Below are 204,536 nucleotides of genomic sequence, written 5' to 3'. Positions count from 1 at the left end.
GCTGCTGTCTCTGTAGCAGTTGAGCATGGGCACTGCTGTGGTGTTTTATGTGGACTCCATCTGCTGAAGTTGGGAAAAACTTCTTTCCTGCAAGAGTAGTCAGGCACTGGAACAGGCTGCCCAGGGAGTCTCCACCCCTGGAGGGGTTCAAGAAACATGTGGACATGGCACCTGGGGACATGGTTTAATGGCTGTGGGGTGTTGGGTTTATGGTTGGACTCAATGACCTAAGAGGTCTTTTCTAACCCAAACACTTCTGTGATTCTGTCCTGTGTAGGTTCCACAGTCCTGCAGATGCCTCAGTCACAAGATTGCTTGTGGGTGGCTGTGCCATGCTGTCTGATAGAAAGCTCATTGTTGTGGCTGGAGATGGGTAGCCAAAGGCTGGCATCTTCATGGCGGCCATCATGTCACCACTGTGGTACCAGACACACAGCACCTCTGCCACGGCCATGACACAATGCTGATGGCACCTCTGCCACACACATCATATGATGTCCATGGCCTCTCTGCCATTTCTGCTGTGGCTGTGATATGATGCTGATGGCTGCAGCAGGAGCAGCATGGCCAGCAGGGCAGGGGAAGGGATTCTCCCCTTTTACTCTGCTCTTGTCAGAGCCCACCTAGAGTACTGTGTGCAGTTCTGGAGCCCCCAGCACAAGAAGGACATGGAACTGTTGGAGAGAGACCAGAGGAGGCCATGAAGATGCTCAGAGGGCTGCACCAGCTCTGCTATGAGGACAGGCTATGAGAGTTGGGGGCTCTTCAGCCTGGAGAAGTGAAGGCTTCAAGAAGACCTTGTAGTGGCCTTCCAGTGTCTGAAGGGAGTCTACAGGAAGGGTGGGGAGGGACTATTTACACGGTCTTGTAATGGCAGGATGAGGACAAATAGGTTCAAACTGGCAGAGGGGAGATTTAAACTGGATGTCAGGAAGAAGTTCTTTCCAGTGAGGGTGGTGAGACACTGGCACAGGTTGCCCAGGGAGGTTGTGGCTGCTCCCTCCCTGGAAGTGTTCAAGGCCAGGTTGGATGATGCCTTGAGCCACCTGTTCTAGTGGAAGTTATCCCTGCCTATGGTGGGGGGTTGGAACTGGATGAACTTGGAAGTCCTTTCCAGCCTGACCCATTCAATGATTCTACAATTCTATGGCACCTCTGCCATGGCCATGACACGATGCTGACAGCAGCTCGTGGCAGGTGCTGGCAGGTGAGGAGTGGTGCGGGCAGGAGGTGGGTGCTGCTCCAGGATCCTGTGCCCGCACGCCTGTCGGAAGCAGCAGCTCCTATTTAGTGACAGCGCTGGGTAAGAACCTGCAATTAGCTCTGTGCCAAGGCTGTGGGGGTGGCTCACTGCTGCCAGAGCTGGGAGGGGCAGCTTCCTCATGGTGCAGCTCCCCCTCCTCTGCGCAAGGCTCTTGGGGCGTGGTGAGGGCACCGTGCTTGGCAGGCACTGAGTGTGGCCAAGCACCAGCACCACTGGGGGCCAGGATGGACTGCAAGAGCTGTCAACAGGTGTGGCTGGGGCTGGCAGAGCCCACAGGCACTAGGGCACAGCCTCAGCAGTGCCAGGGTAGCCACCTACTTTCCCAAAACTGTCCTCACACCCTCTTACCTCCATTTGTGGAGCTCAAGGCTTAGTCCAGCTCACGGCGGTGATGCCAGCAGGGCACAGGCTGCCCATGCCCATGCCCATGTCCATACAGGCAGCCTGGCAACGCCACGGGTGTGGCTGCAGAGGATGAGGTCACACTTTGGCAGGGGGATGCCATGTCCACCCATATCCACCCATAACCATGACCATCTGTAACTACCAATGACCAGATGATGGCTACCATGACCAACAACTACTCATGACCACCCAGAGCACTCACAGGCTCACGGGTTATTAGAGGTGGGAAGGGACCCAAGGAGGTCATCGAGTCCAAACCCCTGCCAGAGCAGGACCACACAATCTAGCACAGATCACAGAGGAGCATCCAGACAGGCCTCGAAAGTCTCCAGAGAAGGAGACTACACAACCTTCCTGGGGAGCCTGTGCCAGTGCTCTGGGACCCTTACAGTCAAGAAGTTCCTCCTTGTGTTGAGCTGGAACCTCCTGTGCTGCAGCTTACACCCATTGCTCTTTGTCCTATGCCAGGGCGCAGTGAGCAGACCCTGTCCCCCCTCCCCTGACCCCCAGCCCTCAGATGTTTATAAACATGTATTAAATCCCCTCTCAGTCTTCTCCAGACTAAGCAGCCCCAGGTGCCTCAGCCTCTTCTCTTCAGGCAGTGCTCCAGTGCCCTCATCATCCTCGTAGCTCTCCGCTGGACCCTCTCCAGCAGATCCCTGTCCCTCTTCAACTCATTGCCACCCACTGCAACTCATGACCCACCCCGTGGAAGCTGTCCCAGAGCTCTGCTAGACCTGGGGTCAGCTCCTGCAGCAAAGACAGCAGCCGTGGGGGGGCGGGCGAGGAGGCAGGGGCCGCGGGCCGGTGGCCGGGCAGGGCTGCGGGACAGGCGTGCGCCCGCAGCCGGCCTCATGCCGGGGTCACCGGGCAGGAGCTTCGCCGCGTTTAATTTCTCTGCCGAGTGAAATTTCCTGGTGGGGCTTTTGATGTCCGCCGGGCCACTCAGCAAATATCCGGCCTCTGTTTGTCTCCGGAGCAGTGGAATTTCCTCCTCACGGATCCAATCTGCGGCTGACGTGCGCCGGGCAGGCAGCGGGGACCACGCGGTGCTGGCTCAGCCATCGCCCTCCCCCTGGCATCCCCGAGGCACGGCCAGGGCCGGGCCGGGGCTGGAATTCGTCTGCCTCAGGACTTTTCCAGCTGCCCTAAGCCCGCGTTTCACGGCTCAGCTGCCCCCGCCGCGGGCCGCCGCCAAATGCGCACCGACAATCGCCGGCGGCTCTGTTTGGAGAGGGAGCAGATGAGGTCCTGTCCCAACACCCAACCCCTCATGCAGAAGCAGCCGTGAGAACCACAGCGCTTGTCCCCAGCCTGATCCCAGCTCCAGGAGCTCTCAGCTGGCAAATTAGGAAACAATCCTCTAAAGGGAGGGTGGTGAGATGCTGGAATAGGTTGCTAAGGAAGGTCGTGGGTGCCCCCTCCCTGGAGGTGTTCGAGGGCAGGTTGGATGAGGTCTTGAGCAACCTGGGCTAGTGGGAGGTGTCCCTGTCCACGGCAGGGGGGTGAGAACTGGAGGATCTCTAAGATCCCTTTCAACTCAGACCGTTCCAGGATCCTGTGAATCTCTGAAGAACCCAGCGCTGGTGGCAGCTGAGGCAGGGCTGGGGGGTGCAGGCAGCACCCTGGCTTTGTGACCACCCCAGGTTTGGGAGCACCCCAGCCCCTGGACCAGCTGTTGGGGAGATGCTGAGGACCACAGAATTGCCTGTTTGGAAGAAACCTTCAGATCATGCAGTCCAAACATAACCCAACACCTCCCTGCACACAATATTGGGCCATGTCTCTCAGCTCCTCTTTCAAACCCTGCCAGGGATTGTAACTCCACCACTCCCTGGCAGCCTGAGCCAGTGTCTGGTAACCCTATCCATGAAGAAATTTTTCCTGACATCCAGCCTGAACCTCTGCTGGGGCAACTTGAAGCCATTTCCTCATATCTCATCACTTGTTACTTGGGAGAAGACCCCAAACCCTACCTGAGTCCAACCTCCTTTCAGGGAGTTTTAGATATATGAGAGAGAGGATGAACCTCCTCTCCCTGCAGTCCGTTTCTGGGGCTCCCCACCACCTCTCCACCTCCCTGGGTGATGGGACCACCCTGCCCCAAGCAGGAAGAGGGGATGTTTGCAGAGCAATTCTGCCCCTCCTGCTGCCCAGTGCCCAAATGCTCTGTGTCTGATAGTGCCAACCTGATTGGGATGTCTGCTGCTGCCAGCCCTGCAAACCCACCTGGAATCTCCGTCTCTGGAGAGATTCCAAACCAGCCTGGACATTGTAATCCTGGGCAAGGAGCTGTGGGTGCCCCTGCTGTAGCAGGGTGCTTGGACTAGATGATATCCACATATTATTTCCACCCCTACCATGCTGGCATTTGGGGATTCTGTGAAACTTGTCCTTGGGTCTGCAAAGCTTTGTTTGGGCTGGGGACACAATTCTGCCACCCCTGGGGTGCATAGCAGGGTTATCATCTCCTGAATCCGGCCAGTGACAGCTGAAAGTGAGGGGTGGTAGCCCTTGTCATGAACCTTGGCAGTTCCCTCTCTGCTCCAGGAGGAATCAGAGAATCACGGAATCATTTTGGGCTGCAGAAGACCTTCCAGATAATCAAGTCCAACTGTTCCCCCAGCACTGCCAGGTCACCACCAAACCATGTCCCTCAGCACTACGTCTTCATGGCTTTGAAATCTCTCACAGAATTGTCAGGGTTGGAAGGGACCCCAAGGATCATCTAGTTCCACCTCCCCTGCCATGGTTGCCCCGTGCCACGTCCAGCCTGGCCTTACAATCATCCAGGCATGGGGCTTTCACCACCTCCCTGGGCAACCTGTTCCAGAGTCTCACCACCCTCATGGTGAAGAACTCCTTTCTAATGTCTAATCTAAATCTCCCCTCCTCTAGCTTGGATCTACTCTCCCTGGCCCTATCACTACCCAATGCTCTAAAAAAATCCCTCACCAGCTTTCTTGTAGCCCCTTTTGAGATATTGGAAGCCCACAATAAGGTCTTGGAGCCTTCTCTCTCCAGGGATGGGGATGCCACCACTACCCTGGGCAGCATGAGATAGGCCTTGACAACCCCCAAGAGCAAGAAATTGCTTCTCATGTCCAACCTAAACCTTCCCTGGAGAAACTTGATTCCATCTCTTCTTGTCCTGTCCTTTGTTCCTTGGGAGAAGAGAGCAACCCCAATCTCACTCCAAGCTCCTTCAGGGAGCTGTAGAGAGCCAGGTCTCCCCTCAGCCTCCTTTTCTCCAGGCTAAACAACCCCAGTTCCCTCAGCTGCTCCTCACCAGACCTGTTGTCCAGACCCTTCACCACCTTCATTGCTCCTCTCTGGACCTTCTTCAGCCCTTCAATGTCCTTCTTAGGGTGAGGGAAAATCATTGTTAGAAGTGTTTGGAGGATGAGCCTGGGGTACCAAAACTCTCAAGTTGGTGCTGTGCCTCCAACTCCCTATTCATGTCTGGGTCAGGATGGGACCCAGGATCTGAGAGCAGGAATCTCTGGGCAGACTTGGGGTTGTTTGGCTCAGGTGGTCCATCCCCTCCCCAGATGGCTGACATGGAGCTGCCTCAGCCATGTTGGTCCCTGCCCCCATGAATGTAGCTGGAAACTGAGGGGACTTGGGACACTGAACCCCAAGTAACTCTACCCCTCCCTCCTCAAGTCTCAAGAGGAGCAGGGAGCTGTGGGCAGGGGCTGTCTGTGCCAGGGTTGCCCCTTCCCCAATGTCCAGTTCCCCATGGGGCTTATGGCACATGCAGGATCCTCTGGGACCTGTGGCTGGGGGAAATCGTGGGGGAGCAGGGCAGCACCTTGGACACTGCTGTGCCAGAATGGGCTTGGCAATGTGGAACAACCCTTCCAGATCCCCCTTTGGTGCAGGACACCTTGATGGGGATGGGGAAGTTCTGACTGAGATAGCTGGAAACTGGGACAAAGAGGCTGGGAATGTGTAGGGAATCCCGGATGCTTTCCAGAAGCACTTTGTGGGACACAGCCAGCCCCAGAGGGCCCCCAATGACCCTGGACTTGGTGGAGTCCCTGTTCTCCAACAGGACCCTGAGGCTGGGCGCCAGCACCACACAGGCTGTGCCCAGCAGCTGTCTCCTTACCTTAGGCTTTGGGTTCCTTCCCTAAGTCCCAGCTCTGCTGCTCCGGCTCAGGGGTAGAGGCAGCGCAGGTCCTTCCACGGGCTGTAGGTTGAGCACCCACCCTTGAAATGGGGTGAACATGGGGATAAAGAGCTTAACACGACCAGCTCTGGATGCAGGTGGAGCCTGGCGGTCCTGCTCTCACACAACACTTACTTCTTCCACAGCTACTCCTGATCCCAACTCTGAAGAGCTCTAGGCGACCTCCTCTGAAACAGAACCAAACGGCCCCATGCTCAAGCAGCACCTCAGGACCCCTTGTCCCCAAGGGGGCTGTCCAGACCTGGGTTAAAACCAGGTGTCTTCCCGCCAGGGACTTGCCGTGGGTGCCACCACCATAGAGGCTGGAGATGCTGCAAAGAGAGAGAGGAAAAAAAAAGCCCCCAGGACAGGACCTGCTGGCTCCCAGTGGAAAAAAGATGTTGCTTTAACCCTTCCCTTCGCTATGCAGGTGGCTTCAGTTAGAGCCAACATCTGCAGCACAGCAAGCAGGCAGCTGGGGACAGCCTCGGGACAACCCAGGACGTCGCTCATGCCACTCGCATACCCTTATCAGTTCTCCGTCCAACAGTTAGAGAGAAGAAGCTGGGCTGGAAAAGTGATAAGGGAATGAGGATGGCCTCTGGAGTCATCTCCCCCCTAGAGATTTGGGATAGAAAAGGCAAGAAGTGAGGTCAGGCAGCACAGCGTGGAAGGAAGGGCTGGGCATCACCAGCTGCCTCTTCTCCGCCGTGGGTCGGGCGCGGGCGAGAAGGTGGCAGCGCCACGGTGCTGGGAGCCTGGGGTGCGAGTGGCCTCTGCCTGCTGGGCTGCTCTGCTCCAGCGCCCCAGACACTCCCCATTCACAAATTTCATAACCTCAGTCCCCTCCCTGCGGGGTGGGACCGGCCCCTGCGCCATGGCCAGGGGATTAAGCTCCAGGAATGGCAGAGACGATTCGCCTGACACTGCAGAAAGGCCTCAGTGGCTGCTGCCCACCCTGCTCTGGGGGGTGGGGGGGGTGGGCTGGGGGTACCTCCTTTCCCAAAGGCCGAAGAACCCCAGAGTGGGCAGCTGGGGTAGGTCCATCGACCCCAGTCCTGCTCACTGTGTCAGTATCCCATGGTGAAGTTGGGGTCCCTCTGCCCGTGGTGCTGCCCCTATCCCACGGCCCAGGGCAGCTCCCCTCTGTGTCCCCACATCTCCTTTTCCTCTCATGGGTGATTCTTCCTCCTCAGCACTCTCAAGAAGAGTGGCCCAGCCTGGTCCATTCTGGTGGGCACATGCCTGGTCTACCCTGATCAGGGAGGCATAGAGGAGGTGGAGTGGAATGGGTGGGGGACCAGGACCAGCCCTAGCCCTGGAGCACCCCAACCCTTCCTGTGAAAACTCCAGGGCAGCCAAGGCTGGAGCTGATGAATCCAGATCTCCACTCCCCAGCTTGGGCATGTGTGAGCCTGCCAGGGCTCTCTCAAGTGTGAGGGAATGTTGGGTTCCACCAGAGATCTCCCGGCATGAGTCAGCAGCAAACAAACCCACAGGGCTCCTCCAGAGCTGCACGGAGGGTGATGCCAAGCTGGTGCTTCTGCCTTAGCCAGGGTCCTTCTGTCCTTTGGCCACTGCTCTGGGCACACCCGAGGTGGGAGCAATGTCCCCCAAGATGGGGGCACCTCTGCATGGTGGGATCTGGTCCTGGTGATCACCAAAGCTCAGTGGTGATGGCAAGCTGGGGAACTTGGTCCAGCAGCAGCCTCAGCCCCTGGTCACCCAGCACCGTGCTGGCTCCTGGGGACCTACCACAAGCACATTTGGGCTGAAATGAGGCCAGCGCCACAGCCAAGGCTCCTTGCTGGCTGTAAGGACCCCCACGGCAGTCCTGTGGAGCTGCAGGCGTGTGGCAGAGCCCGTGCTGGGTGCCCCAGGGCTGGCAGATCTGATGCCATGCTGCCATGCTGTCTGCACCGCTGATGGAAACAGGATTTGAAGGTAGCAGCAAGAAAGGTCTGCAGGGCAGGGAGGAGTCTCCAAAGCAGCTGTCGATACCGATGTCCTGTGTCTCCCTTCCGGGTCACCGTCCTCCCCCACCACCCCAGCCTCTCCCTTCCCCTCACCCACCACTCCCTTAGGGCTTTACCACCCTTCCCCAGGCTGGGCACAAGCACAGAGGGACTTTGAGGTGGAAATTCTTCTCCAAAATGAAAAGCTTTTGCCTAGTTCCTTTGTTGGGGAACAGTGAGCTGGGGGGAGGGCTTCATGGCATCCATCACCATCAGCTCATGATCTGGGGGGGACTTCGTGGCCTCTGTCACCATCAGCTCAGCACAGCTGCAGCTTTGTTTTTTTCCTTGGTCCAGGTTTGCTTTCCACCATAATGACAAAGAGGTGGTGTCAGCCCTGGTGAGCGCAGTGAAGTGCCCCTTGGTGTCTCTGCACTTTGAGGGGGCTCAGCTGAGGCCATCACCTCAGAGAGCAGTGGTCTGGCTGGTGACTGTGCCCAGGGGCACATGAAACCCTCGAGCAGCTCCTGCAAGCTTCTGCTGCTGTGCAAACACACTCAGAACCCCAGTCACGTCCTGCTGATCCACATTCCAGCCTCCCTCTCCATGGAGAACACATCTGGGAATGTTTGTCCTGCTTGGAGTTAACCAAGTCCTTCCAGGGACAGGTAAGGTGCCCAGGAAGAGCCTTGTGCAGATCCCTTGGGTTCCCTGGCTCGGAGCTGGACAGGGCTGGGGGCTGTAGACTGAGGTCATGTCCAGAGTTTGGCTCTGAAAGGTACAAACTGTTCCCTCTGGAACATCTGCCAGAGGAGGAGGACAGGAGGCAGATGTTTCCCTGCATGACATCTTGCTGAGGCTTCTGGCACTGTCCCTCATCCCTCACCCTGCCTCGGGGTGTGCCCCACCCTGTGCCTCCACGGGGGAGAGGGGGGTGGCAGTGACAATCGTACCTGTGCTGCTGTGGATGGTGGCATTGAGCCGGGGGTGCAACACCCTGGGGTAACATCAAAGGGCTGTAAGAGGATCCCACACCAGTCTGTGCCCAAACAGCAGCCCCTGCCCGAGCCAGGGCATGACCCACAGCTCTGAGGAGGCTGCACCTCCAAACTTGAGGTTGGTTTGGGCCCTCACTCCAAGGAGGACATTGAGAGGCTGGAGCAGGTCCAGAGGAGGGCAAGGAAGCTGGTGAAGGGTCTGGAGACCAGGGCTGGTGGGGAGCAGCTGAGAGAACTGGGGTTCAGCCTAGAGTAAAGGAGAACTGGAGACCTTCTGGCTCTCTACAAGTCAAAGGACGCTGGAGCCAGGCACAGGTTGGTCTCTTCTCCTGAGGAACCAGGGACAGAACAAGAAGAAATGGCCTCAAGTTGCCCCAGGGAAGGTTTGGGTTGGATATAAGGAATAGTTCCTTGCCCCTGAGTGTTGTCAAGGTCTGGCTCAGGCTTCCCAGTCCCCATCCCTGGAGGATTTTTCAAAGCCATGGAGATGTGGTGCTAAGGGACATGGTCTGGTGGTGACTTGTCAGCGCTGGATTGATGGACTCCACAGTGTGGGAAGTCTCCTCCAACCCAAGCAATTCCGTGATTCTTCCTTGTGGCAGTGTGGAACAGTTGTGGAACAGTTCCCAGAGGAGCCTGAGCTTTAACAACAGCTTCAAGCCCCATCCTAGAGAATCTTCAACCCCACATCATCACTGACCGCACCAGTGGCTCCCACGGCACTGCCACCTGCCTGGACTGGGTGCCACCGTCCCAGTACGATGGGAAAGCTGGAGGAGCTGGGCCAGACAAAGCCTGGGGACAGGCTGTGGCCAGAGCCAAGCCTTTCATCTGGGTGGAGAAGCACAAAGCGGGGTTGGTGGTTCTGTAACTGAGCAGCTGTGAGTGATGGGAGCTTTGGGTTCAGAGTAAACACAGCCCCAGCCTGGGTCTCCTGGCAGAGCTGCTCATCCACTGTGCCAGTGTGGTGGCCATGGGGTGCTGGGCAGCACCAGGAGGGAGGTCACACTGAGGGACATGCTGTCCCCCAGCAACACTGATCTGGGGTGAGGGCAGCAAGGGGGGGTTCTGGCAAGGGGGGGTTGACATGTCCCATGAGAACTGCCCCCCCGGTGCTGACACACCAGTGCCTGCAGCTGCCTCTGGACCAGCAAAAGGCTGCTCTGGTTTTGGGGTGTCCTGCTCGGTGGGATCAGGGTATCCCTTCAGGTCCCACCTCTGCAGCCATGGGGTGTCCCCCCAGGTCCTGCTCTATGGGGTTGGAGTGTCCCATCCCGTCCTAGCTCCTGCGGCACAACCCCCACTTGACAAGGGGGCAGGAGGGCTCAGGACAAGCCCTCCCAGTGGGTCCCAGCTGCTGAGGGGCTCAGGTGTGGGACTCACGGGAGTTTGGTGAAGGGTCCTGGTGCAGACGAGCTCTCATCACTGGTGCCCCACCCATGGGGTCCTCTGTGCTCTCCCCTCTCCCCCTCCCTCCCCCCCCTCCCCGCGCCGCGCTGTTATTAAAGCAGTGCCCGGAGGGAGGGGAAGTTCTCTGGAGAGAGGCAGGGAGAAGGTCCCCGGGTGGGAGGAAATTGCAAATACCTCCCAGTGCCTCCTGCTCCAGCAGCTGGACCTGCTGGTGACCCCGGCCCTGGCACGTCCATCCTGCCTGGGGAGCCCCGTGCCCAGCAGGTACTTCAGGCTGCAGACGAGACACCCCCCCCCCCCCCCCGGCTCCACTTCAGGGCTGCTTCCTGACTGGTTTTCACTGGTCTTGACTTGGCGTGGACATCCCACTGTTCCCACTGGTGCCTGGGGGGATCCCAGCCTCCTGTGCCAGCAGCGGTCCCGCAGGAGCAGAGGGGCAGGGGCGGGCACTCCACTGTGTCCCTGTGCTCCCCCCGCAGCTCAGCTGGGCGTTACTGGATCCTGCCAGCGCAGGGCGGAGGAGGAATAGCTCTTCCAGCACCCACCGCGTCCAGCAAGGGCACCGGGAGGTGCCAGCCCCCAAAGGGCACCTCGGTGGGAGCTCACTGGGGAGCAGCAGGGCACAGTCGGGGCTGTGCCAGTTTTGCACGCTCCAGACCCTGTCGCCCCTGTCCCTGCCAGCGTGGCAGCTGCCCACGAGCAGCTCGCCCACATCCGTGCCACCCTTCAAGCATCGTCTGGCCTTGCTCAGAGCCACGGAGCCCGGCGAGATGCCTGAGGCTGGTGGCCACATGCTGGGTGCGAGTGCCAGGGCGCTGGTGGCCACGGTGGCAGTGGGGCTGCATTGCTCCCCGCAGCCACTGGATGTCACCTGCTCTATGGCCTCTGTGTGCCTGGCACCGCACGGTCCTGGCACGGCTCTTACCTGGGCCTGGGCTGCGGCACCGATGGAGGCTGCCAGCAGCAATGCCCCATTGTGGGGCACCGGCCCTGGCACTGCCCTGGCGTGGAGCAGGGCTCGGATGTGAGCTGGGGAGCCAAACCTGTCCAATGTGACACAGCTTCACATCCAGGCTGGGACACCCCAAGTCACCCTCTCCAGGCACCTTGGTGGATGGCATCCAGAGGTCTTGGTGTGACACTCGTGATGTGTCCTGGCACTGGAGTGGTGCTGGGAACAGCTGGGATCCTGCAACCCGTGCCCAGCCTGCTGCCAGCACTGTGTGTGCTGGTTATTCACCAGGAAAATCGCTGTGGTATTTGCACAGTGGGCATGGGCACTGCCAACCCCTCGGTGCTGGCACATGGCACAGCTCCCCACAGGGCTGGGCACGGGGAGGGCAATGGGAAGAGCTGCTTGGGCTGCTCCGTTGTGCTGAAGGAGCTGCAGGCCAGCAGCTGGGCACAGCTTTCCTTGGGCCACCAAGGTGAGGAGGGCGAGGGTGCTGCCCAGGATCCTTCCAGCCAGGGTCCCAGCCCCGGGAGGGTTGAGTCCCAGACTGGTTTGGGTGGAAGGGACCTTTCGAGTTCATCCTGTCTAACCCCCTGCGGCCAGCAGGGACATCTGCAACTAGAGCAGGCTGCTCACAAACAACCTGATCTGAAATGAGTCCAGAGATAGGGCACCTCTGGGCAACTGGTGCCAGGGTCTCAACACCCTTGATTCTTGACCAGAGCAGGACCTCAGCTCCCACAATGTGCCAGGTTGGCTTTGGGCACGTCTTTCTGCTCAAGCCTTTGCCTGGAGGTGTTCCAGCCCCACAGGGTGCCAGGGGTGGGCAGTTGGGTGCTGATTAAATCTTAACACCTGAGCAAGGCCTGGGGAGGACACAGGTGGTGGATGTGGCACTCCTTGGTGGGCATTGTGGGCTTAAATGCTGTGGCATCACTGGAGCCTTTCCTCGCCTGGCTGCCTGGGCTCCCTGCGTGTTGGAAGGGACCTCCAGAGTTCATCCAATCCAACTGCTCTGTTGCACCAGGGTCATCCACAGAGCTTGCCCAGGATCACAATGTCCAGGTGGGTTTGGAACCTCTGAATTTTGTGAGGCTTCTGAATTGCCAGCTCTGCAGTGCTGCGACTGCTTGTGCCACATCCTTCACTTGGCATCTCCTCCCCTGGGAGCACATTATCCATGATTAAGTTTCATTCTCACCTCCACATTGTTCCATTGTTGTGGGACACATCCTCCTTGACAGCCGACAGCAGCAGCTGCCTCTCAGTGCAGCTGATGTGCTGCAGGGCTTGGGTCGAGCGCCCAAAGCAGAGAGTGGGTGGCAGAGTCCATCCCAACACCAAGGGTGCTGAGTCTCCCCACCACTGGGTAGTGGAGAGAGAGGAAGGGGCAAGCTTGGTCCTAATTCAGCATGAGTGCTTCCTAAGAAGCTCTGGAGAGTTCCAAACCCACCTGGGCATTGTGATGCTGGGCAAGCTGCCGTGGGTGCCTCTGCTGTAGCAGGGTGTTTGGACTGGAAGATGTCCAGAAGTCCCTTCCAGCCCCACCATGGGGCAATTCTGGGATTCTATGGATACAGCCATGGACAAGGGTGCTGGAGCCTCAGGTGCACAGATCCCACCAGACCTGCCTGTATGCTGGTGCATGCCATCCAGAAAGGCTGTCACACCAGCCAGATGCCAACCAGCTTCATGGGACAGAGCTAACATCTACCCACATCATTTCTTGCCTTTCATGAGCCACCAGCTCCAGCTGATTTCCTCCCAGCACCATCTCCCTATGTTCTCACCCTGAGAGTGACACCATCCTCATCCTGCACAATCATAGAATCATAGAATCAACCAGATTGGAAGAGACTTCCAAGCTCATCCAGTCCAACCTAGCACCCAGCCCTGTCCAGTCAACCAGACCATGGCACTAAGTGCCTCATTCAGGCTTTGCTTGAACGCCTCCAGGGACAGCGACTCCACCACCTCCAGCCTTGTCCCACCAGTCCTATATCCTGCTCCACACCTGGGCAGATGTTTGGGAGTCAGCTCCCCACAGTGACCTGGCCTAGCAGAGCAGGAACAGAGCTCCTGAGAGGTTTCCAGCACCACCCAGGAGAGGTTGGTGATCTTCTGTAGGGTTAGGGCAGCCACAGTGAGGGGCAGATGGAGCCCAGCACTGGGTGGGAAGTGCCTTGGATTTGGGATAAACTCTTTTTCCCCCCCATCCCCTCCTCCTCAGATGTTTGAAGAGGAGATGGCTGAGCTGCATCTTGCTGGTCCTTCCCATGATGCCAGCAAGCATTGCCTGGCTTAAGCCCATGGCGAGGGTCAGATGCTCCACCACCCCCTGCCCACCCCCAGTGTTGGAGAGGCTCCTCCAAAGCTTATAAATCCAGAAATGTTTGTCCCTGGAGTCCCACTGTCCTTTAGTGGTGGTGTCCTCATCCCTGGAGGGGTTCCAAAGCAGTGGAGATGAGATGCTGAGGGACCTGGTTTGGTGGTTCCCTGGCAGTGCCAGGGTAGCGGTTGGGCTCCATGAGCTTCAAGGTCTCTTCCATCCAAGCAGTTGAGTGATGGCATGATTCTGGTTTCCACGGGCTTGCAGCAGGGTCAGTGCTGGCAGCTCCTCCCTGCTGGAGAGCGTCAGGACATCCTTTTTGTCTCTGGGCTTTCCAGAAGAGTGAGAATTGAATAAAGATCAGAGTTGAGCGCACAGGAGAGCAGAGTATTTGTGGCAGGGCCGCAAGCGGCGATTGCTCACAGCCTGGCACGCAGGCCAGGGCACAGTGTGGGCTGCCACAGCTGGGCCAGCCCCACTGCTGGCAGCACCCATGGGGCCAAACTTGCACCATGCAGAGGTCACCTCTGTGCCGGGGTGGGTCTGTAGGAAGGCAGATATGGTGACAGCTCTGGCTGTTGCTGCACGGCACAGAGGAGGCTTTTTGTAGAGTCAGGGAATTGTTTGGGCTGGAAAAGCCTTCCAGAAGTCCAATTGTTCCTCCAGCTCTGCCAGGTCACCACCAGACATGTCCCTCAGCACCACACCTACTCAGCTTTGAAAGTCCCCCAGGGATGAGGACTGGGCAGCCTGGGGCAGGCCTTGACAACACTCAAGGGGAAGAAATTGTTCCTCGTGCCCGACCTAAACTTTCCCTGGGGCAGCTTGAGCACATTTCTTCTTGTCTGCCCCTTGTTCCTTGGGAGAAGAGACCAACCCCTGCCTGGCTCCAAGCCAAGGGAGTTTCACACAAACCCTATGAGGAGAGGCTGAGGGAGCTGGGGGTGTGCAGCCTGGAGAAGAGGAGGCTCAGGGGGGACCTCATTGCTGTCTACAACTACCTGAAGGGAGGCTGTAGTCAGGGGGGGTTGGGCTCTTCTCCCAGACAACCAGCAACAGAACAAGGGGACACAGTCTCAACCTGTGCCAGGGGAGGTCTAGGCTGGATGTTAGGAGGAAGTTGTTGGCAGAGAGAGTGATTGGCATTGGAATGGGCTGCCCAGGGAGGTGGTGGAATTGCTGTCCCTGGAGATGTTGAAGCAAAGCCTGGATGGGGCACTTAGTGCCATGGTCTAGATGACTGGATAGGGCTGGGTGCTAGGTTGGACTGGATGACCTTGGAAGCCTCTTCCAACCTGGTTGATTCTATGATTCTATGATTCTATGATTCAGGGAGTTGTAGAGAGCCAGAAGGTCTCTCCTCAGCCTCCTTTTCTCCAGGCTGAACAACTCCCAAGGCAGCTCCCTTGGCTGCTCCTCACCATCCCTGTTCTGCAGACCCTTCACCAGCTTTGTTGTCCTCTGAACCTGTTCCAGCTCCTCAACGTCCTCCTTGGAGTGATTCTGGAATTTGATGAGTAATTTTTTTGAGGATGGAAGAGCCTGCACCAGGCACAGGCAGGCAGTGTGGAGGTCACCACCCCGGGGTGTCATGCAGGATGCCACACTTTCACTCCTCATGCCCAGAAGCACCTGATGGTCACCAGCTCCGTGGTGGCCGTGGGCTCTGTCCATGAGTGCTTCTCCTTGTGGCCTCGGTGAGGGACAGGCTCCTCCTCTTTCCTCATTCCCATTTATTTTTGGCTCCCAAGTTGTCAGAAGTGATTGGAGCTCCACAGCTTTCACCACCTAACTCCAAACAGCTATTTAAAGCCTTGACAGGATGCAAGGGGATGAAAAGCTTATTTTTACAGCCTTTCTTGGTGTGGGAGGTGGTGGCTCAGTCTCCCCAGCTTCCCACTGACTCCTTGGGATAATCCCAGACATACTACTGGGAGCTGAGGGATGTGGTGTCCTGTGTGGGGGGCACAGAGGGGATCTCTGGAGCTGGGCTTGTTCAGCCTGAAGAGAAGATGCTGTGGAGATCTAATAGTGGCTTTCCAGTACCTGAAGGGAACCTACCAGAAGGCTGCAGAGGGACTGTTTGCAAAGGCCTGCAGTGACAGGACGAGGGGCAGTGGTTTGAAATCAGAGAGGAGGAGATTTAGGCTGGACTTTAGGAGGAAGTTCTTTACTATAAAGGTAGAGGAACACTGGAACAGGTTGCCCAGGGAGGTAGTTGAAGCCCCATATTCGATGTCTACCTCAAGAAGGCTCTGAGCAGCCTGATCTAGTGGAGGATGTCCCTGCTGACTGCAGGGGTTGGGCTACATGACCTCTGGAGGTCCCTTCCAATCCAAACCATTCTATGATTCTCCACGCTGATGGCTCAGGCTCTGCAGAGCAGAAAGGAGCTGAGTGTAGGGTCCAGTGGCTGGATCCTCTGGGGCCAGCTGCTGCAAAGCAAAGCAGGTTCCTTTCAAAGGAGTTTGGGGTCTGCCAGCACCCAGTGCTCTCCTGGTTCAGAAAGAAATGAATTGGCATGGGCTGGATTTAAAACATCCTCCTAAATGGAAGGTCCCTTCCCTAAACAGCTCAGGGTGGGAGAAGCTTCCTGAGTAGCTCTCTGCTTCTCCCCAGGTCCTGATTCATAGAATCGTAGAACCACAGAATGCTTTGGGTTGGAAAGGACCTTAAAGATCATCTACTTCCAACGCCCTGCCACGGGCAGGGACACCTTCCGCTAGCCCTGGTTGCTCGAAGTCTCATCCAACCTGGCCCTGAACATCTCCAGGGAGGGAGCTTCCACAACCTCCCTGGGCAACCCGCTCCGGTGTCTCCCCACCCTCACTGCCCAGTTAAAGCCTCGTGGAACCACTTCCTGGTGCCCAGCAGAGCTGCTGGCCTCCTGGCTCCTCCTCTACCCCAGGTAGCTCTGGTCCTGCCCCAGGGCAGGTATTGCCCAGCTCTCTATGAGTTACAGCCCCCTGGCTCTGTACACCACACACGTATGGCCTGAAATTGTGCCAGGGGAGGTTCAGGTTGGAGGTGAGGAGCAATTTCTCTCCTGCAAGAGTGGTCAGGCTGCCCAGAGAGGCGGTGGAGTCGCCATCCCTGGAGGCGTTGAAGAACATGGCACCTGGGGACAACGCGCAGAGGCCGTGGCGGTGTTGGGTTGGTGGTTGGCCTCTCTCGTCTTAGAGGTCTTTCCCGACGCAAACAGCTCTCCGATTGCCTGCTCATGAGGCATTTCCACGCTGAATCACCACCTCCTGATGCCCAGCCATGGGTGGGTGATTAGATCTGCGAGCCCTGGCTGGGCGCTGGGAGCCGCCCGGCTGCTAATGCGGGCAGACAGCGGAATGCGAGCAGAAAACACGATCAGCTCGTCACCCGGCGCTGACAGATCGATGTGGCACCTGCCCCTGCCCGCCGGCGCTCCCAGCCGCGCCGCGGCCAGCCCCACAGGGCGGCGGTGTGCCAGCCGCGGTGATGCGGGCAGTGCGCAGCGGCCGGCGGCCTCTGCGGCAGGGCTGGGTGGCCAGCGCTGGCAGAACACCCCCTGTGCAAGCAGGGAGGGAGGGCATCTCCTGGAGTTCTGCGTGGCCGGGGGCAAGGTCCTGCTCACCTGCGTTGGGGTAGCCCCTGGTAGCACACAGGCTGGGAGGGATGGATGGAGGGCAGCCCTGAAGAGGAGGACTTGGGGATGCTGTGGGGTGCACAGCTGGAGATGAGCTGGCACTGGGTGCTCCCAGCCCCAGCTGTGTCCTGTCCTTGGCCCTCCAGTGCTCTCCTGGAGAAGGGAGTGAGATGGGATGGTTACAAAATCCAGCATGATTTACTCCCGTGCAGCCTCCAGAGGGTTCTGCTTGTGGAGACATCTCCACGGGGGACCTGGGAAGTGATGCATTTAGAGGGATTCCAGCAGGAAGGCTTCCCCAGGGGCCAGCTGCTCTTAGTGTTGTTCATTCGTGAGCAGAAGTGGCCACCAAACGATTGTGAACCTCTGGGAGCAGAGCAGCAGCCATTTGTCTCTTTGCAGTGCCCAGGCCTTGGCAAGGGGAAAGCAGGTCCCTGCCCCAGGGCTGGGGAAGATGGAGACGTCTTGGAAGCAGGTGTAGAGACATGAGGGCTGGAGCCAGCTGGATGGTTGGGTGTACCAAGAAGCCAGAAGGTGTCCCCTCAAAATCCTTTTCTTCAGGTTGAGCAGCCCCGGTTCCCTCAGCTGCTCCTCACCATCCCTGTGCTCCAGACCTTTACCAGCTTTGTTACCCTTCTCTGGACTTGCTCCAAGCCCTCAATGTCCTTCTTGGAACCCAGGATTCAAGATGTGGCCTTACCAGTGGCCAGTACAGGGGGACAATCCCTGCTCTCGTCCCGCTGGCCATGCAGTTGCTGATCCAAGCCAGGATGCTGGTGGCCTTGGCCACCTGGGCACAGCCTGGTGCATCTCTAGGTGTTGTCAACCAACACTTCCCCCAGGCCCTTTTCCACCAGGCAGCTTCCAGTCACTCTGCCCCCAGCTTGGAATGTTCTTGGGCTTGTTGTGACCCAAGGGTAGGACTCAGCACTTGGCCCTGGTGCACCTCACCTCACTGTCCCCAGCCCTTCTGTGGGGTGACCTGGGGAGGACTCTCCCAGCTGGAGAGCCGTGCTGTGGCTGGGCGGCAGCCGAGTGGCAGTTCCAGCTGGCTGCTCCCATTTCCTGCAGCTTCCAGAGCTGTTCCCCAGAAGATGGGCTGTCAGATCCAATCTCATTCCACATTCCTGCTGCGTTTTCTGCACGCCTGCTGCAGCCCTGCCGGATCCAGCAGCGCGCACAGAGCACGGGCACAGCCCCAGAGCCTCCTCTGAGGGAGTTAACTCATCCCAGCTCAGAGGAGAGCACCCCCAAAAGCAGCTGCTGCTGCCCCTCGGGGTCCCACCACGGGTAGCAGAGACCACCAGTGTACTTTGACAGAATGGTTTAAGTTGAAAGGGATCTCAGAGATCATCGACTCCAAGCCCCCTGCCATGGGCAGGGACATCTCTGAACCAGGCTTGGTTGCTCAAGGCCTCATCCAATCTGGCCTTGAATGCTTCCAGGCAGGAGGCATCCACAGCTTCCCTGGGCAACCCATTTCCGAGTCTCACCAGATGTGGAGGTCACTTTCAGCATCTCCAAGAGATCCTGAGGCACGTCCCCAGCCTGCTGCCAGCTGCAAAAGCTGCCTGAGACACCAAGGTGTGTGGGAGCGTTGGTGGTGTGTGGCTGTCAGATGCTGAGCCTGTTCTAGGTCCATCACTGCTGTCCACTTGTGTCATCGCTGCTGAACCTCCATCAGAGCTCATCCTTCACCAATCTGGGTGATTTTCACTGCCATGCCCTTGTCATGGCCTGCAGCCACCACCCAGGTGCTGATTCACACTGTGATTGAACCACGAACATCATCCTGCTGGGGTGGGTCCATCCCTGGCAGCCACCCCAGGTCCCATCAGGGAGAACCACGGAACACCCTGGCAGCTTCTGAATTTCCTAGAAGCCAAAGTCGTGGACTGAAAGAGCTCAGCAGGCATTTTGTAGGATGGGCCACGGACTATGGGAAGGAAATCTGTGTGTGTGTGTGTCAAGGCACAGGAAAGGTGGTGGTGGTTAACTGGGAAGTACTGGGAAGTGCAGGACCTGGGCATGAGCTAACTGGTAGAGAACAAGGGGTGGGTATTATCCTGGTTTCAGCTGGGACACTTAATGTCCTCTCCAGTAGCTGGTTCAGGCTGTGTTTGGACTTGGTGTGAGAAGAGTGTTGACAAGACCCTGATGGTTTGGTTGGTGCTCAGGCCCAAGCTGAGGACTTTTTGGCTTCCCAGGCTCTGCCAGTGAGGAGGAACAGGAGAAGCTGGGGGCAGCTGAGCTGAACTAGCCATGAACATGTTGGAGGACACTTTGGTGGCAGCAGCCTGGGCAAGGGGGTTGTGTCCATGCTGACCCTCATTTCCTCTTATGATGAAGGTGGCAACATCCATCCCACCTTGGTGAACATTATCTCTGTACTGGGAGCCTGGCACTGGGAGGGGTGCAGCAGACTGGGGGATCGTGGTGCTGGAGGAGGTGGCAGGGCTGTACCCATCAGCCCAGTGAACCAACAGCCCCAGCTGAGGAGCAGGCTGGGGACATGTCACTGCTGGGAAGATTTAGTGGCATTTCCTGGTCTGGGGACAGGGCAGGGGTGTCCCTGTGCATGCATGGACCCTGCTGTGGCTGCCAGGGGAATGGGTTGGGGTCTGTGTGAGGGGCTGGGGTCTGGGTGAGGGGCTGAGGTCAGAGTACTGCGGACCAAGTGCCAGCTCTTGGGAGAAAAGGACTCAGGGAGCAGCCAGGAGCAGAACAGGAGTCACCATGGCAACGGGTATGGCACCATCCTCAGAATGTGTCACACGAGAACCAGAAACATCAAGCCCAGTCTGGTGTCACTGAACAGCCCAGTTTGACGTCACTGCTGCTGACACCGTTTTGGCTGCCAGGGGGTCAGCACTGCCCTGCTCCCCAGCTGTGTCCTCCTGCTGGCCTGGGGATGTGGAACCAGATCCTGGGGTCTCTCCTTGGGGCTTCTCATGATGCTGCCACCCAGAGATACAGCTCTGGGATGGGGGGGGACACCCAGAGGACCAGGGCTGCTGTGATCTCAAGTTACCCATCCTTGGTGTGAGGGGGACCAGATGCTTGTCAGTGATGTCAGTGACAGGACAAGAGGCAGTGGGCTCAAACTGGAACCCAGGAGGTTCCACCCAAACAGGAGGACAAAGTTCTTTGGTGTGAGGGTGCTGGAGCCCTGGAGCAGGCTGCCCAGAGAGGTTGTGGAGTCTCCTTCTCCAGAGAGCTTCCAACCTGCCCTGCCCATTGTGATGCTGGGCAAGCTGCTGTGCCTGCCCCTGCTGGAGCAGGGAGGATGGATTAAATGATTGCCAGAGGTCACTGCCAATCCCCACCATGACGGCATTTGGGGATTCTGTGGTCACCAGCTCCTGTTGCTTCACCTACCTATACACACACATCTGTAGCTCCAGAGACACCAGCACCCCCCTAGCTGTGACCCCTGTGGCAGCCCTCCCCCACCCTCCCCTCACTAATTAATGGCTAATGACGCCCAGTGTGCTTGTTTTCAAACCCCCTAAATTAATTTGTAAGCCATTTGTGCTGGTTTATCTGCCACTGAAGCTGCTGGGATTTGCAATTTTAATGCATTACATCAGTTAATCAAAATTCTCTCCCAGTCACAGTTTTAATTAAACCCACTTTCACTTTTCTCTCTCTCCCTCTCTCTCCCTCTCTCTCCCTCTCTCTCTCTCTCTCTCTTTTTTTCCCCCTCCTTTGCTAATTCACTGCTGTAGCTGAAGGATGCTAATTAGATGATGATTTATTTTCTCTGTGTGTTTTACATTCACTGCTTGGGTTGCAAAGCTGCAGAGAGCAGCAGAGATGGTGCAGGAGTCTTGGTGCAGAGCCAGGGATGCCTGACCCAGTGCTAGGCCTGGTGGCCCAGAGCCAGGGATGTCTCTCCTGGTACCCATCCCAGTACCACAGAGACAGTGCAGGAGTCTTGGTGCAGAGCCAGGGATGCCTGACCCAGTACTAGGCCTGGTGGCCCAGAGCCAGAGATGTCTCTCCCGGTACCCATCTCAGTACCAGAGAGCCAGGGATATCCACCTTGAAACCCTTTCTGGTGCTCCAGAGCCAGAGATGTCTGATCTGGCACCCATCCTTGTATCCCAGAGGCAAGAATGCTCAACCTGGTATCTGTTCTGGTACCCTAGAGCCAGGGATGTCCATCCTGGTACCCATCCCAGTACCACAGAGCCAGGGATGTCCACCTTGAAACCCATTCTGATACTCCAGACCCAGGGATGCCTGATCTGGCACCCATCCTTGTACCCCAGAGGCAAGAATGCCCAACCTGGTACCTGTTCTGGTACCCTAGAGCCAGGGATGACCATTTTGGCACCCATCCCAGTACCACAGAGCTAGGGTTGACTGCCTTGGTGCCCCAGAGTTGGCACCAGCTCTGTAGCTTTGGTGAGGGTGCAGTGAGACAGCCCACCTTGTGCAGCAATGCTGTGCCCACTGTCATGGAATCGTGGCATCCCGGAATGGTTTTATTGGAAGAGACCTTTAAGCCCATGGAATCCAACCATTCCCCCAGCACTGCCAGGTCACCACCTAACCATGGCCCTCAGCAGCACATCTACAAGGCTTTAAAATCCCTCCAGGGATGGGGAATCCACCACTGCCCTTGGGGCATTCTGAAACCGTTTCCTCTTGGCTTGTCACTCATTCCTTGGAAGAAGAGACCAATCCCCACCTGGGTCCAGCCTCCTTTCAGGAGCTGTAGAGAGCCAGGAGGTCTGCCCTCAGCCTCCTCTTCTCCAGGCTGAACAACCCCAGCTCCCTCTTGAATCCTGAGCCCAGGATTCCAGGTGTGGTCTCCCCAGAGACTCAGACCCACATAGCCCCCGGAATGGATCCATCCCTGACTCCTCTGCTCGTGAAGCTGAGCAGAGCCATGGTTGGACTTGGCACCAGCCTGACATGATTCAGTTGCTGCAACATTTCCAGGCCCTTGCTGGGATTTGGCTCGTGGGTGGGAGCTGGCAGCTGCCTGTGCCAGGGGAGGAGGGCAGGGGCTGAAGATTTTCTAGTCAAAGAGGAAGGACCAGTCCAGTCCAGATAGCTCCATCTGGATCAGGACCCCATGCTGGTCACCCACAGAGGGCTGTGACCCCATCTGGGCTGTGACTCCCAGCACAGTTCAGCACTGCCCAGGGCTAGAGGTGCACTCAGCATGGATCCCCAGCACATCCATCACACAGGCAGCTCCCACTCCTTGGAAGAAGATCTCCAAGCTGGAGCAAAGCCCCAGTCCAAACCCAAGGACCAGGTCCATCTTCCCAGGCTGGTGGGAGGCCACTCACCTCTACTCATGTCCATGGACACACAGGGCTCTCCCCTCTTGCCATGCAGATGGACATGGTTTAATAGCTGAGGAGGCACTGGGTTGAGGGGTGGACTTGATGATGTTGGAGATCTTTTCCAGCTGAAGTAGATCTGTGACAGAGAAGCAGAGCAGGCAGCCTGTGAAGGTGGCTGGAGAAGAGCAGCTCATCCAGCTACGTGCAGGTACAAGCATCAAGACACTCAGCTGAGATGATCTTTAGAGCTATGCCTTCAAATGAGGAGGGTGAAAACATTCCCCTGGGGCAGAGGCTCCCTGAAACACCCCCTTGGTTACCTTCAGAAGAGAAAAATCCAGAGCCAAAAATGCCCTTTGTGGCAGAGACCAGGGAGGACAAGAGCCCTCTGTGTGCCCTCGTGCCCTGTATTAAGGGCACTGAGGAGGGACAGCAAGGGGAGGGATGCACAGGGTGGGCTGCATGTGGCCCAGGTGTGAGGGGCTGTTGCTTGTGTCCTGAGTGCTTAGAAGCAAGAAAATGAAGTAAAATTAAATTAAATCAAATTAAATTGAATCAAATCAGATTAAAATCAAATCAAATTGCTGAGCCACTTTGGTGCAGTGACAGCTGCTGTTCTAGAGCACCAGTCTGGTGAGGAGCAGCTGAGGCAACTGGGGTGGTTTCAACTGGAGAAAAGGAGGCTGAGGAGAGACCTTCTGGCTCTCTACAGCTCCCTGAAAGGAGGCTGGAGGCAGGTGGGGGTTGGTCTCCTCTCCCAAGGAAGAAATGATAGGACAAGAGGAAATAGTCTCAAGTTGCCCCAGGAAGGTTTAAGTAGGACATGAGGAACAACTTCCTCCCCTTGAGGGTGTCAAGGTCTGTCCCAAGCAGCCCGGGGCAACGGTCGAGTCCCCATCCCTGGAGGGGTTTTGAAGTCATGAAGATGTGATGCTGAGGGACCTGTTTTGGTGGTGAGCTGGCAGTGCTGGTTGGAGCTGGTGACTCTAAAGCTCCTTTTCCAACCCAAGTGATTCCATGATTCTCCATCTCAAGCAAAGGCAGCAGGTAGGGTCTCCACCTTCCCTGTGTCCTCCATGCTCCTGCAGCACCCAGTGGTGCTGGGTGCCCCTGTGGCCACACCCTGGTGCATCCACGGGGAGGCTGCAGCAGCAGTCTGGGGGGAGAACATTGCCTGGGAGCAGCCTTTTCCCGTTGGAGCTGGAGTCTGCCCCAGCCAACATGGCAAATCCCAGGTGTTTGGGTTCCTTTCACCCCATGCCATCTCCTGGACTGCTGTCCTTGCCACAAACCTGGTTTCTCATCAGATGTCTTCTTTGCCCATCTCTTGGCCAATCACTTGGGGGATTTTTTTTTATCCCCCTTTTTTTTTTTTTGGGGTGGGGTCCTTAAAATCAACTTTATCCAAGGCCTGCTGAGATCCCACTGACAACTCCCCCAGCTCTGTTCCATGCCTGCTGCTCCTCCTGGATGTGAACACACCGAGATGACTTCAACTGGTGACATTTGGCATCTGGAAGAGTTTGAAGATGGGAAATGGAACCCCCTCACACACCCCCCAGATGCTGACAGAGTTGTTTGTGTGTGCAGCCAGCTCTCAGCGTCAGGTTTGTGCCATTGGCTGCTGTCAGTTGGCACAGGGAGGACAGGATCTGAGGCTGATGGCAGCTCAGGCAGCTTGGAAGCTCCTTGGGCTGCAGATCTCAGCAGGTTTGACATTTCAGCCTGGCTGATGTCACCGCCAGGCAGAACCTTCTGCCTTTCCATGGCGTTTTCCTCACTGCTCCTCGGCGCAAGAGTTCCTTCTCTCTCTCTCTGCTTTCACTCCACTGCGGACAGGCCAGCTCGGAAAAAACACCTCTGCTGGAACAATGGACCTGGCTGGGACAGAGGAGAAAGCTGGCTGGGAAGAGGAGAAATCTGGCTGGGCCGTGGGGCCCCAGGCTGGGGCTGCTCCTGGACACCCACAGCCTGGGAGCAGCCATTGTAGAGTGGCTCTGAACATCCAGCACCCGTGGAGCAGGAGGTGTTGCAGGGAAGTCTGAGCTGTGGCTCTCCACAACAGATCCCTGCTCCAGACATCATCCACCCCTGCTCTCTGCCCACAACAGATCCCTGCTCCAGACATCATCCACCCCTGCTCTCCACAACAGATCCCTGCTCCAGACATCATCCACCCCTGCTCTCTGCCCACAACAGATCCCTGCTCCAGACATCATCCACCTCTGCTCTCCACAACAGATCCCTGCTCCAGACATCATCCACCCCTGCTCTCTGCCCACAACAGATCCCTGCTCCAGACATCATCCACCTCTGCTCTCCACAACAGATCCCTGCTCCAGACATCATCCACCCCTGCTCTCCACAATAGATCCTTACTCCAGACATCATCCACCCCTGCTCTCTACCCACAACAGATCCCTGCTCCAGGCATCATCCACCCCTGCTGCCCACAACAGACACTCCCTGGTCCTGGGGGCACTCACTTGTCCTGGGGACATTTGGTTGTCCTGGGGACACTCACTCATTCTGGGTCCATTCCCACTGACACAGAAGTCATCCCTTGTGGGTTCAGCCTGAGGCAACAGGAGGGATGGAGAAGGAAGGATGAGGAGGGAAGGATGCAGAAGAGATGCAGTGGGAGGGATAGGGAGGGGGAGATCGGGGAGAAGGGATGAAGCAGGAGGAATGGAGAAGAAGGATGGAGAAGGAGAGATAGAGCAGGAGGGGTGGAGAAGGAAGGATGGATAAAAAGGGATGGAGAATTATGAATGGGGCAGGAGGCATGGAGAGGGAACCCCATGGGGAGTGGTGGTGTGGCAAAGGATGGGGGAGGATCTGACTTTGTGGTGTTGTTGGAAAGCACAGAATCATGGAACTGTCAAATCATGGAATCATGGAATGATGAAGTCAGAATGGTTTGAGTGGGAAGAGAGACCTTTCCTATCACTGAGCCCAACCTTTTCCCCAGCACTGCCAGGCCACCACCAAACCATGTCCCTCAGCACCACATCTCCATGACTTTGTAATCCCTCCAGGGATGAGTAGTCCACCACTGCCCTGGGCAGCCAGGGCTGGGCCTGGACAACCCTTCTGGGCCAGAACATCCTGCTGCTGCTGCTTGTCACCACTCCATGTCTTTAGGCTGAGAAGGTGAAGATGCCCAAGAGCTGATAATAGGATGCACCAGGCCTGGTCCCCAACACCCTTGCCCTGTGTCCTGGGTTAAAGTCCTGTCTCCAGCTGCTGTCAGTGCTCCCACGTGGAAAATGTCCCCAGGAGCAGCAGGATTTACCAGCAAATTCCCTCTTTCAGACTCAATTGATCCAGGTTCCCCCACAGTCCTGGTTTCCAGGCACCAGCGGCTCTCCTGGTGACAGAAAATCCATGGCAAAGCAGGCAGCCTGCTGAGGTCTCCATGGGGACTCTGTCAGGGATCTCACCCACTGCAGAAGCCATCTGGGTGTGTGGGGAGCGGTGGGGACAGCAGGAGGCAGGAAAAAACATGTGTGGCACTGTGGGACCACGGGAAGTTCTTCACAGAGAGAGTGATTGGCATTGGAATGGGCTGCCCAGGGAGGTGGTGGAGGCACCGTCCCTGGGGGTCTTCAAGCAAAGCCTGGATGGGGCACTTAGTGCCATGGTCTGCTTGACTGGCTAGGGCTGGGGGATAGGTTGGACTGGATGATCTTGGAGGTCTCTTCCAACCTGGTTGATTCTATGATTCTATGAATTTGGGTCACCCAAAGCACTTTTGAAGGGGATATATTGGAGTGAAGTTCTTGGAGATCTTCAGAAGTTGCCACAGGGCCACCAGGCACTGTCCTCTGGGTGCTTCTGGGTGTGCCTGGGGCTGGTAAAGTGGAGATTGGTGCTGGTGGAGAGGGAACCCTGAAGTCAAAAGAGTTGGGTGAGATGTCCTGGGGAGGGCTGCCAGGGACTGGGCAGGTGAGGAGGCAGAGACTGGCTCAGGAGTGGGCAACAGAGGAGATGTCACCTGCAAGCACTTGTAATTTTTCCCTCACTCCAAGAAGGACACTGAGGGACTGGAGCAGGTCCAGAGAAAGACAATGAAGGTGGTAAAGGGTCTGGAGAACAGGTCTGGTGAGGAGCAGCTGAGGGATCTGGGGTTGGTCAGCCTGGAGAAAAGGAGGCTGAGGGGAGACCTTCTGCTTCTCTACAGCTTCCTGAAAGGAGGTGTTTAAGAGGAGACTGGATGAGGCACTAAGTGCCATGGTTTAGTTAATTAGAAGGGCTAGGTTGGACTCCATGATCCTAGAGGTCTTTTCCAACCTGGTTGATTCTGGGATTCTGGGATTCAGGGATTCTGAGACTGGAGCCAGGTGGGGGTTGGTTTCTTCTCCCAAGGAACAAGTGATAGGACAAGAGGAAATGGCCTCAAGTTGCCCCAGGAGAGGTTTGGGCTGGACTTGAAGAAAAATTTCTTCCCCTTGAGTGTTGCCAAAGCCTGCCCCAGGCTGCCCAGGGCAGTGGTGGAGTCCCCCTTTCAAAGTCATGGAGATGTGGTGCTGCAGTGTCCCCCAGCACGTTTTGGTGGTGACCTGGCAGTGCTGGGGTAATGGTTGGGCTCCAGGGTCTGGAAGGTCTCTTCCAACCCAAACAATTCCAAGATTCTATAACCTTGGTTCCATGACACAGAAAACTTGGAATCAGTTTGGAGGAGTGGTTCAAGCTGAATTTGAAGGACCAGAAGTGGAGGCTTGGACCTGTTGACTTTCCCATCTGCAGCCTGAGCTGCTGGGTGCTTGGAGAGGAAACAGCAGTAGGCACCTCCTTGCCAGAGCCTCGGGGACAGGAGAGAGCTGGCGCCTGGAGATGGCATCCGACAAACCATCTCCAAAGGGTTTCCTGGTGAATTCTGGGTCCACAAGGATAACGGAACGAGCCTGTCATGGAGTCTGCTGCCAGCAAGTCTGGGACCATCCCCTGCAGCTCTCCTGGGCCATGGCTCCGCCTGACCGCGGCAGCATTCCCGGGCCGGGCGCTAATCCCCAACCTGCCTTTGTCCCGCAGGGAAGCAGAGGAGTGAATCACAGCTGATTAATTCTCCTCATCCAGAAGAATCTCCTGCATTAGCAAATGTTTTGTGTCATTTGCTCCCCTAACCACCATGAAAACATCCTCTGGAGACTGGCATCTGCACCCGCGGCGGTGCCAGCCCCCAGCAGCCCGCCCAGAGTGTGCTGGAACAAGCAGGGGTGAAGCCACCAAAGGCCAAGCCTTGGTGGGATGCTTACACCTGGCCCAAAATGATATTAAAACCCATTTCTGCCCTCAAACCCCATTGCTGCCCCAGCCCAGCTTGGCTGCTGCTGCCCCTGGCATGTTTCTGCCACGTTTGCCTGTGGGCACTGCTGGCTGGCGCCTGCCTGGGCGGGCAGGGATGTGCCTGGTCAGCAGCAGATGCTCAATCAGCTTAGAACTAAACCTGCAGCTCTGCTTGCCTGGGACCTGGTGCAGCAAATCCCCTTGGCACAGGAGCCAGGCAGTGGTTGCCAAACTCCAGCACTGCCTCCCCACTGGGTTCCAGGGAAGGTTTTGGGTGCCCTTGTTGGGGTTTGGGGGAGCTCCACAGGCTGCTCTCTGCCTGTGCAATGCCCATTTGCCCAGCAGAGCTGGATCTTGGGTTGTGGCCAGCAGGTCAAGGGAGGTTCTCCTCATCCTCCACTCTGCCCTCGTGAGGCTACAGCTGGAGAGCTGAGTACAGCTCTGGGCTCCCCAGTTCAAGAGACAGAGGACTGCTGCAGTGGAGGCTCAGAAGAGGCTGAGAGTCCTGGAGCATCTCTGTGAGGAGGAAAGGCTGAGAGCCACGGGGCTGTTGAGCCTGGAGAAGAGCAGCCCCAGAGGGGATCTACTCAATGCTAAGCAGGAGCTGAAGGGTGAAGGGCAAGAGGATGGGGCCAGACTCCTGTCAGTAATGCCCAGTGACAGGACAAGGGGCAGTGGGCACTAACTGGAATGCAAGAGATTCCATCTGAAGAGAAGGAGAAAATTCTTTGGTGTGAGGGTGCTGGAGCTGCCCAGAGAGGTTGTGGAGTCTCCTCTAGAGAGCTTCCAAACCCACCTGGCCATTGTGATGCTGGGCAAGCTGCTGTGGGTGCCCCTGCTTTGGCAGGGGGGTTGGACTGGGTGACCTGCAGAGGTCACTTCTAACCCCCACCACACTGTGGTGCCTGGCATGGCACTTCCTACCCAGGAAGGGGAACTAGGGGGGTCCCTGCTCTTCATCTTGTGTGTAAGGAGCTTAACCCTGGATGATGGAGACAGGCTTGGGGCTGTTCCCATTCTAGGGCACAGGAGCAGTGGAAGGACCTGGTGCAGGGGAAGGTTCAGCAAAGTCTTGGGAGGTGCAACCACGGCACCCTGCGGGCTGGGAGATAGAGTCCCCAACCTCCCTCCCAGCTGGGCTGGGGTGAAATGGGCACATCCCTGCGCTGGGACGACCCCGGTGGGATCCTGAAAGCTCTGCAGTTCCTCTCCCCAGCAACCCTCGCCCTGGTCCTGACGGCAGGAGCAGCCCTCGCCGCTGCCAGCGCAGGAGCCCTGGGAGCTGGCAGCAGCGCAGGGCAGCGGTGGGTACGGGAGCCATTGGCCGCGGCGGCGTTGCCAGGCTCCTGACGCCGTCCCCCCGAGGCGCTCCCAGGAGAGGAGAACAGACACAGTGTGTCGCTGATGCATTGCAGAGGCAGGTAGGGCTGCTGGCAGCGCTGCCCTGGGCGAGTGCCAGCCTGGCTCAGCCCTCTGGCACCCGGCAGCTTGCTCACCATGGCACCGGGATTGGCCCCAGCGGGTGAGGGGGGGGGTCCCGGCTGGGCAGGGAGGGGAAGCCAAATTGTCCTGTCTGCAGAGCAGGACCTCCTGCAGTGTCTCTTGCGCTGTGTGTGGGGGCGATGCTGCCGGGCCCCGGGGGGCTTCCCTGGCTGCCGTCCCCTCCAGATCTGGAGCTGCAGATCCTGTGGGCATAGGAACGATCCCTGCGCCCCAGAATGTGCCCCTGCCACCAGCTGCTGTGGGGAGGGGGAGCTACTGATCTCCTCAGGGCTCAAGCTGCCCCGGGGGGAGGTTTAGGTCAGACACGAGGAACAATTTATTGTCCTTGAGGGTTGTCAAGGTCTGGCCCAGGCTGTCCAGGGCAGTAGTGAAGTCTCCATCCCTGGAGGGGTTTCAAAGCTGTGGAGATGTGGTGCTGAGGGACACGGTTTGGTGGTGGCCTGGCAGTGCTGGGTTCATGGTTGAACTCCACAATTTGGAAGGTCTCTTCCAACCTAAATGATTCCAGGCTCTAGAAAAGCCCTGCCCTGCCCTCCCAGCACTAATCACCCACTGGTTTAATTACCCTGCCCACTGGTGGAACTGGGGCCCTCTCCCTGACCACCGTCAGAAGCTGAGACAGAATCCCAGAGCCATGAGCAGTCTGGAGTCAGCCAGGACAGCTGAACTGAAGCGACCTTAGGTGAATCCCACCCCAGAAACATCACACCTGGTATAAAGGAGGCAGCTCAGCGGGGAGGGCTTTCCTGCTCGTGCTCTCGTTTGAGCTGCTCCTCACCCTCTTCTGCCTGAAGACTTCCCACTTGCATGGCCACTGCACCTTTGCTAGGCTGAGTATCACTTTATGTTTGCTTTTGGTCCCATTTTGGCTGGTCTGTTAAATCCACTCTCCTTCCACCCCGTGGATCCCCTTCTCCTGATCCCCTCTTCTGCTGGGCAGAGGTCCCTGGGAGATGGGGCAGCTGCTGCAGTTTAGCCCCAGATGGGCTGGATGGAGACACCTGCAGAGCCTAGAGGCTGCCTCAGGCTCCTGCTCTGGGCTTTGGAGCCCTCTTAACGTTGTGTGGGGTCCATGTCCCGGCTCTGGCCACCCTCAGCCATGCCCCCGGCGTGGATAATCCACCTGCCTACGTAAGCAGCTAATGCAGAGCTGATCTGTGGGGAGCTGTGGAGCATCTGCAGGTGGCACCGTGGGCTGCCCACGGCCACCTGCTTTCTGCTGCTTTTGTGGTGCTGTCTGCTCCTGGGGCTCCTCTCACCCACTCAACCCATGCCCTGCGGCTCCTGCATCTCCTCAGACCGCCACCTTCGGCAGGTGCAGGATGGATCTTCTACCTTCCAAATGTGCTGGTGGGGAGGCAGGGAGAAGTCATTTCTCCATGACAATGAGTCCTTAATTGCTTTTAGAGGCTCAGTTATTAAATTCTTAATTAGAGAAGGGCTGAATTGAAGAATGACATTACCCAGCTGCTCCCAGTGGCACTGGCCTTGCTTCCCTGGGCTAATCCCACTGGCCCTGGGGATCAGGAGCCCAGGCACGGTGTGTCCAACCCTGGCACAGATTGTCCAATGTGATCCAGCACCTGCTGCACAGGCTGAGCTCAGGGTGACCCAGCTCAGGGCTACTGTCCCCAAAGCTTTTCCTGGTCTCTGATGCCCAAACCTCTTGCTGCTTGTTTGTCTCAGAGCTGAGGGGGCCAGAAGCCCCTAGCACTGGTGTTCTGGTGTCAGGAGGAGAGCAGCAGCACGATATTACCTGTGTGGGACTGCCCTACAAACAGAGGCTTGGCAGCAGCCTGGAAAAAACTTCTGCCCCTGGTCAGGCTGCAGAAGTGGGCCCAGGAAGGACCAGGACCCCAGGACCAAGCTGCAGTCCCTCCTCATGCACCCACAGCCCTGGGCTCTCAGCCCTGGCTTTGCCCTTGGACATCTCCCAGGGCCAAGCTCCCCCAGCCCAGGTCTCCTGGTGTGCAGGCAGCTCCCGGGCAGGGCTGTGCCACGTCCCCTGCTGCCAGCCCAGAGAGCAGAGCGCAGTTACCCAACGGGTCCGGCGGGAGCTCAGAAATAGCCTTGGCCAGACCTGCTGTGAGCACTGCTGGAGGAAGGTCTGTGGGCTCTGGGGAGGAGGGTGGAAGGGTCAGAGCCTTCCTCAGCCCTGCCTGGAAGCAGCAAGACGGGAAAAAAGAGCCTTTTTAGCCACATAAATATAGAAAGGGTTTATTCTGAGGCTGTGTGAGCCTGCTGGGAGCAGAAGGATGCTCGTGGTCAGATCTGCTGGATCCTCTCCCCACCCTACTGCATGGTCAGGTCAGGCTCTGGGCTTCCCATGCGTGCGTGGGCATCTGCACCCACGGCTGTGGGGCTGCCCCACAGCAGATACAGCCTGGATCTTCAGTCCAGTTCCTGCCAGCATCGTGCTGAACACCTCGTCAGGGCTTTAGCTGCTTCTGTGCTCGCTCTGTGCTGGTGATCACAGTTTCAGTTTAGAGCAGGGACAGTGAGGGCCACCTGTGGAGACACAGAGGTTATTGAATTGTTTGGCTTGGGAGAGACCTTCCGGATTGTGGAGTCCAACCATGAACCCAGCACTGCCAGGTCACCACCAAACCATGTCCCCCAGCACCACATCTCCATGGCTTTGAAACCCCTCTAGGGATGAGGACCCCACCACTGCCCTGGGCAGTCTGAGAAAGGCCTTGACAACCCTCAGAGGGAAGAAATTGCTCCCTGTGTCCAACCTAAACCTTCCCTGGGGCAACTTGAGCACATTTGCTCTTGTCCTGTTTCTTATTCTTTGGGAGAAGACACCAGTCCTGACCTGACTTCAGTCTCCTTTCAGGCAGCTGTAGAGAGCCAGGTCTCCCCTCAACCTGCAGACTGAACAACCCCAGTTCCCTCAGCTGCTCCTCACCAGCCCAGTCCTCCAGACCCTTCACCAGCTTCATTGCCCTTCTCTGGATCTGCTCAAGCCTCTCAATGTCCTTCTTGGAGTGAGGGACCCAAAACTGAATCCAGCATTCAAGGTGTGGCCTCGCCAGAGCCTAGCAGAGGGGAACAGTCCCTGCCCTGGCCACACTATTGCTGATCCAAGCCAGGATGCTGGCAGCCTTCTTGCTTGGCCACACTATTGTTGAACCAAGCCAGGATGCTTGGCAGCCTTGGCACGGGGGTCAGGAAGGGGTTGGCTGTGCCCACTCCTGGTGCCATGACCGTGGCCCCAGCACCAAAATCCTGGTTTTGTTGGAGGTTCTAAATGGAAGCTTGAGCAGTGTGCTGGTGCCACACAAGGTGCCTGCAGCAGCCTCCTGAGCTGCTAAGCTATTCGTTGGGAATCTCAGCACCAGAGCTGACAAGCTGGTAATTTATGCCAGCAGCTCTTGAGCTCAGGGAGAGGGATGCTGGCACTTCTCCTTGTGTCACACCTGGGTGCCAGCTCCTTGCCCCGGCACACAGTGGGGAAAGAGCTGTTCTCTCTCCTCTCACCAAGCCATGGGCTGCTCAGGTTCTTGCCCTCCTGGAAGGGGCACAGAGCAGCACTAGACAGGGCAGCATGCTGGGTCTCAGGCACCTGCACTTGATGGGATCATTCCTGAGGCCACCGAGGCCCATTGTACCCTCCAGTCCTGCAGCAGGTGGAAGCATCTAGCGAGGAAGATGGCACAGCCAGGACAGGGCATGCTGGCTTTGTGCCCAGAGTGAGCAGGGGTGGGCATGCTGCTGCTGGGACAGGCCCTGGAGAGATCTCCTGGTGATCAGACCTGGCTTGGGGTGTCTCCAGGCTTCCTCAGAGTCCCTCACTGCTAATGGGGGCTGTCAAGGCCACTCTTAGCCAGGTTGACTACATCCTCTAGCCCAGGAGCTGGTGGGCTTGCTCTCTCCACAGGTCATTTTGCTGCCCCTGGGAGCTCTTTCGGGTAGCCACAAGCAGCTGGGTGAAGTCCCAGATGAAGGGTGGCCAGGTTACACAGTGCCCTCTGTGCTCTGGGGGGCACTGGGGCCACCTTGATGTTGGGGTGGTCCTGCCTGGTGCTTCAAGGCTGGCATTGTATCTCCCACAGTGCTGACCATGATGGGCAGCTGCTGTCACCTCTCCCCTGGGGACATCAGCTTGGTGGTGGATCCTGCAGCTCTGTGCTGACACATATCCCCACCAGCATCTCAGCCAGCCTCACCAATCCCTGTGCCACCTTGATCTGCTGGGACAATGTCACAGCATCTGCCCAGCCTGAACAGATGTGCCCAGACAAAAGTTGTCCCCAACTGTGGCAAGGGAGAGGTACCAAGTACCCCACTATGGCACCCCAACATTCTGCAACACCCTGAGCCACCGCCCCTTGAGTGGGAAGAGAATAGGCATATGTCTATGGCTGGGGAATGAGGGATGGGTGGAGGTGGCAGCTTTCACAGGCAGGTGCCCACCTGGGCAAGCAGTGTAGGCCCATGCCAGGGTGGGTGAAGACCTGAGAAGGGCAAACCCTGGTGAGTATGGTCTGGAGAACAGGTCTGGTGAGGAGTAGCTGAGGGACCTGAGGGTGTTCAGCCTGAAGAAGCATGTCCCTGTCCCCAGGCTGCAGGTTTGTGTCACTTTCCTGGCATCCCTCGACCCCGTCCTTGCTGATGTCCCTCCTGGCACACATCAAGCACTGACACAAGGTCCTCCACCCTCCCTGAGCTCCCCAGTTCCCAGCCCCCTGCAGTGCTTCTCCAGACCAGGGCTTACTGGGCAGCTATTGCAGCTTCACAAACCCTCCAAGTGCCCACCAGCAGGGGTGTCCTCCTGGCATCTGCTTGTTAGTACCACCTGGTGTGAAGGGACTTTCCCCACTGAGCTGAGGAGGCCTGCAGACCAAGCTGCCTGCCATTCCCACTGGAGCAGTAGGGTGCTGCTTGCCACGGCTGTGCTCTGGGCAGCAGGGCTCTTTGCCCAGGCTGTGCTCCGGGCAGCAGGCTGCTCTTTGCCATGGCGCTGCTCTGGGCAGCAGGCTGCTCTTTGCCCAGGCTGTGCTCCGGGCAGCAGGCTGCTCTTTGCCATGGCTCTGCTCCGGGCAGCAGGCTGCTCTTTGCCACGGCTCTGCTCTGGGCAGCAGGCTGCTCTTTGCCATGGCTCTGCTCCGGGCAGCAGGCTGCTCTTTGCCATGGCGCTGCTCTGGGCAGCAGGCTGCTCTTTGCCACGGCTGTGCTCCGGGCAGCAGGCTGCTCTTTGCCACGGCTGTGCTCCGGGCAGCAGGCTGCTCTTTGCCATGGCTCTGCTCCGGGCAGCAGGCTGCTCTTTGCCATGGCGCTGCTCTGGGCAGCAGGCTGCTCTTTGCCATGGCGCTGCTCTGGGCAGCAGGCTGCTCTTTGCCACGGCTCTGCTCCGGGCAGCAGGCTGCTCTTTGCCATGGCGCTGCTCTGGGCAGCAGGCTGCTCTTTGCCACGGCTGTGCTCCGGGCAGCAGGCTGCTCTTTGCCACGGCTGTGCTCCGGGCAGCAGGCTGCTCTTTGCCATGGCTCTGCTCCGGGCAGCAGGCTGCTCTTTGCCATGGCGCTGCTCTGGGCAGCAGGCTGCTCTTTGCCATGGCGCTGCTCTGGGCAGCAGGATGCTCTTTGCCATGGCTCTGCTCCGGGCAGCAGGCTGCTCTTTGCCATGGCGCTGCTCTGGGCAGCAGGCTGCTCTTTGCCATGGCGCTGCTCTGGGCAGCAGGCTGCTCTTTGCCATGGCTCTGCTCCGGGCAGCAGGCTGCTCTTTGCCATGGCGCTGCTCTGGGCAGCAGGCTGCTCTTTGCCATGGCGCTGCTCTGGGCAGCAGGATGCTCTTTGCCATGGCTCTGCTCTGGGCAGCAGGCTGCTCTTTGCCATGGCTCTGCTCTGGGCAGCAGGCTGCTCTTTGCCACGGCTGTGCTCTGGGCAGCAGGCTGCTCTTTGCCATGGCTCTGCTCTGGGCAGCAGGCTGCTCTTTGCCACGGCTCTGCTCTGGGCAGCAGGCTGCTCTTTGCCATGGCTCTGCTCTGGGCAGCAGGCTGCTCTTTGCCACGGCTCTGCTCTGGGCACTGCCAGCTCAGTGACTTCCTGGGCGCCTTGTTTGCATTTTTACATCATGCCACAGTCTGCCATGCAAAGGAGGGAGGAGGCTACTGGGACTCCAACACCACCTGGAGAACCTCTCTCCACGAGGCTTGTCTTCTGCTTTCACCAGCTAGTGAATTTCAGCAGAGCCTGGCAGGGGCAGAGCCATTTGGTTTTGGAGCTGGCTAGTGCTGAGGGCTTCACACCACACTTGGAGATGCTTTTCCAACCTAAACTGCTCAGCAAGCCCTCTTCTTCCTGTTGGTTGTTCCCAGGTGTGGTAGTGGTGGTGGTGGCATGGATTGATCCCCATGGAATGGAGCCAGCAGGGTCCTGTCCTGGGTGTCAGAGCCCTGGGCAGGCTGCTACTGGTTACAGGACAGAGTTCAAAGAGTGGTGGTCAATGGTGCTAGGTCCAGCTGGAGAGCTGTACCTAATGGAGCCCCCCAGGGATCAGTGCTGGGTCTGGTGCTGTTCATCATCTTCATCAATGACATTGATGAGGGCACAGACAGACAGAGTCTGCTCAGCAAGTTTGCTGATGACACCAAGCTGGGAGGCTTGGCTGAGACAGCTGCAGGCTGTGCTGCCATCCAGAGAGACCTGGACAGACTGAGAGCTGGGCACAGAGGAACCAGATGAGGTTCAGCAAGGACAAGTGCAGAGTCCTGCACCTGGGGAGCAATAATAAACTGCACCAGTACAGTCTGGGAGGTGATCTGCTGGAGAGGGAGCTGGGAGTGCTGGTGGGTAACAAGTTGTCCATGGCACAGCAATGTGCCCTGGTGGCCAAGAAGGCCAATGGGATCCTGGGGTGTATTAGGAAGAGTGTGTCCAGCAGACCAAGGGAGGTTCTCCTCCCCCTCTACTCTGCTCTGGTGAGACCTCATCTTGAATACTGCCTTCAGTTTTGGGCTCCCCAGTTGAAGAGGGACAGGGATCTGCTGGAGAGGGTCCAGTGGAGAGCTGTGAGGATGATGAGGGCACTGGAGCACTGCCTGAAGAGGAGAGGCTGAGGCACCTGGGGCTGCTTAGTCTGCAGAGGAGAAAACTGAAAGGGGATTTAATACATGTTTAATACACCTAAGGGCTGGGGGTCAGGAGAGGGGGCACAGGCTCTGCTCACTTGCTCCCAGGGATAGGACAAGGAGCAATGGGTGTAAGCTGCAGCACAGGAGGTTCCAGCTCAACACAAGGGGGAACTGTAAGTGTCACAGAGCACTGGAACAGGCTCCCCAGAGAGGCTGTGGAGTCTCCTTCCCTGGAGACTTTCAAGGCCTGCCTGGATGCTCCTGTGTGACCTGACCTAGATTTTCTGGTCCTGCTTTGGCAGGAGGCTTGGACTTGATGATCTCTTTGGGTCCCTTCCAACCCCTGACATCCTGTGATCCTGTGAGAGGTTGTGGAGTCCCCTTCTCTGGAGAGCTTCCAGACCCACCTGGCCATTGTGATCCTGGGCAAGCTGCTGTGGGTGCCCCTGCTTGAGCAGAAGGGGTGGACTGGATGATCTGCAGAAGTCACTTCCAACCACCACCACCATGATGAAATTCTGTGAGGCTGAAGTGTAGACACAGCACTGCTCTCACTTACAGGTTGTTGCCAGGAGCCAGATTTTGTGCCTCCTCTGGAGACTGCCCTGTAGGGAAGGTGAGATGTGTGGTGGTGGTGATGGGACCTGCTCTGCCCAAAGGGCACATGGGATGGAGCCAGTTAGCAGAGTCTGTGAGGCGGTGCTCATGCTGGCATACCGGGGAGGGTGGCTGGAGCATGGACATTTCACGTGGACACAGCAGATGTCTGCTCTGGCTTTGAGTCTCTGCCCAGCCCTGACAACCCAGAGAGCTGCTGGGGAGCTGGGTCAGGCTTGGGTCTCACCTGGGAGTAGACCTCAGCAAGGGTGCCTCTTGAATTGGGTTGTTCTGTCCTGCCCATGGGTGAGCTGGGGCAACACCAACTGTGCCAGGGCAGCTTGGCAGGAGATGGGAGCTCACTATTCCTGCTCCTTCAAAGTTTCCTGCTTATCAAATGGAAAAGCTTGGCTTTTGCATCATAGCCTGGTGAGATTTGTCTCCTTTGTGCCTGCAGGACTGCTCTGAACCCCAGTGTCCCTCTGCTTAGCCCAGGCAGGGCCAGGTGGAATCTCCTCAAGTGGCAAAGAGGCAGCACCATCCACTTGGCACTCCCTGCAGCTAGCCCTTACCCAGAGGTAGAGCTGGCTCCACCAGGGACAGGGCTTTCACATCCACTGGGAAGATTTAGGAGCCTGAGCCCATGAACTGGTTTGGGTGGGATGGGATCTTTCGAGCTCATCCAACTCCCTGCAATCAGTAGGGACACCTGCAACAAGAGCCCCAAACAACCTGACCTGCAATGGGTCCAGGCATGGGGCATCTGCCACCTCCCCCAGCCTGTGACTACAGCTTGTGCCAATTCCTTTGGGAAAGGCTGCTCTGGGCAGAGTCCAGGACATTCTGTGTCCTGTGAAGCGGCTGGAAGCCCTCTGTATGCTCTACCCAGGGAAGAGGACCTCTTGGGGTGATGGAATCCATGCTCATAAGTGGGATGTCTGCAGTCTGGGATGCCACCGTGTCCTGGGCGAACACAGCAGACACCTGGCTGATGCCCCCGGGCCTGGGTCAACGCCCCTGAAACTGACTGCATCAAGACGCCTGTCAGGAGCTTCTCACCAGGAGCACCACATCTCGTTGCTGGTGCCTGGGAGCTCCTGGAGCTGTCTGGGCTCTGTCTCCCCAGCTGCCTGCTGGCTCTACCCGCTGCTGGCAGCTGCCCGTGGGTGGCAGCCGAGCCCGGCCTTTACAGGAGAGGCTGGGATGGAGCTGGGGGAGCTGCTGTAAATACCAGCACCCACGGAGCCTGGCAGCGTGTGGGGACTGGGAGGACTGAGGGATCTCTGTGGTGCTTGTGTTCAGCATCGGCACCCTCAGCCTGCGGCTCAGGACCTGCGGCTGGGGCCACCTCAGTGTCCTCATCAGGGGTCTGGATGTGGGGATTAGGGCATCCTCGGTCGGTCTGCAGATGGCAGCAGCTTGGGCAGCAGTGTTGATCTGTTGGAGGGTCAGGAGGATCTACAGAGGGACCTGGCCAGGCTGGGTCAGTGGGTTGAGGCCAGTGGGATGAGGTTCAGTGAGGGCAAGTGCTGGGTCCTGCACTTGGGTTGCAGCACCCCCACGGATGCTCCAGGCTGGAGGCAGAGTTGCTGTAAGCTAACTGCCTGGCAGAAAAGGGCCTGGGGGTGCTGGTGGTCAATAAGCTGCTCATGAGCCAGCGTGTGCCCTCGTGGTCAAGAGGGATTCAGGGATAGGCTTAGGGATGGAATCCAGCACTGGGGACTCCACCACTGCCCTGGGCAGCCTGGGACAGGCCTTGACAACCTTTTCCATGAAGAAATTGTTCCTTGTGTCTAACCTAAACCTCCCCTGGCACAACTTGAGGCCATTTCCTTCTTGTGATGTCACTTGTTCCTTGTGAGAACAGACCAGCCCCTGCCACACTCCAGCCTCCTGTCAGGGACTTGTAGGGAGCCAGAAGGTCTCCCCTCAACCTCCTTTTCTCCAGGCTGAACAGCCCCAGCTCCCTCAGCTGCTCCTCACCAGCCCTGCTCTCCAGACCCTTCACCAGCTTCGTTGCCCTTCTCTGGACACTTCCCAGCAGCGTTCCTGGCCCTGGGCTCTCCCCTGAGATCAGTCCCTGCACTCTTAGGTGGTGGTGCTGCTGCTTCACAGCTCTGAGCTCTGCACAGGCTCCAAGCTCGGCTCTGTGGCATCCCCCCAGGAACCACTGTGCTGTACATCAAACACCCAAATGAAGAGTGAAGGAGCTGCTGCAATTACAGAGCTGGGAAGAGGAGCTGGGAAGCCTCTCTGGACACAGTCCCCAGCCCACGGCAGAGGTGGGGCTGGCTCTTGTGCGTGGGTCTGCTGGGGGAGAGGTGAGGGAGGTGAGCAGTTAGGTCATGCTGCCAGTGCCTTGGAATCGATCCAAGCAAACGTCACATGCAAAAAAGGACTCTCCCGTTGGTCTGGAAAGCAGAGTTTCCGTGTTTGCTGGAGCCTCGTGAGCCCACAGCTATTTTTTCCACTGCCCTCCCCATCACTGAGGGGAGTCCAGGCTAAGCCATCACTGATGGGGAGCAAAGTCCAGCTGCTGCAGCCAGCTCTAGCATGGTGGGGGTTGGAAGGGACCTCGGGAGATCATCCAGTCCAATCCCCCTGCCAAAGCAGGGGCACCCACAGCAGCTTGCCCAGGATCATAATAGCCAGGGGGGGTTGGAAGCTCTCCAGAGGAGACTTCACAACCTCTCTGGGCAACCTGCTCCAAGGCTCCAGCACCCTCACACCCAGGAATACTCTCCTCCTGTTCATCTGGAACCTTCTGGATTCCAGTTTGTGCCCACCACCCCTTGTCCTGTCACTGGGCACCACTGAGAAGACTCTGGCCCCGTCCTCTTGTCCCCAACCCTTTATCTCTTGCTGAGCACTGAGAAGGTCCCCTCTAGGGATCTTCTCTAGGATCATCAGCCCCAGGGCTCCCAGCTTCTCCTCCTCACAGAGATGCTCCAGGTTTGGTGGTGGGCACAGGACTCTCCCCCCTTAACACCCACTTTTGAGCTGAGCAGTGGGAGGCACATTCAGCCAGGGGGACAGTGGTGGGGCAGGTGGCCCCACTCCTCACTCCCAGCCCTCTCCAGCACTGCTCCAGCGCCCAGCAGGTGCACAGGCTGTCTCCCAGGGGGTGGCATGTCCCAGCAAGCACCCAGGCCAAGCTGCTCCATGCTGGAAATGCCAGCACCCTTCCCAATTCCAGCCTGTTCCCTCACGTTGCCATGGCAACCCATGACCTCACCGAGTTCCTCGGAACTCTGCCAGCATTTTTTGGTGGAAACAAAGCTAATTAACGGGGCTTTCCTGATGCCCTCCTGCCTGCAGGGGCTGGGGTGGTTCCTCCATGGTCAGCAGCCACCTCAGGCTTCCAACGTGCCCATCGCTGTGGCAGCTGACCAACCCAGTGCTCCTGGATTTGGGGAACCCCTGAGATACGGGCAGCAGCAGGGATATGGGGAACCCCAGGGATATGGGGAACAGCAGGGCTCTCCCTGCCCTGCACAGGCTCCAGCTGCCCAGTTTTCCCAGTTTTGTGCTGCTTGGCACAGCACCCAAGGCCTGGATGGAGGAGAGGGATCAAAGAGTGAGGCAAACAGGAAGAGAAGAAGCAACTGTCTCCTCTGCTCTCCTGTGTCTGACATCTGGGCAGTTACTGGGGTGCCTGGTTGAGAGCTGGGGTGGGAAAGGAGGGCACAGCTTGGGGGGACCAGCTAGCTTGAGGGACTACATTGTGTGCAGGCAGCTGGATGTGGAGGTGCAGACTCTGTGTGGGGCCCACCACGTGGAAGGCCACCAGTAGAGATGTCCCATGGCCAGCAACATGCTGGGCACTGGGGACACCCCAGGACAGTGGGTGCTTGAGGTCGGGGTGCCCAGTGTGGATGCCCAGCAGAACCTCATGCAGTGCCAGCACACATTGGGAGTCCCAATTGGCATCGGGGTATGGCTCAGCCTGGGGCTCATGTCAAGCCAAGGCTTGTGCCAGCATCTCAGTCTGGGGGGGGCAGATTTGGCCTGTCAGTTCCTGTGCATGTAAGTCCTGCTCTGCCTAAGGGGTGCCCTCTCTACCTCAGTTGCTCCTGACTTTTGGCTTGAGACCTCTTCCATGTGGTCCGGGAGTTTCTCTTGGCCTGAGACTCTGGCTGTGCCCAAGGGTCTTGCCTGCCCTGGGGGGGGGATCCCATCTCTCCCAGATAGTCCTTCTTGGCCCAGGGCTGTGGTTGTGCTGGGGGTTCCCATGTGCTCCAGTGTGCCTCTTGACCCGAGCTTCCCACGGTGGGCAGGAGCCTGTGCCAGCCTGGGGGTCCTGTGTGCCCAGGAGCGCCTCTAGGACAGGGTCTTCTCCATTCCCAGGCATCCTGTGTGCCGGGGCATGCCTCTTGGCCAGAGGCTCCTGCTGATGGCTCAGGGGTCTCATCTGTCCTAGTGGTCCCTCTTGGCTCGGAGCCCGGACACCGGGGCACTGGCAGTGCCCAGCGATCCCACGTGCCCGGGGGTGCCTTTTGCTGGGGGCTGCCACCGCGGTCAGGGGTCCGGGGCTGGGGTAGGGTATCCCCTTGTTCGCAGGGCTCCGGGGCTGCTGAGGCACCCCCCCCGGAGCCAGCACCCCTCGGCCCGGGGTGGGGAGGGCGGCCCCGGGGATCGCGGCACGGCCGCCCCCGCAGCCGGCGGCAGGGCAGGGCAAGCCCCGCCGCGAAGCGGAGCCGTTCGGCTGGGCTCGGCTCGGCTCTGTTCGGCCCCGCTCGGCTCGGGCCGGCGCTGACGGGCTCCCGGTGCCGCCGCCGGCTCCGGCATCACATGACTCGCCCCGTCCGCGGTTTACGCGGCTCCGGGACGCGGCGCTCCCCGGGCAGAGCTGCCGCTGCCGCCGGTACCGAGCGGGGCTGGGGCAGGGGCAGGGGCAGGGCGGCGGAGCTCGGCCGCGGCATGAGCCTCCGCCAGCGCGGCCGCGACGACCGCCGGCTCCTCTCCGGGGGCAGCGGGAGCCGCTGATGCGGGCGCGGGGGCTGCGGCTGCTCGCCAGGGACCCGCCCGCCGGTCGCCCGGCGGGGACCATGTGAGGAGCCGGCGGTTGCCCAGCAAGATGCAGAAGGGGATGCGGCTCAATGACGGGCACGTCACCTACCTGGGGCTGCTGGCGAAGAAGGACGGCGCCAGGAGGGGCTACCTGAGCAAGCGGGGCTCCGACCACACAAAATGGCACACCAAGTGGTTCGCGCTGCTGCACAACATGCTCTTCTACTTCGAGACCGACTCCAGCTCCCGGCCCTCGGGTCTCTACCTGCTCGAGGGCTGCGTCTGCGACCGGGCACCCTCCCCCAAGCCCTCCCTCTCGGCCAAGGACTCCCTGGAGAAGCAGGTGGGCGACATGCGGGGAGTATCTCCTACCCCCCCCCCCCCCCCCCCCCCACTTCCTACACTTCATCGGGGGGGATGCCCCTGGGCCGATCCTGTCTCTGTTCCCTGAGGCCCCACGCGTGACCGGTACTGGCCGTGGCCAGGGGGCAGTGGAGGGGGAAGGCTCCCCGGGGCCAAACCTGCGCCCCCTTCCCTGGGCTTCCCGCGCTGTCGCGCCGTGCCCGGTGCCTCGGACCTGCCCCACGCATGGCCAGCGCCGGGTAGTACCGGTGAGGGTGGCGGTTACCGGGGGGAGGAATGCCCAGCGGGGCTGCAGTGCCGGGGCTCCGGCCACGCTGCCAGCGCACCCTAGGGCAGCGCCGAGTGCGTTCACTGGGGGCTGTCGGGCTCTGCCAGCTCTCCTTCTCCTCCCTCCCCTCCCCCCCCATTAATTAGCCGCCAGTAATCAGCAGCGTGGCGCCCCCAGGCGGCTGCGGAGTCCCACGCGTGTCCGCGGCACTGGAGGGGCCAGGGCCCCCCCTGGGACTCCCGTGAGACCGTTCGGCTTTGCCATCCCCAGCCTGACGCAGCCCCCCCATCCCCGTGTGCCCCCTCCATGGGTTTACCAGGGGGCAAACCCGCCCCCGTGGCTGGGGCAGCTGGGCCGTGGGTGTGTGGTGCTGGGGGGGGGACACACAGATCTCTCGTTTCACGCAGTTTCGCCCCGTTCCTCCTCCTCGCACATGGTCCAGTCATGGACTCTGGTGGAAACACTCTGTGTGCCCTCCCCGGGCAGGGGGAGAAGGGCACCTGGTGCCCCTCCTGCCACCCGCGTGGCTGACACTTGACTCCTGCCCAGATGCTGATGCCTGCGGGTGGAGTGGCACTGAAATGGCAATGATGGTGCAAGGCCCCGGGAGAATCAGGGTGTCCCCCTCCCTGGGTAGTGTCAGTTGCTTGGATGGTGGCACCTGATAGGCACAGGGCTTGGTGTCTGTCTGCTCGCTGTGCCTGGGCAGGGTGGCACCAAGCGTGGCATAGCAATGCTGGCCACCTCTGGCTTGTTTGTCTGGTGTTGGGGTGCATCTGAGTAGTGTGACAGGAAAGGGGTTGGTGCCAGTTTGGGGGGAAGGAAGGACTGGTTTCCAGTCTGGGAGTGCCCATCTCTGCCCATTGCTGCCAAAATCCAGCTTCACCATCGTAAAGAAGAGCCTGCTGTGGTCACCCCTTGCCTGCTGTGCATGGAGCATGGCCATGCACCCGTGGATGCCCATGTCACAGAGGGCACCAAGCATCCCTGGCAGGGAGGAGTGGGGTGGTTTTGGGGTGCTGGCAGCCCAGGCTGGGTGCTGGCAGGGAGCACCCTGTGTTTTGGGTCTGGCTCTGCAGCTCTTGCATAATTCCTGCCCAGGCTGGCTCTGGGAACGGTGGCGAGCAATGATGGCAACTGCGGCCGGGCTCTGGGCACCCCATGGGCACAGCTGGAGGGAATGAACCCTGTCATTAATTACCCCTGGCAAATGAGGGCACACTCTGCACCCCAAAAAGCCCTGCTGTGAGAGCGAGGCGATGCAGCCCCACCGCTCATGGCGTGGATCTTTGCTCCTGGCAGCAGGCATGGGGATGTCTCCCTGTTGGGATCAAGATCCTGTTATTGTTGGGAGCAGCTGTGCCTCTGCTTGGCACCAGCGTTGGGGCATCATGGGTGCATGGCCATGGCAGCCGGGGGGGGGTCTGTGTCTTCAGCGGGGGTCACACTGCTCTCCTGTGCTGCCAGCCTCAGCTGGCGGCCTGTGGGATGTCACTGTGTGTCCTGCTTCCATCTGCTGGCTCTCTGGGCATGCATCCCACTGGCTCTGGGTTTGGATCCCTCTGGCTCCCTGGGTTTGGATCCCTCTGTTTGCCTCGCTTTGGATCCTGCTGTTTCTCCATGCCCTGGCTCCTGTTTCATGCCGGGGAATGGTTTGGGGCAGGCAGACCCCAGGGCAGAGCCTTGCAGCCTCTTCCCACTGCAGGTGCCCCAGGGGGCTTATCCTGGCTCAGGGGGTTGCTGCCCCCCCAGAATGTTCCCCTGGATCAGTGACAGGCCCATCACTTTGTACCCTGCCAGGACAGGTTCGGAGGCAGTGCCCACCACGGGTCCCTGCTGCTTTGCCAGCTGAGCAGTGGCACAGCAGAGAAGGGAAGCAGTGGAGTGTTTGTGGTGCAAACCTGCACCATGGGTGGCTGCAGGAGGTCTCCAAGGAGCCTCTCTGGGTTCTGCAGCCCAGATCAAACATTCCCTCCGTGGTGGCCAGCTGGGTTTGGCACTGCCAGCTCTTCCCATGGGGAGAAGGAGATTTCCTGCCTTGCCCATGATCCCATCAGTTGTTGGCTGAGAGTATTTGTCCCCCTGGGTAGTGGCAGCTGGAGGACAGTGCTCGCTGCAGCAGAGCAGCTCCAGCCTGGGCTTCCTCCTTCAATGGAGTACAGGGCTCAAACCCTCTGCAGAGAAGGCAGAGGTTTAAAAAGTGGGTCTCCAAACCAGTGCTTGGGTGAGTATTTTTGCTGGGAACACCAAGTGGGTTTAGCCTGTCGTTGCATGAGAGCAAAGGAGCAAAGTTACTTGAGAAACTGAGAACACAGGGAGAGGTTTTGGGCACCTCTGGGCTCTTTCTGGCCCTTTTTTGTTCTGTTTTCCTACACATGGGGTGTTCTTCAAACCAGGTTTATTTGAAAGCTATTTTAGTGCTGGGTAGGCTTCAGGCTGGCACCCTGAGAAGGACTCTGCCAGATCCTCCTGCACTGCTCAAGCTTGCTGCAGAACATCGAGCTGGTCATTAGAGTGGTGCCATGGGTGAGTACCTGGCAGTGTTGGGGCAAGGTGTGTGGGAAGTGAACCCTCCCTTTTATTCCTCCATGGTGTCCTGGGCATGCCACCCCCAGAGCCTGCTGTCCCCAGCCCCCTGAGGATGTGGATACTGGGATGTGGTTTCAGATGCTCACATCTCCTGCTCCTTGGTGGAAGGGGCCATGACAATTCCCCAGGTCTGTGGTGTGTGCCTGCAGAGAGTGGGTAGGGTGCAAGGTGTCCTGTGTGGGACTGCAGGTGGGATCATAGCGAGGGACTGAGGAGGAGCAGAGGTAGGGGCTGCTGCACTCCCCTCAGGACCAGGATGGCCCCAGTGTGGTGAGGGCATGATTAGGCAGCAGGATCCCAGCTGCACTTGCTCCAGGGGTCCAAACAGGAGTCAGATCTGCAACCTCAGACCTTGGTACCATGAGCTGTCCTTCACCAGCAGCCCTGGGTGTCTCAGACGAGGGCCAACATGATGACACCAAGTCAAGAGGCAGCACTGTGCAAACCCCTTGACTGAAGCTCAGAAGCCCTCTGGAGCAACCAGTCCTTTATTCCACAAAGCCTGGGAAGCTCAGTGGAAGCTCTGCATGGCCTGCAGCTGGGGATTTTCTTCCCCCTCTCCAAAGTGTCTGCTGGGGATGGGGTAAGATTGTCCATGCTACCAGAGGAGGCCCAAGGAAGTGTTTGGTGCCACAATGCAAAGCCAAGGACCAGGTGATACAAAGCTGAGGATCAGGAGTCAGTGGGGGGGCACATGTGGTATAGGAGAATGCTTGTGGAAGTGATTACCTCTGGCATGTTGGGGAAGGAGATTATTTTCCTTCTCCTTGGAGTGTGTCCAGTTCTGATCCTGCTTGCTTCCATGGGAAAAACCAGATCCCTTCTCAGCAGCAGCAGCACAAGGAGCACTGGGCACCATGGACACTCTGTCCAGTGGCACCCGTCCTTGAGATGCTGGAAGAGCTGGAGGAAAGTGGAGCTGAGAGGTGCTTGGGTGCCTTAGGTGATCTCATGGGACACTGCATACTTGCAGCAGCCCCAGCTCCATCGGAGCCAAGCCCTGGTGGTCCTGCTGGTGGAGCTGTTCCTGGCAAGAGGAGAGCTCAGGAGCTCTTAGGGCACAGTGGCATGGACCATGGGATTGGTGCTAATCCCTGCAAGGAGTTCACCTGGGCAGGGCTCTTGCTACACTCGGGAAGGGTGAGCCAGGGACATAGACCTCTGCAGACGGGACTGGGCAGGTGCCTGCTGCTGGTCCTGTCGATGCAGAGGTTGGTGATTGGCCTGTCAGAGCAGCCAGGCATTTGTCCACACCTTCTGCTCCAGCATTAGATGCAGCAGATGCCTTTGCTGGGCGATGCTGTCCCAGCCTCTGTGGGTATGATGATGGTGCCTGGGAATCCCTGGCATGACCAGGAGATCTGTGGATGAGGAGTTCCATCTTGGGCACCTCTGTTAAGGGTCTGGGGTTATCCACACCATGGGCTAGATGAGTGGGAGCAGCAGCAAAGGACCCACAAGCAGCTTTGAACATAGTCCTGACTTGAGATGAATAGGGAAGGGCTTGAGCAGGGCACAGCTGCAGTCCTGGGGGACAGATCCTAGTTGCTTCTTCAGGCCAGCAGGACAATGGTTTGTCCTCTTGTATTGTGCACTGGTGAAGCCACATCTTGAATCCTGGGTTCAGCTTTAGGCCTCTCACTCCAAGAATGATGCCTGTGTGGTATGGGTGATGCCAGTGTGCCCACCTGCCAGCATTGCAGCAGATAGGGCTTCCAAGCCCACCTGATTTGGCTGGTGCCCACCTTTATGGTCCGTCCTGAAGCGGAGAGCAGAAACTGCAGCATCTGAGTTTTTTTCCTCCCTGTCAGCAAGGAGAGGAGCTGCCCAACCACCCATCTCCTCCTCCCGAGTGCCAGGTCCCCCCCGAGCAGGCTCTATGTAGGTCAGGAGTTAAAAGCTGCTCTGGATTTTCAGATGCATCCACCCAGAGCAGGGACTTCTCCTCCTATGCCCTTCCTGCCAGCTGCAGTAATCATCAGTGCTGTCAGCTTCTACCTGTAAGCCAGGGGGTGGACTTGGCATGGCAGGGAGCATTCCCACTGCAGAGGGATGGAAAAATCCCTGGGATGGGACAATAAAACCGGGGGGAAATGGGGATTTGTGGAATCATGGGATCACAGAATTGTTTTGGCTGGAAGAGACCTTCCAGATCGTGAAGTCCAACCATGAACCCAGCACTGCCAGGTCACTGCCAAACCATGTCCCTTAGCACCACATCTCCACGGCTTTGAAACCCCTCCAGGGATGGGGACTCCACCACTGCCCTGGGCAGCCTGAGCCAGGGCTTGACAACACCAAAGGAAAGGAATTGTTCCTTGTGTCCAACCTAAACCTCCCATGGGGTGACTTGAGGCCCTTGCTTCTTGTCCCGTCCCTTGTTCCTTGACTGTCTCCAGCCTCCTTTCAGGGAGCTGTAGAGAGCCAGAAGGTCTCTCATCAGCCTCCTTTTCTCCAGGCTGAACAGCCCCAGTTCCCTCAGCTGCTCCTCACCAGCCCTGTTCTCCAGACCCTTCACCAGCTTCATTGCCCTTCTCTGGACCTTCTGCAGCCCCTCAGTGTCCATTTTCTGTTTGGAAATGGCAGCATTTTAAAGCTTTGGGGGATTTATGTATTATTGAATTCTGAGAAGCAGTGGAGTGAAGCCCTCCAGGAGCTCAGCTGGACCAGCATCAGCTTTGCCCATGCAGCCCTGGCTCAGCTTTGCTGTTTCTGTCAAGCCAGCAGATTTGTTGGTTTATCCTTGGCGCTGTGGTGTGAGTGCCAGCTTTAGGGTCCTGTGCCACCAGCCCTTTGCCCCTTTTGGACCTTGAGCTCATGGCTGGGCACTGACTGAGGCTGTGTGGGCAGAGTGGGATGGCACAGACTAGTTGGGCATTGAGGAACTGAAGCCCTGACACCTCCTTGTTGGCTTCTGTTGAGGTTGTGAAGGATGGAGGAGCCCAAGTGGATGGGAACTGGCATCAGATGGGCATGGCAGTAGGTAAAGTGCATCTTTGGGCATGCAGGGCCCCACATCTTGAGGTTCTGTGGTGAACAGGTCCCCATGTGCCAGGGCAGCAGGGCCCACATCTTGGAGTGCAGTTTTACTTCACCAGAGCTGGATATGGCAGGAGGGCAGGGACATTACTGCACTGCCCATGCCAGCCCAGGGACACCAGCCAGGCAGGAGACCATTTCTGGGGAGACAGTGCCTGTGAGTTAATCCCTTGGGTTGTCTCCTTCTTAATTCAAAGTCATTTGCTGAGCTGGTGCCAGGATCTTTGGCTGGAAAAGACCTTTCAGGTCATGGAGTCCAACCCTTAACCCAGCACTGCCAGGCCACCACTGAACCATGTCCCTCCACACCACATCTCCACAGCTTTGAAACCCCTCCAGGGATGGGAACTCCACCAGTGAGGCCTTCAGAGTGAACCGAGGGGCACAAAATGGGTGTGAGAAGCTGCAAGTTGAAGCTGTGCTCTGGAGCTGAGGGCTTTGCTGTGTCCTGAACTAACAGAGCAGGGTCACAGTTCAGGTGGAGATCAGAGCTGGTGGGACTTCTGCTATTCCAGCAGCTTCCCAGCTGCTGGACTGGGATAGTTGGGAGTGATGGGGGAGCTGTGTCCATGTCCTTTTAGGAATTGTCTTTAACAGTCTGTGGAGCAGGGAACTGGGACCAAACCATCCTGGTCACAACTCTGCAGTGATGCCCTGACCATGGTGGGAAGCTTTGGTCCCACATCTCTGGGAAACCACCATTTACAAAAGCTTCAGGAGCTGGGATTAGCTGAGCCAGAAGCTGCCTGGTGGTGTGTCTGGATGTACTTGATGGACACAGGGCAAGGTGAAGCAGGAGAGGCAGGGTGGGTACCTGTCTCTGGTCCCCTGCCCTGATCCTTGCCCCAGTCCTGCCACCCCTCCTTTTAAAGTCCAACAGGCCCTGAAGCTGCTTGAGATGCTGCTTTCCCAAGGGTGCCAGTGAAGATCAAGGTGCTCTGACCTGGTGCTGAGGGCACAGGGCTCAGAGTTGGTGCTGCATGGTCCCATGGGAGCTGCAGTGCCTGGGAAGGGCAGCTCAAGACTCCCCATCCCCTCCCACTGGGCAGGGACCAGTTTGAGGGAGCCACGCAGGCATCTCCCCATGTTCAGATCCCGTGGGGCTCGGCTGCGCTCTGGCTGTTGGCATCAGTGGAAGTGATTTCTCCACATGGCACTGGAGTCTCAGGGGGCATCAGGGCTGAGAAGGAGCTTTCCTACCCCTGTTGTCCCTGGAGCCAGGGTAGTGGGGCTGGGCAGTGCCCAGGCACAGCCTGGTGGTCTGAGTTGGTGTTTCAGGCAGAGGATTTCCAGACCTGCCAAGCTGAGGAGCTCTTGCTGCTGCTGTTGGCAAGGGAAGGGACATGAGAGGTGGGCACAAAGCAGAGGCACAGAGCTGCTGCACACTCTCAGAGAGCCAATGCTGGGGGAGAATTTTCCACCAGAGATGTCTTGGTGCCAATAAAAGCTTTGGGGGTGGGAGGGAGAAGAAGGGGGCGAGAAGCGAAGGGCTGCAGAGCTGCGGCAGCTCCAGCTGTGTCCTGCAGCCAGGAGAGCTGCCAGCCTGGTGCCTGGAGCTCTGACCAGCTTGGCTGGGTAGGGAAAGGGTGGGAGATGCACAGGGGTGTCTTTTACCATGGAGAGGGCCCCATGAGGAGAAAGCTTGTCCACGTGAGCAGCAGCAAACACCTACAGGATCCTGGACAGAAGCAGCTTCTCACTCCAAGAAGGACATTGAGGGACTGGAGCAGGTCCAGAGAAGGACAATGATGCTGGGGAAGGGTTTGGGGAACAGAAATGGTGAGGAGCAGCTGAGGTAACTGGGGTTGTTCTGCCTGAAGAAAAGGGAGGTTGAGGGGAGACCTTTTGGCTCTCTACAGCTCTTGAAAGGTGGCTGGAGACAGGTGGGGGTTGGTCTCTTCTCCCAAGAGTAAGGGACAGGACGTGAGGAAATGACATCAGGTCACCCCATGGGAGGTTTAGGTTGGGCATGAGGAACAATTTCTTGCCCTTGAGGTTTGTCAAAGCCTGTCCCAGGCTGCCCAGGGCAGTGGTGGAGTCCCATTCCTGGAGGCTCTTCAAAGCCATGGAGGTGTGGTGCTGGAGGGTGATGGTTTGGTGGTGGCCTGGCGCTTTCACAGGTCACACCAACAGCCAGTTGCCCCCAGAGGACTGGTTAAGAAGGAGGGGGACTCTGGGGTGGCCCCAGGCCAGCGCAATGTCCCCAGGCTCCTCCTTCTCCTCCTTGGACCTAGATGGTGAGGCACCCCAGAGGGCGTTTCTCAGGCTGCCGCCCAGTGCCATGAGCCCAGGCGGGCACGGTGCTGGCCGGAGGAGCTGGGCGTCCGTCTGCCCATCCACCCTGCCTGCAGCAGCATCGCCCGGGGGCACCGCCTGCCTGCCTCCCGCTTTCACCGGAGCCTGCATCCATCTGCATCCATCTCCTCACCCCGCTGGGGCCGGTTAGGGATGGGAAGGGGATGAGGGAGGAGAGGGCCAGGGAGGAGCTGCAGCGGCTGCCGGTGGGGTTCGGTAGGGCCTTAGCCGCGGTGGGCGCTAGCTCAGCGCCCCGGCTGAGCCCGGGAGAGGAGCTGGCGGCTCGGGATGGGCTTCTCCTGCTGGCTCCGTTCCCGTCATCCAGCCACCCTCCAGCCCTGCAGGTGGGGCTGTCTCCTAGGAGACCTCACCGGGCTGAGAGGCAGCCGCGGCCACGGGCGGGTTGGCACCGAGCACGATCAGCACAAACACTGCAAATGTCAAGGGAGGCTAAAAATAGCCCCGGCCCAGCCCTCGGAGCCTCCCGCCTCGCGTGGTGCCAGCCACGGGCACCGGGAGCTGCCCAGCATCCAGCCACAGGGCTTCGTGCTGGTGCCCGGTGTGGCTAACGCCCTTCCTCATCCTCCCCATGCCCCGGGCAAGGACTGTCCCACGGGTGCTGCTCCTGGGTGGGTTTGAGTTTAGCTGGAGCCTGGTGAGATTTCCCCCTGGGGACCCCAGCCTCAGCCTCCTGGCCAGGAGCAGCATCTTGCCCCTTCTGCCATGGTGGCAAACATGGGGTCGGGGGGCAAGGTGGATCCTGAGGTGACCTCCCCTGTGCTTGCTCCCCCAGCATTACTTCACCGTTAACTTCAACCACGAGAACCAGAAGACCCTGGAGCTGAGGACAGAGGATGCCAAGGACTGCGATGAGTGGGTGGCAGCCATAGCTCATGCCAGGTATTGCCCTCCACCAGCTCTGACTAGGGCATGGGGGTGTTAGAGGCAAAACTGTGCCCAAAAGTGACTGTTGGCAGAGCTGTGGGCAGAGAGCTGTTGAGCTGGGAACTTTGTGGCACCTCTGACCCCCAACCCCATGTTGGGGACCCTCATGCCATGCAGGAGGCTGCATTCAGACATCCCTGTGCCTGCCCAACCCCATCGCTGTCCCATGCCACCATGGCAGGCTGGCACTGCCTGTCCTAGCCTGGTGCCAGGTCCTGTGCAGTTCAAAGACCATCTGGAGTAGCAGAATTGGGCTGAAGGAGGTTTCTCCCAGTTGGTGGTTCTGTGCCAAGGGAAATGCCACATTCCTTGCTTGCTGTGGGAGGGTGGTCAGGAGCTGGCACAGTGAAGGAGGGTGCCAGGCTGGCAGTGAGAAACGTGGAGGCAGGTGGGTGTTGTATGGAGAAGATGAGAGAAGCATCTTGTCAAGAGCAGATGTTCCTAAGGGCTTGTGCCACTGGTGTGCTCCTTCCCTGGAACACGTGCCAATAAAACAGGCTGCCCAGGGAGGTTGTTGATGCCCCCTCCCTGGAGGTGTTCAAGGCCAGGTCGGATGAGGCCTTGAGCAACTTGGGCTAGTGGAAGGTGTTGGCCCATGGCAAGGCAGGGGGGGAACTGGATGATCTTTAAGGTCATTTCCAACCCAAACCATTCAATGAATCTCTGAAGTGGTGGGACATGGAGGTGGGAACCTTTGGTGGTGGGAGCCCGTGGAGGTGGGAGCCTGTGGAGGTGGGAGCCATTGCTGGTGGGATGTGGAGGTGGGAGCCATTGCTGGTGGGATGTGGAGGTGGGAGCCTTTGCTGGTGGGATGTGGAGGTGGGAGCCATTGCTGGTGGGATGTGGAGGTGGGAGCCTTTGCTGGTGGGATATGGAGGTGGGAGCCATTGCTGGTGGGATGTGGAGGTGGGAGCCATTGCTGGTGGGATGTGCAGGTGGGAGCCATTGCTGGTGGGATGTGGAGGTGGGAGCCATTGCTGGTGGGATGTGGAGGTGGGAGCCTTTGCTGGTGGGATGTGGAGGTGGGAGCCATTGCTGGTGGGATGTGGAGGTGGGAGCCTTTGCTGGTGGGATGTGGAGGTGGGAGCCATTGCTGGTGGGATGTGGAGGTGGGAGCCTTTGCTGGTGGGATATGGAGGTGGGAGCCATTGCTGGTGGGATGTGGAGGTGGGAGCCATTGCTGGTGGGATGTGCAGGTGGGAGCCATTGCTGGTGGGATGTGGAGGTGGGAGCCATTGCTGGTGGGATATGGAGGTGGGAGCCTTTGCTGGTGGGATGTGGAGGTGGGAGCCTTTGCTGGTGGGATGTGGAGGTGGGAGCCTTTGCTGGTGGGATGTGGAGGTGGGAGCCTTTGCTGGTGGGATGTGGAGGTGGGAGCCATTGCTGGTGGGATATGGAGGTGGGAGCCTTTGCTGGTGGGATGTGGAGGTGGGAGCCTTTGCTGGTGGGACGTGGAGGTGGGAGCCATTGCTGGTGGGACATGGAGGTGGGAGCCTTTGCTGGTGGGATATGGAGGTGGGAGCCTTTGCTGGTGGGATGTGGAGGTGGGAGCCATTGCTGGTGGGATGTGGAGGTGGGAGCCTTTGCTGGTGGGATGTGGAGGTGGGAGCCATTGCTGGTGAGACTCTTTGCCAGGGTTGTTTGGGTTTTTGTTAGTTTTGGGTTTTTTTTTCATTGTCTCTTGCCCCATTTCCTTAAAGCTTGCACCCTTGAGAGGAACCCAAGTCCTCTCCAAACCAGTCCCAAGCAGCAGCATCCCAAACTGGGAGAGCTGCCTCCTGGTTGGCTCACCCCTCAGGTACCCTGAGCCTGTGGGCCAAGGGCAGGAGAACCCCCCGCAGGGACCCGCAGCGAGCAGAGAACTCCCTGCCCATGCCCATGCTGGGGGGTGGCATGGGGGCTGGTGGGGAGCTGAGGCACTGACACCACACCCCCTGCAGCTACAGGACCCTGGCGACGGAGCACGAGGCGCTGATGCAGAAGTACCTCCATCTCCTGCAGATCGTGGAGACGGAGAAGACTGTTGCCAAGCAACTCCGGCAGCAGATCGAGGACGGGGAGATCGAGATCGAGCGCCTGAAGGCCGAGGTGAGGAGCCTGGCATGGCCCTGCTGACGTGCCAGTGCTCCCCCGGGCCGACCCGCAGGTGGCATCGCCGCGCTGCCAGGGACTGGGCGATGCGGCAAGAGTGTCATCAGGGTGTCACGCTGGTTTGGATGCAGTCTGGGCCCTTCTCTTGTGCCACCTTCACTGCAGGTTTTCCTTTTGAGAGCCAGGTGGCTGTGGCTGTGCCGCCCTGGTGAGGGGTGTAGGGCTGGCTGCGGTGCCCAGCACTGGGACACTGCCGTGGCAGGGAAGGGTTTGCTCCAGCAGTTGGGGCTGTGGATGGGCTGGTGAGGTGGTCATTGGCTTCTGGAGTGGGTCTCCAGAGAGACCTTTTGGTGGCCTTTCAGTGCTTCAAGGGGTGGTCAGAGAGCTGGGGACAGACTTTTGAGCAGGGCCTGTTGTGCCAGGACAAGGGGTGATGGTTTGAGCTGAAAGAGGGAAATTTGGAGTGGAGAGAAGGGAGAAATGTTTGACCCTGAGGGTGGTGAGAACCTGGCTCAGGTTGCCCAGAGAGGCAGGAGGTGCCACATACCTGAAAGCTTTTGCAGGTCAGGTTGGTTGGAATCCTGAACAACCTGCTGTAGTTGCAGATGGCCCTGCAGGCTGCAGGGGTTTGGACTGGATGATCTCGAGATGTCCCTTCCCACCCAGAATCATGAGTTTCCGTGATTCTGAATCCAAATGGGTGCCAAACCCTCTCTGGAAGCAGAGGTTTAGCGACAACAAAGCTGAAGGAGGAGGTGTGCAGGGACAAGGTGCTAATGACTGAATTCAACAGCACAGATTTCATGGTTTGGATTGAAAGGGACCTTAAAGATCATCCAGTTCTAATCCCCTGCCATGGGCAGGGACACCTTCCGCTAGTGCAGGTTGCTCAAGGTCCCATCCAACCTGGCCTTGAACATGGCACTTGGTGCCATGGTCTAGCCTTGAGCTCTGTGGTAAAGGGTTGGACTTGATGATTTGTGAGGTCTCTTCCAATCCTAATAATACTGTGATACTGTGATACTGTGATCTCCAGGGAGGGAGCATCCACAACCTCTCTGGGCAACCTGCTCCAGTGTCTCACCACCCTCACTGGAAAGAACTTGGGATTAGAGAAAGGGGAATTGGAGGAAGAGCCCCCTGGGTGGGTGCTCAGACCACATCATGCAGAAACACCAGGGCGTGGAAGTTCCACCAGAGCATGGAAGCTCCTCCAGAGCGTGGAAGATCCACCTGGTGTTCTAAGGTTATCTGCTTCAGCCACCTTCTCCTGCGAGGACAGAAGCAGCACAGTGTGTCCCTGTCTGAGCCGCTGGGCTGGCGGCACGTGCTGCTCCCTGGCACACGGTGGTTGCCCTCATCTGGGACCTGCCAGGGCATCCAAGGTGACAGCTCGCCCACCTTGTGCCCGCAGATCGCCTCCCTGCTGAAGGACCACGAGCGCATCCAGGCGGGCCAGAGCAGCGCGCCCAGCGATGACGACAGCGACATCAAGAAGATCAAGAAGGTGAGTGGCGGCTGCAGGGCAGCGCTGGGGACAGAGCCAGTGCCCGGCGGGGTCCTGCTGCTCCTGGTGGCGTGGCAGGTGTTGGAGCAGTTGGGCAGGGGGAGCTGTCTGAGGAGGTGGCTCTGCTGCTGAGGGCTTTTCTGAAGAGGAAGATGTTGGAAGCTCTTTGAGGTGTCCTAATGCACCTCTGTGTGGTTGAGTGCCCAGAGGTGTGCTGCCTCCAGGGGGGCTTTTGGTGCCCCCAGTTCACCCAGTCCTATAAATCTCTGAGGAGTGGGTGTCAAGATGAAGGTGCCAGGCTCTTTTTGGTGGTGCCCAGTGACAGGACAAGGAACAACGGGTATAAAGTAAAACCCAGGGAGCTCAACCTGGATAGGAGGAGAAACTTCTTTGGTGTGAGGGTGCTGGAGGTCTGGAGCAGACTGCCCAGAGAGGTGGTAAAGTCTCCTCTGGAGAGCTTCCAATCCCACACGGACATTGTGATGCTGGGCAAGCCCCTGTGGGTGCCCCTGCTTTGGGAAAAAGGGTTGAACTGGATGGTCACCAGGGTTCCCTTCCTCCTCCCGTGCTGGGATTTGGAGATCCTGTGGTCTGGAGTTTCCTGGGGATGGTGTTACAGGGCTGGGCAGGGTGTCCTCAGCTGTGCAGGGTGAGGGATGCATCTGGATGTGCTCCTGTGTGACCTGCTCTTGGTGTTGGCCTGGATGACCTCCAGAGGCCCCTTCCCAGCCCTGCTGTTGGGTGGTGCTGTGGTTCAGGGGGTGGTTGCTGCTGGCTGGCAGGTGCAGAGCTTCCTGCGGGGCTGGCTGTGCCGGAGGAAGTGGAAGACCATCATCCAGGACTACATCAGGTCGCCCCACGCCGACAGCATGCGCAAGCGCAACCAGGTGGTCTTCAGCATGCTGGAGGCGGAGGCCGAGTACGTGCAGCAGCTCCACATCCTGGTCAACAACTTCCTGCGGCCGCTGCGGATGGCTGCCAGCTCCAAGAAGCCTCCCATCACACACGATGACGTCAGCAGCATTTTCCTCAACAGGTCAGTGCCACCTGGGCCCCCAGCAGCTCTGCAGCTCCATGGCAGAGCCAAGCTGGCAGCCTCTAGCCGGGTGGGGCACTGCCCACACCGTGGCGTACCTCGTGGGTGTTGGGGTGATTGGTGCTAAGGGGGTCCTCAGGTGCTTGCAGCTCATCTGGTTGGACTGGATGACTTTAAGGTTCCTTCCAACCCAAACCATTCTATGATTCTGTGGGTGGCAGCCGTGGAGGGAAGCTCACCATCCCCATGGGACACCTGTGCATGCAGCCTGCTTGGCACTTGGCACTGACATGAAGTGACACAGGGGTTGATGCTCTGGTAGCAGGTTGAGGCTGCCAGGAGCCCATCTGTAGGAGGTGCTGGCTCTGGTGGTGAGGATGGTGTGCTTGGGCACTGGCAGCAGCCCATGGGTAAAGATAGAGGATCTCATGGGAGATGGTTTGGAGGGGCAGGTGTAGCCTCTGCTGCTGTTGCTGCAAAGTGTGCTGAGAGCAGTCATGCCCAGGAGGTGGCACTCACTCCGGCCATGCCATGGTGATGCCACAACTGTCACCAGCGTGTGCAAGGTTCAACAGCAGCTCTGTCATAGAATCCCAGACTGGTTTGGGTAGAAAGGGACATTCAAAGCTCATCCAGTCCAGCCCTTCTGCAGTCAGCAGAGGCACCTGCGACTAGAGCAGGTTGCTCAGAGCCCAAAAAACCTGCCCTGCAATGGCTCCAGAGATAAAGCATCTCTCTGGGCAACGTGGGCCAGGGTCACACCACACTCTGTAGTTGCAGATGTCCCTTCCCTCTGTAGGGAGGTTGGACTAGGTGACTGTTAGAAGTCACTTCCAACCCAAACCATTCCATAATTCCCCAATTCTTTCCTCCTCTGTCCTCATCCATCATTCCCTGCATGACTTGAGGACCTTCTTTGAACTCCCACCTTGTGCAGCCACCTCCCTAAGTCTTCCAGGTCATCCTCTGCTCCCTTCTGTGCTGGTGACTTTGCCTAATGCCTCACAGTTTGCTGTTGTCCATCTCTCTGCTCACCCTTTGGTTTCTCTTCCAGTGAAACCATCATGTTTTTGCACCAGATCTTCTACCAGGGCCTCAAGGCAAGGATATCCAGCTGGCCAACACTTGTGCTGGGTGAGTGCCCATGGCCACCTTGCCTTCTCATCCTCCTCCTTCAGCTCCACAGGCCCTTTGCAGTGAGACTCATCACACAGCACCTTGTTGCTTGTTCATGTTGGTGGTGGATGGGAGGACTGGAGCAAAAACAAGCAAATTCCAACCAGTTTTGTGGGGTGTTGGAACAGGCTGCCCAGGGAGGTCATGGAGTTACCATCCCTGGAGGTGACCAAGAAATATGTGGACATGGCACTTGGGGACATGGTCTAGTGGTCGTGGAGGTGTTGGGTAGAGAGTTGGACTTGATGACCTTAGAAGTCTTTTCCAACCTTAATGACTCTGTGGTTCTGTCCTGTGGTTCCTGCCTTCCTGGCTCTGCTGGGCAGTGCAAGGGGTGGGCTGGGCACTTAGGAGAGCTGATGCCGAGGAGCCTTGCTCTGCCCAGTTAGACTCTGGGCAGCACTTGGGCTTGCACAAGCAGCATGAGGCCCCAAGGGTTGCCCCAGGTGGGATTAGTGGATAAGGAAGGTCTGGAGCCAGTGGGGCTGGCTCATCACATCCACCTCCCCACTACCTGTCTGCTGGCAGCTGACCTGTTCGACATCCTGCTGCCCATGCTGAACATCTACCAGGAGTTTGTGAGGAACCACCAGTACAGCCTGCAGATCCTGGCCCACTGCAAGCAGAACCGGGACTTTGACAAGCTGCTCAAGCACTATGAAGCCAAGCCCGACTGTGAGGAGAGGACCCTGGAGACCTTCCTGACCTACCCCATGTTCCAGGTGACTGCTGGTGCCAGGATCAACCCCCGGGATGCCACCACTGGCAGTGAGGGATGGGCTGGATGGTGCAAGCCTGAGCTCCAGAGCAGGCAAAGCCTGGGTGAAGATGGGGTGAGGCTGGACCCTCTGTGGTCCCACACTGCTCAGGGACTTTCTCAGGTCCTGGCTGGGCTGGTAGGTGCTGTGGGGTGCCTGATGGGTGAGGCTGCTGGCTTTCTGGTTACCCCATGCTTCTGAGGCAAGGGTGGGGTGCAGCAGGGGCCAGGCTCAAACCCCACACTCTGCCCCCTCTTTGTTAGGTTGGAGGAGCTTTGAAGGTGTCTGCGATCAGAGGCCCTAACGCATGGTGTCCCCAGGCATGCTCTCCTCAGCCACCTGCCTCTGGCCATGGCATCGCCAGCCACGGTGGCTCCAGGAGCAGCTCAGGCAGGGCACCCAGAGCCTTCTGTGCCCCCTCACTGTGCCGTGGCTGATGCCCTGCTCTGCTGTGCCAGATCCCCAGGTACATCCTGACGCTGCACGAGCTGCTGGCCCACACCCCCCATGAGCACGTGGAGAGGAACAGCCTGGATTACGCCAAGTCCAAGCTGGAAGAGCTCTCCAGGTCAGACTCACCACTGCCTTCCCTGGCCCCAGGGCAGCTCTCACAGCTTTGGGCCGGCTGGTGGCACTATGTGCTGCCCTTTGGGGTGGGCTAGGAGAGGGACAGGGGTTGGCAGATCCTGATCCACAGGGTTTGGAGAGGTGCAGTGCTGATGGGACCAGGTGGCCTGGGTGTTCTGCAGCACCCACAGGGTGGAGATGGTGTTGGGGGGGCTATGGCATCCTGCTGGGTGGGATGCTCAGGCCTTGGTTCACTTGGAACCTGTTGGCCATCCCTGGTGAGGGTGAAGCCCCTGGTGAGCTGTTGGCACAAGGAGATCTGCCTGCCCGTGCCAGAGGTGCTGTGCATAGCACCGTGGGAAGCTCACCCATGTCTCTGGCTGCCCACACCCTGCTTGGGCACAGCTTAGGCAGGACCTGCCCTCCTATTGCCCTCAAAGGCTGAGCTGTTCCAGTGCCATCTGCTGTGCTGGTCTGGAGCTAGTGGGATGGGTGCTCAGCTGCTTCTGGACAAGGGCTGCATTTTCCAGGGCTCCTGGATGGTGAAGCTGGGGGGGCTGGGGTGGTCTTGAAGGGCTGGTTCAGCCCTCCCTGGTGCTGGTGGAGCTGCTCCATGGGACAGGGCCGAGAGTCTCCAAGGTCTCCAGAGCAAGCAACCCATCAGTTGGCCACAATTCCCTACTTCTGCTCCTCTCCCTCTTCAGACCTCAGATCAGAGAATGCTCTGTGTCCCAGCGTGGTGTGGTGGCACCAAGCCCACCAGCACTCCTTGGTCCTGAGAAGATCCATGATGTTCCCATCCCTTTTCCTGCTCCTCAAGGAGCAGGGGCATTGGACAGGGCTGAGGGGGGACCTTTCTGCCCTAAACCTGAGTCTGTTGATTTCTGAGCACCAAACACTTGGTTGGGATGCTCAGAAGTCCAGAGGTCCAGCCCAGGCTGACGCTGTTGCCTCTGAGCTGCGGGGCTGTAGATGTCACCTGTAACTCCCTCGGTGTTCCTCTACTTTGGGTCTCACCTGGGGCAGCCCCTCCCTGTGTCCAAAAGGATCTGCTGAGCCCTAGTTCTCTCCTCTTCCTCCTTCAGGATCATGCACGATGAGGTGAGTGAGACCGAGAACATCCGGAAGAACCTGGCCATTGAGAGGATGATCATTGAGGGCTGTGAGATCCTGCTGGACACCAGCCAGACCTTCGTCAGGCAAGGTACTGGCTTTGTGCTGCGCCCCTTTGCCCTCTTTGCCCTCCTTTCCCCCCCTCCCCTTTCTTTCCTCCCCTTCCTTTCCTCCCCTCCCCCTCCCACTCCTCCTTTCTCCTCTTTTCCCTCTTTCCCCCTCTTCTTCCTCCTTTCCTGTCCTCCTCTCTGCAGAAGGTGCATCTTGGATGCATTTTAGCTGTCATCAGTTTCCTACTATGAGAGATGTAGAGGGATGCATCCTGAGCTCCTGGGCATTCCCAGGAAGAGCACACAGAGCGTCCCAGGGTGGGCTGTGAGTGGTGGGCTGTGAGTGGTGTTCTGCCACTCCTAGTGGGGCACCCAGGAGGTGCCAGGGTGGGCTGGGAGCTGTGAGTGGTGCTCTGCCAGTCCCAGTGGAGCACCCAGTTGGTGCCAGGGTGGGCTGGGAGCCGTGAGTGGTGCTCTGCCAGTCCCAGTGGAGCACCCAGGAGATGCCAGGGTGGGCTGGGAGCTGTGAGTGGTGCTCTGCCAGTCCCAGTGGAGCACCCAGGAGGTGCCAGGGTGGGCTGGGAGCTGTGAGTGGTGCTCTGCCAGTCCCAGTGGAGCACCCAGTTGGTGCCAGGGTGGGCTGGGAGCCGTGAGTGGTGCTCTGCCAGTCCCAGTGGAGCACCCAGGAGATGCCAGGGTGGGCTGGGAGCTGTGAGTGGTGCTCTGCCAGTCCCAGTGGAGCACCCAGGAGGTGCCAGGGTGGGCTGGGAGCTGTGAGTGGTGCTCTGCCAGTCCCAGTGGAGCACCCAGGAGGTGCCAGGGTGGGCTGGGAGCCGCGAGTGGTGCTGTGCCCCTGCAGGGTCGCTGATCCAGGTGCCCATGTCGGAGAAGGGCCGGGTGCCCCGCGGGCGGCTGGGCTCGCTGTCGCTGCGCAAGGAGGGCGAGCGCCAGTGCTTCCTCTTCTCCAAGCACCTCATCATCTGCACCAGGGGCTCCGGGGGCAAGCTGCATCTCACCAAGGTGTGGAGGGCACGGTGATGGGACTGGTGCCTGCTGGGACACAGGGAGGGGGAAGAGGCTGGCTCTGGACTGGCCAGGCTCTCCTGGTGACGCTGGGCTGCAGGGCCAGCTTGCCCTCCCTGGGTGCATCCTCCTGCAGATGCCAGGCTGGGAGCAGTGGGTTTGCTGATTTATTTTGAGAAACTCTCTTCTTGCTTGAAGTTCTCCAACCAGGTCCTCAAAACTCCTCTCAAAACCAAGCCTCAGTTCCTGGAGGATTTGGCATGGTCCTGGTGCTTTGTCAGGGCTGTGCCAACCTCCTTATGCTCATCAGCCATAGCAGATGAGCATAATTCAGAAACTCTTGATAAAAGATCCTGACCTGAGGCAGAAACCTCAGTGCCCTGCTGGGGAAGGAACTGAAGGGGTAGCCCAGCTCTGTCTCTCAGGCTTCCCCCAGTCTGCTCCCAGGACTCACTCCTCTGTAAAGTGGAAATTCTGCAGCTGACTGAGCGAGAATCTCCCAGGAGCTGCTGGCACTCAGTGACTGGCCTGGGGTGGGAGGCTGCAGCCCATGGGGGTGGTCAGCAGTGACAACCACAGGCTTCTGGGATCTGTGGTGTGACACTGATGTGACCTAACCCACGGACCAGGGGGCTGTGGGTTACACGGAGAGAACCAATCAGGATGTGGCCCCAGGCTGTGTCAGCACCCACAGCAGTACCACTCCAGCCTGTCCCCGTCCTGGGGTGGTGGGATGAAATATGGGGTGGGGATCTGGGGTCCAGCCTCCCAGCTGGGATCCTGCCCCTGAGCCACCGCTCCCATCCCTGCAGAACGGCGTCATCTCCCTCATCGACTGCACGCTGGTGGAGGAGCAGGAGAGCACCGACGAGGATGGTAGGTGCCCCCGCCCCACCTGCATGCCCAGTGCCCTGCTCAGCCCCTGCCCACGGGTGCAGCCTGGAGGGGTGGGCTTACACACGTCCCAGCAGGTGCCCAGCAGACAGGGGTGTCTCAAAAGCAAAGCTGTGGCCACTCCAGGATCCCCTCTGCTCAGGTTCCACAGAATTACAAACTGGTTTGGGCTGGGAGGGACCTTTGAAGATCCTCTTGTCCAACCTGACTGCCATGGGCAGGGACATCTTCCACTAGACCACGTTGGTCAAGGCTCCATCCAACCTGATCTTCCCCTGATAGGACCTCCACAACCTCTTCCAGCAGCACCAGCATGGCAGAGGGTCCTGCTGTGCACCCCAGGCAGCTCTGAGTGGTCACCCCATTGTGGGGGGTGGGCAAAGCCTGTGGCCAGGGACATGCCAGGGGTGTGGGTCCTGCTGGAGGCTGCACCTAAGGCCAGAGCCATGGTCCAGCATGGGGAGTGATGGCAGTGTGGTCAGTGCTGCTGGTGTGCAGGTCTGACTGTGATGGCATCCAGGACATTGCTGGCATCCAGCTGTGTGGTGTGAAACCACCTACAGCAGGGCTGGAGCAAGTTCACTTGAGGAGGTCATGACCTGGAAGGCCTCTGCTGTGAGGCCAGGCTGAGAGAGTTGGGGTTGTTCAACCTGGAGAAGGGAAGGCTGCAGGGACATCTTCTGGTGGCCTTTCAGGGCTTCAAGGGGCCAATCAGAAAGCCAGGGCAGACTTTTGAGCGGGGCCTGTTGTGACAGGACAAGGGGTGATGGTTTGAACCAAAAGAGGGAGGTTCACAGAGCAAAGGGAGAAATGTTTGACCCTGAGGGTGGTGAGAGCCTGGCCCAGGGTGCCCAGATTGGTGGGAGATGCCCCATGCCTGGAGCCATTGCAGGTCAGGTTGTCTGGGCTCTGAACAGTCTGCTCTGGCCACAGATGATTCTGCTCACTGCAGGGGGTTAGACTGGGTAAGCTTCCAGGTCCCTTCCCACCCAAACCAATCTGGGATTCCATCTTTCTGTGATGATCTTGCCAAGCCTTTACTGTGTACTAAACACACATGTTCAGACATTCTCCTTCCCTTTGCACTCTCAGAGCCTTTGCCCAGCAAACTCATCCCAGCCTCACCACTGACACCCTCCAAACTCCTCAAAGATCAGACCCATGCTGGGGTGAGGGCCCAGGAGGTCTTTCAGTGACCACTCTGTGGGGTTTTTCTACTCTAAAGCAAAAGCATCAGGGCAAGACATCGACCATCTCGACTTCAAAATCGTGGTGGAGCCCAAGGATTCCTCATCCTTTACCGTGATTCTTGTGGCCTCATCCAGGCAGGAGAAGGCTGCATGGACCAGCGACATCAGCCAGGTAGGACAGAGCTGGCAGGAAGGAGGTGTCATGGGGCAGCATGCCAGGGGATGCCTGGTGGCTCTGGGCACCCAGAACTGTCCCTTGGCGTTTGCTGGGTGGCCTCAAGCTGTGGCAGCACCCAGCTAGCTCTGCACTCTGGGTGCTTTCCTGGCAGCATTGGGGCACTTGGGACCTGCTGTGGGATGAGGTCTTGCTGCATCAGGCTGGGGTTAGCAGCACGGATGGACCTTGGATGTCTGGGTTCCATGCAAAGGGGGACTTGGAGATGAGTTCTCCAGCCCAGAGTAAAGGAGGCTGAGGGGAGACCTTCTGGCTCTCTACAGCTCCCTGAAAGGAGACTGGAGTCAGGTGGGGGTTGGTCTCTTTTCCCAAGGAACAAAAAACAGGACAAGAGAAGACAGCCTCAAGTTGCCTCAGGGGAAATTTAGGTTGGACGTGAGGAACAATTGCTTCCCTCTGAGGGGTGTTAAAGCCTGACCCTGGAGTGGTTTCACAGCTGTGGAGATGTGTTGCTGAGAGGGTTAGGGTGGTGACCTAGCAGTGCTGAGTTGGACTTAATGATGTCAAAGGTCTTTCCCAACCCAAGAAATTCTGTGACTTGATGTCCAAGCCAGTGGGGATGTCCTCATTGCCACCACCTTCTCCCACCACCCACACATGTCTCTTCCAGTGTGTGGACAACATCCGCTGCAACGGCCTCATGATGAATGCCTTCGAGGAGAACTCCAAGGTCACTGTTCCCCAGATGATCAAGTGAGTGCTGCTGTGCTTGGGCACTGGAGAAGGCGCCAGGCTCTGCGTGGCTCCATGGCACAGCTTTGGCAGCATCTGAATGCTGCTAGGAGCTGCCCCCGGCTTTGCTGTGTGCTCATTGGGGTGCAGGGCTGCGGAGTTGAGGGATGTACATGGTGAGTGTCACCTAATATGAGAGGGTCTAGACAAAGTTGGTGGGACACGATAGGTCCAGACTCAGTGGGGTGTCCCCACCTTGACCACCCACTTGGCTGTAGGTCTTCTGTTGCCTGGGAAGAGTCTCAGTCTTGGGGATGGTCTCTCAGGGGTGGTTGTTCCATGTGTTTTCACCCAAATGCCTGCCCTCAGAGCCCTATGTAACCATAGATCCATAGAATCACAGGAGGGTTTGGGTTGGAGGGGACCTTAAAGGTCATCTGGTTACAACCCCCTTGCTGTGGACAGGGACACCTTTCACTACAGCAAGGTTGCTCAAAGCCTTATTCAACCCAGCCTTGAACACCTCCAAAAAGGAGATGTCCACAACCTCTCTGAGCAACCTGTTGCAGGGTTTCACCACTCTTGTGCTGAAGAACTTCTTCCTAAGATCCAGTCTCAATCTGCTCTCCCTCAGCTTCAAACCATTCCCTCTTGCCCTGTCGCTGGACACCCTCATGAAAAGTCCCTCTGCAGCCTTCTTGTAGGCGATGTTCCCTTCATCCTGGGGTGTGGATTCTCTAGCGTCTCCACGGGGATTTATCACACAAGGGGTTGGAAGGGACCTCCAGAGATCATCCAATGCCCCTGCCAAAGCAAGATCACCCAGGGTGGGTTACACAATGAAAGAGGCTCCTTCACTGCCAGGCACCCGTACATCAAGGGAGGTTATTCTTCCCCTGTACTCAGCACTGGTCAGACCAGACCTTGAGTGCTGTGTCCAGTTCTGGGCTCCTCAATTCAAGAGAGATGTTGAGATACTGGAAGATGTCCAGAGAAGGGCAAGGAAGCTGGTGAGGGGCCTGGAGCACAGCCCTGTGAGGAGAGGCTGAGGGAGATGGGGGTGTGCAGCCTGGAGAAGAGGAGGCTCAGGGGGGACCTCATTGCTGTCTACAACTACCTGAAGGGAGGTTGTAGCCAGGTGGGGTTGGTCTCTTCTCCCAGGCAAGCAGCAACAGAACAAGGGGACATAGTCTCAAGATGTGCCAGGGGAAGTCTAGGCTGGCTGTTAGGAGGAGAGTGATTGGCATTGGAATGGGCTGCCCAGGGAGGTGGTGGAGTTGCCTTCCCTAGAGGTGTTCAGGAAAAGCCTGGCTGAGGCACTTGGTGCCATGGTCTAGTTGATTGGCCAGGGCTGGGTGCTAGGTTGGACTGGATGATCTTGGAGGTCTCTTCCAACCTGTTTGATTCTATGATCTTGGGGGGTGGGGTGGGGCAGCTGCCAGCGTGGAGCAGCTCTCGGTGTGGTTGCAGGTGGCAGCAGAGGTGTCTTGTCTCCCTGCAGGTCTGACGCCAGCCTCTATTGTGATGATGTTGACATTAGGTTCAGTAAAACGATGAACTCGTGCAAGGTGCTGCAGATCCGCTACGCCAGCGTGGAGCGGCTGCTGGAGCGCCTGACCGACCTGCGCTTCCTCAGCATCGACTTCCTCAACACCTTCCTGCACTCCTACCGCGTCTTCACCACCGCCCTCGTCGTCCTCGACAAGCTCATCACCATCTACAAGAAGCCCATCAGTGCCATCCCTGCACGGTGAGGCTGCCTGGCATCGCTGCCGTGCCCAGACCAGTTGTTGGCCCTGAGGGACCATCGGTCCTTTGCTCCTCAGGCCTGCCTGCATGGCCCTGGTGCCACCCCAGGGCTCTTTCGTAGCTTCAGAGAATTGTAGAATGGTTTGGGTTGGAAGGGACCTTGAAGATCACCCAGTTCCAACCCTGTGACATGGGCAGGACACCTTCCACTAGAGCAGGTTGCTCAAGACCTTTCACCTGGTCCCTGTGAGTTGTGATACCCTCAGGCTGGGGAAGAATGCTGGACTGGTTTGGGACCTTAAAGCTCATCCAGTCCAATCACGCTGCAGACAGCAGGAACATCTGCAACTAGAGCAGGTAGCTCAGAGCTCCAAAATAACCTGGCCTGGAATGGTTCCAGGGATGGGGCATGTCCCACCTCTCTGAGCAGCCTGTGCCAGGATCTCACTACCTTCGACATGACAAATAAATCATAGATTCATAGGATGGTTTGGATTGGAAGGAACCTTAAAGATTATCAAGTCCCAACCCAAGATCCCTCCTCCTGGGAGGGCTGGGGGGTGGGAGCAGGGAAACAGGGGCTCATGGCAGCTGTGCCATGCACCATGGATACTCTGGAGACCCAGCACTGCTGGAGCTACTGATGGGGACCTCCAGGAGCCCTCAGGCAGAGCTAGGTGTGAGTCCAGCCTTTGCCTATCCTTCCACCCAGGTCCCTGGAGCTCCTGTTTGCCAACAGCCAGAACAACAAACTGCTGTACGGAGAGCCCCCCAAGTCACCCCGAGCCAACCGCAAGTTCTCCTCTCCTCCTCCTCTCTCCATCACCAAGTCCTCATCCCCCAGCCGGCGCAGGAAGCTGTCCCTCAACATCCCCATCATCACGGGAGGCAAGGCGCTGGACCTGGCTGCCCTCAGCTGCTCCTCCAATGGCTATGCAAGCGTCTACTCCTCCATGGCCCCCTTCAGCAAGACCACTCTGGACATCAACAAACTCTACGTATCCAGCAGCTACCCCAACAAGATCCCCGATGAAGGAGAAGCAGCCACTGAGAAGCAGGAGGAGCCACTTCCCAGCAAGCAGAGTGAGTCACTGTGGGTCTGCAGGAGGGTGGGCTCCAGCCCAGGGAGGGCACTGGTTTTGGTGGGTGCTCAGTGGAGGACACAGACATGTGTGTGGTGGAGCAGGCACACCATGCCCAGGGAGTTTGTAGCAGTGTGGCTGAGTGCTGCTGAGGGGTGGGCACAGAGAGCTCTTGCCCCACCAGCAGGCATGCAGCAGCCCTGTGTGTACTGGGGAGACCAGTGGCAGTGGTGGTGGCAGAGGCTGTGGTAATGATGGCAGAGAAGTGTCAGTGGTGGATCAGCAATAGCATGGCTCCAGATTTGGGCTCCTCCAAGAAGGACATTGAGAGGCTTGAGCAGGTCCAGAGAAGGGCAAGGAAGCTGGTGAAGGGTCTGGAGAACAGGTCTGGTGAGGAGCAGCTGAGGGAACTGGGATTGTTTAATCTGGAGAAAAGGAGGCTGAGGAGAGACCTTCTGGCTCTCTACAGCTCCCTGAAAGGAGGTTGGAGCCAGGTGGGGGTTGATTTCCCAGGGAACAAAGGACAGGACAAGAGGAAATGTCCTCACGTTGCCCCATGGGAGGTTTAGGTTGGACATGAGGAGCAATTTATTGCCCTTGAGGCTTGTCAAGGCTTCTCCCAGGCTGCCCAGAGCAGTGGTGGAGTCTCCTTCCCTGGAGGGTCTTCAGAGTGGTGATGTGGTGCTGAGGGACCTGGTTTGATGGTGACCTGGTAGTGCTGGGGGAACGGTGAGAGGTCTCTTCCAACCCAAACTCTTCTGTGATTCCATGATTCTTCCTCACTGTGGGTTGGGTGAGCACCTTCTGCACCCAGGCAAGGGAGCAAAGCCTGTCTGGGAGGTGGCCATAGCTGAGAGCAGAGAACAACCCAACCTGAGCTGGGGGGACAGGCTGCCTCAGCTCGTCTCACAGCCTTTCACTGGGAGGGAGACAACCATGTCCTGCCCCACACTGGCTGGAGCTCACTCATGATCCCAGTGGGCAACACCTGGGCAGAGCCTTCCAGCTCTTTGTGAGACCAGACCAAGATAACCATTCAAAAGCCCCTCCACAAAATCCCACCCACAGCAGCTGCAGGACTCTGTGTCCCTCCCTGGTGCTTGGTCACTTGTGCCCAGCTGGGATGGTGCAGGCGTTGGGAGGATCTGGAAGAGCTGGATGTGGCCATGCCCCGAGGGGATGGTGATGGGTTCCTGTTCCTCAGGCTCCGAGGTGTCTGTCCGGGAGGAGTCAGACACAGACCCCAACCAGAGCGATGAAGCTGAGGCTGAATCTTCCCCAACCAAATCTCCAACCACTCCCAAGTCCATCAAGGGCAAAAATTCATCAGGTAAGGAGTGCCCCAGGAGCTGTCCTGCTTGGGACCACCTGAGCCTGGCCATAGGACACTGCAGGTGCGGAACTGAAGCAGATCCTCAGGGCTGTGGAGGAGGAGCAGGACTTCACCCTTTGTCTCCTGAAAGGGGACAGGGAAATGTCGGTGCCTTTGCCCATGTGCCAGTGCTGCTCTGCACATCCTGCTGGAACAAGTTGCCCAGGGAGGTTGTGGTTGCCCCCTCCCTGGAGATGTTCAAGGCCAGATTGGATGAGGCCTTCAGCAACTTGCTCTAGTGGGAGGTGTCCCTGCCCATGGCAGTGTGTTGGAACTGGATGATCTCCCATGTCCCTTCCAACCCAAACTATTCTGTGGTTCTTCTCAGCCCTTCCCTTCCCTCCCAGGGCTGAGCTGGTGTTTTAGGAGCGCTCAAGATGTGAGCTGCTGGAGACACGAGCCAGGGCTGGCACCAAGCACCAGTCTGTCTGCCCAAGTCTCACTGCAGCCACCTGAACACTATCTCTAGCTTGCCCTGGACTGAACTCCTGCTAAAGCCACACTGGAGAGAGTCTTTGTTGTGATGGCATCTGAAGCTGCCTTAAAGCACGAGCTTCATCTAGTCTCTGCCTACCTAAAGCAAGCAGCCTCATGGTGTTAGCTGCTGGCTGGGCTTAAACCATGCCACCATCTGCTTTGCCCCAGCCCTGGAGGGGTGGAAGCCAGCTTTCCATGAGAAGCAGACCCTTGTGGCCATCTGCACCCACTACCTCCCCGAGCCCCCCGTTCTCGGCATGCCACAGCCCTGCCCAGGCTGTGGGGCTGCAGGAGGGACCCATCCAGGCCCTGGAGCTGGCCACAGCGATGGTGCTGTCTTCTCCCCCTTCAGATTTCTCCTTGTTCTCCTACAACAACGGCGTGGTGATGACGTCCTGCCGGGAGCTGGACAGCACCCGCAGCGCCCTGTCTGCTGCCTCTGCCTTCGCCATCGCCACGGCGGGGGCCAACGAGGGCACCCCCACCAAGGAGAAGTACCGCAGGATGTCCCTCGCCAGCGCAGGTACTCTGCCCTTGGGGGACACCCTTCTGGGCTGCCCATTCCTACTGTCCTTGCCTGGGGGACAACCCTCAGAGCATCCCCAGCCCAGCCCCCACCCACTCTGGGTGCCTGAGCATCCTCAAGGTTGGGGATGCTTGGGGAGACCTGGCTGCCCTTCCCAGCACTCCTGAACATCAGGGTGAGGGTTCCTGAGGGGAATCTGGGCAGTTTCAGGCTTCCCCACGGACCAGCGCAACGGGGACAAGGAGTTCGTGATCCGCAGGGCGGCCACCAACCGCGTCCTCAACGTGCTGCGCCACTGGGTCTCCAAGCACGCCCAGGTGGGTGCTGCGGGGGCCCTGCTTGCTCCCCACCCCCGGGCGCCAGATGGCAGGGCAGCTTGGCACCTTCTAGTGAAGGGAAAGAGTGGACATGGGGAGGAGGTGGAAGCTGAAGCTGGGGGAGTCCCTGTGCAGAATGAGGGGCTGGTGGTGGACTGGGGCAGAACCTGTGGTCACTCCCCAGCTTGGCTTAGGAGAAGAGGAGCAGCTGCAGGGGCTGATTCCTGGTGGGGTTTCCATGCTGGGGCCAGGGTTAGGAAGCTTGGTGGCTTTCCTTGCTGTCCCTGTCCCTTTCTGCTGCTGGCTGCTGGGGCATGGAGTGGTGCTGCGCTGGTCAGCACACCAGGAACCCCCTGTGCCTCTTCCAGGCTGGGTGATGCCAATGGAATGGCACAGAATGAGCCTTCCTGGATGGCTCCTGTTTGTGGGATGCCAAAGGATGGGAATATGGGAGGAAAAGGCAGGCTCAGCCCTCAGCCCACCCCATGCTGGCAGCATGGGGCTGTGGGTCTCGGATGGGTTGCAGCAGGCAGGGAGCAGAGCACATCATGGTGTGTTGGTGCTGGACTTGGCAGGACTTTGAAACCAACGAGGAGCTGAAGTTCAGGGTGATTGGCTTCCTGGAGGAGGTCATCCACGACCCTGAGCTCCTGACCCAGGAGAGGAAGGCAGCCGCCAACATCATCAGGTGAAGTGCCATAGCTGGGAGTGGCTTTTCCTAGATGCTGCTTTTGGCAGCTGCTTCATCATCTCCCCTGGGATAAGAGCAGTGTGAGGTCCCCAGGACAGTGCTGGGGAGGAGGACAGGTGGTGCTGGCATCAGGACCTGGTGGGAGGCTGTGGGTGCCACATGTTCCCCACCCTTGTGCAGACGTGGCCAAGGGCTGGAAGCCCTCTGCTGTGAGACCAGGCTGAGAGTTGGAGTTGTTCAGCCCAGAGAAGAAAAGGCTCCAGGGAGCCCTTCTGGTGGCCTTTCAGTGCTCAAAGGGGCTGGCCAGAAAACTGGGCACAGACTTCAGAGCAGGGCCTATTGTGACAGGACGAGGGGTGTTGGCTTGAACTGAAAGAGGGAAACAGACTGGAGAGAAGGGAAAAATGTTTGACCCTGAGGGTGGTGAGAGCCTGGCCCAGGCTTCCCAGAGAGGTGGGAGATGCCCCACACGTGGAGCCATTGCAAGTCAGGTCATTTGGGGCTCTGACCAACCTGCTCTAGTTGCAGATGATTCTGCTGGCTGCAGAGGATTGGACTGAATGAGTTTGAAAGGTCCCTTCCTACCCAAATCAGCCTGGGATTCCATGATCCTAAGGTTCTGTGTGGAACTCACTGAGCCCATGGCTCTTCCTGCTGTTGGGCAGTGGGTCAGCACCATGGCTCCCTGTGGCTGTGGGCTCCTCTGATGAGCTCTGGCCACCCATACAGTCTCTTGTGACACGTGCAGGGCCAGCTGTGGCCTTGGCTGATTTTTTTCTCTTCAGTATGAGGAATGGGACTTGGAGATGTTTAACCTGAGCAACCACTGGGTCTTGCTGCAGCCCTGTGGGAGCTGTGCAGCTCTGGGGCTTTCCCAGCCAGACTGATGCTGTCTTCTCCTGCCGTAGGACCTTGACGCAGGAGGACCCAGGAGACAACCAGATAACCCTGGAGGAGGTGGTTCAGATGGTAAGAGCCTTCTCTCCATCTCTCCACCTGGTAGCTGGGTGTGGTGGGAGGGGAATAGCTAAGGTCCCTGTGCTCCAGCACACCCAGCTGGCTGGAGAGCAGTTCTCCAAGCCTGATGTCCAGGCCTACGGCTACAAAGCAGGGTGAGGTTTTCCGGGGATGGGGCCAGCTGTGAGCACAGCTGGATCTGTTCTAGACAGAGGCAACAGTAGTCCAGCCCACTGGGCAGGTGATTGAAGTGGGCATGGAGATGTGCCTGCCTGCTGCTGCCAGTGCCTGCCCGAGGGATGAAAGAGAACCCTGTGGGTTTCCAACCTGTCCCCTGTTCCCCCAGACCTGCACTGGTCCCAGGAAGGTGGGATGGATTCCAGGCCCTCAGGGTGGCTGCAGGGTGTTTGCCACCTTCCTGCTTGTTCCAGCAATGTTTGCTCCCAGAAGAACTCCAGAGCCACTTGAAGTTGGGCTGGTGCACCTGGAACAATAGCAGCTTTGTCCCCAGGGTCAGCTGGTGGCTTCTGGAGTGGCTGAGGCCCCTTTGGTGGGAGAGGTTTAAGCTTTCATCTGTAGCCAGGAGTGGGGCAAGTCCCCGTGGAGGAGGGGGGAGGAGGGCAAGCAGAGGGTTTTGTTCTGCTGCATCTGGGGGCTGCAGGACACACGGACCCTGCAGTGGTGGGCACATGAGGGAGCCCTGGACTCTGGGGTGCACAGTGGGGTGAGGGGGCTGTGGGCTCCCTGAGCCCCTTCTCATGAGCTGGGGGTGTGCACTGTGCCACATGCTGAACCCTTGGAGCCCTCCTGAGTGGCACTGGTGGCAGCCTTTGCTGTCAGCAGTGCCCCGTGCTCAGCCAAGGGTGTGCTCCCCCCATTGCTTGCACCTGCCTAACCTCTCCAGAAGCTCTTGAGCCTTGGACAGGAGCCCATCTGGTCTTTGCTCTCCAGGAGCTGCTTTCACAACCCCTTCCTTGGCCGGGAGGGGATTTGGCACCAGCTGTTAACTGGTGCAGCCTGGGAGGCCTTCTGGGAGGGCTCCTGGGACACCCTCACCCACAGGTGCCTGGAGCCACCCTGCCTTTCCCCAGCGCCTGCTCTGCAGAAGCTGCTGGGGGAGGCCATGGCTCTTCTCAGGGTGCACAGCATGTTCTGCACCTGCACAGTGGTCCTTCTGCACCCCTGCCCCCATGGCTGTGGCCAGGGGACAGCAGCCTGACCTCTGTCCCATGGTGGGAGCTGCTGCAGGAGCTGCTTCTGAGGAGGAAGAGAGAGATGTTGCTGTTGGCTTCTAGGAGGGGGATATTGTAGTAGGACTTCAAACAGTTCCCTCACAGAGAAGCTCCCGTTTGTGGTCTGGGGCTGGAGGTTCTCACTGCCAGTCCTGGTGGCTCAGAGCACAGGGCTCCCCAAGGCCACTCATGCCACCAAGTGGCACTCAGCAGAGCCAGGCAGCGGGCACGGGGGATGTCCTTGTTCTCCTGCTTTTCTGCACAGGAGAAGAAATGGGTTTGGTGGGGGGGTGCTGGAGCCCCAGAGCAGGCTGCTGAGAGAGGTTGAGGAGTCTCCTCCTCTGGAGAGGTTCCACACCCATGTGGACGTTGTGATGCTGGGCAAGCTGCCGTGGGTGCCCCTGCATGGACTGTCCTTGTTGTTACTCTGCTTCTACCCAACGAGCTCTCATTTGTCTCTCAGGCTGAGGGAGTCAAAGCAGAGCCATTTGAGAACCACTCGGCGCTGGAGATCGCTGAGCAGCTGACGCTGCTGGATCACCTGGTCTTCAAGAAGATCCCCTATGAGTGAGTGATCCCCGTGAGTGAGGATGGGCTGCTCTGGCCACCCAGGGCTCCACTGCCACCAGCAAAACCCAGAGGCTGCAAAACCCAGAGGCTGCAAAGCCTTCCCAGCTGCTTTCCAAGCAGCCCATGCTGAGCTCCAGCCCGCATCTGAGATCTTAGCCTGAGGATTCTCTGCTGGTGTCCCCAGCATGACCAGCTTGGAGAGAGCTTCCTGTGCCCATTGCACTTCCAAGGGTATCCATGTGGTGCCTTCCCAGCTGTGTGAGGGTAAAAGTCCTGGCATCTCCATGCAGTGTTGTTGCAGTAGAGCGTGCAGGGTTTAGGTGTCCCAGAAAAAAGGGAAGTCAACGTTGACCTGAATGTTCTTGTTTGCAGAGAGTTCTTTGGGCAAGGTTGGATGAAGCTTGAGAAGAATGAAAGGACTCCTTACATCATGAAGAACACAAAACACTTCAATGATGTAAGTGCAAACCAGCAGGGGACAGGCAGACAGGCAAAGATCATTGAATCCCAGACTGGATTGGGTGGAAAGGAACCTTTAAAGGTCACCTAGTCCAACCCCCCTGCAGTCAGCAGCGACGCCTGCAACTAGAGCAGGTTGCTCAGAGCCCCAAACAGCCTGATCTGAAATGTCAGGCCTGAACTTGGCACTTCAAAACCCATGTTCTGGTTTGGGCCTCTAACTCCAAGATAAACACTGAGGGGATGAGGAAGGTCCAGAGAGGACAATACAGCTGGTGAAGGGTGTGGAGAACAGGTCTGGTGAGGAGCAGCTGAGGGACCTGGGGTTGTTTAATCTGGAGGGGACCTTGGATTGTTTAATCTGGAGAAAAGGAGGCTGAGGGGAGACCTTCTGGCTCTCTGCAGCTCCCTGAAAGGAGGCTGGAGCCAGGTGGGGGTTGCCCTGACAAGGAACAAGTGACAGGACAAGAGGAAAGGTCCTCAAATTGCCCCAGAGGAGATCTAGGTTGAACATGAGGAACAATTTCTTCTCCTTGAGTGTTGTCAAGGCTCGTCCCAGGCTGCCCGGGGCAGTGGTGGAGTGCCCATCCCTTGAGCAGTTTGAAAGCCAGGGAGATGTGGTGCTGAGGGACCTGGTTTGGTGGCTGTGCTGGGCTGGCAGTCAGACTCCACGATCTGGAAGCTCTCTTGCAACCCGCTGGGTTGGGTGATTCTGTGCGGCACAGGTAGCTGCTGCCCGAAGCTGCCCTAAGGGGTGGGCTGGCGCCGGTGTCCCCGCAGGTCAGCAACCTGATCGCGTCGGAGATCATCCGCAACGAGGAGATCAACGCGCGGGTGAGCGCCATCGAGAAGTGGGTGGCGGTGGCCGACATCTGCCGCTGCCTGCACAACTACAACGCGGTGCTGGAGATCACCTCCTCCCTCAACCGCAGTGCCATCTTCCGCCTGAAGAAAACCTGGCTGAAGGTCTCCAAGCAGGTAGGGGCACGGGGGGCTGAGCCTCTTCGAGGGGGGGGTGCTTGGAGAGGGTTTGATGGTGTGAGGATGACAGGAGACATTGGCGAACCAGCTGGGAACTGGAGTGAGGGCTTTGGAGGTCCTTCCCAGGAGGGAGCTGCTGAGGAAGCGTCTCAAAGGCTGTGTTGCTGTTGGGTTTATTCGTGGTCCAGCTCAGATGTGCAGCCAGAGAGACCTTCCCTACAGCATTCCTGAGCTTGGAGCGCAGGCAGACACTCTCCAGAAGGGGTTTTCTGGGCTACTCTGACCGATTATGGATGAGGAGAATGAATTCTGGAGTTACCAGGGACAGAAATAGCTCAGTTAGGTGAAACCTGATGGAGACCAAGGGCTGCTGAGCAGAAGCTGCTGTGTGGGCTCCTCTGGAAATGGAACAGCAGCTTTGTGTCTGCAGAGTGATAAATGTGGGATTCAGGAGGCTCTGGAGAAGGTGGGAGTCAGGGGAAGGAGACAAGTGGAGAGCCTCCATCCCCAGCAGTGTAGGCAGCAGGGCGAGGGAGGGGATTCTGCCCCTCTGCTGTGCTCTCTGTGACCATACCTGCAGTGCTGGGGCCAGCTCTGGAGTCCTCAGCACAGCAGAGACATGGACCTGTTGGAGTGGGACCAAAGGAGGCCACAGCAATGCTGGGAGGGCTGGAAGCCCTCTGCTGTGAGGCCAGGCTGAGAGAGTTGGAGTTGTTCAGCCTGGAGAAGAGAAGGCTCCAGGAAGACCTTCTGGTGGCCTTTCAGGACTTCAGGGGGCCAATCACAAAGCTGGGGACAGATGTTTGAGCAAGGCCTGTTGTGACAGGATGAGAAGTGATGGTCTGAACTAAAAGACAGAGATTTGGACCTGAGAGAAGGGAGAAATGTTTGACCCTGAGGGTGGTGAGAGCCTGGCCCAGGCTGCCCAGAGAGGTGGGAGATGCCCAATCCCTGGCACCATTGCAGGTCAGGTTGTTTGGGGCTCTAAGCAAGGTGCTGTAGTTGCAGGTGATGCTGCAGGGGGTTGGACTGGATGAGCTCTAAAGGTCCCTTCTGACCCAAACCAGTTTGGGATTCCATGATTATGTGTTGGAGGAACTTTTCTTTCAAGCTTCTGCTAAGCTTCTCTGGACATACGAGAGTGCTGAGGAGCTGGAGAGGGGTGACCTTGGTTCTTCAGCCTTCACCCCAATGGCCAGGGACTGGAGGTTCCTTTCAGGGCCTTCTGCAGGTGCCTCTTTGTGTTTTTCAGACAAAGGCTCTGATTGACAAGCTGCAGAAGCTGGTGTCTTCAGAGGGAAGGTTCAAGAACCTGAGAGAGGCTCTGAAGAAGTGAGTGAGCAGCAATTCCCCTTCTGCTGGCAGACCCAAAGGGCTGAGGGACCTGGACCCCATCCCAGCTCCCACCCAGATCATTTTGGAACTGCACCAACTCCCTTCCAGTTCAGCAAGCAGCTTGTGGAGAAACCCTGAGCAAAGAGTTGCTGCCCTGAGCTGTGGTGTGGAGCAATCAGGATAAAGGGGACTGAAGTGGGGAATCCTTCCTGGTCTTGGGGACATTTTGTTCCCCATCCCCCAGACTGTATAATAGGGAGCTATGGCTTCCCACCAGCCAGTGCAGGTCACTCCAGCTGGTGGTGGACCTTACTGGCAGCAGCAGGGTGGCCCCTGAGCATCACAGACAGCTGTCCCCTCCTGGGGACAGCATTAGGCCCCAAGTTGTCATCACTTGATGTTTGCTTGGTCAAGGAGCCTGGTGCTGTGTGGGTGCTGTGGGTGTGTGAGGAGCAGGGACTGTGTGTGAGAGCAACCTTCAGATTCTCCTGTGAAGTCCACCTTCTCCCCAGAGCCCCTCACCAAGGTGCTTTCCTTACTTGTTTCTTCTTCTGTTACTCATTCCTGGGTTGCTCCTAAAGCTGTGACCCTCCCTGTGTCCCCTACCTGGGAATGTATCTGACCGACCTGGCCTTCATTGAGGAGGGGACCCCAAACTACACTGAGGATGGCCTGGTGAACTTCTCCAAGATGAGGATGGTGAGTTCTGCCAGCCCCACCGTGAAGGGCCTGGGGGGTCCACCTTGGAAGCCCTCAGCTCGATGCCAGGTCTGTGCCCCAGCACAGCTGTCCCTGGTGCGGGATGTGCCTGGAAGAAGCACAGCATCCCTCTGCAGCGTGCTGCGTGGGTGGGAGGTGCCCCACCAGCTGCCAACAGCTGCTGTGTCTTCTCTCTGGGCAGATTTCACACATCATACGGGAGATCCGCCAGTTCCAGCAGACCTCCTACAAGATTGAGCACCAGCCCAAGGTACAGCCCTGTCCTCAGAGCCACCCACTGCCTCTTCTCCCCATCTTCCTCATCTCTCTGATGAGAAAAGGCTGAGAGAATTGGGGCTTTGGAGTCTGGAGAAGAGCAGCCTGAGAGGGGATCTCATCAGTGCTGGGTGGGTGATTGGAGGGTGGTGCTCAGTGACAGGACAAGGGGTAAGGGGCACAAACTAGAACATAAGCAGTTTCATCTCAAGATGAGGAGAAACTCCTTTAAGAGTGATGGAGCACTGGAGAAGGCTGCCCAGAGAGGTGATGGTGTCTCTGTCTCTGGAGACATTCCAAACCCACCAGGGACGTGGTTTAATGGCCATGGTGGCATTGGGTTGATGGCTGGGACTCCATGAGCTTAGAGGTCTCTTACAAGCAAAACAGTTCTGTGATTCTATGATCTTTTCCCATGTCTGATGGGCTGCAGCAGAGGTGGCTCCTCCCATGAACAGTTTGGCTCTCCCTTTCCCCAGGTGACCCAGTACCTGCTGGACCAGTCGTGCGTGATGGACGAGGAAAGCCTTTATGAGGCTTCTCTGCGTCTGGAGCCCAAGCTGCCCTCCTGAGGTGGGGGCAGCCATGTATACAGGCTGTACCATGCTGTACATAACCCCAGCCCCCCAGGGACTCCCCTCGGGGACCCCTGCAACCAGCCCACTTCTGTGCTTCCCTAGGCACCTGCTACCCTTCTTCTTCTCCCCAGCCCGCAGTAGGATTCCCTGCACCCTTCCAGGTTTCACACACCGACACTGCGCTGGAGTCCCGGGCTCTTGCCCATCAGCTTTTTGTCACTTGTTCTTCTCCAGGGAGGCTGGTGGGTGGGCAGGGAGGGGGCAACCCATCTGTGTCCCCCACGGGGCTCAGCACAGAGCAGCTCGGATGGGACTGGCAGCAGCATCCCTGTACGAGCTCTGGAAGAGAAGGAAGGAAACACGCTGATGTTTATTGCTCCATGCCATGCTGCTTGCTCTCCCTGTGCCACCCTTGGTGCTGGGGGGGACCTCCTGTTCCTGCTCTGTGCCAGTCTTGTTGCTGGGAGGAACCAGAACCGGCAGCAGCATCCCTGTGCAAGCTCTGGAAGAGAAGGAAAAGAAAGAAGAGAACACATTTGATGTTTATCACTCCGTACCAGACTGCCCACTCTCCCTGTGCCATCCTTGGTGCTGGGGGAGGAATCTGGTTCCCTGCCTGTGCCATTCTTGGTGCTAGGGGAACCAGTAGCAGCATCCCTGTGCAAGCTTCGGAAGAGAAGGAAGAGGAGAAAGCAAGGGAAGAGAACACACTGATATTTATCACTCTGTGTGATGCTGCCCACTCTCCCTGTGCCACTCTCAGTGCTGGAGGGCCCTTCAACTCCCTCTCTGTGCCACCTCAGGTGCTGGGGTGACTGGCAGCAGCATCTCTGTGCAAGCTCTGTATGAGAAGAGAAAGAAGAGAAGGTAGAGAAGGAAGGAGCAGCAAGAAGGAGAGGAAAGAAAGGACTAGAAGGAAGGGAAGAAAGAGAAGGAAGGGAAGGAAGAGCAAGAAGGAAAGGAAAAGAAAGAAGGGAAGAGAAGGCAGGAAAGGAAGGAAGAGGACATTATGTTTATCGCTCAGTGCCACGCTGTTTTCCCCGTGCCACCCTCAGTGCTTGGGTGCCTCCAGTTCCCTCTCAAGGCGGGAAGATGGGACCATCCCTTGGACTCCTTGCTGCGTCCAGCTCCTGCCAAGCTTCTGTGGATATGCTGTAGCCCTGTAATCCTTGTGACCACGCTGAGTAACATGCCGTAGAGTTAGCAACCGATGAGCGAGTGTTTTTCTTACATCTACTGTAGTCCTGTCTGACCACCTTCTAGCAGGAGTATAGTAATGTAGTGCTTATTCTGTGAATATATCCATGGGTTTTTTACCGTGTACAGGACACAGACCCAGTGAACCCGCCCGTGGCAGGCATGCCCCACGCGCCACCGGACACTTTTTGCTGTCAGCAATACCTCGTGGTATGAGAATTTCTCTTTCAAAGCCCTAAAACTTTCAACTGAACAGCTTGTTTGGAAGGAGATTTCCATTTTTTTTTTTTTTTTGTAAAAATATATGTTTCCTGATTACCTCTTGCTAATAAATCTATTCTATCTCAGGGTGAACTGGGACTTGGCAATGCTTTTATCGAGGACAAATCCAGGCTGGGTGAGGAGTGGCTTGAGAGCAGTCTGGAGAAGAAGGACTTGGGGGTGTCAGTTGGTGAAAAACTCATTGTGAGCTGGCAGTGGTGGCTGGCAGCCCAGAAGGCAGCTGTGTGCTGGGCTGCATCAGAAGTGTGAGCAGCAGGACGAGGGAAGTGATTCTGCCCCTCTGCTCTGCTGAGACCCCTTCTGCAGCACTGTGTCTAGTTCTTGTGCCCCCCCCCCCACCAGAAGAAGGACATCAAACTGCTGGAGAGAGTCTAGAGGAGGGCCACAAAGATAATCAGAGGGCTGGAGCACCTGCCCTATGAGGACAGGCTGAGGCAGTTGGGCTGTTCAGAAGACTCCAAAGAGACCTTAGAGCAGCCTCTCAGTATCTGAAGGGGGCTACAGAGAAGCTGGGGAAGGACTTTTCACAAGGATTTGTGATGATAAGATGAAGGGCAATGGGTCGAAGCTTGAGGAGGGCAGATTTAGACTGGATATTAAGAAGAAATTCTTTGCAGTGAGGGTGATGAGATAATGGAACAGGTTGCCCAAAGAGGTTAGGGATACTCTATGCCTGAAGGTATTCAAGGCGAGATTGGATGAGGCCTTGAGCAACCCAGTCGCGTGGAAGATGACCCTGCCCGTGGCATGGGGTTGGAACCGGATGATCTTCCAACCCAAACCGTTCTATGATTCTATGAAACCATCGGCGAGGCAACGGCTGGCCCGAGGACGGTCGCCGCCACCAGCTCCCGCCACCAGCTCCCGCCACGGCGAAGAGGCTCCGCCCACGGCCCCGCCTCCCCGGGACACGCCCCGCCCCTTGCCCCGCCCCCGGGGCAGGGATTGGCCCAGCTCGGGTCAAGCCGCACGGGGCCAGAGCTGCCCTGCGCTGTGCTTGTGTCCCGGGGTCGGTTCGGCTCGGTTCGTCCTCGCTCGGCCCCGTGCGGGCCTGCTCCGCGCCGCTCGCCTCGCACTGCCTTTGTTCCGTTCGGCTCAGTTCGGCCATGCACTGGGCTGCGCTGCTGGCTGTGGCCGCGCTCCTGGGTCCCGCCGCTGCTTGGGCCCCCTCCGCAGAAGGTAAAGGGGCACTGGGAGGGGACGGGGATCGCGGTCTGTCCTCGCCCGACCCCGCTCTGCTTGGCCCGGCCCAGCTCTGCTTGCCGCCCCAGGCTCTTTCCGTTGCGGAGCCCGCGGCTAGGCCGGGGAGGAGGCTCCGGGGAAGCAGAGTCGAGCCGGGGGCCCCTCTGACTTCTCCTCGCTCTCTCCCGCAGAGGAGCTGCACTTCAAGGTCTGGATGCTCCAGGTGAGGTCCCGGGCCTGGCGGTGGGGAGGGCCGGGTCGGTGCTCTCAGGGGTCGCGGCTGAGGTGCTGTGTCCCCGCAGAACAACAGGCAGTATGGCCCCGACGAGTACCCCCGCAGGCTGCGCATCTTCCTGGACAACAAGAGGCAGATCGAGGAGCACAACGCGGGCAACCACAGCTTTCAGAGTAGGAGCCGCACCCTCCGCCCCGGCCCCGCTGGCCTCGACCTCCGGCCCGCGGTGAGCGACCCTTTCGCCTTCCTTCCCCCGTAGTGAGCCTGAACCAGTTCTCGGACCTGACCTTTGCCGAGTTCAAGAAGCTGTATCTGTGGAGTGAGCCCCAGGTGAGTGAGAGCAGCGTGATGGGGAGCAAGTGGGCTTCAGGGCCGAGGACTCCAAGCTCTGGGGGGCCCTGAAGCCAGAGGCATTCACCTATGGGTCAGCGTTCCATAGCTGTGCTGCTCCAAATTCACTCTGTGGAATGTAGTGTCCTGCCCTGGGAGCCCGGGTAAGAACAGTGTGAAGCTTTGATCCCCCTGGCCGTCCATCTCCTGCACTCTCAGCTTTCGGCCACCTCACTCTTGTGACCCTGGCTCCAAACTGTCCCTGCTTCCCCCAGCCTTGCAGCTTAGGCTGTGTTTTTCGTGGTAGACCTGTATTTTTACGGGCTCTTTGGGGAGTGAGTTGCTCCCTGATCGCCAAGGGAATGAGCTGGCAGTGCCCTTCAGGGTTGGCCCAGAGCTTCCTGGCTGGCATACAGCATAGCAGCCACTGCTTCTACCACTGTCCCCTGGTGCCTCGATTGCAGAACTGCTCAGCCACGAAGGGGAACTTCCTGCGCAGCTCTGGGCCCTACCCCGACACCATCGACTGGAGGAAGAAAGGAAATTTTGTGACACCCGTGAAAAACCAGGTGAGGAGCAGCAGGTGAAGCCCAGCTGCTGGCAGGGAGTGGAAACGTTCTGTTCCTGCCCTGCCCTTCTGCTCCAGCCTGGCATTCTGGGGAGGCTGGTGCCACTGTGGCACATCATGGAGCAGTTGCTTTACGGTTCCTCACGCAGGGTGCTTGTGGGAGCTGCTGGACCTTTTCCACCACGGGGTGTTTGGAGTCTGCTATCGCCATTGCCACAGGAAAGCTCCTCTCTCTGGTGAGGGATTTTCCTTTCTTTTTTCCTCATGGGCACAAGTCCTGCTCAGCACTCAGGTGCTTTTGTCTGGGAGTGGCTCCCAGCTGCTGGTTCCCAGTCTGGCAGTGTCTGGTACCACAGAGCCTTTGGCTCCTCAGAAGCTGAGCGCAATTATTGAGGGGGACACAGAGCAGTGTGGCCAGGAGCTCTTTGTGCCACTGTCTTCTCTTGGAGTCAAAGATTTTATAGTAAGGGTGGTGAGACACTGGAACAGGTTACCCAGGGAGGCTGTGGATACTCCATCCTTGGAGGCGTTCAAAGCCAGGTTGGATGGGGCCTTGAGCAACCTAGGCTAGTGGGAGGTGTCCCTATCCACAGCGTGGGGTTTGGAACTGAATGATCTTTAAGGTCACTCTGTGATTCAAAGGGGGCTGAAGCAGAGGCCTTTTTGGAGCAGGATGAAACCAGAGAGCCCAGAAGCTGAAGGGTGCCTGAGGCTGGGAGGAGGCAGGGGTAGCTGCAGTGCTGTCTTGTGCAGTTTGCTGCAAGCAGCACTTTCTGAGACTGTTTATTTTTAACTTCCTAGAGGGTTTATGTTCTGGAAGAACTAGAAAGACAGCAGCTGCTGGTGTGGCTTTAGCAGAAGAGCTGAGGGTTGGGTGTGAGCGTTCCAAACATCCTTGACCTTTGAAAGAGATCTCAGCCAGAGCCGCTGAGGTGAGAGGGTGTCCCAGCATGGGTGAGGAGGAATCTGTTGCAGTTGCAACACCCTGGGCTGCCAGCTCCATGTCTCCTCACTTTGCTCCTTGGGATGTGTGGCCTTCAGTTAGATGGTTCCTGCTCACAGCTGCACAGGTGGAACCAGCACTGCTGGGTGTTTTGTCTCACTTCTCCTGAGTGCAGGTGCTGAGCAGCAGGTACTGACTCAGAAACCTTCTCCGTAGGCAGAGCAGCAGCTGGTTGATTGTGCCCAGGCTTTTAACAACCACGGCTGCAGTGGGTAAGTCACACAAAGAACAGAAATGAGTGTCTTGTGTTCTGTGACTGACAGACCTAGTGTCCTTCCAGGTGCTGCAATGGGTTTTGTGTCCCCTTGGCTGAGCTGAATGGTTTTCTTATCCCCTTGGCTGAGCCATGCCACAGAGAACTGTTTTGGGTAGGGTTTGGTTATTTCAGTTTGGGCCTCCTTAAAGTTTTGAACTCTTCCCTAACTCTCCAGCGCTTCCTTGCCCCTCTTGTTGGTAATTTTCTGTCTTTGTTATGGTGTCTCCTGACATCCCAGTCAGGGGTTCTTGGCTGGGCTTTCACACCCTCAGGGGGAATTCTGTCTTTATCTCTCATGGGTCATGTGCTCTCTCACGGGGCTTTGCCCACAGAAACCTTTGCTTCCCCTTAAGTGAGCTGCAGCTGGTGTTGCAAAGGAGGCAGAAGTGAAACCTTTCTGAAACCTTCTGTTTTCTGGATGATAAGCAGGGGGCTGAGCAAAGCTACTTTTTATCACTGCCAGGAGTCCTCCGTAGTTGCTTCCAGGTGCACATGCTCTGATCACACTGTTCTTGTTTTCCCTCTATGAGCTGAGCTCCCTAAAGGTGGCCAGGAAGGGAGCAGATGCTGGCTGGAGATGGAGGGTCCTTGTCCTTGCATGCTGTGTAGCTGGAGACCTCAGCCTTGCTGGGCAGAGGCCATAGAGAAACATCTTCCATGTGTGAGCCTGCCGAGTTGCCTCCAACCCTTCAGCTCTTGCTGAGCATTGAGCAGCTCTCTCGGGCTGCTCTCCTCCAGGCTCAACAGCCCCAGGGCTCTCAGTCTTTCCTCCTCACAGAGATGCTCCAGGCCCTTCTGCATCTTCAGAACCTCCACAGGATTCTCTCCAGTAGTTCTTTGTCTCTCTTGAACTGGGGAGCATAGAACTGGTCATGGTACTGCAGATGTGGCCTTACTAGGGCAGAACAGAGGGAGAAGCAGAAGCTCCCTTGAGGTTCTCCACCCTGCTGGCTACAATCTGCTTTCTGCATCCCAGGAGACCGTTGGCCTCTTTGCCACAAGATGTGTGTTGCTGACTCATGAGCAACTCGTCCAGCAGGCTCCTGTGCTGCCTTTCTCCTTGGGAATTAGGCACTCAGGAGAAGGTCTTTCTATGCCTGGGTGGGACTGTGTTAGGCCTCCATGATGAGCCAGATCTGGAGCCCCACACAGGAGATGCTGCAGGAACAGGCTGGGGCTGATGCTGTGGGAGGGTCTGGGATGCCATCCCGTCCTTCCCTTTTCCCTTGGTTTGTGGGAGGGGTCTGCAGAGCAAGGTTGAAAGCTTTGTTCTGCAGATCCACAGAGGATCTGGGCACACACTGGCTCTTCTTCAGCCACTGCTGACCAGCACTTCCAGGTCCTTTTGCAGCATTCCCACCCTCACCAATCTACCTTCTGGCTGTGATGTCTTGCAGGGGCCTGCCGAGCCAAGCCTTTGAGTACATCCTGTACAACAAAGGGCTGATGGGGGAGGACAGCTACCCGTACCGGGCCAAGGTATGGCCTCCACAGCTCACACACCTTCTGCAGCTGCAGAGCAGGCTCCAGAGCAGCCTCTAACTCCATGACCTTTCTGTCTGTGCAGAATGGCACTTGCAAGTTCCAGCCTGAGAAGGCCATTGCCTTTGTCAAGGATGTTGTCAACATCACACAGGTAAGGCCTCAAGGGCTACATTTCCAAACTTTCAGGTGTCAAGGCTGTGCCAGACATCACCTGAAGGGTCCTCAGTTGCCTCTAGGTATGCCAGGCTCTGCAGCACAAGCTGCAGCCTGCTTGCTCTTGGGAGAGGAGTGAGGTGGCATTTGGGAGGTGCTGTAGTCAGAATACAGGCACAGGGTCTCTGCCTCTTTTCCATGGTGGCCACACCTCCAGGAGCTCTTGTTTCTGGTCTCCCAAAGTGAGGAGAAAGCCAGGGTCAGCTCAGCTGTGCTCTGCTGGTCCAGTGATCCTTACTGGTCCCAATGTAATTAGGAGATAATGACCCTGGGGTCCCTTTCCTGCAGTATGACGAGGATGGGATGGTGGAAGCCGTGGGGAAGCACAACCCAGTGAGCTTTGCCTTTGAGGTGACGAGTAACTTCATGCACTACAGAAGAGGGGTCTACTCAAAGTGAGTATTTCTGCACATGGCAGCAAGGGTCAGGCAAAAGGCTAAGGCTGGAGTCACTCAGTTGCTCATTTCTGTGTTGGAACCCTGGGCTGCAGTCTCAGCTTTCCTCTGAAGAGCAAACAGCAAAGTGAGCCTTGGTGAACAAGGTTCTGAGGGGATCAAGGTGTGAGGGGGTCGAGGTTACCTCAGTCAGTTTGCAGCCAGTGCCAAATTAGGTGGCAGTTCATCTACTGGAGGGTAGGAAGGCACTGCAGAAGGACCTGGACAGGCTTCATCCATGGGGCCCAGGTCAGCAGGATGAGGTTCAGTGAGGCCAAGTGCTGGGTCCTGCACTTGGGTCACAACAGCCCCATGAATGCTTCAGGCTAGGGGCAGAGCAGCTGGAAACTGCGTGGTGGAAAAGGCCCTGGCAGGGGTTGGTCAACAGTGGCTGAAGATGAGCTGTGTGTGCCCAGCTGGCCAAGGAGACCATCAGCATCCTGGCTTGGATAGGAATGGTGTGGCTAGCAGGGCCAGGGCAGGGATTGTCCTCCTGTACTGGGCACTGGTGTGGCCACACCTTGAATCTTAGAACTGGACCCAGTAGCGTAGGTGTGGTTTCAGCAGACAGAGTAGAAGGGCAGGAGACCTGCTGGCCACAATGATCTTCATGCCCTGCAGGAGACCATTGGCCTTCTAGCCCATGAGGACACACTGCTGGCTCGTGGTGACCTTGCACCAGCACTCTCAGGTCCTTCTTTGCAGAGCTGCTTCCCAGCAGGTCATCCCCTTACCTTCAGGTTTTCCTTTCCTAGACTTCCCTCTGTACACTCCAGAGGGCATCTGTTAGTTGTGCTGGCAGCTGGGTGCAGCAGAGGTTGTTAGCCAGTCCATGACCCACTGCAGGCTGGTTGTTGACACACATCTGACTGATTTTCCCTTCCCTCTGCAGCCCACGATGCCAGCATACTCCTGACAAGGTGAACCACGCTGTCCTCGCCGTGGGCTATGGAGAAGAAAATGGGACTCCCTACTGGATTGTGAAGAACTCCTGGGGCCCTCTGTGGGGCATGGATGGGTAAGGAAGTCCCAATGCCACTGGATCTCCCATGGTCTCCCAGTACCTGGTAAAAGCCACGTGTGTGGGATTCCACCCACCAGCAGCCCCCAGGCTTCTGAAGCTGCAGTTGTGCAGCTGTTTGTTCTGCTGGAAATCGTAGAACCATAGAACTGTGGAGGCTGGAAGAGACCTTTGAGATCATCAAGTCCAGCCACTTGCCTAGGCCTCATAGGAGGAAGGGAAATCTTTCCAGTGAAGGAGACGTGGTCTAGAAGCCTGTCCTGACAGGTTAGAGCAGACCCTTAGATCACTGTCACCAGGGACTTGGCCAGCATGTGAAAGCCACCAATACCCCTGGTTCCCCCAGTGCCTCTTCTCTGGTTAAGCAACCAGAGAAGAACAGGTTGTGCTGGAGGTGAGTTTTCACTCAGGCTTGTGATGTAAGGGGGCTGGGGAACAGCATTCCCTGGATAGCTGTGGGCTGACAGCTCTGTCACAGGGATTTGCTCCCTGTGGTAGCTTGGACATAATGAAAGAATCAGAATTGTTTGGGTTGGAAAAGACCTCCAAGATCAATAGGTCCAACCACCAACCCAACACTGCCACTGCCATTAAACCATGTCCCAAAATGCCATGTCCACAGGTTTCTTGAATGCCTCCAGGGCTGGTCACTCCACCACTCTCCTGAGCAGCCTGTTTCAATGCCTGACCACTCTTGCAGGAAAGAAATCTTTCTTGATCTCCAACCTAAACCTCCCCTGGCACAATTTCAGGCCATTTCCTCTTGTTCTGTCACCTGGTACCAGAAAGAAGAGACCAACCCCTACCTGGCTCCAACCTTCTTTCAGGGAGTTGTAGAGAGACCAAAGGTCTCCCTTCAGCCTCCTTTTCCCCAGGCCAAACAACCCCAGTTCCTTCATTTGCTCCTTGCCACACCTGGTCTCCAGAACCTTCACCAGGTTTGCTGCCCTTCTCTGCTCCTGCTCCAGCAGCAAAATGTGCTTCTTGGAGTGAGGGGCCCCAGACTGACGCCAGGATTTGAGATGTGACCTCACCAGTACTGAGTCCAGGGACACAATCGTCCCCCTGGTCCTGGTGGCCACACCATTGCTGATCCAGGCTAGGATGCTGGTGGCCTTCCTGGCCACCTGGGCACACACTGGCTCATGCTTGGCTGCTGTCAACCAGCACCCCCAGATCCTTTTCCACAGGGCAGTTTTCAGCCACCCTGCCCCCAGCCTTGACTGTTCATGGGGTTGTTGTGACTCAAGTGCAGGACCCAGCCCTTGGCCTTGGTGAACTTCATCCCATTGGCCTCAACCCACTGATCCAGCCTGGCCAGAGCCCTCCTGTCCTACCCAGCTGCCAGCCTGGCTCTGCCGGAGTGGGACACTTGCTGATACCCATCCCTTGCTCTTCTCAGGTACTTCCTTATTGAACGTGGCAAGAACATGTGTGGGCTTGCTGCTTGTGCATCTTACCCAGTCCCTCAGGTGTAAGAGGAGAGAGCACGAGCTGGGGACAGCAGGCAGAGGAAAAGGAGCAGCTGCAGGTGTAGGAGATCCTGCATGGTGAAATCAAGGCAGTGATGCAATACCAGCCAAGGTGAGATAAGAGTCTGCTGGAAGTTGTTGCCTGCAGGTGGATTCCTGGGGTGGCAGCAGCTTCTTGCAGGCAGAAGACCCAGACCTGTGCCTCCCCTCCCTGTGTTCCTGCACTGAGCACCAGGCTCCTGCCTTCTCCTACTGCAATGAGCTTCTTCACCCTGTCCTGAGGCCCTGCTGCTGAGGGGCCACTCAGGGGAAACACCACAATTTGAGGACACTGCCCCAACAAAGCTGAGCTCTCCCCTCAGGCGGCTGCTTTCCAGCTGTAACTTCTAGGGATATCTTGAATTGACTTTGAAGGAGATTTTTTCCCCCCCTTTCTCTAGAGGGAGAGGAAAGCTGTGATTTTTATCTATTTTCATTAATTTTAAAGTGCATTTTTTATTAAGAAATAAGGTATTTTAATGAAGAAATAACAGAAGAACAATGAATTTTCTTTTATGACCCAATGAAGAAAGCAGGAAGCTCGATGCTAACAACTGCCACGGTGAGAGCAGCCCAGGTGGCAGGAGGGGACACCTCTGCTGTGTGTTACTTCATGCTGAATGAAGGTTACTGCATCAATAAAGCTGACTTTGTCACCAGTGTGCTTTGTGCTCCCTGCAGCTCAGCAGGAAGTTAAGTCTCTGTTTTCACATCAGAGCAGGATCCAGCCCTGGGGTGGGAGGTGCCTTATGGAGCCAATGTCCTCCTGAGAGGGGTAAAAGTTTGTGAAGTGTTAAAACCACTTGAGGTTAGCAACTTGGGATAACTGAGGGTAGAAGAGACCCTTCAGCTCATCAAATCTAACCGTTAACCCAGCACAGCCAGGTCACCACCAAACCAGGGTCCCTGACATCACATCTCCATGACTTTGAAACCACTCCAGGGCTAGGGCTTCCAGTCACTGTACTGGGCCACCTGGGACTGCCCTTGACAACCCTTTCCATGAAGAAATTGTTCCTCATGTCCATCCTAAACCTTCCCTGGACCGAATCTAAGGTCATTTCCTTTTGTCCTGGTGCTTGTTCCTTGTGAGGAGAGACCAACCCCCATCTGGCTCCAAGCTCCTTACACTGAGCTGTGGAAAGCAGAAAGGTCTCCCCTCAGTCTGCTGTTGTCCAGGCTGCACCACTCCAGGTCCCTCAGCTGCTCCCCACCAGCCCTGTTGTCCAGCCCCTTCACCAGCCTTGCTGCTCTTCTCTGGACCCATTCCAGCACCTCCCTGTCCTTGGAGCGAGGGGCCCGAAACTGCCCCGAGGACTTGAGATGTGCTCTCACCAGTGACTAGCCACGGGGAACAACGCCTGCCCTGCTCCTGCTCCTGCTGCTGTCTCTGTTGCTGATCCAAGCCAGCACGGCCACATGAACACGCCCCTGGCTTACGTTAAGCAGCCGCGGACCAGCACCGCCGGGTCCGTTTCCACCGGGCGCTTTTCAGACGCTCTGCACTCAGCCTGCTGCTGTTGCGACCCAAGGGCAGGGCCCGACCCTTGGCCGCTTCAAACCTCGTTTTAACGCTTTACAAACCGCTCTAAAGCGCCTGGGGCAGCGCGGCCGCCCCGCTGCGGGCTGCCGCCGCCTCCCCGCCGAGCCGCTGCCGCCGCCGCCGCCGCTGGGGCGCTTGGGGCGGGCGCTCGCCCTCGCCATGGAGACGGAGGCGTCGCGTCACTTCCGGCGCAGCTGGCCAATGGGCGGGGCCGGTGGCGTTTTGGCGCCCAGCGCGAAGGGGACGGCGCAGAGCCAGTGGCGGCCCCGGCCCGGAGGTGCCCCCCGCCGGCGGGGCGGCCCAGCCCGCTGTCCCCATGGCGGCCCAGCCCGCTGTCCCCATGGCGGCCGTGCCGCAGAACAACCTGCGGGAGCAGCTGCAGCTCCACTCGGCCCGCGGAGCGCTCAGCAAGCCGGCCGCGCCGCGGCACCGGGCGGCGTGAGTACTGCGGTGCTCGGGAAGGGCTGCAGGGGAGCGGCAGGCCGCCGGGTGCCTGAGTGGGCTCATCTCTTACGGTGCAATCCCAGACTGGTTTGGGTGGGAAGGGACCTTTCGAGCTCAATCAGCCCAACCTCCTGCAGTTAGCAGGGATACCTGCAACTACAGCAGGCTGCTTCAGAGCCTCGAGCAGCCTGGCCTGCAGTGGGTTTCTTTCTTCTCTCCAGTCTGAGTCTTCCTATTTTTGTTCAGACCATCCAGTCCTTTCACAACAGGCCCTGCTCAAAAGCCTGTCCTCAGCTTTCTGACACCTCCAGTACTGTGTCCAGTTCTGGGCCCCTCAATTCAAGAGAGATGTTGAGGTGCTGCAACGTGTCCAGAGGAGGGCAACAAAGCTGCTCATGGGCCTAGAACACAAACCCTATGAGGAGAGGCTGGGGGTGTGCAGCCTGGAGAAGAGGAGGCTCAGAGCAGAGCTCATTGCTACCTAACAACTAGCTGAAAGAGGTTGTAGCCACCAACAGAACAAGGGGACACAGTCTCAAGTTGTGCTGGTGGAGGTCTAGGCTGGATGTTAGGAGGAAGTTGTTGTCAGAGAGAGTGATTGGCATTGGAATGGGCTGCCCAGGGAGGTGGTGGAGTCACTGTCCCTGGAGGTGTTCAAGCAAAGCCTGGCTGAGGCACTTAGTGCCATGGTCTGGTTGACTGGCTAGGGCTGGGTGCTAGGTTGGACTGGGTGATCTTGGAGGTCTCTTCCAACCTGGTTGATTCTGTGATTCCAGGCTGCACAACCCCAACTCTCTCAGCCTGGCCTCACAGCAGAGCCCTTCCAGCCCTCCCAGCATTGCTGTGGCCTGCTCTGGCCCCGCTCCAACAGATCCATGTCTCTGCTGTGCTGAGGACTCCAGAGGCACTGGAGCACTTCACCAGCACTGCAGGTGGTGCCCAGGCAGAGCAGAAGAGCAGAGTGCCCTCCCTTACCCTGCTGCCCACGCTGCTGGGGATACAGGGACCAGAAAGATTTGCAAATTGTATTGTTCTTCTTGAGGCTACTTAATGACCTTTTCCCCTCGTTGTGTGAAATGACTTTTAATGCATTAATGATGCTGGCCTTTCTTAATAGTATTTGTCCTATGCTTTTCCAGGGGCTTCACATTCAGGAAGCCTTCTCTGGCCACCACCAAGCCCACGGAGTCTCGGAGCCTCCCTGTCACCTCTGCGTTAAGGGATAAGGATGTGAACACCTCCCTGTCTGCACTCACCTCACCCCTCTCTGTCTCCAAGGAGAAGAAAACACAAATCCAGCATTTCTTTCCAGCAGCAGCCAGCCGCCATGGCCAGGGCATCAAGTCATCTGCTGCCAGCCCCACGCTTGGCAGGCCTCAAGAGGTGTCAAAGGGCCCTCTGCCCCCGCTAAAGAGGAGTGTGAGTGAGGGCCTGCAGGGTGCTCCCAGCCCCGTCATTGCCATTGAAGATGAGTGGGATGACATGGATGACTTTGACTTGTCAGGAATTGAAAAGTACTGCAGGCCACCGCTCCTGTCCTCCAGAGGGCAGCAGGTCTCCTGCGTGGCCTCCCAGAGGCCAGACAAGCCACCTGGCTCTCCTGGCACTGTGGGTGGTGACCATGGTGCTTTGGAGAGTGGAGAGACATTACCAGAGGCTGAGCACCGGTCTTCATCTCAGCAATCTGTGATCTACCTTGAGGATGCCGCTCCCTGCAGCAGTGACAGGGCTGTGGGCAAGGACGCTTGGCAGGATTTAGATGCTGATGCGATTTTGGTTGCTGGCAGGGAGGAGACTCGCTCAGGTAACGATTGATTTTAGCATACCAAGGAGCTGGAAGGAAACGTGGCTGTTTGCACACTGAGGGCCTGCTTTTCCAGGAGGCAGAGGTAGCTGTGTGCTGGTAATCTAACAAACAGCTGTGGGGATGAGGATTTCATTTGGGTTACCCTGAGGACAGAGCAGAGCTGTGAATACTGGGGTGGTCACATGAAAGAGAGATACCAGTCCCAGAAGCACAGAATGTTCGGGGTTACAAGGGACTTTCAGAGATCGTTGAGTCCAACTCCCCTGCCAAAGCAGGATTACCTAGGGCAGGCTGCTCAGGAGCACACCCAGGCAGGTTTTGAAACTCTCCAGAAAAAGAGATTGCACAGCTTCTCTGGGCAGCCTGCTTCAGGACTCCAGCAGCCTCACAGTGAAGAATTGTCTCCTCATGTTGAGGTGGAACCTCCTGGGTTCCAGCTTGTATCCGCTGTTCCTTGTCTTATCACTGGGCACCACTGAAAAGAGCCTGGCACCTTCATCTTGGCACCCACCCCTCAGATATTTGTGGAAATTGATAAGATCCCCTCTCAGTCATCCATGTCCTGGAGTATTCTGTCCAGTTATGGGTTCCCCAGTCCAAGATAGACAGGGAGCTAAAAGATCTTGAGGGTCCAGCAGAACCTACAAAGACGCTGAGGGGCCTGGAGCATCTCTGCGAGGAGGAAGGGCTGAAAGCCCTGGCAATGGTGAGCCTGGAGAAGAGCAGCTCCAGAGGGTATCTGCTCAATGCTCAGCAAGAGCTAAAGGGTGGGGAGCAAGAGGATGGAGCCAGACTCTTTATCAGTGGTGCCCAGGGACAGGACAAGGGGCAATAGGCACAAAGTAGAACCCAGGAGGTTCCATCTGAACAGAAGGAGAAACTTCTTTTGTGTGATGCTGGAATCCTGGAGCAGGCTGCCCAGAGAGGTTGTGTAGTCTCCCGTGGAGAGCTTCCAAACTCCCCTGGCCATTGTGATGCTGGGCAAACTGCTGCGGGTGCCCCTGCTTGAGCAGAAGGGTTGGACTGGATGATCTCCAGAGGTCCTTTCCAACCCCCACTATGCTGGATTTTGGGGATTCTGTGATTTTATGCTAAATGGGCATAGAAACAGTGATAGAAATGGGCATAGAATGTGATAGAAATAGTATTAACTATAGTAATATAGGGTAGAAATAGTATTAACTGCAGTAACATAGATTAATAGAATGGTTTGGGATAGAAGGGACCTCGAGATCATCTACTTCCATGCCTCTTGCCATGGGCATAAACCAGTTCATTTTCAGGCACACAAAAAACTTCCCCCCAAACCTTTCCAACCCTGAATAATGACCCCCAGAATTGCTGACTCAGTCAGAGTACTCCCCTGGCAGCTCTGTGCTCCACACAGCTTCTCTTTTCTGAGCCTCACCTCTCATGTTTGGAAACTTTTGATCTTTGTTTATGAAATTAATTTGTTTATTCAACTGAGCAGTATTGAGCAGTGCCCTGTGATGCTGCCAAAGTGGATTTCTGAGCTGCCTGTTCATTATTAAGAATATTCTGTTCCTTTTCTGCCCCCCCCCCCCCACTTTGTGGAATGAATTTTAATACATTAATGACATTGACCTTTCTCAGCAGGGTTTGTCTTAAGTAAATTTACCTTCTGATTCCAGTGCAGGGATGATGCTGGCTAAAAGCTCTAAGCTCTTTTTCAGCTGGTGTTTAATAAAACATCATCTTCTATAAAACCCTTTGTAGGAAAATAGACCTTTTAAGGCTTTATCTTCTGGCAGGGAAAGATTTTTATAGAAGGTCTGCAGACCTTTTGTGCTTAGAAGAGGCTTTGTGAGGTTTTGTCTGCTTTTAATGAAGGAGAAAAAGTGAGCACTAATAACTCTTTTTGTCCTTTAAGTTAAAAACTGTATTCAAGAAGTCTTTTGACTTCTAGCTGGGAATTTTTGCCCTTGATCTACACCAGAAGCTTACATTGTTACCCAAAAATTCATCCTCTTCTCTCTCAGGTGCTGACAGAAGTGGTGAGAGGCAGAAGCTGTGCAGTGAGGAAAGGCACAGCCCCTCAGAGCTGGATGAGGCTGACCCTGAGCTGTTTGCAGGCACAGAGCTCGCAGAGGATGATTTCCTGGATGTTATTCCTCCCTCTCCTGAAGAGGAGCTGCCTCCCTTCTCATCCACTGTGAGAAGCATGAGGTGAAACAGAGTTCGCTGATAGAGCTGTTTGTCTTCTAAAAGTGCCCCAAAAGACCTGAGGTGGTGTTTGCTGAGGAGTTAGAGGCTGGGTTGGTTGTGTCTGGCAGGTGAGCAGCTGTCAGCTGCTCTCACTGTTTTATGAAATACTTCTTCTTGTGGCCAGTGCTTAAGGTGAGCTCTGCTTCAGAAAATGCAGAGTTGCTTTCCCTTTCATAGGGGAAAAACCAATTGAAGCAGAACTCTACACTGGCGCAGGATGTGTGACAAACTGCTCAGCTGCTGTGATTTTCATGGAATCCCAGGCTGCTTTAGGTAGGGATGGACCTTCAAAGCTCCAAACCCCTGCAGCCATAAGGGACATCTGCAACTAGAGCAGATTGCTCAGAGCCCCAAAATAACCTGACCTGCAATGGTTTCAAGGCTGGGGCATCTCCCACCTCTCTGGGCAACCTATGCCAGGCTCTCACCATCCTCAGGGTCAAACATTTCTCCCTTCTCCAGTCTAAATCTCCCTCTTTTAGTTCAGTCTATCATCTATCACCTCTTCTGTCACAACAGGCCCTGCTCTAAAGTCTGTCCCCACCTTTCTGATTGCCCCCTTGAATTTCTGAGGGGCCATCAGAAGGTCTGCCCTGGGACCTTCTTTGCAAGCTGAACAATGCCTGCTGTTATTTTAAACACTCATGTGGAAGTGCCTTGATTTGCAGATAGCTCTGTTTTAATGCATTTTTCCTTTGCTCCTAGTAACCTTTTCAAAGAGTCTCCTACTGGTGGAAGTTCCACAACTGACAGCAGTGACTCCAGGCCTGGGAAGGTGGCCACCATGCAGCCAGTCACTAAAAGTGACCCCAGTGCAGAGGATGCAGGTACACAAACCCTCTCTGTCTTGGTTTTGGGGATGGTTTGCAAATCCTTGTTCTCTGTGTATCTCCTGCAGCCCCAGAGCACTGGCTAACAGTGACAGATGGAGACAGGAAGCAAGGACCAAGCCTCACACAGAGTTTTTAGGCATAGTGTAGACCAAGGGATGATGTGTGGTCCCACTTTGGCTTTGCCACTCTGGGATATGGCTCAAGATTTCCTTTCAGAGCTTAAAAGCTCAGGCTGACCAAATAATTCCTGAAGTTTACTGTGGCAAAAGGACACAGCACTTCAAGCTGGAGTTGTGCCAATGCTTCCATTTGGTTCCCACAGCAACCTTTTTGGGACGCACCGAGCTAAAATGTTTCTGAGTTTCACCTTGGGGATGCAAAGTTGCCAAGTGTAGGTGTGGCACAGCTTTCTTGTGAGGCTGCAGGGTCAGGCTTTCCCTTCAGGATATAGACAGATGTAGCTGATGGTGCTGTTTGGCAGCACCATTTACAACCTGGTGCTGATAAAGGCCCAGAGCAGTGTGCTTGTGGTTATGTTCTAACCATGCTTGGTCTGGAAACCAACTTAGTTAAGCTCTTGACCTACTCCATAGAATCAGTCAGGGTTGGGAGAGACCACAAGGATCAGCCAGCTCCAACCCCCTTGCCATGGGCAGGGACACCCTACCCTAGATCAGGCTGGCCAGAGCCTCATCCAGCCTGACCTTAAACACCTCCAGGGATGGAGCCTCAACCACCTCCCTGGGCAACCCATTCCAGGCTCTCACCACTCTCATGCTGAACAACTTCCTCCTCCACATCCAGCCTAAACCTCCCCATCTCCCCAACCTCCAGCTTCACTCCATTCCCCCTAGTCCTGTCACTACCTGAAATCCTAAAAAGTCCCTCCCCAGCTTTTTTGTAGGCCCCCTTCAGATACTGGAAGGTCACAATAGGGTCACCTGGGAGCCTCCTCCAGGTGCCTTCCAACTCAAACCATTCTGTGAATCTATGAAAAACACAGATATGGCCTCTATAAGTTTTGCCATCAGCAAATATTTCTGCACTTGCTCAAGCAGCATGTAGGCCTGGTCAGTATTCACAAGAAAATGCCAAATGATCTGGGAAATTAAAACCATAGAAATCTGAGTTGCAGTGAAAACAAAGAAAATTTTTCTTGGTTTAGTTGCTTATATCTGAAAAGGACCTTAATGACCATCTGCAGTGTGCTTAAAGGTAGTTAGGTTTGCTATTTGACCATCACCCCCCTTCCTTGGCAGCAGCAGTTTGAGGTCTGGTGAAGTTCCTTGGCAAAATGCAGACAGTTTGGAGCTGCACCCAGTGTGAAAGGGAAGGGCCTGAGGTGCCAAGTGCTAACTTCCACCTGTGGAAGGTTTTCTAGGGCACTTTCCAGACTAGAACTGCAATGTGTTGGTACAAAGTATTTGGGGAGGGGCACTCTGGGCTAAGCCAAATGTGTGAAGTTGAGTGTTTGTGGCAGTAAGTTTGACACAACTGTGATGGGGTTTGGAGAATAGAGAGAAGGGTAATGAAAAGGGCCAAAAGATGCAGAGCAAATGACTTTGTGCCTCAGAAGAGGCTTTAACAAAAGAGATGGAGAGTAAATTAGTTAGACTTTGCTGTCTTTTGGGGAAATGATGTCATCTTGTCAGTAAAAATCTGCACTGCTGCCTGCTAAACTCCCTCCATCTAACAGGGAGAGCCTCCCAGCCAGAGCAGCAGCTGTATGGTGTCATGGAGGAGATCTGCAAGCTGGTGGATGGCATCCCACTGAGTGAGCTTCAGGCTCTGTCCTGTGCCAAAGACCTTCTCCAGAAGCGAGACCTCAGGTAAGATTCCATCAGCAGCCTTTCACAGCATGGTGCCTGCAGGTGTCCTCACTGCGCCAAAAACAGGATACAGGAAGGCTTCAAAAAGCTTAAAATGAGTGAAAGCATGAAGGGAAAAAGCCCCCAAACTGCTGGAGGTGTTAGCAGTGTTCTGTCCAAGAAAAGATCCAGTTCCATGTTCAGGCTGAGGCACAGGAGTCCTGTGTCTGTTCTCCAGAAGGTGACTAGCACCAGATGCCTCTAGTGAAGGGTGAGGTGATGTGACCTGCTGGGTGTCATTCTGATACCTCATAACCAGAGGCTTTAGAAGGCTCCAGGTAGACTTTAGGTGGCTTTTCAGTGCTTCAAGGGACTGATCAGAAAGCTGAGGACAGACTTTAGAACAGGGCCTGTTGTGACAGGACAAACGGTGATGGTTTGAACTAAAAGAAGAAGATTCAGACTGGGGAGAAGAGAGAAATGTTTGACTCTGAGGGTGGTGAGAGCCTGGCCCAGAGAAGCAGGAGATGCCTCATCCCTGGAACTATTGCAGTCCAGGTTGTCTGGGGCTCTGAGCAACCTGCTCTAGTTGTAGATTATAGAATCATAAAGGTTGGGAAAGGCTTCTAAAATCAAGTCCAATCTTCACTGTCCCTGCTGACTGCAGGGGCTTGGGTTGGATGAGCTTGAAAGGTCCTTTCCCACCTAAACCAGCCTGGGATTCCATCCTTAACTCAGTGTTCTCTCTCTGACACTCACTGTCCATGTCCACAGCGACTCTGAATTCTGATCCCCACATACTTGTCACCTGTCCATCTTTCCATGGCTACTGCACTCTGCTGCTCTTACCTCTGTGTGATCCTGACCCAAACCAGACAAGCTGCTGAGATTTGGGAATTTGTTTGTTTGTTTGTTTGTTTTTTCACTGGGCTGGGACCGTGTGAGTTTCTGAATGATCTCAGCAAAGTGACTGGATTGCATTTCCTCTTATTACTGCGATCAGACAGTCTTTGGGAAGTACAGAGACACACTATTTGCTTCAAGCAGTATTTCCAGTTTGTTATTTTCAGGTTTGTGCCTCTAAAGATTGATTTAATCTTTTTATTTTAATGCTGCACCTTGCCTGTATCAGTTCCTTGCTGCTGGGAATTCCTTTAGGTGATGTCTGCAGAGAAAGCACAACCACTTGGGAATTATTTTACTCAGCTGGGGGCTGGGTTTATTCTCTCTGTCCTAGATTTGTTGGAAATATTGTTAAAATAGTGCCACAGAATGCACACCACCACCAGATGTTAATATTTGAGCAGGGGAGAGGTGAAACTATTCTGTGGCTGTTGTAGGAGTCATTGCTTGTGACTAAATATTTTTTTCCTTCTCTCCATCTCTGTCAGGAGAAAATTGCTGGTTAACTCTGTCACCTTGAACAAAAGCTGCACAAATACTTTCCCTTGGAAGGGGGACATGGAACAGAGCCCTCTCCCACGTCCCAGTCCTGCTCCATGTCCTGGTCCCAGCTGGAGCTTCAGTTCTGACAGAACCTCACCCAAATCCACCAGCCTGCTTAGAAACTCACCCAAATCCACCAACCTGCTTTCTGGGACTCTTAATTCAAGCAGTTTTTCTACCCAGAAGAATCAAACTTTGGGCAGCTCTTATGCTTCAGAGCCAAGTGTTCAGCAGGTTCCCTGCCCTGGAACTACAACAGTGTCTTCTCCCAAGGGAAATGGCACAGGGAAGGCTTCCCTCAGCCTCCACTCCGAGATGTCCTTCAACAGCAGCTGGAGTGAGAAAGCAGGGGTGAGGGGCACTGGGAACCATCCTCTGCTGGAGCGGCCCCTGACCAGCACAGCTCTGAGAGCTCCAAGCAGAGCCCCTGCTGGGCTTCCTGCAGAGGACACTCAGGCTGTGAATGATGCAGACCTTGACCTTGATCACTTTGACATTGATGATTTTGATGATGATTGGGAGGATCTGGTGAATGTGTCAGCACCTGAGACACAGCCCTACCAACCCATCAGGGAAGGGCCACCTGCCAGATCACTCCTATCAAAGATCATGTCCAGAGCCAAAGGACCTGCTGCTGTATCCAGTCCTGCTGCTCCAAAATCAGGCTTCTCCGTGGCAGCCAAGAGCCCTTCAGGTGAATCATGCTCCTGAGAATCACTGCTTTCCCTTCTACAATGACTGCTTCTTTCTAAAGCTAAGACCAAGTAACTGACTGTGGATTGCATCAATGCCTTTTGTTTCTGTGGATGTTCCTTCTGGTTTCTCCATGGTCTAGCTGATTGGATAGGGCTGGGTGCTAGGTTGGACTGGATGATCTTGGAGGTCTCTTCCAACCTGCTTGAGTCTATGATTCTGGGGTTCTTTTCCCTCCAGGTTGTGGTAGTTTGACCCAGGTCCCCTTAAGAGTTCTCCAGGAGGACCAGAGAGGTCCAGAAACTGGACCCCAGAACTTGTAATATTTGTCTCAATATCTTGAGTGTTTATTTGCTCTGCAAGTTGCCAGCTGCTACAAAGCTGCTGACATTGGGAACTAGAATGTTTCTGCAGTTTTTCATTCAAAGGTGTAGAAAGTGCCCTCCTTGGAGGTGTTAAAGGCCAGATTGGATGAGGCCTTGAGCAACCTGGTCTAGTGGAAGGTGTCCCTGCACATGGCAGGGGCTTGGAACTGGATGATATTCAAGGTCCCTCCAGCTGAAGTATCTATGAATACTTTCAGTTGTTGATGCAAAACTGTTCCAAACTGGGACACTGGGGTGGGACACTGTTGTTTGTGGGTTGGTAAAAGGGAGGTGATAATATTTCATCTGCTTTTCTGTCACTGTTTCACTACCACCTGCAGTAGAGTCCTCATGAGTGAGGACCCTTTTCATTGTGTTTTGTGGCAGAGGTGGAGCTGGTGGAGGGTCTGGACAACAAGTGTGGTGAGCAGCAGCTGAGGGACCTGGGGTTGTTCAGCCTGGAGAAAAGGAGACTGAGGGGAGACCTTCTGGCTCTCTGCAATTACCTGAAAGGAGGTGGAGCCAGGTTGAGTTTGGTCTCTTTTCCCAATGAACAAGTGAAAAGACAAGAGAAAGTGGCCTCAGTATGTCCCAGAGGAAGTTTAGGTTGGACATGAGGAACAATTCCTTCATGGAAAGGGTTATCAAGGCCTGTCCCAGGCTGCCCAGAGCAGTGGTAAGAGTCCCCATCCTGGAAGGGATCTCAAAGCCATGAAGATGTGGTACTGAGGGACATGGTTTTGTGGTGACCTGGCAGTGCTGGAGGAACGTGTGGACTTGAGGACCTTGGAGGTCTCTTCCAGCACCCTCAATTCCATGTCTCTATGAAGTATGTCAGTGTAGGACTCTGTTCTGCAGTCATAGCTAAGAAGCTCATTCCCAGAGATTTGCATATGATCAACATTCCCACTTTAGCTGCTCTTAAATTCCAGATGAATGATCTGATTTTAGAAAGTGTGAAGGGTTGGAGTGGTGGTGAAGCCATCTGTTGTAGTGATGGAGTTTCACCTTGCAGAAGGAGTAGCACAACCTGTTGTCACCTGCTCTATGTCCATTTCCCCTCTCTGCCAGACCCACAGGTTTATAACCCTGCACTGGAGCGTTTCAGGGGCATGAAGTTCTCCCACTCTGAGGAAATGATGACTGTGTTTCACAAGAAGTTTGGTTTGCACTGCTTCAGGACAAACCAGCTGGAGGCCATCAATGCTGCTCTCCTGGGTGAAGATTGCTTCATCTTAATGCCCACTGGTAGGTGCCTCCACACCTCACACAACTGCAGGCTTTGGAGCTCTGGCTCACACTTAGCAAATAAAGACCTGAGGCTCCCTTTGCAAGCCCTGTTTTGCTCTGTGGCTTTGTGGAGGTGGAGACATTGAATTGATTGAGCATGTCCAGAGAAGAACAACAAAGCCTGTGAAGGGTCAGGAGAGCAGGTCTTGTGAGGAGCAGCTGAAGGAACTGGGCTTGTTCAGCCTGGAGAAAAGGAGACTGAGGGGAGACTTCCTGGCTCTCTGCAGCAACCTCAAAGGAGACTGGAGCCAGGTCAGGGTTTGTCTCTTCTCCCTAGTATCAGGTGATAGAATGAGAGGCAATGGCCTCAAATTGCCCCAGGGGAGGTTTAGTTTGGACATGAGGAGAAATTTCTTCCCTGCAAGAGTGGTCAGGCATTGGAACAGGCTGCCCAGGGAGGTGGTGGAGTCACCATCCCTGAAGGTGTCCATGAAACCTGTGGGCATGGCACTTAGGGACATAGTTTAGTGGCTGTGGCGGTGTTGGGTTAATGGTTGGACTTCTAGAAGGCTGTTCCAACCCAAACAATTCTGTGATTCTTTGAAATGGTTCTGCTTGAGTCCTGTGGCTGCAGGATCTGGGGTGCTGGGTGTGCTGAGAACCAGAACTCCTGCCTTCTGCAGCACTTCCCATGGTAACTCATCCTGTCACTGCTTCTCAAAGTGCTGCGAAGTAGGAAGGAAGAAATAGGACTCCTCTTCTCTTGCTCCTTCTCTGTCTCCCTTTCCACTCAACATCTAATGCTCGTTGTCTTCTGCTCAATCCTTGCAGGTGGTGGCAAAAGCCTGTGCTACCAGTTACCAGCCTGTCTCTCTGCTGGAGTCACCATTGTCATCTCCCCGCTGAGGTCACTGATCATAGACCAGGTGCAGAAGCTGAAGACTTTAGATGTAAGTTCAAACAGCTTCATTTAGCTGAAACTGCTGACAAGGGAATGATAAATCTGGATTTGTAAGGCAAGTCTCATGTCTCTCAAATACAAACTGCAAACTTGATTAGATGGACACTGGAAAAGGTTCCCAGAGTTGTGGAGGAAGAGCTAAATTAGATGAGCTAGAAGATCTTGGCAGCCTAACTGCTGAATTTATGGCTGTCCATGTCTATTTGTTACTGGAGCTTAGTTGCAGGTACAGATGCCTGATTCTTGGACTCTGAGAGCTGCCTTCAGACACTGGAGCAGCAGAAATGAGAGCCAGGAGGGTTCTGGAGATGCTGAGTGTTTCTAGAGGAGCACCACAGCAATGCCAGTGCAGATGTGTATTCCTCAGGCTGGGCACTTAGCAGCTGCTTCTGCTTCAGGGAAGGGTCTTTTCCACCCTTAGTGTGGTATTAGAGATGGAGAGAGCAGGGAAACAAAGATGGAAAATGCATTTTAGGGCAAAAATACTTAACAGGGTGCTGGGTCATCTCATTGCAACTAGGCTGGGGAAGCTTGGACCAGATGATCCTTGGGGTCCCTTCTGACCTGGCATTATCAAACCAAAAGGACTATGTTGCAGGGTTGTGAAGCTCAGACGAATCCTTCTCTCCTCAGGTTTTTGACAGTCTCACTGGTCAGGACCCTCAAACAGTTCCCAGCACCCAGGGACTTACAGAAGGCTGTGTTTTGGCGACACTTTGCACTCTTTCAGCTCTGTGGGGTGCCCTGGCTGTTTGAACTGGCTCTGTGGCTCCTGGGGATTTGTAGCTGCAGCAGGAATGTCCTCTGCAGAGATGCAGCTGCCTCTTAAAGAATCATAGGACCACAGAATTGTCAGGGCTGGAAGGGACCTCAGGGATCATCTAGTTCCAATCCCCCTGCCATCAGCAGGGACATCTCACACTAGATCAGGTTGCTCAGAGCCCATATCCAGCCTGGCCTTAAAGACCTCCAGAATAGCTGCAAAGGGACTTTTCACAAGGGTATGTAGAGACAGGACATGGGGGAGTGCTTTGAAGCCAAGGGAGAGTAGGTTGAGATTGGATCTTAGAAGCAAGCTCTGCAGTATGAGGATGGTGAGACACTGCAATAGGTTACCCAGAGAGGTTTGGGATGGCCCCTCCCTGGGGGTGTTCAAGGCCAGGTTGAATGGGCCTTGAGCAACCAAGTCTAGTTGAGAAGCATCCCTGCCCAGGGCAAGGGGCTTGGGGTAGATGATCTCTGAGCTCCCTTTCAGCCTAGGCCATTCCATGATTTTACTTTCAGATTTCCTACTAAATTGCTGCTTCAAGCTGTGCCCAGTCCTTTCTGATGCCATGCTCTGTCTTTGTGGACCTTCTTGAGGGTGTTCCATGAGTTTTGTGCTTCTTGGAATCTTTTCTTTATTCTCTTAAGATCTCTTTTCTGAACTCAATCCCAAAACTTCCTGCTTGTGGAGCAAAAAACACCCACCCCATCTGCCTTCTTTACTGGAGACAGGTCAAAGCCAACAGGCAAATCCCCTCAGCTGTTGGGCTGCTAGTAGAATTGGGAGCAGAAAAACAGAAATTGGCTTCAAGTCTTTTAGGGGTCAGCATGAGGAGAACTGTCATGTCCTCAGTAGGTTGTGTGGGGGGTCAAGGTCTATCTGCAGTTACCCAAAGAAGCACTGACAATGCTGTTTGAGGATGGCAAACACCTGTTACACTCCCAGTTTTTATCTGGTTTCTACCTAGCTGTGGGACTCTTCTTTGCAGGTTCTTCTGTTCTGCAGATATCAAAACTTCTTTTTTATTTCTTTTAAATTCCAGATTGCTGCAACATACCTGACTGGTGACAGAACAGATACAGATGCTTCAAAGATCTACATGCAGCTGTCCAAGAAGGATCCTGTGATAAAGCTCCTCTACGTCACCCCCGAGAAGGTTTGTGTTTGACTGGAGCTGGGACACCATGGAGGCAACAAGAGGAGGTGGCTGTGAGGTGTGGAAGGGGAAGCACTGGACTTAGAGCAGGCCTGTAGGGGAAAACAATTGTGAAACATCTAATCAGACAGCCATAGAATTGTTTGAGTTGGAAAAGGCCACTAAGAGCATCAAGTCCAACCATTGACCCACCACCAGCCATTAAGCCATGTCTCCAAGTGCCATGTCCACATGTTTATTGAAGACCTCCAGGGACAGTGACTCTGTCACTTCCTGTTTCTTAGGTACCTCAGGAAGCCTCTGTACAGATGTGACTGAGGGGGTCTGTACAACTGAAATGGCCATCGGGTTCCCAGGTGACCAAAAAGGCCACCTGCATCCTGGCCTGGATCAGCAGTAGTGTGGCCAGCAGCATCAGGGCAGGTACTTTCCCCCTCCACTGGTCATTGGTGAGGGCACACCTCAAATCTTGGGTTCAGTTTTGGGCCTCTCACTCCAAGAAGGACTTTGAGGGGCTGGAGCAGGTACAGAGAAAGGCAATGAAGCTGGTGAAGGGCATAGAGAGCAGGGCTGGTGAAGAGCAGATGAAGGAACTGCAGTTGTTCAGCCTGGAGAAAAGAAGGTTGAGGGAAGACCTCACTGCTCTCTGCAACTCCCTGAAAGGAGGCTGGAGCCAGGTCAGGGTTGGTTTCTTTGCCTAAGGAACAAGTGACAGGGCAAGAGGAAATAGCCTCAAGTTGTCCCAGGGAAGGTTTAGGTTGGACATTAGGAACAGTTTCTTGCCCTTGAGGTCTATCAAGCACTGGCTCAGGCTGCCCAAGGCAATGGTGGACTCCACAGCTTTGAAACCCCTCCAGGGGCAGGCATATGTTGTGCTGAGGGTCATGGTTCAGTGGTGACCTGGCAGTGCTAGGCAAAGAGTTGGACTTCAGCCCAAACCACTCTGATTCCATGAAGCTCTTACTACACCTCCTGCCCCTCCATTCTGGGGTCTCTCACTGTGTTCTTGTGGCCAGCTGCTGTCAGCAGCTGTTAGAACCCTGACAGCCCAGGGGGAAGCAGAAAGCTGTCAGAGTCACAGGTGACAGTCAGAGGATTGCCTTGAGCTTAATTCCAGGCTGCCTTTGAAACTGCCCTCCCATGAGAGCTCTCTAGATGGGCACTGTCTCCTGTGGTGATGTTTCTTTCCTCAGCATTGACGTTTATGACCTAGGTCATTGAACTGTACTCAGATTTAGGACCTCTGGATGGATGATTCCCACAGCCTGCCACTGCTTCCTTGTCAGTTAAAATGAAGGTGATTGCCTCTGTGCTTCAGGCTTTACCTGTGCACTCCAGCTGAGCTCTGCTGTACCAGGACAGTGGTGTTGGTACTCTTAGGTGGGGTCATCCTTGGCACCCATGTTCACTTTCTAATGCCACCAACGGCTGTGTCCCCAGGTTTGTGCCAGCAACCGACTGATGTCAGCCCTGGAAAATCTCTATGACAGGAAGCTCCTGGAACGTTTTGTCATTGATGAGGCCCACTGTGTCAGCCAGGTAAGGACCTGGATGTGGTGTCTGAGGTGGCCAGAGGCTTGGTTGGAGCTTCTTCTTCCAGCTGAATGTTGTTCCTCACCTAGTGGGGCCACGATTTTCGACCTGACTACAAACGCCTGAACGTCCTGCGCAAGAAGTTTCGCTCCGTCCCCATGATGGCTCTGACAGCCACTGCTAACCCCAGGGTGCAGAAGGACATCCAGAACCAGCTGGAGATGCTAAAACCACAAGTGTAAGTCGCTCAGCAGCTTCCTCAATTTCTTTCTGCCAGAGAAATTCTGAGTGGAGAAGTTAGTCGAGAGAGGAAAGCATTCCAGGTCCATCCGAAGTAGTCAATTGCATGGGATTAGTGTGAGTTGGATAAAAAATGCTGAAGTAAGGAGAATAAAAGTTGCCCAACTCTTCCTGGCATGATTAAGGAAGCTGTTTGAATACAGCTTTTGTTGCTGATAAAATGTCAAAGTTGCATTTAGGGCTTTTCAGGAGACCTCTGGAGAACTGCAGATGCTGGAAGCATTTTAACTGGCACTGGCAAGACCATAGGTAATGAGGCACCACTGGGCTTGGCTTGTTGTGGTTCCACTCTACATGATGGGAACAGAAAAGACTCAGTTTTGTGGAATTTCTTCTTTTAGGAATGTGGTTTAAGGTGGGAAAAGGGAGGTGATGCTGTGTTGTGCAAAAGTCATCGGTCAGGTGTGGATGCCAGTGCTCAGCAGGGCAATGACAAGCAGATCTTGCAGCTTTGATTTTCCCACAGCCACAGGAAGAAGGCAGGAATTATGGCCCAAAAGTGTGGGCAATGTGAGTCTCCATGGAGCAGCCACTCCTTGGCAGATTGTGCAGGACAAGAAGCAGTTTGAGTTTGAGACATTCTGGACAGTATTGAGCTTGTTGAAGGGATCACTGCACCCAAAATGCTGATGAGAACCCATGAACTGTTCTCTTCTAGGTTTACAATGAGCTTCAACAGGCATAACTTGAAATATGATGTGCTGCCCAAGAAGCCAAAGAAGGTGGCAATGGATTGCTTGGAATGGATCAAAAAATATCATCCACGTGAGTACTGAGCAGCAGCAGGACATGCAGGCATTTATTCTTAGCCAGGAAAAGCTTCTGTAATGTTCTAAACCCCCCCCAAATTGTGCCTTTCTGCAAGTCACTGATACATTTATATACAGGCAACAGGTTGCTCAGAGAGCTAGGAGATGCCCCATCCCTGGCACCACTGCAGGTCAGGTTGTCTGGGGCTCTGAGCAGCCTGCTCTAGTTGCAGATGTGCCTGCTGACTGCGGGAGGGTTAGACTGGATGAGCTTGAAAGGTCCCTTCCCACCCAAACCAGTCTGGGACTCTGCAATTCACCAGAACAACATATGGGAGAGAAAATGAGAATGGGAATCAGGTTGAGGGGCATCCTGAAGTGAAAGAGTTAAGACAGAGACGTAAACGATGATGAGGCTCTGAAGTAATTGTTCTGAAGCTTGTCAGACCTTTTAGCATAAAGGTCATCTAATGTCTTCTTGTTTAATTCTCTCCTCTGCTTATCTGTGGCTCCTCCTGATGATATCTTCAGAGATTCTTATCTTTGCAGGCTCACTTTTGGAGCCCTGCAGCTTCTGCTGCTGGAAGATGACTGCACCGAGCTCCCTTCAGAGCTGCTCGGTGCTGTAACCTCACCTATCATCGACTAAACCACTTTAGCTCTTGATTTATGCAGTTCTTGACTCATGTATTTTAACTCCTAAGATTGTAGAGTGCTGAGCAGGAAAACTTGTTTCCACCTCGCCAAAACCACAGCAAATTGGGTGAGGAGAGGCGAACAAAACCATCTGATATTAATCAAATTAGTCAAGCAGCTTTTGCTTCCCAGTCTCTCCCTGCTGAAATTGCCAGGGCTGGCTGCTAAGCAAGTGAAAGGGACTGAAGCTGTGCTTTATTTATATGTAGCATCTTATTTTTCTGTCTTTGCAGATGACTCTGGAATCATTTACTGCCTCTCGCGTCACGAGTGTGACACAACAGCAGCTATCCTGCAGAAGGAAGGTCTGGCTGCACTTGCCTACCATGCTGGCCTCACTGACTCCAACAGAGATCTGGTGCAGAAGAAGTGGATTAATCAAGAAGGATGTCAGGTAGGAGGAGAGAGAACAGAATTCAGAACTCTTTGAGCCCTCCTGTTCTAAGGACTGAAAGCAAAGTTGTGTAATGTTGCTGCCAAGTTGGGCGCAGAACTAAACCAAACAGATCCTCAAATTCCAGCATGGTGGGGGCTGGAAAGGACCTCTGCAGATCATCCAGTCCAACCCCCCTGATAAAGCAGGGGCACCCACAACAGCTTGCCCAGGATCACAATGGCCAGGGAGGTTTGGAAGCTCTCCAGAGAAGGAGACTCCACAAAGCCTCTCTGGGCAGCCTGCTTCAGCACCTTCACATCGAAGAAGTTTCTCCTCGCAGGAGAATCTCCTGGCTCCAGTTTGTGCCCATTCACCCTCCTGTCACTGGGTACCACTGAAAAGAGTCTGGCCCCATCCTCTTGCCCTCCACCCTTTAGCTCTCGATGAGCACTTGGAAGATCCCCTTGGATCTGCCACGGTACATGAGCCACCATCTCACGGTAGTGGGGGGTTACAGATCAAAGGCTGCAGCACTGCACCAAGGCATGACAGCCCAGGAGGAAGGAACTGAGCAGCACAATGCTTCTGAAACTGCTCGAGATACCCTGCTGAGTTGTACATTGGACACACATCCAGAGCGTGCCCTTGCTCTGGAACAGCTCTTCCAAAGGGAGCAATGCTTTTGCTGCTTTGTACTCATCCTGCAGCATCACAGCTGGGCTCTGCACAGCTCTGTCCCCCTCCATCACAGCTGGTTGTGGTGCAGGAGCAGCTTCCATAACCCTGGATGGTTTCCTTCGCAGGTCATATGTGCCACCATCGCCTTTGGAATGGGAATTGACAAGCCCGATGTGCGCTATGTGATCCACGCTTCCCTCCCCAAATCCATAGAGGGTTACTACCAGGAGTCTGGCAGAGCTGGGCGAGATGGGGAGATGTCCCACTGCCTGCTCTTCTACAGCTACAGCGACGTCACCAGGCTCAGAAGGTTAATAATGAGTGAGTTCTGCTGGCTGTAACATAATGGGGGCAGTGCTGATGTCATCACTGGTCCCTGCTTTTTGTTTAGATCTGGTTACCTTCTCACCCGGAAGTGCCACAAATGATGTGAGGCTGCAAAGGTGACAGCACTGCACCTGAATGGATCTCTGTCATTTACGACTTGGAGCACTTAATTTTAGTCCAAACCATTTTGCTTCATACATCAATCTCTTGATTCTTGTTCTAGTCCCATGTCCCCCCTCCCCATCACTACTTTCTGCTTCCTCCTCATCATCATCACCACCTTTCTGCCCCCTCCCCATCATCACCACCATCACCTTTCTGCCCCCTCCCCATCATCACCACCATCACCTTTCTGCCCCCTCCCCATCATCACCACCATCACCTTTCTGCCCCCTCCCCATCATCACCACCATCACCTTTCTGCCCCCTCCCCATCATCACCACCATCACCTTTCTGCCCCCTCCCCATCATCACCACCATCACCTTTCTGCCCCCTCCCCATCATCACCACCATCACCTTTCTGCCTCCTCCCCATCATCATCACCACCTTTCTGCTCCCTCCCCATCATCATCATTATCATCACCACCTTTCTGTCTCATCATCATCATCACCACATTTCTGCCCCCTCCCCATCATCATCACCACCTTTCTGCCCACTGCCTGTCACAGAATCAACCAGATTAGAAGATACTTCCAAGATCATTCAGTCCAAACTGTCACCCAGCCCTATCCAGTCAACTAGATCGGCATCACCATCATCACCTCTCTGCCCCCTGCCCATCATCATCACCTCTCTGCCCCCTGCCCATCATCATCACCTTTCTGCCCCCTCCTCATTCCCTCTCTAAAACTTCAGAGGTAAAATCTGCCCATGGTTAGGTCTGTCCTGAGCTCACCTGTTTTTAAGCACAGGGGCCCATTATGTTTTGTCTCTCTGCCAAGATACAGAGCCATGGCAATGCAGATTTAACAAATACAGTTGAATTTGTTGTGTTTCAGTGGAGAAAGATGGGAACAGTCACACCAGACAGACCCACTTCAACAACCTCTACAGTATGGTTCACTACTGTGAGAACGTGGTGGACTGCAGGAGGATCCAGCTCTTGGCCTACTTTGGGGAAACAAATTTTAATCCCACCTTTTGCAAAGATCACCCAGAAGTCATCTGTGATAACTGCAGTAGGAAGAAGGTAAAAGTCAAAGCTCTGATTTATGGTTGTTAAACTGATTTTGCACTTAACTGCTTTAGAGAAAGGGGTTACATGGCATGTGGGAAGGCAGATGGAGAGACAAACAAGATGTCTTGTGGTTTTGTGATGCTGGAGCTTTGAGTTATTGCATGGAATCCCAGAACTGGTTAGACTGGAAAAGACTTAAGGTCATCAAGTCCAGCCCTTAACCAAACACTGTCAAGTCCACTGCTAAGCCACCTTTCCAGCATCTAACCTAGAGCAGAATTACACAAAGTTAAGATGCTTCAATTTCTGTCAGAGCAGAACTAGTGAGGTGTAGGAATATCCCTCAGTGTGGACTTTCTGGGCTATGGGGCTTACAGGAGCCAGGAGCTAGTATAAGGTCACCTGGAATGGCCCTGAGGAAATCCCTTCCCCTGCCTGTTCTCATCTTCTCAGCTCTGTGCTGCCACGTTAGGAGGTGAAGGCTGCTTGAGGTGGACCCAAGATTAGGGTTTGTGCATCAAAGGTTGAAGGAATGAGTGGTATGAGCAGGAGCAGCAGAGAAGAGGGAGTAGATAAAGCAAACAGTAACCAGATCAGTTTATGCCTGATGCCTCTCAGTCCTGTTTGCCTTCCATAGCTGTGATTGTAACAGAATTGGACTGGAATGAAGCACATCCAGGCCAGTCTTCTCCTCTTAATGCATGCTGGAAGGATAACTTCAGCAGGATGATTGCAGGATGCTCTCCATGTGATTTACCTTCATTGCCACTGTTCACCCAGCAATCCTGCAGCTCACTCTAGGCAATGAACAGATTATTCACATCCAGTTGGGGTGTTACTGCAGCTTCCAGAGCGCCACCAAACCCAGGATTCCTGTGACTGTACCACTGTAGATGCCCTCAGTAGAAAGTCCCTGTTCCTCTGCTGGGAACAAGAGGAGTTAAGGACTGGAAAAAGCTCAGTGATGAAAACCATGGCTGGCAAGAAGAGTTTGTGCCAGGGCAGAGCCACACAAGGTCGTTTCCTAATCAACTCTATCCTAACAGGATTACAAAACAAGAAATGTAACAGAGGAGGTGAAGAGCATCGTCAGGTTTGTGCAGCAGCACTGTGGGCAAGGGCAACGAGGGAATGGAAGGAAAAGCACAGGGTCTGGGAGGTACACACTGAACATGATGGTGGACATCTTCCTGGGTAAGTGCTTCCAGAAATAACATTGACATCATCTCCACAGGGCCCCTGTGTGGTGGGGGTTGGAAGGGACCTCTGGAGATCATCCAGTCCAACCCTGCTGCTAAAGCAAGGGCACCAGCAGCAGCTTGCCCAGGATCACAGTGGCTAAGGGGGTGTTGGAATCTCACCACAACCTCTCTGGGCAGCCTGCTTCAGCACCCCTACACCAAAGAAGTTTCTCCTCAACTTCAGATGGTGCAGAAATTCCCAACCAAGTACCACCAGAAGTGGTTTTAAAGAAGATTTAACTGGCAAAATCATTTCCAGGAATCTCTTGGTGGTAGATGGTCCAAAATACTCAAGAACCAACCCAAGCTTTTAGCTGTTTCCTAGATTCATGGAATGGTTTGGACTGGCAGGGACACTAAAGATCACCCAGTTCCAACCCTGCCCTGCCACAGGCAGGGATACCTTCCACTAGACTAGGCTGCTCAAGGCCTCATCCAGCCTGGCCTTGCCAGGTTGTTACACTGATAAAATCTATTTTCTGATGATGCTTAGAGCTCCTGGTGCTTAAATGTGAGGGAGTTTTTATGTGGAATACCCTTGGGAATCCTCTGCAGGTCTCTAAGAAGAGAGATAGGTGGGATTTCTGATGCCAGGCTAAGTCTGTGGTTTCTGCTCCACAGGTAAAACCAGCGCCAAGATTCAGTCTGGAATATTTGGGAAGGGAGCTGCCTACTCCAGGCATAATGGTGAAAGGCTCTTCAGAAAACTGGTCTTGGACAAGATCCTGGATGAAGATTTGTACATCACAGCTAATGACCAGGCAGTGGCTTATGTGATCCTAGGAGAAAGAGCTCAGGCTGTGCTAGATGGAGCCCTGCAGGTGTGCACCACTCTCTTTTCTTATATGTTATACATTGCTTTAAACAACATGCTACAGTTTTCACACAGCAGGTACCCTAGAAGAGTTCAAACATCATCTGAAGTACAGGAAATAATCTTTAGGAGATATAGGAAACAGAATCCACCCAGCATGATTTCTAGCCCAGCATTCTAATAATCCTAGAATGGTTTGGGTTGGAAAGAACCCTAAAGATCATTTGGTTCCAACTCCCCTGCCATGGGCAGGGACACCTCTCATTAGTACAGGTTGCTCAAGGCCTCATCCAGCCTGGCCTTGAACACCTCTAGGGAAGGGGCATCCATGACCTCCCTGGGCAACATAACATACTCTTAATTGTAACCTTAAACAACAATCATGTTGTGAGGCAAAAGCTGTGTTGGAGAGGACTTGAGAGGATTAAACCCTTCTCCTCTCCTTTCCTTCCATCCAATTCCATCTTGACAATAAAGGAAAGCTAAGAGAGGAAAGCTAAACACAAAAAACTAAGACAAAAAGCAACCAGCACCACCTTCTGCATTTTCTGCTCTATTTTTTCCCAGTCACTGGTGAGCTGTGGTGGAAAATGCACTTTGAGGAGGGAGGTCATAGAGCCAATCCCAGAACTGTCTCCTCTGCATTAGTGCTGTTTGGAGTAGAGCAGAGCCCTCAGCACTAGGCCTACTGACCTCTGTGAACTGGGTTCTCAGGATGTTCTCCCTGAGTTGTGTGCACTGATAGTACTTTGGAGAAGCAGCTTAGGAGAGGTTGAGTAGCCTGGAAAAAAACAGTCATGTAAAGAATGGATAAATGGGTTTTTTTTAGGTCCATCAAAGAATACTTTTGATTTCCTTTGCTATTTTGCTGTGCTATCAATCAGTCTTCTAAGGATGGCTCTGCAGAGACTCCCCTGGCATAAATCACAGAATGCATTGAGTTGGAAGGGACCCTTAAAGGTCATCTTGCCCAACCACCCCGTCCCTCAGCAGGGACATCTCCAACTAAATCAGGTTGCTCAGGGCCCCATCGAGTTTGACCTTGAATGTCTCCAGGGTTGGGGCCTCAACTACATCTCTGGGTCACCTGTTCCAGTATTTCCAGCCCATTATTTGATGAAGTTCTTTTCACAGGTGGAGTTCCATGAGACAGAAAGTGCCAGTGATATCAGAAAGCAGAGAGCTTCCATGGCAAAGATGTCCAAGAGGGAAGAGATGGTCAAAAAGTGCCTTGGAGAACTTACAGACACATGCAAAACGCTTGGGAAGGTCTTTGATGTGCATTACTTCAACATTTTCAGTACCTCAGCTCTGAAGAAAATAGCAGGTGATGTCAGCTTTCTGTTCCTTGGCAGCAGACAGTGGATTCTGGTGTACAGGGTGGCATGAAAAAGCCTCTAGAACATTGCACCATGATCTTTCCTTCCAAAATAGTTCCTTTTTTGGTGGGGGGGGGCGTGTCTGATTGGCATCTTGTCACGTTACAGAAACCCTGTCCTCAGATGTGGAGGTTTTACTGCAGATTGATGGTGTCACAGAAGACAAACTGGAAAAATATGGTGCAGAGATAATTAAAGTGATGGAGAAGTATTCGGAATGGACCACACCAGGTATGCTTTAGTCTTCTTTGTACCTACATCTGTGCTCTCCTCTTCAGTACCCTCATCTCCTCCTCTGCCAGAAGCTTCACTCAAAACTTAACCTGGTTTTAAATACAAGGAACTAATTCTTGCAGTTTAATGATTACCACAATGGTAATCACCCAAGTGTTTGGGTGATGGCACATTTTCAGAACACCAGAGTGTCACACAAGGCTTTAGGTTGGAAGGGACCTTTCAGCACTAACCCAGTTCAACCCCCCTGCAGTCAGCAGGGACATCTGCAACTGGAGCAGGTTGCTCAGAGCCCCAAACAACCTGACCTGCAATGGGGCATCTCCCATCTCTTAGGGCAACCTGGGCCAGGCTCTCACCATCCTCACAGTGAAGAATTATCTTCTCACTTGGTGAATTCAGCATCTCTTTCAAAGGCTAAAACAGGAATTGGAGGACAAAGCAAAATGCTCTGCTCTGACTCCATGAGTGAGTGGGATTTATGGAATGCTCTTAGTTATAATGAGAATTCTGACCTTAAGAGTAAAGGTTTTGGACCTCCTGCATATTTTTCCACAATGGGGTACATTGTGGCCAGGCAGAGAATCAATAACTGCTGCTTTTCGTTTATCATCGTAATTGAGGCCAGCAAGTGCAGGTCTTCCTTGAGCAGCTCTTGCTCAGATGTGAGGAATCCTCAGAGCCAGCTCAGGCTGGTGTTTTACAAAACCTGTGCTGAGTTCAGTGGAGAACTCAGCCCTGAGACCAGTGACTGATCCTCCCCTGAACATGGCAGGGCACCTCTGCTGGGATCAGAGCAGCCTGGCTACCATATCAGGCCCTGGGGCTGTGCTTTTGGAGCGGTCCAGGTTGCTCTCAGAAATTGCCCTGCGTGTAAACTCATGGCTGCAAACACGATTGAAAGGATTTCATTCCACTGCCTGTGCCCAGAGCCGTGTCCCTCTTGATGATCACTGAGAAGGAACTCTCAGCTCTCTGATCCTCTCACCATCTCCTCATGGTGTTTGTAAACAAGTGCTGCAGGTAGCTCAAATATTTGTGGTCCATTCCATAGTTCCTTCCAGCTGCCACAGGGAAGGTGTAAAGGCAGAAAGCCCCATGGTACCTAAAGAGTTTAAACAAGAAACCAAGCTGGAGAGGATCAGGCTGGCCAGTGGTCTTTATGCCATGAGACATCAGGGAGAAACTTCACAGTGAGAGTGGAGACACTGGAGCAGATTATCCAGGCAGACTGTGGGTGCTCCCTCCCTGGAGGTGTTCAAGGCCAGGCTGGATGGGGCCTTGAGCAACCTGGTCTAATGGAAGGTGTCCCTGTCCATGTCATGGGCTTGGACCTGGATGATCTGGGAAAGGACCTGGGTCTTTTCCAACCCAAACCATTCTATGAAACCCAAAATGCCTCTGTCCTTGCTTTACACCGACCTACCAAACACCTTTAGCCCAGCCTGGAGCATCACCAGGATGAAGGCAGGGCAAGGGAGGTTTTGAGCAGCAAGGACAGACCTGTTGGCAGAGCTGGTGACAGCTGTGACTGGCCCAGGCAGTATCTTGCTTCCCTTAGCCATAATTCTGTCTGCTTGCAGAGGATGCTCCCTGCCCCAGTGTGGACACAGCCACAGGAAGCCCTGGCAGCCCTGAGAGCGATGAGGAGGCTGAAGGTGGGGTCACAACCTCCAGCTACTTTTCCAGTAATGCAAACCAAAGAAGGAAAAGGAAAAGGCCACCAAACTTCAGAGAATCCAAGAGGAAAAAGACCAGTAATGGTGGCAGCCAGCAGTTCCATCCCAGGGGGTAGGTTACTTAGGGTCACTTGTAACTCTCCTTTGTTGAATGGCATAGTGATGGTCTCAAAATCACATGTTCTGGAGGCATGGCCTGTCAGAAGGGCTTAAAACTTATCCAGCTCTCTGCCAACAACTGCTCCTCTTTGCTTTTCTGGTGTTTTCTGTTGCAGAGCTCCTAGTGAGGAAGGACATTGAATAAGTGAGAGACTTGGGACTTTTTAGACTGGAAATGAGAAAACTTGGAGGGGATTTAATACACGTTTATAAATATCTGAGGGCTGGGGGTCGGGGTGTGTGAACAGGTTCTGCTCAATTGCTCTCTGTGGTAGGACAAGGAGCAATGGATGTAAGCTGCAGCACAGGAGATTCCACCTCAACACAAGGGGGAACTTCTTTACTGTAAGAGTCACAGAGCACTGGCACAGGCTCCTCAGAGAGCTTGTGGAGTCTCCTTCTCTGGAGACTTCCAGAGCCCATCTGGATGTGTTCCTCTGTGACATGAGCTAGATTGTGTGGTCCTGCTCTGGACTCGATGACCTCTTTGGGTCCCTTCCAACCCCTGACAACCTGTGATCCTGTGAAGTGTTCTCTGCTTCTCACTCTTCACTGCCACAAACTCAGCAGTGATGCTCAATCTCGGTGTGCTTCCACAACCTTTAGTAGCAGCTGACTGAATTCTGTGCTTGGGAACACTAAAGAGGTTTAAAACTTTGAGGACTTGATGGAATATTTGCACTTCAGTCCCCCTCGTTAATTTTCTCCCTCTGCACTGTACAAGGCAGTGTCTGTGTCAAGAGCATAAGGTTTGGATCCAGGAGGCTGCTTGGTCTTGAGCTTCTAGGGTAGATCCACCACCAAACTGTCACAGGGTGATGACAGCCAGGGTGGGTTTCATCCTTGGATTCCATGACCTCGTTTTAGCAGTTCATGTCCTTAGGAGTGTGGTAACAAACAGTAGCAGTTTGAAAGTCAGTGCTTCAAAACGTGATGCTAATGGGTGCTGAAAGTGATGGAATGGAAAAGGAGAAATGATTGGAGAAGCTCTGCCCTCCTTGGTTGACATGAAAAAAACTGAGCAAAAAGTTACTCTGGATTTTATAGCTACACCTTTTAGAGTTTTGCTGAGCTCACAGCTTGCCCTGCACAAAAAGGAATGAAGTGGAAGTTCCCTGGTCGGGTTACATGGTCCTTGAGCCTGGAGATTGCACCTGGTTTGGTATGGGAGGGAGAAAACTGAGGTGCCAAAGAGCTGCTGTGGGGACAACCTAGACCTTGCCTTTCTGAGAGAATTCTCTGGATGGGTTAAAGCAGTCTGCATGTGACAGAAGTGGCTTTGTCCTTTGGCTGGGAGAGTCCTGGGTGGTTGGAAGAGGAGCTCTAGGTGGTACTGAGAGGCTCTCCAAAACTCTGACCTGAAGAGTCGCTTAAGTAGTAAAGCTTGTTGGGGTTTATTGGTGCAGTAACCTCTCACAGCTCCCTGCTTTAACGCTGTGTTCCCAGTCACACTGGGTGACCTTAATGAGCTCTTCCTGTCCTCTCCTAGGATGTCTCCTCTCCTGTTTTCGCTGTCTGCTCTTTATTGTAGTGAACAACAGCTCCCAGCTCAGAGTCCTTCACTCCACCATTGTCCCCATCCCATCTACTCCAGTACTGCCCATTAAGTGCCATTGACCCCGAGGTGTCAGCTCAAGTGGAAGCTTTAATGCGGTTAAGAGGAATTGGGTTGGCTCAGCATCTTTCGGCTGCTCCCTGCCCCTAGGCAAATGGCAGAGCAGCAGCCGCCCTCGATTTGCATTTCAAAGGTGCTTTTGCAGCCATGGGTGTTAAAAATCAGTAAAAGCTCAGTGTCGTGTAAAGTGTGGTGGTGTGGTGCCCCGGTGGGCACAGCAGGGAGCTGAAAGGAGCCAGCCAGCAGGTACCTGACGCAGCTCTGCCTTCTCTTTTGCAGCAGCTACGGCAAGCACCGAAGGACCAAAAAGCCACGAGGCTCCAAGGCTTCAGCCGCCTCTGGCAGCAGCTCGGTGTCCTACAGCGTCAGTGCCACTCAAGGAGCTGCTGGAAGGCTGGGGATCATGGCACCACCCAAACCCAAAGCCAGGCACTTCCTTCAGCCTTCATACTCAGTCTTCTGACGAGAAGGAGGTGCGTGTGTACAGGACTAAGCACTCTTCAGCACGTTTGTTTTGCCCAGTTTTCTGAGCCTTGTACAGATGTTGGAAACTCCTAGTAAATAAACGTTTTTAAACTCAGAAGTTTCTTTGGACCTTTCGTTTTATTATCAGCAGAGGTTCGAGTGGTTCTAGAAGCCCTATTTCAGGGAAAACACTCCCTCCACCCTCCTTTCCAGCCTGCTGAGGGTGTGCCTGAGGCCACAGATCAGAATCTTAACTGGACTGCACATCCTGAAGCCTCGTGGCTCTCCTCCCTCCTGCTTGTGTAAGAGCTTCGGAGATCAGGACTCACAAAACTGCTTAGGGTGGGAAAAAAGCGTTCAAGCTCATCCAGTCCAGCCCCCTGCCTTCAGCAGGGACATCCGCAACGGCAGCAGGGTGCTCAGAGCCCCAGACACCTGACCTGCAATGAGTCCCGGGATGGGGCATCTCCTACCTTTCTGGGCAATCCGGGCCAGGCTCTCATTACCCTCAGTGCCGAACATTTTTCTCTTCTCTCCAGTCTGAATCTCCCTCTTTTAGCTGAAACCATCGCCCCTTGTCCTGTCACAGCAGGCCCTGATGAAAAAGCCTGCCTCCTCTTTGAGCAGTGAAAGGCCACAAGGTCTCCCTGGAGTCCTCTCTTTCCAGGCTGAACAACTCCAACTCAGCCTGGCCTCACAGCAGAGAGCTTCCAGTCCTGCCATCATTGCTGCAGCCTCCTCTGGCCCCGCTCCAACAGGTCCATGTCTCTGCTGTGCTGCTGACTCCAGAGCTGGCCCCAGCACTGCAGGGGGGAGCTCAGCGGGGCACAGCAGAGGGGCACTCTGCTGCCCACACTGTGGAGGATCAGCTCAGGGCACGGCTGGGCTGTAGAACTCCCTGCCACCTTCAGCCCCCTGCTGAAGCCTTTCCCTCCTGCTCTCCCGCTGTGCCAAGCTGCAGCCTGGCACAATCCCCTCACCCCTCCTCCACGCCCGTTCCTGCCGCCACCACCCTGACCCCCTAGCGCCCACAGCGCCGCCGGGGCTCAGCGCGGGCTCTGGGCAGCCTGGGCAGCCGCACGCCGCGGCGGCAGCGCCCGGAGGCAGGCGCCGTGAGCGGGAGGCGTGGCCGGGCCGGCCGCCGCCGAGCGGGAAACGGCCGCTCCGCCCCGCCCCGAGCCCGCCACTCTCCGGTCCCCATGGCGCTAACGCAGCTGCCTCCGGCCCCGCTCACCGTGACCGAGGAGTCCGAGGAGCCGTCGCCGCGCAGCCGGCAGCGGATGCAGGTCGAGGCGGGGAGCGGCGCAGTGGGGCCGCCGGGAGAGCGCTGCCTGCCCGGGCCTGGCGGCGGGCACGGCTGGGTGCAGTGAGGAGAGAGGACTGGCGGGGACCGGGGCTGGGGCAGAAGAGGCCCGGGCTAGGAACACGCGGGGCCTCGGGGACGACCGGGGCTGGGACGATGCAGGGCTGCGAGAAGGACCGGGGCTGTGGAGAGGAGAGCAGGGCCAGGGGGAGCCGGGGCCAGGAGGACGCGGAGGCTGCGGGGAGCGGGGCGGGGAGGCGGGTGCCAGGCCTCACCGGTCTGCGCTACGCATCCCGCCCATCTCCCCCGTTCCCTTCCCAGGAGTCCACCCCGGCGGCCCAGGCCGAGCCGCAGCGGAGCCCGAAGCGGGAGGAGGAGGGGCCGGAGGCGGCCCGGCAGCCGCAGGTGCTGCAGACGCCCCTGGCCGTGGCCGGCCGGCGGCCGCTGACGCAGAAGCGGCTCCTGAGCGCCTACGACGAAGCGGAGGGAAAAGCTCCGGGGGGCAAAAGGCTCTGCCCGGAGTCCCCCCGCGACCCCGCCGCGGAACCCTGCTCCCCGCCGGCCAATGGCTTGGACGGCACCTGGGAGGCGGAAAGCGACGGGAGCGAGGCGGAGGACCAGCCGTCGGTGAGTGACCGCAGGGACTCTCCTGGTGCGGGGCTGCCGGCCCCGAGGTGCTTCCCAAAGCCGTGGCAGTGCCAGTGGAGAGCAGTTTGCACCTGGCTGCAGGGGTCCAGGCGTTTGTTCTGCAGCTCTCAAGATGCACACTCATTGCTTTATAAGAGTAAGTTTGAAAGTGAGGAGGCTTTCCCCTTTTTTCCTTCTAACCTCTCTGACTGGTGCTAAATGCCCTCATTTTGCCCTTTCAGAATGTCTTAAGGGGGACACCAAGTGCTTCTGCCGGTCTAAAACCCGGTAGCAGAAGCCCCCGTTACCTTCTTGTGCTGTCAGTAAGCACCTTCCTGGCACAGCTAGGATAGAAGTCAGGAGATAACGAGAGTTTGATCAACATTCGTTTGTGTTTCCACCCTCAGCTCAACTTCTCAGGTCCACCTGCTAGAAAAGATCGGTGTGACCAGATGATATTCTGTTTCATACATGCTGTGTTGCTGAAATTTTTGGTTACTGTTGAGAGACTTCAGTACTGTTTTTTTCTCGTGATGAGCTGCCAAGAGGAGGATTTGTGATGCCAGAGGTACCTAGGCAGACAAACTCGGGTGTTGGGATCACCTCGATATTCTATTTGCAAAGATACCCAACCACTTTTAAATGATCTGCACAATCCTGTTAAAGATTTGGCCTTCCAAAAGCCAGGGACAGCTGTGGCAGGTGGGCTGAGGAGTAAGTGCTTGTTGTTTTTGTAGGATGGGCAATCCCCTTTGTCGGCTTACGAAAGGAAGAGGCTGAAGAACATCACAGAAAATGCCAAGTTCTTCGCTGCCCTGCAGCTGCACGAGGTTTGTGTGTGGAGTCTGAGCAGCACCAAAATGTGCTCTCCAAGTGTGAGAACTGCACTTGTTGGGGAACCCTTCTTAGGAAAGGTAGGAAGCCCTCGGCGGAGAGAATTGAGGTTGTTCAGCTTGGAGAAGAGGAGGCTCCAGGGGGACCTTCTGGTGGCCTTTTAGCGCTCAGAGGGGATGGTCAGAAAGCTGGGGGCAGAGTTTTGAACAGGGCCCGTTATGATAGGACAAGAGCTGATGGCTGGAACTAAAAGAGGGAGATTCAGACTGGAGGGAAGGGAGAAATGTTTGACACTGCCCTGACTGGAGGATAAAAGGGATTTTGTGCTGCTGGTGGGGGAAATGATTTGTAGTGTGGCCAGGAGGGGTTGGTGCTGCTTTGGCTGGGGAAGCAGAGGAGCATTGTGGTGCTCTTGGTGGCTGTAGCTGGACAGATCTGAACTTTGCTTCTGTCCTGGGTTCAGTTTTGGGCCTATCACTCCAGGAGGCCCATTGAGAGTCTGGAGCAGGTCCAGCGAAGGGCAACTAAGCTGGTAAAGGGTCTGGAGAACAGGTCTGGTGAGAAGCACCTGAGGGACCTGGGGTGTTCTAGTCTGGAGAAAAGGAGGCTGAAGGGAGACCTGCTCCCTGAAAGGTTTGGAACCGTGTGGGGCTTGGTCTTCTCCCAAGGAACGAGGGATAGGACAAGAGGAAATGGCCTCAAGTTGTGCCAAGGAAGGTTTAGGTTGGACATGAGGAACAATTTCTATATGGAAAGGGTTGTCAAGGGCTGCCCCAGGCTGCCCAGGGTAGTGATGGAGTCCCCATCCCTGGAGGCGTTTCAAAGCTGTGGCAGTGTGGTGCTGAGGGCTGTGATTTGGTGGTGATCTGGCAGTGCTGCAGGAGTGGTTGGACTCCACAACCTGAAAGGTCTCTTCCAACCCAAACCCTTCTGTGATTCTCTGATTGTCTGTGGTCTAAAGGGACTAAGTGGGCATGACACAGCTTGATGCTTAAACCCCCTCGTGTTGGTGGTGTTGTAAATATAGCAGTATTAGCTGGCTGGATTTCATGCAGGTGTGTCTTTTACCCTTGTATTTCTGTCTAATCTGTTTGGTTTTCTTCTCTTTTAAGTCAGCAGCAAGACTCCAGCGAATCGCAACCAAAAGACGATCTCCTGTCACTAAAAGGTAAAATATCTGCAGGAGCTTGGTGCCTTGGCTGCTATTGCTGCATTTCCAGCTGCAGAGAGGGGGAGAGCTCCCCCCATGAAGCTAAACCTGAGCAGCTGACCCTCCTGAGCTCCTCTGGGCAGGGCCTCTTCTCTGCCATGCTGTGACAGCAGGTGACAGTGTGATTGTCATTGCCATCACACTGCAGATTTTATTCCTCTTGTGGTGTTTTGCACTAAGGTGTTTCAAGCACTTCTTTTTTTGTGATGGTATTTCTGTGTGGTGGCTAAAGGAGGAAGTAGTAACTGAGGGAAAGGAATGATGGGAGAAGGTGGGGGAGAGAAAAAGAAAGGAAGAACTAGGTGCAAAGGAGAGAGAGACCAGTTGGTGTAGGAGGAGAGACACTTCACACAATCACAGAATGGCAGGGGTTGGAAGGGACTTCTGGAGATCGAGTCCAACCCCCCCTGCTAAGGCAGGGTCACCTAGAGAAGGTCACGCAGGAACACATCCAGGTGGGCTGGGAATGTCTCCAGAAATGGAGACTCCACCACCTCTACGGGCAGTCTGCTCCAGGGCTCTGCCACCCTTAAGTTAAGGAAGTTCCTCCTCACGTTTAGACGGAACTTCTGATGTTTCAGTTTGTGCCCCTTGTCCTGTCACTGGGCACCACTGAGCAAAGCCTGGCCCCACCCTCCCTTGAAGCAGCATTGGTCAGACTGCTCTCCCCCACACTTAACAGCCCCAATTCTCTCAGCCTTTCCTCCTCACAGAGATTTCTCAGTCCCTTTAGCATCTTTGCAGCTCTTTGCTGTACCCTCTCTAGGAGGTCCTTGCACTTGAACCAGGGAGCCCAGAACTGGAGCCAGAGCTCTAGCTGCATCCTCACTGTGGCAGAGTAAATCGGGAGGAGAACCTCCCTCGACCTTGTGGCCACACTTCTTCTTCACTCCAGGATGCCACCGACCTTCACCACAAGGTGCGTTGCTGGCTCATGGGCATCCTGTTGCCCACCAGCACTGCCAGGTCCTATTCCCCAGAGCTGCTCTGCAGAGCCAAAGCAGCAAAATGAGTTAAATGCAGATAAAGAGTGAGCTGGGTGATGAAAGTGGAGATGAGCAGAGGAGTGAGTGGAGCATGAATTATGGATAAGGGCTGTGGAGAGAAGCATCAGTGGCAGGATGTCTTACAAGCAAAATCAAAGCGCAGCACAACGCCGCGCTTCACTAACTGCTCGGTTTGCGCTGGGCTGTCACTGCAGGCAGAAGTGACAGCCTCCTGAAGGGCCTCAGAGACAGCCAGGCAGGAAGTGTGGGAGCTGCACACCTGAGCTCGCTCCCTGAACTAGTACCTGCATGCAGGGCACCTGGGTTCTGCCTGATCCTGGTGCTTAGGGCTGCATATCTGAGCCTGCCCCCTAGCCTGGTACTTGCATGCAGGGCACCTGGGTTGTACCTGATTCTGGTGCTTAGAGCTGCATATCTGAGCCTGCCCCCCAGCCTGATACCTACATGCTGGGCACCTGGGTTGTGCCTTGATTCTGGTGCTTTGAGCTTCATATCTGAGCCTGCCCCCTAGCCTGATACCTACATGCTGGGCACCTGGGTTGTGCCTTGGTTCTGGTGCTTTGAGCTGCATATCTGAGCCTGCCCCCCAGCCTGATACCTACATGCTGGGCACCTGAGTTGTGCCTTGATTCTGGTGCTTTGAGCTGCATATCTGAGCCTGCCCCCCAGCCTGATACCTACATGCTGGGCACCTGGGTTGTATCTAATGCTGAAGTGTTTTGATTGCAGTAGAGCAAAGCCCAAGAAGGTAGAAGAGGAGCCAGTGCGACGGAGATCCATGCGCCTACAGCGAGTGGAGCCCTCCGAGATTGCCATGCCAGAGGTGTTCACCCAGCCCATAGCAGAGGAATATGTAAGTTGAGGAAGGATTAGAGGAGATGTGAGTGTGTGGAGGAGGACAGAGGCTTTGCAAACACACTGCTGGTGAAGCTGAGTGACAACATCTGTCATTGCTGAGCTGCTTGTGTAGCCCTCAGAAACGGGAAGGTGCACTGAGCACTGGCACTGATGAAAGGTAAATTTTAACCGCTCAAGCTGCAGGTTTCCCATGTCCTCTCCTAAAGTCAGACACGCTTCTGTGAGCCAGGGGGGTGAAATGGTGCAGCTTTGGGTGATCTGAAGGGTCCTGAGGTCAAAACTGGATTTTCAGCAGCCATGCTAGGGGTTGGAAGGGACCTCTAGAGGTCATCAAGTCCAAAGCCCCTGCCAAAACAGGACCTAGGGCAGGCCACACAGAAAGACATCCAGATGGGTCTTGAAAGTCTCCAGAGAAGAAGGTGCCACAGCCTCTCTGGGCAGCTTGCTCCAGGGCTACAGCACCCTCACACCAAATAAATTTCTCTTTATATTCAGATGGAACCTACTGGGCTTCAGTTTGTGCCCATTTCCCCTTGTCCTGTTCTTGGGCACCACTGACAAGAGTTTGGCCCCATCCTATTGCCCCCCCACCCTTTAGTTCTTGCTCAGCACTGAGCAGATCCCCTCTCAGGCTGCTCTTCTCCAGGCTCACCAGCCCCAGGGCTCTCAGCCTTTCCTCCTTACAGAGATGCTCCAGTCCTTTCATCGTTCTCATAGCCTTCTTTGGACTCTTTCCAGTACTTCTTTGTCTCTATTGAACTGGGGAGCCTGGAACTGGACACAGTGGTCCAGATGTGGCCTCAGTGGGGCAGAGTAGAGGGGCAGGAGAAACTCCTTTGACCAGCCCATAGATGTGAGCAGCTTCAAATTCCCGGTTTTGCTCCCCTGGTTTAATGTTCTTTGGCTGTAAGTTCTGACCTGGTTTTGTTTGTTGCCTTTCTGGAGAAGCAGGGAAAGATGTGTTGCTCTGAATTTCAATCTTCTGTGCTGCTGGAGAATAGAGCTAAATCTGTAGTACAGAGAAGCTCAGCTTTGCTGGAATGCCAGGAAGGAGAGGAACAAACACAAGGCAGCTCTTTGTCTCTGCTGTTGTGCCCAGTCAAGCTCTCTTTATCTCTTTAATGAGATTTTGATACAGACTTTGGGAGTTTCTATTGTTTATTTCTCATATTACCACAGATTTGTTCTCAGAGTATCTGGGCTCTGGAAAAGAGCAAATTCACCCTGATTTCAGTTGTGGGTGTTTTGAATTAACAAAGTTGCTGATGTTATTCCAGCCTCAAGTTCCAGCTGGACCTTTGCCCATGCTCCCAGAAGATCAGATGGGGGACAGTAAATTGACAGAGGGCTTACTGGCTGTGTGGATGAGCATAAGTGAGGTAATTGTTGGTTGCCTTCAGTTAATCTGAGGGAAGATAATTGATCTTGGGTTCTACTTCTGGTAAACATTTCCCTTCTGTCTGCAGGTGGAAGCTAACGAGGCTGAGAAGCAGGTGCCTGACATGGAAAGGTGAGCTGAAGACAGATGCTGAGGGTTGTCTTGTTGTCCTTCCTTCTCTGCAGTCACTAAGGTGTTGATTGTGTTGTGCAGATACCAGGACAGCCTGAACAGCATGGTGCTGAGCGAGGAGAACATCAGAAAGGTGGTGAAGAGTCGAGTGTGCTCTATGGCCATCCATCCTTCAGAGAGCATCCTCTTTGTGGCAGCTGGAGACAAGACCGGGCAGATTGGTCTGTGGAACGTGGTGAGTTGGCTCTTCCCCTGGCAGAGCTGTGCAGTGTGGGATGGACACGGGTGGGACACAGCCTGGAGGGTCCTTTGGTCAGGCTGAGGCTTTCCCCGTCTGTAGGGGTGACACCAGGGTGCCTGCTGGATTGAGGCTCCCCAGAATTACTTGAAAGATCTGTCTGGTCCTTGGTTGAATGGGAGGAGAGGTTGCACTGCTGATTTTGGGGGCAGAGTGCTGGAAAATAGTTCTCTATCTGAAATGAGACTGCTGAGCTGAAACTGCAGCTCAGCACAGAGAGATTCCAAATCCAACAACAATGTCCTGGTGGCAGCACCACAGCTGGACTCTGGGGAGTGAGCTTAGGTGTTTGAAGAGTTTGTCCAGACTGTGATGTTTTCCAGGACTGCAGGTCTGAGGAGGCAGCCCACATCTTCATCCCACACAACGACTCAGTCAACTGCATGCATTTCTCCCCGTGTAACCCTGCTCACCTGCTGTCCCTCAGCAGTGATTCGCTGCGCTGTGGCGATGTCACCAGAGCTGTCTTCGATGAGGTGAGTGCTCCTCTGGCTCTGATGCAGGCTCCCCTGAAGCCTCTTGGTGTGAGCTGCCATGAAGTTCTGGGCTTGTTCTACTTGAGTTATTATTTACTGGTTGTCTTGTTGACAAGAAAGCTAAAGATTCCATTTCCAGAATGGTTTGGGTTGGAAGGGACCTTAATGATCATCCAGTTCCAACCCCCCTGCCAGAAGGGAGCAACCTTCTGCTAGACCAGGTTGCTCAAAACCTTATCCACTTGAACACTTCCAGGGATGAGGTGTTCACAACTTCTCTGGGCAACCTGTTCCAGAGCCTCCCCACCTCACTGTAAAGAACTTTAAATATGATCTTGAGATATGTTGGTGTGTTAGCAGTGTTCATTCTCCCTGCTGTCAGGTGATAGAACAAAAGGAAATGGCCTGAAGTTGTGCCAAGAAGATTGAAGTTGGGTATTAGGAAGAATTTCTTTCTTGCAGGAGTGGTCAGACATAGGAACAGGCTGCCCAGGGAGGTGGTGGTGGATTCACCATCCCTGGAGGTGTTCAAGAAACCTGTAGACATGGCACTTGGGGACATGGCTTAGTGGCCATGGTGGTGTTGGCTTGATGGTTGGACTCAATGCTCTTGGAGGGCTTTTCCAACCCAAACAATTCTCTGATTCTGTGTTTCTGAGGGAGAGCATGAAACGTGTTGTGGGTGTTGTATGAACAACTCCCTGCTTTCCCTGAGCAGTTAGGTTACCTCTGCTCCTTTCTGTGCTCAGATCTACAGAGATGAAGAAATGTCCTGCTTTGACTTTCTGGAATATGGAGCTGCTACAGCAGTGGTAGGGCAGTGGAACGGTGCTGTTGTCATGGTGGACAGACGGACCCCAGGAGCATCAGCAGAGCTTTCTGCAGACATTGGCTTCAAGAGGACAAGGACAGTGCACGTTCACCCAGTGCACAAGCAGTATTTCATGGCTGCTGGCTCCATGTACGTAGCTCAGATCCTGCAGTGGCTGCTCTCCGTTGTGGAGTCTGATGCCAGCTGACAGCAGCACGTTTGGAGGGCAGGAGAAGCTGGTGATAAGGCAATCGGTCAGCTTTGGTGTATGGCCAAGGCTTGCTTGGTCTTCAGAGACCAAGGTTTTGGTTCTTAGCAGGATTTGAGGTGTGGCACACTTTGGCTCCTCTTCCCCTTTTGGGTAATGGGCGCAGCTGGGTACTAAACGGTCTAGGGAGTCACTTTTTGACAGATCACGGCACAGAGGGGTTGGTTTGGGCTGGTTTTGGTGCTGTCAGAGTGCTCTGGAGCTACTGGCTGTTTGAGCTGAAGCTCTGAACACAGCTCACATAAAACCTGTGAGGTTTCTTGAGTGGGTTTGGTAACTTGAGGTTAATTGTGTGGCTGGCAGCTCACGAAGCATTCTGTGCATTGCAGGGATGTTGCTGTTTATGATGTACGGTACCTGAAGACCAGCAAGAACAAGCCTGTGAGCTCCCTTCAAGGACACACCAAAAGTGTGGCTTCTGCCTATTTCTCACCAGTCACTGGGCATAGGGTGGTGACAGTGTGTGCTGATGACAAGCTGAGGTGAGAGGCTGGGGAGAGGAACCCTCTGTATGGAAAATGGCAGCTGGTGTTTTAGTGGTACTGATGTCTCCTGCCTGCAGTGCTGCTGCTTTGAGTGAAAACAAGTTCTGTAACCCATTGGCAAGACCCAGCCCTAGAGCTGACTCATGTAGCCAAAACCACAAAGTGGTGAGAAGGCTGACTTTTAGCTGCTGGCACTGGAAATGATGATGCTGGCAGCTCCTTGTAACCACTCTGCCACGAGAAAACTCAAATTGCTTTTAGTTGTGGTAGAGGTCTTAAGGTTTTCCTCCCTTTCGAGTTGTGTGTCCATCACTCAGGCAATTCCCCATGTCGACACCTCACTGCATCCATGTGTTCTCCTTGGACATGTTTAGGGGTTCTGAATTATGCTGGAGCATGGCAGGAACAAAATAGGGGTCCAGTTAGAGCTGTTGTGTACTGTCAGAAGATGTAAGTGCAGGTCTTCTGGAAAGAGTGAACATCTGCAGCTGTTGCAGTGTTTTATGGTCTGTCTGGAAAAGGGATTTTCTTTCCTCTGCTTGCACACCCAGAGGAAGGAGCTCTCTGTGAGTCCTCTGTGGCTGCAGCACTTCTCTCTGATGGATTTACTGCAAATCATTAAGATTTGTTCTCCTTGGTAAAACTTCAGCTACAAAAATAGTAAATCCTTGGTGCTAAGAGAGAAGGGGCAGAGCACAGAACGGATCTGAGCATGCTGGGGATGTTCGTGCCTGACAGTGGAGTTCCAGATTCACTGCCTCCTCCACAGACAGAGAACAGCTTTTAACTCAGGTCCTTGGTAGACTTTCCACCCTGAGTGGTGGGTCCTGACAGGTTATCAGGGTGAGGGAGAGACGAGAATGGGAGTTGTGGCTGAACTCAGTGATCTCAAGAGATCAGTTCTGTGATCTGTAGGTGGTGTCACCATCGGCCGAGCTGATGAGCCTGAGGAGGTCCTGGCACTGCGAGCTGTTTGTGCTTAGATTTCACTCTTACCTGTGTTTGCTGTGTTCTGCCCTGAGCAGTCTGATGTGCAGAGGATACAGGGCTGGAGGAGCCTAGCAGACCACAGACTCATGATATCCTAGAATGGTTTAGTTTGGAAGGAGCCTTTAAAGGTTATCTAGTCCAACCCCCCCTGCCATGGGCACCTTTCAGTAGAGCAGTTTCTCAGAGCCTTGAACAGAAGCCATTCCTCTTTTCCTGTGGCAGCTTTCTGAAGTGATGAGCTCCAGTTCCAGCTGAAAGCAGATCCCATTAAAAGAGCAGGTGCTTTCACTGGCAGTAGTGGTATTTGTCCTCCATCTGGACCTTCACATGCTCATTATTACTGCACTCTGGGCTCTGGTGTGGTCTGAAGGTGCTGGGCTGTGCTCCCTGAGGAGAGTTCTGCACTTTGAACATGCACATTGCTAACTCTCTCTTCTGTATTGCATGCAGGGTCTATGACACCACCTCTTTGTCATCGACTGTGGCAGCCCTCAGAACCATCAAGTAAGCTGGGGACACCAGGGCTGAGGGCAGCATGCTGTGGCTGTCCTGCTCCAGAGGTGTAAGGGATGGGTGGGCAGAGGCTACATGGTGCTGTGTGTCCAACCTGAGGACTCTCATTGCCTGAGAGCTTGCCCTGGTTCTCTTCATGGGCACTTCTGTGCATGAAGCACAAGCAGGGCACAGCCCAAAGGCTGCAGGGAACCTTCAGTGCCTTCCTGTGTTGCACAGACCAGACCTTTCTGTGAGTGCTGAGATGTGTGGTGGAAAGCCTTGAGAGCATGGCCCAGGTTGCCCAGAGAGGTGGGAGATGCCCTACACCTGGAACCGTTGCAGGTCAGGTTGTCTGGGACTCTGAGCAAGCTGCTCTAGTTGCAGTGTCTCTGCTGACATAGTCCATTGTGTCCAAGTATTCTCTGCATGGTCATCTTCTCCATTCCACCCACCCATCCCAGGATAGTGACCCCCTGAGTGGCAACGAGCAGCAGGGTCTGAAAGCACTGCTGTTTGGAAGGTGAGGAAGATGAGGTCAGCCATACAGCTCCATCAATGCCAATAGTTAAAGATACTCCGAAGAGCTATCAGATTCCTCTTAATTTATGAGAGACTTAAGAAAGGTTTATGGGGAGACCTTAATGCTGCGTTTCAGTATCTGAAGGGGCCCTACAGGAAGGCTGGGGAGGGACTGTTAGGAAGGGTCTGTGGGGATAGGATGAGGGCCAATGGTTTGAAACTGGAGCAGGGAAGATTTAGGTTGGACATCAGGAGGAAGTTCCTCACAACGAGAGTGGTGAAATACTGGAACAGGTTGCTCAGAGATGTAGTTGAGGCATCCATCCCTGGAGACATTGAGGTTAGACTCAGTGTGACCCTGGGCAGCCTGATCTAGTTAGAGATGTCCCTAACTGTAAGGGGGTTGGACAAGGTGACCTTCGAGGGTCCCTTCCAACCCAATGCCATCTGTTCAGTAGCAGTGGTTCAGCAGCAGTGATGGGATTGTGAGCTCCACTCAAATGGTTGGACTTCATGATCTCAAAGGTCTCTTCCAACCTCCACACTTCTGCGGTTCAATATTAACAGCATCTCTTTTCTTCTGCCTCACTTCTCTGAAGACACAACAACAACACTGGGCGCTGGCTGACCAGGTTCAGAGCCATCTGGGACCCCAAGCAGGAGAAGTGCTTCGTGGTGGGCAGCCTGGTGCAGCCACGGCGGATAGAAGTCTTCCAGGACACCGGGAAGCTGGTGCACACCTTCTGCAACCCTGACTGCCTCGCCTCGGCCTGCTCCATCAACGTGCTTCATCCCAGCAGGAACATCTTGGTGGGTGGCAACTCCAGTGGCCGCCTTCACGTCTTCAGAGAGGAAACCACAGGGCTCAGAAGTTGATTTCTTTTTTCTTTCTTCATCCCTCCCCCCCCCTCCTTTTTTTTTTCTGGCATTAAATTTGTTTAATCTGTTGGAAGCTGTTCCTAAATTTGCTCAGGACCTAAGTTTATTTTAAAAGCTTTAAAATAAATCTTCTAAAGCTACCTTTAGCATTTTCTTTAATTGAGATAAAAAAACATTAATCCTGCCATGACAGGGACTTAAAGGCTCTGATGAGGGAATCTGGAGCACTTCTCTGCCGGCTTGTGTGGTGACCCCCCTAAGCTCTTCAGGGCAGCAGGTGTTCAGCAGTCATGACTTCAGCAAAATTTGGCCCTAAGCAAGATGTCTGATGTCTAATTAAATCCTCCTGGAAGCTGAAGGAAGGTCTCTGTGGGCTGATACTGCTGGGCATAGTTCCCAGGGAAGCTTCATGGTTGTGTGTTGAACACGGGGTGGGTATGAACCTTTGGAACAGGCCCAGAGGAGGACACACCAGTAATGGGAGAGAGAGCTGGAAGCCCTCTGCTGTGAGGCCAGACTGAGAGACTTGGGACTGTTCATCATGGAGAAGGGAAAGCTTCCAGGGAGACCTGGTGGCCTGTTGGCACTTAAAGGGGCTGGATGGAAACAGGCTGCTCAGAGAGGCTGTGGTGCCTCCTTGTGTGGAGAGCTTCCAAACCCAGCTGGCAGTTGTGATGCTGGGCAAGCTGCTGTGGCTGCCCCTGCTGGAGCAGGGAGGGTCGGACTGGAGGGGTTCCTTCCAACCCACAGCGTACTGGGATTCTGTGGAGGCTGAGGTTCTTCATCACTTTGGTGCGTGGGCCTCAAAGACCAAAGTCCTCACGGGTTTTGAGCTGAACTTCAACTCGAGGAAGGAAACGTTCAACAGATCTCAGCCCAACTCTGCTTTTCATGATATTTAAATATTTATTTCAGTTTAAAAATACTTTTCATGGCACCAATGATTTTTATGCTAACTAAGATACTGAATATGTAGAAAAAGGTACATTTTGAAGGGAAAAAAAATGTAACTTACAGTATTTGGCACATGACAGGTTAATTCCTAGGTTTTTATGCTCTTTTTTTGTTGTTGTTTGTTTGTTTTTTATGAAAACTAAGAAATTCACATTGTCAGGTATTTTACCATCTACTGCTTGGAGATGCAGTAAGCTCTAAGGAGATACTTTCTGAGAGAAGAACCTATGGAAACGACATTGGAAGATCAAGACAGATAAAACTAGAACAGGTCATGAAACACAAGACTGGGCTGAGGGAGGGGGGAGGGAACAGAGGGGGAGGGGGAAGAAAAAAATCACCACTTCTGGTGGTTTTGCAGTAAAATGCCTGGAGGGAGCCGCGTTGGTGGTGTGGGGCTGGCGGCACCGCTACGCTAAAGCCATGGAGGAGGTTTCCACGGGCAGCACGTTGAGCAGAGGGCAGCTGTCTCACGGGGGCTGTGCTGTCATGACATCACACAGTACATCAGCAGTGAGGAGAAGGATGAGGAGGAAGAGGAACACACCGCAGCGTTAACCCGGGGTGAGAAACGTCAGGCTTGGGACTACCACGCACTGCATAGAAACACCATGAACTACGGGCTGAGGTAGGAGCACTACGCTAAGAGTTAATTTTGCTATGTTGCATAAAACAGGATTATTTTGTCCCAAATCCTTCCTCCCTCCGTACGTGGAGCCCTCCGGGGCCCTTGTGCTGTGAGCAGGTGGCGGTGACCTCGGCGGGCTCTTTGTCCCCACTGCAGCAGACGGTGGTCAGACAGGGCCTCTCTCATTATTGCAGTGACAAACGATCCGAGTCCGGCCGACTTGTGGTGGCGCCAGATTGACCGACGGCATCCCGGCTGGCCCGGCCGAGAGCCGGTCTCGGCGGGGAGCGATGCAATGTGATGGTGGTGGGATGCTCAGAGACGTGGCCGCGGGCATCAGGCTGTTGAAGTCTGCAGGTATGACCCCAGCTGGCAGAAAATCTCTCCCTGAGATGAAATAACACTGGCTCGCCTGTCCTCGCCTTCCTCGTGGTGCCCAACTGCCCGACCACAACCCGGCAGGACCAGCGCTTATTGCTCCCTGCGTGGCTCGGCCGCTGCTGCGCAGCGTGCGGCAGGCGCTGGCGGGCGCACCACACGCGATGAGTGGGGTGTGCTGAGCTCTGCTGAGTGGGGTGTGCTGAGCTCTGCTGAGTGGGGTGTGCTGAGCTCTGCTGAGTGGGGTGTGCTGAGCTCTGCTGGAGAGCAGAAAGAGCTGATGGTCATCCGCTGGCCTGCCCAGCCTCCGCTCCCGCCATTCTGTCCCTTCTGTCCTCAGAAAAGCCACAAACCCAGAACTCCTTATCCAAACCCAGCGAGGGCTTCGGCTGCTGGGAGGCTTCCAGGCTGGAGAAACCTCTGCTCTGAGGCCACCTGCTCAGCATGAGCCACAGCCACCCCTTCCAGAAAGTAAAAAAAGACTGGGTTGGCTTCGATAACAAAATAGCATTTCGGTGTTAAAATAGACCTTGAAACAGTCTTTTTGTTTTGTTCTCTTTTGTTGTTTTTTTTTTTTTTTTTTTTTTTTGTGGTTGTTTTTTTTTTTTTCTCTTTTTGTACAAAACAGGTACATCTCCTGGAGGCTAAAGGTTCTTCCTCAGGGAATCCCACACGGTCACGACCGGCTGCATGCCCCGGCTTGGCCGAGGGTGCCCAGCATGCTTCCCCCTGCCCGTGCTCTCCCCGCCCTGGGGAGCATCAGCCACGCTTCAAGGCTTAAGGAAGAGAATGAGGAAAAAGCCGAATCTGCAGCGTGGGGCAAGGAGGCCTCCGTGTGCTAGGTGAGGCCGTGCCATGGGGAGCTGGTTGGGAGCAGGACGGACCCAGAGTGTCCCCTCCTGGTTGGCTGGAGGTTCCAAGAGGGCTTCTGCCAAGCGGGAGGTGGGAGGAGGTGGTGGTGGTGGAGTGCACAGTGAATCGTAGAATGGTTTGGGCTGGAAGGGACCGTAAAGATCATCTAGTTCCAACCCCTTGCCCCGGGGCGGGACATCTCCCACTAGATCAGGTTGCTCAGGGCCTCATCCAGTGGTGGATTTCAGAAGGAGAAGAGTCCACGAGTGTTGGAATTAATCCTCAGTAGCACCATTGCTAAAGCTCCTGCGTGGCAGAGCGCCGTCGTGAGCTCCCGGGAGAACCAAACTGCGCCGTGCGCTCGGTGCTGCCGGAGGCGTGTGGGCGGCGGTGGGGATCCGAACGGGCCACGGGAGTCCTGCGGGCTCCGGGGGGCTGAGCGCGGGGAGGAGGAGGCTGCACCCACACCCTCCTCTTCCTCCCGGGAAGAAGCCACCTCCTGGGCCGCGTTCTGGGTCGGGAAGGGAGGGTTTGAGGGTGTGTGTGCCAAAGGTGGCGCTGCGGGGGCGGCTGCAGGTCCTGTCCCCGGGGCCCCCGCCGTGAGTTAGGTGGCGGCTCCTGCCTTCAGGTGTCAATGAGCAGATTTACCACGGCGCGGACTTTGCAGGCAAACCATCGCCTGAGGGGACAAAAGTATTGGTAATGGAACTGCTCGAACTCGGGGGTCTGGCGGATATCGCGGAAAAAGGCAGTGTCAAGGTCGGACTCGGTAAGGACGATGAGGAGGAGGAGCAAAACAAAGAGGAGTCCAACTGTCACAAGGAGCAAACGGAGGACACTTAAAACAAACTTATTCACCTGTTCCGCCTGCGCCAGGCTTCCGGCGCCGGGACACAGGGCCCGCAGCTCGCCGCCCACCTCCTCCGCTTCGGCCGCCGCCGGCGTGCCGGCTTCTGACTCCTTCTCCTCCTCGATGCTGCACGGCGCCCCGTTGGCCTGCCGTGAGAGCAGCATCAGCTCCAGGCTGTGCTCGGCCACCGGCGTGGGCAGCACGCTGTCCGCCGGGCTGTAGTTCTCGTCCGCGATGACGGCCACACGCTCGCTGCTCTCGACGCGCCCGCCGCGCCCGGGGGCCACGAAGGCATCGCCGTGGGAGGCTGAGCGCACCGGCGTGGAGTGGGCGCTGTCGCGGAGGGACTCCAGGCCTGGGGGACGGCAGAAAGGGGGAATATGAGATCAGAGGTTTGGAGGAGGAAAAAAGATGGGGGGAGGGACGGATGGATGGCAGTGTGGAGGAGGGGGAAATGGTCAGAGGTGTGGAGGAAGGAAAACTGGGGATGGATGGAAGCGAGGAGCAAGGAAAAATGGGAATGGTCAGAGGTGTGGAGAAGGGGAAAAATGGGGATGGTTGGAGTTGGGGATGAGGGCAAAAATGGTGATGGTCAGAGGTATGGACAAGGCAAAACCAGGAATGGTTGGAAGTGAGGATGAGGGGGATGATGGAGGAAAATGGGGATTTTGGAAGTGTGGATGAGGGGGAAATGAGGATGGTCAGAAGTGTTGGTTGGGGGGGTGGGGAATGGGGATGGTCAGAGGTGTGGAGGAGAAGATCCTCTCTCACTGCTGGAAACCCCGGTCCCTCACCTGGCCCAGTGTTGGGGGGCAGGACATGGCTGCCTTGTATTGATTTGAGGTTGTTTTGGTCCCTTAGCACCCCTCTGCTTCAGCTCATGACCACAGTGGTAACAGCCAAGCACCCGCCTGACTTGGCAGCGCCAGCTGCTGGCTGTCACTGCAGGGTGCTGGCAGGGCACCAATCGATCACAGACATGTCTGGGTACTCCTCTGAGGTGACAGCCACCCTCCCCAGAAGCCACCTTCACCGTGTTTCAGATCCCTCTGCCATTGGACACTCTGGGAGTGATGCCATCACTGCGGGCAGGCTGCCCACACTACTGAGCCGCAGCAGCAATCAGGGCAGCAGGGGACAGAAACACACTCCAGGGAGTCCATGTTGGGGCAGGCAGTGGGTGCTGTTGGCCCTGAGCTGGGCACCAGGGGCAAGCTCACCACATGGCACCACTGAAGGCTTGGGATAGGCTTAGAGATTGCCAAGCCTACTGTAGCCCATGGAGTGATCCTTATGGATTTATACCTGGAGGTGTTCAAGAAGCATGTGGCTGTGGCACTTTGGAACATGATTTAATGGCCAGAGTGGTCTTAGGGCAATGGTTGGACTCAACCCAAACAGTTCTGTGATTCTGTGATCCTTGGGGATCTTTTGCTTTGTGGATTTATCCTTGGGGGGTTTTCCATATGGATTCATCTCCTGGCCACCCCAACCCTCCCTCACCAAGCTCCTCCAACTTGGAGAAGGGCAGGGAGGTACTGGCTGAGCCAAATCCTGCACAGGCAGTGTGGGTGACCATGCTGTAGGAGCTCTGGACAAGCCTTCAGCTGGGGGATTTTTAATGTAAAGCTATAAAGGTGATGGATTCAGCTCAAGCTGACACAGGTGGAAGCGAGGGCTGAGGTGGGCAGGAGCTGTCCTGAAGCTGCAGCCCCATCACACATGGGTGATGGCCCTGTAGAGGAGGCTGCTGCAGGCTGTGCCTCAGTGACTGACAGTGACCCATGGTGACCGACAGTGACCATCAGCTCAGGTTTCAGTTGATTCACTACAAACCCAACGTTTTACACACGTCTGGGAACAGGATCTTCAAGAGTCAGATGTCAGCACATACTCCTCCCGGCTGGAGCTACAACCCTGCTGAGCACAAGGGCAGCTCCTTCCTCTCCTCCCCCCACCAGCAACCCCTCCAAAACCCCAAATCCCAACAAATCCTTCAAGTGTAGGACTCATTTCTGGCAGTTTTCCCAGCATGATCACCAGGCAATGAGGGGGGGCAGGAGGTTCACCAGCAGTATCTCTCAGGAAGGGGTTTTGGTTGAGGGTGGTGGTGGCCAGGACCAGCAAGTCCCCAGTGCCACCCTGCAGCAGCTGTGACGGGGCTGGATGTTTCCCCAGGGCACAGCTTACCAAAGCACAATGGCATGGGCAGATGAAGGGACAAGCCCAGAGCCCATCCTGCCCTCATTCCCTGGGGCTTTGCCACCTCTTCCTTGCAAAGGCTCTCTGGATGCCTGTGGCTTATCTGGGCTTAACGCGAGTGCCACGGCGGGCAGCAGGCATGGCAGCAGCACGGCTGATAACATGGTGGAGGAATAAACATGTTCTCACCCTGACAGCTATTTCTGCTCCTCTCTCACCAAGCCTGTGACAGCCAAATGGCTAAGCACCCACTGAGGTGGGGATGGCAGGAGATGGGGCAGTCCCTTCTGTGGTCCCCCCTGAACCCAAACCATCCTGCTTGCTCCACTGGGCTAGCACCAAAAGATAGAAAAGCTAGCAAAAACCAGGCCCACAGGTAACACCCTCAGCATGGGAGAGCCCAGCCTGGTCCTCACAGCACACATCCTGCAGCCCCTGAAGTTGTGAGGGTCCCATGAGGACCCCTGAGGATGCTCCTGCTGAAGAGGAGCTCAGACCCCACACAGCCATGGCACCCCTGAGGGCACTCCTGCTGAAGAGGAGCAGACACCCCCACAGAGCCATGGCACCCCGAGGATGCTCCTGCTGAAGAGGAGCTCAGACCCCACACAGCCATGGCACCCCTGAGGGCACTGCTGCTGAAGAGGAGCTCAGACCCCACACAGCCATGGCACCCCTGAGGGCACTCCTGAAGAGGAGCTCAGACCCCACACAGCCATGGCACCCCTGAGGGCACTCCTGCCACAAAAGAACCCCGACCCTGCACAGCCCCTGGGCACAGCGTTACCTGGCTCTGGTGCATCCCTGGAGCCATGGGCAGCATCGGGCAGTGCCGGGAGCAGGGGCAAGATGCCCAGTGCCCGGGCCAGCTCCTGCGGCCCCAGCGCCAGCACCCGCGGCCCCAGCGCCAGCACCCGCACCCTCACCTCCCGGCAGCAGTGGTTGACCAGCCGCAGGTGGACGTTGACTTTGGTTTTGATCTTGATCAGACACTTCACCATGGTGGCAGGGGCAGCGGCTGGCCAGGCCCGGGGCACTGACTGCAGCAGGGCACAGGGGCGGGCAGGGCTGCTCGCCCGCGGCCAGGGCTGACGCAAATGGTGCTGGTGGCCCCGAGGCCAGGGTTATTTTGGGCTCCCGGCACTTCCACGGGACCCGGCTGGAGTGAGAGTGAAGAAAGGCAGCTGCCGGGGCAGGGGTGGTGCTGGGGGGCCATGCCAGGGCCAAGTCGTTTACTGTGGGCGGCTCTTTAGTGCTCCTGTCACTTTGCCCTGGCACAAGCGGGGCGGGGAGAGGGTGTCACGTTTAACTGCGTGGCAGAGGCGACCCTGTCTGCGAGGCTGCCAGCCGTGGTCGTGCCCCAAAGCTCAGCACAGAGGGACTCCCTTGGTGAAAACCAATCCCTTTCCTTTCCTGCTCTGACCTGTCCCCTTCTATTTCTGCACCCTGTCTGTGCCCAGAGCCCAGGAGAGGATCGATGTGGCAGTGCCAGAGCAGGGCTGGCACCACAGCCCATCGAGGGAGGGTGCACCCACCCCTGCCCCTCACTCCCTGCCAGCTCCTTTCCCTTGCCCACCTCCTGCTTTTTCCAAACTTCTGTGCATCTTCACATGCTCCTGGCACACACTACACTGCTGTTACCCCAGTGCCACCATGAGTCACCACAGCCCCTGCCAGCATCACAGCCATAGCCCCCAGCACTGTCCCCAGCCCTGTGTGGCAGCTCCAGGGCTGGTCCCAGCGTTTTGCCCTCTGCCAACCCGTGCATCCCACCCCTGCACAGCTGCAGCCCAGCCTTAGGAAGTGGAAGACTAGCATCTCCACCAGAGGTTGGCACAGCTCTCCAGCCTGGCAGTCCAGGCTGTCTACAGCTGTTACTGTCTACAACTACCTGAAGGGGCATTGTAGCCAGGTGGGGGGTGGCCTCTTCTCCCAGGCAACCAGCAATAGAACAAGGGGACACAGTCTCAAGTTGTGCCAGGGTAGGTGTAGGCTGGATATTAGGAGGAAGTTCTTCACAGAGAGAGTGATTGGCATTGGAATGGGCTGCCCAGGGAGGTGGTGGAGGCACCGTCCCTGGAGGTCTTCAAGCAAAGCCTGGCTGAGGCACTTAGTGCCATGGTCTGGTTGACTGGCTAGGGCTGGGTGCTAGGTTGGACTAGATGAGCTTGGAGGTCTCTTCCAACCTGGTTGATTCTATGATTCTATGATTCCATCAGTAGTGGCCAGCAGCTGGCCAGGAGCACTCCCAGGTGGGTAGCCAGGTCTTTTGCCCAGTTTGTTCCTGTGTGTGGTCAGACCCCAGCTCTTGGTGCCACCCTGCTCTGTTGGGACCCCTCCAGCACTCATGTCCCTCTCCAGGCAGGTTCAGAGCAGGGTGTTGGGAAGAGCAGTGAGGACCCTGAGAAGTTATTTTCTGAAGAACTTCCCCTCAGTAAATCCTCTGAGAGTAAATCAAAGGCTGAGGAATTCTCTCTGGAAGCTTCTGTCCTACAGCCAGCCCTCCAGCTTGCCTGGGCTCAGCTCTTGATGCCAAACTGGCCTTGGACCACAGGAGCAACCTGTGGCGCTGCCCAGCCTTGCTGTAAGACCTTGGGGACGCTCAGGGGCCACCCCCGCCTCGGTGTCCCCGTGTAAGGAGCCACCAAGAGGTGGATGTGGGTGTCTGTGTGTGTGACCGGCTGTGGCCAAGCCCCAGCAGCTGGAGCCCCCTCCATGGTGTCCTACCTTCCATGATGGAGATGTGCACGGCTCTCCTGCGGGTGCGGGGCACGCTGCTCAGCCGCGGGCCGTGCGTGATGGAGGGGCAGCTCCTGCTCGGCACCAGCCCTGCCCTGGGGACCAGAGTGGAGACAGTGTCACAGCTCCGGATGGTGCCAGCTCTCCTGCATCCACGGGGAGCTGGGTGCCAAAGCTGGGAGGCCCCAGCCCCACAGGCTCTTACCGGTGAATCTCAGGGGGTTCCCTCTTGATCTTGGCACTGGACTCCATCACTTCCTTGGCAACACGGCCACTGTTGGGGGTCAAGAGGAGCACCCGTGAGGACAGGAGCATGGAACCAATGAGCCCCAAGTCTCTTGTGGCACACCAGGCAGAGCCTGGGCCCCTCTCCATGGACATGGGCAGTGCCAGGGAGTCTCCCCACAGCTCCAGGGAGAGCAGATATATTTCACAGGGATCACAGGATTGTTTTGGTTGGAAAAGACCTTCAGGACCATTGAGTCCAACCATGGCAGGGGTGATCTTTGAAGTTCCTTCCAACACAAACTATTCTGTGAATCTCTGATTCCATAATTGTGTGATGGGGAGAGCAGAAAAGGGCTGGGCTGACAGTTCTGCTGCCACATTTTGCTGCTTCTCTTGGCATGACATGCTGGACACCATGAGGTCAACTACTCCCTTGGAGATGGGGACATATGCCATGGATGTCCAGAGTCTCTTATGCCAGTAAAAGGGGTGCTGGTGTTGTGCCCCTCGGCTGGGGATGAGCTGGGGTCACTTGTCCTGTAGAGATCATAGAATCATTTGGCTTGGGAAAGGCCTTTAAGATCATAGTCCAACCACAAGGAGATAGGGGGTCCCAGTCTCTTGCCCCAGGACCAGGAAGGAACAATACCTCCAGGAATTTAGGGATTGTGGTGATGAGTTCCACACTTCATTCTCAGAAACCAAAGCCCAGAACCCCCCAGTCCTCTGCCCTCCTCCACACCTGCCCCTCCAACAATCTGCCTTCAGGGGCTGGGGAGAGGGATGTCAGCTCTGAAGCACCAAAGTGGTGATGAGGCCACTGAGGTGGCAGCTCCTCCAGTGACAGCAGGACCTTTGACAAGTCCTTGGACCACTGCAGCCCTGAACTGCTCCCCACAGCACGTCCAAGGGGACATCTGAAACACCTCCAGTAGCTGCTACTTACTGTCCTCATTTACCTGTATCGGAACCGGCTGCCCTTGAAGAACAAATTGCTGCTGGACACCGTCCGGACCTGGCTTGACTTCTCCAACCTGCAACAGCACCAAGAGCTGTGTGAGCATCCCATGCTGCCAGCCAGAAACCAAGCACCCAGGCAGGGGATGGTCCCCAGCACTGCCTCGTGGCAGAACCCAGTTTGTTCCTCATTGTGTGGGGCTCTTCTCCTCTACTCTGACCTGGAGAGGACACACATGGAGTACTGGGACTGGTTCAGGGCTCCAGAGAGCTGGTGGGAAGAGCCCAGTGAAGGCTGGGAAGGAGCCTGGACCGTCTCTGTGAGAAGAAAAGGCTGAAAGACCTGGGGCTGTTGAGCCTGGGGAAGAGCAGACTGAGAGGGGATCTGCTCAATTCTCAGCAAGAGCTAAAGAGTGGGGGGCAAGAGGATGGTCTCGTTATCAGTGGTGCCTGGTGACAAAACAAGGGGCACTGGGCACAAACTGGAACCCAGGAGGTTCCACCTGAACAGGAGGAGACAATTCTTTGGTGTTAGGGTGCCAGAGCCCTGGAGCAGGCTGCCCAGAGCTGTTGTGGGATCTCCTTCTCTGGACAGATTCCAAATGCCCCTGGCCATTGTGATCCTGGGTAAGTTGCTGCAGGCTACCCCTGCTTGAGCAGCAGCAGGGTTGGACTGGATGATCTCCAGAGATCCCTTCCAGCCCTCACCATACTGGGATTCTGGCATTTCTAGTGGGATAAAGCCCTTACCAGGACCTCTGCACAGCAGGCATGCAGCAGCTGGCCCATTCTGGGCAGGCCAGCAGCCACTCCAGTCAGTGGTGGGTCAGACCCCCAGGAGGGACAGCACTGCCTCCTACTCACCCCCGGGCAGCTGCTCCCTCACCCGAGAAGGAGCCCAGCAGCGCCTTGGTGGGTACAGAACCCCGAGGTAGTTTCCCCAGGGGATCAATCCTGGCCAGATTCGTGCAGCAGGAGGACAATTTTCCTGCGTGTTGCTGTAATGAGGACTGGAACCTGCTGATGGCAGCTGCTGATTGCAGCATCCCCAGCGGGAGCACATCACAGCCGCAGCTCGCTCCTTCGGATAACCCTTGTTAGAGAGCACAAAAGTGGCTATTTTTGAGCACAACACCAGCAGGGTGGTGAAGCCTCAGCCTTCCGTCTGGCACCTCCGTGGGCCTTGGGCACAGGCCAGCTGTGACCTCTCCAGTTCTGCCCAACAGCCCAATTAACAGTGGCAGCAAATCTGCCTTGGTGGCCACCAACCAGGGTCTCAGAGCTGCTGGGGAAGGAGAAGCCTTTCCATGAGAGCCTTCTGGAGGTCTCTCAGTGCCATGCAGTGGGGATGGTGACTCAAGGGACCGATTCCAGGCAGCTGGTGGGGATGGTGGCTCAAGGGATCAGTTCTGGGCAGTGGATGGGGATGGGACAAATCACAGAATCACAGAAACATCCAGGTTGGCAAAGCCCCTCAGGATCACCAAGTCCAACCTATCACCCTACTCTACAAGATTCCCCCTAAACTATAGCCCTAAGCACCACATCCAAGTCACCCTTAAACACATCCAGAGTGGGTGACTCCACCACCCTCCTGGGCAGCTCACTCCAGTCCTTGACCACTCTCTTCATGAAAAACTTTTTCCTCATCTCCAATCTAAACCTCCCCAGCCTCAGCTTAAGGCCATTCCCCTTGCTCTGTCTCCAGCTACCTATGAGAAGAGCCCAGCAGCAGCAGTCTCTCCACAACGTCCCTTCAGGTAGCTGCAGACAGCAATGAGGTCTCCCCTCAGCCTCCTCTTCCTCACACTAACTATCCCCAGCTCTCTCAGTTGCTCCTCACAAGATTTATTCTCTAGGCCCTTCCCCAACTTCATTGTCCTCCTCTGGACCCATGCCAGCACCTCCACATCTCTCTTGTACTGCAGTGCCCAAAACTGAACCCAGTACTCAAGGTGTGGCCTCACCAAAGCTGAGTACGAGGGGACAGTCACCTCCCTGCTCCTGACGGCCACAGATGCCATTGGCCTTCTTGGCTGCCTGGGCACACTGCTGGCTCCTATTCAGCCAGGCAGCTGCTGGGGATGGTGGCTCAAGGGACCAGTGCCAGCCAGCTGGTGGGGATGGTGGCTCAAGGAATCAGTTCTGGGCAGCTGGCAGGGATGGTGGCACAAGGGACCATCCTCACTCACTACTCACCATCGAGGGACCTCTGGGTTGGGGAGTCTATTGGGAAGGTTTCTGCAGCAGCTCTGGGCCCCTTGGTTGGTGGTCTGAGAGCTTGTGGCTGCAGCCCAGACTCCACATCACCCCCAGATCCTTTGGATATTCCCTGTGGACAATCATCTGGTTCCCAGGGAGCCTGGAGCAGGTGATTTCTGGGAGATTTTGAGTCTTCCCCATTTAAAGGGGGTCCAGGACATCAAACCCCCACTGCCCTGGTGCCCACTGCCCAGTGCCCCAGACTTGTCTCCAAACAAGTAAATAATCCTCTGATGAAAGACTGGCTGCATGGGGCAGAGCACCCAGCCTGGGGGCACTGGAGATTTTGAGGTGGCCAGGGCAGGGGTGCTGTGGTGGTGCCAGCCAGTGCCCTGTAGCACCACCCTGGGGTGGGTGCTGTGTGAGGAGGTGCAGGACACAGCCCCACAGGTGCCAGGGTGGCCCAGCACTTACTTGTAGAAAGCCTGGTTCTCTATCCCACACTTCCAGAGGTGCTTGCAGGCTTCTGGTGTCGGGGCAAAATAGGTCAGGACAATTTTCTTCTCCTGCAGGAGACAGACAGGGAGTGGGTAGGGAAGGGGCAGTGGTGCCTGCTGGGCAGTGTGCTGAGAGCAGGACTGGAGGCCAAAGCTGAAGAGCAGCACCAACAAGGAGCAGATCCCCCTCCAGAGATGCTGGAATGGCAGTGCACAGCCCATTTCGTGGCACCACACAGGAGAGCTGGGCAGTGTCCTGCTCCCCACCTCCTCCCTGCCCATCCAGAAGCAGATCTTTTTGAAGCCAAGCTGAGGGCATGCATACCAGCCCCAGCCAGGGGTCTCCAGGTCAGTTTCATTAACCAGGGCTGACCAAGTGGTGACAACCAGCCACAATAACCCCAAACTCAGAACGTGGCTGTGGTGGACGTGGTGAGGAGCTACAGGAGGTCCCAGGGTGGATCCTTCACCGTGGGGCTGACCTGGCATCTGCAGGCTCTAAGCTCCAGAGCAAGATGCCAGCAAGAGGTAACCCCAGCACTGCCATTGAGCTGCAGCCTCTGCCAGCACCATGTTCAGGTCTGCACACCAGGCAGAGGGTGAGGCTGCTGCCCACCAAGCCCATGGAGAACCTGCTGAAGGGATGGTGAGGGCTGCACTTGATAAGTCCCCTGGGGGGGAGGCACTCACCTCTTTTTGACTGACGTACAGATAGAAAGTCTTCCCCTCGAACTTCATCTTGGTCACCTCGTTCCTGAAAGGACGAAGAGAGGCAGGTGAGAGGTAACCTCTGACAAGTCACCCGTGAGCCAGCAACGAGCCCTTGTGGCCGAGAAGGCAAATGGTCTCTGGGGGTGCATGAAGAAGAGTGTGGCCAGCAGATGGAGAGAGGTTCTCCTCACCCTCTGCTTTGCCGTGATGAGGCCACATTTGGAGCACTGGGTCCAGTTTTGGGCTTCCCAGCTCAAGAGCTGCTGGAGAGTCCAGTGGAGAGCTGTGCTGTGTGCTGACCAGGAGTGGGCTCAGGGCCAAGGTAGAGAAGTCCTTGGACCCAGCAGCCCACCCTATGGTGGCGAGCAAAGAGGGTAGCTGAGCTCTGGGCTCCTCCAAGGGTGGGATGGAGTGAGAAATGATACCCTGAGTGACAGCTCCTGCTCTGAGGGGAGCCCTGCTGGCCCCAGTGACCGCATGGCACTGCACAGGGCCTGTGTTCTGCTCTTGTGAGACACAGGTGTGTGAACCATGGCTGTGCTGCTGGGTCTGGGGGGCACAGGAGGGGCTCTCCAGCTGCCACAGCATTGCTCCACTCCATGTCTCAGGCTCCATCCCAGCTCAGACAGGGGGACTGGACACTTCCCACCATCCATGGGTACCAGTGTGGTGTGACTGCCTTGGGAAGGCACCTGGTGCTGGGGTCATCCCCCGTGCACCCCTCATGGGAGCTCACCCCAGGGTGATGTGGGACACTCCAGACCCTTGCCCTGCAGCACAATGCACATCTCATGGCTAAGCAAGCAGGGCACTGTGGGCAATGCCAGGCTGTGAGCTCACCATTTGATGAAGTGGACTCTCTTGTTCCCCTGCAGAACCACAAAGCCAAAGGGGGTGAAGGCCAGGAACGCTGCGTTCCCTGACACGTCCTGGAAGACAACAGCCATTTCTGATCAGCATCTGAGCCAGCAGAGCTTCTACACCATCAACCACCCTCAGCCTCAGGCGTGGTGGGGATGCAGTCTTCTGTGCCAGGTGGGATGCTCCTGGCATCTCACCCACACCGTGACACCCAGCAGACCCAGTGAAACCCACGAGGCAGCAGCACTGCTCAGGAGCAACCACAACACAGCCCCCAGTCCCTCTTGCTTCCCAGTGAGGATCAGCAGTGAAGGTGGTGTCCAACCAGCCCTTTCTCTTCTATTGACACCAGAAAAGGGCAAAATCTCATTAGATTTGATTCCCCACAGCCCTGCACAACCAGAGCAGCAGTGGGGCACAGCAACCAGTCGTGAGTGTCATGCAAGGAGCAAGGCAGCAGATAAACTTCATCACAGCATCTGGACTCCAGGGAAGCAACAAGGAAGTGTGCTGGTCAGGCCACATCTGGAGCATTGGGACTAGTTCTGGGCCCTCCAGTTCAACAGAGATAGGGAACTACTGGAGAGAGTCCAGTGGAGATTGGGATGATGCTGAGAGGACTGGAGACACCATCACTGGTGGTGTTCAAGAAACATGTGGACATGGCACCTGGGACATGGTTTAATGGTCATGGTGGTCTTAGGCTGGTAGTTGGACAAGACAATCTTAGAGATCTTTGCCAACTGAAATGGTTCTGTGATTGTAAATCATAGGTTTAAACATAGGCCTGGTTGGTGCTGGGCTTCAAGGCTTGGAAATGGCTCCTGGCTCCAGCACATCCCATGTACAGCCCTGCCAACACCAAACCCTGGTGGCAGGTGCCAAAGGACACACCTGGGACCTATTGCTGGTACCTCTGCAGCTTGGCACCAGCTGGAGCAAGAAATCCAGCCCAAGGAGCCGTGTTTAGGAAGCTCTATTACCTTGCAAGGGTGTGGGTCAACCCCGTAGGTCTCCAGAGTCTGGGCTTTCCTGAGGAAGTTCAGCTCTGAAGTAGCTGGAGTCTGTCCACTGCAGGGGTGAAAAAGAGGGGGAAAGAGGGATGTGCCATGCAGGACACAAGGTCAGCCCCTGACGCAGGGTGCCGGCAGCAAGGGGCAGCAGCGGTGGAATGCCCCTGTCATGTTCCTCAGCACAAGCTGTCTGCAGCAGCAGACCCAAGGAGCTCCACCAGAACAGACCAAAACTCAGGAGCAGCTGCCAAACCCAGGGCTGAATTTCCTGCTTCTTCAGGGGACTTTGCTGAGTGGGAGGCAGCAGCTCACAGAAGGGCAGGACTCTGCCGGGTTCCCGGGAGGTCAAACCTCAACATTTCTCCTGGGGACCAGAACTGATCATGCAGACAGGACATAGCCCTGGAGCCACCACCAGAGCCATGAGATGGTGAGACTTTGATAACAGACTCCCATGCTTGTGTCTTCAGAGCAGGGTGAAGACAGAGGGGAGATGGTAGTACAGCATCTATGGGGTCAGGGGCTGGTCACTGTCCCCATCCCAGCAGCAAAACCCCCACTGGGTTGTGCCAGCAGAGCCAACAGCCAGGAGCAGAAGTCCCTTGGGCCTCCTTGGGGGCTGGAGGGATGAGACTGACTTTGCACTGGGACCAGACAGTTGCCTCAGTTGGGAATGTCTGTTTGGCTGCACTTTCTGCTGCCCACCCTGCACTGCTGGGCCACCTTAGCCTTCAGCAAGGTGAGGTTCAGGGCACAGGGCAGCACCTCTGGAGTTTCTGGCTTGCCCCCAGCACCTGCTTGCCCAAAGCCTGCACTGTTCTGTGGTTTAGCAGTGGCTCTCAGCTGAATGGGACAGAGCAGAGGAGTGAGTGCTCAGCCCAGGACAAAGTGGGGCAAAAAACAGCCAAGTGTCAGTCAGCCTCACCTCAGCTCTGACTTGTGGATCTCTGCGATTTTCCTCTCCAGCTTCTCCGAGTGCTTGGGGAAGAACTGGAACTTGGAGCTGTAGCCTTCTGGGTGCTTCCCCGGGTCATAGTCACCAATTTCAGCTGAGGAGAGACAGAACTGGTCAGGAACAGCAGCACAACCAAGACCAAAGTGTGTCCCCATCCAGCAGTGTCTCCATCCTGGCAGTAACAGGGCTCAGAGCATCCTAGGAATGCTGCTGCAACCTGGGCACCAGGAGAGATCCTTTGTAAGGCGTTGATTTAACAGCCTCAAGTTGCCCCAGAGGAAGTTTAGGTTGGACAATTTCTTCCCTCTGGGGGCTCAGTCTGCCCAGGGCAGTGGTAGAGTCCCCATCCCTGGAAGGGTTTCAAAGCTGTGAAGAGGTGGTGCTGAGGGGCATGGTTAGGTGGTGACCTGGCAGTGCTGGGTTCATAGCTGGGCTCCCAGAACTTAAAGGCGTCTTCTAATCCAAATCATTCCATGATGCAGTGGTTGCTGGATGGATGAGGACAACCATGGCTGAGCTCATTGCTTGCTGCTGAGCATCTCGCCACAGAAAGTGCTTCTGTCAGCAGGTTGCAGAGCTGCTGGTGAAGTGTGGAAAACCTCTGAAACCCTCCTGCCTGCCCTCTCCTCCTGCCTGTTTTGCTGTGGAACTGCTTCTCAGTGGCGGTGTCTTTCCCCCATTTAGTGTTTTGAGCAGGAACCATATCAATTACCATCATGTCCCCATCTCTCTGAAAACCTGAGGCTAGAGAGAGTGAAATCAGAGCAAGGTCCTCTCATCCCCAGTGGTGGGATGCTGATGGAGCACTCTCCATCAGCAGGAGATCCCAGCTCCAGAGCCAGGCTGCAGTGAGATGCCAGAGGCAATGGGTGCTGACTCCAATGGGATTCTGGGAGAAGGAAAGGAGCTCTGGGGGAGGAACCATTCATGGGGTTGTTGTGATCCAAGTGCAGGACACAACACTTGGCCTCATCCCATCAATCATCCCAGGAAATTCCACCTGGGCATTTACTATGAGGATGACAGAACACTAGGACAGGCCACCCAGAGAGGTTCTGGAGTCTTCTTCTCTGGAGACTTTCAAAGCCAGCTTGGACATGTGCCTGCATGGTCAGTCCTAGGTGATCCTGCTTTGGTAAGGAGGTTGGACCTGATGATCTATGGAGGTCCCTTCAAACCCTGACACTCTGTGATCCACTCTGGACAGATCCCTCTGTAGATCCTCCCTGTCCTTCCGCAGACCAACACATCCAAGTTGGTGTCATCTGCAAGGTTGCTTTTCACTCTGAAGCTCTCTGAGCAGCAGCAAACCATAGAAACTCTCCAGAGTCACCACAGACCCAGAAGAAGTCCTCTGTCCCAGGGCTGCTTGGACAAGCACAGAGTGAAGAAACACTGCCTGGGATAACCACGGGAGTGCTGCTGCCCTAAATGCAGGTGGGACAGCTCCAGGAGCAGCCAGCACCACCGTGCTTCTGCTTCTAGTGAGACCCCAGCAGGTCCTAGCCCAGTGCAGCACAGCCTTGAAGCACAAGCCTGCACTGCATGGCCTGTTGTAAGGAGCTCACATGCCCAGGACCCAGCACGGAAGGCAAATTGGCCTCGCCAGAAAGCACTACCTTGGAGGATGTAGGCAGCCAGCAGAGCGGCATCCGACGTCTTGCAGAGGAGGCGGCCGTGGTAGAGATCCCGTTTGATCTGCAGAAAGACCAAGTACCTGAGGACAGAGGGGACAGTCCCTTCGTTAAGCAAGGTTGAACTCACCCAGAGAGGCCATGTGGCCGGGCAGCACCTGCGTGAGACACCCGCGCTTCTCGCAGCAGCCCATGTGCCAGGCACCATCTGCACTGACAGCCAGCAGGTGCCAACCAGGGGCAGCTCCCCCGGGCAGGGCTGGTGCTGGAGCTCAGATCAACACAGCCCAGCCCTGCTTCAGCCCACAGGGGCACGGCCTCTGCTCCAAGGCCAGCGTCCAAGCCAAAGGCTGATGGAGGTCTCTGCTAAGGCACCTCCCCTTTGGTAAGACCACTTGAAGCAGGGCAGAGCTTCAAGGACAAATAGCTCATTGGGCATGGAGATAGTCAAGGTGACCATTCCCAACAGAGAAAACACAGCAAGGAGGAAACTCACAGACAAGGTGCTGCTGGTCCCCTCTGCCCACCACCCCCTGCAGCCGTGGTGTTGCTTCACCTTGCTTTGGCCAGCAGTGCCTGAACACAACTGAAATAGCCACAGCTCATCACCACCTCTCCTGGGGATGAGGGGTCCAAGAACAGTGCTCTGAAGGGGATCTCATGGGCCTGATCCCTCCAGTGACTGCTGTATTTCCCACTCCTGAATCCCTGCCCAGCTGCTCAGACTCGCCATGATGAGATTTTCTCCTTCCTCAACTTTCTGTACCCCTCCAGGTCCCCATGTGCACATCCATCTCCCTCCTCCATGCTCACCAACCACAACCATGACATCATCTAGAGCCAGCTGCCTCTTGTGCTCACCTATCTCTGCCTCTGTGCACCAAAGCCCAGCAGCAAACAATGGTGGAAAATGACATCCTGGGATAAACTGAAGCTTAGGCTGAGTCACATGCTGATGAGACTAGGAAAACCTTCTGATAGTAAGAGGTGAGTCACAGAGTGATGGAGCAAAGTGGCTGCTGGATTGCTCAGAGATGGGCTTAAGGGCCCAGCCCCACGCTCTGCAGTAGCTCAGGCTTGCTCCGCTCCTCAAATCCATCTGGGTGATGGGATAAACTGCTAAGTCCCACAGATGGAACAAGTTACAGAGAGATCCCAGATATTGAAGTGTGATTAATGAGAACTGGGGAGGAACCACCCCCTGAACCAGTAGAGATGAGAGCTTGACCTGCTGGAAAGCAGCTCTGCAGAGAAGGACCTGGCAGCGCTGGCAGACGAGGGGCAGTGGGCACAAACTGGAACCCAGGAGGCTCCATCTGAACAGGAGGAGAAATGTCTTTGGTGTGAGGGTGCTGGAGCCCTGGAGCAGGCTGCCCAGAGAGGTTGTGGAGGCTCCTCTGGAGAGCTTCCAGACCACCTGGCTGCTGTGATGCTGGGCAAGCTGCTGGGGGTGCTCCTGCTTGAGCAGAGGGCTTGGGCTAGATGACCTCCAGTTCCTTCCAACCCCACCACGCTGGGGTTCATTAATGCAGAACTGAAGGAGGAAGCTGAGCTCAGGTACATCCCAGACACCAGCCTGGACCTTCTCTCTCATTTGCTGCCTGCAGAAATGGGCTGAAAATCCCCAGAATTAAGCCTGGCCTATATTTAGCTCCGTCAGTGAGCTACCTAATCCTTGATGTTCTCAGCAAGGACCCAGCTATTCACTGGGAATCTGCAACGGCAGCCAGAGTGCCATTCCCAGAGCAGATGGAGCAGGAGCAGCCCAGCTGCTGGGATGAGATTTGGGACTGCCCAGCTTCAGCCTGCAGGGACTGAGCCCCCTCGGGGGGTGACAAGGGCAACTTGCCACTGTTTGGGGATATGTGGGGCCAAGATGTTGTGGGTCCTGCAGTTTGCAGCCTCACCAGTGCCCGGTACAGGGCAGTGATGGCTGTCTGGTCCTGCTGGACACACCATTGCTGATCCATGCCAGGATGCTGGTGGCCTTCTTGACCACCTGGGTCACAGGGGAAAAATGATGAGACCCCCAACCAAGGCCCCAGCCCTGCTGCCTGAGGCAGAGACCTGACCCTTCTCCACCCCACACAGATGGAGGGTTCTGGGCTGGTGTGTCCACAGTCATGGCTTGTTTGCCAAGGCTGCTGCCAATTCTGAGTGCTCCTCAGGTCCTTCCTTCTGGAAAGAAGATGTGAAGAGCCCCTAAAGGTGGAAACTCAAGAGAAGTGCTGTCAACTGTCTGGACCAGTTTCTCAGCCATTTCTCCCAGAGCATTCATGTCCCTTACATAAAGGGATGTGGATCATTACTTCTAGGGGACAACAAAGGAACTGCAGACCCTCAAATCCTTCCCAGCAGACTGAGCACACAGAAGAAGATGATGAGGCAAGGAGGTGCTTGGGCCATGGCTCTACCAGCTGGGTCACAAGTGACAATAGGATTAGCAGAAGATGGACTCTTGCTGGAGAATCACTGCTCCTGCTTGAATCCCACTTTCCTGAACAGACCAGGATCAGAGGTTCCAGCTGGAAGAGGGATTCCCTCCAGCTGGAACAATCCAGACCATCTCAGGTTGAGTTGGAAGCCCAAAGAGCTGTGTCTCTCCCTTGATGGTGAGATGAAGCTTGGCAGGGTGTGCTCGTGCCTTGGCCAGGCCTTCACTGCCCTGTGTGGCTGGTTTGGGGCTGGCTGGTGCCACCATGTCAGGGTCTTACCTGGTGATCTCTTCCTTCAGCGCAGCAGGGTCGGTGGGGTAGAACTTCACACGGAAGCACATGGTGAAGGGAGGCTGGGCTGAGGAGAGAACAGTGAGACCATGGTCACCAAACTGCAGGGTCTGTCCTCTTGTCCTCCCAAACAACTCTGCTCCATGAGATGGTCAGATACTGCTGTGACTGTCTCACTCAAACACACCCAGCTGCCCTTGGTAAGGAGGGAGCAGATGAGTATGGGACTGTTCCCCACTGTGGTGGCCATGGGAGGAGCAGATGCCTCTGGTAAAGCCATGGGGCAGCACCTATGGGCACAGTCTGCTGGCCACAGAACCTGCTGCCCAGAGCTGGCACATCTCCTTTGCTCATCTTCATCAGTTCTGTCCTGGTCTTCAGCAGGACCAATGTCCTGTGGCTAAGTGCTGGGGAGTCCATACTGTGGCAGCTGTGGGACTGGAGGAGGATGATCCCACCTCTGATCCCCAGAACAGCTTCATGGCTGATGAAAAGGGGAGATGTGCTGGGAAGTGACCCCAGAGGGGCAGGACTGGGGAAAAGGGAAGCACCTCCAGAAGGAGAGGAGCTCACACTGCCTGCTCAGGACATCTGCTCACAGCAACACTCACCCCTCATCTGCTTCACCACCGACTTGGTGAACTCCAGCCAGTGCTGAAAGGGAGAAGAGGAGGATTAAAGCAGCTCAGCAACAAAGGCTTTGAATTACCATTGGGTGTTTGGGGGAAACAGGGATGGCAACAGATGGATTGGAAAGTGCTTTGTCAGAGAGACCTTTAAGCTCATGGAGTCCAATCATTCCCCCAGCACTGCCAGGTCACCACCTAGCCATGGCCCTCAGCACCACATCTCCATGGCTTTGAAACCCCTCTGGGGCTGGGGACTCCACCACTGCCCTGGGCAGCCTGGGGCAGACCTTGGCAGCCCTTTCCATGAAGAAATTTTTCCTCATGTCCAGCCTAAACCTCCTCTGGGCCAGCTTGAGGCTCTTTCCTCTTGTCCTGTTCTCTGTTCCTTGGGGGAAGAGACCAACCCCCACCTGGCTCCAGCCTCCTTTCAGGGAGTTGTAGAGGGCCAGAAGGTCTCCCCTCAGCCTCCTTTTCTCCAGGGCCCTCAGCTGCTCCTCACAAGATTTGTGCTCTAGCTACAACCCAGCTCGGTGAGGCTGTGGCACAGGGTGCCCACCCACGGGGCTCGCTGGCTGTGCCACCTCCCTCCTGGATCTGCTGCAGCTGCCCAGAACTCAGTGGAACCCTGCAGGGAGCCGTGCTGGGAGCTGCACAGACAGGTCAGGCCAGGTCCTCCTGCCAGGCTCTCAGCTCCTGCTCTCTGATGTCTTGTTTCACTCCTTGTTGCCTAAGGCAACACGCCCAAGTGTTTGGGTTTTGGCACGGAGCTGTCTCGTGGCTTCATCTCAGTGTTAAAATGCAGTTTTGAGCTAGAAATAGTCCTGTAAGCCCAGTGTCAGGAGACCTTCTGCTTCACCTTCAGCAGAGCACCAAGTCCTCACCCTACAGACACAGTGCAAGCCCCAGCAGGACCTCTGAGCCCTGTGTGTTGCCCTGGCTCACACATCCCAGCTGATGGACACCAAGGATGCTGCTGCTTTTGGTCCTGCCTCCCCAGGGCTGCAGCACCAGACCCAGCCTTGGTACCAGGAAGAGGTGGGCAGTCTCCTCAGGGGGCTCAAGAAGATGCCCTTCCCATAGAACTGCTTGGGTTGGAAAAGCTCCCTCAGATCAGTGATGAGCCCAACCATCAGCCCAACACCACCAAGGCCATTAAACCATGTCCCAGAGCACCACGTCCACATATTTCTTGAACACCTTCAGGGATGGTAACTCCACCACCTCCCTGGGCAACCTGTTCCAATGCCCTCCCATGGGCCCTCAGAGCACCCACAACTGCCCTGTCCAGCAGCAGGACAGGGGAGAGCTTCTGGGGAAGGGCCTCTCGCCACCAACTGGACTGGGCTTTATTGAACTGATCACCTCACTTGCTAGGTGAAACCAGGAACAGGGCCAGGTCTGATACCACCAGAGCAGCCTGGGCAGGGAGGGCTCTCACCCTTTGCTTGTCGGGGTCCACAAACCGAATGCCAAAGTAATCTTTCTCCAGCAGGTTCAGGTGGTGGCAGAGAAGGTCAAACAGGTACTGGCCCTTGGCATCTCTCTGCAAGACAAAGACACTCAATGACACAATGGCAGGAGAAGGGTGGTGGAGCAGAGGAGCCAGGTTGATGAGGGGTCTGAAACTTGTGAAGGGACACCAAGGATAGCACAAATCCCACCAAGCCCCTTGGTGATCCACCAGTGCTGTTTTCAGCTCAGAAACCATCACATCTCTGCAGACTAAACACAGCCCCTCCAGCAGCCTTGGGGTTATGTCCTTCTGGGCTACACACAGGTGTCCAGAAAACTGACACCAGAAGAGCTTCCTCAGAGCTGCTGAGATGCCTTCAAGCTGAAGGAGCACTGAGGAGATGCTGTGTGGTACACCATTGCCTGTGGTCATTACAGCAGCAGAAGGTGCCACTAAAAGCCAGCACTCCATGGCAGCCATGGCCATCACTGATGGCTTGTTGCTTTGTCCTGAAAGCACCAGTGATGCTCATGGGGCTTCAGCCCAGCACCAGCTCCAGCCTAGGATCAGTCTCAGGACCAGCATCAGAAGCAACTCCAGCACAGGACCAGAACTTGCTCCAGCCCCAGGATCCTCTCAGCACCTGAGAGGACAGATGGGTTCATGGTGCTGGTGGTGCAGGTCAGCAGTGCTGGTTGCAGTCCTACAGCCCCAGTCACCATCCACTGACCAACAGGTGAAGCCACTGCAGTGCTGTGAGCTCTGTCCCGGTCCTGCCCGTGGAACTGTCCCAGTCAGGCATAGACACAGCCACGGGAGACACTGGAAGAAGCTGCAAAGCCCAAACCCCTCCAGCTGGAGAAGAACAGCAGAGGGGACAAGCCAGCACACCCAGCCTCCTGCCCCTCCTTGCTGCCTTGCTCTGCAGGGCTTTGCTCCAGGCTCTTCTCTCTTTCCTAGCCCCAGATCAGCACCAACATCCACACTCTGCTCTCCTCTTCAACCTGAGCAGAGAAACGGCAGCAAAACACAAATCGACCACCCCTAGTCCACCAGAATCCTCTCCCCACTCCACCAGAGTCTCCTCCCTCAGTCCAGCAGAGTCACCCTCACCCAGACCACCAGAGTCACCTCCCAGCTCAGCTGAGAGGCAAAGTATGAAAATGCAAACAGCATTTGAAGAGTAAGCTCCTGCTTTGATCTCTCCAACCCAAATTAACCAGACTCTAAACTCCTCATTAGCCTCACGTCTGCCAGGACATTATCTGAGCTGTCTTCACAAATCATTACTTTAAAGAGCTGCCACTGCAGAGTAGCAGCTTCAATAGTCTGGCTTTTCATCTCTGGGTGTTTTTAAGAAGGATAAATTCTGCCTGTCTGAAGTCTTGGGAGCTTTGATTGGAGGAGAGTCCATCACCAGCATCACTGCTGTGGATGCAGCCATGCAGTGGAGCAGGACAACATGGAGCATTTGGAGGGAGGTCAAGAGAGCTTCTCCTCCCCTTTGGTTCTGCCCCAGCAAGGCCACATCTGGAATCCTGAGTCCAGTTCTGTGCTCTGAGGTTCAAGAGAGACAGGGAACTGCTGGGAAGAGTCCTTTGGAATCTACAAAGATGCTGAGGGGCCTGGAGCAGCTCTATGAGGAGGAAAGGCTGAGAGCCCTGGGGCTGGTGAGCCTGGAGAAGAGCAGCCTGAGAGAGGATCTGCTCAGTGCTCAGCAAGAGATCAAGGCTGGGGGGGGGGGCGGAGCAAGAGGATGGGGCCAGATCCTTATCAGTTTGCCCAGTGGCAGGACAAGGAGCAATGGGCACAGACTGGAACCCAAGAGGTTCCATCTGAAGATGAGGAGAAACTTTGGTGTGAGGGTGCTGGAGCTCTGGAGCAGGCTGTTCAGAGAGGCTGTGGAGTCTCCTTCTCTGGATAAGTTCCAAATCCACCTGGGCATTGTGATCCTGATCAGGCTGCCGTGGGTGCCCCTGCTTTAGCACTGGGTGATCTGCAGAAGCCTTCCAACCCCCACCACGCTGGGATTCTGATCCTGGTGGAGGCTGATTTGTGGCTGTGCTGGGAGACAGCATAGCCCTGCCAAAGCTATGCCACTGCTGTGCACTGTGGAGCATAACTGGGGCTGGTGATGTACCAGGCTGAGCTGTTCTGACCAGTACCAGCCCCTCACTTTGTCTGTCCCCTGTGACATGAGGTGAGGATGTGCCACTGTCCCAGTAGCTGCATTGCCCTGAGGCTAGATCTAAATCCAAAGGGTTTCAGGGCAGTGTGGCACTGTGGGGTCATGGTGTGGGGGGGGCTGACCTTCCTCAGCTGATCCCCTGCATCCTGCCTCACACTCAGTCTCCTACAAAGGATGTCCCTGGGACTGGATCTCCTGGCATTCCCTATTTCCCATCCCAGTACCACACCTCTCAGCCTTGCTGGACCTCTGCAGGCTGGCTGAGATCATTAGGGCAGCAGGTGGGCCTTGGGGACAGGCTATGGGACAAGACCCATTTTAGGTTGGGAGGGCTCAGGGGTGCACATCACCTTGAGATGCTGCTGCATGGGGGACAGAGACCAAGGGAGTGGTGTGGGCTCCAGGCACCCATTGCTACCCACCCTGCTCCTCTGTGAGGCACTCAGAGCCGTTCAGCCCAGCACCTGCAGGAGGTACCCGAGGAGCACCAACACATCAGCAAGAGCTTCATACAGAGGTTCACTGCTCTCTGCTCAGGAAGGAATCAGTGCTGTCAGTGGCCTCAGGAGCTCTTCCAGGAAGCTTTGTGATCCTTTTTAGAGGGGGACAGAAGGACAGTGCTGTGTCACCAGTCCTGCTGGGGTTGCCCAGAGGGAAGCACACTTGTCCCATGGCTCAGCAATGGGAGCCTCCCAGTGCCAAGGACTGTAAAGTCTGCTTCTCAGCAGAGCTCAACAACCTTTGGCTGGGATCCATCCAGCCCTAGACCTGCAGCAGGACAGGAGGCATGCTGCACCCTGGGTTCCATCCTTGGGCACCAGCAGCTGTAAGTTGTCATAGAATCACAGATTTTGGGGGGTTGGAAAAGACCTCCAAGCTCATGGAGTCCAACCTCCAACCTAACACCACCATGGCCACTAAACCATGTCCCAAGTGCCACGTCCACACATTCCTTGAGCACCTCCAGGCATGGTGACTCCACCAGCTCCCTGGGCAGCCTGTTCCAATGTCCTGAGTGCAGAAGCTGGTATGTGCAGCCCTGAGTGCAGAAAGTCCTGCAAGACACTGCCATGAGAAACCAGAGCTCTGTGAGGCCGTGGGTGCCTCCAGCACCATCAAACAGAAGAATCCCAGATGATTTTTAAACTTTAAGAAGATTAAACTAACCTTGAGTTCTTAGCTTTTCTAAGCTCCTCAGCCAAAATTAGGGTCATCCACAGCTAAAAAAAAGAGAGAGAGATTTAAAAATAGCAGCTCCTCTCAAAATGCACCATGTGCCTCTCTGCAAGCAGGACTGCTCCCTATCCCACCAGCACAGCAGCTCTCCAGCAGCACCTCCACCATCCCAGAGCTCCAGAGCCCTTTGGATGGCAGGATGAGACCCAGGTCTCCTCTAACATCTCACTTGTGGAGATTGGCAGCACAGTTTTAAAAGTCATTTAACATAGAATCACAGAATCTCAGCATGGGGGAATTGGAAGGGACCTCTGGAGATCATCCAATCCAACCTGCCTGCCAAAGCAGGGTCACCCACAGCAGCTTGCCCAGCATCACAGTGGCCAAGGGGGTTTGGAAGCTCTCCAGAGAAGGAGACTCCACAACCTCTCTGGGCAGCCTGCTCCAGGGCTCCAGCACCCTCACACCAAAGAAGTTTCTCCTTGAGTTTCCTTACCATGGGCCACGATGGTTTTGTTTCACTGCAGCTGCTTCATCAGGCACCATGTGGCACCAAGCCACACCCTAGCATGAGTGTCCCACATCAGCCCAAGCACCACTGCCACCCAAACCTGCCATCTCCATGATCAACACCAGACCTGTGAGGCCAGTTTCTACCATAACAAAGCTGAGCCACAACAGCCCCTTCACCAGCCTGGGCTCTTCCCACAGCCTGCCAGGTCCTGCTGATGGGCTTGTGCTTGGGGACAGCACGATGTGTCTGCTGGGAGCCCCATCAGCTAACCTGCACTGTGGTTCTTGCGAGGGGAAGGTGAGAGGTGGGTACCATGTGCTCACTCCAGCATCCCTGTGCCCAGGCATCTTATGGTGTGGGACAGCTCAGCAACCCCCCAGCAGATAGGTTCCTCCTGTTTCCTTCACTCATGCTGAAGAACTCTGAGATAAGAAACAGTTTTGGAAGCACCAAACCAGATGGGATCACCCTCCACAGGGCTCCTTGCAAAGGTCCTGCCCCAGCAGGAGCATGGAGCTGGAGGAGAGGCCAGTCCTGAGGAGGAGATGATGGTGGTAGGGAGTCCAGCAAAGCATGAGGAGCTGTGGAGTGTGCCTGCTGCCTCCAAACAGCCAAAGTTCTGCAAGAGCATGAGCTGTGGTGGTGGGGAGATGCTGGAAGTGCCCTCACTCCTGATGGGAAGGAAGAAACAGGGGCTTGTTCCTTGTTCAAGCTTCCAGGCTACACATCCTGCACGACTGGGAAGCTCCAGGGAAGCAGCTCCCACAGCTACAGGCTGCAGGAAGGGTTCAACCTAACCATGCTGTGACCTACGCTCCAGGCAGCCTGTGTGACTGGGTTTGGATCTGCTCCATCAATGCAGCCAACAGCAGTGGTGAGGAGCAGGACCAGGACAGAAGAGGAGCACCAGGGCTTTGCAATCTGCTGGGCCAAGCTCCCACACCAGCCAGCTCTGGTTTGGCCATGCCCATAGACACCGTGGATCTCCTGCCAGGACGTGGCTGGGACCTCGGTGAGCAGCAGCACCCTGGTGCTGTTGAATAAGGAAGCCCAACCACCCCCAGACCTGCAGGAGAGCTCACCCTGAGCAGCCTCAACCACCATCCCCAAGCCCAGCAGCATCCCAGCCCCACCACAACTCCAGCAGTTTGCAGGTCTGGAGCTGAGGCCTTTCCTTGAAGCAGCCCATGGATTAAGCTCAGGATTTGCAGGAGGAGAAGCAGCAGCTGGAGGCAGCTGCTGGCTGTGGAGATCTGTGGGGCTGTCCACCCCTCCTGCTCCCCCCCAGCTCCACAGGAGATTAGTTTTTTTAAGGAAGCTGTCAGAAAAGGGAGATTTTACAAAGTGAAGTTTAAGCTTAAGTCTCTCTGGCAGCAGCATCTGAGCTGGGAGAGATCAAAGCCCCAGCAGCTCTACTGCCAACATGAGGAGATCTTGGCTGCCAATTTGACTGCCATTCCCTGGCTTTGATGCCTCATTCCCAAAATCCAGCATCGTGCTCTGGATCCATCATCCCTTGGACAAAGTTAATGTTCCCTTTGCAGGCTGGGCAAAGCTCTGCTAACTGGGAGCTCTGAGCCCTCATATGAGCTGAGGACTCCCTTGAGCCATGGGATGAGGAGGAAATGAATGGAATTACCTCAGGAAAGGATCATTCCCAGCCAAGCACAGCTCAGGAAGTGGTGGCCTCACCTGGAGCAGAACCTACAATGGGCTTGAAGTGATCCCTCTCTCCCTCTAGATCCCCAAGGAAGGGTTTCAGGGGATCAGGAGCAGCTCAGTGCTGTCAGCAGTGTCAGCTGGATGTCCCCAGTGAGGTGGGAGGGCAGGGCATCACGGAAGGTGCTGAGATCTTTCTCCTGCAGCCCTGCCCCGTCACCCTGGGCCCTCTCCCTGTGCCCTGCTCCATTGCCATTCTGATAATAGAAGCACTGTTACTGTTACTACTGCTAATACTATCATTACCTATCACCCTACCCTTGCTATCCTCATTATCAGCACCAACTGATGGCACTTGCTCCGTGTAAGAGGGGTACCAAGTGCCCATTAAGAACATGCATGTACCCTGCCATGCTGACTCTGCCCATGAAGCCTCCAACTCAACACCTAGAGAAGACGACCGGCAGCAGGTTGGTGAAGATGAGAAACTTCTTTGGAGTGAGGGTGCTGGAGCTCTGGAGCAGGCTGCCCAGAGAGGTTGTGAAGGCTCCTCCTCTGGAGAGCTTCCAACCCCCCCTGGCCCTTGTGATGCCGGGCAAGCTGCTGTGAGTGTCCCTGCTTTGGCAGGGGGGTTTCACTGGGTGATCTCCAGAGGTCCCTTCCAATCCCCACCATACTGGGGTTCTGTGACTCGTGGGGAAGCTTACCAGCTGCCACCAAGTGTTCCCTGGCAGCCTCATGTCTGCTCACCAGAGGGTTAGTCCCTGGAGTCACAACCTTTTCCATGCCAAGACTCCACCAAAACCAGGTGACATTGGAGTTGCCATGGCCATCTCAGAGCCTGGTGGCACTGCAGCCATGCTCGTCTGTGAGGGTTTCAGAGCATCCTGGTGTCAACAGGGCAAAGGAGAACCTCAACACAAACGTTTGGGGATAAGGAACAAAGACTCTGCTCTGCAGAGCCTGAGGAAGTAACATTTTGGTTTGTGAAGGATCTGCTGCCCTGGCTCAGTTAAGGCAAGGAAGAGTTTTCCAAGCTCCTCCTGCCTACCCATGGGGTCACCTACAGCCTCAGCATCACTTTGACTTATGGGCTGGGCTTGAAGGTTTCTTGTAACCAAAGATGTTCTCTGACTTAGTGACTGCTTTCATCACCAGCAGTATCTCCTCCACTCTCCTGCTATCAGCCAGTGCCTGGCAGCACATCCCCACCTGCTAGCCATGGTCTGGGGTGAGGAGCTCCTGGCCAGCCCAGCTCAGTCCTGCCACAGAGCACTCAGGGAGGTCACAAAGCATCCTTCAGCCACCAGCACAGCTCTCTAGCAACCCATACATTAAGTCCCAGAGACTGATGATGTCACCTTCCAGGCTGCCACTTAGTGCTGCCCTGTAGCTTTCAGGCATTACATTTTGGATTTCTAAGCCTGGGATTTTGAGGGAATCTCTCTCCATAACCCACATAGCTGTTGCCAATGACTCAAACCCCCTCTCCATCCATCCATCCATCCATCCATCCATCCATCCATCCATCCATCCCTGCCTGGGGAGGCTCCATGTGTTCCAGTCACGCTCCTGAGATTCTTGGTCGGACTCATTCTGGGATGTATTATTTGGAGGCTGATAAGCACGTCCATATTGATCACCTGATAATGAAGGTGGCCTCATCAGCCCCACTTCTGGGTACAAGCAGGAGACCTTTCTCCTGCAGGCCCACAGAACTGCAGCTGCGTCAGCAACAGCTTCACCTGCAGTGGCTGCAGGAGCCAGTGAGCCGCAGAGCTGCCTGGTTCTGCTTCTGCTGCACTTTCAGACACAAGCCAGGAGCAACCAAAGCCTCAGGGACCATCTGCAGGTTCCTCTGATCTGTGGAGCAGCACGAGATGCCACAAGCTTGGTGCCAGCTGATGCTGCACCTGAACAGGTTATGCAAATGTACCTGGAGTTGTGCTGCCTGCAGAGTAGCTCTGGTACCAGTGTAAACTGGTCACCACTCCTTGGACCAAGCCCTGTATTCCCATGGGATCCCAGAACTGTCAGCCCTGTCTCATCATCCTCTGACGATGTGTGGGCGTGGCACTTCAGGACACAATTTGATGTCATCGTGGCCTGAGACTGGAGGTTGGACCTGATGATCTTAAAGGTCTCTTCAAACTGAAATAATTCTGTGATTCTATGACTTCAGCACAGATGGATCAGACCTTGTGAGCCCAAGGAGCTGCTGGTAGGAGAAAGAACAATAATCATGGAACCTCTGCTAACCAGGATGGGCTGACACCCTCCCTTGTGCACTTCTGAAACCCCTGAAGAGGCACAGAGGTGCTGTCACTCACCCTGGGACACCAGGCACAAGGCAGCCCCAAGGGCTCTGCCCCACAAAGGGACAAGGATTGGCTAGGTCCTGCAGGGAATGTCCTCTCCCAGCCCCTATGGGAAGGAGCTGTGCTGCTGCACACTCAGTCCATGCAAAATAATCGAACCACAGAACTCCAAATCCATCCAAATCCATGTGTGCTGCTCACAGCCAGAGAACGAGCACCTTGAGATCTCCTGACAGCATTCCTGATGAGCAGCAACCTAACCTGGCCAAAAGCTCAGGGGAGAGGAGAAGGAAAAGACTAAATGGTTCATCAAAAATTTACTTCTCATGAAAGCAAAAGGAGGTGCTGGAAGCAGCACAGGAATGAGATCTACAGCAACACCTGGAGAAGCCACAGCCCAGCTCAAATCTGTCTTCACCCTCCCCTCCTCACACAGCAGCTCCACAAAGATGTAGCCCCCAAACCAGCCAGCCCACAGCTCCCCAAAGCTGCAGCCCCTTGAGCACACAATCTCCAACCCAGTCACCTAAGGGTCCCTGCAGCTGCAGCCCCCAAACAGTCACCCCAAAGATCCTTGCAGCTGCAGCTCCCAACCAGTCACCCCAAGGGTCCCTGCAGGTGCAACCCCCAACCAGTCACCCCAAGGGTCCCTGCAGCTTCCTTCAGGGAGTTGTAGAGAGCCAGAAGGTCTCACAGACAGGCAATGCTGCAGCAGAGGGCAGGCAGCAGCTCATCTCTCCTCAATCCAGCATCTCAAATCCCCATCTGACCCCAGCCCAGCGCTGATGAGGAACCCAAAGAGATGCCCTGCAGGAGTCGTGTTGCCAGCAGTCCAAGAGCTGCTGCTTGCCGTGGTCCAAGCCCTGATGAGTGCTGTGCCAGCTGTACTCAATGTGTGCCAGTGCCACTCACTCTAGCACAGGGGCCAGGGGCTGGAGCCCTGGGTCAGCGCTCAGCCTGCTCACAGATGGGGCTTTGGGCTCCACTGAGACCTTGAACACACAGAAACCAGCCTAAAAGGAGAAGAACACCCAAAGCAAAGCCCACTTTGCTTCCCAGGTGACCCAGAGCTGATTTGCTTTTTCTAAGCAGATGTTTCTCTCTTCAACAGGATTTTGGGCTGAGAGAGACGACCTGGAACTGCAGAAGGGCTCTGGTGTGGTTCTGCTGCCCATCATACTCAGACTCTGTGAGTCCCCCAGCCCAAGCAAGTTTTGTCATTCACAGTTTGGGTAGCTGATGGCCACATCCAGGGTCTCCAGAAGGCTGCAGCTTCCAGGAGAGGAAAGAAAGGAAAACTGCTTGAGGTGGGTTTGTTTCTGCAGGCTGCCTGGCAGGAACGAGCAGCAGAGGAGATGTTTTGTCATCTCAGCCAGCCCTTGATTCTGCCTCTGGGTTTAACGGCTCAAAATACATATTCATTTAAATGCAAATCTCTGCCTTCACCTGGGACCCAACAAAAGCTTCTGCTGAAATGAATGTTGACCTTTCCCAGCCACTCTTCATCTCTCCCTGCTTTCTTCTCTAAATCAAAGCCTTTGAAGATGACCTGGGCTTGCTGACCTTGCTGGGAAGAAAGCAGCTCTTCTCCTTCATGAACCACAGCCACTAATTGGCAACCCCCTCTCCACCTACCCCAGCCCAGAGCCAGGCAGCACCCTGGAGACCTGAACCAGGAGAAAAATGCTCTGAAGTACCTGGGCTATCAGATGTGCCAGGAGAAAGATGCACTGAGATATCAGACAAAAGGCTCCCTGGAAAATGTACATCCACTGTCCAGGAGAAGATGGTTTCAGCTGGTGCCATAGCACCACAGTGCTGCCCTCAACCACCACAGGGTCTTGCCAGGTTTAGGGCACAAATCTGGAGAGGCCAAGCATCAGCAAAGGAGGGACTGCTTAGAAGGGCTTGTAGAGGTGGGATGAGGGGCAGTGGTTTGAAAGTGGAGCAGGGAGATTTATGTTGGACACTAGGAGGAAGTTCTTTACAATATGGTTGCTCAGCAATGCGGTTGAGGCCCCATCCCTGGAGATATCCAAGGTCAGACTTGTTGTGGACCTGGGCAGTCTGCTCTAGTTGGGGATGTCCCTGCTGACTGCAGGGATGTTGGACAAGATGACCTTTGAGGGACCTTTCCAACCCGGCGCAGTCTGTGACTGTGTGAAATGGATCCGAGGGGATCAGAAGGGGTTTGAGGTCAGCAGGGGGGTCAGCAGCAGAAAGCACAACAAAGCACCAGGAGCCCTGCCCAGGGAACAAGTGATGTCATCCCTGCTAACACATCACGGGCAGCAACTTGCTCCCCCTGCTCTCCATAGGGACCCAGTTCCTGGTGGACAGCAGCACTTCCCCAGCAACTCCTCACCTGGCTCCAGAAGATGGAGAGAAGGAACCCAGGCCCATCCTCCCTGCACACCAGCCCCAAGCAGCTGTTAGCAAACACCTTCATGTTCACTTGTTTACTTGCCAGATCAAAAAAGGCAGAAGAAAGGATTTTTAGCTCCACTCAAAGCAAAAATGTTTGACAAAGCCCCACGCCTGGAGATGAGAAGCAGCCAGATGGTTGATGAAGCTTCACAGAACCTTTGTTGCTCTGTTTGCACAACAGAGAACATCCAGGAGCAGCCCCCAGGGAGCAACCCCCAGCAGGTCCCCATAACCCTGTGCCAAACCCACCCATCACTGCAGCCAGAGGCACTGCCAAGTGCCTAAGGGTGGACACTGGTGGACAAGAAGCCCATGACATGAGAAGGATGAAGCTCTGAGCACTGGCTGCTCTGGACCTCCATGAAGCCCATTCCAAGCCCTCCTTGCTGAGCCTCTCCGTGCACAGGGCAGGTGGTGGGCGAGCAAAGGTGAGATGAGGTCTGGATGCTGCTGGAGATGTCGGGACTCTGGAAGGGTTCAGCTTCCCAGATTTCCATGGAACAGGAGTGACAAGGTCTCCAAGCCCCATGGCTGCTCATGACCAACCCCACTGCAGGGCTGAGCCCCTCCACAGAGCCCTCTGGGCTCTCAGTCCCATGGAGAAGTTGGCGCCAGCATTGCTCATCACCCCCCAAACCCTCCAACTCTTGGAGAGCTGCAACATGAAATGACTTTGCCAAGGTCACAAGCAGGCACAGCCTCTCAAATGGCAGGTCCCAGGGCAGGGAGAGGGCTGTGGTGACAGGGGACCCACCAGCTGTGGCTCTGACATTTCCACACAACCTTTAGTTACTAGAATTCCAACAGCCCTCTGGATTCAACTCCCTCTCTTTGTGCTGGCCCTAAAGTAAGATGCAAACCCTGCCCCAGAAGTCCCATCTCACCATGCTGCACCCCAAAGGCTGGTCCTCCTGGGGTGCACCATCCCCTCTATGGGCTGAGTGGCTTCTGGAAGTGCCTGGTTCATGTCTGCTCTCTGCCCACAGAGCAGGAGGCTGCAGCAAGGACTGTCCCTTCAGAGCATGGTGGGTTGGTGGCTGCCTATCAGTAGATATGTTAATTAAAGATGCCATCTTTGCCACCCAGCTGGCCAAGATGATAGTCACTGAGATTTACCTTTCAGATTGAAACTCAAAGTTGCTTCTCCCCAAACACATTGGTGAAGGCCAGAAGCAATCCCTGAGAGCACTGCTGGGAGAGGGATGGAGCCACAGAACAGAATCCCAGACCAGTTTGGGTGGGAGGGGACCTTTCAAACTCATCCAGTCCAACCTTCCTGCAGGCAGCAGGGACATCTGCAACTGGAGTATCTTGCTCAGAGCCCAAATCAACCTGACCTGCAACAGGCTCAGGCATGGAACATCTTTCACTTCTCTGGGCAACCTGGGCCAGGCTCTCACCACCCTCAGTGTCAAACATTTCTCCCTTCTCTCCAATCTCAACCTCTCTCTTTCAGTTCAGATCATCACCCCTTGTCCTGCCACAACAGGCCCTGCTCAAAAGACCATCTCCAGCTTTCTGATCAGACCTTTAGGTCCTGAAAGGCCACCAGAAGGTCTCCTCAGTGTGTACCTGGGCAGTGCCCCTGCCACCAGGCCAATTGCTCTGGAACATTTGGGATGGATTTGGGCATTTTGGAGGTGCAGACAGAAGGATCAATGCCCAGCTTTCACCACTTCCCTCACAGAAGGGACAGCAAAAGGTGGAAGATGCCCTGAACAGGCTGAGCTGAGCAACCACCTCATTACACTAATTGGGGCAAGGTCATCTCTCCTAATTACTGCAATGCTTGATTGCCTGGTGAAAGGCATGACAGCAGATGACACAAGTCATTTGTACCTTCACTGTATGAACTGGGGTCATTCTCCTGACATGAACCACAGGGCTGTGGTGTGGAGCCCACGTCCTGCCTGATGGGACCCATCTGAGCTGATTCTGGGGGAAATGAGTGAGAAATCAGGTCCTGCTGGCAGAAAAATGGGGGCAGCGTGCACCTGGCAGAGCTTAACCTCTGCCTGCACCTTGAGCTCAGGGAGGCCACCACTGACAACCCCCACACATCTCCTTTCAATTAAACAGTGGAATTTTAAGATCACCCTTAAAGGTGCCAACCAGAGCAGTGCAGATGGGGTCCCATGGCCAGGTGTAGGCTGTGCCACAGGGATGCAGCCTGGGAGGAAATCCCAGCTCCACCAGTCATCTGATGGTGATTTCCTGCCTAAGAGCACTTGGGGATAAGTGTCACAGTCCCACCAGCAGGCTGTGGCCTCATGAGGCTTCTTACTCCAGCACCAAAGGAGGTACTGAGCAGGGGGCACTCTGCAGAGCTGCTCCAGAGCATATGAGGTATTTCTGCTGTGGGAATTGCAGCCAAGTCTCATCTCCTTTGAGCTTGGCCAGGTCATTCAACAACCTCCAGTGAGATCATACAAATGGTGGTTTTGAAACATCAGCTCCTGGCAGCACTAAAAATCGTGGACATTAAAAATGACTCACACCAAGGACCATCTGCCATTGGAGTGGAAGCCACAAGCCGTTGGGATGATCTCCCAGCAAAGTGGTGTAGTCCTCAACACTGGACACTCCTAAGATCCAGCTGGATAGGATGCTGGGTTGGCTCATCTAGATCATGCCTTGGCCAAGACAGGTTGGACTAGATGATCCCTGAGGTCCCTTCCAACCGTGGTCCCATGATTCTGCAAGAAAGAGCCTGAGTTCTCTTGCCTGCAGCCACATATTTTGTGCTCACATCAGCGTCCTGCACGGCCACCCCTGCCAGGGTGGCAGTAACAGCAGCCTGAAACACTGCTTGCAGAGACCTTTGTCTGTGGAGATAAAAATAACTCTCAGAAAGATGGCCCAGGGCTGTCCCATGGGCTCCAAAGCAGCTGAGTTTGCACACAACCTGAATTCCAGCACAGATCTCCACTGACAGCCGCAGTTCATGGGTCCCCTTGGGCACAGGGGACCTTGGGGACAGCATCTCCATCACATGGAGACCTCAGCACCCTGCTGCACATGTGGCTCTGGCTCCCTGGGTGTAGGACGTGAGCTTGTACCATGGGCACTGCCAACAGGCCCTCACCAAGGACCCTTACTGTGAACCATCATCATAGACCCTCACCACAGACCATGAAAGCAGCCCCTGAACACAGCCCCTCAGCAGGGCCCCTCACCTTGGTGCTCCACACTCAGACACAGGGCATTTGCCCTTTGCAGCAGCAGCAGCAGCTCTGGGGACCCAAATCTCACCCGCAGCCTGGTGCCTCCAGCCAAAGCTCTGATTAGATGATGTCAGGCAGGGGATTACTCCTGTTGCTGCAGAAAGTCCTTGTTTGGAGCCCAGCTGGCCACATAAGCCCCATGCAGCCTGGAGCTGCAGAGAACTGCTCCACTTCTGATGGAGGGCTGGAATGAGGCAAGTGGGAGCTGAACATCCAGCCCCAGCACGTGGGGTGACTCTGCTGGTGACAGCTCCATGCCAAGCACCCTTTGGGAAGCTCTCAGTGAAGGACAGGGACGTGCAGAGGAGAAGAGCGCAGCCGGAGAGGGCTGTGTGATGGGGTGAGGGCGAGCAGGAGCTCTCCAGGGGGGTTATCTCATCAAGGGAAAGCAGAGGCCATCAGCCTGAGAACTCCTGCCTGTCAGCACTGGCCACCCTCCCAGCACCACGATCATATAATCTTTCAGGCTGGAGAAGACCTTTAAGATCATCAGGTCCAACATTAACCCACTGCTACCAAGCCCCCTCCTAAGCCACATGCCTCAGCACCACATCTACAGTGGGGTCCCAGCTACTGCAGGAACAGTTCCCATCCTGCAGACCAAAGCCCATGCATAAAATCCTCCTAGAGCAACATCTGAGCCCACCCCAGTAATCTGGAGAAACAGCTCCCAGATTCAGCTCCTAAACCTGCATGGAAACCATCACCAGACTTCTGGTTTGAAGACTCAGCTCCTGAGTCTGGCACACCCTCAGGACACTTTCACAGACCACCTTCAAAAGAACCTCATTGTTCATTTTAAGCCAACACCAGATGCTGGCTGCAAGGACTCAGCTCCTAAGTCTGGATGGAAGCCATCACCAGACCCTGGCTGCAAATCCCAGCCCCTGAGTTTGCATGAAAACCACCACCAGATGCTGGCTGCAAGGACTCAGCTCCTGAGTCTGGAACACTCCTCAGGGCACCTCCACATAGCTTCATCAGGACCTCATAGTTCATTTAAAAGCATCCCCAGATGCTGTGTGCAGAGCCCTTGGTCCCTTCTGAAGCACAGGAAGAGGTGTCAGTAACACCAAGAGCTCCTTCCCAACTTGAGTTGAAGATGACTGCAGTTCCAAAAGCCCCTCAGCCCACCACAGTCATCTTTCTCTCCCCTAATTAAAGATGGCAGCAATAAACCTGAAATATGGACAAAAAGAGCTGTTAATAAATCCTGCCTGAGGGAGCCTGGAGCCACACTGGAAATGCTTCCTTTTGGAGGCTGCATTGTTATGAAATTAAAACACCATAAAAGGGATATTACAATAATGATCATTAATGAGGCCTGGCTTGGCTGGAGTCCCCCAAGGCAAGAAGGAAAGCACATTCCAGTGGCTTTCCTAGGAAAATCCCAGTGCCTCCAGCCCTGGAGCTGCTCCTGCATACTGGGATCAGTTTTGAGTCCCTTACTCCAAGGACATTGAGGGGCTGCAGCAGGTCCACAGAAAAGCAGCAATGCTGGTGAAGGGCCTGGAGAGAAGCAGCTGAGGGACCTGGAGAAAAGGAGGCTGAGGAGAGACTTTCTGGCTCTTTACAACTCCTTGAAAGGAGCTTGGAGCCAGGTGGGGGTGGTCTCTTCCCACATGCAACAAATAACAAGGTAAGAGGAAATGGCCTCGAGTTGTGCCAAGGGATGTTCAGGTTGGACATGAGGAACAATTTCTTCATGGAAAGGGTTGTCAAGGGCTGGCCCAGGCTGCCCAGAGGGGTGGAGTCCTCACCCCTGGAGAGGTTTCAAAGCTGTGGAGATGTGGTGCTGAGGACCATGGTTTGGTGGTGACCTGGCAGTGCTAACTGTTGGACTCCACGAGCTGAAGGGTCTCTCCCAACCCAAATGATTCTATGATTCTATTAAAAGATCCATGTCCCTGAAGAGATCTTTTCTGACATCATGGGCAGCATCCATCTGTCCCTGTGCAGCTCCAGGGACAGGAAGACAAATGCCTCTGTTCTGCTTGGTTCTGCAGCTGGCGATGCAGGGGAGCAGGAGCAACAGCCTGCAGCACATCCTGGTCAACCTGAGCATCCCCCTGGACATGGCCATGGTGGGGCTTAAACTCAACATCCTGCTGCTGAGGAGGATCAGCACCAAACCCCCAACATGCAGGTACAGTCCCAGCTCCATACTGTGGAAAAAAAAGCTTTGAACTGCCTGCAGTGAGCTGAAAAAATGTCACAGGCAGCTCAGATCCACCTAACCCAAAGCCACACAGCTAACTCCAACCTTCTCATTTTAGCTTTGAAATGAAATGAGCCTCCAGAACCCCTGAGCCCTCACGAAATGACAAGTGTGCAGTGACAGCAGCCCCTGGCAAAATCTGGCCCATGGCTTTTAGATAACTGGACACTTTTAAGATCCAGCTGGACAGGATGCTGGGTTGGCTCATCTAGATAATGCTTTGGCCAAGACAGGTTGGACTAGATGATCCTTGAGGTCCTTTCCAACCAAGGATCCATGGTCTCATGAGTCTACAAGAAAGAGCCTGAGTTCTCTTGCCTGCAGCCACACGAGACAAACACCTTCATCCTTTCATGGAATCAACCAGGTTGGAAGAGACCTCCAAGCTCATCCAGTCCAACCTAGCACCCAGTCCTGTCTAATCAACCAGACCATGGCACTAAGTGCCTCATCCAGGCTTTTTTGAGCACCTCCAGGGACGGCAACTCCACCACCTCCTTGGGAAGTCCCTTCCACCATCCTGAGGCCAGCCTGATGGGCCTTGTAGTATTCTGGGGTCCTACAATGGACTTTGTAGTGCTTTGGGGTCTAACTGGCATTAAAAACATTAAAAATGAGTAGATGTGGCACTTTGGGACATGGTCTAGTGGTCATGGAGGTGGTGGGTAGAAAGTTGATGATCTTAGAGGTCTTCTCCAACCTTAATGATTCTATCATCCTATCTGGTTTCTCCCCTAAATGCCTACACCTAGACCAAAAAAAAAAAAAAATCTATTCCATTTCCAGGTTCCATTCTTTATCCTTATTATTTCTTTTCTCTGCAGTCAGCACTTCTGGAGCTGCCATCACAGCTCAGCTCCAACAGGTTCCAGCATCCCAGCAGGAACCTTCAGATGCAAATGTGACTTTCAGGTAAACAAACAAAAAGAGAGAAGAGAAAAAAAAATGCAGGGTTTTCCCCTCGGGAGGAACTGGGTTTGTGCTGGAGTCCCACACTCTCATCACCTCTGTCCTTATCCCCACCTCTGAAGTCCGCAGAGGTGTGCCCCCCTCCAGCCACGCAGCTGGCAGGTTCCTCACAGGGCAGCTCTGCCCAGCCCTCAGCACAGCAGAACTTTGGGGCTAATGATGGCTATAAAAAGACAAAAGCTGTCAGAGAGGATTATTCAGCTTTCCCGATGCTGAAACAGAGATCTGTGGTAGGAACCGATGCCCTTCAGACTCCAGTTGTGCTGCAGTAATTAAATCACCCCTCCCAGCACCTACTGAAGACCATTTTTACCACATCCACCTTCAAGTGCTCCAAATACAGAGGAAATCCAGCACAAAGTGCTCACAGTGCACAGAAAATCCAACTAGGGGCGGCAGCAGGAGCAGGAAACCATCCAGAGGGGTTTGACTGCAAAGCTTTTGCTCCCCAAACGTTTCCCCTTTTTCTTTTGCCATCACAGAAAACCCCATCCAGAGCTCACACCATGGTTTGCTGGGAGACCAAATCCCAGTTTCCTTGCTGGGATGTGCCCAGCCATGGGATAGAGCTAAGCAGCAGCACAACCCAGCTCTTGCTGGTGGAGATGGGGCATTGGGGCAGGCAGCTTCTGCCTCCCTTGGGCCCTCTGAATTCAGCAGGGCCCAGTTTGAAGTACTGAGCAGCTTGCTCAGTCCCCGACTCAGCATTTCATCCCTGCAGCAGAGCCTGAGCCTCCTCAGAGCCCCTGCAGCAAAGCCAGCGGTGAAAGGTGAGAAAAAGCAGCACCAGAAGAAAAAGAAAAAGGGGAGTTTCTGCCACAAGCTCAGAAAGAGATGATGCAGCAAACTCAGCTGAGGCTCTCAGTACCTTCCTTCGGGAGGTACCTGAGGCAGGAGGGAAAATGGAGATCTCAGCTAAGCTCCCAGCACAGAGGGTGACCCTGCTGAGATGTTCGTGGGGTATCTAAAAACTCCAGATCTCAAACCTGAGGCTCTCCTGAAGTCAAGGATACGCAGAACTTGCTTCCTACAAGGTGAAACATCCCCTTTTTCCCTGTTGAAAACACCGTTTGCCTGCAGCCAGCTGGGAGGGAGGCGATCCCAAGCAGTAGGGGCCGCTGGGCTTGTCAGCACCGTGGTCAGCCTTCATGGGATGCCTGTGCCACCGCCAGGTTCCCCGGTGTGCCCTGACCGATGCAAGCTCGCAGGTGTCTGAGCCAGGCGCTCCTGAGCATCCCTAAACCTCAAGTCAAGCTGGCTGCCACCCACCTTGGGGGTCACAAGCTTACCCACAGGCCCCCAGAACAGAGTCCCTGCAAGCACTGAGGATGAGGGGCAGGGTCATTGGGTCTGTAGACCACACTAGACCACAACAAAGCTCTGGGGACTGAGCACGTCTGGGAGGTGATGTGTAAGGGGCTTGTGATGGCTGGGTCCTCTTGGAAGTGCTCCCACTCTTGGACAGCCTCCTCTGCCCCAGCAAAGGCCAAGGTTTGGCTTTGGGGTGAGGTGTGCAAGATGGACAAGCTGAGAACGAAGAGGAAGTAGGACACCTGCAGGCAGGTCCTTGCTATCAAGAGCATCTCAGCCATGTTTTGGGGTCCTGCCCCGTGGGAGTGCCGAAGCACCCTGGCTGCACAACTGCCCCTTCATCCCCACAGGGGCAGACAAGCATTTTCAAAATACCACCTCTAGGTATTGCCCTAAAACTTCAGTTGTTACCAGTCAGCTCACCTGGAAAGAGCAGCAGCAGCTTCACCCACATCTTGTCCCTGCCATCCTTCAGCAGCAGGTCCCTGTAACTCTGCACATCACCCTCCGCTCCTCCTGCCAGTCCTGCTCCCCTTCTGCAGCTCACCCACATCTCCCATCCCTTCTGCCAAGCAAAAGTCCTGTCCAGCTCTCTCCATCACCCACCACCCAGCTCACACACCCCTCCCAGGCTGCCTTCTCCTCCTCCTCACTCCCCCCAGGGCAGCCCATGGCCTGCCTCCTGAATCAGCAATACTCCTTGGCACAGAATGTGCCCATGCCATGCTGCTGACAGGGTGACCCTCCTAGCAGCCCCATGTCTGAAGGAGCCTTCCAGACCGTTTCTGTGCCTCACACTGAAGTGCTGATGTCCTTTGTCACATAAGGTGACCTTGCAAAGGACTGGTAAAGACTATAGAGTCTCTTTATAGATAGAGCACAAATCCAGGCTGGGTGAGGATTGGCTCGAGAGCAGTCTGGAGGAGAAGGTCTTGGGGGTGTCAGTTAGTGAAAAGCTCAACATGAGCTGGCAGTGGTGGCTGGCAGCCCAGAAGGCAAACATGTCCTGGGCTGTGTCAAGAGAAGTGTGAGCAGCAGGATGAGGGAGGTGACTCTGCCCCTCTGCTCTGCTGAGGCCCCACCTGCAGCACTGTGTCCAGTTCTGGGGCCCCCACTATAAGAAGGGCATGGAACTGCTGGAATGTCCAGAGGAGGCCACAAAGATGATCAGAGGGCTGGAAGAGGATGGATTTAGACTGAAGATTAGGAAGAAATTGTTTACAATGAGGGTGGTGAGACACCAGAACAGGTTGCCCAGGGAGGTTATGGATGCCCCCTCCCTGGTACCAGTCTAGGTCAGACTGTCTGGGGCTTTGATCAACCTTCTCTGGTTGCAGACATCCCTGCTGACAGCAGGGCCATGACCTTTAAAGGTCCCTCCCCACCCAAAGCATTCCACCATTCTATGATTTTGTGCCCCCACACCATCAGACCTTCTGCCCACCACAACCCAGCCACAGCCACAACTTCCTGCTACCTCCCCACTGATGGCTGGCAGAACTCAGACCCTGCTGCGGTCAAACCTCTTTTGCCTTCCTCCTGCTCCTGGAGGAGACAACCCCGGGGCAGGGGGGTGGGGGGGAGGGGGACAGGGGTGCTAACAAAATTACTAACTGCACAGGAGAGGATGGAAATTCACCGCCCTGGGCAGCAGGGCCACAGATGCCCCAGATTCTGCTGCTGGCAGCTGCAGTTGCAGAGAGCTCTGGGTGGACAGCCACGAGTGTGACATCATGCGCAAAAGTGTCACTTTGCTTCATGTCACAGGGGCGGCCACGCACGAGCCGAGGGGAGCAGCAATCTGCTCCCACAGCCCCGCCAGGAGCTAACATCTCCAACAGCTCCTGGGGCTGCAAGCAGCCCCCCTGGGGCTGGGGGTACGTGATGGGTGCTTGTGCCATCGCAAAGTCCTGGTCACCCTGTTTCCAGACGATGCTCTGGGGTCTGGGGACCACCACAAAGCCCTTTGGCAGCTTCTGCCCACCAATGATGCATCTCCACCTCTCACATCTATCTGCCACCCCCCCTCGGAGAAACCTTCACACCCTTTTCACCGTCTGCTGGCCCAAGACGTGCCTCCGGATCACACCAACTGAGGGGAGTCAACCAGGGCAAGTGTAGGTCCTGCACCTAGGGAGGAACAACCTCCTGCAGCAGTACAGGTGAGGGGTGACCTGCTGGGAAGCAGCTCTGTGGAGAGGACCTGGGAGCATTGGGGGACAGCAAGGTCACCATGAGCCAGCAAAATGCCCTCAGTGCCAAGAAGGCAAGTGGTCTCTTGGGGCACATGAGGAAGACTGTGGCCAGCAGGCCAAGGGAGGCTCTCCTGCCCCTCTACTGTACCCTTGTGAGGCCACATTTGGAGTACCGAGTTCAGTTCTAGGCATCAGAGCTGTGGGCAGTTGTTCTACAAGTCCCTGTGACTGTTTCCAGCCAATGCTTTGGGGCCTGGGGGCTGCCACAAAACCCTCTGGGTGAGTCTGGAGCTGTGCCCCAAGAACTTCACACTGGGTCTGCATCCTCTCTGCTCACTCCATCCTCCTCACCCAGCGTGGGGGTTCGAGCCCAACCCACTAAGGCAACTCCTCATTAAAATCCAAACTTCAGAACCAGAAGGAGAAAAGTGGGCAGAGAGACCCAGAAAGTCCCTAAAGCCCCAGGAACTAACTGTCCCTTAGCCTTCCTGGGGGGACACAAAGCTAATGAGCTCGGTTTTGGCTGAGCTCCATTTCTACCCACACAATCTCTTGGATGTCTCAGGCCTTTTCTCCTTGTTCCATGGAGTTTGTTTTCCAATTTGCTCACTCAAAAGCCTCGTTGGGTTTTCATTTAAAATTTCACCCTCACTACTTTCCTGAGAAGAAAAACATCAGATGAGAAAGGAGCTGAGAAGGCCTGGGTTTGGAAGAAGGAATTGGAGGTGTCGGGGCTGAGGGTGCAGGAACCTCACACAGGAGTTCAAGGGGGAGGTTGGTGGGACAGGGGCACCCACCCAGACCCCACAACCCATGCTGAAGCCACTGCCACATGTGAAGAGATGCCTGTCTGGTACCCAGCCTGCTCTCCATCAGCAACTTCCAGGAACACAGTTTTTCAACCAAATGACCCACTTTACTGCCAGCTTCCCCTCTGGAATCAGCTCTCCTCACCCAGCAGGGTGAAGGCAGGCATTGCCAGCAGGAGATCTGCCTTGGAAATAGATGTTTTATGTTCAATTTTGCACCCCTCACCCCAAGAAGGACATTGAGAGACTGGAGCAGGGCCAGAGAAAGGCAACAAAGTTGGCTAAGGGTCTGGAGAACAGGGCTGGTGAGGAGCAGCTGAGGAACCTGGAGCTGTTCAGCCTGGATAAGAGGAAACTGAGGGGAGACTTTCTGGCTCTCTACCACTCCCTGAAAGGAGGTTAGAGCCAGACAGGGGTTGGTCTCTTCTCCCAAGGAAGAAAATACAGGACAAGAGGAAACAGCCTCAAGTTTCCCCAGGAAAGGTTTAGGTTGGATGAGAGGAACAATTTAATCACAGAAGGGGTTCTCAGGCACTGGAACAGGCTGCCCAGGAGGTGGAGTCAGCATCCCTGGAGGTGAACACACAGATGCTGTGCTAAGGGACACGGTTCAGCGGTAGTGGCTTGGCAGCAGTGGTGAGCTCCAGGTGAGAGACTGGGTTCAGTGAGCTCAACGGTCTCATTTGGCCTTAACAGCTCTGTGGTTCTATGACCCCACTCACAGAACCTTATCACCATAGGATGGTTTGGGTTGACAAAGACCTTCCAGATCATTAAATCCAACCATCAACCCAACAGCACTGTGACCATTAAACCATGTCCTAAAGTGCCACGTCCACAGGTTTCTTGAACACCTCCAGGGACGGTGACTCTGCCACCTCCCTGGGCAGCCTGTTCCAATGCTTGACCACTCCTTCAGGAAAGAAATTGTTCCTCATGTCCAACCTGAACCTCCCCTGGCACCCACACTACCCATGCTACCCACAGTACCTGGGAAAGGTGGCAGGAATCAATTGGATCACTTTGCCAAGTGAGTGGTCCATGTGGAGGCAACTGCCGAGGGTTTGAAGTGCAAAGAATCCAGCTGAGGAGCAGAGAGAGCTTGAGGAAGGCTGGATGTGAGCAGGCTGGGTGGAGAAGCCAGCAGCATCTCTGGAGGATGCTGGAGCCATGGCAACAGGAGGGGCTCACTGCCACACCAACCAGGGATGAGATTTTATTGTGCAGGCAGAGAGGTTTCAGAGCAGCTCCTGGGGCCCGCACGGCAATAATGGCTGCATCCAATTTACCAGGGCCCTTGATTGTCTCCATAATGAGCTCTCCAGGAAAACCTGGAGAGCATCTCCTCAGAAGCCCAAAGGCAGCAGTGCAGCTCCAAGCTAAGTGGTGTGCTTGCTGGCACTGCTCTCCCATGCCCCTGCACTCTGAACCATGGCACAGGCTCATAAACTGCTAAGAACAAGACGCTCACAAATGACACAGTTCGGTCCATCTTGTGACACTTCATTCCAAGCACACCCAGAGCTTCCACAGGAGCTGTGGGAGGGTCAGCAGGGGTGGGGATCCTCACCCCACTGCAGGTCAGGAGGCCAATGTCTTCCCTATGTTCAGCTGCACCTTGCATGGCCAGGGCACATCAAGAAGACTCACAAAATGGCTTGGAAGACATCTCAAAGATCAGCTAGTTCTACCTCCCACTAGATTGGGTTGCTCAAGGCTCTTGGCCTGGAACACCTCCAGTAAGAGGGTACCCACAACCTCCCTGGGAAACCTGTTCCAGTGTCTCACCATCCTCACTGGAAAGAGCTTCTTCCCAATCTCCAGTCCAGATCTCCACTCCTTAAGCTTCAATCTCTCATCCTATTACAATAAACTTTCAGCTGTTTTTCAGAGCCTACTCCTGTGATGGTTGACTGAACTATGCTGGAGCAGCCATGGGGTGGCACTGCCTGATGATCAGGACCTGCACCCTCCAACTGCTTGGGCAAGGATCAGCACAGGTAGATTATGAGGTCTGGATGTGCATGCAAAGCTGCCCAGCACACCTCAAGGATAACTCCCTAGCCACGTGGGTAGAGTGGCAGGGGGGTTGGACTCGATGATCTCCTTGGGTCCCTTCCAACTCCTAACATCCTGCGAGCCTGTGATCACCATGGCTGGAAAAAACCTTCAAGACAGAACTGTGGAACCATGGAACTGTTGAGGTTGAGGTCATCAAGTCCAACCACTCACCAAGAGGTCTCAACCCCACCACAAGCCATCAACTCCAAACATTATCTATCTCAACCAGTGCCACTACTGCACCACAGGTACTGATACTGGCATCTGCTGACAGGTACCAAGATAAACATCTACTAATATGGACTAATGCTGATACCTATTGATAAATACTGAGCTCTTCATCCCAGCCATCACCACACTGCTACATGACTCTCACCAGCTACAGGAACTGGGGACCAGGTTGGTTTTGCATTCAGCATCTGCCATGAACAATTATCCCTCCATGGTGCTGGAGGGATACTTGCTCCATGATCAGTCCAAGCCAACCACAACAAACACCTTGGCCATGCAGACACAGGGAGAGAAGTTTGCTTTCCATTTCTAACCAACTCAGAATCCCTGAACCCCCTTTTCTGCCAAATGAGCTTTGCATCAAAGCACCTTAAAGGCAACTCATTTAGTGCAGGTGAGCTTCTAAGCTTCGACTTGTCCCTGCTGGCGCTGCTGGAAGGCTACAAAACCCCAGCAGGTCAGCAAGTTGAAAGCCACTTTTCATCCAGCAATTTATTCAACTAAATCTTTCAAAAACATAAAATGAGCTCTAAAGACAGAGCCTGGCAGATCAGCTGCGCTGGCTGAGCTCCTGGGCAGGATGACCAAAGATGAAAAGCAGCAGCAGGAGCCTGGAGGGCATCAAACACAGGACCCAACAGTGGAGCTCCTCCGGTAGCTCCGCAGGGCAGGAGGATTAAGCAGCCCATGCCTGCAGAGCACGCAGCCAGATGAAAGCAGGAGATTTAAGGATAAAAGAGTGTTTTCATTTATTGCTATCTTTATCATCATCACCACAGCACTGCCAGTGCTCCTGCCTTCACCAGCCAAAGGGAAAAGGGAAGCCGAGTCCTTCACCACATCAGGACCATTTTCATAGCATCACAGAATGATGTGGGTTGAAAGCGACCTTAAACATCTCCTGTCCCTCTGCTCTGCCCTAGTGAGGCCACATCTGGAGTACTCAGCCCAGTTCTGGGCTCCTCAGTTCAGGAGAGATAGGAAACCAATGGAAATAGTCCAGTGGAGGCCACAAAGATGCTGAGGGGCCTGAAGCATCTCTGAGGAGGAAAGGATGAGAGATCTGGTGCTGGTTAGCCTGGAAAAGAGCAGACTGAGAGGGGATCTGCTCAATGCTCAGAAACAGCTAAAGGTCTGAGCTGAGCCAAGACCATGCAGACCCTGCCTGGGAGACACTGAGAGCCACCGAGGGAACTCCAGCAGCAGGAAAGGGTTTCCTGCCATTGTCTGGGGGGGAAGAAGAGGAGCTGGAGCAAGTGGCCAGGCATACTTTGGATGAAGAAAAGCCCCTTTGTGCCAGGCACATCGTGGGCATTGTTCACCAGCCACTCGCCCTCGCATCAGGGCTGCCCAGCTTGGGTGCCAAGGTTGGAGGCAGCCTGAGTCATCGGTCACGTCACAGCTGCCTCCCACTGTGCCAGTTACTTCTCTCTTCTAATGTTTCACTCCAGCATCCTCCAACTCCAGCACACTCCTCCTGCTCCAGCATGCCACTCCAGCACCCTCCTCCCACCTCAGCAGCCCACACATCCAGCTCTAGCATCCTCCCATTGCAATATTCCCTCACTTTAGCATCCCACTCCAGCATCCTGTGCTGCCAGACCAGTTACCCCCAGCCCAGGCAGCAGACTGGGAGACTCCTTGTTCCTTTCACATATTCTCCCCCACTCACTCCCTGTTGGTTCTGCCTGCCCACTGAGTCATGGAAGGATTCCCACATTCATCCTCCCAGTACAAATCCACTTACACCACCACTTTCTGCCAGGCTGGGACAGGAGCTGCTTTCCCTCCTGCCCAAATCCCACCCAAGCTGCACTCTGGAGTGGATTCCAAAGTCAAACTCCTGATCTTGCCCCAACATCTTGGATCCCAAACAGAAACCCGATTGTTCCTGGGTCCACTAGGATGAGACCTTTTCCCAAGGCCCATCTGCAGCATGGGAACGAGGGTTGTGTAACAAGTGACGCTGGAAGGATCGGCTGCAGGAGCTGCCAGCACCCAAAGGGATGGCCCTGGAGCAGCCCGACCCAGCCCCTGACATTTCAACCAGAATAAAGGAGATTTTTATTTCTAATTCCAAGGAAATGAAGGAGCTGAAGAGATTTGCCACCCTGCCTTGGGCTTGCGTGGCAGCACCACCCAGCCCCGAGGCTGGCACTGCTCCGGGCTGGCTGCTCCTGCAGGATATGGGACATGAGCCAGGACACAAAGCCAGGAAGGTTTCGTTCCCTCCCAAGGCAACTCACCACCTCCCTCCCCAGGAGCCCCTCCTCAACTCACCACCTCCCCCCCCCACGAACCCCTCCTCAACTCACCACCTCTGTATCCCCAGGCACAGAGCACACAAATCAGCCCCACACGGGAGATGAGGGTCCCAGCTGGCTGGGGACATGTCAGCCGTTCACTGCCTGTCTTCTGTGCCTGTATGGTCAGAGCTCCCTCCACTCCCCACCTTCCTGGGGAGCACCAGCATAGAAACCAGCCCAGCCTCCACTGGCACAGCTCAACACCTGGGAGCAATGATTGCCTGCTCTCATTGCCACCATGACCTAGGCAGCTGTGCCTGCTCCAGAGGCGGTGATAGTGTGGGAGAATGATTGGGTGGAGAACAAAGGTGCTCACCTCCCGATCACACCCCAGCCCCAAATATCTCTCTGAACTTCGCAGCAGTCACCACATCAGAAGGCCTGGGCACCCCTCCAGCAGCAGTACCTCATGATTACCACTCTCACAGACAGACACAAGATGTCCTGGTTTAACTCCAGTTGGCAGCTGAGCCCCACGCAGACACTCGCTCACTGCTCTTGCACCCATCCTGGTGGGACAGGGAGGAAAACTAAGGGGAAGAGATGAAAGTTCCTGGGGTGAGATGAGGAGAGCTTCATAGAACAGCACAGAGGGAGAAGAGCCAAAGGGAGTGACAGCAGCACCAAAGAAGTTCCATATGGAGTGAGCAACAAAACACTCACCAAACACCTCTCCCTACTGCCAGACCCCCTTGCCCTGACCACCCCAACCCTTATATAGCAGGCATCAAACACCCCATTGGCTCCTTCTGTTAGTGATCCTGGGTGTGGCACTCCCAACACCTGGTGCAAATTAGCCCTATCCTCTGCTAGCCCAGGACACAAGAACATGCTGCTGGTCTGCAACAGCTGATTAACCCCAGCGCTGCTCCAGAGACAGCTAATAGGTTGAGGACTGATTTATCTTTCCCTGGAGCACCCAAAAGCCACCACTCCAGCAGTGAGACTTAGAATCAGAGAACCGTTTGGGTTGGAAGAGAGCTTTAAGCTCATCCAGTCCAACCACTAACCCATCACTACCAGATCACCACCAAGCCGTGCCTCTCAGCACCACATCTCCACAGCTTTGAAACTCCTCCAGGGATGGGGATTCCACCACTGCCCCAGGCAGCCTGGGACAGGCTTTGAGAAGAAATTTGGCTAAAACCCACAAAGCACAGGTCAGGGAAGGGACTTCACCAGGAACTTCTGCTGGACTTCTTCAAAGACAGCAGTTCCCACAGCCCCAGTACCAGAGGAGGGCTTGGAGTTGACACAGATGAGACCAGGCAGAGCTGGGCAAATGAGGGCCCACCAAATCTACCTCAGAAAGCCACAGTGAACTGTGCACCAAACTAATAATGATGAGTAAAAGTAGGTCTGGAGTTTCTGGGTTGTATAACAAGGAAATGTGAGAGATCAAGCCTGGGGGGACGCTCAGGTTCTTCAAGCAGCTCTCACAGCTCTGTCACAGGCATAGAGTTGTTTTGCTGCAGGAGCTGTGGCCACAGCTGGGCTGGCAGCAGCACCCATAAAAAAGAGAACAAAAAAGGGCTACCAGAGTCCAGAAAGCTGCAGATGGCCTGGAGCAGGGGGGTGCTGGAGCTGTGAGTGAGTGCAGCTGCAGACAGCACACACATGGGTGCCCAGCTCTGCTCCAGCCCTGGAGCTCATCTCACCATGGGCGCCAGGGATGGGCACAGCCCTGAGCTGAGGGCACAGCAGAGCAGGGTGTTCATGCAGGATCCAGGAACCAGAAGAAAATAAAGGGGGCACAGGAAACTGAGCATCCAGGTTTGCTTCCCAGGTGGGATGGGTGGAAGAAAGGTCTCTGCCTGTGCTAGAGAGGCATCTAGCTCAGCTTTCATCTGAGGAGGAACTAGCTCCAGTTGTGGCTGCCAGCCTGAAGCATCAGGAATCCTCACTTGGGAAGGGTGATCCCAACACAGCCATTTCCAAGGGGCACCTGAGCAGAGGAGCAGAACTTGACCTTAGGAAACATCCTCCTGTCTGTGTTCCTGCAGAGCAGCAGCCTGGGTGCCTCGGGTGAGCTCTGCTTGGAACCGTGGCTGTGGACATGCCAGAAGCCCATGCACCCATTGAGGGGTGTGTCTCCACCACAGACACCTGCCCCCAGGCAGGTTCCTGTCCTCTGGAGCATTGGTGTCATGGGCCAGTGGTGGGTGTGTCTGTGGTGCCCACACTTGCAGCATCCACACACAGTTAAGTCTTTAAGCAGCTCATTAACATTGCAGCTAAGGGTGACCCAATGGCATCACCACTATCCATCAGGGCAAGGAAACAACCAACAGTAGCAATGAAACTGCAGCTGTGAACCCTGCATCCAAAATGGGCCTTGCTTTATGTGCCAGGCCATCAGAGATCATCCAAACCCACTCCAGCTGGAGGATGATCAGAGCCCTTCAGCTTCTGCCCACAGCCCAGGACAATCTGACACAGGACCTCTCTGTGCCAGCACCACTGCCCTTTCTGAGGTCCTCAGCATTAGCTTCCCTCCAGGTCTTTGTCCACCGTCCCCCATGTCCCATTTCCCTCCATGATGGGCATCCCTTGCCTTTGTTCCAGGGATCATTGTGGTGTCATACACTGGAGCTTGTTGCACTCTTTTGGTTCAGGGCTTGCCATGGTCTCATGGTCCAGGGCTCATTGTGATCTCATGGTCCAGGGTTTGCCATGGCCTCCTCATCCAGGGGTCATTGTGGTCTCATGTTTCAGGGCTTGCCATGGCCTCCTGGTCCAGGGCTTCTTGTAGCATCATGGTCTGGGGTCTCGCCATGGTCCACGGTTCACCAAGGTCTTATGGTCTGTCACTTGCCGTAGTCTCGCAGTCTGGGGCTTGCTGTGGTCCCCTGGCCCAGGGCTCACTGTGCTCTTGGCAGCAGGCATGGCAGGGCTGGCAGGGCTGGCAGGACGGGCAGGCAAGCACAGGTGCTGCGGCGTTCCTCGAAAGCCACTTGCCAGACACCCATGGAGAGGGACCATGGCCAAGGGTGGGGCTGGGGCCAGCACCCTGCGAGCCCAGGACTGTGTCCATGGTCCCTCTGCCAGACAGCTCCAGACCTCTCTCCAGCCAGTGCACCCTGCTCTGATCTTGCCTGCAGCCTCTTTGTCCCTCTCTGCCCCTGTTCCATCCTCTTCATCTCCCACCCCACAGGGTCCTGAGGGTATAAACCCCACAGGGCTTTGGCCCCCCCTCCCCTGTGCATTTGGTCACCACATGAAAACTGTTTGATGGCAACGAGCCAGAGGAGCACTGAGCAAACAGCAAGAGCTGTTTGTGCACCAAAGTCCTCCTCAAACAGACAAATCTCCAACGCTCTCTGAGACTCCTCTTTGTACATTTTTAAGCATGCCCTGGTTGCTGCTGTGCTGGAAGGAAACCACTGACAGCCCCATCACAGCCATGGAGTTGTTCTGGTTGGGATACATCCTTAAGATCACACAGTACAACCACACCAGATCCCTCAGCACCACATCTCCACACCTTTGAAACCCCTCCGGGGATGGAGACTCCACCATTGCCCTGGGCAGCCTGGGACAGACCTTGATAACCTTTCCCATGAAGAAATTGTTCCTCATGTCCAGCCCAAATCCCCACCCTGGGGATACTTGAGGCCACCTCCTCTTGTCCTGTCACTTGTTCCCCTCAGCCTCCTCTTCTCCAGGCTGAACAACCATAGCTCCCTTACCTGCTCCTCACTAAATGTGTTCTCCAGCATCATTGTCCATCTCTGGACACACTCCAGCCCCATAATGTCTTTCTTGGAGTGAGGGCTGCAGACATTTTCAGCCCAGTCCACTTAAATGGAATCTTGAATGCTTGGTTCCCCCCAGCTCTCTGCAGGCAGGGCACTGAATCATCACTCTGATTAACATCTCATTAATTTTAGGAGGTCCAGGCACTCTGAAGAGACACAGGCACTGCAGAAGTCTTGGTATGAGTAGGGCCACTGACCTGCCACTCTCTGGCACAAACCCCCCAATTTTAATGGGAGCACACAGAGAGCTGCACTGAAGCTTGGTTTTCACATCCCCAAACCACCCCAGCAGAGCTAGAGGTACAGCCCCCCCCATGACCCACACCTTCATCAGCAGGGTGCTGATAAGCCAGGGAACTCATTCTGAGACCTTAATCCAGCAGTCCAGGGCTTTCCAAGCAGTGCTTACCCACTGCCAAGGAAACACAGCATTTCTCCCTCAGTTGAAGCCCAGCCTGGACCCAGAGGCAGACCCAGCCACTTCTGAGCCATGGCACTCCGAAGCCAAGCAGGGACTCACTCCTGTGCTCAGATGGTTGGTGTGATGTCAGAGAAACTAGTCCAGCTCCACCACGGCACAAAAAATGTCTCTTGTGAGCTCTGGATCCAATTAAAATAATTTCAGGCTTAATGATCTGAGGTGCTGCTGGTAATGGAGAGCTCCAGACCTTGAGAACTCCTATTTTTGTGCTGTCCCTCAGAAGCAAACCCAAACGGGAGCGTTCCCTGCACAACAGGTTTCCTGGACCCTGGGCGAAGGCTTCAAACGCGCCTGTGGCAGGGACAGATCCTGGTCCAAGAGACCTGCCTGTGTGTCCCAGGGGTGTGGGGAGGTGCCAGTTAGCCCCACACATTTCAGTGGGGTGCAGGTACCAGTTCCCATCCGTGTCACAGAGCCTAGAACGGGAGAAATGTGACACTTCCTGCAGAAGAAGGAAATTCATAGAACCACAGCATCGTTTGGGCTGCAAAAGACCTCTAAGAGCATCGAGTCCAACCATCAACCCAGCACCACCATGGCCATTAAACCATGTCCTCAAGTGCCATGCCCACAGGTTTCTCAGCACCTCCAGGGATGGTGACTCCACCACCTCTCTGGACAGCCTGCTCCAGCACCCACAAAAAACCATTTGGTTTTCCTCTTGGTGTCTGCTTATGGGCACTTGGGTTTGGATGTGTGGCTCTGGGTGCCTGAGAAGAGCTGCCCTGAAGAGCAGGAGAAAGTAGCACAGACACACAAAGTCCTGACATGTGGGAACCTTCCCAAGGCCCTAACCTGTCACCAGAGACCAGAGCATTTCACCAGTGAAAGGGGAGAGGATTTAGGATGAGGGCAGGAATTGTCCCACTCAACTGGGCACTGGTGAGGCCACAACTCAAACCCTGGGTTCAGCTTGGGCCCCTCACTCGAAAGAGGAGGTGGAGCAGGTACAGAGAAGGGCAACAAAGATGGTGGAGGGTCTGGAGAACAGGGCTGGTGAGGAGCAGCTGAAGGACCTGGGATTGTTCAGCCTGGAGAAAAGGAGGCTGAGGGGAGACCTTCTGGCCCTCTACAAGCCCCTGAAAGGAGGCTGGAGTGACGTGGGAGTTGGTCTCTTCTCCCAAGAACAAGGAACAGGACAAGAGGAAGCAGCCTCAAGTTTCCCCACCAAAGGTTTAGGTTGGACATGAGGAACAATTTCTTCACAGAAAGTGTTGTCAAGGTCTGGTCCAGGCTGCCCAGGGCAGTGGTGGAGTCCTCATCCCTGGAAGGGTTTCAAAGCTGTCTATTCCAACCCAAATGCCTCTGATTCTTGATCTGTGGTTGCCTCCTTCCCCCAAGGGGTTGGACATGCCCCTGAAAACATCTTCTTAAGCAAGTTCACTCAGCAGAGTGCTCACATGGGAACAGGAAGCCAAACTGGAGCAAAGGATGGAAGGAGAAGGGAAGTTGTCCAGCAGCTCATCCTCAACACGCTCAGACAGCAGCTGAGCAACCACATGAGCCAGGAGTGTGCAGAGCCCAGGGTGCCAGCTCTGCAGCCAACATCCACCCCTATGGAGCATGCACAAACCTCTGTGGTTCCAGTTTAATGCAGGGAAGCTTCTGCCTGTCTGTTCTACTTACTCACATCAGAGCAGGTTCCACATGTGCTCAGAATGTCCCTGCTGAAGGGAAGTGATGTTTTGTGACACCTGAAGGAGGAGAAACACCTCAGGAAGGCTCCAGGGGTTGGAGAAGCCAGCAGCAGTTGCACTGATTTATCAAGAGCAGCATTGTGGTTATGGTTTCCATCTCTGATACATCACCATCTCTAGGGACCAGCACCTCTGTGCAGAGCATGGGCTGTGTGGTCAGCCTCTACTCAGTCCTGCTACAAACCCTACCTGCCCAGATCCTCCTCACAACCTCACTGAGCAGAGACCACCTCAGTTACACCTCTGGGACATGGCTCTGTTCTCAGCTGCTGCTCTTCACAACCAAGCAACAATCAATCAAGGAGTCTGCCCTGTGACTCCAGCAGATGGTGGGAGCTGTTGGAAATTCCTGGTGGCTGCATGGTCAGTGCTGATCCTGTCAGAAACACATGGGCATGGGGACCAAGCTCTGCCTGGCAGCTCTGAGAACTGTGGTGCCCCCTGGCAGTCAGGGCACAGCCCTTAGCTCCAGGCACATCTCCATATCAGGTCTGACACGGAAACATCTCCAACCTGCTCACTATCTCCAAACCCACTGCTCCTTATCTCCCGCTGGAGTTTAGTACAGGAAATGGAGGCTCTGGCTGTGGAGACTGGGTTCAAAGCCTCTCTGAAGATGCATGTATCTAAAGCACCTTCTGAAACACCTCAGGGTGCCAAGGCAGACTCTACCAGCATGCCCAGGGCACCTCTGCTTCACTAGCCAGGGACAACACCATCTCCTTCCCAGCATCATGGGTTGTAAGTGCAAATGAAAGGTGGAGGAGGACAAGGGGAACCCACTAAGGAAAGAAGCAGTTGCTTGTCCTTCCCAGTGCTCCCAGATTAGTGTGGGGCAAAACGTGGATGGGAGCATCCAGCCCATGCCTGGTGGAGGTGTGGGCACTGTCCACACAACCTGGGGACAGTTCAGAATGGGAGCAGCCTGGAAAGAGTGGAGCTTCAGAGGGAAGCTGTTTGTGGGACATGGAGGGACAGAAAGTGTCTCGGTAAGGACCATCAATACTGTCACTACCTTCCCCAGCCCATCCCAGTCAAACCTCGTTGGTCAGTAATTGCAAAGCTGCCTGTGTCAGGCTGGGACTCAGACAGCTTCAAGGGCCCTCAAAGCTGGGGCAGCACCATGGACCTGCTGAGCACAGCACCATGGACTTCCTTAGCACAGCACCTGTCAGATACTCTGAGATCTGCTGGTTGCTGGGCTGGGTGTTTTGCTTCCTCCGGTCAGAGCCTCAAGCATTTTACTGCTCAATGACAAAGGAGGCCCCAAGGAAAGGATAGGATAAGGAAACACCACCTTGCCTATTCTCAGCTGCTTCACACCATCCTATCAACCACACCTGAATCACCACCAGTATGCAGCTGGGATGGTCTGACTATCCCTGGTAGCTCTGCTACTCCACTTCATGAACCTAAAGTCACAGAATGGGTTGGGAGGGACCCTTGAAGGTCATCTTGTTCAACCTCATGCTGTCAGAAACATTTGGCACTCAAACAGCCCCAAAACATAACAGTGTCTGCCTTGCTCTGGCAGCACAGAGACTGTGCCCAGCCCAGGGATTGGACACAGCCACAGGGACCTGCTCCCCAGCATGGATGGAGCAGAGCCTCTCATTCACCTGCATGTGCAGCCCAGCCCCTTTCCACATCACCACAGCAGGACAGATTGGATATTTTAGGGTCTGGTCTAAATCAAAGTGGTACTTAAAGGAAAAGAACTGCAGGATGCAGAACTTCCCACCTCATCCTCCAACAGATATAGAACCACAGAACCACCAAGGTTGGAAGAGACCTTTGAGATTATCAAGTCCAACTGCTCACCTAGAGCTCACAATCCCACCACTACTGCTGAGCCACTTCCACTAAACCACATCCCTCAGCACCACATCCAACCATCTTTTAAACATCTCCAGAGATGGTGACTTCACCACCTCCCTGGGCAGCCTGTGCTCATGTTCATTAGTACCAACTACAGGCAAGGTCCTGCCACAGCTCAGGTGCTGGCACATGGTGATTAAAATACAGTTCCCTGCTCTGAAGGATCTTTGTGTCACTGTCACATCCTCCCAACAGCCAGCATTATGGCTGTGAATTCAAACACTGACTTATTCATGTTTACAATCATCTGAAGAGTGGGGGGCAGGAGGATGGGGCCAGACTCTTCTCAGAGGTGCCCAGTGACAGAACAAGGGGCAACAGGCATGAACTGGAACTCAGGAGGTTACATCTGAACAGGATGGTGTGAGGGTGCTGGAGCCCTGGAGCAAGCTGCCCAGAAAGGCTCCTTCTCTGGACAGATTCCAAACCCACCTGGCTGTTGTGATGCTGGGCAAGCTGCTGTGGGTGCCCCTGCTTGAGCAGAGGGGTTGGACTGGGTGATCTCCAGAGGTCCCTTTCAGCTCCTATCATCCTATGAAAGTTTGGATATGTTGCTAGCAGGCACTTGTTATCTGCAGGAAGCAGCTCGTGCTGATGTGGGCACCACAAAGCAGCAGCTCTGGCTGGCACTGCAGCTGCTTCTGGCACCCACGGCAATTTGTACCCCAGCCTCCTTACAAGTAGCTGCAGCAGTTCAGGACATCACCTCGTCCTACAGCCATGGGTTTGGGTCCCTGCTCTGCCAGCCATGTGGCAGCAGACCCCCGGTATGGGCGGGAGGGGACACGGACAGGCTGAGGGGTATCCAGGATAGAGCCTGGCAAAGGCACCCAGCCACATGCCAGCCGCCTGCCCACAGGGTCCCATTAACCAGCGCCCGTCACCTCCGCTCTGCCTGTCGGCGCCAGCTGCCCGTGTGTCCGGCAGCAGCCGTCAGTCCGTCCTGCAGCAGCCGTCGCTCCTCTGGCTGCGTGGGGGGCTGGGGTCCCTGCCGCCCCGCCAGGGGTTGCATAAGCAGGCAGCGCTGTCCTGGCAGCCGGCGAGGGCACGTCAAGCCGAGCGCTCCATCCTCCCTGACAGCCTCTTCCCGCACGGGCACGCGTGGCCACCCAGCCCCGCTTCTGACACGGGCTTCGTGTGGAAGAAGCTTCTGCGAAATAAGCTGCAAGGCTGACAGCCCTGGACCTCAGCACCCCACGGCTCGTGTCAGGAACACGAGTGGAGCACCATGTGTCGCCTAGACCGAGCTCTTCCCGAACCACCCTCCGGTTAGGGCTCTGCTGGCTGATGGAGAGCTCTGACTGGCAGTACCCCTGCCGTGCCGTGCCCAGCTGTGGGCAGAAGGACGTGGAACTGCTGGAGCAGGTCCAGAGGAGGCCACAAAGATGGTCAGAGGGCTGGAGCGCCTCTGCTGCGCTGGCAGGCTGGGAGCATTGCTCAGCCCGGGGAAGAGACCTTAAAGCAGCCTTCCCGCACCTGAAGGGGGCTACAGCAGCGCTCAGGAGGGACTGCTTAGAAGGGCTCGGAGCAGTAGGACAAGGGGCAGTGGGCTGAAACTAGAGCAGGCTAGCTTTAGATTGGATGTTAGGAAGCAGCTCTTTAAGGGTGGTGGAACACTGGAGTAAGTTGCCAAGAGAGTTGGAAAATGCCCCATCCCTGGTGACATTCAAGCTCAGGCTTAATGGGGCTCTGAGTGACCTGCTCTAGTTGCAGATGTCCCAGGGGGGTTGGTCTAGATGACCTTTAAAGGTTCCTTCCAAGCCAGTGCATTCTGTGATTCTATGACCTGCAGCCACCAACCTCATCACTGTGGCAGCAGGGGGTGGGTTTGCATCGGCTTGGAGAAGGCAGAAAGAGGAGGAAATCCTGTCTCCACAAAACGTGAGCTGTGGCTCCACAGGCTCTCTCTACAGGTGCTTGTGTTCCTGGGGCCTGAAAGGTTGTGGGAAGGCATGGGGATGGAAGTGCAGAGAGATAATCCTGGTGTAATTGTGTAAATCCACCTGGGACCACGATAAAGCAAAGCCCCAGGATTACACGGATCGGGATCAGCTCCTGCAGCTTCACAGGCATTGATTCAGACACAAGGCTCTCAGTGGCTGATATTCCTGATACCTTATCAATTACACCGAGGCAGCAGCCCTGGATGTCATTTACCTCTTTGGGACAAGCCCTGGCAAAGGGATTTCCAAAGCTGGGAGCAGAGCAGCACCACCAGAGATCACTGACTGACCCAGAAGCAGGCGAGGGTGTCACTCTCCTGCCCATTCCAGCACCTCAGATGGATCTAGGGAGGTGACAGGAACCAGCTTCCAAGCTACCAAAGAGGGTTTGATGTATTTATGCAGCAAGAGCTGATGAGGCAGAGGCATCAGAGGGTTCAGGGGGGGAAGTGGTGGCTTTTAGGGTGACCTCTTGTAGGGCAAAGTTAGATAGAGGGGGTGGGAGGTTGTCCTGTCTCATTCTATGTCATAATTCCTGTCAAGATAACTCCTAGCTCTGGAAAAGCACTTTAAGTGTTGCTTTGGAAAAATGAGTCATAGCATCAGCCAGGTTGGAAGAGACCTCCAAGCTCATCCAGTCCAACCTGTCCCCCAGCCCTATCCAATCAACTAGACCATGGCACTAAGTGCCTCATCCAGGCTTTGCTTGAAGTGCATTAAAACGTTATTTTGTGGATGGGGGGAGCTGCATATGTCCATGTGGACAGCTGATTCCTGCCACCTCCTCAGATAACAGTCACAGAATCCCAGAAGTCCTGCCTGGTGGTGGCTGGAAGGTCATCTGGAGATCACCCAGTCCAGCTCTCTCTCTTGCTCAAGCAGGGGTACCCACAGCAGCTTGCCCAGCATCACAATAGCCAGGTGGGTTTGGAAACTGCCCAGAGAAGGAGCCTCCACAACTTTTCTGGGCAGCTTGCTCCAGGGCTTCAGCACCCTTACACCAAAGAATTTTCTCCTCCTGTTCAGATGTAACCTCCTGGGTTCCAGTTCATGCCTATTGCCCCTTGTCCTGCCACTGGGCACCACTGGCAAGAGTCTGGCTCCATCCGCTAAGCCCACACCCTTTAGCTCTTGCTGAGCACTGATGTTGCCTCAGTAGGGCAGAGCAGAGGGGAAGGAGAACACACCCCAGGCTCAGCTCCGTCCCACCCAAAGGTAATTACCTTAAGAGCTCGTTAGGCTCCAGGATGTGCTGTTGCTGCCTGCAAATAATGGACTATTTATAGCAGATGAGAGGAAGAAGTGGCAGATTGGCAAGAATCATCTCTCAAGCAGCAAGACACTGGCTTGTTAAAACTGACTTCTTCTGGCTGGAAACCCAGTTCCTGTCCCTTCAGAGCAGGTGAAGCACCACCAGCAGACACAGCACAGGGTCCACCACTGCCAGTGGTCCCTTTGTGCATCACACCCCAGTTCCTCAGCTACAGGGTCTGTTGTTTTGCCCCCATCTCTCCTGCAACATCTTCAGGCACGGATTGGTCACAGCAAGCCCTTCATGGTCTCAGGATCACCACAGCCAGATGTCACATCTCCATTCCAGGGCTGGCATGGAGCCACATGGATCTGTCTGCAGTGCCAGTGCCCTGGAGCAATGGGTGTAAGCTGCAGCACAGGAGGTTCCACCTCAACACAAGGGGGAACTTCTTTACTGTAAGGGTCACTGGAACAGGCTTCCCAGAGGGGTTATGGAGTCTCCTTCTCTGGAGACTTTCAAGCCCCATCTGGATGCAATCCTGTGTGACCTGAGCTGGACTGTGTGGTCCTGCTCTGGCAGGAAGGTTGGACTTGATGATCAATTTGGGTCCCTTCCAACCGCTGACATCCTGTGATCCTGTGACCTCAAAGATTCTGCTGAGGTCTGTGGGATTGTTCCCCGTGTCTGACCAGACCCTTTGAAGGTCCTGCTGCTCCTGGTTTTGTGGGCATCAGCATTAAGGGCACCATCACAACGGACATCACCCAAATGACCAACATCAGGCTGTCATCCTGCACCAGCACAGCTCCTGCACACAAGCTGAATGCTTTGGTAGTGGTGGTGGCCACCTTACCACTCACCACAGCCCCTGCTGGGGCAGACAAGGTTGCCTGGGGCTTGCCAGTTCCAAGGGAGGGACCATGGGAATGATCCTCCAAAAAAACCCCAAAACTGAAACAGAAAGAGCTGCAGTGCTCCAATCCCATGGAGACCACCAGGAGCACAAAACCCTCTCGTTGTGCCCCTCAGCCCCGCACACAGTGCCCTGCGGTCACCACAGACAGCCGTGGGCAGGCAGAAGTATTCCTGGGTCGGGAGTAAGCCCAGGAGGAGGTGAAGTGCTTGGAGATTTCAGCTTCCAGGGGAGAAAAAGGTGAAAGAAAGAGCCGACACACAGAGGGATACCAGTGACAGCAGTGACCATGGTGGGAATGGCCACTCACCCCAGACCCTGCCGGGAAGTCTCCATTCTCCTCCCCAGACCACGGGAACAAGCGACTGGGTTGGACAAGAAGACCTTTGAGGGTCCCTTCCAACCCAATGCAACCTGTGAATCTGTGAAACAGGTACTGGTCTCACATCATCTTCTCTCCTGCAGCTCCAGATGAGGTTAGTCCCTCACCACCTATGACACCCACATGTCCAAGCAGAGCACCAAACCTTTGGCTGCACTGGCACAGCTCAGGGTGGTGGTTTTCCTGCTCCAGAACCTTGGTAGCACCTCAGTAAAGTGTTCCATGGAGGTGAACCTGTGATGGACACAATGAAATAGCCTCCCAGTACATCACCCCAGGACGTGAGGCAAATTCTATCAGCCAGCAGCAGCTACTGGTCACTGCTGCCACTCAGCCTATGTCCTCCTGTCCTTCAACAGGTCCTCCGTTCCACCTCAGAGCCTTTCAGGAGCTTCCTAAAACCACTGAGCACCTGGCATGGAGGTCAACACGTCTGCATACTTGATAGGGACTGAGATGCAGCTCTGCCACGTGCACTGGCCACCCTGTCCCTCCTGCTGCTGCCCTCACCAGCCAAAGTGGCTTCAGGAGAGGTTTCACCCCATGCAGACACCCATCTGTGCCCTTCTCCTTCACCCCAGAACAGCTCAGTGGATGAGCCCCAGGGCCAACACTACTCACTAGGCAGCAGCTTCAGGCATGACGGAAGGGGCAAAAGTGATGAGAGCGATGGAGGAGACAACACAAGGGGCAAGGGGAGATGCTGGAGTAGTCTGATGGGACCTGACATCCAAAGGCTTTCGCTGTGCTGGCCTTCAGCACAAATTGTTTGAGCATAACAAGAATTCAGGCAGAAACTCACCTCTGAACCAGGGCAGAGGGAGGAGGCATCAGCAGCTCCAGTTCTGATGAGTTTTGAATCTCCTGCACAATGATCTCAACCCAGTTTCCATGAAAACAGCACCCAGTGGGTACTCGTGGACCAATGGTGCCACCCTCCTTATGCATGGGCACAAGCACTGCCGTGGGAGAACCTACAGCCCAGCACCAGCACAATGCCCAGTCCAGCCCACCAAACCAGCACCCTGAGTCCTCTCAGCAGCACTTCCCCACCACAAGAGGAGAAGGAGGGAGGGGAGGTTTTTCTTCTGGCTGCACAGGACATGACTGAAAACCAGCAACGGAGGGAGGGAAAGAGAGAGGGGAGGGAAAGAGAGAGGGGAGGGAAAGAGAGAGGGGAGGGAAAGAGAGAGGGGAGGGAAAGAGAGAGGGGAGGGAAAGAGAGAGGGGAGGGAAAGAGAGAGGGGAGGGAAAGAGAGAGGGGAGGGAAAGAGAGAGGGGAGGGAAAGAGAGAGGGGAGGGAAAGAGAGAGGGGAGGGAAAGAGAGAGGGGAGGGAAAGAGAGAGGGGAGGGAAAGAGAGAGGGGAGGGAAAGAGAGAGGGGAGGGAAAGAGAGAGGGGAGGGAAAGAGAGAGGGGAGGGAAAGAGAGAGGGGAGGGAAAGAGAGAGGGGAGGGAAAGAGAGAGGGGAGGGAAAGAGAGAGGGGAGGGAAAGAGAGAGGGGAGGGAAAGAGAGAGGGGAGGGAAAGAGAGAGGGGAGGGAAAGAGAGAGGGGAGGGAAGGAGATCACTCAGGAGATTACCATTGCAGGCTCAGTGCAAAGGCCCCCAGGAGCTCCCCAGGAACAGGTTTATGACCCCTAAATCTCAGGTCTAACCCTCCCACAGGCAATGCATTGCCACCTGGAGCTACTTCCCACCAGCCACGGCAATGTTCTCTGGAGCCTCTCCAGAAGTGATGATGGGTAGGAGCAGAGTGGGATGATGCTGGATACACTTAAATGTGTATGGATTACACCAGCATCAATATTTTAAGGGCTGGAGTGAGTCTGTTGCTAACCTCACACTGAGCTCCCGTGGCCCCTGCCACGATGGTGGATGCCATCCAGGCAAAAGCATCACGGGTTTGGTGCTATCACCCTGTCCAACTGACACTTTAAATAGAGGCCAGGATAACTGGAGCACTTAGGGAAGAATCAGGTGCAGCCAAAAGAGTCTCTTTGGGCTCCTGTAGTTTCTCAGATGATTTTATTTCCCCCAAACACACCTAAAAGCCAGCAGGCTGCAAGTGCTCTCCCTCCCCAGGCTTGCGTAACGTTGCTCCACACCAGCTTCCTCACTTGGAAGAGCACAACAACAACAACATGCCATCAGAATTCCTTTGCCAACAATGCCAGCAAAATGCCAGCCAAATTCATTTGTCCAGCAGAATTCCTTTACCCAGAATGCCAGCCAAATGGCACCAAAATTCATTTGCCCAGCCACTGAGAAGACACCAGGAGAGGGAACTGTAGAGCTCCTTGGGCAACATGGACATGACAACACCACCAGCACACTGCATTGGGTGCACCAGCACAAGCTGGCCCAGGAAGCTGTCACAGATCTCAAATAATCCTGTCATCTGCAAACAAGCTGATATGGAGATCAGGGACAGTTCTGCACTGTCAAATCATCCCCACTGCAAAGCTACATCTTCTCTATCCAGCCACATCATCCCTACTGCAAAGCAACATCTTCTCTATCCAGCCACATCATCCCTACTGCAAAGCAACATCTTCTCTATCCAGCCACATCATTCCTACTGCAAAGCAACATCTTCTCTATCCAGCCACATCATCCCTACTGCAAAGCAACATCTTCTCTATCCAGCCACATCATCCCTACTGCAAAGCAACATCAGCTCTATCCAGCCACATCATTCCTACTGCAAAGCAACATCTTCTCTATCCAGCCACATCATCCCTACTGCAAAGCAACATCTTCTCTATCCAGCCACATCATCCCTACTGCAAAGCAACATCTTCTCTATCCAGCCACATCATCCCTACTGCAAAGCAACATCAGCTCTATCCAGCCACATCATCCCTACTGCAAAGCAACATCAGCTCTATCCAGCCACATCATCCCCACTGCAAAGCAACATCTTCTCTCTCCAGCCACATCATCCCTACTGCAAAGCAACATCAACTCTATCCAGCCACATCATCCCTACTGCAAAGCAACATCAACTCTATCCAGCCACATCATCCCTACTGCAAAGCAACATCTTCTCTCTCCAGCCACATCATCCCTACTGCAAAGCAACATCAACTCTATCCAGCCACATCATCCCTACTGCAAAGCAACATCTTCTCTCTCCAGCCACATCAACCCTACTGCAAAGCAACATCAGCTCTATCCAGCCACATCAACCCTACTGCAAAGCAACATCTTCTCTCTCCAGCCACATCATCCCTACTGCAAAGCAACATCAGCTCTCTCCAGCCACATCATCCCTACTGCAAAGCAACATCTTCTCTCTCCAGCCACATCATCCCTACTGCAAAGCAACATCAGCTCTATCCAGCCACATCATCCCTACTGCAAAGCAACATCTTCTCTCTCCAGCCACATCATCCCTACTGCAAAGCAACATCAGCTCTCTCCAGCCACATCATCCCCACTGCAAAGCGACATCTTCTCTATCCAGCCACATCATCTCCACTGCAAAGCAATATCATCTCTATCCAGTCAAAGCAACCCCACTGCAAAGCAACCCCACCCTGGAGTGAAACCACTACCACTGCCCATGGTCATGGGCCCTGGCAAGCTGAGGAACCTAAGCATGGGAATCACTATGTCCCTCTTCATGGAGTCCCTGCACCTCCTCTCTCACCATCATGCCCTCAGAGAGACCTGGATGGAACAAGGATGAGCTGTCAGCCCAGTTCAGCAGCTGAGGGAAGCTGTGGTACAGGGTGGAGCTGTGGAGGACCTGAAGTAGCATCTTAGTGAACCCGGGGCACAGGGGCTGTCTCCTGCTCTCTGGCAGCCCCAAGACATGACACAGCTCATCAGCATCAGCTCATGGATACAGGGATTAACTGTGTCCAAAAAAACATCTCCTTGGACAAGCCCAGCAGATCTGCTGAGAGTTACACTCCACCCACGGAGGTGTGAAGCAAAGCAGCCTGAAGCACCTCAGCCACAGGCTGACGATAGACTCAGTGACATCCTCCTAACGAACACCTCGTGGTAATTAAAAAGCCCTTTAGAAGCTGTGGAATCACAGAGTCCTCTGTGAAAGACATTACAGCTCACCAAGTCCAACCCTTCACCAGCACTGCCAGGTCACCACAAAAACGTGTCCCTCAGCACCACATCTCCACAGCTTTGAAGCCTCTCTAGGCATGAAGAGCCCAGTACTGCCCTGAGCAGGCTGGGCCAGGCCTTGACAACCCTCAGGGGGAAGAAATTGTTCCTAACATCCAATTTGTGCTACTGGAGTTACTAAAGGAAATCTTCAGCCACTTTTCTTTCCTCTAAGCGCTGTTAGTTGTGAGGTTACTTCATTCTGGGGGCCTTTGCCAAGAGGCTGATGTGTTAATGTCAGCTGTGAGAAGCAGCCCACAAGGGCAGCAATATTTAATCCTCAAACCCCAGCATGGTGAGGCTTGAAAGGGACCTCTGGAGATCATCCAGTGCAACCCCCCTGCTAAAGTAGCAGCTTGCCCAGGATCACAATGGCCAGGGGGGTTTGGAAGCTCTCCAGGAAAGGAGACTCCACAAGCTCTCTGGGCAGCCTGCTCCAGGGCTCCAGCATCCTCACACCAAAGAATGTTCTCCCTCTACTCAGACAGACCTCCCTGGGTTCCAGTTTGTGCCTGTTGCCTTCCCACAAGGATTAAGTGGGATTCATTTTGCATCAGTACCTTAGTGATGTCTAGAGCAGAAGCCAGACAGTTTTGCTGGTGGACAGTGTCCATCCTGCTAAGGAGACACAGAAGCTCCCACTCCAGCCCAGAGAAGGAAGGCAAGGCAGAAGGCAGCACCTCCCCTCATCCCCTCTAAGGCAGCTGCCCTCTCCCATCCCCCCCAGACCCTCTGCTTTATCCCAAAGCCCCACATGAAGAAATCTGTCATCAGAAAGCAGAAGTCACAAGTGGTTAAACCCTCATTTTAAGGAGCTAAGCCTTGTCTTAAGGAGCTGGCCCAAGCAGCAGCACCAGGCTGGGGAATGGTTCCCTGCAGGTTTTCTATCAGTGATGCAAACCCACAAACACACAGGTGGTAAATGCAAGTGGAAGGCAGGAAAGCCAGCAGTAACAAGGACCTGAGCTGAAAAAGTCTTCTCTGGATCAGGATTGAGGATCCAGTACTGGGGAACAGCCCAGGGACACCCAGATTTAGGCAGCAGCTTGGTCCAGGAGTTTAACCCTCAGAGGTAATGAGACAATCCCACTGCAAGGGCAGGAGCTGTGGCTGGCTTCAGACAAGTCCTGATAACACAAGGCTCACAGGGGTTCCTAGAGAATGGAGAAGGATGGCCTGGCACAGCAGGGATGCTCCCAACATTCACCATACCCACATGGATCCTGCCTCACCATCATCTCCAACCGTAGCCCTCCCCTCTGCTGCTGAGCAGTCTCCTGCTCTCATGTTCTCTCTTCCTTTCCCATCACATCCAACGGTCCCAGGAGCTCCAGGGTCTCGTTCTGTCCTCCTTCCATGCTTCCTTCAGGAAGCCCTTGTTTGCAGGCCAGCAGCATTAGTCAGCACAGGATCTAGCTCAGGGCTAATGAGAAGGACATCGATTGAGGAGAAGTCCCTGCTCAGCATGTTCTCTACCTATTTTTCATGGATAACTATATTGGATTCCAGCTTTTGTTTCTCTCCAGCCCCAATCCCCTGTCCACTCTGGGAGTCAAGCACATAGATAATCACTATGAAAGACCCAATCCAGACATTCCTAAGGTCTCTCTCCAAGCTCCAGAATGGTTCAATCAATTTTTGTTACTTTTTTTATTAAAGAGAAATCCCACACAGGCAGCCAGATGGATATTTCCTCTGGGACCTCAGCTTATGAGCCAAGCTAGAGCCAGCAGGATTGGACCAACCCTACTAGAAGCCATCTGAAAAACAGAGAACTCTCCTCAAAATGACAGACCATCAAAGTCTCACGCAGCCTAAATATTCCTCTTCCAGCTGCAGCATCAATGAGGTTCTGGCATCCAGGATGAACCAGATGAGGTGTCCCTGGCCCTGCAGAGCACAACAACACAGAGCTCTCATGAATCATCATTTCTTGTCTGTCTGGTGAGACACCAGGACCTGGTGAGTACCTACCCTCCTTATTTCACTCCCTCCTGCAGCTCCTCATGCCACCCTAGGATTTTCCTCTGTGCTCAGGAGTCCAATGCTTCTGGACTAAAGTACACATGGACCTTCAATGTCCAAGGAGATGCTCAGTGCAGGGAGCTGCCTCTCCCAGCACAAGAAAAATAGGTCTCAATATCTGCTCAGCTCCAGGACCACGACCTGGCTGGGAGCAGGGGGAGGTTCCCAACTCCAAAATCCACAGAAAATGGGTTCAAATTGTCGTGGTGGGAGGGCCACGGTGGGATGATTGGAGTGGAGTTTTCTCATGGCTAGGAGCCCTGTGACACTCACCACCCTTTAGGAGGCATTTCCTAATCTCTGCATTGCAAAGAAGATCCTACAATCTGAGGCAGGATCTCAGCCTGTGCCCCCAGCCCCAGAAGAGCAGTTTCCATTTCCATTACCTTTCCTGGTGAGGACCACACCGTTCAGCGTTCTCTCCCTGAACAATGTGGTCTTGGCATCGAAAGTTGATGTGCCACTCCCGAGCAATGTGGTCCTCACCAGGAAAGGTGATGTTCCCCCCCGAACAATGTAGTCTTGGCCAGGGAAGTTGATGTTCCCCCCCTGAACAATGTAGTCAGGCCAGGGAAGTTGATGTTCCCCCCCTGAACAATGTAGTCAGGCCAGGGAAGTTGATGTTCCCCGCCCTGAACAATGTGGTCCCGACCAGAGAAGTCTATGTTCTCCCACTGAACAATGGGAGAGAACAGCCTCACCGTGAGTTCCACAAGGAAAACCGGGATCATCCACCAGTAGATGCCCAAAGCTGATCCTTGGAGCAGCTGGAGGATCCTGCGTCTTCAAGCACGGCTCTGCTCTACAGCAGGATTATGTAAAACTGGCCCCATCTCGCTCGGTGGCCCCGCTCCTGATGTCTATCTGCGGAGACAGCTGCTGACTCCATGAGTACAATCAGATTTCACTCTGGTTTACCCTGCTGTCCCCTCCAGACACGAAGGCAGAGGAAGCAAGGCAGGCTCCGCTTTGTGTGTGCGGGACGAGCCGCGGTCCTCACGCAAGCCCAGCTGCCAAGCCGCTCCCGCTGATGGAGAGGACGGCTCCCACTGAGGGTAAGCCACACAGACGTTAATTGCCAGAGCGTAATTAAGGGCAGGGCTCAGTCTGCATCTTGAAAGCGAGGATGCTGGAGGAACAAAGCGCCCGGCTGCCCCCCAGGACCACGGCGTCGCTCCGACGGCGGTGACAAAAATCCTCGTTTTGCGTAGGAAAAGGAGCCTGAAGCACAGGACACACAACCGCCTCTGGGCAGAGAAGAAGCTCCACAGACCAGGGGCTTCCCGCAGATACCCAGCTCGCTCTTGGCATCACCACACAGCAGGCACACAAAACTGCCCAGCCAGCCCCAAACCCAAAGGTCACCTCAGACACGACCACATCCTGGCACATCTCAGCTGGTAAATCCACGGGAAATCAGATTACTGCAGAAGCCGTGCCACGGAGCGCCAGGAGGCAAAGCTCGTGTGGGGCTGGCACGTACCCACCCTCTGGGCATGTCCCTGAGGATGAGGTTACAGCACCCACCATCTGGGTACATCCCTGAAGATGAGGCTACAGTACCCACCCTCTGGGCACGTCCCTGAGGATGAGGTTACAGCACCCACCCTCTGGGCACATCCCTGAAGATGAGGTTACAGCACCCACCATCTGGGCACATCCCTGAAGATGAGGCTACAGTACCCACCCTCTGGGCACATCCTTGAGGATGAGGCTACAGCAACTTCAGACCTCCCTACTCTTCCTCTCATTTCCAAATGCTCCTGAATGCTAAGGGCAGCAGCTGCTGTTGTGTCTAGAGGTGGAAACACCTCAGTGGATGTTTAACAGCCACCTTCTACTGCAAGAACTTCATGTGTCAGTCATAGAATCATTTTCATTGGCAAAACCCTCTAAGATCATCAAGTCCAACTATCAGCCTAAGACCACCATGACACGTAGACCATGTCCCTGAGTGCCAGGTCCATATATTTCTTGAAGACCTCCAGGGATGGGGACTCCACCACCTCCCTGGGCAGCCTGTTCCAATGCCTGACCACTCTTGCAGGAAAGAAATTGTTCATAATCTCCAGCCTAAACCTCCCCTGGTGCTGTTTCAGGCCATTTCTTCTCACCAGTGTCCCACAGTACACAAATGTCACAGGCTCCTAAAGCACAGCAACAAAGTAAGAGACAGGCTTGTCTGAAGAGGTGGAGGGTGCTGGGAAGGGAATTGGAGCATGAAGGTTAAAAACATGTTTCCATTCGAGGTGGTCAGGTAAGGATGTGCCCAACAGTCCAAGGATGGTTTATGAGTGGTGATAGGAAGAAATTCTTGGCAGTGAGGGCGGTGAGATACTGCAACAGGTCGCCCAGGGAGGTTGTGAATGCTCCCTCCCTGGACGTGTTCAAGGCCAGGTTGGATGGGGCCTTGAGCAACCTGAGTTAGTGGAAGGTGTCCCTGCCCATGGCAGTGTGTTCAAACTAGATGATCTTTAAGGTCACTTCCAACCCAAACCACTCCATGATTCTATGATTCCGGGCATGCACAAACCCCTGTAGATGACATCCCATGGAGCTGATGGAACAGAAGAACCATCTCACCCACGACCAACTCCTCTGCCAGCACCAATGAGCACAGAAACCTAGAAAGAAACACACATCCCAAGGCTTCCTTTTTCTGGAGAGGGGCTGTAAGTCCATTGGGAATACAAGGAGAGAATCCACACGGAGTGGCTGAAGAAGAGACAAATCCGGATTTGTTTTCCCAAGTTCTGAAGCTTTTGAGAGGTTGGTTGGAACAATCACCATAAATAACTAACTGCAAACCTGCCACAAGAAAGCTTTAGCCTCCTCCTTTCCAATCACCTCCCAGCCCTGGCAGGACACACTCAAGCCCACACCCACCAGAACCTGCTCTCCATAACCTCCTTGCCACACAGGAGCCACAGCAGACATTCACTTGGATCCATCAGCCTTGTGAGCAGTTCTGGGTCATCACCACAACAATTGTTCCACCCCACTGCCAAAAAGTACTCAGGAAACATTCCAAAGGGAAGAATTTGACCTGAAACCTCCTTATTTGCAGAATCACCTCCAAAGCTTCCTGCAACCAAACAAGGGTTGGTTCTGCTGATCACAACCAAGCAGCTGCTGACATGAGCATGGCTCAGCTCTCCCTGCAGCAGCTTCTACAAATGGACAGCAGTGCCATGCTTCTTCTGCTGCTTGGAAGCCAGGAGCAAGGTGATTTTGGATGGCTTGTTCCATGCTGCCACCTCCCTCCTGGAGATCTAGCAGAGGTGGGAGCACACATGTGCTCTGCAGGTCACGTTGGGATTCCCATCAGACCTGCACAAACGGTGCTCACCATGGGGTATATGCCAGTCCTACATGTTCTCCAGAAGCACTGAGGGCACCACAGGGTTTGGGTTTTTCCACTGGCAAACTCCCACCTCACACAGCACCAAAGATGAGCACACATCACCCTTGAAGAGGTAGCACCACTTAGAGTCTATTGAGCAACTACCTCTCAAGCCAATAAGGACTCCACTGTCCACTGACACTGAAATGCACCCAACACCGGGTGGGCAGGTCCCTGCTCATGCTCGGGAACCACCTTCACATGCAATGCCACACACCCTGGAGAGGACATCCTCTCCCTCAAGTTGTGAAGGGGCTTCCAGACTGATGGCATCTCAGTGAGGGTCTTGCTCACTGCACAGACTTTGCCCATCTTCCTACACAGCTTCCAGAAGAAGCCAACCTGCAAGGTTCCAGCCAGAAAAGCACAACAGAGAGGCACCACAGATGCTTTTGGTGCCTTTGGTCTCACACGTGGCAAACCAAAGCATGGTGCAAGCCTTGGCTTTGCTGGAATGTGGTCCCAGACATCATTCCCACACAGACAATCCCTCTGAGCTCCCGGAGAGCGAGCCAAGGATTAAAAACAAGTGGGCTGCTGAAGGCACTTTGAGTATTCCCCCGACACCTTAAGAGAGCCTCCTCCTGTGCATTGCCTGATTTGTACATGACAGGAGCAGAAAATGTCTCCTTTCATCATGCTGCTGAACAGAGCCTCCCCAGCAGTGCTGCTCTGTGTGTGCATCTGTAGAGATAAATACATATATGCATACTGTGTGTAAATCCATCCACAGTGTGTGTAAATCCACCTATAGTGTGTACAAATCCATCCACAGTGTGTATAAATCCACTCATAGAATGTGCAAATCCATCCACACTGTGTGTATCCAGCTACAGTGTGTGTAAATCCACCTATTGCATGTGTAAATCCACCCACAGTGTGTGTAAATTCATCCACATAGTGTGTAAATCCACCCATGGTGTGTGTAAATTCACCCACATCGTGGGTAAATCCATCCACACCATGTGTAAATCCCCCTATACTGTGTGCAAATCTATTTGTCTTCACCACGGTGTATGGAAAGCAGCAAGCAAAGCAGTTCCTTCAGGGCCCCAGCTGCTGGGAGGAGGAGGACAGCAGCAGTGTCCCAGCAGGTGAGGCTGCAGAAGGTAGGAAAAGTCAACAGAAAGCAGTGGGTTTGGCTGGTGAAGAAGGAGCAGCACTGACCCACCTCCAGAGGGTCTCCATAACAACTCCTGGCCCTGCTGCCCATTAAAATGTATCCCTGTTTTTCTCCGTTGGACACTGAGTGGATGTTTCCCTCAGCTGCCTTTTGTATTGAAAATTATATGCTTGGAGTGTGATCTGAGAAGAGAAAGGAGATGAAACCCCAGAAACTCTCAGCTTTGATTGTTTGTCTTCAAATTCATTGTGCATTTCAGGCAGCTTTCTCCCAAGCCCACAAACCATCTGCATGGAAATGTGGGAGCAGGGGATGAGGGATGCTGCCCCATCGGGGGAGATGGAGCCGAGGAGAACCACCTGTTGCAGTTGCAAACACATTCCCGGTGCTATAAATAAAAACACTGAATGGAGGCAACAACAAATGGGCAGAGAACTCTTCTGGCATTGTTGTCACCACCGCTGTGACCTCCAGGCACCTGCTGCAGCCCAAAGACTCTGTTACTGGGCTTCTCCTTGCTACCATGGAGGCTTTGCTGGAGCCTCATCAGTGCTTATTACCATGTTGCAGTACATAAAGGGTGGCTACTAGGACGATGAAAAGTCCCTTTTGATGAGGAGTCCCATGGAGAAGACAAGGGGTGGCAGATACAAGTTACTGCTGGGGCCATTCCAATTGGAATCCAGAAGAAAAGTTGTCAGCATGAGAACAGCCAGACACTGCAATCAGCTCCCAAGGGAAGTGGTGGCTTCCTCTACACTGGACAGTTTTAAGACTCAGCTAGACAGGATGCAGGGCCACCTCATTTCAATTCTACTGTCACCTAGAAAGATTGGACCAGATGATCCTTGGAGTCGCTGGCGTTCTGTGATGTTTGGAAAGCCCAACCAGAAGTCCACCTTACTCCATATTTCTGACAACAGGTTGGACATCACTCCCTGTTCCCACCCCCCAAGTTCAGGCTGTGGTGGGTGAAGGGGAGGCTCTGTGAACAGATCTGGTGGGAAGTGTCCCCACCAATGCCAGAGGGGTTGAAACCAGACGGTCTTTGAGGTCACTTCCATGCCAAACCATTCTATGAATCTACTAATCTAAACCTGTAGGCACAAATGTTCCTGGTTTCTGGTGCTCCCAGCAGCAGGGAGCAACCTCTGGTGCAGAAGACATCATCTGAGCGCAGGAGTTCAGAGGAGAGCCCCACCGGGCAAGCAGCGGTCTGCTAACCTACTTCCCAGCACCACAAAACGGGAGACTCGGAGAAGATAAAAAGATAATGAACAAATAACCTTCGCCGAGCACGCGCTGCACAAACCCCACGGCTCCCCTTTGTGCTGACTGCCCGTTATTAATGATCCTGTCAGGCCTCCTAATGAACTTTGTGCTCCGTGTGGAAACAGGGGGTTTGTCCAAGAGCCTCCTCCAGAGCTCATTTCCATTTATTCCCAATCTTAGGCAGAAAGTTCTGACATTCCAAGCCTGGGAAACTGCCTTTGGACATCGATTCCCTCACATCCCCGCATTCTTGTCCCGCTCCTGAGGTCCAGGACACAGCATCACTCTCCTTTTGGGGGGATGCTTGATGCACCGAGTGAACCCTTAATTTTTTCAAAGCCTTTTACACCAACGTGAAGAATTCAAACCATTTCCTCAGACAAGCAGCTCAGTCACAGCAAAGCCGCAAGCGGGCAGGGAGCATCGGGGTTTTCAAAGCTGCCTTTATTCCAGCGGTGGCTGCTGCAAGGCTGCTGGGCTGCCCACTGCTCCGCGGTGCGTTGGGAGATGAGGTGGCAAACAGAGATTAAACACACTGCCAGGGCAGCCCCGTGCCACGGAGATGGATGAGAAGCCTGCAGGAATGGCTGCCCCCCTCTGCCAGTCTGGCTGCCCCCTGAGGACACGTCACCCGTGGGAGCAGGGTTCGCAGCACAACACCGAGGGATGGAGCGCTGCTGCCTTCTCGCAACTGATGGTCCCCAGGCTGGAAAAATCATCTTCATTGCTTTCAAAGGTGCCTGGTGGCATGGAATATTACTAAAATAGCAGCTTTTTTGAGTCAGGAAACCCAACACCACCTTCAGGCAGCTGTTAAGAGGCGATGAGTCCTGACAAGGGTCTGAGACCCACAGGCAGACACACACCATCCCTAGCACCCAGTGGAGATGGCCACTAGGATGATGTTCTCCCCAAAATCATTAATATATTAGGAGAATATATTAAAAACCAACCAACCAAACCCAACAAAACTGCTTCTGGAGGTGCTGACCCCACTGCAGACCCTGTCTGCAGCAGCTATGTCCCTCTTACACTATCTCCGAGCCTGCTGGGGTTAAAAAACCCGGAGCTGAGCTCTGCAGGCTCCCCCACCTGCTTGGATGGGCTCTTTGAGAGTGAGCATTAGGGTGAAAAAGAGGAAGAATTCATCCAGGCTCAGATAATGAAGTGTTGGTTCAGCGTGGGAATATCAGCAGTGCAAACACGGGATAATCAAATGGAAAAGGTTTTAATTTGAAGTGGAATATTCAGGTGTCGCCCAGCAGCACCCAGCCCCTGCTCACACACCAAGCACAGCCGGAGGTTAATTTTGGTGCCAGCTTTGCCCAGCGCCATTACCCAAGATGTAAATAAAAGCTCTTCAAATCAGCTCTGCCTCCCGTGCCTCCTCCCCCCGCCCCCCACGTCCTCCCCAGCCCAGGCGAAGCCCGGTGACACATCCGATGTGCCACACTTCAGGGAGGGTGCAGAGCCCACCACAGCCCCCCACGGCGCTGGGCTGAGTGACACAAACACCCTGCACACTGCAGCAAAACCACGAAATCCACAAACCACAAAGTTCTCCGCTCCCCAGCTGAGTGCCAGCACCGCGGACGAGAGCGACGGCTGAGCCTTTGGGCAGTTTCTCCCTGTTTCAGGCAAAAATAGAAATGCATCCATCAGAGCCAACAGGCAGGGAGACAGCCCCGGTGAGGAAGAGCTCCGGAGCTCGGCACCATGCGAGGGATCCGCGCCGGTGGGTGGATGACCTTCAAAACTCATTCACCACTCCAACCTCCTCGGAGAGGGGTTTGCTCACTCCTTGCCTGCTCTGATACTGCACAGATTATCCATCTCTGGCTTCTAAAGCAGCACGCAAGCCACAGAGAACAAATATTTAGCTGGGGTAACCTTGTCAGTGAGGGGAACGGGAGCTCGTTCTCCATACCTTAGGCCAGGCAAGCTGAGCAGCAGGATCCACCACTCACTGTGTTCAACAGCCACCAAGGCACTGTGAAATATGGGATGGAGTTGTGCTTGCTCTTAGTAATAATAATAAAAAAGACACGCAGAATGACGCCAGCTTCTTAAATTATCCTAAGGGCAGAGGATCCAGATTCCTCCCAGCTGCCTCGCCTACACCTTCTCCCCCCAAACTCCAGCTTTCCTTTTAATTTCCCCCAGAATTAGTTGAGCTGATGCAAACCCAACCAGGTTGCCGTTAAGAGTTGTTTACTGGGTCGCACTTTACAACCCAGGTAGGGGGGAGGAGAGGGAGGGAGCAGCATCAGCATTCCCCAGCCCTTCTTTGCACAAAACACCACTAGGTCTGAGCTATTTGAGGGGATTTAAGCAGAAATGACGGTGCCTCCCCAGCCTGCAGCACTCCCTTAGCATTTAAAGCTGCCTGAAGATGAAAAGCTGCTCCCTCCTCCTCCTCCTCGGAGCAGGGGGAACAGGGAGACCCCGGGAAGGCTGGAAGGAGGGAGCTGGATGTTATTGAGTCACCTTTACCCAAAACTCTGCTCCGAATTTTTCCACTGGCTGTGGACTGGGCTGCAGCCAGCTGGTACTAGCAGAGTTGTGAGTGCTCCAGCTGGGAGAGCTCCTTTGCAGGGATAATTGTGAGAATGGAGAGGAGAAGACTCCGAAGCCGGAGACGTTCCTCAGCCCTCCAGCCCCAAGGTCCCGTTACCTAACCACTGGCAGCAGGGATGGTGAGCGATGTTTTTTTCCTTTTGCTAGTTTTTGGAAATACAACCCTAGCCCCGCGCAGACCGAGGCAGCAACCGGGCGAGGGGCGACTGCCCCGAGTCCGGGTCCCGGTCCTGCTCCGGCACACGGGGAGCGGCAGAGGCTCACCCGGTTCCCACCGCACTGAACCCTCCTCCGGACAATTATGAAATCCAGGCGATCATTAGGGCAGAGCTAATGAGAGAGGCAGAACCGGGGCAATCCGGGATGCGACGGAGGCCGGGGTGAGCCCTCACTGCTAGACAGCATCCCCCGTACGGATGTGTCCTGCCCGGCAGCACCGCCTGTGTATCCAGCTCTATTCGGTACAGCGCCGGTACATTCAGCAGCGGCCGATACATCCCCGGTACACCTAGCAGTGACCGCTACACGCCGGTACTTTACTTCGCACCCGAGTCCGATCCGTTCAGCCTCCGCAGCCGGCACCGCCGCGCTCCGCGGGGCCGAGTCGCGGCTACTCCTCGGTTCCCCAAGCTGCCCCTGCCCCGCTTCCACCCCAGCAGCGCTCCGGTGATTGCAGACACCCCCAGCCCGGGTGCTCTCCGCGCTGGCCCCGCACACCTCCGCCGCCTGGGGGACAGTCTTCCCTGTAGCGGCGGGAAGCGGGGCTGGGGTGTGGGGAGGTCCGCCTTTGTTCACAGCAGCGGCGGGGCAGAATAAGCAACCCCCGTTCCCACCCCACCAGCTCCGCCGCTTCTTTTGTCTGCCGGCTGCAGGCTGCAGCGCCGCGGCTGCGGGGCCGCCGCGACCCCGGTACGGGGCTGCCCGTTCCCCGACGCTCCCCTAGGACGCTCCAGGCCCCCCGGGCCGCTGACCTGAATGGTGCAGGTGTACTCGCTGTCGTCTAGCAGCCGCACAGTGCAGTTGTACTCGCGGTCCAGGTTCCTGCTGCTGCCGCTCATCCACCTGCTCAGCATCTTCCCGGGGACGCGGAGCAGCACGGAGCTACCGGCAGAGCCTCCGCTCACATCCCGCTGCCGGGGCGGTGCGGGGTGGTGCGGGGCGGGGCACCGGGATCATTCCCCCCCCCCACCCAGCCCCAGCCCCGGATCCAAGCCCCAGCCCCGGCCCTGCTGCTGCGGAGCGGAGCCGCCGAGCGCAGAGCCCGGGCCGCGGAGCTCGGCGGGTGGGGTGGGGGGAAGGGGGAGAGGCAGGGCCCGGGGATTTGGGCAAGGGGGGGAACCCACGGACACGCACGGCCCCGCCGGCGGAGGCTTGCGGGGGCCAATCTCGGCGCCGCGGCCGTGACGGGCTCCGCCGCAAACCAATGCGGCAGGGGAGGCGCGGAGCCACCGCCCCCACCGGGCGGGCTGGGGGGGTCCGCGGGTGCGGGGGAGGGAGGGGAGAAGCGGGGGGCTGGGTGCTTGGTGCTGAGCCGGGCGATGGGAGGGGGGCGGAGGGGGCAAGGGGGTTCCCGGGGACATCGTAATGCGTTGAGGGGGTACTGAGCCCCTGCCCCTAGATACACCCGGGGTCAGCCCTGG

At 55.3% G+C, this 204,536-nt stretch overlaps 5 protein-coding genes and 2 long non-coding RNA genes across 12 annotated transcripts; 4 read left to right on the top strand and 3 right to left on the bottom strand.

Annotated features, from left to right (window-relative positions):
* Positions 1 to 31,402: 31,402 nt before the first annotated feature.
* On the bottom strand, positions 31,403 to 42,245 carry LOC135183067 (uncharacterized). Its single transcript, XR_010305394.1, has 2 exons — positions 41,993 to 42,245; positions 31,403 to 31,709 (listed from the first exon to the last, which is right to left on the bottom strand). It is a non-coding gene; the product is annotated as an uncharacterized LOC135183067 (long non-coding RNA).
* RASGRF1 (Ras protein specific guanine nucleotide releasing factor 1) lies at positions 41,574 to 78,546 on the top strand. 3 transcript variants are annotated; one of them, XM_064157815.1, is made up of 27 exons: positions 41,574 to 42,226; positions 51,231 to 51,337; positions 53,323 to 53,470; positions 54,888 to 54,980; positions 55,763 to 56,016; positions 57,071 to 57,150; positions 57,721 to 57,914; positions 58,409 to 58,518; positions 59,603 to 59,721; positions 60,540 to 60,700; positions 61,516 to 61,579; positions 62,823 to 62,959; positions 63,633 to 63,715; positions 65,235 to 65,444; positions 66,156 to 66,526; positions 67,730 to 67,855; positions 68,727 to 68,897; positions 69,105 to 69,217; positions 69,793 to 69,905; positions 70,817 to 70,877; positions 72,561 to 72,664; positions 73,040 to 73,124; positions 73,907 to 74,104; positions 75,360 to 75,439; positions 76,024 to 76,141; positions 76,344 to 76,412; positions 76,897 to 78,546. In XM_064157815.1, exons 1-27 carry the CDS (start codon positions 41,951 to 41,953, stop codon positions 76,987 to 76,989), a joined length of 3,738 nt encoding a protein of 1,245 aa, XP_064013885.1. In that variant the 5' UTR covers positions 41,574 to 41,950; the 3' UTR covers positions 76,990 to 78,546. The 3 variants fall into 3 exon arrangements, with proteins under 3 accessions (XP_064013885.1, XP_064013884.1, XP_064013883.1); XM_064157814.1 differs by having other exon boundaries at positions 65,196 to 65,444; positions 69,111 to 69,217; XM_064157813.1 differs by having other exon boundaries at positions 65,196 to 65,444.
* Positions 78,547 to 79,405: 859 nt separating this feature from the next.
* CTSH (cathepsin H) lies at positions 79,406 to 87,372 on the top strand. Of its 2 annotated transcripts, XM_064157796.1 has the most exons (12): positions 79,407 to 79,653; positions 79,848 to 79,879; positions 79,959 to 80,064; positions 80,151 to 80,221; positions 80,686 to 80,790; positions 80,939 to 81,025; positions 81,949 to 82,004; positions 83,446 to 83,527; positions 83,616 to 83,684; positions 84,035 to 84,141; positions 85,073 to 85,198; positions 86,604 to 87,372. In XM_064157796.1, the coding sequence occupies exons 1-12, from the start codon at positions 79,581 to 79,583 to the stop codon at positions 86,677 to 86,679; spliced, it is 990 nt and encodes a 329-aa protein (XP_064013866.1). In that variant the 5' UTR covers positions 79,407 to 79,580; the 3' UTR covers positions 86,680 to 87,372. The 2 variants fall into 2 exon arrangements, with proteins under 2 accessions (XP_064013867.1, XP_064013866.1); XM_064157797.1 differs by lacking the exon at positions 80,939 to 81,025 and having other exon boundaries at positions 79,406 to 79,653.
* LOC135183044 (uncharacterized) lies at positions 87,160 to 88,343 on the bottom strand. Its single transcript, XR_010305393.1, has 2 exons — positions 88,153 to 88,343; positions 87,160 to 87,478 (listed from the first exon to the last, which is right to left on the bottom strand). It is a non-coding gene; the product is annotated as an uncharacterized LOC135183044 (long non-coding RNA).
* Positions 88,344 to 89,858: 1,515 nt separating this feature from the next.
* BLM (BLM RecQ like helicase) lies at positions 89,859 to 115,534 on the top strand. The gene is made up of 20 exons (XM_064157795.1): positions 89,859 to 90,503; positions 92,507 to 92,693; positions 93,438 to 93,559; positions 95,262 to 95,394; positions 96,765 to 97,513; positions 98,949 to 99,125; positions 99,939 to 100,057; positions 101,877 to 101,990; positions 103,431 to 103,529; positions 103,613 to 103,761; positions 104,482 to 104,588; positions 105,502 to 105,662; positions 106,448 to 106,643; positions 107,652 to 107,842; positions 108,877 to 109,024; positions 109,693 to 109,892; positions 111,020 to 111,212; positions 111,373 to 111,495; positions 113,082 to 113,289; positions 115,231 to 115,534. The coding sequence occupies exons 1-20, from the start codon at positions 90,182 to 90,184 to the stop codon at positions 115,412 to 115,414; spliced, it is 3,882 nt and encodes a 1,293-aa protein (XP_064013865.1). The 5' UTR covers positions 89,859 to 90,181; the 3' UTR covers positions 115,415 to 115,534.
* A 1,041-nt stretch (positions 115,535 to 116,575) lies between these two features.
* Positions 116,576 to 128,126, top strand: WDR76 (WD repeat domain 76). Of its 2 annotated transcripts, none has more exons than XM_064157794.1 (13): positions 116,576 to 116,702; positions 117,041 to 117,346; positions 118,084 to 118,176; positions 119,293 to 119,348; positions 121,130 to 121,250; positions 122,533 to 122,634; positions 122,722 to 122,765; positions 122,847 to 123,000; positions 123,387 to 123,539; positions 124,289 to 124,500; positions 124,948 to 125,100; positions 126,544 to 126,597; positions 127,707 to 128,126. In XM_064157794.1, the coding sequence occupies exons 1-13, from the start codon at positions 116,616 to 116,618 to the stop codon at positions 127,981 to 127,983; spliced, it is 1,812 nt and encodes a 603-aa protein (XP_064013864.1). In that variant the 5' UTR covers positions 116,576 to 116,615; the 3' UTR covers positions 127,984 to 128,126. The 2 variants fall into 2 exon arrangements, with proteins under 2 accessions (XP_064013864.1, XP_064013862.1); XM_064157792.1 differs by having other exon boundaries at positions 121,127 to 121,250.
* A 2,416-nt stretch (positions 128,127 to 130,542) lies between these two features.
* FRMD5 (FERM domain containing 5) lies at positions 130,543 to 204,175 on the bottom strand. Of its 2 annotated transcripts, XM_064157791.1 has the most exons (15): positions 203,868 to 204,175; positions 150,441 to 150,545; positions 148,985 to 149,027; positions 148,362 to 148,440; positions 145,633 to 145,730; positions 143,984 to 144,107; positions 143,029 to 143,116; positions 142,025 to 142,113; positions 141,164 to 141,227; positions 140,451 to 140,542; positions 137,777 to 137,851; positions 136,795 to 136,863; positions 136,578 to 136,684; positions 131,657 to 132,003; positions 130,543 to 131,477 (listed from the first exon to the last, which is right to left on the bottom strand). In XM_064157791.1, exons 1-15 carry the CDS (start codon positions 203,967 to 203,969, stop codon positions 131,430 to 131,432), a joined length of 1,530 nt encoding a protein of 509 aa, XP_064013861.1. In that variant the 5' UTR covers positions 203,970 to 204,175; the 3' UTR covers positions 130,543 to 131,429. The 2 variants fall into 2 exon arrangements, with proteins under 2 accessions (XP_064013861.1, XP_064013860.1); XM_064157790.1 differs by having other exon boundaries at positions 130,543 to 132,003.
* Positions 204,176 to 204,536: the final 361 nt, after the last annotated feature.

The sequence above is a fragment of the Pogoniulus pusillus genome, chromosome 17 (assembly GCF_015220805.1).
Source record: "Pogoniulus pusillus isolate bPogPus1 chromosome 17, bPogPus1.pri, whole genome shotgun sequence".
In the NCBI taxonomy this organism is placed as follows: domain Eukaryota; kingdom Metazoa; phylum Chordata; class Aves; order Piciformes; family Lybiidae; genus Pogoniulus; species Pogoniulus pusillus.
This window is presented reverse-complemented; position numbering and strand designations above follow the sequence as displayed.

Coding starts and splice junctions, on each gene's coding strand:
- BLM (XM_064157795.1), top strand. CDS start 90,182: ATGGATGACTTTGACTTGTCAGGAATTGAAAAGTACTGCAGGCCACCG. Junction 100,058..101,876: donor AGAAGCTGAAGACTTTAGAT/GTAAGTTCAAAC, acceptor TTTAAATTCCAG/ATTGCTGCAACATACCTGAC. Junction 106,644..107,651: donor GCTCAGAAGGTTAATAATGA/GTGAGTTCTGCT, acceptor GTTGTGTTTCAG/TGGAGAAAGATGGGAACAGT.
- CTSH (XM_064157796.1), top strand. CDS start 79,581: ATGCACTGGGCTGCGCTGCTGGCTGTGGCCGCGCTCCTGGGTCCCGCC. Junction 80,065..80,150: donor GGGCAACCACAGCTTTCAGA/GTAGGAGCCGCA, acceptor CTTCCCCCGTAG/TGAGCCTGAACCAGTTCTCG. Junction 81,026..81,948: donor CAGGAAAGCTCCTCTCTCTG/GTGAGGGATTTT, acceptor CCTTCTCCGTAG/GCAGAGCAGCAGCTGGTTGA.
- WDR76 (XM_064157792.1), top strand. CDS start 116,616: ATGGCGCTAACGCAGCTGCCTCCGGCCCCGCTCACCGTGACCGAGGAG. Junction 119,349..121,126: donor CGATCTCCTGTCACTAAAAG/GTAAAATATCTG, acceptor TTTTGATTGCAG/TAGAGCAAAGCCCAAGAAGG. Junction 123,540..124,288: donor CCAGAGCTGTCTTCGATGAG/GTGAGTGCTCCT, acceptor TTCTGTGCTCAG/ATCTACAGAGATGAAGAAAT.
- FRMD5 (XM_064157790.1), bottom strand. CDS start 203,969: ATGCTGAGCAGGTGGATGAGCGGCAGCAGCAGGAACCTGGACCGCGAG. Junction 149,028..150,440: donor TGGACCCCGACAAGCAAAGG/GTGAGAGCCCTC, acceptor TCTCCCTTTCAG/CACTGGCTGGAGTTCACCAA. Junction 142,114..143,028: donor TTGACCCACACCCTTGCAAG/GTAATAGAGCTT, acceptor GTTGTCTTCCAG/GACGTGTCAGGGAACGCAGC.
- RASGRF1 (XM_064157813.1), top strand. CDS start 41,951: ATGCAGAAGGGGATGCGGCTCAATGACGGGCACGTCACCTACCTGGGG. Junction 42,227..51,230: donor AGGACTCCCTGGAGAAGCAG/GTGGGCGACATG, acceptor TTGCTCCCCCAG/CATTACTTCACCGTTAACTT. Junction 70,878..72,560: donor TGGAGGAGGTGGTTCAGATG/GTAAGAGCCTTC, acceptor TTTGTCTCTCAG/GCTGAGGGAGTCAAAGCAGA.